At 42.3% G+C, this 243,793-nt stretch overlaps 2 protein-coding genes across 3 annotated transcripts; both read left to right on the top strand.

Moving 5' to 3' along the window:
* The first annotated feature begins 4,802 nt into the window (after positions 1 to 4,802).
* On the top strand, positions 4,803 to 126,811 carry GPD1L (glycerol-3-phosphate dehydrogenase 1 like). 2 transcript variants are annotated; one of them, XM_033930108.1, is made up of 8 exons: positions 4,803 to 4,965; positions 37,121 to 37,298; positions 65,378 to 65,518; positions 70,678 to 70,816; positions 86,347 to 86,459; positions 98,952 to 99,185; positions 105,755 to 105,861; positions 109,701 to 109,763. In XM_033930108.1, the coding sequence occupies exons 1-8, from the start codon at positions 4,916 to 4,918 to the stop codon at positions 109,723 to 109,725; spliced, it is 987 nt and encodes a 328-aa protein (XP_033785999.1). In that variant the 5' UTR covers positions 4,803 to 4,915; the 3' UTR covers positions 109,726 to 109,763. The 2 variants fall into 2 exon arrangements, with proteins under 2 accessions (XP_033785999.1, XP_033785998.1); XM_033930107.1 differs by lacking the exon at positions 109,701 to 109,763 and adding an exon at positions 125,025 to 126,811 and having other exon boundaries at positions 4,805 to 4,965.
* Positions 126,812 to 202,343: 75,532 nt separating this feature from the next.
* CMTM8 (CKLF like MARVEL transmembrane domain containing 8) lies at positions 202,344 to 227,935 on the top strand. Its single transcript, XM_033930106.1, has 4 exons — positions 202,344 to 202,769; positions 220,493 to 220,666; positions 223,335 to 223,460; positions 227,512 to 227,935. The coding sequence occupies exons 1-4, from the start codon at positions 202,629 to 202,631 to the stop codon at positions 227,587 to 227,589; spliced, it is 519 nt and encodes a 172-aa protein (XP_033785997.1). The 5' UTR covers positions 202,344 to 202,628; the 3' UTR covers positions 227,590 to 227,935.
* The last annotated feature ends 15,858 nt before the right edge of the window (positions 227,936 to 243,793 follow it).

Here is a 243,793-nt window from a genome sequence, read left to right as displayed (position 1 = left end):
GTTATAGGGTGACAACGGGACGTGTCCAGATCCCGCTGTTAATTGTTGGTTACCTCTTGCAAAAGAAAGTCTGTATGCATTCCAAGATAAAGAAAGGAGAAGAGTAAAGATACCATATAGGATTTTAAAAACAACACAAGCACATTTAAATTGAACTCTAAAATAAACCGGGAGCCAATGGAGACTCTGGAGCAACGGAGTCACGTGATCAAATTTGCGTTTCCCAAAGATCAATTTTGCAGCAGTATTTTGAATCAGTTGCAATCTATAAAGACAAGTTTTTGTGGTCCTGAGGTAGATAACATTGCAGTAATCGAGGCGAGATAATATAATTGACTGAACTAATATGGAAAAATGACGATGATGAAAGAGGTGTCTGGCCTTCTTCAACAAACGCAGGTTAAAGAAACATTTCTTGACCACAGAGTTAATTTGATCCTTAAAAGAGAGAGAGGAGTCAAAGGGGACTCCCAAAACCTTGGCAGAAAACTCAATCTGTAAGGAGGATCCAGAAACCAAAGCTACAGAAAGGGTAAGGCAATCTCTATGCTTTGAACGTTATAAACCTAACAGAATTACCTGAGGGCAATATTTATTTGTTATTCCAACCATCAAACCTTGTCGATATAAGAGAGTTTTTGATAAAATGCTCGGTTTTCAAGCAGGTAAAATGGCCCAATGGCTAAGTACTACTCTGTATCTTTATGGTAACCCACCTGTATCCCTAACACTGACAAAATGCACCTTGATAGTAAACCACTTGTATTGTAACCCACTTGTATCCCATGTACTGACAAAATGAATCTTTAATGTAAACCACTTGCATCCCATGTACTGACTAAACGTATCTTTATTGTAAACTGTTTCTAACCCATGTACTGTCAAATGTATCTTTATTGTAAACCGCTTCGAACTTCACGGTGTAGCGGTATATAAAAAATAAATTATTATTATTATTACTCTTATATGTCCTTTAGGAAATTACTAGAAACGGGTCTATTCGATAAATTTATAAACCGATGTTCCAGAATACTGACAGGCAAATAGTATATTGATCTTAAAGCCAGAAGGTTCTCGAGGTTTTTCATTGTATTTTAGCAAATTGTATTTTATTTTACTGTATAATTTTAGAATTTTATAGCATAACTAGTCTTATAGCCCGTTACATTAACGGGTGCTAGAATATATGTGTGTGTCTGTCTTTATTTCTTTTTCTCTCTCCTTAGCCGCTTTCTGTGTTTTCTTTTTTTTTTTCCTTGGCTGTCCACAACCACCCCTTGCCTGCTCCCCGTCCATTATCCCTTCCTTTTACCTCCCCTGTGTCCTCCACCACCCCATCACTGCTCACATTATCCAGCAGCAGTCCTTCTCCCTTTGTTTTACCTCCCCCCTGTCCATCATCACCTCCTTCCTGCTCCCCCTGCACGGTCTAGTCACTGGCCTCATTAACAATTTAAAGCAGCTGTAAAATAACCCTTAGCATATCCTCATAAGAAAAATACAAAATATCAATCCATAACCAACCTACCGCATCACTGCTTATCCTCTCCTGTATTGTATCGCAAATGGCAACGTGCCTCGTGAAACCTTTCAGCCTCAGCTACATTGGGAATGCTCCAGACTGTCTTATAACTCTTCCTTTCCCATCTCAGATCCTGAGAAGGAAAAGGAGAGTGGTTGGAACTTTAAAAAGACCCCGGGGGAAGTTCTGAAGTGGAATGTTTGTTGTTAGTATGTGCAGAGAGGGAAGGTATAGTCCGCGACAGCAGAATGTTAACTATGTAGTTGCGGCCATTTTGAAGATCGGTCTGCCCTGCTCCTTGCCTTAGTATATTTTTAAGTTGAAAGACGCGGCGGCTCCTCTCAAGATCCCCGACTGCATCGGACTTCCGATGCAGGTGGGGATCCTGAGAGGAGCCGCTACCTCGTCTTTCAACTTAAAAATATAGTAAGACAAGGAGCAGGGCAGACCGAAGAACAGCACGGCTGATAGCAACTGTATCCGACATGTGCCTCGGGGGAGGAGAGAGAGTGTTTCATGGAATGCACACTCCTATCTGCGGTGCTCTACAGCGCACAGAAAACAGAACATGCGATGGGAGTGCGCATGCGCGGCTTAGCCTTTTATTATATTAGATTTTAGTATTTTTATTGTATAATTTTAGTACTATTTAGAGTACTGTATTTTTAATCATTGTTTGTATAAAGTTATTAACGTATGTAAACCACCTAGAACTTTGCGGTAGGGTGGTATATAAATAAATTATTATTATTATTATTAATTTGGGGCCTAACCATAATAATTTGGTTTTAGTTGTATTAAGCTTCATCTGGACCGACTGAGCCCAGGTTTGAAGTTTTGATATACAGAGTTCATGATGTGGCTCACACCTACAAAATTAAAAAGGTACGCCTGAAGGGAAGGGGGAGCAAGCAGCAGGGGTGGGTTGGGAAGGAGCGGGGGGGGGTGAAGAAGAGGATGGGGAGGGGCACTACTCGCCCTGGCTACGCCACTGCTGTATAGTGCACTAATGTTTATAGAATCACGTTTAGGGCCGCACTAGTTGCAGATTTTTTGGCGACCTGTATAGAATTGGGGTCTTTGTGGATATACCCCCTCTTCTACAAAACTGCGATAGCAGTTTTTTAGCGCAGTGAGCCGCACTGAATGGTTCCCGCTGCTGCTGCTGCTCAAAGAGTTTCTATGAGTGTCGGGAGCTGCGCGGGCCATTCAGCGCAGCTCTCTGCGCTACAAACTGCTAGCGCAGTTTAATAGAAGAGGGGGTATAGTCTCTATTTTAAGTAAACCTATTTTGGCTCAGAACACAGCTTCTGGCCTTAGCTGATTTGTTGTGTTCCAGTGAAGACACTGTTGATATATTTATTTTGTAATGTATTGATTCATTTATTTTTGAAAATGGTCCCTCAGTAAATATTGGAGCCACCAACAAGAACTTTATAAATTTACTGTGGTGATGGGTCAAAAGCGCGCGAAGACAAAGGCGCACCGACAACCGAGCGCGGACAACTGAGCGCAGGGCTTAATCGCGCTGAAGAAAACCTGTATTTTAAAGGGCTCTGATGAGGGGTGTGGGGGGGAACACCCCCCACTCTACTTAATAGGGATTGCGCTGCCTCACGCTGCCATGTTGAGGGGGTGTAACCCCCCACATTATACTGAAAACTTAACTTTTTCCCTAAAAAACAGGGAAAAAGTTAAGTTTCCAGTATGATGAGGGGGGTTACAACCCGCCAAACCCCCCACAAAACCAGCACGATCTCTATTAAGTAAAGTGTGTGTGGGGGGTTTCCCCACCAACACCCCCGTCGGAGCCCTTTAAAATACGGTTTTTCTTCAGCGTGATGAAGTCCTGCGCTGAGTTATCCACGCTCGGTTGTCGGCACGCTTTTGTCCTCGCATGCTTTAGACTATGAACCATTTACTGTATTACCTGCCTAGAATTTACCCTGGCAAAAAAAGGATAGCCAAGCAGGGCATTATTAATTCGTCGAGGGCCCCTAGGCACACAAGTACACTGGGCCCCCCTGCCCCGCCCCACCCCACCCCACCATGCGGCCAGGCAGAAACAGGAAGCTGCGTCAGAGGGAAACTTTGGGCAAGCAGCACCGCTTGCACAATTACAGTTCCCGTTGCCTTTCTTACCCGCATTGCTTGCTTGTCTTACTTTCCGTCGATGGGGGGGGGGGGGTTGCTGATCGGGGTGGGGCCCGCGTTGCCAATCGATGCTGGAGGAGCCCATCGCCGTTTGGAAAAAGCAATGTTGATGCCTTCCTTCATCGAGTCCCCCCCCCCCCACGATCATTTCTGGCTCTAGGCACGTGCCTACTTGGCCTATTGGTTAATCCTGCCCTGTAGCCAAGTATCAGGCACAGGGAGGATCATAAAAATCCAACGGAAGTAGGTCGTCAGCTTCCAGCTGCTATCCTAAGGCATTTACTGGGATGTAGCATTAAGTCCTATTGATATGCATCAGTGGAAATCATTTCTTCTTTAGCTAGAAAAAGATGACCATTTTTAATCAATATAAAGGACTATCCCTTCAAATGAAGGGTAGTTTTCAATCAATATAAAAATGAGTACTTAACACTTTCATTTCCCCCCCTCCCCCCCCCCCATATAGAAAACATTAAACAAAAGTCTGGGACAATCCATCCCTAAAGGCATAGTCAGCTGCAAGGAACATGAAAACATGATACTTCTTCACCTTCAGTAAATGAGTAAGGGCTTCGGGTCCAGGACTGTTGGCAAGAAAGGAGGGTGGTAGTGCCAGGGATTGCACATTTCTTCATCACTAAACCTGCCTCTTCTTTTGACTTGTAATAACCGACGGAGAAAGTCCATCTCAGTCGCAACAAGTACTCAGTGCTCTTTTGGAGACCAGTTGTTGGGTTGTTGTTTTTTTAGCTTTTATCCTTGATCCTAAGCCTCCCTTCACAGCACTTTGCTATTTGCTTAAATCGTTGCGTAGGTATCATGACGCTACAGAAAGGGACAATAATTCCTGAAGACATGAAGCCAAACGTTGAAATCATCTACAGTGTACATTATATAATATATGTTGCTCATTCACAGGGTCTGTTATATATATATATATAGCGTGTGCATTCTATACACCGCATATTAAGAAAGCGTGCATAATATACAAGAATGCACAGGACACTTCTTTCCAGTCTGGCTGCACGCAGAGCGGCAGAGAGTATTTGCAGAAAGGGACTCCAATACCCACAGTGCCCCGAGCCCGGCTGACGTCATGGGAAGGCGCGGGGCCCGATGTGTGTGAGCGTCGCCGCTGCTATGACGAAGTGCAAGGAGGGGAGGCGGAGGGCACCTTGTTGCAGAGCTCCTTGACGGCGCATCGTCGTAAGGGCTCGGTGGTTCGCTCGCGGCTTGACCATGGCCGCTGCGGCGCCTCTTAAGGTCTGCATCGTGGGATCGGGGAACTGGTGAGTGCTGGGCTGGGATATACGTCTACAATGCACGGACATCGTAGCTTTTCCTGATTTCCATTTCAGGGGGGGGAGGGGGGAGTAGACCGAGAAAAGGCTTTCGGGTAGTTCAGCTCTTCCAAGTGGCAACATTTTAGCTGGGCCATAGGAGCCAACTTTTCAAAATGATGGAGGGGGTGCTCTCCAATCCACTGCACCCACAAGAGTGATAGCTGAGTATTGAGCAAAGAATTGTAGTTGCTGTGTTAGTTCCAGAGCTGGCTCAGCACACTAGATGGACTAGGCAACTGCCTAGTGCATTTTTTTTTTTTTTTTTTTTTTTGGGGGGGGGGCAATGCAACGCTGATGTGTGCTGTAACCCTTCACCACTTTCCTTCTTTTGCCAGTCTTGCTGTTCCCCTAACTCCTCCTGGGCTTCCCCAGGATTAAAGAAATGGTGCTATATTGGTTCTGTAAGTGTTGCGTAGTCTTACCTCCATCTGAGGCAGATATCCAAATGCTTCTTATATTCTTCTGGCCAGGCTTGGAGTAGGTGGGGAGCAGCAGTAGCAGACCTTGACGTGAGAAGGGAGGATGCTTTTTGGGAGATTCGGGGTAGGGAAGTTGGAAGATGAGAAGTTGGCCAACTGGGGGGATGGTTTGGCCTAAGAAGGAGGCTGGTATGGCTGAAGGCTAACGTGACCATTTATTTTTTCATCAAAAATGGGACATCTATTAATTGTCAGTCCTGCCCCCAATCCCACCCCCAATTTCTTCCATTCATTTTTCATGTAACCATAAAATAACCCCCCCCCCCCATAGTTGTAGATTTGTTATAGTTGCCCTTTATCTTTATTTTCCATTGTATTGCACCCACGCATCCAGGGGGGGTGGGAGCGGGAGGGGGTTATATCTTTTCTTTTGGTATTATTCCTGGTGATAATGATGGATGTGGGAGGACATAGCTGCCTGGCTGGCTCAGGATTTCCTCTCCAATGTCAGAATTGACGTCGGAAAGAAGGCTTCTGGGCGGCAAGAAGCAGCAGCTGCGGCGGATCGGGGGGGAGGGTTTGAATCGGCGCTAGAGGGAGGCAGGCTTTAGCGCGGCAGGGAGGGGAAGCGATCGCCAGTCCATTGTCCCCGCGTACAGCTTCGGCATCCCAAAGTGGTGGATCAGGGCAATGGGACTGTCGGTCCAATAACAGGACGGTCCCGTTGAAAATTAGCTCACATGGTCACCTTATTGAAGGCCTACCTAGGATGTCTGATACCCCTGGGCTGACCACAGTTAGTCCACTTGGATTAAAGTCAACAAACAAGTTGCTGATAGTGGCCTCTTACTGGAGAAGCATAATACATCACTGACAAGCATGGCTGGTGCAGGTGTATAAAACATCCTAGGCAAACCCAGAGATGCAGATTGGACTTTCTCACTGTCACACTCTTTAAGCCCTTTCTCTCACTCATGAGAGAGCATACTAGTGAACTCATCCTGATCGCTGCATTCATGAGAGACAAGCCTAAGAGAAGAAAAGCCAAGTGGCCCAACCAATAGGAAGTAGTCCAAATACATCTTCCTTCCCTATCCCACCCCCTTCCTTTGTACCTATAGATTCCAGTGGTATGAAACCTGTGTATGCACTTTTAGTCACTGGATATTTTGCTTTGAAAACTCTCCATATGCCTCCATATGTCTGTATCATCTAGAACAGGGGTCTCTAAACCCAAGCCCTTTTCAGGGCCACATTTTGGATTTAAGGGCTGCAGAAAAAATAGTTAGTATCTTATTAAAGACGTCAGGTGCAGGACTGCGGCAGAGGGAACGTGCTGCTGAGGATGACGGCAGCCTGCAAGGATCGCTACAGCACCGGCGATCCTCTCTGCAGGCTGCAGTAATTATCTGAAGGTAAGAGCAGGAGGCCAGGGGAGAAACCAGAGGACGCCGCAAAGAGCGGGCAGCACTAGTACAGACCGCAGGCCGCAAAATACTACCGGGCGGGCTGCGAGTTTGAGACTGTTGATCTAGAAACACCAATCAAGAGCAAATATCATTCTGGATTTATACTTCAGAAGCACGGTCTGAGACATGTCACTGTTTGGGATCGTCCATGCTTGACATCTCTGGGACCCATCAACCTGAGATCCTTTCCCTCAAGGTCCCTAAGTCAGTTCTTATCAATCTTTTTGTGACTGTGACCCTCATGATCCTGGTCAAACCATGTGACTTCCCTGAGGTGCAGAATAATGATGCACTTGTGGAGAGCCCTCCTGGTTTCTGTGAACCTATTTGGCTCCCGACCCAAAGTATGGGAAGTTCTGCCCTAAGCTCTTTCTTCAAGATATTGCTCATTAAGTTCAACAATTGAGGTCTCCCCAACAAGGCCAGCATTAAGGGCAGTGGTTCCCAACCCTCTCTTGGAGGACCACCAGCCAGCCCTAATGAATAAGCATGAGAGAGATTTGCATAAAATGGAGGGAACAGGCAAGCAAATCTGCCCCATTCATATTCATTAGAGCTAGCCTGAAAACCTGACTAACTGGTGGTCCTCCAAGACAGGGTTGGGAACCACTGCTTCATAGGGAGATGGTAGTAAGTGTAAGTTCATATAGTTAATTTTGGATGAATATGCTTAAGCATTTTATGGTATCAAAGTTTCCCCTAGTGCTGCCAGAATGGAACTGTCACACACATGTCTTTGTTATTTTAGCTTCCTGCATCAGCTGTGCAACAGTTTGGTTCAGTCTGAAGAGTGAGATTTAATGATATAGTTTCAATACTTTGCAAATTAAAATAAGGAGTTATAAATAATATTTTAACTTATTTTCTATGAAATGTTTCTGTCTTCAAATTGTGATTTCTTCTTTTTTTTTTTTTAAGTTATCTTGTTATAAATCACCTTAGGTGAATTTCCTAAAAAAAAGGTGGTCAATAAATCCTAATCAATCAATCAATCAATATTGATCTGGATGCTTATGTCCCCTCCTATGGGGTGTCTGGGCCAATCAGAGCCTTAGACCCCTTCTTGGTGCATCTGGGGAGGGGTCTGAGGCTCTGAATGGCCCAGGTTGTATAAGACACAAATCAAAAAATACAGGTTCCACATGCAATTGACTTAATATTAAGCAAGAGGGAAAGACCTCAGAAGCCTGCACCATACAGAATAATAAATTCCAGCAATGGTTTCTCAGCAGGACAGGTTCTCTATCATTGGTCACAAAACCCTCTCATATAACCGATTAACAAAAAACTTTTCAATGGTATATTCAACACCTTCACATTTTAATCGGTAATAATTGAAAATGTAATGCACTTATCTGAATTAATGATAAGAGCCCCATGGGAGAGGCCTTTAACAACTTGGGCCAATCAGAGCCTTGGGCCCCTTCCCAGTGCATCCCAAGATGAATTGAGGGGAAGGTCCATTTTAGATGACATAGACCAGCTTGGGAGGAGAGAGTCTGCGTCCCTTCAGGCTTCTATTTTGAGGTAAGGGGGAAGGGGTGTTGGAGGTGTTCTTTGGCTGGGGGGGGGGTTGTGTCACTTGTCAGCTGGGGGAGAGTGGACATCTCTCCCGCTGCAGGGGATTTAAAGGGAGTGAGAGAGTGTGGGCATCTCTCCTGCTGCGGGGGGGGGGGGGCGTTTATCACAGCAATTCCGGAGGGGAGGTGTTCGCTGCTGCTGCAGGGTAGGGGTGTTGTGATGCAGCGGAGAGAATGGGCATCTTTCCCGCTGCATCACAACACTTTCTAGCAGTGCATACATAAATTTGCATATAATGAAATGGGTGTATAAATTTGGATGGTTGATCTGTTGTGAGGGCTATTTGCTTCTTTTAGAGTACGGGGTCTCACTAAGCCTTCTCAACGCACTTGACCAGTCTGGTTTTAGGATGTCCTTGATGGTGTACATGAGAGAGATCTGCATGCATAGATTTGCATATAATGAAGGTAATCTTCCTGCATATTCATCTGGGATAGCCTGAAGACCAGACTAGCTAGATGTGTCTCAAGAACTGGACTGAGAAACCCTGTTTTAGAACCGTCCTGCATATCAAGTGGGTTACAAGATTCTGCCCTCACCACCCCTTTCTGAGCCATGCATGGCGGGAGCCTATCTTGCTTGGATTTGGGCCCTTTTGAGAGAACGTATGAGCAGAACTGTGAAATGCATTTGATATATGTATTTGTTTCAAAAAATGTTCAGTCATTCCAAAATGTAATCTAATTTACTGATCTTTTAATATGTCAGTATCTTTTCTCTGATTTCCCCTCCCCCTCCCCAATAAATACTCTCTTCTTGCTCTGCTCATCTTGTTCTTGCTCATCATTTAGGCTCTTCACAAAATCACTAAAAGTTTTCACAAAACTCTTAACACATTTCTAAGGCCTTCCTTGTTTTCAGCCTGCCTGAATTGATTTTAATGGGTCAGTTATCCTTTCCCATTCAATAGGAAGACTTTCAAAAAGGGCTTCTTCTTGAAGGGTCATGGTTTGTTTTTATAACCTTCCACAATATATAGAATACCACTTATTCTGAAAAGTACACTTAGTGTTTTACAGCCCGTATTATTCCAGGCTATACACTATTGGCCTCAGAATTGGAGCCTACGCACAGTTGTTAAATCACAAACTGAGATAGTCAGCGTAGTGTTACTGCTCCTTGCTCCAGTCATCGGCCACAAAAATTGCTGATATCCACCTATTTACTTTTTTTTTTTTTTTTTAATAAAAATTAGTGATATATTTTTTTCGGGGGTTTCTTTGCATTAATTAGTCTATATCTATTCAATTAGTCTATATCTCTTCAATTTTCCAACGTGCACTTATTATATTGAAAAAAATTGACATAGGATAACTTATCTCAAGCAGTCTTCACTGTTAGGATGCTTTTTTTCACCAGACAGCTAATGTCACATCTAATACCTTGCAATAATCTTTTCCTTTATGTTCACTTTACATATCTCTCTCTACAAAGGGCTCCTTTTACTAAGTTGTGCCAGCCACAATGCCGCATGCGCTAAACGCTAACGCCTCCAGGGAGCTTGCATTAGTATTTTTCGTTTAGCCCGTGGTTAGCAAGCGTTAATCTTTAGCGTGCGCTGGCGCACCTTGGTAGAAGGAGCCCAAAGTCTTTCGGGAGGCGCTCCTGAGAAAATTTAAAAGCCATGAGGTAGGAGGCAATATTCTGTTGTGGATTAGGAACTGATTAAAAAATAGAAAACAGAGTCTACTTTGAAACTTTTCTTATTTTTCTTTTGCATCTTCCTTTGTTTTAGGCTTATATTGTATCACTCGGTGGGGGGGGGGGGGGGGGGTTTTGTTGTTTCATGTGGGCAATGTACTTTTGCTGTTGGCATACTGCCTGTGTACTGTTTTCATTTTGTTTAATAAAAAATTTTAAACTTCAAAAAAAAAAAAAAAAAAAAAAAAAAAAAAAATAGAAAACAGAGATTAGGGTTGAATGGTTAATTCTCTCAGTGGAGACGGGCGAGTAAATCAAGCTCTGCGAGGATCTGTATTGGGACGGGTACGTTTTTAACATTTATAAATGGTCTGGAAATGGGAACAGTGGGAGGTGACCAGATGTGCAGGTGACGGGAAACGATTCAAAGTTGTGATATCACCTGCAGACTGCATAAAATTGCAGGAGGGCTTTTGGTATACCCTAGAGGAAAGGAGAGACAGGGGAGATATGATTCAGACGTTCAAATACTTAAAGGGTCTTAACGTAGAACAAAATCTTTTCCAGAGAAAGGAAAATGGTAAAACCAGAGGACATAATTTGAGGTTGAGGGGTGGTAGATTCAGGGGCAATGTTAGGAAATTCTACTTTACGGAGAGGGTAGTGGATGCCTGGAATGCGCTCCCGGGAGAGGTGGTGGAGAGTAAAACTGTGACTGAGTTCAAAGAAGCGTGGGATGAACACAGAAGATTTAGAATCAGAAAATAATATTAAAGATTGAACTAGGCCAGTTACTGGGCAGACTTGCACGGTCTGTGTCTGTGTATGGCCGTTTGGTGGAGGATGGGCAGGGGAGGGCTTCAATGGCTGGGAGGGTGTAGATGGGTTGGAGTAAGTCTTAACAGAGATTTCGGCAGTTGGAACCCAAGCACAGTACCGGGTAAAGCTTTGGATTCTCGCCCAGAAATAGCTAAGAAGAAGAAAAAAAAAAAATTTAAATTGAATCAGGTTGGGCAGACTGGATGGACCATTCGGGTCTTTATCTGCCGTCATCTACTATGTTACTATGTTATATTGCAGATGAAATGGAATGTAGACAAGTGTAAAGTGATGTACATTGGGAGGAATAACCCAAATTATGACTATATAATGCTAGGTTCCACATTAGGAGTCACTACCGCAGAAAAAGATTTAGGGGCCATCATAGACAATAGATTGAAAATTTTTGCTCAGTGTGCGGCATCAGCCAAAACCCCTAATAGGATGCTATGGAATAGCGTAATGCCTCTGTATCGCTCTGCGGTGAGATTGCACTGTGAATACCTTGTGCAATTCTGGTTACCTTATCTTAAAATTCTTGTAATGAAACTGGAAAAGGTTCAAAGAAGGGCAGGCGAAATGATTAAGGGGATGGAAAGGCGACAGAAGTTAGTGCTGTTCAGTTTAAAGAAGAGATGGCTGGGGGAGGGGGGGAGAGAGCTGGAATATAGAGGTCTATACTAGAGAATGACACGGGGACAAATTTTTCCCCGTCCCCGCGGGAACTCAGTTTCCCCGTCCCGGTGAGTTCTTTTCCTGCCCCTGCCCCATTCCTGCAAGCTCTGTCCTCAGCTCAAACACTTTAAAATCATAAGTGTTCAAGGCTTGTGTGGTTAAGGGTTGGGACAGAAACAGTGACAAAACCCGTGGGGATGGGACGGGGAAAAATTTGTCCCTGTGTCATTCTCTAGTATTCAGAAAGGAGGGAATAGGTACACGCGAATTGAATCTTTTAATTTTTCAAAAAGTACAAAGACTAGAGACACTCTGTGAAGTTACATTGTAGCACATTTGAAACAAATAAGAAGAAAATATTTTCTCACTGAATGTATCAGTTAGGCTCTGGAATTCATTACTAGAGCAAGCGGTAAAAGCAGTTAATGTTGCAGAGTTTATAAAGGGTTTGAACAAACTCCTGGAGGAAAAGTCTATATAAATTGTTATATATTAGGTCAGGGGTGCCCAATACGTCGATCACGATCGACCAGTAGCTCAGGAAGGCAACGTGAGTCGATCGCTAGACTCGTGTTGCCGTCCTGATCTACCGGGCCGATCAGCCTTCTTCTGTATTCTCCCTAGGGCCCAGCTGTCATCTGCTGCTGCCGCCGCTGCTGAAAATTTAAAAAAAAAAACCGCCTTGGAGATTTCAGCCCATAGCAAACTTATGCTCCGGGCTCTAACGTGTGCGTACCGGCTTCTCTTCCCTCCGAAACCGGAAGTTATGTCCGGGGGGGGGGGGGGGGAGAAGGGAAGCCGGCACGCACAGGTTGAGAGCCCTGAAGCAAGCATTTGCTACGGGCTAAGGCGGGAGACAGGTTAATGAAGCATTTCCTCTTCTTGCTGCCGGGTCCTGCCTACTTTCTGTTTCCGCGAAGGCAGGACCCGGCAGCATTTCCCCCAATAGGTTGATCGCGATGCTGGTCGGCTGAAGCAGGGAGAGCTTGGGGCGTCGTTGGCTTTCAGGCCTGTTATTGGTGGCGGTTTGGGTCTTGGTCCCCAATGGAGTGGCAGTGGCTTGGGGGGAGGGCAGGGAGAAAGAAAGAAAAAGGGCAGGCAGGGAGACAGAATGAAAGAAGAGAAACAGAAAAAAAAGTAAGGGAGGCAGAGAGAAAGAAAGGGCAGGGAGAGAGGAAGGAAAAGTTGGGGGAGGGAATGAGGTCTGGAGGAGAGGAAGCATACAGGCTAAAAGAAGGGAAGAAAGATTGGATGCACAGTCAGAAGAAGAAAGTGCAACCAGAGACTCATGAAATCACCAGATAAGGTAGGAAAAATTATTTTATTTTAAATTTAGTGATCAAAATGTGTCTGAATTTATATCTGCTGTCTATATTTTACACTAAGGTCCCCTTTTACTAAACCGCAATAGAGTTTTTTAGCGCAGGGAGCCTATGAGCGTTGAGAGCAGCGCTGGGCATTCAGCGCAGCTCCCTGCACTAAAAACTGCTATCGTGGTTTAGTAAAAAGGGAGGGGGGTATATTTGTCTATTTTTGTATGGTTGTTACTGAGGTGATAGTGCATAGAGTCATCTGCTTTGACCTCTTTGAAAAACCCTGGAATAGGAATGATAATTAACATTTTCTATGCATACAGTGCGCTTTGTGTTTTTTAAAAATTTTATTGTTGGTAGATCATTTTGACTTGGTCATTTTAAAAGTAGCTCGCAAGCCCAAAAAGTGTGGGCACCCCTGTATTAGGTAGACATGGGAAAAGCCACTGCTTCTGTAGCTAGCATGGAATCTTGCTACTTTTGGGGTACTTCTGACTTGACCTGGCCTGTCCACTATTGGAAGCAGGATAATGAGCTAGATCAGAGGTCTCCAAATCCCTCCTTGAGGGCCGCAATCCAGTAGGGTTTTCAGGATTTCCCCAATGAATATGCATGAGATCTATGTGTATGCGCTGCTTTCAATGCATATTCATTGGGGAAATCCTGAAAACCCCACTGGATTGTGGCCCTCAAGGAGGGACTTTGAGGTCCCTGAGCTAGATGGACCCTTGGTTTGAACATGTACGGCAGCTCTTATGTTTCTTGGTGATACATTACCACATGCACTCCAATAACTTTCACATTTGAATTGATCCCAATATTGTGCTTGAACCTCAAGCCCATTACCCTTGTGGCTCACTGATGCATTCTTAGTTGTGCCCATGCCCCAAATCTCTTTAATCCCAGGGTAGGCGTTGTGACATTTCCGCTCCCCGAGACGTTCATGTCAGAGTGAAACCCCATAGTAAATCCTTTGACCAAGATCAGAGACTGACCGAGAATGATCAGGCAGGAGATCCTGAAAGCAGAGCTGCCTATCCTGAGCCATGTGAGCTTGAGCAGGAGCTAGAATACAGATTAGCTCCATGTTCTAGTAAAAAAACTCAGCTCCCTTAGGAGATTTAATCAGGCTCCCAGTTGCATTCTGCCCAGCAACCTGAGGGGGAGCCAAAGAGCACGAAAGCTAGAAACACATACACCTAGAACAGGGAGTGGCACAAACGCTCTTAAACAGCTCTCCAAGTCAGTAAGGGAGGCTGCACATGAGGACCTGGCAGAGAAGGTTCTCCAGGCCAGGCAAAGGCCAGACCTCGCACAGGAGCCTATGGAATGGGAGGATTCCATTGCCCAAGGGTCAGCAGAGCAGTTGGGGGCTCCAGAAAGTATGGACACAGCTGAAGAGAATGTGCCTGAAGCTGAAGATATGGATGTGAGCTTGGCAGTCTCTCACTAAGGACAGGAGGTACTGTTCTCTATCAGGATACGTGTGTTGGATTGTTTGCTGAAAGACTATTTGTTTTCTGTTGCTGAAGAAGTTTTGGTTCTTCTGTGGAACAGGGCTGAGAGCAGTGCTGCAGCAGCATTAATTGAGTTGCTACACCTCAACTGTGCACAAGCCAGGGAAGGCTGAAGGAAGTTTGCCTTTCAGCTTGTGTAGTATTGTCCATGTTAGCTGCTAAACTCCATGGGACTTTCAGGATTGGGGTAGGAACCCTGAAGAGCTAAAGGTTGGGATTCTATGGGAGCTTGTTAAAGCTATTTAATAAAGGGGAACCAGCAATTCTGTGGCTCAACAGTGAGAAGGACTGGAGAGTAGCTATTGCTGGAATGACAAGAGCCTGCAGTAATGCCTTACTTTTTTTTTATGTTTGAAGTTTGCTTTGCAATACAGAATATAAGAGCCTGGTGAAGAAACAGGATTATAGGCTGAAAAGTCCAGGACTCAAGAATATTCTTGAGGACTTTTCCTTTTTGGGACTAGTTTTGTTTTCTCTTGCAGAGAGTGTGGTTCAGTGCTGGGTGAAGCCGCTAGAACCTTTATTGTGGACTTCTATGGACTTACTTAATATAAGAACTGCTGTTCTTCCATTGAACTGTTTTGGGAGGATAGAAACCTTTTCCTTTGGAGCAAAAGGAAGATAGTGCTAGTGCTTCCTTGTATGATTTTGGTTTTCTATTTTTTTTGTTTTTTGGTGACAAATTAAACCTTGGACATTTTTGATTTGACTTGGCTCTCGCTGTGGTTTATTGTAGCGAAGCCCAGAGTATTGGGACACCAGTGAGGTCTTCCACTTTGGGAGCCATGCCAGGGTCGTGCTGCCGCCTGTCGGTGGTCCTCCAGAGACCCCGGCAAGTGACAGCGTCCGACGCAGAAAGCTTCCCATATGGTTACTGTGGGTTTATCTCAGTTTTAAAGTGAAAACCTAATGTGCCACGCTAACAACTGATCCACACAAAATGCAAATTCATGAAGGTAATTAATCTATATGAAGGAATGTGTCTCAGAACACCCCTTTAGGGATCACAAGTTTTCACCCCAGTTTTTTGTGGTAATGGTTATCTTTCATCGACCAGACCTTCTTTTTTACTTCCTATTCTTACATATTCAATGTAATGATTCATTCATAATTAATCTAGCTTCTTTTTGAACATTTCAAAATCAAGTAACTGTTAATAATTTAACTATAAATATATATTTTTTAAATTATTTTTTCTAAAAGGATTTTAAACCAGCATCAATAGATTTTTATTTTATAATCTGCAAAATTTTTCTTTTTTTGTCAGGAAACCAGCACTCATGGGCTCCTTTTTTGAAGGTGCGTTAGCATTTTTAGCACACGCCTGTACTTGTTTCAAGCAGGTCTGGTGACTAGCGTCTTCTTACCTACTACCACATTTCATACTACACAACCCCACACGGTCAACCAGAAAGCGTAACATATTTACATACCCAAAGATCACAGGCTGCAAATACAAATCATTTTTGGACAGGTCCTTCATGTTCCAAGCAAGTAAACAGCAGTCCTGGCTGGGTAATTACATCAATGGAGCCAGGCTGACCTACGGCGCCTTCCGGAGAGCAATTAAAACCGTACTGTTTGACAAATTCATCTCCTAAACAGAAGCCTCACTACTTACAAAGTTATTTTTTTTCCCCTCTATCAATTCCTGTATAATATGTTGTTCCCTCACTTTCTGCATTTTGCAATCGCTGATTGTCCAGCATTATTCCTTGGGTTGCATACAAGAAACCTAAATTACATACTTAAGATTCATATTTTCCTTTTACCTATTTCTTATGTAATAAGTTGTACCCTCACTTCCTGCATTCTGTAATTCGATGATTGTCCAGCCCTCTTCGCTGTGAACCGCCTAGAAGTCATTCGACTCTAGTGGTATAGAAGAATAAAGTTATTATTATTATTAGCTAGCCGAAAAACTACCACCTCAAGAGGAGGCGGTAGCGGCTAGCGCACGTGGCATTTTAGTGTGCGCTATTCCACGCGTTAAGGCCTTAACGCGCCTTTTTAAAAAGAGCCCTATGTGTTGGAAACTTTACGGAACTGGCCAGTATAATCCACCAAGTCGATGGCGAGATAAGTAAAATCTTTTGTGCTTTCTAATTACCAGTATTTTGTGTAAAGCACAGTGCCGTAAAGTTTAATAATATGACTATGGCATTTTCCAACACATAGGGCCTGTTTTACAAAGCCGCTCAGCAACAGCCCTGAAGCCCTTTAAATCTCTATGGGCTTTGGGGCTGTTACCATGCAGCAGCCGTTAGCGCGGCTTTGTAAAACAGGCCCATAATGAGTGCTGGTTTTTCGACAAAAAAGAAAAATTTTGCAGAATATAAAATAAAAATCGATTGATGTTGGTTTAAAAACCTTTTAGAAAAAGAAAAAATAATTTTAAAAAATATATTTATAGTTAAATTATTAACAGTTAGTTGATTTTGAAATGTTCAAAAAGAAGCTAGATTAATTATGAATGAATCATTACATTGAATATGTAAGAATAGAAAGTAAAAAAAGGTCTGGTCGATGAAAGATAACCATTACCACAAAAAAACTGGGGTGAAAACTCGTGATCCCTAAAGGGGTGTTCTGAGACACATTCCTTCATATAGATTAATTACCTTCATGAATTTGCATTTTGTGTGGATCATTTATCTCAGTTTTACCATGGGACAGCAGTACAGAAAGAGTTTCAGCATTGTGTTAAAACATGCGGAAACCCTGACCACAATTGTATTTAAAACAAATACAAATGCAGTGCATTTGCTATCCCATAACACAATGTTTTTCAACCTTTTTACACCTGTGGACCGGCAGAAATAAAAGAATTATTTTGTGGACCGGCAAACTACTAGGACTAAAATTTAAAAACCCCGTTTCTGTCCCATCTCCGCGAGCTTGGTCACCTCAGTAACTATAGAAAAATAGACAAATATAGTGCAAAATATAGACAGCAGATATAAATTCTCAAAACTGACATATTTTGATCACTAAATGGAAAATAAAATCATTTTTCCTACCTTTGCTGTCTGGTGATTTCATGAGTCTCTGGTTGCGTTTCCTTCTGTCTGTGTATCCTTTCTTTCATTTCTTTCTTTCTGAACTCAGGCCCAAGAATTGTCCCTTTCTATTCCCTCCCTCTTTCCTTCCTATGTCCTTAGTGCCCCCAGTGCCTCCTTCCCATGTCCTTAGTGCCCCCAGTGCCTCCTTCCTGCCTTCCACACTTTGTTCCACCCCCACCCACGAAGCCAGCCTGCCTGCCTGTCTACCTCCCTCCCTCCCTCCCTGGCCAAAGCCAGCCTGCTTGCCTGCCTACTTCCTTCCCTCCCTGTCGTGCAAAAAAAAGCCTCCCTCCTTCCTTTCCCCGGGTCGGCTGCTATCTTACCGCCCTGCTACTGCTAAAACCGACACAAAGTCTTCTTTCCGACATCAATTCTGACGTCGGAGAGGACGTTCTGTGCCAGGCAGCGATTGGCTGGCCCAGAATGTCCTCTCCGATGTCAGAATTGTCGTCGGAAAGAAGACTTCCTGTCGGCTTTACCAGCAGCAGTAGGGCGGTAAGATAGCAGCTGACCCGGGGAAAGGAAGGAGGGAGACTTTTTTTTTGCGCGAAAGGTAGGGACAGGGTCTGAAAACGGGACCTATGATCACCTTAATCTTGCCGGCCCTGCGTGGACCGGCAGAAATTTCCTGCGGACCAGCACCGGTCCACAGACCGGCGGTTGAAGAACAGTGCCATAACATGCAAAGATTTTAAAAAGCTGACAGTGTAGAAGAGGTGGTTAAGAGGAGTGGAGGGCTAAGGGCACCCTCTCTCTCCCCTCAACCCAACCACCCTGCTCCAAATGCCTGGTGGTCTAGTGTTTGCCCAGTCACTCCTGAAGTATTCCCTTGCAAGTAGAGTTTTTGGGATATCCAAATAATTACCGAAGTGTCAAAATACAATCATATCACCCCTGTTGAAAAAAAATAATAATTAAAAAAATTTTACACTGGTTGCCTATTGAATTTTGAATCAAGTACAAAATTTTGACCATCATATATCATGTGCTCTATAGAGAGGCAAAGAGAATCAAAAGAGGCGACCTTGGTGTGCAATCTTTTTATTCATTCAAGACCTGACATGTACATGTTTCGGCTGTATGGCTTGCCTCAGGGGTCTACAAGGACATAAAACATGAAAACCATATATATAATAGTACAAAATCAAAATTAAATGTTAAAATAATGGGAAATCAGTTATATAAAACAACCTAAAAACATATTAATATAATATTAGACATATGTCAAAAAGTAAAAAGAATAAAATAATTATGAAAAAAGCAAATATATCTTAAAAGAAATGTGGAAAAAGAAGGCAAAAAAAAATAGAATGGGAAGGGAGAAGGGGAAAATGGGAAAAGAGGGGTGAGGGTAGGGATTGGGTAGAGGGGTATGGGGGAGGTAGGGGAAAGAGGGGAGGGGAAGGAAGTAGGAGGAAGGGAGAAGGAGAATAAAAGTGAAGGAATGGGGAAAAGGGGAAAGAGGAGGAAGAGGGGGAAAAGGGAACTAATACCCATGGTAAATAGCATTAAACAATATGTAATACCATTAAAAATAATGATTGTATAACAATTAGAGAAAAATTAGACACATTTGATAGAGAAAAAACAGAATACAGCTCTTGTAGGGATATAGAAACACCATTGTTATGCAAACCAAAATGTGATAAACCAAAACTTATATTGCAACATTGTAATCACAAACACCATCTTGTGTTGAATAGTGGTTACATACTCGATACATTATGGCATATAGGAGAACACTAATGAAACCACGGCTCTTTCTGAATTGTGAACACATGGAACATACGAATGCTCCATTATTGTTCAAATCATAACATAATGAACCATAAAAGAAATGTTTATATATACAACAAAACATCTGGTGGTGAGTTTAATTTAATATATTATAATAAATAAATAAATAACATGTTTAAAATACAAGTAAATGAAATCTAGCTCAAATTTCTACCATGCCCACAAAAGTCTATGTTTAAATGTTAATGCATACCTGATCCTCAATGAGAAGCACTTTGTTTTCAAATCTCTTCTGTACATAGAGAAATGTACCATATTTTCACGCATATAACGTGCGCGTTATACACGATTTTACAAACCGTGCATAACCATGTGCGTTATATGCGTGAGCGCGTTGTACAAATTTTTTTTTACATAGTTCCCCCCCCCGACGTCCGATTCATCCTCCTGCCCCACCCCGAAGGACCGCTCGCACCCCCATCCCAAAGGATCGCTCGCACCCCCCCCCCCCCCCCCGACGTCCGATTCATCCTCCAGCGCCCCCCCCCAGCACGGAGAAGCTGCCTACCGTTGGTTCCCGATGCCAGTGAGCCCTGCTGCTTCCTCTGCCAGCGGTCCCGCCTCTTCTCTGAGCCCTGCGCTGCTTCCTCTGCCACGGTCCTTCCCCTTCTCTGATGTCAGAGAAAGGGCGGGACTACCGGCAGAGGAAGCAGCGCAGGGCTCAGAGAAGGGTCGGGACTGCCGGCAGAGGAAGCAGCAGGGCTCACTGGCATCGGGAACCAACGGTAGGCAGCTTCTCCGTAAGGGGGGGGCACTGGGGGATGAATCGGACGTTGGGGGGGCGGCGAAAGGAGAGTCGGGACGAGAGGAGACTCGGGGCAGGGTGGCGAAAGGACAGTCGGTACGAGAGGAGACTTGGGGCAGAGGGCAGGGCGTGAGAGGAGAGTCGGGACGGCAGAAGGAGATTTAAATTCATGGAGCAGCATGCGCGGTATACGCGTGTGCGCGGTATATAATAATTTCTTTACATAAATTTAGGTTTCCCACGCGCTATACCTCTGTGCGTGTTTTACACAGGTGCGCGGTATATGCGTGAAAATACGGTATATAAAAAGCTCCTTGTTAACATTTTGGAAATTGAGAGGGAAAGGAATTATAGAGATGAGAAGACAGATTTCAACATACCTTATAGCAGTGGTCTCAAACGCGCGGCCTGGGGGCCACATGCGGCCACTATTTTGAGGCCCTCGGTATGTTTATCATAATCACAAAAGTAAAATAAAACCGTTTCTTGATCATATGTCTCTTTAGCTATAAATGACAATATTATTATTAAGACTTGGCCAAAAGGAAAGATTTATAAACTATAAAGAGTTTTACCTCACGCAAAATTGTCATTTCTTTAATAAAACATTAACTGTTTGTTTTTTTTCTGAGGCCCTTCAAGTACCTACAAATCCAAAATGTGGCCCTGCAAAGGGTTTGAGTTTGAGACCACTGCCTTATAGTGAAACAATCTAAGGGCTCCTTTTACTAAGGTGTGCTAGTGTTTCTAGAATATTACCGCGTGCTACGCGGCTAGAACTAACACCAGCTCAATGTTGGCGTTAGCGTCTAGCGTGTGCTATTCTGCGCATTAATGCCCTAATGCAGCTTCGTAAAAGGAGCCCTAAATGTAAATAAAACAATGGTGATTTGAAAGGATGGCCTTTTAAAAGCTGGAAGCAAAATAAATTTAAAAAAAAATCAAATACTTGCCAATATAAGAACTTAAACCAGTCATGGAGAGGCACCATGGTGCTTGATTCAGATTCTAAGAAAATACATTTCAAATCAAAATTTGCGAACAGAAGTTGCTATGTGACTAAGAACATAAGAATTGCCGCTGCTGGGTCAGACCAGTCCATCGTGCCCAGGAGTTCGCTCACGCGGCGGCCCTTAGGTCAAAGTCCAGCACCCTAATTGAGTCTAGCCTTACCTGCGTACGTTCTGATTCAGCAGAAACTTGTCTAACTTTGTCTTGAATCCCTGGAGGGTGTTTTCCCCTATAACAGCCCCCGGAAGAGCGATCCAGATTTCTACCACTCTGGGTGAAGAAGAACTTCCTAATGTTCGTATGGAATCTAACCCCTTTTAACTTTAGCGAGTGCCCTCTCGTTCTCTCTACCTTGGAGAGGGTGAACAACCTGTCTTTATCTACTAAGTCTATTCTCTTCATTATTTTGAATGTTTCGATCATGTCCCCTCTCAGTCTCCTCTTTTCAAGGGAGAAAAAGCCCTAACTTTGGAGCATACGCAGGATGTACAGTGTAGGAAAACATGTATGGTAGCAGTATCCTTGGTGGGCCCGTGGCTATGGAATTTAATGAAAGAGACACTTCTATTAAACTACGCAGTTTTTAGCGTGGTGAGCCTACACAATTTATCTCATGCATATTAATTGTGGCTATCCTGAAAACCCAGCTGGCTGGATGTGTCCGAGGACTGGGTTGGTGCAGCCCAAGTTGAATGGGACCATACTAACTGTGACTTGTATCCATGTCCATAATCTGTGCAAACGGAACCATACTGTACCCTGAGTTGTGTTGAAGGTACACGGCACAGACAGAAATGTATTAATTCCCACAAGCCTTCTGTAGTCCAATGGAATTCACCTTCAGTCCCTGCAGGCCACAAGCAGGTTGGGTTCTGAAGCTATTTGCAATGAATATGCATGAGATAATTTGCATACAAACTATGCTCGTTGTATGCCAGTCTATCTCGTGCATATTCATTAGGGCCATGCTGAAAACCTCGCTTGCGAACTTTAGGGACTAGAACATGAATAACAGTTATGCAGGCTCCTCGGGCCCCAAAGGGCAACTCCACTGTTTTATACTCAGGTACTCACAGATATTTGTATGATTGTGTGCTTTGTTGTAAAGAACCACAGTGCAGTGTAAATGGAAAAATAAGAATAAAATCTAGTTGCAGCTTTTTGTGCCTTATGCACTATTATTGCAGTCACTAGGCTGGCATCCAGTATAACAGCTCACAATTTCACTTTCTGCCTATCCTGTTTCCCTTATGTCTCAAGAGTAAAAAAAAAAAAAAAAATTTAAACCCTCAGGCAATGATGATTGCAGGGCTGCTAATATATTCAGCAGGTATAATGTACTTAATCATCAGAGACACTGCTACTCAAGAGTCTGCCCCAATTTCATGAGCTCTAAGTGCCGACTCGCTGAGGACGTTCTTTGCACGTGCTAGGCTTTGGCTTGTGCATGTTGGGGGAGGGAGGAAGGGGGGGAATCCAAGTCTGGAGACACCAGAATCCAAATTCAGTGGTGTATGATAGCCCTTTGTATTAAGGGATTACAGGTAGGAGCAGGAGAATCTTCTGAAGTGGCAAGAAAACAAGAAGTCAGCCAGTCTGCTAGATCCAATGTGGCAAGTACAAAACAAGTAGACCAGTGATGGCTAACCTTTTTGAGCCCGAGTGCCCAAACTGCCGCACAAAACCAAAGAATTTCCTCAAAGTGCCAGCACATCAATTAAACCTTAATAACAAGATTTTAGTATCTAAAAACTCTTTATAAAGTTGCCTGAACTATGTAACATCGTTTTTAAAGGTTGGAATCTTTGTATTGTCAAAGAATCAATTTGATTCACAATCCTTTGGTTTTCATTTCAATTTATTGGCAATTTATAATGTTTTAATGATTTCATTCAATTTAATGAATTTAGGAAGAATTTGATTCAGTTACACAATATATTTTAAATGTATTATTCACATAACATGTCAAATGTATCCTGAGTAAAAAAAAAAAAGATAAACTTCTTAAAACTGTTAACTGTGTCAAGACTCGGTGTGTATTCCCAAAGAGTCTATACATGTTTTTTTGTAAAATTTACAATCAAATTAGAAAATAGTTAAATCATTACATTTCTACTAATATAATGTAAAGAAAACAAAAGAGCTTTCAATTAAACCAACCGTTTTTATTGGAAATTCCAGATTGGAATACAACAGGGCCATGTAAAGTCCCTTTTTAAAATAACATCTTTAAATAATATTTAAATAACTTAGAAAGTGTCTTAACTGCAAACTGAAAACACTGCTTCATGTAAACATATGCATTGGGCATGCTCTGAAAAAAATTAATGTGATTTTTGTTGTTGCATGCATGCTGATAACTTGTCAATCCTTGGCTCATAGTGCGTTAATTTCAGAGCAACACATGCAGCACTCATGTCATCCATTAATCTGTTTCTAGCATCAGATTTTATATGATTCAAAGCCGAAAACAGCTGCTCACAAGCATAGGATGACCCAAACAAAGTAAGAAGAGCAATCCCAAGTGCTTTCATGGACTTAAAATTGTCTGGCAGAGAATTCCACGCTTTTAGGATTTCATTTTCAGAACTGCTAGCAGTGATTTCATTTGTCACCCTTTCACACTCAATACGTTCAAGAGCCGCACGCAGGTCATTGAATTTACTTTTCCAGATAGAGCTTTCTTGAAATTCCAGTAGCTCCATTTCCAAATTTTGAATATCCAACCACTGTAAGCAGGAAAGATCAAGATCTTCAAATGTGGACTTTTCTGGGGAAGTTATAAATGAAAGGGTTGTCTCCATCTTACGGAACTGAGAAAATATTTTACTAAAATTCTCCTTTGCTTCGGCTACAATGGTGGAATATGCTTTGTGGATTTCCTGGTGTTTTTTATGACTGTCCACAAATGTTGTAGAATTATCCAAATGTATTTTTAGGTTGGGAAAATATTTTAGCTGTCCACTCTCAAGGTCTTTTTCAAAAACATGCAATTTTCTCTCAAAAGCTTTGATGTCACTAAACATGCTTTCTGCTGTTTTTCCCATGCCTTGTAATTTTTTGTTTAGTACATTAAAGTGGTTAGTAAAATCTGTAAAGAACATGAGGTTGGTAAGGCCATGTTGGTGAGTTGAGGATAGTCTTCCCCCTTTTCGTTCATAAATAGCCTAACTTCTTCCAAGCAGGCCACAAATCTCTCTAACACTCGTCCTCTGCTCAGCCACCGGACATTATTGTACATCAGTAAAGTGTTATATTGTGCCTGAACCTCATCAAGAAGGGCTTGAAATTGTTGAAAATTAAGAGCACGCGCCATGATGAAGTTCACCATTTTTGTTACATCTTTGAGGACATCGTCAAGTTTTTTGCTGCTTTCTTGGGCGCAGAGAGCCTCTTGATGTATTATGCAGTGAAATTAAATCAGTGGATGTTTTGCTTCCTTAGCAAAGAAATGAATGAATCCTGATGTTGTCCCCACCATCGCTAGTAACTGAAACTACTTTTTCTGGACTTATGTCTAGTGATGAAAAATCCTCCATCACAGCATTGTGGATATCTATCCCTTGTGTTCTTCCAGGCAAAGACAGCAGTTTTACCAGCTCTTCTCTCATGATGTCACCAGTAGCATAACGCAAAATGAGTGCTAGTCTTGCATGGTTAGTAATATCTGTACTTTCATCCAAGCACATGGAGTAGAAGGGTGTTTTTTGTAAGTCGCAAGTAAGCTGTTGACTAACATCAGCAGCCATTCGCAGAACCCTATCTTTTGCAGTATTTCTGCTTAGCGGCATCTCAGAGATACGCTGCACAATTTTATCCTTGTTTTGGAAATCATGGAAGAGTGAATTACTCCCAGCCAAAATTGCCTTTTTGATAAAATCTCCATCAGAGAGGAGCTTACCATGTTTTGCCATGCACAGTGAAATTTGAAAGCTGGCAACTGTAAGATGATTAGTTTTTGAAAGATAGTTGCTAAAACTAAGAGACTGGGAGTGATATTTCTTTAATTTTCCTACAAAGAACTCTTTTCTTTGAGCTAAACCAAGTTCAGCAACACTGTTATGGTTGGTCTCAAAGTGACGTTTGACACTTGATGTGCGAGACACAACACTTTCATTACACATAATACACAATGCTTTCCCACTGCGTTCAATCACTCCATATGTACTCTGTCCAGGCCTCTTGGAATGGTCTTCCACTATCTGTTTTTGCTTTTTTTGCTGTACTCATTTTCTTTGTTCAAGACTTCAAGTCTACAAAAAGATAAAATTTGTATAATAAAAAAAATCTAATTAAGTGCTGTATACAAATCCGTCCCCATAAAAAATATGTTATTGGGGAATTTTACTAATTGTAGACATCCATTTTGGTAAAAAAATATACTGTCCGGGTGAAAACTGGACTTGTGCAACCTGAGTGTATGGGAAAAGGACTTTTATTTTTCATTATTGGAGCCTTTGTTATTTTATTATGATGTTTACAAAAGCACTGTGAAGGGCCACATATACACTTTACTGTTTTTTGCTATATTGAGTTTTCCATAAGGTACAGCGCAGAGGATTAGTGTGTTGGTTGTTCACAGAGAGCCCAGCCCTCCTCTCAGCTTACTGAACTTCTCTATGCAATCATCATAAGCAGCTTTTTTATTTCCTCAAATTTAGCTTGTCCCCCATGGAAGATACAGAGGTTTTTACAGAGGAGCACATTATTAAACACATTAACTTCCCCCCATATCCTCACCTCTCTAGCATAGGAGCACTAGGAACTGTTCCTGATTACAGATGTCACATGTGGAGTCGCACTACAGCCTCACTGAGTTCCTGTGACAGACTCAGTGTGAAGCTTCTCTTCCTCCCCCCACTTCCCCCTCACACACTGCCTGGCTCATAGGATACTAAGGGGAAGACAGGCAGGCTAAACATCCACTCACAGGACTGCAGCCAGCACAGGAGGATGGGCTGCGGCCCACCGGGACAATGCCCGGTCCTCCCAATGGCCAGTCTGGCCCTGTTGCCAGGTGAGCTGCAAAGCAGACACCGGCACACTCGCCTCCCGCCACGCCGCATATCTTAATTGCGGACTAGAGAGTTGTGCGGGGACAGAAATCCCACCCATCCCTGCCAAAGTCTCACCTGTCCCCACCCGTCCCCTTGAGGAATCCCTCCGTCCCCACCTGTCCCCGCGAGGAATGTCCTCCGTCCCCGCCCGTCCCTATAAACTTCAGAAATAGTTATTTCATTTAATTATGCTACTGAATTAAAGGCTCTGGTAGAAACCCATTTACAAATAAGCAAAAAGACTTTATTAATTTGGAAATATTAATTGGGAAGAATACACACTTTGTAAACGGGTTTCTACAAGAGCCTCTTTTGTTTATAAATTTTTATCAACACAACTAATATACTACTTTATCCTGAAGCAAAAAAAAATAAATAAAAAATAGAATTCTTTTCCTACCTTTGTTGCCTGGTTTCTGCTTTCCTCATGTTCTCATTCAGTTCCTTCCATCCACTGTCTCTCTTCCTTCTGCGTCTTCCATTTGCTCTGTTACTGTGCCTCTCCCTTTCTCCCCCCTTCCAAATTGGTCTGGCACCCATCTTCTTCCCTCCGCTCCCCCCATAGTCTGGCATCTCTGTCTTCTTCCATGCCAGCATCTTCTCCCCACTCTCTCATCCCCATTTCCTTTCAGCGTCCTTCTCCCCCCCCCATCTTCCCCATGTCCTGTCAGCGTCCTTCTCAACCCTCTGTCTTCCCCATGGCCTTTCAGCATCCTTCTCCACCCCAGCCCCCATCTTTCCCATGTCCTTTCAGCGTCTTTCTCCACCCCTTTGTCTTCCCCATGTGCTTTCAGCGTCCTTCTCCCCCCCCCGTCTTCCCCATGTCCTGTCAGCGTCCTTCTCCCCCTTCTGTCTTCCACAAATGCTTTCAGTGTCCTTCCCCCCCACCCCGTCTTCCCCATGGCCTTTCAGTGTCCTTCTTCACCCCTTTGTCTTCCCCAGTGCTTTCAGCGTCCTTCTCCCCACTCCTTCACTCCCGCCCCGGGTGCAGCACAGCCGGCCAGGTCCCCTTACTTTTGTGGCGCTTCCGCAACCGACAGACCGACAACAGCCCCGGTCTGACAAACCTCCCTGCCCTTAACCGCGAATCTAAATTTCCTTCTTACAGCTGCTGTAAGAAGGTAATTTAGATTCGCGTTTAAGGGCAGGGAGATTTGTCGGATCAGGGCTGCTGTCGGTCGGTCGGGTTAGCACCACAAACGTAAGGGGACCTGGCCGGCTGTGCTGCACACGGGGCGGGGCGGACCGCCCCCCTCCCTTGGAAGCCGCGAGGCTACTCCTCCTTACCTACCCTGCCTGCAGCACAGAGCCGAAAGGAAGTCTTCCCAACGTCAGCGCAGACGTCGGAGGGAGGGAGGGCTTTGTTTACCGATGTCAGCGCTGACGTCGGGAAGACTTCCGTTCGGCTCTGTGCTGCAAGCAGAGCAGGTAGGGAGAAAAGCCGCGCGACTTAGTACATCCAGCCCCGCAGGAACCCCGCGACCCGTACAGCTCTCTATTGCGGACCTTCCCGCGTGCCAGCTGCAAGGCCTTCGCGTGCCACAGCTGGCACGCGTGCCATAGGTTCGCCATCGCTGAAGTAGACCATATATGATAAAATCATAACAGTATTTAATGTACTCCCAGGATGCATAAAGGGACATGGCTTCATTTGGCCAGAAATGGCTGTGTCAAGGGCAAATCAGCTGAAATAATAAATGCAATGTGATAGAATCAAAGAATTACTCAGGAAACTGTGGTGACGTATGACAGTTCTCTTAACCTCAATGCACTAATAAATATATGAAAGCGTGGAGGGGCATAATCGAAAGGGACGTTTAAGTCCGTTTACGTCCATCTCGCAAGTCGTCCAAAGTTAAAAAGAGCCTAAGACACATTTTCGAAAGAGACGTCCAACTTTTTTTTACTTTTGAAAATCGTCTAATTATACGTCCTGCCGATCTGATCGTCCAAGCCGCTAAATCTTTATCTTTATACCACATCTTTATACCACATTTCTGTCCAACTTTCCGTCCAAGTCCAAAATGCCTAGAACAAGCCCTTCTGGACATGGGAGGGGTCTGCAAAGTGATGGACTGCACACCCATGACATGCCACCTAAATAGTGGGGCACTGCTGTGAACTTCACAAAAAGGGTGCCATGGCTTCTTCTCACTACAGCTCCCTTATAGGTGATGGTAAGCCCCCCAAACCACCTCCAGAATCCCCTAGACTCACTTATCTACCACCCCAATAGCCCTTATGGCCGCAGGAGCCACTTATAAGCCAGTGCAAAAGGGTTTTGGGGGTGTATAGGGGAGTGCACATGTTTGAGTATCAATGCAGTGATTACAGGGGCTTATGGGCATGGGTCCTCTTTTCTATGGGTCCCTAACCCACCCCCAAGATGACTTAATCCACCTCTGTGCTAGATGACTAGGCTTTCCTAGGTGATGATGGTCTGGAGGCTGAAATATAAAGTTGTGAATAAAATTTTTATGGGGGTGGGGGGAGGTTGGTGATCACTGGGGTAGTGTGTGGGGGGGTCTGTGTTTTGTGTTTGCAGTGCTTATCTGGTGACTTTAGGTGGGTTTTTGTGACTTAGACCATGTTTTACATGGTCTAAGTCACAACGTCCAAGTTCTGTCGATCCTGGGCTGTATAATTTTTGGTTATAGATGCTGTACGACTAAGTCTAAGCCGGCCCACGTCCCGCCCAACCCCCGCCCTTGACACTCCTCCCGAAATGCCCTGTTTAGCTTTGGACGTTGAGCAGCACTATGAAGGCCTAGGTTGTTTAGAAATACGTCCAAAATCCAGTTTTATTTTCGGCGCTTGGACTTTTTTTTGAGAAATGTTTGTCCAAGTGCCGACTTAGGCCGGTTTTTGGACATTTTTCTCTTTCGATTATGAGCCCCATAGTACATAGGTGACTAAATAAGAAAGAATAAATAATAATACATATGCAATTAATCATGTGTAAAAGAGTATGGCTTACTCGGCTGGTGAGTGACACACAACTTACACCACAACTGCAATAGAACTGATTAAAACAGCTTTGACTTAAAAAAAAAAAAAAAACACCCCAAAACCATACATTCAAATAAACTTTTGGCAGGGCAGATAAAACCAACATAGAAAACTAATCCAAACTCTTAAAGCTCCTTATACTAAGGCACACTAGCGTTTTTAGCGCACGCACGAAATTACTGCGTGCTATAGCGCGTGGTGCACTTCTAGAATAAAACCAGCTCAATGCTGGCGTTAAGGTCTAGCACGCATGGCAATTTAGCGCGCGCTATTCCACGCGTTAAAAGTCCTAACGCACCTTAGTTAAAGGAGCCCTTAATTTCTGTTCTCCACGTGAAATCCGAATGACACTTCCCCCCTGCTTTACTATGAACATTGGAGCAGTTACCGCCGCTGCCAGCGCTAAAACCCACGCTACGCATTGGGTTTTATCTACCAAACCCCCTCCTTTACTACCAAAAAACTCTTAACATACGAGTATGAAATGGGCACAAAAGACAGCATTAGTCGTATCAAAACACATTATAATCAACGTTAAAATTCATGATGAACCAAATGGCCATTATTCCAGGGCTATTTAGACTCTAAAAACCATTAAGAATGAGAGCAGATCAAACCAAAACTACTCATATGCGCCTGGGTCCATTGCAAATGACAACTGAATAACCATGTTTTTTTAAATATGATTTCTTAATGATTTTTTGCCTTGTCATCATATGTTTTTTTGCCTTGCTAATCATGTTTTTGAGCTCTGCTAATCAATTTTTCTGAGTTTTAATGTGTTCTTTATAGTTTTTATCCTCCTTCTTAGCCGAGCAATGCTCCAGCCCTTTAAAGGGCCGTTCAGCACGCTGCCGCCGCAGAAGTCAAGCAGAGCAGGAAGGAAGGGACTGACATCTGTCCCTTCCTGCCCCATCGATGGACCCATCCTCCCGCCAACGTTAACCCTGCCTCCTGCAGGCCCAAGCAGTGCTCCTGCCCTTTAAAGGGCCGTCATGTAATAGCTGCAACTTATATACTTTTGTTGTAACCCTATGAATGTGAAATGTAATCCTAGGTAAATGTAATATTGTAACACTGTGAATGCTAAATTGTAACCTGTTCTCAGCTCTCTGGGGAGGGCAAGATATAAAACCAAATTAATAAATAGATTCGTTAAGCCTACATCAGACTTGCCTCGTATAAATTCAGTTGTTACCACATGGTTACAAGAATACAATTTAAATTCTACTGTATACTATTTAAAACTATAAATGGAGACAGCCCAACCTACCTAAACGACCGCCTCATCCAAACCACCTCTACCAGGCATAGAAAAACACACACCCCATTCACTTACCCCCCAATCAAAGAAGTAAAACGGAAAACACGATACAACGGACTACTGGCCACTCAGGCAGCGAAGATAGACAACCAAGTCTCCAACCTATTGACAACAACCCCAGACTACAAGATGTTCAGAAAGGAAATAAAAACTATACTCTTCAAGAAATCCCTTAATAAAGCTTAATACCATGATAAAGCTTAACCCCCCTCTTACCATCCCCTCCCTAACCCCAGATCCTACTTTTCCCTCTCTTGGAAACCTTCTCTGATCTAACGTTGTAACCCTTCTTCCATAACTCTTTTTGTAATCCGCTTTGAACCGAAAGGTAATGGCGGAATAGAAATATGTAATGTAATGTAATGGTTGCTTCCTTGTCATTTGCAGTGGACCCAGGCACATACGAGTAGTTTTGGTTTCATCTGCTCTCATTCCTAGTATTTATTATTTCAGTTGATTCGCCTCTTGACGCAGCCATTTCTGGTGAAACGCGGCCATTTCAGGCAACTTTTGTATCCTGGTAGTGCACTGAATTAAAGTCTCTGCAATTTTTTTTTTTTTTTTTATTACACAGTATATGTTCTCTTTCGTTCCGGCTTGAAACGTCTGAAGTGACAACGGCCCAGGAATATGAAAGGAACAGAGAGGGAACGCATAATCCGCCGCCGAAATGGGACAGCAAGAGCGCTTGCGGAGGAGCCATTAAACCAGATGTAGCTGATTGCACCCACAAGCAAAGGAGCTTAGTGGCCAGCTCCCAGCAAAGCCGAAAAAAGCACAGGGGCACTTAAAGTTAATAGAAGACAGGGATTTTGTATTCTGAGTGATTGCTGTGCTGTCTGAAAGCCTGGCCTCCTGGGTCATTAGTCTGAGGTGCCCCCTGGAAGAGAGAGAGCACGCACCTCCATCCATTACCATCTGGCGGTGGGCCCAGCCTTCTCTACTCCCATTTAGGCAGTCTCTAAGCTGGTTAATCACGCCACACTATGAGCTGTACACCTGCCACTGCTGAGTCTGCTGAAGAAAAGTATTCCAGGAATTGTTTCCTTAATATTTGTGCTCTTCACTGTGCAGTTTATCTATGGCTTTTACTTATTCATGTTCTAATCCACGTATAATGCAAAGTGGAAACTTTTTTTTTTTTCTTTTTTTTGTCTTCTTGATGTAGGGCACTGCAAGTGGTACAAAATGCAGTGTGATTAATTTGTGGTAGTGGTACATTTGAGCGTGTTTCTCGCCTTTTGAAGCAACTGCATGGGCAGCGTTTTAAAAATAGAACATAAGAACATAAGCAATGCCTCCACTGGGTCAGACCCGAGGTCCATCGTGCCCAGCAGTCCGCTCACGCAGCGGCCCAACAGGTCCAGGACCTGCGCAGTAGCCCTCTATCTATACCCCTCTATCCCTTTTTCCAGCAGGAAATTGTCCAATCCTTTCTTGAACTCCAGTACCGTACTCTGTCCTATTACGTCCTCTGGAAGCGCATTCCAGGTTTCCACCACACGCTGGGTAAAGAAAAACTTCCTAGCAGTCGTTCTGATTCTGTCTCCTTCCAACTTTTCCGAATGCCATCTTGTTCTTTTATGTTTTGAAAGTTTGAACTTAAGCAATGCCTCTGCTGGGTCAGACCTGAGGTCCATCATGAATTTAAGGAGTTGATGTTGACATGTCAGGCGGTCCATCGTGGGATACCGTGGTATTAACAGCGGAACCTGGAGCGGCCCGCTTCTCCAAAGCGAACACTTCCTCCCCCACTCTTCATACCTCTAGCCATTCCCAAAGAGCCATTCAAACCTGCGTGGTGAAACCTGTCTGCAGCCCTGTTTATTGTAAAATAAACATATTTAAATAACATTTAACGTATTACAAACAACATTAAAGAGCACATTATCAAATTACACAAACACAATGGTCAAATCAGCTAAATAAGGAAACTTAAAGAAATGTCCAATAAATGTAAATACCAGAAAATGAGGACAAAACTATATTAAGTGGATTTTTTGCTAGACCTCAAACACCCAAGGCACTACTTCTAATTTTATTCGTGCCCTTACTGGGGTGGTGGTTTCATCATTGGTCTTAGCAAATAGCATGTGCAATAAATCCTTTTATTAATTTTCAATAAGCTCTGCATAGATTATAAAGTGCATGGAGTGCTGTAAAGGAAAGGCACTTATCTTTATGCCTGATGGCTGCCTAACCGTTGGTGTCTGTAACAAAGGAGGTATAGCCCCTGATGAAATTAGAAGTGTACCAACAATGCCAAGGCTGAGTGAGGATGAACTGCTCTATAGGCGTCCATTGACTGGACGGGGCACGATGCACAGCCCTCAACCTGGTGCAGGACCAACGTGCGCCCCTGCCCAGCTGGTCCGTCTTAGACCAAGCAATGAACAATCGCACCATACCCCCATCCACGTGCACCTGGCTTCGCAAGAGACCCTGAACATCTGACGGGTGGACAAGCAGCTCCCCAACCCGCAGAGCCCCAAAGAAGGCCAAGGAGAAAGCCACTTGGAATAAGCACGCTTCAAAGCTATAACTCGTCACCACCGGCAATACCCCGATGAGACCAGACAACAGCGCATGGGTGATAGGCAGCTGAGAATCCGGCTGCTGCAGAGCTACCCGAACCCAGGCACCCACAGCGGCCATCTTAGATTTCCTGATTTTATTTTAAAGCCTGTATCTGCTTCAAAACACCTCAATTTTGGTTTAAATCAATTATGATGGACACCTCAGGTAGTTTGACCCCCTATATCATGCCAGGTATGTGCTAGATAGTCTTCTGAGAAGTGTCTATGGACTGTGTACTGTGGGGCATGCGAGAGGGGGGGGGAACCATGGGCTTGGCATCCTCTGGTCTCTCCATGGGTCTGGGGTCACAGAGCTAGGCAGTAAAGCCCTGCTGGAGCTGTGTAGAGGCGACTCTTGGTCACCGATGAAATGCTTCTGCTTAGTCACCGCTGACCCTGTTAAGAGGTGCATGGTTGCCAAAGAAGCCATTTTTTCCAGTGCACATCTCTCTTATTTGGACAGTTCCACTCTGGTCTTTACATATTTGGTTTTGTGGTGTTGTTTTCCCCTGTTTTTTTTTCTTCTGATGTATGCAGCACACCAGAAATATAAAAGGTCATCTACATCCTTGGAGCACCAGCTGGTAAGTGCTCAGAGGGATTTCCCTTCTTGGAGCAAAGTCCAGGAGGTCCAAAGGGAATGGGATGATTTAGGGTCTGATTCCATTCCAGTACTCTCCAAAAAGACCCTCAGTGGAGGAGTCTGGGTCCCAGTTTGGGGCAGACAATGAGTATTCAGTGGCAGCCCTTGACCAGGAAGAGGATCTGACTCATGTCATTACAGTGTCTCTGCGAGAGTTGGACCTCAAATCCCCGCATGTGTCTGCTGCCCAGCTTTTGCTCTTATGCAGTACCAGGTCACAGTCCACGTGCTTCCCTTCACACCCTGAGATTACCAGGATGATAACGGAGCTTTGGGAAATTCCAGGGGGCCCTCTAACTGGGGCCAGGGTGAAGCTGAATTCTATCCTATGGCCACTGAGTTTCAACAGATGTGATTCTCTGCTGACACAGTTTACAAAAGAGAACTGCTCTGCTTAGTGAAGGGGGGTGGGGGGAATGATCCTGAAGGATACGCAGGATTGCAGGGTGGACCTGATGCTCAAAAGACAATTTGAGGTGTTGGCTTTGGACTTTAAAATGGCTTCTTTGGCATTCATTGTAGTGCAAGCCTTCCATAGGATGCTACATCAGACTCTGGTTGCAGCAAAGGCCATTTTCCCCCGGTGATACTGGCTTGGGTGGATTATGTGGCTGATGCTGTTTATAACATACTCAGTCATGAGTAAAGTCTCTGCTTACTCTTACCTCAGCCCACAGAATGCTATGGATCAGACAGTGGGCGAGAGATTCAGGACCAGATTCTCAAAACTCGCCATGTATTTAATGATGATACTAAACCACTCCTAGCCGGTTTAGCATCCAAGTATTTTACCGGCCGATTCTCAGAATGGCTCATTTTGCTCTTTTCCATGCTTCCTACCAACCTCCAAATGTGCTATGCAAATGTAGTACAATGAGGTTATTAATATTAACATGGTAGTACAATAAGGTCAATATTAAAACAAGCATCCTGGGCAGTGTCTGAGCTGTCATAGCCTTACTTTCCGTTCAGTGCCTGAGCGCTGATTGGCTCAGGGAATGACAGGAAAGTAAGGCTTCACAGCTCAGACCCCACCACAAAAAATCCCCAATTAAAAAAAACAAAACCCTGATTCCTCCCCCCCCACCCCCCACGATCTCTCCCAGGGCCATTTGATGCTGCCCCCAGGGCTGGCAGGAGGGATGCCCACTCCCTCCTACCCAGGCACCATCTTGGTGAGGGCGCAGGCAGCCATCATCTTCTCCATTCCCCCCATCTCCTCCACGTGATCCTGAGTGGAGTAGAAAGAGTACAGGTGGATTGATTTTTCACTCCATCAAAAATGACAAAGACCAGGGAGATACTTGATGAAGTTACAGGGAAATACTTTTCCAAGTTTAATAAAGTTTTGATTTTGATCGTAAAATCTTAATTCAATGCGATTTACAAGTACTAATAAAATTGGGGTAAAAAAAAGAAAATACACATTACTCAAACAAGACAATTCACACACCTGTGTACCAGACAAACACAAAAGGGAAAAATGAAAAAAGGATTAAATACAATTTGTAAATCAAATCAAAAAGGGCAAGGTAATGAACCAAAAGGATGGGGGAAAGGTTACCTGCTCAATTTTCGCTTATCGATCTTACTATTACTCTAACAAGTATCCTGGGGACAAAAAATAAGCATAACTCAGTTAAAAGCATCCTTAAAAAGCCAGCTTTCAGGAGATTTTTTAAACCAATAGGAGGAAATTTTTTTTCACTCAGAGAATAGTTAAGCTCTGGAATGCGTTGCCAGAGGATGTGCTACGAGCGGATAGCGTAGCTGGTTTTAAGAAAGGTTTGGACAAGTTCCTGGAGGAAAAGTCCATAGTCTGTTATTGAGAAAGACAAGGGAGAAGCCACTGCTTGCCCTGGATCGGTAGAATGGACTATTGCTACTCTTTGGATTTTGGCCAGGTACTAGTGACCTGGATTGGCCACCGTGAGAACGGGCTACTGGGCTTCATGGACCATTGGTCTAACCTAGTAAGGCAGGCTAGTCTTATGTTATTATGTTCTTCCCTTGCCCTTTACCTCAGTAACGTTCCTGGCATGAACAGCAACCCCCAACCTGCTGTCACACCACCATCGGCTCTTCCTCTGAAGTCATTTCCTGGACCCGCACCTAGGAAGTGGCATCAGAGGAAGAGCTGAGGCTGGCATGACAGCAGGTTGGGGGTTGCTGCTCACACCAGGAACATTACTGAGGTATGGAGGAAGGGAAGCGATGCATATGTGGCAGGAGGGGGGGCGTGGAAGGAGCGTGTGGAGGGGGGGGTGCCACCGTCCCTGCCCCGGGGGCTTCTCACCCTCGCTACACCACTGATTATGGCAATGTCCATCAGTGAGGCTTAAACCACCTCTTGGACACACTCAGTCAGCCTGGATTTTAGGATGTCTGCAATGAAGGTGCATTAAGCAGATTTTGTATGCAAATCTATTTTTGTTTATTCATTGTGGCATATCCAGAAAAGCGGATGTGCCTGGGTGTGTCCTGAAGGTTAGATTGAAACCCACTGCTCTGTAGAGAGGATGCTTGAGGGGAGGTTTTTCTTCACATGGACACATGGAACGCGCTCCCGGAGGAGGTGATCGGGCAGAGTACACTACAGGGATTCAAAGAGGGATTGGATAGATTCCTGAAGGATCGGGGGATTGAGGGGTACAGGGAGAGGTAGATAGGGTATAGAAAGAGTATAGATAGAAAAATAAGAGGGCTAGAGGGCTAAATCAAGAAAACCTGACAGGTCATGGACCTGATGGGCTGCCGCGGCTGCGGACTGCTGGGCGCGATGGACCTCTGGTCTGACCCAGCGGAGGCAACTTCTTATGTTCTTATGATGGAGCCTCTAATGTCGCTTGCCAAAAAGAAGTGACCGAGTTTGTTGTGGCATCAGGAAAAGCTATTTATTCAGATTCTGTTTCAAGTGGGATACTGTAACTATATCTTTGGGGCTGTACAAATATATCGGGACTATTTCTGATTGGGTGGTGGGTGGTGGTGGTTGTTTCCTAATGGAATCTTTTACTTTTCACTTCATCCCAGCCAGTGGCGTAGAAAGGGTGAGCGGCACCCGGGACGGTGCCCCCCCCCTTCCCCATACCTTTTAAACTTCTCTGGCATGAGCAGCATGCTGCCCACGTCTGTGTTGGCTCACCTTGATGTCACTTCCTAGGTACGGGTCCTGGAAATGACATCAGAGAGAGCGCCAAAAAGGGTATGGGGAAAGGCAAGGGGCGTGCGCAGCAAGGAGAGGAGCGAGGGGGCAGGCAGGTGGGGGGGAGTGGAGAGGAGGAGGGGTGCTGCCGTGCCCTTAGTAAGACCGCGCCTGGGGCAAACCGCACCCCTCTTACTAAGCCACTAATTCCCAGCTGTTGTGTTGCAAGCTAAATGCCTGTGAGAACGATCCTCGCTGGAGTTGGACTGATGGGAGATTTTTGTCCCTTCCACTGCAGGGGTTCTGCTGTTGCCAAGATAATAGGGAGCAATGTGAAGACGCTGCAGAGGTTTGCCTCCACCGTGAAAATGTGGGTCTTCGAAGAAAATGTTGGTGGAAGGAAACTGACAGAAATCATAAATTCTGACCATGAAAATATAAAATACCTCCCAGGACACAAGTTGCCAGAAAATGTGGTAAGATGGTAGCATCCCTCTTGAGTGGGCGTGATCGCATTCCCTTCATACATGTGCAAATGGATGCACATGACTTATGTACTGTATATATTGGAAATTCTATAAGAGACAGGTGCAGGTTTTCTTTTTCAGGGTCTTTGATGTAATGTAATGTGTCATTTGTAGTCCATCAGCACCCAACAGATCGTTAATGGGGGAGAGTATGGTGCAGTGGTCAAAGCTACAGCCTCAGCACCCTGAGGTTGCGGGTCCAGACCCATGCTGCTCCTTGTGACCCTGGGCAAGTCACTTAATCCCCCCATTGCCCCAGGTACATTAGATAGATTCTGAGCTCCCCTGGGAGAATGGCATAGAAAATTGAATAAATAAATAAATAAATAAATTTGCTTTGGCTAAAGCAAACTCTGATACTTGTACTAAAGCAACAGTCTCAAACTCAAACCCTTTACAGGGTCACATTTTAGATTTGTAGGTACTTGGAGGGCCGCAGAAAAAAATAATGTCTTATTAAAGAAATGACAACTTTGCATGAGGTAATACTCGTTATAGTTTCTCAATCTTTCCTTAATTGCTTCTGATAATTTCAGCTATACGCAACTGAAAGCAGTGCAACATGCAGAAAGTGAAATTTAGATAGTTTTTCCGCTTTCTGCATGTTGCACTGCTTTCAGCTGTGTATAGCTGAAATTATCAGAAGCAATTAAGGAAAGATTGATAAACTGTAAAGAGTTTTACCTCATGCAAAATTGTGATTTAGATTTTAAAGTATCAACTGCAAGAGACAAGATTTTGGTGTAGTCCTCTAGGCTTTTTTGTAGAGGGGAGAATCATTATCCGACTTGTGCCTTAAGTGTCCGGTGGATGCGTTCGCAACCGCCTTCAGCTCTCACCTCCTCCAGCATCGGACACAACCGCCATCTTACATCAAACAAGTCACCGCCAGGAGAGGTGCTGAATTTTGCGAGAATTCATGAGATTACGTACACACGCACAAGCTGCACTGCCTCCAATGGTTACCTTACGTTCTGGAATGTTGCCCGCTTCACTGCTGTAACCTCACGCAAGCGCTATCCTGCGTCTGTATGTGATTGTCCTCTCCACTCCACCTCACAATCGCATACAGACACAGGAAAGCACTTGTGAGGTTACAGCAGTGAGGTGGGCAACGTTCCAGAGCAATAGTAGCATACTGAGGGCCTCAAAATAGTACCTGGCTGGCCGCATGTGGCCCCGGGCCGTGGGTTTGAGACCACTGTATTAAAGATATTGAGCATTTTTTCTGGGTGGGGCCCACAGCATATCTTTCACTTAAAAGTCAGTGAACTGCCTTCCTCCTTTTGCACTGAGGGACCTCTCTGACTAGTAGTTAATCTTTGTGAAAAATATTTATACTGCACAATATTAACCAATAGTCAAATCAAGGTGGTTTACAATTTAAAACATATCTAAAATCAAAGACAAATGCTTTACATATCACTGCCACATAGCTGATCTATTAACTCGAAGCAAGTTGTTTTTAACCTGCTTACAAACTAAAAAAAACAAACGAGATTTCACATCTCCTCTCACTATCAGGGATGTGCTGGTGGGTAGCTCTAGCTCAGTAGATTTCGATCCAATCTTCAGGGCACACTCAGCATGTCTAGTTTTCAGGATTTCCACAATGATAAATTTGATTTTGAAGCACCGCCTCCACTGGCACAACCTCACACACATTTATGGTTATCCGGAAAACCCTAACTGGCTAGGTGTGTCCTGAGGACTGGTCTGAGACCCTCTGCTCTAGATCTCATCTGTATGATTTTGGGGGTGCATTGTGTGATGTTGGTTAAGGAGTGAAATTCAGATGGAAAAATTAAATTTATTCAAATAAGATATTTATTTAACTAACATTTAGGGGGCTTATGGTGGGAGAAATAAACACAAAGAGAACTAGTTCAAATTCTAAAAAATGTTAGTGTCCATCCTTCTTTTGCAGCACTGATGTGTTAATTGTTCAGAATGAGTTAACTTTCATTCCAAACCAATGGTATACCTAGGGTATGTGATACCCAGGCCCAATCATTTTTTACCTCCCCCCTCTCCTCAATATAAAAAAATATTTTAGTAACTCCTCAACCCTGTCTTGGTTTGCCACTGCCTGAGGAAGGGATTTTGTCCTTCAAAAGTTAGTAAAAATATATTTAAATTAGTCCAGTAAAAAGATTACCTTATTTCCATTTTCTGGTTATAAATGTTTATCAATACAGCTACAATACTACTTTATTCTAAAGCAACAAAAGAAAATATTTTTTCTACCTTTTGTCATCTCTGATTTCTGCTTTCCTTATTTTCTCTTCACTCTCCATTCCATCTAACGTCCATCCTCTTTCTCTGTCCCTTCCATTTTCTCTTTTTGTTGCCACTCCCTTCCCCATATTGTGGCATCTCTCTCTTCTCCTTTCCTTCCCTCCTTCCCACCCCAACTCACCCCATGGTCTGTCATATGCTTCCTCTGGGATCTCTCTCCTCCTTCCATTTCTCCCTCTCCCTCCATGCTCTAGCATCTCCTTTCCTTGCTTCCCCTCCCTACCTTCCTTCCCAATGGTTTGGCATCTGTCTCCCCATAAAAACACTTACAATGTATATAATAAGTATAGCGGCCGCTTATCCCCCCACCCCGATCGCCGGCAGGATGTGCCTAATCCCTCATGCCAGAACGCCGCCCATCCGACACCCCCGATCACTGGCAGGAATGTGCTAATGCCCCCTCCGCTGCGCTAACACTTCCCGATGACCCCCCTAATCCCTCCCAAAACTAACCTCTTAATTGTTGGCCGGCTGGACGGGTCTTGGTGCCGTCCAGCCAGCAGGCCTGCCTCATCGAAATGAGGTGGGGCCGCCCCTTCCCGGCCCATCCCCACTCAGCCTAAGGCCTGATTAGCGTGGGGGGTTCCGGGGGGAGGTGTTCTCCATCAGGAGGGGTTGGGTACCCTCCTGCTGGCGATCGGGGGTGTCGGGTGGGTGGCGTTCCAGCGGGAGGGGTTGGGCACCCTCCTGCCAGTGATCGAGGGTGTCGGGTGGGCAGCGTTCTGGCAGGAGGGGATAGGCACCCTCCTGCCAGCTATCGGGGGTATCGGGTGGACGGCATCTACTCTAACCCGATTCTGTAACGGCGTCTGTAACATGGACGCCGGTTACAGAATCGGGGTTAGTGTAGGCCCAATTCTGTATAGGTCACTCCTCCCGGTCATCCTATACAGAATCCGGGCCTAAGTACTGAAGGAATTAGCTATTACATGGTTATCCAGGAATCATTCATCTGTAATGCCAACAATAATAAACTTCAGAGCTAAAGGGGAAATGTGTTTGCCGATGATGTTTTAAAGGAAGTCACACCAGTAGAGACAGTTAAAGTAATGATTACACTTTTAACAGCAGTAGTTTCTTCTGCTGGCGTAGAAAGAATATTCACATCCTTTGGACTCATTCATTCCAAATTAAGAATCGTTTAGAATCTGATAAAGCAGGAAAGCTTGTGGATTTTTTTCAGATTATGAACAAACAATAAGATGAAGATGGAATGAGCTACAGAAGACAGTATTTTAAGGGCTCCTTTTACTAAGCTGCGTTAGGGCTTTAACGCGCGGAATAGCTCATGCTAGACCTTAACGCCAGCATTTAGCTGGCATTAGTTCTAGATGCATAGGGCGTGGTGATTTCCTGCATGCGCTAAAAACGCTAGCACACCTTAGTAAAAGGAGCCCAAAGTTTTTCATGTGTGGACCTAGCTTATAGTATTTAAGTTTGGGGTTTTTTTAAAAGATATTTTGTTTAACCACATCAATTTGACATGGATGTTTAAGCAAATACAAGAATACATATGCTATAATGTTATTATTTTAGTTAAATAAAACTATTTAAATTGTTATTAAGATAACAATGTTTTTCTCCTTTCAATAAAGTGCATCCAAGTATGAATGATTAACCTATTAAACTGGAAATAGATAAATTATTATGATGTGAACTATGTATTGTAATAGCATAACTAAATCAGTAATTTTTGAAATAACTGTAAAACTAACATGAAAAGTTATTTTTCAAACAATGAAACCTTCATCTGGTTGTAAATATTATGATTATACCAGCAAGAATGAGTCTTTCTGTAGAAAACCATGATTTAAATCAAGTCTTTCTAACTAGTGATTTAAATTGTGATTTAAATCAAATCCACCCTGGTGGGAACACTGTGTTTAACAGCAGGACCAGCAGTAACACTCAGAATTCACTTGGGCATGTTGCCAGTAGCTGAAAAAGCTTTATTCCAGGTTTGGATGACTTCCTGAAAAAAAGAAGTCCAACAGCCATTATTAAGATAAATAAAATAAAAGAACAAGAGGACACTTGGAAAAGTTGAAAGGGGACAGATTTAAAACGAATGCTAGGAAGTTTTTCTTTACCCAACGAGTGGTGGACACCTGGAATGCGCTTCCAGAGGGAGTAATAGGGCAGAGTACAGTACAGGGGTTTAAGAAAGGATTGGACAATTTCCTGCTGGAAAAGGGGATAGAGGGGTATAAATAGAGGATTACTGCACAGGTCCTGGACCTGTTGGGCCGCCGCGTGAGCGGACTGCTAGGCATGATGGACCTCAGGTCTGACCCAGCAGAGGCATTGCTTATGTTCTTATGTAAGATGGATGTGGGGAAATCCACTGCTTATTCTTAAGATAAGCAGAAATAAATGTTTTACTCTTTGGGATCTTGTCTGGTACTTGTGACCTGGGTTAGCCACTGTTGGAAACAGGATACTGGGCTTGATGGACCTGAGATCTGTCCCAGTATGGCAGCTCTTATGTTCTTACATAATGCTGGTTTTTTTCAGGATTTGTTTTACTTTCATTTTGTTCTGTAGCCCACAATAAGCTTTTAGTCAGTGTTTTTGAATCTCGTTGGTGGTTTTGCAGTGCCTGGAACATGTAAAAACATTTTATATTGGGCATTAATATTTTTCATTGTGGACAGTCTATTTGTTTACACTACTGCTGTCCATTGAATTTCCCATAGACCAGTGCCATAGATGCTTTGTGTTTTAGTAATGTAATGTAATGTAATTTATTTCTTATATACCGCTACATCCGTTAGGTTCTAAGCGGTTTACAGAAAATATACATTAAGATTAGAAATAAGAAAGGTACTTGAAAAATTCCCTTACTGTCCCGAAGGCTCACAATCTAACTAAAGTACCTGGAGGGTAATAGAGAAGTGAAAAGTAGAGTTAGAGGAAAAATAAAAATAAAATAATCATTTTAACAAGACAGCATTGATTTAAATACTTTGGAAGGTAGAAGAGAGGAGAGAAAGGAATAGAAGCAGAAGGGGGAGCCGTTGAACAGTAGAATTCTGGAGAAATTTAAATGATAGAAATAGAACAAAACAAAGACAAAAGGCAAAACAATAGATAAGATTAAAGATAAATCATAAGCTGGAAAGAAAAATAAAATAAAACTTTGTCTTCAATCCACGGTTTCAGCGTCAGTGATGAAGTGGAGCAAGTAAGTTTAGGAGGAGCGATTGACGTTTCCAGAAAGGGCTTCTTCAGGGAAGAGACTTGGCCGACAGTCCCAGGATGCCTATGTCTCCTCCCCTGCGATGTTCTCCCATCCATGCATTCCCTCCCAGACACACTGCCCGTGCCCCAGCCGCTCCAAGGAGGCTGCCCCAGATGAGGCCCACGGTGAATGCAGGATTCTCTCCTCTGCGGGAAAGCCGCCCGGAGCCGACAGTCGATCTTCTTAGCGGATTGCAGGGGGGGAATAGTTAACACTCTTGGTAGTATCGGGTCTGTGTGCTCTCGGTGGTTGTGGCTGGTCTCGTTGCTGCTTAGGTAATCTTTAGTAAGATTATTGCCTGCTTAGTTTAAACTGCAAGGCTCCCATTCTTTTAAAGGTTCACTAGGAATGCTTTTTATAAATAGATTTTATGTTTAGTCCCTTTAGTTGTTGGTTTAAAATGTCATTGCCATATATAATTTTTAATTGTTGCTTTTGCATTACCATAATATTGCCCAATTGCAAAGGGCTATGTTCTCTATATGAAGTGATAGACTTTGAAAACTAAATATAAACACAGGGAGGGTAAATACAGAATGTATTATTCTCTTATGGTCTTAATCACTGCTTTTCTGATTGCCTTTTTAAGACTTTTAGGTAGTTGATATATTATATGACTCGCAATTAATTAGAGACCGACCTAAACTGGTTTGGGGTTTTTTCAGTTTCAAACAAAACTGCTACCAGAACTGCCTAACCACTTTCAGCCAAAACCAGAACTGCAATTGAATGCATTAAAATTGTTGCTAAAATCTGGTGGGTCGCAGTGGGCCGACAAATTGTCCAGTTTTAAAACGGCAATTGATATTCAACTGACTTTGCATGCAAATTAGTTTTATGGAGGTCGGCTGTAATCCCACTGTATCTTTTGTTAGAAAAGCGACTTTCACACATGCTCAGAGCTGGCAAGGTAAACCCCAAATAGCTAAGCAGGGGAAGCTCTGATGCGGCTTCCTGCTGAGTGGCAGGAGGGAAGAGGAGGGTTAAAAAAAAAAAAGGGCACAGATGTTGTGCGTGTGTTACACACGTACATCTGTGCCCATTAAAAAAAGGGGTCCTACTGGACCCCCCCCCCACACACACACACACACACACAAACACCCAATGATGGCTTCCCCTGAACTAAAAAAAAATCAGCAGGAGGGATGCTCACTTCCTCCTGTCTTATTCACCTGGACTACCTATACCCTTGCCTGCCTAAAACCTGCACCCTTACACACCCCTGACACCAAGTTCCCACCCCCCCTTTCTGATGCCTCCTAACACTCCAAGTCCCCAGCAGAAGGCCCTGGTGGGAGTCAGGTCAGAACCCTCACAGTTCAGACTGTAGGGGTGTTTCCTTATTCACACCTGAAGGTTAGGCCTCTCTGACATCATAAAGCCTGAACCATTATTTGCAAGAAATCATTCCAGCCTAAACCATGCAAGAAGAGAAAGAAGAAAACATCTTTGCTGTTTATGATGCCTGATGCATTCTGGGTATGTACCAGAACTGTATTCTAGTCAAGGACATCCAGCTCAGCCTGTGTGAAGCTTGGGGGAGGCATGGCTCTTATGCTGTTCTTAACTAACGAAGGCGCCTCTGTTTCACAGCCTATGCGAGACTCTATACAGAAAGGCTATTCATCTACGTTATGTTTCGAGATTTGTCCGGAGGGGTCATCTGACGAGATCCAAGTGAAATATGCTTAATTGTCTGTGCTAGGATGTGAAGGAACTTGCATCTTATCATAGGTGTTCTCTGCACCTTTTCTATAATAATTAAGACCTGAAAAGTTACCTCTTGTGACTCTGCCTGAGAGAGAGATACCGGACTTTCTACAGATCTGGATTCCATCACATAAAGGAAACCTTTGCTGCCAACCTAATTTACAGCTTTTCCAGTGGCTAACGGACTCTTGTTCCTGTACCAAGAGAATTCTTATTTTCAGTGCTGAGTAGAAGACGTCTTCCCTTTCACCTGATTCTGTGCTACGGCCTGATCTATGTGGTGAGAATAAGGAATTATATTGTCTTTTCAGCTGGGTTAGAGAGAGAGTTCTGTTGTCTTTGGGATAAGGAGGTTAAGTACCTGTGGTGATAAGCTATATTTTAGTTGCTGCTAATCAGGAATTATTATTATAAGGAATTATTTAGTGTAAGAATTAGGTTTACTCATTTATCTAACAAGTGTGATGTGAGAACTATGCACTGAGTTTCATATATGTATTCAGAGACATTGTGAACAAATAATTAGTTTATTATTTACTGCTGGCTTATGAATTATATTTTTATATTTCTAATAAAATTCTTCATAAAGCCTGGGTCTCTATATTGTCACAGCCCCAGTCTAAAGGCTAAGCTTGTGCCAGGTAAAGCTCTTCAAAACTCAGGCCTTATCCTGAAAAGGGCTGATCACTGTAACAGGTTGAACTCTGCCAGACAAATAGGGTCTGAGTTCCCATTGAAACATCAGCTTACAGAACCCCGGGGAGGGGAAGATGAATGGGAGAACAGCCTGGAGCAGCAGGAGGTGCCTTACACAAAAGGACAGCCTAAGAGTCAGGCTCAGAGCTCAGCTAATGAACCACTGCTGGGGCCAATTAAGGCTAAACAGAAAACTCAGCAGAAGCAGCAGGTTGTTCCTCCCCCTCACAGGTTAGGGCGTGTCCAGCTCAGGGCTTTAGAGGCTGTGCTTAGGAAGAACAAGTCAGTCTGCCCTGGGTCAGCCCAGGAAGGAGGCTCGAGGGACTGGGCTCCTGAAACCCCACCAAATCAGGACATTGAAATGGCAGATGTTACTACTGTCCCTGAGGCAAACCAGCCAGCCAGCCAGGATGCCATAGAGCTGATGGATACCTCCATGGAACCTGAAGAAATCCACATGGATGAGAGTTAAGTGGAATTTCTTGACTGTTGGTGATTTAAATTTTTGGTTTTTCTTTTGGGCTGTCTGAAAGCACAAGTGTGAGCAGTGCTAGACTCACTGCTGCAGCTGTGTCTTATTTTGGGGACAGTGAAGAAAATGTTTGGTGCATTTTTTTACTTTTGCCTTTTTCTATTTTGAGAGGACTTTGTGGCTGTCCGTGTGAAAGGGGTAGTAGTGGGGAGAATCCACGTAAGATCCTCAGGGTGGGATTGTGGGGCCAATTCTTTGGCAATCTTTAAATAAAGTGGATTCAGCTACTCCCCTCCCCCACCAACTACCTGTTAAGTTGGCTGGGGTAGGCCTGCTAAAAACCAGGCCTAGGCAGCCCGTTCTGAGAGTGTTTAAAACACGGCGAATGACCAGTGTAAAGGCTGGGTAATTCCTGTAGCCTTAGTTTGCCCTTGTGACTGTGGGACTGACAGGGCAAGTCTATGCTAGAACCATTTGAACTTACCTGCAAGAAAGGTCTGGGCTGTATTTTTTGTAAGCCCAAATTTTCTGTTTATGTTTGTTTTTGAATTCGTAGCCCAAATTGTGGCAATTTGCTATTTGGGGGAAATAAAGTTGGACTCAGTGTTGTTAAAAATCTTTATTGTTCCTGACATTTTTTCTGTTTCACTCATAAGAACCAGCAGGACCTTCAACCTCTTTTGAAGGAACGTTATGGACGGTGTTTGCTGAGCCCTGGTCGGGAGCCGTTTGCAAATCCCGGCACCGGCAGGCTCACAATATCCTTAGTATAAACTGGCAAAATAACGAACCTTGGGTAAGGAGATTATGGTTTTCCCTAGCATCTGACTAAAACAGGCACGTATTAGTTTATGTAACTGATTAGTCATCCATAAATCTTACTACAAAGCACATACCCCCAAATCCTCCTCATACCTTGTTGTAGAAATCCGACAAGAGGGATGCCCACTCCTTCCTGCTAGCAAAATGGTGGGCCTTCTCGGTGCATCCTGGGATGCACTGGGAGGGGCCTAAGACCTCTGACCCAAGTACCTAAGCCCCTTTCCATAGGAAGGCCTTAGGTACCTGGGCCATTCAGGACCTTGGACCCCCCTTCCCAGTTTCAAGTTCAAGTTTATTGGTGCTTGATATACCACTTATACCGTATTTTTCACTTCATAAGATGCACTTTTTTTCTCCCCCCAAAAGTGGGTGGAAATGTCTGTGCATCTTTTGGAGCAAATATTGCAGTGTTCTCCCTAGCATCTTTTAGCCGGGCACTCTGTCCGGCTAATTTAGGTGAGCGCCCAGCTGTCTGCCAGGGAAACTTACTGTATCTTTTTTGCATTTTAAAATCATGGTGGTCCAGTGGTATATCGGCAGGAGCGAGCTTTCCATTCCCTTGCCCTGCGCTGAGCCCCTCTTTCGCTGATTGGCTGCCTCTGATCTCGTGGCTAGCAGTGCACAAGGCAGAAGTGAGGTTTTTTTCGCTGCAGCCTGGCCCCGCACCGCTCCCTGAACGGCTGCCATCAGTTCTTGCAAGTCCCACTTTGCATAAGACACCAAGTGCAAAGCCTTCCAAGAAGCTAAAACATTTTGAATTCCTGCAGTTAGACGTGTATCAAGTAAGTGACAATCATTCTTTGATAGCTGAAGCAGAAAACACAAAGATTTTAAAATTTAAAACAAATAGGCATATTGAAATGAAAGATGGTACTAATTGTTGTCCAGGCTTGATACCAGAACTTATTTACATGCACACATGTAGAACACGAAGGCAACATGAGTCTATCACAGAGCCCAGGATGGGCTCCGCAATCGACTCGTGTTGCTTTTGCGATCTACGAGTCGATCGCAATCGACCTTTTGGGCACCCCTGAGTTAATAGATTTAATATCCCAAATATTCTTTTTCTGCCAACTAGTCCAGGAAATTACTTTTTTTTTTTACAATAAGCAATTGAGGGTTATGCCATAAGGAATAATATAAAGAGTCAGACCATAAAATTTCAAATTTTGCATCCAAGCTTCTAAAAGTTAAGTATATATTCCTAACAACAGGATTGCTTAATTTGGCACTGTATCTTGCAAACCCCAGCAACCCATCTAAAGGAGCAGGAGAAATTGCATCTTCAAACAGTAGCCAATTAGGCAAAGATAAATTATCAGAAGAAAACTAGACCGAGCCTTGGCGAAGAATAAAAGCTTTGCGATAGAAGTATAAATCAGGGAAATTAACTCCACCATGAGATTTAGGAGCTTTCAATTTAGATAAAGCAATTCTAATAGGCTTATTACCCCACAGGAAGCTGACTATTAACTTCTCCACACTCCTATAAAAAGACTGAGGAAATAAAAGGGGAAACATTAAAAAATATATGTAATTTTAGGCAAAATTATCATCTTCAGAGATTCTAAACTACCCCACCAAGACAGGTGAAGTGGAGTCCATCTGCCAAGAACTTCCTTAACCTTATTAATAATTAAGGACATATTGTTTTCAAAGACATAGACAAGTCTCTATCAAATAGAACTCTTAGATAGTTAATATGCGAAGTAACCTATTTAAGCGAACAACCAGGTAAAGAGAAAGCACAAGCATCATTTAGGGGCATAATTTCTGATTTGTCACAATTAATTTTGTACCCAGATAACTTAGAGAATCTTGAAATAACAATAAGCTCTGGCAGAGTGACAGATGGATATGAAAGATACGCTGAAAGTTTAAATTCCATGAACCAACTTGAACTCCTGTTATTATGAGATTATGCCTTATTGCTGCTAGTAATGGTTTCCAGAGCAAGATTGAAGAGAAGTGGTGAGATGGGACATCTTTGATGCGTACCCCTAGCTAACGAAAAAGAAGAAGAAACATTGCCATTAGCAACTATCTTAGCAAGGAGATTAGCGTGTAATATATGTAATGTAATGTAATTTATTTCTTATATACCGCTACATCCGTTAGGTTCTAAGCGGTTTGAAGAAAATATACATTAAGATTATAAATGAGAAGTAAGAAGGTACTTAAAAAATTCCCTTACTGTCCCGAAGGCTCACAATCTAACTAAAGTACCTGGAAATTAATAAAGAAGAGAAAATAAAGATTGTTGAAAAAAGAAAAATTCTATGTGAATTTATAGGATGGAAATTAAACTGACAGTGAAGAACTGTATGAAAAATACATATGGAATTCAGTTAGAGAGAGTAGGTTACAATCTATTTATGGTATTTGTTTAATTGGAAGGTGTTAAGGTGGGTAATTTGGGGGAAGGTTATCTGAAGGTAGGTGAATCTTCTGGAGGTAAAAGAGGAGGGGTTAAGATATTTGGATGAATTTTTTGAAAAGCAGGGTTTTGATTTCTTTTCTGAATGTTTTGAAGTTGTCTGATATTGTCATAAGATTGGAGATGGAATGGTTGATTTTTGCTGCTTGTGTTGCTAGAAGGTTGTCAAACATTTTCTTGCGTTGTGTGCCTTTGAGTGGGGGGAAGGCGAAAGGGTTCGAGGTTCTTCTGTGTCTTGAGGTGGAGATTTGGTTTAAGCTATCATGGCTACAAATTCAGATTGAAAATGGAAATAATCCAGAACCTTAAAAAGATACATCCACTCAACTTTATCAAAGGCCTTTTCAGCATCCAAAGAAACCGCTACAAAAGACTGATTTTTTTTTTTTTTAATGAGTATGGTGAAGAATATTATAAAGTAATCTGGTATTATCAGGACCATATCTATGCTTGATGCAAATTGATCTCTCTCAATAATAGAATATATACATGTTTTCTAGCATGTTACAAAGTATTTTTGCATAGATCTTATAATCAACACTTAGAAGCAAAATAGGTCAGTAATTTTGCACAAATTGTGGGTCTCTGTTAGGCATGGAAAGAAATAATATTAGCTTCTAAAAAAAACAACCTAATGTTTCAGTATTTGCTAATAAGAACATGTGCAAGTCTGAACTCTTAAGCATACTTTATTTGAATGTGTGCATGTAAATAAGTTCTGGCATCAAGCCTGGACAACAATTAGTGCCATCTTTCATTTCAATATGCCTATTTGTTTTACATTTCTAATTTTAAAATCTTTGTGTTTTCAACTTCAGCTATCAAAGAATGATTGTCACTTACTTGATACACGTCTAACTGCAGGAATTAAAAATGTTTTAGCTTCTTGGAAGGCCTTGCACTTGGTGTCTTATGAAAGATTAGCCTTAATGGGTCAGACCAATGGTCCATGAAGCCCAGTAGCCCGTTCTCACGGTGGCCAATCCAGGTCCCTAGTACCTGGCCAAAACCCAAGGAGTAGCAACATTCCATGCTACCGATCCAGGGCAAGCAGTGGCTTCCCCCATGTCTTTCTCAATAACAGACTATGGACTTCTCCTCCAGGAAATTGTTCGACCTTTCTTAAAACCATCTATGCTCTCTGCTCTTACCACAACCTCTGGCAATGCGTTCCAGAGCTTAACTATTCTCTGAGTGAAAAATATTTCCTCCTATTGGTTTTAAAAGTATTTCCCTGTAACTTCATTGAGTGTCCCCTAATCTTTGTAATTTTAGATGGAGTGAAAAATCGATCCACTTGTACCCGTTCTACTCCACTCAGGATTTTGTAGACTTCAATCATATCTCCCCTCAGCCATCTCTTTTACAAACTGAAGAGCCCTAACCTTTTTAGTCTTTCCTCATCCGAGAGGAGTTCCATCCCCTTTATCATCTTGGTCGCTCTTCTTTGAACCTTTTCTAGTGCTGCTATATCTTTCTTGAGATAAACAGATCAGAACTGAATGTAATACTCCAGATAAGGTCGCACCATGGAGTGATACAGGGGCTTTATAACATTCTTAGTCTTGTTAACCATCCCTTTTTTTAATAATTCCTAGCATCTTGTTTGCTTTTTTGGCCACTGCCACACATTGGGTTGAAGGTTTCATAGTATTGTCTACGATAACACCCAGCTCCTTTTCTTGGGCGCTAACCCCCAAGGTGGACCCTAGCATCTGGTAACAGTGATTTGGATTATTCTTTCCAATGTGCATCACTTTGCATTTGTCCACATTAAATTTCATCTGCCACTTGGATGCCCAGTCACAATCCGCATGAGTTTTAACAACTTTGAACAGTTTACTGTCATCTGCAAATTTAATCACCTCACTCATTCCAATTTCCAGGTCATTTATAAGAACATAAGCAGTGCCTCTGCTGGGTCAGACCAGAGGCCCATCATGCCCAGCAGTCCGCTCACACGGCGGCCCATCAGGTCCAGGACCTGTATAGTAATCCTCTATCTATACCCTTCTATCCCTTTTCCTTCAGGAAATTGTCTAATCCCTTCTTGAACCCCAACACCATACTCTGTCCTATCACACCTTCTGGAAGCGCATTCCAGGTGTCTACTACCCTTTGGGTGAAGAAGTTAGATAACACCTGTGGCATTCTACTGTTTACTCTCCTCCATTGAGAAAAATGACCATTTAATCCTACCCTCTGTTTTCTAGCCAATAACCAATTCCTAATCCACAACTGAATTTTGCCACCTATCCCATGACTCTTTAATTTTCTCAGGAGCCTCTCATGAGGAACTTTATCAAAAGCTTTCTGAAAATCTAGATACACTAATCAACCGGCTCACCTTTATCCCTCCTCATCACCATCCTTGAAAACCATTTCTGGTTCAGGTAGATCTCTTACATCTTCTTCCGTAAAGACCGAAGCAAAGAATTCATTCAGTCCCTCCGCTATGGCCTTATCCTCCCTAAGCTCCTATTATGCTCCTTGATCATCCAGTGGTCCCATGGATTCCCTCACAGGTTTTTGCTTCTGATGTACCTAAAAAATAGTTATGAGTTTTTGCCTCTTTTGCAAGTTCTCTCTTCATATTCTTTCATAGCTGTCTTTAACAATGCTTTGCATCTAACTTGCCAGTGCTTGGGTCTCTTCTTATTTTCTTCATTCAGATCCTTTTTCCATTCTTTAAAGGATGGTTTTTTTGGTTCTAATAGCCTCTTTCACTTTTAACCATGCCAGCTCTCATTTCCTCTTCTTTCCACCTTTGCTGTTAAGTGGAATACATCTGGTCTGGGTTTCCACAATGGTATTTTTAAATAACATCCATGCCTGGTTTACAAGCTTAACTTTTGAAACTGATCTTTTTAGCTTCTTTTTAACCATTTTCCTCATTTTATCATAGTTGCCCCTTCAAAAATTAAATGCCTCCAAGTAGATTCTTTTGCAACATCACTCCCGGAATCAGCTCAAATTTGATCACATTATGATCACTGTTTCCCAGCGGACCCAACACAGTTAACTCCTGTACTATGCCTTGCATTCCACTAAGGACCAAATCTAAAATAGCTCCCCCTCTTGTTGGTTCCCAGACCAGTTGCTCCAAGAAGCAGTCGTTTATGTTGTCTAGGAATTTCTCCTCCCTAGCACTCCCCAATATAACATTTAACCTGTCAATTTTGGGGTAATTGAAATCACCCATAATTATACTGTTATTCTCCAGCTTTCCTAATCTCAGAAAACATTTCTTCATCTGTCTGCTCATTTTGTCCTGGGAGACAGTAGTATAACCTTACCTTTATATTCCTTCTCTTCACACAAGGAATTTCTATCCATATGAATTCCACACTGTTATCTATGTCATTCAGAAAGTTTGTTTGATTTAATTCAATTCCCTCTTTAACATATAGTGCAACCCCCTTCAATCTACTCTATCCTTGCAATATAATTTGTACCCAGGTAATTCAGTGTCCCATTGATTGTCCTCCGTCCACCAGGTCTCTGAGATAACTATTATATCTACCTTTTCATTCAGTGCTATATACTCTAACTCTCCTATTTTATTTTTTAGACTTCTAGCATTTGTATACAGACACTTCAAATCGTGGGGTTTTTTTCCTTGTAACTACACGCTACTGAGAAGACAGGGAAAATTTGAATCTTTTACTCTGCCTTCCTCTTAAACCCTCCTAGATTTCATTCACCATTATTGGAACCTCTTTACTGGGACTCCCTAAATATCCTGTTTCAATAGTATCCTTCAAGGATACCTTACACCGAACCATCCGCTCCTGGGCGACTGTCGGCTTTCCCCCACATCTCAGTTTAAAGCTGTTCTCTCTCTTTTTTAAACGTTAGTGCCAGCAGCCTGGTTCCATCCCAGTTAAGGTGGGAGTCCATCCTTTTGGACCCAGCTTCCCCTTTCCAGAATCCATCCCAGTTAAGGTGGAGTCCATCCTTTTGGACCCAGCTCCCCCTTTCCCAGAAGGTTGCCCAGTTCCTAACAAATCTAGCAGTTTTGGTGAAAGACTTGCATAAAAAACTTTGTAAAATTAAGAGGGCATTCCATCCAGACCTGGAAATTAAGCAGAGGCAAGTGCAGTGATAGCCTTGGTAATTTCATCACAGGTAATGACTTTTTTAAAGTGATCTTGTTGTTCCAAATCCAGATGAAGAGTTCAGCCTGATCAAAAAAAAGATTTAAACTCATCAGATGCATGACAATCAGAAGTATAAAGATCTTCATAAAATATCTGGAATTCTTGTAAAATATCAATAGAAGAAAACAGCAAATTTCCAGAAGATGAAGTAATACTAGAGATCCTCTGCTTAACCTTTTTTTCTTTGATATATAAAGCCAAAAGTTTGATCAGCTTTATTAATCTCAGTAGCAGACTGCCTAAAAATTATAGCAAGAACAATGCTTGACAATAATTCATTATATTGAAATAAGCCATTGCACCCTAGAGAAAATCAGCTGATCGAAATGATCATATAACTGAGACTCCAAAGATCCAAAAACTTTCTCAACTGGAAAACAATATTGCATTGAGTATACTTCCTACAAAATGCAGCATAACTAATAATTCTCTCCTCTTAACTATGTCTTATAAGTTTCCCAAAATATGGCAAAGGAAATATTATCTTCATTTCTGAAAAAGAAACCCTCTGTGGAGTTGGAAATATGTGATATAAAACAGGATCCTGCAGCAAAAGGGTATTCATTCTCCCAAACCTTGTTTGTTCTTCAGTGGACCAGGCGAGATTGCAAGACCAGTGCAGCTTGGTCAGAAATAGCAGTTTCATGGATATTTACTGACTGAAGCAAAGGGAGTAAATCCTTAGAAACTAGGAAATATGTCTAGAATATGAACAATGAGGGGCAGAATAAAAAGTATATTCTTTAGCCTTAGGATGCAGCATACATCAGCAATTGGACCATCCGTTCATTTTCATAAGAGCTACTAATGAAAAGTGAACTCGAAAATTTGTTGGTCTACAGGTAGAAGTTCTGTCTAAAATTGGGTCAAGTGGAAAGTTAAAATCACCTCCAATTATAGTGTGTGAAGTCAGAAATATCATCTAAATAATTAATTTGATTAAAAAACTCAGGATTATCAATATTTGCCACATAAACATTTAAAAGAATAAGTTTATTTTCCAGGTGTCCTTCAAGTCTAGACCATCTGCCAGATTGATCAAACTTATGAGAAGAAAAACCAAAGAGAAAAGATTTCCTTAAGTGTTATAACTTCATTCTTTTTACCTCATGCTGGTGTAGAATAGCATTGATCATACCATCTTGTAGATAGTTTACAGACCTCTTCCGCAGAAATGTGTGTTTCTTGTAAAAAGCAAATGTCAGTTTTAAGTTTATTTAAATAAACCAAAATTTTCTTTCAGTTAAATGAAAGTAACATTCAGAGAAACAATAGTAACATTAACCATTGAAAAATAGGTAACTCCAGATTATTGAACAAAAATGCCCATTTTGTTAAGAATCTATAATCCAGAAAAAACATATATCCTTAACAAAAGAAAAAGAAAATAATAACAAGATAAGATATTCCATCAGGATGTGCTGCATCCAGATGGAGCCAATTGACTTCCAGCGTGCACTATTTAAAATATATATTACAGTATTTCTACTGCATTGAATTAACATCTAGTACCTAGATGATCTTTTATAAAGTTTTGCAAAACCAAAGGGTCATCAAAAGATTTTGTAACATTGTTATAAGTGACTCATATCCTGGCTGGATAAAAGAGACCATACTTAGCACCTGGCAACTTTAACTGTGGACGAAGTTCTAAGAACTGCTTCCTCTTTTTTTGCTGTAAATTTTGAAAGATCAGATGTGAACCATATATGAGCTTCATTATCTAATATAATAAAACCCTAAGCCGCGCATACGCACTCCCACCTGCGTGCTCCCATTTTCCGTGCGCTGTAGGACACCGCAGGTAGGAGTGCGCATGCATGCTTAGCTGTGGCAGTGGCCGATTGACAGAAGCAGCAAACACGCCGCGACTTCCCCCTCCCGCCCTCACTCACCCACTGTCAAAGAAACATCGCTATGGTTGACCGCATTGGACCGCGAGGAGGTCATTGGGAGTGCTGGTGGTGGACACGTGCACAGAATTGGCGCTCAGGGGCAAGTAAAATGGGAGACGGGCCTTAAACCGCTGGCCTACCTGCTATTCACCTCACGCAAACCTAAATCCAGGAAAAGCGGCACTACCAGTAGAAGTTTATTGTTAAGATTAAAGGTGCTGCGGTGACTCCTCTCATGAGCCGCACCTGCATCGGAGAAGGCTTCCGACGCAGGCAGCAATCATGAGAGGAGGCGCGGCGGCAACTTTAAACTTAAAAATAAACTTCTACCGGTAGTGCCGTTTTTCTTGCTGTGCCCTCTCGATCTCCTTGACCACTGTGAGTGCGATGGTAGGCCACACCGCGGGAAGCAAAAGGGGGGGGGGAATGCTGCTGCACAGGGACCTGCTGCTCAGAGAAGTGGACGCAGAGGGAAATACTGCTGCTGTTGCTGCACAGGAAGTGAGGTCGGGGGTGGGAAATGCTGCACAGGGAAATGAAGGGGGAGGGAATGTTACATATGGAGCAGGGAGAGAGACAGATAGAAATAAAGACAGACAGACAGTGGGAGGAGGGAGACAGAAAGAAAGGAAGAAAGACACAGGGGCAGGAAGAGAGACAGAAAGGGGGTCAGGGAGAGAGAAATACAGCAGGAGACAGAAAGAATGAAAGAAAGACAGACATCTATTCTAGCACCTGTTAATGTAACGGGCTTAAAGACTAGTAAATAATAGATTGTTTGGATTTTGCAATTTGCAGAATTTGAATAACTTGACCAAAGCGTAAAAGTTTGAAAACCATTGGCTTTGGAAACGGTTTTCCCACAACAGTCTTTTGCTGGAGTGCGATGAGCACGTTCTATCTCCAATGGCTGATCAAATTTAACATTTAAAATTTGCGGTAAAACTTAGTTAAGAAAGCAGACATTAACGTCAGAGGTCTGAGGAACACCTAAAAATCTGATGTTATGTCGCAGCCTATTAGCCAAATCCTCCACATCCAGTCTCAATGTATCCAGTCTGTCTATCCGATGTTGAAACTCTATAGCCTATGAGTCAACGGCTGACATGCGCTCACTCCCCATCTAATACAAGCTGTGTATTTAGTTGGATTAGACTAGTGTTAATGGTGAGTAATCCCTCTTTGATTTCTGTTGTAGCGTTTAAATTGAGCTTTATGAGTTCCCTTAGAGCTTTGATATTATCACCGAGAGTGGCATCTCGATTAGACAAAGGTGCGAGCATAGCTTTATCCATCGCTGAGTCATGCTTTGTGTGCTTAGATGCAGATTGTAGCAATTCTGATTTTGTTTGTTTTGATGCCATAACTTAATCAGACGATTCAGCTTAAAAAAGCTTTTTGTCCACTGCAAATTATGCAGTGGACAAAAAAGAAACTTATATTTGCGCGCTGCTGGGAAGAAGCAAGTCAGGCGTCCATCTTAGAAGCAGATCATGCGACTCCCCCTTGTGAAGACTTTTATTTAATAGATTTAGAATGCCCATGTTCTGGTTATTTCTTTGATTTCCACCACTATGTTTTTCAGTTTCTCCCTTTGGTTTAGTATGTATTAGTTTATTCCTAGATCAGAAATGTTACAGTTCCATTTAGACTTTCTTCCATTCTCTGCCTGTGAGAAGAGTCTTTGCTAAATCTGGTCTCATTTCAGGAAAATCTTTCCTTTGACTAGGCCTCGACTCAGTATAAGAGCAGCGCTGCGCTGTTCTCCTTGGTTGCCACAAGAAATAATGTAATAACATGAGGAACAATATAATGAAGCTTGAGGAATGGTCTGAAACAGTGGCATAACGAGGGTAGGAGGTACCTGAAGTGGTGGCTCCCCTCCCCCACATCCCTCTCTGCCCCTTGCTCCTTCCCCACCCACATGCCACACTTTTTCCCTCCCTTTCCCCACCTCCATATAACTCTTTAAAGATTTACCTACGTGAGTAGTTTCTCCAGCCTGCTGCTCGTGCTGGCATTGGCTTTCCCTCTAATGTCACTTTCTGGCCCCATGAACTGGAAGTGATTTAAGAACATAAGAATTGCTGCTGCTGGGTCAGACTAGTGGTCTATCACGACCAGCAGTCCGCTCACGCGGCGGCCCTCTGGTCAAAGACCAGTGCCCTGACTGAGACTATCCCCACCAGCGTACATCCTTGTTCAGCAGGAACTTGTCTAACTTTGTCTTGAATCCCTGGAGGGTGTTTTCCCCTATGACAGACTCCGGAAGAGCATTCCAGTTTTCCACCACTCTCTGGGTGAAGAAGAACTTCCTTATGTTCATACGAAATCTATCCCCTTTGAACTTTAGAGAGTGCCCTCTTGTTCTCCCCACCTTGGAGAGAGTGAACAATCTGTCTTTATCTACTAAGTCTATTCCCTTCAGTACCTTGAATGTTTTGATCATGTCCCCTCTCAATCTCCTCTGTTCGAAGGATAAGATGCCCAATTTCTCTAATCTTTTGCTGTACGGCAGCTCCTCCAACCCCTTAACCATCTTAGTCGCTCTTCTCTGGACCCTTTTGAGTAGTAACGTGTCCTTCTTCATGTACGGCGACCAGTGCTGTATGCAGTACTCCAGGTGAGGGCGCATCATGGCCCGGTACAGCGGCATGATAACTTTCTCCGATCTGTTTGTGATCCCCTTCTTTATCATTCCTAGCATTCTGTTCGCCCTTTTCGCCACTGCTGCACATTGTATGGACGGCTTAATCGACTTATCGATCAGAATTCCCAAGTCCCTTTCCTGGGAGGTCTCTCCAAGTACCGCCCCGGACATCCTGTATTTGTGCTTGAGATTTTTGTTACCGACATGCATCACTTTACACTTGTCCACGTTGAACCTCATTTGCCACGTCGATACCCATTCCTTGAGCCTGATTATGTCACGTTGCAGATCTTCGCAATCCCCGGAGAAGTTGGTAACACTGGCAAAGATTTAAAGTGGTAAGGGGGTAGGGAAGGGAGGGCATGATTATGACATGAGGGCGTGGAGAAATGCCAATGCCCCCACTAAGATGGTGCCCTGGGCAGTCTGCGCCCCCCCTCCCCCTTTTACTACGACATTGGTCTGAAACTGAATGACACCATAGCCAAGCAAAAACTAGCTCCAGCTGAAGCGGAAGGCCAGAGGAACAGTTGGAAACAGCCAGGCCAAAAACTTTTTGAAAGAAATCTGTTCCGAGACTTGGCATAACTGTAGGAGAAGTGACAGCCAAATAGGTAGTTTTGTGAAAATGAAAAAGACAGCAATGTGATGTGAAGAAATGTGGCAAATTGATGGGAAACAGTGGGAGGGTGCTAATGGTTGATGCAGACCTAACTGTTAAAGCATCTAATTTTTAGGGCAGATAATTGTCTTAACAATGTTCATAAAGCTAAGCTGAAACAGTCTCTCTTTTCAATCCAAATAAGAAGAAAATTGCTGAAAGTGCTTTGGAGATCAAACTACTTTGTAATTATTCTAATGGACCTTTCAAATTATATTCTTTTCTCTCCCTACCTCTTATGTTCGAATAAACTTAAATATCTGAGACAAGTCCGGCATCAGCGCTGCCTCTTACTGGGATAATTAGGTACCATTTCTGCTTCCTGGGCTGGCTGTTCTCTACAGGTAAAATCCACAGCCCCCCACCCCCAAAGAGAGTCCAAGATATCAATCATCACTTACTGGTCAGTTCAGTGATTTAAGGTTGCTATATGTAAAGTTGTAAAGATGCCTGTAGGTTCTGACTTTCGGTCAAGAGGATTATCACGCTAGTGAATGGGCTACATCAGGTGGAGAGATTACTACTACTACTATTTATCACTTATATATTGCTGAAAGGTGTACACAGCCCTGTACATTTTGACATTTAATAGACAGTTCCTGCTCAGAAGAGCTTACAATCTAACTTGGACAGACAGACATGACATATAGGGTTAAGGTTGCAGAATCCAAGGTGAAAGGAGTATGAACTAAAAATGGGTGTGGGAGAAGATGCTGGCTAGCTATGAAAACTGATGGTGCTGTACTGTCCGGATAGGGTCTGAATGTACTGAAAGTCCAAAGGAGCCAAACAAGAACATAAGAATATGAGTTGCCATACTGGGACACATCAATGGTCTATCAAGCCCAGATCCTGTTTCCAACAGTGGCCAACCCAGATCATAAGTACCTTACAAGAAATCAAAAGAATAAAACAGTAGATTTTCCCAAGTCCATCTTCATATTAGCTTATGGGCTTTTCTTTTCTGAAACTATCCAAACCTTTTTTTTTTTTTAACACCCTGCAAACACATCTGATGAGGACCAGCCAGCATGGTTTCAGCAAAGGCCAGATCTTGTTTAATAAACTTGCTGCACTTCGAGGGAATGAACAGGCAGATAGACAAGGGCGAACAGGTCAACATTGTATATCTGGACTTTCAGAAGGCGTTCGACAAGGTTCGGCATGAACGACTACTTCAGAAAATTGTGAGCCATTGAATAGAGGGTGAAATACTCACATGGATTAAAAACTGGTTGGAACATAGGAAACAGAGAGTGGGGGTAAATGGACAATACTCGGACTGGAAGAGCGTCAACAGTGGGGGTGCCGCAGGGCTCGGTGCTTGGACCCGTGCTTTTCAATATCTTCATAAACGATCTGGACATAAGTACGACGAGCGAGGTGATAAAATTTGCGGACAATATGAAGTTATTCAGAGTAGTGAAGACACAGGGGGGATTGCGAAGATCTACAACGTGACATAATCAGGCTCGAGGAATGGGCTGTGACATGGCAGATGAGGTTCTACGTGGACAAGTGTAAAGTGATGCATGTTGGTAACAAAAATCTCATGCACGAATACAGGATGTCCGGGGCGGTATTTGGAGAGACCTCCCAGGAAAGGGACTTGGGAGTTCTGATCGACAAGTCGATGAAGCCGTCCGCACAATGTGCGGCGGCGGCGAAAAGGGCAAACAGAATGCTAGGAATAATAAAGAAGGGGATCACGAACAGATCAGAGAAGGTTATCATGCTACTGTACCGTGCCATGGTGTGCCCTCACCTGGAGTACTGTGTACAGCACTGGTTGCCATACATGAAGAAGGATACGGTACTACTCAAAAGAGTCCAGAGAGAGTGACTAAGATGGTTAAGGAGTTGGAGGTGCTGCCTTACAGCGAAAGATTAGAGAAATTGGGCTTCTTCTCCCTCGAACAGAGAAGATTGAGAGGGGACATGATCGAAACATTCAAGTACTGAAGGGGATAAACTTAGTAGATAAGGGCAGGTTGTTCACCCTCTCCAATGTAGGGAGAACGAGAGGGCATTCTCTAAAGTTGAAAGGAGATAGATTCCGTACAAATGTAAGGACGTTCTTCACCCAGAGTGATGGAAAACTGGAACGCTCTTCCGCAGTCTGTCATAGGGGGAAACACCCTCCAGGGATTCAAGACAAAGTTAGACAAGTTCCTGCTGAACAAGGACGTATGCTGGTGGGGCTGGTCTCGGTTAGGGCACTGGTCTTTGACTGGAGGGCCGCTGCGTGAGCGGAATGCTGGGCAGGATGAACCACTAGTCTGACCCAGCAGTGGCAATTCTTATGTTCTTATGTTCTAAGCTAATTGCTTTCACCACATTCTCTGGCAATGAATCTACAGTTTAATTACATAGTGAGTGAAGAAATATTTTCTCCAGTTTGTTTTACATCTATTTATTAGCCTCGTTGCATGCCTTCTAGTCCCTAGTGTTTTTGATAAGAGTAAACCATTCCATTCCCCTCAGTATTTTATAGACCTCTATCATATCTCCCCTATGCCATCTCTTCTCCAGGCTGAAGAGCTCTAGCTTTCCTCATTGGGAAGTCATCCTCTCCTCTTTATCATTTTTGTTGCCCTTCCCTGTACCTTTTATAATTTCATTACATCTTTTTTGTGATACAGTGATCAGAATTGCACACAGTATTTGAGATGCAGTCTCACCATATAGTGATACAAGGGCATTATAACATTCTCATCTTTGTTTTCCATTCATTTCCTGATAATTCCTAATATTTTATTTGCTTTCTTAGCTGATTCACACTGAGCAGAAGATTTTAATGTATCATCAACGATGACGCCAAGATCCTTTTCCAGAGCAATGACTCCTAATGTGGAACCCTGCATCACATAGCTATGGTTTGAGTTGCTCTTTTCCATGTGCTTCATTTTGCACTTGTTCACATTAAACATCATCTGCCATTTTGATACCCAGTCTCACAAGGTCCTCTTGCAATTTTCACAATCCTCTTGCGATTTAACAACATTGTGTCATCAGCAAATTTATCAATCTCACTAATTGTTCCTATCTCTAGATCACTTGTATTCCAGATCTTGGAGAAATTGTAGAGTATGACAAAGTGTGGTAGAACATTGTATATGGTCTGACGTAGTACAGAGCTCATCAGCTTGAGAGACTCAAGATAGTGGAGCATTTGGGGGCCTTTGTCAGAAGGTCCAGGAGATTTGGATTGGCACAGAATCAGTGAAAGAAGTGTGTGTTTTTATAGCTTTCCTGAAGTTCAGTAGGCCTTTTAATAATCTTATGCTGGTAGGTAGTTTAATCCAGAGGCACGCAGAGGTAGTGTAAGCAAGATCTTTTTTGGGCACTCTCAAGATAGAGGGCATGTCCTGAGGGTGTATGTAGTTGCTTTTCTTCTTGCAAGGAAATCAGTCATAGAGCAGTTTTGGGGGCCAAATTTCTGTTATTTTATACAAAAAAGCACAGATTTTGAAGGTTCATTTAATAAAATACTGCTAGATTTTTTTGCATAAAATTTTCTTTTTATCAATATATCATTGCTGAGAGTGAAAACAAAAATGTTATAGCTATAATACTAAGATATGTGTTCCATTAAGCAAAAATAATAGCAAATTTTAAGAAAAACAGAAAACAGGGATCCACACAAAACTGCTGTCGTCCACCTAAAAGACACGGATAGTAGGTGGATGACAGCGGTTTTGTGTGGATCCCTGACGAAACTTCGGTGAAACATGTCGGGTCCTACCGCTAATCCATGCTGAGAAATAAGCATATCACCATTACAAAGATAAGTAACATGAATCATAAATTATAAACCAACGAATAATAAGAATTAGAACTAATTTAACTTATAACAAAGCAGACCGGTGAGGAGTTCACCACTTGAATCTCCCCGTTGAAACACCTAGGTGGGATGGAGGAGTGGTGGTTCTGAGGTCTTATAAAAAATTTATAAGAATATACATGAAAAAATACTTATGAATGTCAGAATGAGAAGGGGAAGCTGAATGATAGTACATTTAGCACCTTAGAAATCTTCACATAAATAGATTAAAGATGAATATAGGGCAGAAAATAAAGGAAAGAAAACAGCAGTTGGATAAGGCCATGGAAACACGGCTAAGAGCACAGACAGAAGGAAGTGCAACCAGAGACTGGGAAAAGATAAGCTGAAAAATAAAATCTCCAGACAACATAGGTAGGAAAAGTTCAAGCAGGTTCAAGCAGCGTCTGAGCTACTCGCCTACCCAGGGAGTTTAGGAAACTCAAGCGATACAGTAGAGAATGACACGGTGACAAAATTTATCACCGATCCCGTCCCCGCGGATAACCGCGGGAAACCATCTTCATGTCATTCTTTAAGGAGAGAGGGAAGAATCAGAGTATGAATGGCCACAACCACTGACCCACAAGCTTTGCTTTGAAGAATGCTGGTGTAGAAGGACTGAGGTTGAAACAGACACTACAGCATGACAGTCTCTGGTATCCAGAGCAGATATTGTGATGTCATAATGCCTCATTCCACCAGTGCCTAAGAGCCAATCACATCAGTGATGTCACATAAGAATCAGAGTATGAATGGCCACAACCACTGACCCACAAGCTTTGCTTTGAAGAATGCTGGTGTAGAAGGACTGAGGTTGAAATAGACACTAGAAAATGACATGGGATTATTTCCCGCGGTTATCCGCGGGGACGGGAACGGTGATGAATTTTGTCACCGTGCCATTCTCTACGATACAGCATGAATGCTGCACTGAAACATGAAAACTAATCGCTCCTTAAGTATTTACAAGCTTCTAAAGATCAAGGTGCCTCCTCCTCATCCTCACACCCTGAATTAAGTGCAACTCCCCACCCCACACAATTTGTCAGCCTCGTTTTAAAAGCAAGTTAAAATCAGCATGAAATACTGAACTTTATTTTATACTGCACAGCAGTCCCAGGAGTACAGATCATGGGGTAAGGGTGGGGTGGTCAGTATAGGCAGGGAGAAAAACTAGTAAACCACCTCCCCCAGCAATCAAGACTTGCTCGTTACACCAGCTACCTCAAAAAGAAACAAGATTTGCATATTATTAAATATATAAAAAGTGCAGGGGAAAGTGTCACAATGGACTTGTCCAAAATCCAGCTCCATTTTTAAAAATTTACAGTAAGATACGGAAATCAAACATACCACCAAAAATTAAAATAGCTCTAAACCTAGATTTACCCACCACCCCCGAAAAGATGTAAGTGGCACAAAAGCACCCGAGATTGGTAAAGAGGATGCGGAGAGGAGAGCACAAGGAGCCCCAAACCGAGATCAGACACGACACTAAAAGGCTGAATATTTTTATATTTTGTTTTTCTAAAAATATCAAATTGCCCCTTCCCACACCAAGCCCCAACCACCTCCCCCTCGCCCGTGCAGGGAAATAAGGGCAGCCTTGTATCAGCAACCTCCAAACAGACCCTGTCGGATGGGGAAGGGGGCAAGTATCGGGACACAGCCACGTGTTTTATCATCCCCAAACGTTCTATTCCACAGCCCCGGATCGGAGGGCGAAGTGTGTAATTCTGTGCAAATGCCCCGGAAAGAAGCGTCGCGAGGGCCTCCGGGCCACCACCATGTGCATGGCCACTGCAAAAAAAAAAAAAAAGTTGGCAGAACCGAGCCTGCCCCGGAGGAGGTGATGGAAAGAGAGAAAAAGAAAAAGAGGGGGAAAATATTAGGAAGGAGAACCGAGCCCGCCCCCTTTTCTTCTGTAATATCCCCCTCATGCATTTGTAATTCGCTGAATGTCCAGCTTTCTTTCAATGTGAACCGCCTAGAAGTCGACTGACTATGGCAGTATAGAAAAATTAAGTTATTATTATTGTTATTGTCTATCAGTTTCCTGTTCCTCAGCTCCAGGTTCACCCACTTCTTCATCTCCATCTTCCTCCTCTTCCCCCTTCACCCAGGAGGAGCACCTAAGCGCTGCAGCAGTTCCTGACTGACCCTTCCCTACCAAATCGGCCAGGCTGATTAAAAAAAACAAACCACAAATCGATTCACCCGAAGTGAATCGGTAATTGGGCAGCACTAGTAGATAGTGTGATTGTAACTTGTGCTACCTGCCGATGCTGTTACAGCGCAGGAAAAGTCTGCCCTGTGTAATAACTGCAGGACAGTTGCTGACCTTACCACACAGCTGTACAGTTGTGATGCATTAACTCAGGGCTGTCCAACCTGTGGCCCCGTGAAGTATTTTGTGCTGCCCCGGTCGAGGGCGATGCAGTGTTTTCCTCTGCTGCCCCCGGGTGTTTACCGTCTTGCCGGCTCCTTCCTCTGTCTTGCTGCAGCGTTTGTGCAGCCCCAGAAACATTTTTTTTGGCCAGGGAAGCCAAAAGGTTGGACACCTCTGCATTAACTTTTGCAGCTAACGCACTGTAGCAGCAAACTTTTACTGCACTTTAGTGAACAGTTCCCTTAGATCAGTGGTCTCAAACATGCGGCCCGCTAGGTCCTATTTGAGGCCCTTGATATGTGTGATCATAATCACAAAAGTAAAATATAACAGTTTCTTGATCATATGTCTCTTTAACTATAAATTACAATATTATTATTAAGACTTAGCCAAAAGGAAAGATTTATAAACTATAAAGAGTTTTACCTCATGCAAAATTGTCATATCTTTAATAAGACAGTGACTATTTTTTCTGAAGCCCTCCAAGTACCTACAAATCCAAAATGTGGCCCTGCAAAGGGTTTGAGTTTGAGACCACTGCCTTAGATTGTATACTCTGAGGACAGGGAAAACCCAGTGTACCTGAATGTAACTCATCTTAAACTACCAAAAAAAAGTGAGCAAATTTTTTTTAAAAAATTTAATTTAGTGAAAGAGGCAAACAGTCGCCATACTATAGCAATATCACTACACCTGCAAGCTACAAATCTTTGCTTAAAGTGAGCAAAATCTAAACAAAAACATGATCTTGTTTCTTGCTTTTCACAGGTTGCTATCCCAGACCTTGGTGAAGCTGTTCGAGATGCAGACTTGTTAGTCTTTGTTATTCCTCACCAGTTTATTCATAAAATCTGTGAGGAGATTACAGGAAAGGTTCCTCGGAAAGCTCTTGGCATCACACTTATCAAGGTATGAAAGGCATTACTTGTTTCAGGTTGGTCATATGTTGTGTTTAAATTAGTGCTGCAGTCTATTCTGAAAACTGAGGCCTAGATTCACTAACCTCACGGATCGGATCCGATCCGTGGCCAGGCGACCGATTCACAACAAGTCTTTACGCGATCGGAGGCACGCCCCACACCGACCACACGGATTGCTGCAGAGCAAACCATCGCATGCACAGACCATCTTCTTTGCCTGTAGATGGTCTGTGTATGCGTTTGCTCTCTGTGGCATAAACTGTGCTCCTATTCCTCATGGAGTTCTGCCTGCTGTTTTGAGTTTCCAGTTCGATCAGAACTTGTTTCTTATGGTCCCTGGCTTCTCTAAAGCTTAATTTGCATTTACCTGCGAGTTGCCCAGGTCTCTCCCCTGCTTTCCCTATGTCTCTCTACACTCTTCCTCCGTCTTCACGTTTGCTCCTTCTTTTCCAGCCTATGGATTCATCACGTTCTCGTTTAAGCTTGCAAATCTAGCTGGAGCTGCAGCAGGTATATGGGGGCACCTTTTTGACTTTTACTCGCGAGCCCGTGGTTTTAACCCACAGGTTTAAAGCGGGGCTGCACTGTGGCGTGTTCTGGAACTTAACAGTGCAGCCCCGCTCTAAACCTGTGGGTTAAAACCACGGGCTCACACTGCAGGGAGGGGGGCGGCTGAGAGCAGGAGAGTCCTCAGCAGTCACTTGTTTTTGGATCGGCCAGCCCAATCGGTGTTCCTACCTATGCATGCATTTCCCCTTATTTGCATGTGCGGATCAGATCGAGTGCGGACAGGATCGGCCAGAGGGTTAGTAAATCGGGTCGGGATCACAAACTGCTCAGGACACGATTGGTAAGGTTAGTGAATCTAGCTCTGAGTTCACAAACAGGTCCCTCTCATGAACTGTAGTGGGGCTGGCTGGATCATATATCAAGTTGTTACCACAACATAGCACTGAATAGTACTGAAGTGATAAATATTTGGCATGTTCCACCTGTGGAGAAGGTTAGAGAACATTCAGTTTTTGATCTAAAAGGGGGAAGACAGATTTAGGAGGATTTCAAATTCATTAATGAACATAAATTAGTAGCATCAGGAGAGCCTGGTCTAGAGCCAGCATATCTAACAAACAAACAGAAGGTCATAGGAATTCAGATGTAGGTTGATACTGGTCCTGGCAGTTTGGCTGACAGACTGGGTTTTGGGACTGGGGAAGGAATTTTTCAGCTTACTGCTGGCCTGTCTGCTCTTGGCAGAGTGATTTGCCTTTTTCCAGTTCAGTGCAAGTAACTCCCACGGAAATCACTCTCGGCTAAAGCCAAAGGGAGAAATAAACTTTCTGGCTTTTTTAGTTTTGTGGGGACTGTAAGGCTGATTTCGCTAAAACTGGGACTTAAAATCATTTTTGTTAGCTAAATACTGATTGGCTTCGTCAAATGAAATTAATTGGGGTTAGAAAAATTTCTTCAGGGCTTAAAAGGAATGAAGCTATAATGCTATGTACCGTATGTACTTGAATATAAACAGAGATTTAGAATATTCTTGAAAGAAATCAAAACAATGTTATTTAGGAAATATGTCTTGCAATGCTAATGCAATGTCTGTCTAATAATATTTATTTGGGTGTCGAGCTGAGCTGTAATCCCTCTTATGTGATTCTCCAATAAAATTCATGTGTTCCTAAGGAAGGACTATCCATTCATCCTCACTTTTTTCTGCTTGTACAAATTCTGATTAAAACATTAATCTGGTGTACGGTACTTAGAAGACTGGCTTGTTGGGCCTAGCTCTCAGCTGGATCAGTTCATACCCGTTTGAACGTATTTTTCAGGTTTGCTCAAATTATTATGTATTCCTAACTTATTCCCTACCATTCTCCAGGGATCAATTCTAGGTTCAGCCTTAATATTTTCACTGCACCTCTTGCTTTTTGAATTCAACATCTTGGGATAAGCATTTGCTTTTATGCAGATGACCTACAGCGGCTTATGTATGATATATGGGATCAAAATTTTCAACTAAGCAAAGAGAGCAGTTTGGATTGATGCACAGGCCAATCCTCAACCCTCAGAAGTCGAAGGCATTATGGATAACTAGAAACAATAGGCCACTCCTTTTTTATACTCGTGTTTTGAAAATTTCAGATTCTAATAAAAGAATCGATTCTGCCACTTGGAATTTGGTTTGATGCTAGGCTTACTTTTCATTCTCTTCAATAGATGTACCTTGTTGCTCTTAAAAGGATCAGATCACTTAAATTGTATTTGGACTCTAGGGTGCATAAATTATTGCATACTCTTTTCAGCCAGTTGGAGTACTGTAACTCTCTTTTGGTAGAGGTTCCCCTTTATCAGTTAAAGAGACTTCAACTTATTCAAATATCAAAAGGTCAGTCCATCTGACCCCAATATTAATTGACCAACATTGGCTTCCAGTTTGCAGTTAGGTCAGACTTAAGATCTTAATCATGGCTTATCATGATCTCTGCAGTCTTCTCAGCCTAATTATCTGACTGTTCCTTCGGTCACTAAATTAAGGGCTCCTTTTACAAAGGCGTGTTAGCGATTTAACGCGTGTAATAACGTGCGTTAAACTGCCGGCTGTGCTAGCCGCTACCGTCTCCTCTTGAGCAGGTAGTAGCTTTTCAGCTAGCGCGGGGGTTAGCACGAGATGAAAATTTGCGTGCGCTAAAGCCACTAATGCGGCTTCATAAAAGGAGACCTAAGTTACAGCCCACACATAGTACTGCTTTTAATACTCTGCCCCTTCACTCTGGAATTCACTTCGCTAGAATGTTGCTTAAAAAGCTTGTATAAAAGATATAAAGCTGAAGTGAAAACTTGACTTTTTAAAAAATAAATCTTTATTAATTTTCCATTCGAAAACAGTGCATCAAAATATACATACAATTGACTTCAAGACAGCACTCACAATCGATCAAAGAAATACTACAAAACATTCCCCCCCTCGTAATTCAAGAATAAAACCAAAGTGCATTACTTCATACATACAATTAAAATCATAAACAGCACTTTCATTTGGTCAATGAATACAACAAAATATAATTCCCCCTCCCTAGATGTGTGAATCAAATAGGAAAAAAAGGGGGATAATCCAGCTAATCAGTGTTAATAAAATTTGTCAATGGACCCCACGTTAATTTAAATAGCTTGTTATTACACAAAATTTCTGAATTCATTGTCTCATATTTATAACACGCATAAAGAATCCCACCAAAAGGAGAAATGAAGGGCTCCTTTTACAAAACTGCGCTAGCGGTTTTAACGCACTCACTGGATTAGTGCACGCTCGCCGGAAATCTACCGCCCGCTCCAAAGGAGGCGGTAGCGGCTAGCGCGTGCGGCAGTTTATCGAGTGCTATTCCACGCGTTAAGGCCCTAGCGCAGCTTTGTAAAAGGAGCCCTAAATCTATCCCCATTTTTCCGGTTCTTGGTAACCATTTGCATGGCTATCCCAGTCATTATGGCAAATAGTCTGCTTTTATATTTGTCCAATGGAGGTTTAGGTGACAACAATGTATCACAGATAACTGTGGGCCTTGCGGACTTCCATTATTGCATCTTCAAGTTACCAGGACCTCCTCTTCAGCACCTTCTCCATGGAACTTCCTACGCCCGATGGCCAGCTCCTGATGGTTGATATTGGCTCTTTGGCCTGTTTGCTTACCCTTGGCTGACTGCTCACCGGACTGTTACATGTGTACTCGGATCCATCCCAGCTCCTTTCTGCTACTGCTGGCCGATGGCGAGCGCCTGGGAGCCCCTGTGTTCGACACTAGGGGTCGCCAAAAGTGGTTAGCACTCTCCACCCCATACAGATTGGAAAATGGGGTGACAGCTGGCCTGCTGAATGGATCATTGCTGCTTACGGACCTGCTACGTGGGCCGAAGATGGCTCCTGGAGTTGTCGGACCCCAATCTACCTGCTCAACTGCATACTTCACTTACACACACAGATAGCCAAAGAGATGTGTGTTTATTCAATAACCACCTCATAAGACAACGGAATCGAAGACTCCAGAATCAAATTAATTTGTCCCTTAATTGATTTCCAAAAGTTGAGTATCAAAGGACAACGGAACAACAAATGTCCATTTCTGGCTCAGTACAGTCATAGTATGATACTTGCTTGAATGACAATCTAACAAATAACAGAGAGAGGAAAACAAAGCTTGAGAAATTCTGGACGTATTCGGCTACTTCTACACCTCAGTTCCTGCCTGGATCCTAAACACATCGTGTGAGCAGCCACCCACTAGCTGTCCTGATTTTGTGATGTTAGTAGGTTTTCTCTGTTTGTGTTTCTTCTCTCTTGCACAGTGTTGTGCTAAACAATTACAAATAATGATACACAGCACTAGTCATTCCAGCCAAATAGCAAATTTTACTTATGCTTGGCAGCAAAACTGCCCTCTCTTCCAAATGGTGGTGTATGGTTCCACGAGCTTTCATTTGGACTTAACTGGGATCTCTCCTTTCAACATTTTCAGTCTCTTATCCTCCCACCCTTCGCATAACATTTCATGACTAGTGAGACACACACCATGGCCACCTTCTAAACCCAGTACCCTGAATACAGCTAGGAGGTACTGCTGGTCTTGCTATGACTGAGAACCATAGGTATAATTTGTCTAACTTTTTTTTTGGGGGGAGGGGGACAATGTAGGAGGAATATATTGGAGGGCAGTTGCCCCCTCTCAAACTATGCCTAAGCTGAGGAAGCCAGATTTGAGAACTGAATCTGGATCTCCTGGCATTGAGGGTGTTGGGTTGGTTTACATTTCCCTTCTCCGAGTGATTTAATAAGAGTTGCCCTCCAGCATCTTTATAATGAAGGCATTTTTCATCAAAACATCACACTGATATTTTAATTTATCACTACACATTGACAGCAGAGTGAACGTCGATGTTGACACGTCTCTGTTACCATGAGCATAATATCCTGGAGGGGATGAGGAAGACAACCTGCACAGCATGTACAATTTAACCAAAAATATAGAGTTCTCTAGTCAGTGCCTGCGGTTCTTTTTCAATTAACTGCACATCCATTCCACCAATTCTGTTGGGAAACGATTCTGACTCCAATGTTTAACTCCTTTCTCTTTGTGTCTCTTAATTGCTTGGCTGCAGGGAATAGATGAAGGGCCAGAGGGACTTAAACTGATTTCTGACATTATCCGGGAGAAAATGGGAATTGATGTCAGTGTGTTGATGGGTGCCAACATCGCAAATGAAGTGGCAGCAGAAAAGTTCTGTGAGACGACAATTGGTAAGAAGATGTTTGGGATAAGACCAGATCTGAAATCCAGTACCTCCCTCTACCTCCAGAGCCCTTTTACAGAACTCCATAGTGTGAAATCTTGTGGTATTGCTAAGGGAATTTTAATGATCTATGTAACTGCTTGTGCTTAGAACAGTGTATCGTAGAAATGTTTCCATAAGCTTAGGCTCATCCGTTCTATTTCCTCTTTTCTTGATCCCTCCTCCATTAATATCGTGATACACTCCCTAGTAATTTCAACTATAGATTGCTGTAATGCCCTTTATCAAGGCATAATCCAGAAAGAAATTCGCCGTCTACAGCTATTGCAAAACACTGCTGTTAAACTAATCTATCACGCAAAAAAATTTGACCATGTTACCCCTCTCCTCCGCAAAGCACAATGGCTACCTATCACCCATCGTCTCTCCTATAAAATATTCCTCCTCACTTTTAAAACAAAAAATTCTAACCAACCAACGTTCATAGATAAACTTTTGATCCCTTATTCATCATCAAGGGCCCTCCGATCAAATAATCAAAATTTACTCTTAGTCTATACTGTCAATACGGGAATTGTTTTACGATACCACTCGCAAATCCATCTTTTCAGTTACTGCCCCCTCTCTGTGGAATGCCCTTCCACTAGATGTTCGATTAGAGAACTCAATCGGAAAATTTAAAACCAAACTTAAAACTTTCCTCTTTAAAGATGCTTTTACTCTTTAGTATTAGCCTCCGCCTCTTATTTCCCTGATTCATGTGAAGCTTTGAAACATCTAATATTTCTTTTGAAGTGATTCCCATCCTAATGTTTTTGCCACTCCCCATTTACCGTTCTTTTTTTAAATTAATTTTACTTCAATGTATTTTAAACAACCTTTCCCCTCCCTACTTTCCTTTCGTTTCATGTACATTAATCTGAATTTGTCCAGTATTTTTAATATTTGATAAATTCTTATTTTTATATACCTATTGTAATTGTTTCCTATAATCTTTTATAATGTACACCATCTAGACATGTGTTTTGATAGACGGTATATCAAAAATAAAGAAACTTGAAACTTGCCTCCTGAGATTTCAGGTTTGCCGCGGCACACTGGCGAGGAGGAGAGTCGTCCATGCCGGCTGACTACCTACAGGACTTGCCTCTCAAGTTTCAAGTTTATTAAAAGATTTTTTAAATCGCTTAATCAGGTTTCTAAGCGGTGTACAATATAAAATTACATAAAAACATATTAAAACGTAAAAACATATAAAAACAAGGGATACTGGATAAAATCCAAGTGTCATAATAAAGCACAGATGAAACGTTTGGACCTACTTCAAACAATAGGAAAGTGGGGAAGAACTACAATCGTTATAGAAAAGTGCAACATAAAAGGAAAGTACAATAGGTTAGGGTAAAAATTAACAGTTTACTTTAATTTTGTCCTTAAAAGGACAGTTGTTATCCAAAGGCATCCTGGAACAAGAATGTTTTTAGTTTTACTTTAAATTGTTTTAAATCGGATTCACCACGCAAGTGGTTAGGCAGCAAGTTCCAGAGAGTAGGGGCAGTGACGGCAAAATTATTGGAGCGCAACGTATTAATCAATTTTAAAGAAGGTATAACGAGAAGATTCCGAGACGTGGAACGAAGAGATTTTAATGTGTTATAGGGTCAGCCAGCGCAGATGAATCTTCTCCTGCCCGGCGTCTCTCTTCCTCTCCCAGCATCTCCCAGATCCCTCCTCCGAAGTGGGTCGCAGCCAGATGGGCCTCCGCACGTGCACGGACGTCGCCGTGATGATGTCAACGCATGTGCGTGACGTCGACGCCGTCGATGTCTGCACACTTCCGGGTGCCTTCCATCCGGGGCACTGGATTTATCGTGCCGCTGGCCGGAAAGTTTGCGAGACACTGGCTCAGAACATAAAGTTTCAAACCCTGAGGGCTGAGTTTGATTTTAATTACTCATTCGGTGCCTGTTATTTGGAAAGTGTTGGAGAATAACATAATGCTGTCCTTGATGTAATTGCACTTTGAGTGTGGTGTGTAGTTCCTGTTCCGTTTCAAAATAAATATAGCAGAACTAGAAAAAGGTTCAGAGAAGGGCAACAAAAATGATAAAGAGGATATGGATTGGCTTCCTTATGGAGAATGACTAAAGAGGTTAGGGCTCTACAGCTGAGAGGAGATAACAACATGAGCGGTGTGGAGTGGGTAAATGGGGAGCGATTGTTTTATCCTTTCAAACAGCACTAAGACAAGGAGTCGCTCCATGAAACCAATAGGTAGAACATTAAAAACAAATCAGAGTATTTTTTCACTCAAGGTAACTTTATAACTGGTTGCCTTGATTAAGAGGACAAAGGGGCACCTATTTGTAACCTGGTTTCTATAGGCACCTGTGTGCCTTTATAAAACAGTAGTACAGAATCTGCAGAAATCTTAAGTACAATGAACCTGATTGAAGAGCCCCCTATATAAATTGTGATTCTGACCACGTTTCACCAAAATATGCCTACACTGTAGTTTCTTTCAGAACATAAGAATTGCTGCTGCTGAGTCAGACCAGTGGCCCATCTTGCTCAGCAGTCTGCTCATGTGGCGACCCTCTGGTCAAAGACCAGCGCCCTAACTGAGACTAGCCCTACCTGCGTACGTTCTGGTTCAGCAGGAACTTGTCTAACTTTGTCTTGAATCCCTGGAGGGTTTTTCCCCTATGACAGACTCCGGAAGAGCATTCCAGTTTTCTACCACTCTCTGGGTGAAGAAGAACTTCCTTATGTCCGCATTTATATACCACTTATAGCCTAAGTGGTTGAAATTCAGGTACTCAAGCATTTTTCCCTGTCTGTCCCGGTGAGCTCACACACTATGTATCTGGGGCAATGGGGGACTTAAGTGCCTGGTCCAATTAGAGCCTTAGGCTCCTCCCCAGTGCTTCTCATGATGCACTGGGAAAGACCAGGCCCGCCATTTTATAAGAGGTGGGCCTGCCAGCCAGAGAGAGTAGGCGTCCCTCCGGCCGGACTTCGTCAATAAGGTGGGGAGGGGCAGGGGGAGAGTCATTGGGGGGGGAGTTGGGTGACAGTGGGAAAGAGTGGGCGTCCTTCCCACTGCGGGAGTGTTGGAAGATAGTGCGTTGTAGCAGGAGGGAGTAGTAGTAGAGTCGGAGGATTTTGCGACGCGGCAGGAGGAAGTGAGCATCCCTACTGCTGCCAGGGGTGGGTGTCAGGAGATTGTGCAAGTGCAGCGGGAGAGACTGGGTATCTGTCCTGCCGATCTTCGATTTGTTTTTTGTTGGGGTATTTTGTAATATGTGGGTATATTCTGTGGATGTGCTGATCGCTACCGTCAGCGACTCATCTTGAGTAAATTTAGTGAGCTGACATTAACATCTGCAAACCTCATTTGCATGCGGGGTCTTTTGAGAATGACTCGCCTATTTGAAATCGTTACAATAGCAACCTTGGTAGCAGCCCGTTGGATTTTACTGTTTAGTGTTGAGAATCTTCCCCTCTGAGGACATGTAATTACATCTGCATTTGCTTCATAACCTAAATGTGCCAGACTTGTTGAGAAGTGCATGTTAAAATGGCTCTCCCAGTGGTTAGCCTGTGCTTGTAGTTACTGGGAAAAGACTGTTTTCCCAGTTTCATCCTGAGACTGGAAGGGAATAATCTCCTATGGGTTTAGCAATCCTTTTGGCTTCAATCTCTGATGATCTTCACAAGACGGTAAGTTTCAGCTTTGGCCAAAAGCATTTAGACAATTTTGGTGGCAGTTTTTGTTTTGGCAGAAACTGGGGGGGGGGGGGGGAAGCAGTTTGTCAGTGCCACTTCTATGGTGATATCTCTGAACCATTTTGAAAGGGAACATGTCTGAAAGACATCTTAAACTTATTTATGACCATCCACAACGTCCTTTATAAGTGGGGACTGAAGAGACTCCAGATTCGTTCCCTTGCTTGTGATAGCCGTGCTTTATTTATTTATTTTTTATTTATACACTTTCAAATATGATCAATCAAGTGAAACTTGTACAGAAAGCAAGGTCCAAGAAATAAAGAAAAACTTCCAACTTAATACATACATTCCAATAATTATTCCATCTTAGATCTCGCTCAAGTCCTCATGTAAGATCCAAGATTAAATTAAACGGAATTTAAGGTAATCAATTAAAACATAGTAAACATAACATAGTAGATGACGGCAGATAAAGACCCGAATGGTCCATCCAGTCTGCCCAACCTGATTCAATTTAAAATTTTTTTTTTTTTTTTTTTTTTCTTCTTAGCTATTTCTGGGCGAGAATCCAAAGCTTTACCCGGTACTGTGCTTGGGTTCCAACTGCCGAAATCTCTGTTAAGACTTACTCCAGCCCATCTACACCCTCCCAGCCATTGAAGCCCTCCCCAGCCCATCCTCCTCCAAACGGCCATGCACAGACACAGACCGTACAAGTCTGCCCAGTAACTGGCCTAGTTCAATCTTTAATATTATTTTCTGATTCTAAATCTTTTGTGTTCATCCCACACTTCTTTGAACTCAGTCACAGTTTTACTCTCCACCACCTCTCTCGGGAGCGCATTCCAGGCATCCACCACCCTCTCCGTAAAGTAGAATTTCCTAACATTGCCCCTGAATCTACCACCCCTCAACCTCAAATTATGTCCTCTGGTTTTACCATTTTCCTTTCTCTGGAAAAGATTTTGTTCTACGTTAATACCCTTTAAGTATTTGAACGTCTGAATCATATCTCCCCTGTCTCTCCTTTCCTCTAGGGTATACATATTCAGGGCTTCCAGTCTCTCCTCATATGTCTTCTGGTGCAAGCCTCCTATCATTTTCGTCGCCCTCCTCTGGACCGCCTCAAGTCTTCTTACGTCTTTCGCCAGATACAGTCTCCAAAACTGAACACAATACTCCAAGTGGGGCCTCACCAATGACCTGTACAGGGGCATCAACACCTTCTTCCTTCTACTGACTACGCCTCTCTTTATACAGCCCAGAATCCTTCTGGCAGCAGCCACTGCCTTGTCACACTGTTTTTTCGCCTTTAGATCTTCGGACACTATCACCCCAAGGTCCCTCTCCCCATCCGTGCATATCAGCTTCTCTCCTCCCAGCATATACGGTTCCTTCCTATTATTAATCCCCAAATGCATTACTCTGCATTTCTTTGCATTGAATTTTAGTTGCCAGGCATTAGACCATTCCTCTAACTTTTGCAGAAAAGAACAATTATAGGTGAGACCATGATTAGGCAGTCATCTATTCATCATGCGCTTTCTCCAGCCGTGACAGAGACAGGAATGTTGTCAGTTGTGAAGGTTCAAAGAAAACAAACTTATGCAATTTATAATGAACGATACATTTACAAGGGTATCGAAGAAAAAAGGTAGCACCCAGGGCAGTAATTGCAGGTTTTAACAATAAAAATTATTTTCTGCGCCTCTGTGTGTCCCTGGCCAAATCAGGAAACATTTGAACTTTAAGTCCCAAAAAGTCTTTGTGTTTATTTTTAAAGTATAACTTCAATAACCATGTTTTATCCAAAGTAAGAGCAACTGAAAGAAGCAAAGTAGCCGGAGTGGCTACTTCCCTATCTGAGGCCTCTAATAAAGCGGTTACATCCAAAGATTGTTTAATCACTTCTTGATTCGCTTCTTGGGAATTCTTTTGATCTCTAAGTTCTTTAACAGGCAAATAGTAAGCCTGTGTAAATGGTGGAATAGACGAATCAGGAATTTCAAGTATTTCCACTAAGTATCGTTTAAGCATATCTCTAGGAGGTATTGTAGGAATCCTAGGAAAATTAATCAATCTAAGGTTATTATTTCTTGAAACATTTTCAAGTGATTCAAGCTTTCTCCTCAAATTAGTGTTATCTTTAATTAAAGCCTCCTGTATTAGTTTAAAGGATTTTAGTATCTTGGTGTTGAGTTTCAAATTGTGTTTTAAAGTCACTGATAATTTTCTGTAATCCTGAAATTTCTTTATCATGCTCTTTAAGCCTTTCTTCCACTTGATTAAATTGAGAGGTTATAGTTTTAGGTATAGCAGCTACCAAGTCCCACAGAGCGTCCAACGTTACTTCCTGGGGTTTTATAAGTTGGGGAAATTTTAAATGTAAAGTCTTATGCTCACCCACTGGCAAGTCTTCATGCTGCTGTTCAGGCTGATCCAGACCAGCTCCCACCGATGTTGAAACCTCAAACTCCATGTTCAAGCTCCCCAGTGCAAACTGAGAGCCTGAATCACCATTCCCCGGGCCGTTCTCTGCTGCCTCTGGTAGGGAAAGCACTCCAGCTCCCGGAAGCTCCCCCTCCCTCGGGGTACTGGCAGTTTGAGGATGCGGGGGGCGGTGCTTGCGTTTCAGGGCTGAAGGAGCCGTGCTTTATTTATTTATTTATTCGTTCATTCAGTTTTATATACCGCTCTCCCAGGGGGGAGCTCACAACAGTTTACATGAACTTATTCAGGCACTCAAGCATTTTTCCCTGTCTATCCCGGCAGGTTCACAATCTATTTTAATGTACCTGGGGCAATGGAGGGATTGGGTGACTTTCCTAGGGTAACAAGGAGCAGTGTGGGTTTGAACTCACAACCTAAGGGTGCTGAGGCTGTAGCTTTAACCACTGTGCCACACTCAGATGACGTACAAGAGTACAGAACAGGAAGAAAAGAGAGTTTCTCCTTTATATAGCTCCCTCTCTCAATGTGATTGATAGATGCTATAGAAGTATTGTGGGTGGGCAAAAGTGGCTTCTCTGAAGACTGTACTTTCTATATTAATCAGTATTCAGGATGATTTTTGGAGTAATGCAGGGTAGGAAGTATACATCTCCAGCCCTTTTGAAGCATACAGGCCTATTTTTGCAGCCCTGTGTCGAGGCTATACTAGCACAGCCCAATGTATTTTTGGGCTATTTTTCTTCTGAAAAATAATGGGAATATAACAGTCCTTATGATCATCCTATTACCCTCTTTTTTTCCTTAGCGAGGCTATACTAGCATAGCAGGAGATTTCTAGTGATTTCTTTGTATAATGGAAGAGTGTGCTTTGTGAATATTATACATTTATTTATTTACCTGAATATGCTGTCTTTTTATAAGAGCAAAAGATTAACAGCCCCGTTTTAGGGTGCATCCGACTCGTCCTTCCCACCATGCGTCAGGTTGAAAGTTTATTCAGGTCTGGCAGGATCTGCAGGAAAAGTTTTGTCTAATGTGGAATATCACCCCCAACCCCTCGTGGTGCAGAATCGCACTTCTCTTGAACACAGTATGCAGTTTGTAATATAGATAAAAATGGGAGTTGGGAATCTCCTAGTATTGTTTGAGCTACTCAAAGGAAGGAAAATTGACAACCCTTGGGTCTTCCAAGTGCCCTAAATATTGACCCAGGGATCTGCTCAAACTCATCTAATTTGTCATTTTTTCTTTTGTTTTGCTTTTCCTCAATGTATGTAGAATATATTCTCTAAAGTTAAAATAAAAATACATGCCCCAAAAGCTCACATTTAACTTCCAAGATAATTGTTAATACATTATAACAAAATAATTTAGTGGGTGTAATTGAGAACTTGATGTATATTAGAATTCATATTGTGTATACTTTCTATTAGACCCTTTGTCTAATGAAGAATTGATTCCAGAGAGCAAAATTAAGAAGCTTTGAAACATGGTAAGCCTTTCTTATGCAAGTCGGAAAGAACCTACAAATTCATAATCGCAGAAAGAAGTTTCCATTCTGAAAAGAAAAAGGAATGTCCTGTTGTGAAGAATAACTTTCAGCAGGTTCCTGTGACCTCTTCTATGGAGGAAAGGCGGGAGAGGGGAGATATGATAGAGACATTTAAATACCTACGTAATATAAATGTGCATGAGTCGAGTCTCTGCAAAGAGAGGGCATAGGATGAAGTTAAGAGGTGATAGGCTCTGGAGTAACCTGAGGAAATACTTTTTTACAGAAAGGGTGGTAGATGCATAGAACAGTCTCCTAGAAGAGGTGGTGGAAACAGAGACTGTGTCTTAATTCAAGAGGGCCTGGGATAGGCACGTGGGATCTCTCAGAGAGAGAAAGAGATAATGGTTGCTGCAGATGGGCAGACTAGATGGGCCATTTGGCCTTTATTTGCCATCATGTTTCTAGCCATGAATGGCCCTATCACAAAATCTAATCATCACAACCTCTGTTTATTAGGTTACGTTTATATGCCACATTATCCAAAATCATCATATGCAGTGTAAGTGTACAGAACAAAGTAAACAGTATCGTGTTCGTAAAAGGACAGCTCACCCACCCCCCTCAAAAGTGCATTTAAACAAATGTGTCTTCAAGCCCCTCATAAAGCCTACCCAGCTCCATTTCATTCAATAATGCATCAGGACACACATTCTTTCAGACCAGTGTCTGACTGGAAAAAGATGTATCCAACTGATGCACTTTTTCTCATAAATTTAAAATTAAAAACCACCATCAACATCTTTTCTCTTATCAAGCAGCGTTATGGGGCAAAGACCTGGAAAAACTACTTAAGCATGCCAATAACTATGGTGAATTTAGGAAAAACCTAAAAACATATCTGTTCTTGAAGTACCTAGGTAACTGATCCGCACAATTTCTCCCACACAACTGATCTCATAAACTGTTAGTCACTAATCTCAAACTATGTAAATTCTACTCAATTTTTTTTTTTTTTTTTTTTTAATCATTGTAAACCACATAGAACTTCACGGTCCTGTGGTACATAAACTGTTATTATTATTATTATACATTGCCATATCCTTGTGAGCACAGTGCTCTTCCAGGGGAATAAACGTCAACCTGTCAAATAGGTCAACATGAGGCCATTTGGTACCTCAAAAACATAGAAACATGACAGCAGATAAAGGACAAATGGCCCATCTAGTCTGCCCATCCACAGTATCCATTATCTCTTTCTCTCTCTGAGAGATCCCACGCGCCTATCCTAGACCCTCTTGATTTCAGACACAGTCTCTGTTTCCACCACCTCTTCTGGGAGACTGTTCCACGCATCTACCATCCTTTCTGTAAAAAAGTATTTCCTCAGATTACTCCGGAGCTTATAACCTCTTAACTTCATCCTATGCCCTCTCATTGCAGAATTTCCTTTCAAATAAAAGAGATTTAACTCATGCAAATTTATATTACGTAGGTATTTAAACGGCTCTATCATATCTCCACCTTTCCTCCAAAGTATACAGATTGAGATCTTTAAGTCTGTCCCCATATGCCTTATCATGAAGACCACACACTATTTTAGTAGCCTTCCTCTGGATCAACTCCATTCTTTTTATATCTTTTTGAACGTGTAACCTACAGAATTGTACACAATATTCTAAATGAGGTATCACCGGAGTCTTATACAGAGGAATCAATACCTCCTTTTCCCTACTGGCCATACCTCTCCCTATGCAACTGAGCATCCTTTTATCTTTCGCCATCACCTTTTCAATCTGTTTGGCCACCTTAAGATCATCACATACAATCATACCCAAGTCCTGCTCTTCCGTCGTGCACTTAAGTTCTTCACCCCCTAAACTGTACCGTTCCCTCAGATTTTTGCATCCCAAATACATGATCTTGCATTTCTTAGCATTAAATTTTAGCTGCCAAATTTCAAACCATTCTTCAAGCTTTGCCAGATCTTTCTTCATGTTATTCACACCCTCCAGCGTATCTACTCTATTGCAGATTTTGGTATCATCCGCAAAGAGGCAAATCTTACCCAACAACCCTTTAGCAATATTGTTTATAAAAATGTTAAAAAGAACAGGCCCAAAAACAGAACCTTGAGGCACACCATGTGTAACATCCCTTTCCTCAGAGTGATCTCCATTGATCACTAACCTCTGTCATCTTCCACTCAACCAGTTCCTGACCCAGCCCGTCACTTTGGGACCCATCCCGAGGGCACTCAGTTTATTTATTAGATGTCTGTGTGGAACACTGTCAAAGGTTTTGCTAAAATCTAAATACACCACATCTAGCGCACATCCTCTATCCAATTCTCTGGTCACCAAATCAAAGAAATTGATCAGATTTGTCTGACAAGACCTACCTCTAGTGAATCCATGTTTTATTTATTTATTTGTTCATTTTTCTATACCGTTAGAACATAAGAACATAAGAACTGCCATCTCCGGATCAGACCCATGGTCCATCAAGTCCGGCGATCCGCACACGCGGAGGCCCAGTCAGGTATACACCTGATGTAGTTTTAGTCACCCATATCCCTCTATGCCTCTCATAAGGAGATGTGCATCTAATTTGCCTTTGAATCCCAGCACAGTGGATTCCTTGATAACCTCCTTTGGGAGAGCATTCCAGGCGTCTACCACTCGCTGCGTAAAACAGAACTTCCTGACATTTGTCCTGGACTTGTCCCCCCTTAGCTTCAAACCATGTCCTCTTGTCCGTGTCGTGTTGGACAATGTAAATAATTTATTTTCCTGCTCTATTTTATCGATGCCTTTCAGCATTTTGAACGTCTCGATCATGTCCCCTCGCAGCCGTCTCTTCTCAAGGGAGAACAGTCCTAGTTTCTTGAGTCGTTCCTCATATTCCAAGTTCTCCATACCTCTTATTAACTTCGTTGCTCGTCTCTGCACCCTCTCTAACAGTTTTATATCCTTCTTTAGGTTGGGAGACCAATGTTGGACACAGTATTCCAAGTGTGGTCTGACCATTGCTCTATAAAGCGGTATTATGACTTTCTCCGATCTACTCGTGATTCCTTTCTTTATCATGCCTAACATTCTGTTTGCTTTCTTTGCCGCTGCCGCGCATTGTGCCGACGGCTTCAGGGTCCTATCTATCAGTACACCCAGGTCCTTTTCTTGTTCGCTCTTACCCAGAGTTGCGCCTGACATTCTATACTCGTATTCCTTATTCTTACTACCTAAATGCATTACTTTGCATTTCTCCACGTTGAACTTCATCTGCCATTGATCTGCCCATTTCTCTAACTGATACAAGTCGCTCTGGAGTTCCTCGCTATCCTCCTGCGATCTGATTGCCCGGCATAGCTTTGTGTCGTCTGCAAACTTAATGATCTCACTGGATATTCCGTCTTCCAGGTCATTGATATAAATATTAAATAGGATCGGCCCAAGCACGGAGCCCTGGGGCACACCACTAGTCACTTTCTCCCAGTCTGAGAACTTTCCATTTATGCCCACTCTCTGCTTTCTGTTTTCCAACCATTTGCCTATCCACCTTTGTATATCTCCCTCTATTCCATGGCTTTGTAGTTTCCTGAGAAGCCTTTCATGTGGAACTTTGTCGAATGCTTTCTGGAAGTCCAAATATATTATGTCCACCGGCATTCCACTATCAATTTGCTTGTTCACGGTCTCGAAAAATTGAAGTAAATTCGTCAAACATGATTTCCCTTTCCTGAACCCATGTTGACTGGGTTTCATCAAGTCGTGTGTATCTAGGTGCCGGACTATGCTATCCTTGATCAGTGCTTCAACCATCTTTCCAGGGACAGACGTAAGACTCACAGGTCTGTAGTTGCCCGGTTCCCCTCTCGATCCTTTTTTGAAAATTGGCGTGACATTCGCTATCTTCCAGTCTTCTGGTATCTGTCCAGTTCTCCCAGGAAAGCTCAGAATGGTTTACATGAATTTATTCAGGTACTCTAGCATTTTTCCTTGTCTGTCCCGGTGGATTCACATTCTATCTAATGTACCTGGGGCAATGGGGGGATTAAGTGACTTGCCCAGGGTCACAGGATTCCAGAAATTTGACCATTCTCTGAATGAAAGAATCTTTTATTTGTTGCAGAATTTAACGGGCAGCCAATGTAGTTGACTCAAAGCTGGTGAGACATGGTCTAAATTCCTTAGTCCCTTAATCGGTTTTGTTGCCAAATTTTTGCAACCTGGTCACATCCTTTTGCATCAGTCCCAAGAAAAGAGAGTTAACGAGCCTCTTCTCCCTCGAACCAGAGGAGATTGAGAGGGGACATGATCGAAACATTCAAGGTACTGAAGGGGATAGACTTAGTAGATAAGGACAGGTTGTTCACCCTCTCCAAGGTAGGGAGAACAAGAGGGCACTCTCTAAAGTTGAAAGGGGATAGATTCCGTACAAATGTAAGGAAGTTCTTCTTCACCCAGAGAGTGGTAGGAACACTCTTCCGGAGGCTGTTATAGGGGAAAACACCCTCCTGGGATTTAAAACAAAGTTAGACAAGTGCGCTGGTAGGGCTAGTCTCAGGGTGCTGGTTTTAGACCAGAGGGCCGCCGCGTGAGCGGACTTCTGGGCATGATGGACCACTGGTCTGACTCAGCAGTAGCAATTCTTATGTTCTTATGTTCTTACAGTATTATTTACATTCTCATAACTAGTGCCGGGTTCTGCTCAGAGTGATATGGCCGTAACTGATGGATAAATTGCACAACCAAAAATGACCTCTGCATCACTCTCAAGATATATCCCTCAACTGCACACCTGAATACAACCAGACCCCTTAAGGGCCAAAGTAAATCCATTCCCCAGGAGGGGATGAGACCCCTTCCCCCCATCATTTGGTCAGATAACCACAGCAACTCAGTCTTTGCAGAATTCAGTTTCAATTATGTAATGCAGAACCAGTGGCATAACATATCCATTTTCTCCCGCAAAACCAGATCCACCTGGTCCAAATCTTGACACTGAGATCAGCACTTGCACATCATTGGCATACACAAAAAAGTGCAGCCCAGCATTGCACATGACTAAACAGTTACAAGATTGATGCCTCTGTATAAGACTCTGGTGTATAGAATATTGTGTACAATTCTGGGGGCTGCACCTTCAAAAAGATATAAAAAGGATGGAGTTGGTCCAGAGAAAGGCTACTAAAATGGTGCATGGTCTCCATCATAAGGCGTATGGGAACAGACTTAAAGATCTGTATACTTTGGAGGTAAGGCAGGAAAGGGGAGATATGATAGAGACGTTTAAATACCTACATGATGTAAATGCAAGAGTCGAGTCTCTTTCATTTGAAAGGAAACTGCAATGAGAGGGCATAAGATGAAGTTAAGAGGTGATAGCTCTAAGGAAATACTTTTTTACAGAAAGAGTGGTGGAGGCGTGGAACAGTCTCCCAGTAGAGGTAGTGGAGACAGAGACTGTGTCTGAATTCAAGAAAGCCTGGGATAGGCACTTGGTGGGATCTCTTAAGGAGAGGAAGAGATAATGTTTACTGTAGATGGGCAGACTGGGTGGGCCATTTGGCCTTTATCTGCCATCATGTTTCTATGTTTCTAAATGAGACTGAACCAATCTCTGAGCCAAACTGTAGAACAGTGTTTCCAAAGTCGATCATGGAGTATCCCTTGCCAGTCAGGTTTCAGGGTATCCATAATGAATATGAATGAAGAGCTTTGCATACAATGAAGGCAGTGTATGGAAATCAATCTCACTCATATTCATTTAGGATTTCCTGAAAACCTGACTGGCAAGAGATACTCCAGGATCAACTTGGGTAGCCAAAACCCATGCAGGACTTATACCCTTAATGGTGAGATCCTAACAAGAACGGTAGCAGAGCGGGACTTAGGGGTGATTGTCGGTGAGGACATGAAGGTTGCCAATCAAGTGGAGAAAGCTTCCTCTAAGGCAAGACAAATCATAGGTTGCATACGCAGGGGTTTCGTCAGCCGTAAGCCGGAGGTCATTATGCCATTGTATAGATCCATGGTGAGGCCCCACCTGGAGTACTGTGTGCAATTCTGGAGGCCGCATTATCGCAAGGACGTGCTGAGGTTGGAGTTGGTCCAGAAATGGCCACTCGGATGGTCTCGGGACTCAAGGATCTCCCGTACGAGGAACGGTTGGAAAAGTTGCAGCTGTACTCGCTCGAGGAGCGCAGAGAGAGGGGAGACATGATCGAGACGTTCAAATATCTCACGGGCCGCGTCAAGACAGAGGAAGATATCTTCTTTTTCAAGGGTCCCACGGCAACAAGAGGGCATCCGTGGAAAATCAGAGGCGGGAAACTGCGAGGTGACACCAGGAAGTTCTTTTTTACTGAAAGGGTAGTTGATCGCTGGAATAGTCTTCCACTTCAGGTGATTGAGGCCAGCTGTGTGCCTGATTTTAAGGCCAAATGGGATCGACACGTGGGATCTATTCACAAGGTAAAGGTAGGGGAGGGTCATTAGGGTGGGCAGACTGGATGGGCCGCGGCCCTTATCTGCCGTCTATTTCTATGTTTCTATGTTTCTATGTAACTTGGGTAACACTACTCTAGAAGACACATTTCCCACTCTTATCACCTGAATACTTTGTCAAATACTATTTTTACCATTGCAATATCCCTACTGTCAACACTCACCTTGGAGACACATTATCTAAAATATGTGGTACTTAGCTTGGAGTTTTTTTCAATTCTATTTCATGGTCAGCCAAACCTGGGAATAAGACCCGATATGTTTCGCTCAAAGAGCTGTATCAAGGGTCACCCTAAATAAAACAAACCGGTTTTAGCGAAGAAAATAAAGATCATCTGTACATACTTCATCTCCCTCCATCAACATTTGAATGTTATTAGTATATAGGTTCGTAAAACTTGACGATAGATCTTATCAAGGCTGCCGTTGTCAAGGTCTATCGTCAAGTTTTACGAACCTGTATAGTAATAACACTCAAATGTTGATGGAGGGAGATGAAGTATGTACAGATGATCTTTATCTTCTTCGCTAAAACCGGTTTGTTTTATTTAGGGTGACCCTTGATACAGCTCTTTGAGCAAAACATGTCGGGTCTTATTCCCAGGTTTGGCTGACCATGAAATAGAATTGAAAAAAACTCCAAGCTAAGTACCGCATATTTTAGATATTTTGAATACACATATTTATTGAAAATTATAAAGTATATAAAATATAAAAAATAAATTAACAATCATTTTGAACAAATTAACGGGGACGGCCAGTGATGAAGCACCACGTAATTCTTCCCGCGGTTGAAAGATTATACAAGCGGTGGAGTGGTGGGGCTGAGGCTTCCTTGAAATATGCATGAATGAAATTATTTATCCAGAGCCTACAAGTTTACAAATTGTGATACAACAGGGCTGGATATAAGAAGCTATTTATCTGTTGCCAATACTTCAGTGGCTTTTAATATATGTCATCCAATAGGATCGCCAATGATGTTTAAGTGCTATGAAATCAATGTAACTCCACCTGGTTATCATCAAGCAGATGATTGCTCTCTAGAAATCCAACAGCTGATGACTCAATATTTCCAGTACCAATGTCCTATAATCCAGTGCATGAAATGCTATACATTTTAAGCTCATCTTCTGGGAAATTGTTTGTCTATTGGAGGACTTGCAAAAATCTGAGAGCTGATACATTGGACTAATGGACAAATTCTGGACATATCTGGCTGGATAAATGTCAGCAAAGTGAGGTGTTTTTCTTACATTTTAAAATGGCAAAGCTAGGGGAATGCGCTATGCTGTGAAACAGCGGACTTATGGAGGAGTGAGGTAAATAATTCATGACTGCTTCTCTCCACAGGTAGTAAGGTCGTAGAGCATGGCCTCCTCTTCAAAGAGCTCCTGCAGACGCCGAATTTCCGGATAACAGTGGTGGATGATGCGGATACAGTGGAACTTTGTGGGGCTCTGAAGGTAACTTGGCATTCCCCCTTTACATAAACCGAAGGCAGAAAGGAGTCACAGCCAGGATTTCTATTAATGATGTTCTGTTGTTGAGTGCATGGCAGAACACCATCAAGCATAAGTGATTTTCACAGATGAATCTCTAGTGAGGTGAGCAACGGTTACGACGGCTGGTCACATGGTCTGAGCGTAAACTCTAAATAGGAAATCTGGTTAAAAATACTAATGTTGCCTAAAAGAAGTCTCTAAAAAAAAAAGCAGCAATTTTCCTTCCCAGGGACAAAGAGAGGCCCTGAGGTTAGGTATGGCATCTATTACTTTTATTTTTCTGACTCTCCTATAACTGCCAAGTTCAAATCTCAGTTAAAGTATATTATTTTTCCCTTGCCTTTCCCACATCAGTTTAAGATTATTATAGTCATCTGTCCATTCATTGTGCTAATGCTTCAGGTGATTTGTTGTCCCCTTCCCTTATGTTTTTCCCTCCCTCCCTCCCTCCCCCCCCTTTTTCCCCTTTTTGTGAATTGTCTGTTTATTGCTTGTCCTGTTGCAATTTAGTTTCTATTTGTCTATTTTGGCCTATATTTATCATTTTAATTATTATGTTAACTGCTTAGATTTCATTATATTTTCGGTATATCAAATAAATTTGACCTGGACCTGAATTGTAATGTGTCATGGCTTTCTGTAACTTTTTCCTTGTCGCATGCTATCTCTTTGCTGATTTTCAGTTTGACTGCTGTATTCATTTTTTTTTAGCTGTTGTAAACCCCTATGCACAAGGAAAGGTGGTGTGATAAATAATTAAACTGAGAAATCTTATTAAGCTATGCCATGCTGATACTTAGCTAGGAAGGCCTTTGAACATGAGACTGGTATAAGCATATACAGCGGTGTCATAAACTGGAGGATAAATCATCTTGTTTGCTGTTGGGAGCTGCACTGGTGGCCAGTGAACATGTGAGTTCAGTTCAAGGTGCTTTGCTCTCTTTAGAACACGGGGCCTCAACTCAGCTCTCGGCTTATGTAAAGGAATATGACATGATCTGGTCAGGAGTTAACTTCCTGTTCTGTCAAAGACTTGAAGCATACAGGTTTCTGAAAAAAAAAGTATTAGGAATTATTAGGAAAGGAATGGAAAACAAAAATGAGAGTGTTACAATGCCTTTGTAACACTCTCATTTGTAACACTGCACTTCAAAAATTATGTGCAATTATGGTTACCACATCTCAAAAAAGATATAGTGGAAATAGAAAAGGTACAGAAAAGGGTGATGAAAATGATAAATATGATGGGATAACATTCCTAAGAGGAAAGGCTGAAGAGTTAGGGCTCTCCAGCTTGGAGAAGTGATGGCAGAGGGGGGAGAAATATGATGGAGGTTTATAAAATAGTAGAGTGGCATGAGTAGAGACAAAATGCTTCCCTTTTTTTTCTGTTAAAGGCAGCCTGTAGCTAAGCAGTCCTATGTATTAGGATTAGTTTTGTCGTGCTTTTCTTCAGAGAAAGGACAATCACTCAGCTGTAAAAGCTGTTCTCCAAGGACAGCAGGACATAAATTGCTTTCCAAAAATACAAGGTCTAGAAATCATGCAATGAAGCTACTACGGTAAGTAGTACATTTTTGTTCAAATCTTGAACAAATGAAAAAGCACATGACATAGCAGAATCTATTAAAACAAAGGTTCAACAAGCACAACAATTTGCATTTTCTCCCTCCCCCCAATAACCCTCCCCTTATCATCAAAGCCCTACTGGATCCCCTGAAAAAATGAAGAAACGATTCTGATTGATGTCATGCAATCAATATAAATCAGACAAGCACTGGAACTCAAACAAAATGTAAGGGTGGACCCAACAGACAAGCTGGTCCCATAGAGAACAGAAAGACAAGAAACTTGTTCATGGCAAATCCACTCCCACCCTCTGTCCTTACCCTTACGCTATTCTTCCCCACCTAAAACATTAAATTTTGGGGATGAGAAATATGCTCCTAAGAAAGCCTAAAAGGCATAGCCCTTCTGAGGGCCTAGACTCTTGTGGCCCCTGGGCGAAATCATCAATTTCTTCCTCAAACAATGGTAGTGCAGCAGCAAAGGGTCACTATAAACAGCTCGTTCCCATCTAATGGCATTCAGAATCAAATTATGCCCTCTTGGCGTCAATGAAGCTAAATAAGTCCCCCAAATGAACATAAATCATTTTCACCTATTTGCATGCCCTGCTGTCTCTCGGGTCTTCCAAGCAACCAGGGTGTGGACCATAGTCCTCCACTTCCAGAAAGATGGAGGGTCAGAAGAAGTCCAGGACTGCAAGATACATTTGCGAGCTAGGAGACACACCTTCTGACATAGCATGCGGCCCCTGCTTAGTCATGCCCCATAAGTTCCTGGGCATATCGAGCACTAATTGTTCTACAGTGCCTGTAATTGTACACCCCAATAGACCTTGCAAGTAGTGTACTACAGAGGTCCATTGAACAGACCAACAATCCACAAAAGAATGGGCAAAGTATTAGGTTCTCTGCCACACTTGAGACAAAGAAGGGAGTCAATGCCTCCAATTTTATGTAGTTATACCTATGTATAATAAGCTCTACAGAGCACTAAAGCATAACACTCCTGTAACTAACTTAGGTATCCCCCTAGCACCTATTTTGTCCCAAGGACCCAATACCTTATGTAGCTCCCTTTCCCAACTCAATTGTATCTGTCGAGGATCTTTATTACATTCAAAATGAGAAAGGGCCCTATGCAATGCCGACCCTGAGATGTTAAAAGCCTTTATCCATGCAAAGAATATATTTCCCTAAGGGTCGGCTAATTTGCTCTTGTGGTACAGATAGAATATAATGTTTGGCTTGACAATAAGCAAAGGTATCCCCACAACAGATACCCAATTGGTCTCAAAGTGCTTCCAAGGACTTTAAATATCCCTCTGTAGTCTTCAAATGTTCCACCAAATAAAGGTCTTTCCATTCCCATTCCAAAAAAGCAGGATTATCCTTACTCTTTGGAAAAGCTGAATTGTCCCGTAAGGTCAATTGGTAAGTGACTCTGGGGTTTCCTCCCAGTTTGTGCACTAAACTCTTCCACACCACACACATGGATTTCAATAAAGCACTTGCACATAGATCCAAAGGGAGGTCACCACTTGGCATATGTAATGAGCTTTGCAAAAAATGTGGGGCATAAAAAGCCAACTCATAAGATAGGGGAGTGTATTGATGTTCCCCTAGCAACCAGTCTTTTAAGTGTCTCAACAAACAAGCCTCATTGTAAATTCCAAAATTGGGGAGACCTAAGCCTCCCTGTCCCCCCCTCCACTAAATAAGTATTACACAGATTTGGCTTATGGCAATTCCAACAAAAATTAGTCAACAAGCAGTCTGAAGAATGGCAATCCTTCTTCAACAACTTTAAAGGAATCGTTTGGGACTGGATGACTTCCTGGAAGCAAAGGGGATAACAGGGTACAGATAGAGGTTTACCTTACAGGACATTGAGCGAATAGGGTATGGATATTTTAGGTTAGGTAGGGAACACTTTCAAGTCATGGACCTGGGGGGCCGCCGCGGGAGCGGACTGCCGGGCACGATGGACCCCTGGTCTGACCCGGCAGAGGCAATGCTTCTGTTCTTATGTTTGCAATACATATAACCATTGCTGGAAGATCACCATTCGGATCAAAGCTATTCTACCCAGAGATGTAGGGGCAAATCTTGCCAAACCTCCAATTGAGTTTTTGTTGTCGTCAAAAGTCTAGTAACATTACTGGAATACAGTGGGGTTGTAGAAATCGAAAGTTAGACACCCAGGTAATGAAAAGAGTCAGACACCCAGCGTAGCGGAAAAGAATCACCCCACTGACCTCTCAACTCCATCGTGGAGGGAAAAGTCTCTGACTCGCTAAGATTTAAGCGAAAACCTGCAAAGTCTGAGTAGTACATTTAAAATAAATCGGCAAAAATATTTCTTCACTCATTGCCAGAGAATGTGGTAAAAGGGGTTAGCATAGTAGGGTTTGAGAAAAGTGATAAGCCATTATTAAGATAGACTTGGAAAAATCCACTGCATGTACAGTACCTGGGATAAGCAGCATAAAATTTGTATTACTCTTTTGGGATCTTGCCAGGTACTTGTGACCTGCATAGGCTACTGTTGAAAATAGGGTACTGGGCTTGATGGACCTTCAGACTGTCCAAGTATGGCAGTGCTTAAGTTCTAGGTGGTTGGCCCAGTTGCCCCTGTGGCCCATTAGATCACATGCAAAATTAAATGGCTTTTAACTTAGTTCACTTGTCCATGGGAAAATTTTGATGTCTTGATGCACTAGAAAAAATGGGATACTCTTGTGGGATCTTTAAGGGAGTAAATTCAGGGGGAGGGGGATACTTGGAATGGGCAGACTTGGTGGGCTATAGCCCTTTTCTGCCGCTTTTTTCTATGTTTCTATGTTTCTAGATCCAAAAGCAGCTAATTGGGAAAATTGAGGGTTATTCCACTTGTTATTAGGACCATCAATTTGAATCATAAGTGAATATTTTTATATCATATTAATTGATTGGGACTTATTGCAGAAAACCATTATCTTTTTTTTTGTCCTAAAAGAATTGAATACCCTTTTTAAATATATTATTGTATGTGATCTTTGGAGACTGCGTTGCTCCTGAAAGTTGGCCCTGAATTGAATCATTGGATACAGAGAGATACTTTGCAGGGTGACCTATAGGATTTGGTAGAAGACAATTCATATAATCTTTGGTTTACATCACCTATTGCAAAGAGATGGCTACTTTCTCTTATTATTTGGGCACAGTTTCAATAAGCATAAAAAGTTGGTGATAATGATTTTTTTTTTTCACATTCTCACAATGGTCTTGTCTTGGAAGATATCTTACAACATGTCTTTTATACATTGACTTGGGAAACTAGATCTACCTGATTTGTTGAGATGTCCTTGTTAAAATGGTTTTCCCAGTTGACAATCTGTGCTTGCAGTTCCTGGGACTAGAGGGTAATCTTTGGGATTAGCAGAGGGCTGCTGACTGCAAGCTGAGTGGGTGTCCTCCAGCTTAGAGAATGACATGGGGAAAAAACACTGCACAACAATTTTTTGGTTAAGTCTTGATTCCTGAAAAGTTTTTGGTGATTATGACAGGTACCAACTTGGTATGCTCAAATATGGTTTTGGTTTTACTGCATCACGTAAGAACTATGAGAAATAGACATTTTTATGTTTACTGACAATAAAATATATAGTCAAGTTTACGTTTCGCACAAGCGACTAAATGAAACAGAATTAAAAGTGTTTTGCTCCCGAGTTTCTTTTATATTCAGTGTCTGGTGCATCACGTTGTAGCATCCAACAATAGTCGGCAAGCATTGACGGATTCCAATTGCCCTGGTATCGTTTCTCCATCGTAGCTATGTCTTGATGAAACCTTTCACCGTGCTCGTCACTCACAGCACCGAGATTTGCGGGGAAGAAGTCCAAGTGTGAATGGAGGAAATGAATCTTGAGTGACATATTGCACTTCATTCTCTTGTATGCTTTGAGAAGTTTGTCTACCAGCTGAATGTAGTTTGGGGCTCTGTAATTGCCCAGAAAATTGTCAACAACGTCTTTCAAGGCTTTCCAGCCAATTTTTTCCGGCCCAACTAACAGATCTTCAAATCGCTTGTCACTCATAACATGTCTGATCTGGGGGCCAACAAAAATACCCTCTTTGATCTTGGCATCAGTTATTCTTGGGAACATCTGTCTTAAATAACGAAAACCTTCCCCTTCCTTGTTCATTGCTTTCACAAAATTCTTCATGAGTCCCAGTTTAATGTGAAGAGGAGGCAAAAATATCTTTGTCGGGTCAACAAGCGATTCATGTGCTACATTTTTCTGTCCTGGAACTAACTTTTTACGGAGTGGCCAGTTCTTTCTAGAATAGTGCGACTCTCTGTCTCGGCTGTCCCATTCGCAGATGAAACAGCAGTACTTTGTATAGCCAAGCTGCAGTCCTAGTAACAGAGCAACGACTTTGAGGTCTCCACAGATATTCCAGTTATACCTGGTATACTGGACATACTTTAGTAACATTTCCATATTCTCATATGTTTCTTTCATATGTGCTGCATAGCCAACAGGTACTGAAGGATAAATGTTGCCATTGTGCAACAGAACAGCTTTCAGGCTTAACATTGACGAATCAATGAAAAGACGCCACTCTTCCGGGTTGTGATCACAACCAAAGACCGAGAACAATCCTTCAATGTCACAACAGAAACAGAGACTGTCGACTTGTGCAAAAAATTTGGTTATATCATGATGCCGGTCTCGAAACACAGAAATTTTCGTACCTGGTGATAGCAAACACCATTCCTGCAGTCTCGAACCTAGCAGCTCAGCTTTTGCTTTTGACAGACCCAAATCTCTGACCAAATCGTTCAATTCGGACTGTGTTATCAGATGTGGATCGCCTGATGAGGATGGTTCAAAATCCGGGTCAATGTCACTGTTAGAACCCTGCACTGCAGTTTCTTCATCTGGTTCGTCTAAGGTCCAATCCTCTGGTGGTTTCGGAACTGGAAGACTGTCATCATGTGGCATGGGTCTCATTGCTGAAGGCAGATTAGGATATTCAATTGACTTCTTGTTTTTGGCAGAGAAACCAGACACATTAGTCAAACAGAAATAACAGTCCGTCACATGGTCTTTCTGTTCTCGCCATATCATCGGAACAGCAAATGGCATCGTCTTTCGAGTACCTCTGAGCCAGGCTCTCAGACTAACAGCACATGTCGCACAGCAAATGTGAGGCGCCCATTGCTTGTCTTGATCACCTATTTTGCAGCCAAAATACAGATGATAGGCTTTCTTTACAAGGGCAGTCATCGAACGTCTCTGAGGCGTAAGTGTATATTCCCCACAGATATAGCAGAATGTGTCGCGGCTGTTACGACACCGACGAGACATATTGCCCGACACCAAAACGTCTATAGCATCAAGCTTACTTACTGTTATATTGCTACAGCTACTATACTACTATACTTTACTATACTGATACTATATACACACACGGACTATCTATATTAACCAAATGAGCAGGATCGGTGTATGGAAGCCACCATTATAGCATGGTGAGACAGCGCAAGCTCGTTCAGACCTGCCCAGACATGCCCAGGATGTCATCTTCCATAAAACAGCTTCCAACCTGGCTAGATTTTATGCATGGACATACCCAGGCGGCACAAACCGTTGTTGATAAGACACTTATGGGAGAAAAAATTGTTTGCATCCAAATATAAGAAAAAATCACGACAAAATTGAAGATTTCTCTGAAATGGTACGTGATGGGTAATTTTTGATGTAATATTCATGATCAGCACCCAAAATTCTATAAGAAACACCCAGCAGTGTTCAGGAAGCAAAAACTTTGTTGTGCAGTGAAATCTGTCCCCGTCACTGCACCGTCCCCGGCCCACCATCCTCTGCACCGCCCCGTCACCGCCGTTCCCTTCACCGCCCCGTCACCGCCACTGCCATCCCATTCACCGCCCCGTCACCGTCCCCATCTAGCACCCATCTTCTTCCCTCCGCTCCCCCATAGTCTGGCATCTGTCTTCTTCGCTTCTAGCGTCTTCTCCCCACTCTGCCTTCCACATTTCCTTTCAGGGTCTGTTCCTCTCTACCCTCTTTCAATGTCTGTTCTATTCCTTTCCACCACCACCCTTCCCTCCCTCTTTTACCATCTGTTCCTTTCTACCACCCTTCTTTCATATCTTCTATCAGTCCCCCCACCATCACTAGCAGTCTCTCTTCTCCCTTACCATGAGCAAATAGAACTTCTGAAAATTGTATTGCTGAGGCATTATTTCTAGTACGCCTTTTTTTCCAGATGGATAATGACATCAATTTTATAATTCTTACTGTCTGCTCTGATTTCATTCACAATTTGGTTTGTGTTTTGTACCTGAGGATTCCATGAGGCATTTAACCTTTTCCTGTCTCTTCTGTGATTTCAAGTTGATTCCTTCAATAATGGAGTCTCAAGGCAGTAGCAGTTTTCTATTTTGGGCTCTTTTGACATTGTTTAAGGGATTTCTTGTACATTTGGTGCTGGTCTTCTTTGATGAGGTCACTTCAGAATCTATTTCCAAGGAAGAGAAACTTTTTCCCTTTCACCCCTCCTTCCTTGTGTGAGCCGGAACATGCGGTCCCCGCAAGCAAGTAATTTTATATCATTTTCATTCTATTCATTCATAGAAATTAAAGTCTAGATAATGCCAGTCACATAACAAAACATGATTTTACAAAAATAATTCCCTGCACAGTCAAGCCTGCAAGGATTACTAGATGTTTTTCAGCAGCTCCCCTCCCTCCCTCCCCCTTACCTTTGTGGCCAAGTCAAAATGATCTACCAACAATAAAATTTTAAAAACACAAAGCACGCTGTACGCAGAGAAAATGTTAATTATCATTTATATTCCGCGGGTTTTCAAAGAGGTCAAGGCAGATGACTTTATGCAATGTCACCTCAGTAACAACTATACAAAAATAGACAAATATTCCCCCTCCCTTTTTACTAAACTGCGATAGCGGTTTTTAGCGCTGAATGCCCCACGCTGCTCTCGACGCTCATAGGCTCCTGCGCTAAAAACCGCTATTGCGTTTTAGTAAAAGGGGGCCATAGTGCAAAATATAGACAGCAGATATAAATTCTCAAAACGGACACATTTTGATCACTAAGTTGAAAATAAAATCATTTTTCCTACCTTTTTGTCTGGTGATTTCATGAGTCTCTGGTCCTTCTTCTGATCCTTCTTCTTTCTTCTCCTGCCCCCCCCTCTTTCTTTCTCTCTCCCCCTGGCTCCCCTCTTTATTTCTTCCTTTCTTTCTCTCTCCCCCTGGCCCCCCTCTTTATTTCTGCCTTTCTTTCTCTCTCCCCCTGGCCTCCCTCTTTATTTCTCTCTCCCCCTGGCCCTCCTCTTTATTTCTGCCTTTCTTTCTCTCTCCCCCTGGCCTCCCTCTTTATTTCTCTCTCCCCCTGGCCCTCCTCTTTCTTTCTGACTTTCTTTCTCTCCCCCTTGACCCCCTCTTTATTTCTGCCTTTCTTTCTCTCTTCCCTTGGCCTCCCTCTTTATTTCTCTCTCCCCTGGCCCTCCTCTTTCTTTCTGCCTTTCTTTCTCTCCCTCTTGACCCCCTCTTTCTTTCTGCCTTTCTTTCTCTCTCCCCCTTACCCCTCTTTATTTCTGCCTTTCTTTCTCTCTCCCCCTGGCCCCCCCTCTTTATTTTTTTCCTTTCTTTCTCTCTCCCCCTAGCCCTCACAAAGCCATCGTGCCAATTTCTCCACTTCCACGATTCTTTCCCTACCCTCACCCCCAAGCCAGCAGCCGATTTCTCCCTGCTCCTTCCCCGATGTCCTGATGTCCTGAACTTCATCGGGCAGCGGCAGCATTCACAATTCACTGCTGTTGCCCGCTTCAGGCCTTCCTCTCTGTCGGGTCCTGTCTTCATGAAAACAGGAAGTAGGCAGGACCCGGCAGAGAACAAGGCCTGAAGCTGGCAACAGCAGCGAATTGTAAACGCTGCTGCTGCCCGAAGAAGGTAATGGAGCACCGAGGCAGACCGCTTCTCCCCCCTCCCAGCCGAACCCCCGCTGACCCTCCTATCTCCCCCCACCCGTGAACCTTTCCGACCCTCCCAGCGAGAGCAGCAAACCTCCTTCGCAGCTTTCTCCTCCCTCTGCCGCGTCACTGATGATGTCATCAGTGATACGGCAGAGGGTGGAGAAAGCCGACGCTACTTGAGGGAGGTTTGATGCTTTCGCTGGGAGGGTCGGAAAGGTTCACTTGGGGGTGGGGAGAGATAGGAGGGTCTGCGGGGGTTCGGCTGGGAGGGGGGAGAAGCGGTCTGCCTCGGTGCTCCAAGGCCTGGCGCCATTACCTTTTTCGCCCCTCCCGCCCCCCCCCCCCCTTGGTACGCTACTGCTCTCCAGCTCTCCTTAGTTTGCCGGTTTTCTTTTTCGGCGACCGGCATGCTTTCAAAGAGCCGCGCACGAGCGGCTGCTCAAAGTTCAATCTTCTGCTCTGCTGCAACTTCCTGTTTCCGGTTGGGTCAGAGCAGAAGATTGAATACTGAGCAGCCGCACGTGCGCGGCTCTTTTGAAAGTGTTCCGGTCGCCGAAAAAGAAAGCCGGCAAACTAAGGTGAGGTGGAGAGAGGAAGCTGGTTAAACGATCGAGCCGATGTGCGGGTGGGCGGGTGGGGGCTGCGGGGACCGCACGATCCTTTATGCCTCACTGCGGTGATATCCTTGTCACTGCGCTCCACGGGGCGGTGATATCCTTGTCCCCGTCCCCGCAGAGGCTGCTAATTTTCATTCCCCGTTTTTGGCGGGTTACCCGCAGCTAAACACAGTAGCCGCGGGTAAACCATCACCGTGTCATTCTCTACTCCAGCTCCATTACTGCCAGTAGGGGATGGTGCTTCAAAATTGTTTATAATTGCTAAAGACAGGCAGGTTCCCTGGAGTCCTGCAGAACTTGTCTATCCCTCACTATTGGAAATGTGATAGTGAAACAGCATTCACCACTGGCAGGACTGTAGTTGAAGGATGCACACTCAGCATAGAAGAAAGAGTGGAGATGGTATATCGGAGCAGGCCTTAATTTATAACACTTTCATGATCTTTTTTCAGATACGTTTGCTGTCATGTTTTGAGTACTTCATCTGCTCTACTTCTTGATTTTTTTTTTTTTAATCTTTATTAAATTTCCAAACTACCATAGTGCAAACAAACAATTTTAATATACATAAGTTTACACAAAATGCACATTAAACTTATAGACATTAATGTACAACTATTTTCCCCCACCCTCCCATCAAATAATCAGAAAAAGTACATACCTACAGGAAACCCTCTATATATTCCCTGAATGAAATTCCAATGCAAAACCCTCCTCCCTCCCACCCACCCTGGATGTGTATGCTTAAGGGTCGATAAAATAAAATCAGTTATCATTCCTTACAGAACTTAGTCAATGGTTCCCAAACATCCATAAATTTTTTATACCGTCCATTGTACGGCCATTGAACGTTCCATTTTAAAAGTATAACAGAGAGATTCCCACCAGAAAGTGTAATTTAATCTATCACAGTTCTTCCAATTTTTCAAAATGAGTTGTATGGCAACCCCTGTCATTATAAAGAGAAGTTTGTTATTTCGGGCACATATTTGGCTTTTAGCCCTCATTAACGTACCAAATAGGATGGTCTCATACGTCAATGCCACTGGATTTTCTAATATAATGTTCACTTGATCCCAAATAGATCTCTAAAATTTAAGTATCAAGGGACAATAGTATAGTAAATGATCCAAAGTCCCAGCTTCAAGATGACAATGCCAGCATCTATTAGTCTTTGAACTATCTAATTTCTGTAAATGAACTGGGGTCCAAAATGTTCTATGTAATAAGAAAAACCATGTTTGTCTCATAGATGCAGACCCCATACATCTCATCCTCCAAGTCCAGATTTGTGGCCATTGAGACGCAGTAATCTGATGCTTTATCTCAATGCTCCAAATGTCACGAAGACCAGACTTTGGTTTCTTATTCAAAAATCCAAATATTAATTTATACCACTGAGCGGCCTGGTGTTCCAGGAAGTCCACCTGAAAACATAAGTCCAGCAAGCTATATTGATTTTTAAGATTTTTCCACTCAGGGAATCCCTCCTGAATGGCCTGCTTTAACTGCATCCATCTATAATTTTGGGATTTAGCAAGACCAAATGTATGCTGCAGTCGTGAAAAGTCAAACAGTTTACCATCTGACATTACATCATCCAAAGTACATATGCCTGCCTTCATCCAGTGCTTCCAAATGACCTTAAACCCGCCAATTTGAATCTTGGAGTTCAGCCAAAGGGACTGACAAGTGAATTTATGTACCGAAATGGGCGTTAAATTATTGACACACTTTAATGTCTTCCATGTGTCCATCAAAATTCTATTGTCCTTATATAACCTTGGAAACTTGATACTCAAAACAAGACAGGAGTTGCCATTCCAACCAAAACCAATCAGGAAGAGTTTCCATGAGCTCGGGGAGGATCCGATATATACCCTGACGCATTATATAGGCTTGATGATACCTATAAAAATTTGGAAAATTTACCCCTCCCTCCACAATTGATTTTTGTAAAGGTATTAAAGCAATTCTTGTAGCTTTCCCCAGCCAAATAAACTTGATAAGAATACTATTTAACTTTTTGTAAAAAGACCCCTAAAAAAACACTGGTAATATCCCCATTTGGTAACAAACCACAGGCAAAATCATCATCTTAACCGTTTAAACTCTTCCCCACCAAGACAGATATAAGGGGTTCCATTGCTCACACATTTCTGTGACCTTCAGCAATAAGGATTTTTCATTTACTTTCATCGTTTCTTCCAATGTACTTCTTGATTTTTACAGCCTGCTTTGTTCTTTCTTTTTGTCTAAGAATATTGTGGCAGTGGGAGCTGGTTTTTGCGATGGTCTGGGCTGTGGCGATAACACCAAAGCTGCCATCATCCGCCTTGGTCTGATGGAGATGATTGCCTTTGCTAAAATCTTTTGCAAGGGGCCAGTGTCCGTTTCCACCTTCTTGGAGAGTTGTGGAGTGGCCGATCTCATCACCACATGTTATGGAGGCCGTAATCGAAAAATAGCTGAAGCCTTCGTAAGATCTGGAAAGGTAATTGTAAGCCCTATCCCCTTACCTCCAACACACGTACTGAGTCTCATTTTCAAAGCACTTAGCCATATAAAGTACCATAGTAACCTACAGCGGCGTGCAGTTAGGGCCTTCATGGGATTCGCCCCACCTTCTAAATGCCCCGAGGGCACTGCTTTGAATTTGATGGGTCGAGCAGGCAACAGGCAGATGCTGCTTAGCCAATCACATTGAGATCAATACTGTCAGGGCCTTCAGGGAGTTCCCCTGACCAAGAGCCCTGCTTTTTTTTTTTTGGGGGGGGGGTACTTTTTGTTTGATGCAGTTTAACTGGTTGAGCAGGCTCCCTACTCAACAAATTAAACTGCATCTAGCAAAAAGTAAACAAAATAAATTTTAAAAAGCAGGGCTGTAGAGCTGGGGGATTCACTGAATCCCCTGAAAGTCCTGATTTGGTATGTTCAGTTTCTCAGTATTTCTGGTATGAAACCTTGAAAAGGAAATTATGTTAAGTCATAAACTGAAGGGGATCACTTGTCTAGTTGTTGTTCTGAAGCAAATCCCATGCAGGAGGAGGTTGGGAGCTGGAGATGTAGAGAAATTTCCTTGGTATGTACAGTAAGCTCTCTTCCAAAACAAGTCATACAGAAGATAATTTTATAAAGGTAGTTTTGCATATATGTTATATATGCATCTAATTAGCCTCGTATGAAATACCAATAGGTATAAATGTACGCACTCTCACATGATGGTGATTTGTTTGCCAGTAGTGGACTAGAGGAGTAGCCTAATGGTTAGTGCAACGGGTGAAATCCTGAGGAACTGGGTTTGATTTCCACTGTAGGTGCTTGTGACTCTTGGCAAGTCACTTAACCTTCCATTGCAGGGGTGCCCGCACTTTTTTGGCTTGTGAGCTGCTTTTAAAATGACCAAGTCAAAATGATCTACCAACAATAAAATTTTAAAAAACACAAAGCACACTGTACACAGAGAAAATGTTAATTATCATTTGTATTTGGGGGTTTTTTTACAGGTCAAGGCAGATGACTTTAAAATATTCAATTGCACCTCAGTAACAACTATACAAAAATAGACAAATATACCCCCTCCCCTTTTACTAAACCTCGATAGCAGATTTAAGCGCAGGGAGCTGCGCTGAATGCCTCTCGCAGCCACAGACGCTCATAGACTCCCTGCCCTAAAAACCACTATCGTGGTTTAGTAAAAGGGGGCCATAGTGCAAAATATAGACAGCAGATATAAATTCTCAAACAGACACATTTTGATCACTAAATTGAAAGTAAAATAATTTTTCCTACCTTTTTGTCTGGTGATTTCATGAATCTCTGGTTGCACTTCCTTCTTCTGACTGTAAATCAAATATTTATTTATTTCTGCCTTTCTTTCTGCCCCCCCCCCCATTTTCTTTCAGTCTCTTTCTTTCTCTCTCCCCCTGCCCCCTCTTTGTTTCTGTCTTTCTTTCTCCCCCTGCCTTTCTTTCTCTCTCCCCCTGCCTGCCTGTCTTTCTTTTTCTCTCCCACTGCCTGCCTGTCTTCCTTTCTCTCTCCCCCTGCTCCCCCCCAAGCCATCATGTCATTTCTCCACTTCCCTGATTCTTTCTCTCTCCTTGTTTCCCCCCCCCCCAGCCACCACACCAATTTCTCCCTGCTTCCCCGAGCCAGGCCTGGTGCGTACAAGCACCGGACCCACAAGCCTTCACCTCCGATGTCAATTCTGACGTTGGATAGAAGTTCCAGGCCAGCCAGGCAGCGATTGGCTGGCCCAGAACGTCCTCTCTGACATCAGAATTGACATCGAAGGTGAAGGCTTGTGGGTCCGGCGCTTGTACGTGCCTGGCTGCAATTGACCATTTGGGCACCCCTGATCCATTGCCTCAGGTGCAAAGATTGTGAGCCCACTAGGGTCAGAGAAAGTACCTGCATATAATAAAAATTTTAACTACTTTGATTTTGTTTTCATTAAGCACTTTATTTATCCAAAAGTGAGGTAACAATATATATATATATATATATATATATATATATATATATAAAAATATATATGTGTGTGTGTGTGTGTACATATATAAATATAACATTCTATATCAGAACAGTGATTCAAATACAGACTACGGTAATCCCACCCTTCCCCTCCCCAACGTTACATAACATAGTAATATAGTTGCATACCAAAATATGTCCATTTAGAACTGAGAGATCTGCTCAGCAAGCTTCTGTGTTCTCAGTCCTGTATAAACATCCCAGATTTTGTGAAAAGTGATAATTGTATCATACTTCCAGGCAGTGAATTTAGACATCAAGCAATAATAGTCTGCCTTTTGGTAAACCAGTTCTAGAGGTGATGCCTCTAGTGTCTTCCAGTATTGAGCCAATAAAGTATTTGCTGCAGTAAACATGTGTTGATAATTTGTGATTCTCTCCAGTTATACCACTCGAGTATAAACTAACCTGAATATAAACTGAGGTAACCTTTTCCCCCCCTGAAAAGGAAGAGAAAAGGTTAACTCGAATATAAACTGGGGGGTAGGGTTAATATTCAAGTGCCTTGCCCTGCCAGGCTCTGCACCCAGCCCCTTGCCATCGCAGTCTTGCTGGGGGAGCCATTGCTCGACATGATCCATCAGAGATGCAAGAAGCATCTCTGAGAAGATTTGGTGCACCTCTTCTGCTCTTAGCCGAGCAGAGCTTACCTTCTAGATAGAATAACAGAGCAAATGGATGTTGCCAGCGGTACTTTGTGCCCTTCTCTCTGAGATGTAGAATATAAGGTTTAAGCTCTGCCCTGTGTCATAGCAGATTTCAACATCATAACTGTCCCATTTGAGGGAGGTAATACTGCATGCTTGTTGCATTATTGCTTCTTTAACCTTGTACTCTGTAAAGCAGGCCAAAATGACTCTAGGGCAGTTCATTCTTGGTTTGTTAAGTGCCCTATGTGCCCACTCCAGTTTAATAGACTCCTGTGTTTCTTTGAAAGCCAAGTTTATTAAAATTTGATATACTGGTGGAAAATTGTCAAAGCGGTGTCCGATACATGTTAAAATAAGTATAAAAAATTGGGGGATATATAATTAAGACATAAAGCAAAACAAGACAAACTGAAACACATAGGAAAGTGGGGTAGAACTACAGTCTTAATAGGAAAGAGAAACAAAGAGAGTCTACACAAAGGGGGGAGCATGCTAGCGATATTTTGTACTACTACTTCACATTGTAGGTAGTCTGCTATTTCTGGTACTCCTAGAATTTGTACAATGGAGCAGCGACTTTGATTTTCTAAATCTTCCACTTTATCTAGTAGGTATTGCTGCACATGGTGTGACTCTGTAGAGGTTGCCTCCAATTGAGCAATGGAATCATGTTGCTCTTCCAAGCGGAGCTCTGTCTCTTCAACTCGATGGCCAAGCTCTGCTATTTCCCCCAGCAGATGTGCCGACAGAGTGGCCAACTTCTCATGAACTAGTTTTAAGTCTGATTTGATTTCATAGAGTATAGTACGAAATTCAGACAGTCTCGTTAGACTCTCAGGGTTTGTAACTTTTTAGCTTCTTGTCAGTTAAGTCAGATGCCTGCCCTTCCATTAGACTGAGCTCTGCCATCTTGTTGTTCGCGTGGTGTTTGGGTTGATAGGCAAACTCCTTCGAAGTTCAACGATATCTCAATCAAATATGCTAACAATGATGTAGTACTGTTAGATTGTGGAGTCAAATAGGCACGCAAATGATGCTTATGATACTGGCTGATTACATTACTGGATATGCAGAGCTGATAACTCAGCCGTCCATCTTGTGTGATGACATGATTCTATCCTAAACTGTTTATATTTTACTACAGAAAAGCAGTACTGTATATCAAGTCCTATTATCCTTACCTTTTCCCATTACCCTTAGTTGTATATACTGTATGGGTGAAGTTTGAAAGAGTGATTATAGATCATAAAATAAGCTAATCTACATACTATACAAGTGTGAATAAAGTATGTGCGAACATTTCCCCAGCTGGAGAGTAGGTAAAATTGTCCACACCTACAGGGTAGGCCTGATTTTTCCACATACGCCGGTATTTTACAGAGACACATAGGCACCTATGTGTCATTATTTTTTAAAAAAAGCTCTCTTGAACTCTTGTAAATTACCCTCTTAATGCCCATAACTCAAATTGGCACATCTAGAGATGTTGATATTCAAACATATATGGCAGAGACAAAAGTATTTGTATAGGGTAAAGCTAGTGACAGCACCAGCTATGATATTTGCATCCATATGTCCTCCTATGTTGTTTTTTAGATCTTTATTGTAATTTGAATGGGTATTGTGGTATAGGTGATATAAAAATTAAATTAATAAATATGTGCTGCATGTTTGTCCGTTTGCTTCCTTCACCAGTATCAATGCTCTCCCGAGGGAAGTGGTGGAGAGGAAAACGGTGATGGAATTCAAAAAGCGTGGGATAAACATAGAAGATCTCTAATTAGAAAACAAAGAATCTAAATTAAAGAGCTAAGGCTGGTACTGGACAGACTTGCACGGTCTGTGTCCCATATGTGGTGATTTGGAGTCAGATGGGCTGGGGAGGGCATCAATGGGAACTCCACTAACTTGGAACATAAAGACATTACTTGCCAGACTTTAGGGTAGATATCCTGAAACAAGATGGTTGGATAGGCTGGAGTGAGCTTGGATGGCAACTTCAGCATTTGTTAACCTAGGACAATACCAGGTGGACTTTACAGTCTATGACCCAGAAATATCAACGATGAGACAAGTTAATTTAATCATGTAATCTGGAAAAAGAAGCCCCCAAGAGTCTCAGGGTCTGTATTATACCAACTTAAAGTGTAAGGTGGGATGGGAGTGCCTTTTTTTTTAGATATTATTAGGCAGCGGTGCTACCTCAAGGTATCTCTCATTGGTTGCAAAGAGAGAGTAAATCATGGCTCCCTGTCCCATGTTTGAGATGTATAGTAGAGAATGACACGGTGGCGGTTTACCCGCGGCCACCGCATTTAAGCCGCGGGTCACCGCCGAAAACGGGGAAGAAAACTAGCAGTCGCTGCGGCGACGGGGACAAGGCCATTCACCGCCCGCGGAAACGGTGAATAGATTTGTCCCCGCAGGCCAATGTCCCCCCTTCTAAGAACCGCTATTTACCCGTGTTTCACCGTGTTCGTGAACGGGTGTTAGATTTCTCCGCCGAGTACACATTTTCCCCAGAGACGCCAAGTCCCGACACATTCGGTTGCCCTCACGCTCCGAGCACCCCCCCCCCCCCCAAGGACCCGGGACTCCCTTTCCCTTTCTTTCTCTCGCTCTTCCTCCCCCCCCCCATAGCACCACATCCCCCCCTCCATCTCAACCCCCACCAGCCCTACCTCCGAACTTGTTTTCGAGATCGCCGGCAGCAAACAGCAATTTATACAGGTACCTGCGACGGCCCCGGAGCTTTCCCTCTGCCGCGCCCGCCCTCCCGGAAACAGGAAGTTCCGTCAGAGGGGGGGGGGAGGGCGGGAGGCGAAGCTGCGTCAGAGGAGGGCGGGACGTCGGTGTGGGACGTCTTCGAGGTTGGGTTTTAGGCGAGGTGTAGGAGTTGTCGGTGACAGCGAAGAGTACGAAGGTAGGATGTGGGGAGTTTGATAACGAGGGAGAGATACCGGGCTGCAAACGGGGGGCAGGGAGAGACATGGTGGACCGAGTAGCATGGAATGAGGGAGGGAGAGATGCTAGACCTAGGGGGAGGGAGGATCTGGATTGAAGAGGGGTGATTAGTATGGAAACGTGTAGAGGCTGGGGATTAAGAGGGTGAGAGAAAGTTAATTTCCGGACTGTCCAGCGCCGTAGTTCATACTAGGCCTTGCTCCTGTTCAAATAAAGAATGTAAACTTGAGAAGCGTCTCCTGTCTATTCAGATGCACCCAAGTTTACGTGCGCATGCATGAATGCATTTGCCCATATATCACTGTATGGTTCCCACACTTATTGTGGCTAAATCTGTACGTGCAAGACTTTTCTATGTCCCGTAGCTTTATTTTACGGTTTGGGGGTTGGTTTGTTTTTGCAATTTAGAATACACAATTATTTGTTTTTGTATAGTTTTTAAGTAATATTAAACAAAGTTTTAAAGTTTTAAAGTTTTACAGAATGTTTCCTTTAAACGTAAATAAAGAAAATTATATAAAATCGTACCCGTTTGAGGCTTTTATGTATGCGACGGTGACGGTGACGGGGCGGTGAATGGGGTTGCAGTGGCGGTGACGGGGCGGTGAATGGGATGGCAGTGGCGGTGACGGGGCGGTGAATGGAATGGCGGTGACGGGGCGGTGCAGAGGATGTTGAGACGGTGACGGGGCGGTGACGGGGACCAATTTTTTCACCGTGTCATTCTCTAATGTATAGCCCACAAAGAAGAAAGATATTTCCTACAAATGGAGAGTGGATATGCATGATTTAATGGGTATAACTATACTATATTTATTTTTCAGTGTAGAAGATGTCTGCAAATAGACCTGTAAATAGACCAAAGCATACAATCCATTCTTTCATGTTCTCTGGTGTTTATTTGTGTGAATTTTAGACTATTGAAGATCTAGAACGGGAGATGCTAAATGGTCAGAAGCTCCAAGGGCCACAGACAGCTGCAGAAGTCAACCGGATTCTCCAACAGAGAGCACTGGTGCATAAGTAAGTCTTGCCTTGCTCACCCTCTCGTTTGCTGAAGACAAGGCTCTGCAATCAGCATTATTAAAAACGTTATTAAAAGTCCACCATTAAAAACTTCCACTGATGCAGCCATGTTTGCTGTAGATTGCTTCGGGGGCTAATAATGATGGGGACAAACTAAAAGGCAAATAAATAAATAGTATTTCAGTGGTTATATATATATTTTTAAACTTTACATATTAAATTACAATCCAAAATTATAATGTAAAAAACTTAAAATCTTAAGAACATGAATACTGAATGTGTAAAATTACTTCCTTGAGGAATTCTGGCTCATTGTTTTATTTACTATCATACAGAACCATGTCTGATCTGTGGCATTTAAGGAATTTTGTGCATGAATAGCTTACTTCAGTAAGATATAGGGGTCCTTTTATCAAGCCGTGATAGCGTAGTTAGCGCGTCGGACATTTCATCACGAGCTAACCCCCGCGGCCACCAAAAAACTAACGCCTGCTCAATGTAGGCGTTTTAACGTGCAGTATTACGCGCGTTAAATCCCTACTGCAGCTTGATAAAAGGACCCCATAGTTCAGGATTTTGGCTTAGCCAACCCCCAAAGATAAAACCTCTTCTTCAGCCATTTTGTAGTAGGTTTATTTGAATGTTTAGCCAGTTTTAGCTCTGCCTCAGCTCAGGGATACCTGGACAGACATCCTCTAGAATTTTCATGGTTTCATCTATGCTTAAGAGCTAAGATAAGGTTCTTACTTTGGAAGGCAGCGTGTGGGTTTTCACCAAATGAAATGTTCCTTATTTTAGCCAAAAAGTTCCATTTTTCACTTTTCTGTTCTAATAAAATTATTCCTGAAGTCTTGTGGATCAACTGATTGGATTTTGATGAAATTAAGGAGGGTAGCAATCTTTTTTTTTTTTTTTTTTTTTTAACAGCAGTTTTTTGCATATTTCCCTATGAACACCATTCTCTCTCTTTTTTTTTTTTTTTTTCTGAAGGAAAATGCATAAAATGCAAAAATCCTTATTTAATATACAGTCGGTCCCAAGATTACAAACATCCGACTTACATCGGACTCATACTTATGAATGTGGTCACTTTCTCCTGTACCCTCCCCTCCTTTCCTTTCATCAGGTGGGTCCCAGCAGCTCCGTTACTCTTCTCCCTGCAGCATTCCCAAAGTGCCAGCGGCTGGCTGGCAGGAGCAGCACTGTAAACAGGACACCTGAGGTCGCCCCCATTGGAGCCTTTCTTCTGCTGCGTCGTCTTCTTATGATGTCACTTCCTTTAGGCAGAAGCGTCAAAGAAAGACCCCAGTGGGGCCGACCTTGGGTGTCCTGCTTACAGTACTGCTCCTGCTGGCCAACAACTATAACTTTGTGAAGACTGCAGGAAAGGAAATAATGGAGATGCCAAACCCGCATGGTGAGAGGGACTGTATCATGATTTTGATTGCTGGGAAATAGCGGAGTGCAGTGGATGGCTGCCCTGGCCGCCGGCTATTTTCTACCTCTACATCCTATTTGAATTTTAGAAAATTTTTAAAACTTATTTATACAGGATGTTTCTGAAAGATTAGTTTTTATATCTCAGTGTAGATGTTCAGTTTATATTTATTTGTTAAACCACATAGATTTGCAAGGTATTGTGGTATACAAATGTTATGTTACGCGGCCAAGCTTATTTTCGCTAAAGGCAAGTTCGACCACGTCTCCCCACTCCTGTCCAAACTTCACTGGCTCCCAGTTCACTCTAGAGTCCTCTTTAAATGTGCCTGTTTAGCTTTCAAGATCCTACATGGCATCCTTCCTCCCGTTATCCCACTCTTCTGGAACTCCTCTAACCCTAATTCCACTAGATCCTCCCCAAAACTGAAACTATCATTCCCCTCTGCAAAAGGTATATCCCGCGTAGGAAAACTAGGAACATCCCTCCCCTTTAGAACCACAGAACTCTGGAACAACCTCACATCCCCGCTCAGAATTTCAAGCTCCCTTCAATCCTTCCGCAAACACCTGAAAACTTGGCTCTTTTCAAAAATCTAACACCTCCCGCTCTTTGGTACCCTGTCCCTCTTTATCTTCCTAGCTCCTTTCCTATAACCCTTCATTGTAGCTCCTTTTCAACCTAACCCTGTAAACCGTGCCGAGCTCTACGCTTGTGGAGATGGTGCGGTATACAAACCTAAAGTTTAATTTAGTTTAGTTTAGGCATTATCAGTAGAGCACTTGGGCAGCAGAGAACAGCTCTTTGATTTGTAGCTTCTTCCCTTCAAAGCACTTTGCAGGGAACAGAATGAAGAGGAAGAGCCTGGAGCAGACAGGGCACAGAAAAGAAAAGCCACTTTCTCCCTAATCCTGCCCTTCCACTTCTGACAGCAGGGCACACAGTAATAAGGAGATTTGTTTGCAATGGAGAAATTCTTTTTAGGATCTTTGAAATGTAAAACAAGAGACTGGTAGGTGTCTTCCTTAAAAACAAATTGAGGAGGGGGGAAAAAAGAGAAGAAACACCTTGAGAGGCAAGGAAGAAATCCAAAAGAATATTCTATGACTAAACAGATGAGACATAAAGATTATTCAGTAATAAGTTCTGCTGATACTAACCATCTGAACATTTTATTTATTTATTTAAAAATTTTATAAACCGCGGCCTTCTCTTCTTCCTCCCGGGCGTTCCTGTGCCGCATCACTACTGATGTCGTCAGCAACCCAGCATACAAAACGCCCGGGAGGGAGAAGAGAAAGCCGCGAAGCAGTCTAATTAGATTTTTGCCGATGCTGCTCTTTGCAAGGTATATTGGTCTCAAGGTCAGTGGTGTTCTAATGGGAGGGAGAGATGGAAGTGTCGGCGAGGGTTCGGTTGCACAAGGGGGGATAGAAAAATGCTGGAAGGGAGGGATTGAAGCTGTGCAAGGGTTCTGCTGCGCAAGGGATGGAAGGGAGGAAAGGCACAAGGGGATGGGTGAGAGGGGAGGAAAGATGCTGCACATGGGGGGGAGAAAGAAAAGAGGAAGAATTGGGGTGGAGGGGAGGAAGGAAGAGATAATTGTACATGAAAAAAGAAGACCTACCCTGAAATAAGACCTAGTGCATTTTTTGGGCCCAAAATTAATATAAGACAGGGTCTTATCGCGGAAACACGGTTGTACTAGGTTAACGCAGTTTTAAGACAAGCACTCAGTTGGTGCGAGCTCTGTGTGATACAGCCGTGAAGAAGGACTCAGGATTCAGAACAGGAGAGAGAATTATTGTGCTCAGTACAGTGACAGCATTGCATGCTGAGCCACTGCTTCCTGTCCCAACAACCCTGCCCCCCCCCACCTCTCCCCGAGCTGAGTCCTAATTGTCCTAGGTGCTGAAACTACTCTTCCCATTCTGATTTGCATATCATTTAGACTTCCTTCTTTGGCTGCCAGCAGCAGCTAGCCCAACCATTGCAGACTAAATCGGGATGAAGAATAGTCACTGGAAATCAGTCTTCAGGCACCTCTTCTCCAATATACAGTATGACTAGTTGCATTGTCGTGCAGTTCTCCATAGCAGTGCCACTGTACCACCCTCTCTTAATTCCACCCCTCATAGACTTCTCTTCCATTACACCAGAGGGAATGTGGTAGGTGTGTGGCAGAATGGGTGAATTAGCTGATTGTGTAGTGGCTCTGGCACATAGCACAGCAGGCAAACTATTTGAGTAGCAGCAGTGGTGAAGGGCACAGGAAGAGACTTCCCCTGCCTTTTAAGGTAAGAGGCAAGCAGTGCTAGAGAATGACACAGCATAGATTTGTCCCAGTCTCCATCACCACTGTTAACCACAGGTATTCATCTCCATGTTATTCCTTAAGGCAAGAGGGAAGAATCAGAGTATGAATGGACACAGCCAGTGACCCTCAAGCCGTGCATTGAAGAATGCTGGTGTAGAAGAATTGCGGTTGAGATAGACGCTAAAGAATGAAAGTCCCTGGTATCCAGAGCAGATATTGTGATGTCATAATGCCTCATTCCACCAATACCTAAGAGCCAACCTCATCAGCGATGTCACAATGGGTTCTTCATCCTATAGTTGGCTCACATAAGAATCAATGGGCACAGCCACTTACCTTCAAGCTTTGCTTTGAAAAATCCTGGTGTAGATGGACTGAGGATGAGATAGACACTGAAGAATAACACAAGGATGGGTACCTGCAGTTAAACTGATGACGGGGACAAATTCTTTAGGCACCAGTGAGTGCACCTTGATTGAGTTTTGCCCCATGCTTAAACAGCTGGAGCTGAGTCAGTGACTACCCTGGGTCAGGCCACAGAATTGATCAACCACTGAAAATCAAGTTGGTGTTGTTTTGCTGTCGTCTTCCCCATCAAGTGCTATGATGTAGAATTTTAGCTGGTTGAAGTGGAATTTGGAAAATAAACGATGATGCTGTGCAAACTGAGAATAATAGTCTGAACGTGTCCAAAGAAGCACTACATACTAGTAGTCTCATTTCTGTATATAACAAATTTGTTGTTATAAATGCAGCATTTTCTAATGGTCTTCAAATTTTAATGGGGGTGGGGAGGCATTTAGCTGATCCGCCTCAGGCATCTTGGGCTGACTCTGCGAGGTGCACACAGAAGAATGGGAAATAATTTAGGAAAAATGAGCTATTAGAAGGTAATATTTTAACATGTGTTCCATGTGTAAAGCATGTGTTCCATGCACAGATGGCTGTTATAGGATTGCACTTAGGCACCTATGTAAAACATGGTGCTTAATTTTACAGTCTAAAAAGAAATGGGACTGTGGAGCCAGGGGAGGGGCGGAGAGGTCAGGGGCAGGAACAGAGTGACTGCTCTATGCTCTGCTTGAGTCTCCCCCATTTCCCTGAAGGCTGTCTGAAAGGGAGGGGCTGGAGCAGACATTCCTGCTGTTCTAGAATCTGTAAAGCAACATTCCAGATCATTCATCCAATGAGCTGGTAAAAAGTAGGTGCACAGCAAGATTTTGACTACTTTTAGGTGATCTACAAAAAGGTGTTCCCAGAAGTATAGTTCTGTGCTGAGTTGGGATGCTCGTATGTAACCAGTGCATCACAAACTGTGCCGCGGCACACTAGTTTGTCCTGGAGGATTCCAGGATGTGCCTCGCGATGCTGGCGAGGAGGAGAGGCACCGGCTGACTGCTTCCAGGATGTGCCTCTCGCAGTGAGAGGCACATCCTGTGGTCAGTCAGCCAGCGCTAGTACTTCTTCTCCTTCTCCTCACCTTTCCTTCTGCAGCACCCCACCCCCACCACCTGCTGTAATAGGAGGCTCAGGGCCAGGGCTAGAAGACATCTGAGCATTTCCGGGTGCCGTCTAGCTGCAGCCCCGAGATTAGTGTGCCAGCAGCTTAAAAAGTTTGTGAAACACTGTTATAAACTATGCAGTAAGCATTCAATGGCAGCCTTCTATCAAGCAGGGTTAGCGAATGATCATTGTATATGTTAGGCCTACTGTATAAAAGCAAATAAGCACCTATGTTGCCTTTATAAAATATCTCTCTCTCATCTTAAGGGAAATAAAGTCTTAAATATTGCAAAAACCTCAAAAGTACTCCAGCCATTTAATAATTCCCCCCAAAAAACTTGCACTATTCAAAATAAAGGGCAGTAAGTCATGCCCAGCAAGTGTAGCAATTTTATTATATCAGATAGGCCCCTTTTTGAACATAAACACAATTATCCTGGTATGAAATTACCTCCCATATGCCCAATTCATCATCAGAGTCCTTCCTTTAAAACCACCTTTTGATTTGGAATTGCCTAAGGCAAGCTTACAAAACACATAACACAAGAGAACATGAACTCATTAGATGCACAGGCACTTCTGCATATAATTGTTATGAACTGTGCATTAAAATGATTTCAGCTTGCTGCTAACAAGTGTAAAGCCTCCATACAGGAATTTCTCTTTGCATGAAATTTAGAGAAACAGTCCCATAGTATGATCTTTTCTGTCATTGCAGTTTGATCTTGTTATCCATTAAAATTTCAGTAAAAATAATCTAAATAATGTTATATATCCTACAATAATAGACCAAGAACAACACAACTTCCCCCCAAATAAAAACCCAACCCCCCCAACACATCACTCCATCAGTGTCATCCAATGTTGTTTCTTCAATGAACGCTGACTTTACAAATTAAACTCCTACCCCTATAAAAGTCTACACTTCTCCCTCCGTATTCGCAGTTTCAGCAATCGCGGTTTTGATTATCTGCGTTTTTTATCTTGCTGGCTCCTCCCCCCATATTACGTCAGCTTGCATAGAGAAATCGCTGATTCCAAGCGTTTACAGAGAAAATCACTGATTCCCAGCACTTTCTTCACCGTGTTTTGCCTCTCCTTCAGGAACAGGCCAGGTCTCCCAATATGTTATTCGTGGTTTCACCATATTCACGATGGTTTTTAATAGAAAACAGCGAATAACATATGAAAAAGTTATTCACAGTTTTTCTGTATTGGTGGGTTTGTTAATCCCCTATCACAGCGAATACGGAGGGAGAAGTGTAATCTCCCCTCCCCAAAAAATAAGATCAAGGTGCATCCATCCCTCATGTTGTGGGTTAAAACAACCCTTATGCCAATCATTCACTTGCTCCATGTCCCATATCACTTTTAGTCTTAGCTTCCAATCCAGTAAAGTAGGACCCAATGCTTGTTTCAACTTGGCTTCTATTCCACACTTTGTCACTGCCAAATATCTTTTGTCTAGTTGACCATTTGAGACCCTGTTGATATTTACGACCAAGCAAGCAGGCCATAGGATCCAGAGAAAACACTTTTCCATTTTTCTAATAACAGCAAGCCAAAACATCTATTTAAGGCAACAACTTCACCAAATATGCGTGATTGCAGTTTTTTCAGGGATATGTAATTGTTTTGTTCCTTTTATTGTTATGCTGTTAATGCAATGTAATTTGATTGTCAAGATGTTGCTGCTTTACACCGCTTTGAATGAATCTCTTCATAAGGGCAGTTTATTAAATCTCAAGGATGTTTTCTGCTATCTTTTTCCTTCAGATTCTCTTGACCTGAGAACATAAGAATTGCCCTATTGGGTCAAACCAGGGGTCCATGTAGCCCAATATCCCGTTTCCAACAGTGACCAAACCAAGTCACAAATACCTTGCGGGGTCCCAAAAACTAGCACGATTCCAGGCTACTTAACCAGAATTGTTTTAGACAAGGCAAGGTTTGTTACTACCCATAGTACCATAGGTTGGCTATACTATATTTCAGAGGTGAGATATGGGTTCCAGGAAAGCAAGATTGGTACATCAGAGAGATAGAAAACAGTTATATCTATTTATAGTATACAACTTATAAGTTTAATTTTTGACCCACAATCTTGCATCACAGCTTATCACTTCCCCCATTTTTCTACAAGTACCTGAATTCCTGCAGAATTTGAGGAAATATCTCCTAGCAGTAAACTGAGTGCTTGGCACTCAGATGTGTGAGGTGCCCAGCATGTTTCCAATGGCCACAAAATAGGGATCTCTGTTTATATTCAAGTCTACTAATGGTCAATGCTTTTGTCCTCCTTTCCAGTGGCCAGCTCTGCTCTCCTCCATTATACCATCTCCCAGTGATCGGTGCTGCTCTCCCACCTCCTCCAATAACCAGCGCTGATCCCCTCTGATGACCATCGCTACCCCCCTATCCCCCGATGATCATTGCTACTATACTCCACCCCCTGGTATTGGTCCTTTCTGTTCTGGCGTTCAGCGAAGCTGATGCCGATACTCTGTTCTGCAAATAGATATTAGTCACACAGTTTGCAAAATCTTAGGAATAAGCACCAGTGAGATACAGAATATAGCACTGCTTATTCAAATAAATGTCAGAAAAGGCTATTAAAATATTTCAATAAATCCGTAGTGTTACAAAATTATTATTAATGGATGGAACTCCACCAATAAACTATGGGCTCCTTTTACAAAGGTGCGTTAGGGCCTTAATGTGCAGAATAGTGCGCGCTAAAATGCCATGCACGCTAGCCGCTACCACCTCCTCTTAAGCAGGCGATTGTTTTTCGGGTAGCGCGCACTATAGTGTGCTAATCTGGTGCGTGCGCTAAAAACGCTAGCGCACCTTTGTAAAAGGAGAGCCCTATATCACCTTATAAAGAAAATATTAATATGAGGAAAATTAGCTTGCTTGATTAAAACAGCTCTGTAACAATAATTAAATATATATATGTGAATATTTATTCAAGAACTAAGACTCAGAACATTTATAAGCAAACTGAAAATTTATTTTCTTTTTAGAGCAAGTATAAAATTAAAATTAAGCAAGTAAAGCAGTTACAGATAGGATTTTTAAGCAAAGATAATAGTATTACACAAGACAAATGTTGCTAAAGCATAAGGATCAATTTATCTGGATTCAAAAAGTTATTCATGATGTGAATAGTCCTTAAAATGGAGAAGAGGCCACATGGCTGATAGAAGCACATGGCCTACAGCATGGTCCAGCTCTGTGATCCGAGGGAAGAGGAAAAGAAGAGTTGTTGCAGCTTGATTCAGGCTGGTTCCAGAGGGAGAGAGAGCATGTATTAGAAAGGATGCCACTTCATATTTTATAGGGTTGAGAGACCTGTTCTAGAAATAGAATCCTAGGTGGACGACATAATGATTAAATTCTCTGGACCCATGATGCATAGCAGTCTAGCCTTTTTCTCTGTTCCTAGGTGGTGTCATGATTGAATTAAAAATGGTGCCCCAATACAGAGTATTGTTACTATCCTTGCTGGATGTTATGTGCATCTATGGGTGGTTTAAAATGGAGGATAGGCAGAGTAGCTTAAAATGGTGTGATGAGCTTCTATTGTTCTTGCCGATTGGAGTAGTCCAAAGATGAATTTGGTGTAAAGAGCTTCTGTCCTGCATCCTGTTCCACTGATAGTAGAGTTCTGTTTAGCTTTGCTATCCACCCTAGCTGTCCTTTTTCTAATCTGAATAGGTGTACTTAACACTTTCTGAAGGCAGATGGCTCAGTCCTTTCTTTTGTAATAGGTGTATTAACACAACACCTGAATAAGATGGCTGGAGGCAGGGCTGGCTCAGAAACCAAATCAGAAATTCACTTTTAAATCAATCAAATTAATGTACTTAACTTAAATTCAAATAGAAGTTCACTTTACTATAAATCCACAATTTATTTATTTTTTTATTATTTATTTATGAGTTTTCAATATAACAATCAAGTATAAACTTGTACAGAAAAGCAAAATTTCAAGAGGCAAATAAAAATTTTAAAACATAATATAACACAAGAAATAATTGTATCTTTAATCTCACTCAAGTCCTCTATTTTGGATCCAAGATTAAAAATAAGCGGAATTAAGGTAATCAATTAAGGAAGAAAAAACAGTTATAGGTAAAACTGTGCTAACAGTCGTCTATCTCTATCCGTCTTGAGCTTTCTCCAGTCTTGACAGTGATAGGAATGTTGTCAGTTGAGACGGTTCAAAGAAAACAAATTTATGCAACTTATAATAGACTACGCATTTACAAGGATACCGAAGGAAAAAAGTTGCACCCAGGGCTATAACTGCTGGTCTCATTAGAAGAAATTCTTTTCTCCGCTTCTGTGTATCTCTGGCCAAATCAGGAAACATTTGAACTTTCAGTCCCAAAAATTCTTTATGTTTATTTTTAAAGAATAGTTTCAGTAACCATATTTTATCCATTGTAAGAGCTACTGAAAGAAGCAAAGTTGCCGGTATGGCTGCTTCCCTATCTGAGGATTCCAATAAGGCTGTAACATCCAAAGGCTCTTGATTTACTTCTTTAATGTCTTTAACAGGAAGGTAATACACCCGAGAAAGAGGTGGTATAGAAGATTCAGAAATTCCCAATATTTCCGTCAGATAGCGAGTAATCATTTCTCTAGGAGTTACTGTTATAATCTTAGGAAAATTAATTAATCTAAGATTATTACTTCTTGTAGAATTTTCAAGTGACTCAAGTTTCCTTCTTAAGTTTGTATTATCTTTGATTAAAGCTTCCTGTATTACTCTTTGAGAGTTAATATTCTGTTGTTGATTTTCTATCTGCAATTTGTTTTCATTGGTAATTTTCCGTGTTTCTAGAATATCCTTATCATACAATTTAAACCGTTCTTCCACTTGGTTTAATTGGGACGCTATAGTTTTAGGAATAGTAACTACCAGGTCCCACAGAGCATCCAGAGTTACCGCCTGGGGTTTAATTATCTGAGGCAATTGAAAATGTAAAGTCTTATGCTCACCCACTGGCAAGTCTTCCAATGTCTGTCCGGACTGGGTTAATCCATCTCCCGCTGTTGTAATGACCTCGAATTCCTTGTTCAGGTTTCCTGGAGAAATCTGGGAAACCGAATCTCTGTCCCCCGGACTGATCTCCACAGCCTCCAGAGGAGGAAACACTCCGATTCCCGGAAGTTCCCCCTCCCTCGGGGAGCTAGCCGTTCGTGGATACGGGGGAGGTGCTCGATTGTCAGGGCTAAAGGTAGTTTCAAGCCCCAAGGAGGACTGCTGCGCGCCGTTTTCCTGCAGCGTCTCCAGCGGGGGTAGCCCTGTTCCTGCCGACGTAGCCTGCATGCGCCGGATAATTTCTTCAATATTGCCTAACACGGAGGTCTCGGGGCGCCGCGAGGCCCCAGTGGCACTTCTTCCTCTTCGTTTAGGCATCTCAAAGGTAGGAAATCGTATTTGTATGGAGAAAAAAGTCCAATTTGAAGAAAACTATCGGGAGCTTTCGCACAGCGTCCCTATACCGTCGCCATCTTGGATCCCCTATCTGCCCACGCTATGGACTTTTAAATCCACAATTTAAATCATATCCTGTCTTGGGTCAGGCAATAATTCCAGCAAACTTACATAATTTACCTCCAACAAAACTAAATACATCCTGCTGCATATTTTATCTCCAAGCAGAATTATAAAATCATTTCATGCTACAGTAGGACCATCAGAGTTGACACTATCAAAGTGTTGTCAATGGGACTTATCTGTATTCGTATTAGGAGGGTTACTTCAGCTGACACGAATCCATGTTTCATCAGTATAGGCTGTTTCAAGGCAATCTCCCCCTGTGAACAGATTTTTTAAGAGATTAACTAAAACAGAGAAACTTCCTACCTAGTCACAAAAGCTAACACCGAGAAACTCACCCTGAACAGCGTTCTTTTTTCCAAAACTCAAAGACAAAAGTGAAACAAACATGGCCGCGACGTTCAAATAACAGCTGAGAACGCCAGGGTCACATGACATGAGTTGAAATGTAACGAAAAGCATAAAGACACAGGCTAGACTAACATCATCTTCTCCACTTCCTTGTTTAGACCACTAATTTATACTGTATTTAATCTATCCACATTTGTTCTTTATAATTAAGTTTCTCATGAATATTGCCACCTCTCCACCCTCTTTCCCCTGTATCAATAATACGCCATTTGATATCAGAAACTCTATGCCCTTTAGTAATCCAATGGTGAACCAAAGGGGCTTCCTCAGTTTTCGTATTGATTTTTATGTTCTGTAAGTCTTATTTTAATAGGGCGACTACTTTGACCTACATATACTAGAGCAGTGTTTTTCAACCTTTTTACACCCGTGGACCGGCAAAAATAAAAGAATTATTTTGTGGACCGGCAAACTACTAGAACTAAAATTTTAAAACCCCGTTCCGCCCCATCTCCGCGAGCTCGGTCCCCGCAAACCATCTGATCCCATCCGAACAAGCCTCAGTTATGATTTTATATTGAATGTATTTTATTAAAGTATAAAAAGAAACAATATTCTGTACAATTGTCATTTTATAAATACAAATAATACAGAGCAAGGATCAACAAAACCTCGTCTCCCCTCCTCTTCACATATATCCCCTCTACTATCAAGAAAACGGAACAAGTCAAATTATTACAGAATGCTACACAGAAATATCATGCTAACAGAATACTGCAGTCACACATGACAGGAATAGTTTTAGGGGAGTACAACTAGGGCAACTGCCCCCTGGTCAGAGAGTGCCCTAAGCCAGCTGGAAGCTAAAGAAGCACTGCCAGGGCTTTGCAGTCCCCAGTTATGTCTAACACCAGTTCTAGCAGGATATATATTTCAAATCAGATATACTCTAATCACAAAATAGAAATAAAATTATTTTTTTCTATCTTTTGTCGTCTCTGGTTTCTGCTTTCATCTTCTTTTCACTCTCTTCCTTCCAGCGTCTGCCCTCTCTGTCTCTTCAATCTAGCATCTGCCCCTTCCATCCACTGTCTGTCCTCTCTCCCTTCCATATGGTATCTGTCTTCTTTCTATGCCCCCTCTCCTTTCCATCCAGTCTGCGCCCCCTCTCTCCTTTTTACATGATTCATTCCAGCTTCACTGCTCTCTTCATTTTTATCTCTCCTACACCAGATCTACCATTGTTGTCCCTCTCTGCTTATTTTTCTGCTGACCCCTTCCTATCATCAATCTCTCTACTTTCTCATGTCTGTCTCTCCCCTTCCCCTCCTCTAATCTCCCTGCCAGCTGTTTCCTTCCTTTTTTCATTCTCCCTTCCCTCCTCCTCCTGTCCAGCAGTAACTCTCTTCATTTCCTCCCCTCCCAGCAGCATCTCTCCTTCTGCCTCTCAAGTAGCAGCTGTCCCTTTTTTTCCCTTGCCTAGCAGCTTCCCTCCAGGTCCAGTAGCAGCTGTCCCTTTTTTCCCTTGCCCAGCAGCTTCCCAGACTCCTTTCCCTCCACCCCTCCCAGCAGCATCTCTCCTCCCTCTTCAGTAGTAGCTGTCCCTTTTTTTCCCTTGCCCAGCAGCTTCCCTCCAGGTCCAGTAGCAGCTGTCCCTTTTTTTCCCTTGCCCAGCAGCTTCCCAGACTCCTTTCCCTCCTCTCCTCCCAGCAGTATCTCTCCTTCTCCCTCTCCAGTAGCAGCTGTCCCTTTTTTTTCTCTTGCCCAGCAGCTTCCCAGACTTCAATAGTGGCTTTCTCCCCTCCCAGCAGCTCTCTTTACTTCCCAGCGCAGCGATTCAGGAAGGCAGCCTCAGGTCCTTTGTTGGGTCGCGCCGCCTCTGAGGAAAGAGGAAATTGCATCATCAGAGGCAGCCGCGACTCAGCAAAAGCCCCAAGGCTGCCTTTGTGAATCGCTGCGCTGGGAAGTAAAGGAGAGCTGCAGAGAGGGGAGAAAGCCACTGTCGGAGGCTCCCCAAGATCTCTCTGACCCAGCGCGGTCTTCAGCTGTTGATCTTGCCGGCACTGCGCGGACCGGCAGGAAATTGAATTGAGTCAATCTCGCCGGCCCTGCGCGGACCGGCAAAAATTTCCTGCGGACCGACACCAGTCCGCGGACTGGCAGTTGAAGAACAGTGTACTAGAGCACATGGGCATACTATTATTGCATATATTATATTACTAGTAAGGCAAGAAGCTTATACTTGAGATCATATAAGTATATCAGTCATGGACTGATCCACAGTTAAGGCAGGCTCTTTGTGGTGTGCTGAGAGGCTCCACAGCTTGGTGGTTGACTCTCATTTCTGCATAGCCTTGATAGGGAAAGGGAGGCAGCACTGATCACTACAGTTTTCTTTTTTATGCTAGCAAAAAAGAGAATGTAAAAAGGGATGCCTGTTAATAATGTGATAGAAACTCAGTCAAGTGGCTAATGAACAAGCACCGATTTGGCCCTTTTTATGAAGTGGCCTTTGACCATCGGATTTAAAAGGTTTTGTGTTAATAAATACATTTAAAATTTAAAAAAAAAAAATTGTGCTAAAACTTATGTTAAGGATGTCTACTCTGTAGACTTTCTCACCAGGAATAAAAGCCTTGTGCTTCATACTTACCACCATTGAAAAGTCCTGAAAACATAAAATCTTTTGGTTTTCATAAGTTGGAGGACCTTCTGATCCGACCACTCATAATATCTCCTGTGATGTACATAATTAAGTAGTTTAAATATTAAAATCCATGATCTAAAATCACTCGAATGTATTGGCCCCAATCTAAGCACTCTTTCAATACACAGGGGGCCCACTGCCTCATGCAACTTTAATACTTAGGGAAGCCATTGTTCCAATAATCACTTCAGATTCTGGAATCTCCACAAGATGCAGATTGCATTGCTGAGATCTATTCTTTAGATCAGGGGTGTCCAACCTCAGCCCTCTCTAGGTCAGGTTTTCAGGATTTCCCAAATGAATATGCATGATATCTATTTGTATACAATGGAAGCAATGCATGCAAATAGATCTCATGCAGATTCATTGGGAAAATCCTGAAAACCCGATTGGATTGAGGCCCTCGAGGACTAACGTTGGACAACCCTGCTCTAAATTATCAACCTATTCTTCCAGACTTACAATTTTAACTTGCAGAGATTGTTGTACTGCATCCTGCTGTTGCTTGCGGTCCTCCATATCTGACATTTGTTGATGACTTTAAAAATCCATCCACATGACATCCAAACAATTATCCACTGAGGCTAATTGTTCTGTAATAGTCTATAATTTTTTTTAATCTATGGAGGACTCTATTATCGCCACAACCTCCGCTATCCAGGTGGAGTTTACTGAAGAGGTGTGAGCTGCTTCCTCTTCCGCCATCTTGGAATCCCCCCACCGACATGCTCATTATTTTTCTTTGGGAGTCTAGAAGCCATGATTCTCCTAAGTGCTCTCCAGAGGTAACACCAAATTCTCTAAAATCTTTAGTACAAATCCAGGTCAAATTCACAAAGATGTAGTGGCATGGTGGTGGTGTTGGGGTTCAATATTCCAGTGAGGCCTAGGAGCTCAGCTCTCTTGACACCTGTTGCTCAGCATCATGTGACCTTTAATCCAAATATGTTTAAAAAATAAATCCAAAACAAGCTTTTTGTATTTTTGTCTAGCTTTTTCCCCCTCCTCTCTGCCTGCACGAGCCATTAAGAATGCTTTCTCTCCTGGCTGTATTTGGCAGAAAAGGTGTGAGAGGAGAGGGAAATGCAGAGTTTAATTTAATGTAGACTGCTGCTTTAAATATTATAATTCCCTGGGAAGTTTAGGGTTAAGAATATGAATAGTGATTAAAACAAATGGTTAATGTAGAATAAGGAGACCAAAGCATAATGTTAAATTTTCAGTAGTCTGAATAGCCAAGTGTTATAACAAAGCAATATGACGGTGCACTTTTTGAATCAGCATTGCATGACTTTCCTGGACACCCTAATTAATTAGCATGTCTGGGATACTTGTTAAGGACAGAAGGTCAGACATACATTTCAGCTCTAGTCATCTGGTTGCCATAACAGCCTGTTAAGAAGAGTTAATTTGCTCTTTTTTTTTTTTTTTAATCCCACTGTGTGAGTAAGTAGGTTGCTATGAGAACAGTACAACTTACTTAGTTCATACTTTCTTCTTTTTGATACCATATATTTTGTGTCTATTTCCTTAATATGATCAAAATATAGAGCTAAAAACGTGGTAGAATATAGTTGGAAGTAATGGTACAAGTCCCTTGAGGAGAAAAGATATGAGCAAAGAACTTTTGGGCTAAACCTGAGTGATTGCATCATGCCCTAGGATGATATGCCAGGAACCAGTGCAGTGGGAGAAAAATAATGAAAAACAAAGCCTAAAAACCCAATGAGAGAAAATTCAGAGCAGCCACATATCACATATGATGTATTGTGATATTATGTATATGCAATAGCGTACCAAGGGGGAGTGGGAAGGGAGGGCGGATCGCCCCAGGTGCCACTTATGAGGGGGGGGGGATATTCCCGACCTTGGAGTCACAGCCTGTCCCCAAGGCTCTGGGTAGCCCCCATGGCCCAGCATGTTCCCAGCCTTCTCGTCCAGTCCGATGTCCCTTTATCTTCCATCAAGCTGAAAAAACTGCCAGTCTCGGCAATGATTCAGCTACGTCACCCACAGCTCCCCTTCTTGCTTTCCTCATCTGCCAATGACACAACTTCATGTTTCCGTCTGGGTGGATCACAGCAGACAGAAAGCAGGAAGGGGAGCCACAGGCAACGTAATAGAATCAATGCCAAGGCCGGCAATTTTTTCAGCTTGATGGAAGGTAAAGCATCAGACCAGCAAGAGTTATTACTAAAAATATTTTTTTACATGAGGGGGGGGGTCAAGAAATGATGGACCCCGGGTGTCACATACCTTAGGTATGCCACTGTGTATATATGTCTGAAATATTATTGTAAACTGCTGTTACACTTTGATAATTTGAAGTATATCATGATATTAAACCCAATTCAATCCAATATTGTGGTTAAAAACTTTTAGAGACAGACAGGGAGGCCAAATGAGACAAACCACATGCAACTAGTGTACAATCTCACCTCCCAAAAAGACGAGAAAGCAAATTAAAAATAAAAATAAGTCTCTCTGAAAAGCTGCAGAGGATCTCTTCATGATAGTTCTAAGGAGTGGTCAGGCCAGAACACCAAGCCCTCACCTTACACTGGTGGTTTAAGATAGAAGTGAGACATGAAAAGGAGATAGAGAGTTAAGAAGATGGATGATGGACTGGTTCATAAGAGAACTAAGCGATTGCTAGAAGATTGACTGGATAGATTGCAGAACCTGAAAGATGGAGGTGGTTTTGAAGTGTTCAAGAATGGCTTTAAAAGGAGCTATGCTCTTTATGATGCAAAAATCACTCCATTAAACATACTGAACAATCCAATAACTATAGAAGTATAATGGGAAAATGGAGGAAAAAGCCTCAGATTATGAAGAAATTCTGTGAAACTGCACTACCAATTATATCCATCACAGGCATAAAAAACCTCCACTGAATATAATTATAGTCCACCTCAGCACTATCACTCTGTTGCATTTAATTTATGTACTGCTGAAATTTGGTTATTTTATGTTTTTGTATTATTTGTAACCCACCTTGAGCATTCGAAGCTGCAGGCTATTATAATTTCCAGTGCAATAGGGATAGTTTGCTGAACTGTAGGGTTCTCCATGCGTGCTTGCAAGCATGCTGAGGAAGATGCCAATCACAACTTTCCAGCTCCTCCTCTTCCTCCCCGGTCTCTGCTGCCCTCTTCAGTTCTTTCTTCTGCAGGCAAGCATGAAGGCGTCATTTTGATCTGCTCCCTCTATTTGTTTATTATTTTGCACTGGTTTTCATTTTTTTCAGTTTGAACTGAGTGGAAGGCGACAGAAGATAGTGGTTAGTGGGGATTGTCACTATTACCCAGTCAGGTGAAAGTATTATAGTGCTGTAGGGAGAATCCTTTTTTTGGTAGCAACATTGGGTGTGGGTGGATTGGGGGGTTGTGATGTTAAAGCTTGCTTATGTTGCACAGTGCATAGAGTTTCAGGGCTATTGCTGACATGAAAGCAAGAAACCTAAATCAATCTAGACAAGCTCTCAGCCTGATTCAGTCTAAAACCTACCCACAGTTCTTGGATGTTTTCACCTGACTGCCCAGTAAACTACCTTAAAGCTCTTTAAGTATCGAGTAAATTGTACTGTTTGGTCGCTTCCCCCATTTCTGGTGGAGATCACAGCTATACAAGTAGTATAACTCAGGTCATGACAGTTTCTTAGCAAGCAAATTTTAAAAAATGCAGCTAATCACAAAAACTGGAAAAATTGGGATAACATAAATTATAGTTTTTGGTGGAAATCCTTATGTCAAATTTATAATTTTGAACATATGAATTTGTTACAGTTGGGACATTATAATAAATTCAAAGAAATTTGGGGTCTATTAACAAAATTTTATTTGACTTGATCAATAACATAGTAGATGATGGCAGATAAAGACCCGAATGGTCCATCCAGTCTGCCCAACCTGATTCAATTTAAATTTTTTTAAAATTTTTTTCTTCTTAGCTATTTCTGGGCAAGAATCCAAAGCTAAGAAATGAGTCGCTGCTATTGTTTATGTTGCAATCTTTACTACTATCACATCTTTTCTTTTGCCGGAGGTGGTCTCTATAATTGTCCTTCGTACATACACCACCCCCACCTTCTAGTTTAAATGCCTAGAAAAATATTGTCTAAATTTCTCTGCAAGGTTTCTTTTTCCTGCTGTAGTAATATGTAGCCCATCAGTGCAATATAGCTTCTTGTCCTTCCATGTATTTCCCCATCCTCCTATGTACCTGAAGCCTTCTTGATGACACCAGGCTTTGAGCCATCTATTAAAGTCCTCTGTGTTTTTCGCTCTTTGCTCTCCCTTTCCATATGCAGGCAGTATTTCGGAAAAAGCTAGTCTTTACAAAAGGTTTCAAGCCCTCACCAAGCTCCCGGAAAGCTTTCTGTGCTGCAAGTGTGAAGTTGTTGGCCAGGTCATTTGTTCCCAGATGGATAACAACATCAGTGTTAAAATCCTTAGTTTCTTCCTTAATTATAGTCAGTATTTGCCTGGAACTCCTGGTAGCTGAGGATCCTGGAAGACATTTCACTATTTTGGTCTCCTCGCCTTGTGTTCCAAGGTTAATGCCTGATGATGGAATCCCCCAACAGTAATAGTTTTCTGTTTTTGGCCTTTTTATTTGTGCTTAGGATGCGCTTGCTCTCTTGAGTTACCTTCATTGGTTCCAGTCCCACCTCCCTTCTGTTTTCCTGAGTATCGCAGTGCACTAGTGGAGCGAAGGAATTCTGTAGAGGTAATATTTGTGAAGGATGTTTCTGTGTTACATGTCGCAGTCTTCCTGAGCCTACTGTGACCCATTTATTCCTGGGCTTTTTTATTCTTTGAGGTAGAGGTGGTAAGTTGGTATGATTTTTTGGAGTGATGAAAGCTGCTTTAATTGTATTCAATCCTGTTTAAGTTTGCAGAGCTCCTCCTTAATACTAGCAAGTTGAAGACAGATGGGGCAAGCCTTAAGCCTCCAAATAGTGTGTCTTGGAATTAAAGCACCACAGTGATTGCATAGAATAAAGGTCATCTTGATTGGTTGTGAAGTGACTTGATTTGAGTAGTCCTGATTACTAGTATTACTCTTTGTTTTCTGTATGAGCGCTTAGGTGGATGAGCCTGTAAAATCCCAACCTTAAACCAACATCCATCCGCTTCTTGCCTCATCCCTCTCTGAACCCTATTCCCATTATTGCTGTCTATCTGTCCAGTGTGCTTCAGTGTCATTGTAGGGTGGTCTAAAGCCTTATTTTGGTTTTCTTCTCTACTCTTGCCCCTCATTGTAGGTTTCCACTGTTCACTGCTATATATGAAATCTGCTATGAAGAGAAACCTGTGCTTGAGATGATCTCCTGCCTTCAGAGTCACCCGGAACACATGTGACGAGACTGGTGAAGAGAAGTCATATTGGATTTTCCAGATAGGCTATTGATCTTCACGAACAGTCCACCTGGAAACCTTAACCATAAGAATGTGATAGTTATATAGGGGATGGGTTTTTTTCTACCATATCTAATGTAGGTAATGTAGGATGTTTCTAGATGCATTATTGTCCCTTTACTGGCAAAAAAGCAATGAATTCTGTGGATGTTCAATACTAACCACATACGTAATCTACTTCATATATTTTTATAACCAAATTTTATTCTGTAGCTCACCTCAATGTTCTTCCCCCTGTTTATTATAATGGACTCCATACATAAGGGTTTTAATTAACATTTTTAACATAGGAATTTTTTAATGATTAATTACAATCATTGTATGTTGCCCTAGCTAAGGCACATTTTCACAGGAAAAAATTATGAACAATCTGTGTAATCTGTATCTATCTAAGGTTGGTCATGCTGGCTCCCCCTTCTCTCTTTCTATGATGGGTTATAGTCGTGTTTCTGTCCCATTTGCAGCAAATTCCTTCTCTCTACTTTGGGAGACTTGGAAAGTGGATTTTCTCAGGAGAGGCTTTACCCTGCCTCATGACTTTGTCACCCTTGGCCCATCACTGCGCTGTATGTGTCATGTGAACTGTAGGTGGGCCAAGAAACCCACAGTGGAGGCACTGGTGCTACCTCCACATAAAGATTGACTTCATGCAACACAGTCAGTGGGATTTCTGCACTTTTGTTTATACAATTCAATGTAATTCATAATATCCAACCTGTTCTAATAATTAGTGACTTTGTCCTGCAAAAGTAATTCATACATTTCAGTCATGTTCTAGGCCTCCCAATCTCTTTCTTCTCATGTCTGGCTGATTAAGCCCTTAATTGGCTGTGGGGTTCATTTAAAAAAAAGAAAAACATCGAACAGATGTCATAAAGCAGTACTTGGACGTTGGGATCACCAAAATGTCCAAATCTCCATTTACAAAACCTACCGTACTTTCTAGACAGTTGTCTATTCCATTTCATGGGGGCATGTTGGAGGCAGAGTTAGGGTGGGCTTAGGACTTGGATATTTTGCAGCGATAATCAAACAGTTTACAAAATGTCCAGGGCGCTATTTAAACGTTTGGAGCTAGACCTGTTTCAAAAACAAGTAAGATCAGATGACCACAGGAGGCATGAAATCATGACACCCCGTCCCTCCCTCCTCACATTCACACAGTGGTCACTGACTCCCTCCCACTCCCCAAAGATGTGAATGAAACAGTACATATCTGCCTATATGATAGCTTCAGATATGACCAGTTCTAGTAGAGCAGCAAGAAGGTCTTTTGAGAAGCCTAGTGGTCAGTACAGTGGACCCCAGAGAATGGGACTCAGGCCCATATTCCACCCTAACTAGTACACTTGTGGTAGAAAGTGTGTTTCCTCCAAAACCCTTCTATACTGACATATAAGTGCCACCTGCAGTCATAAGGGCTATTGGGGTGGTAGACAGGTGGGTCCAATAGAGTTTTGGTCAGTTTGGGAGGGTTCCCATACAAAATAAGGGGATTATAGTGAGATGTAATTTGTAATTTATTTCTTATATACCGCTAAACTCCGTTAGGATTCTAAGCGGTTTACAGAAAAATAGACAATAGGGTGCATTAAAATTATAAGTAAAATAGGTACTTAGAAATTCCCTTACTGTCCCGAAGGCTCACAATCTAACTAAAGTACCTGGAAAAATGACAATTAGTAGAGTAATGAAGAAATAAAATAGAGAATAGATGAGAAAAATAAGAAAATAAACATTCTAATAAGACTACAATGATCTAAAGGACTTTGAAAGGTTGAAAAAAGAGGGGAGATAAGAATAGATGCAGAGGGAGAACTGTTGAAGCAATTGAAATTTAAATGAAATTTAAATGAAATTTGAATGATAAAATAAAACAAAATAAGTGGTAAAACAATAAGTGTACCTGGGATCTTTTATGTGAAGTTTACTGCAGTGCCCCACTTTTAAAAATGGTCAAAAAAGATAGATGCACTAAGGGTGAATACATCTAGAAATAGTCATTTTTAAAATAAAAACTAGATGTGTTGTGGACATTTTCTCTACCCAATTAAGATGTCATATCAAAAATGGCCCTGCACATGTCATAGACATTAAAGGTGTCATTTTGTAAGTGGTTGTATAAAACAGTGTTTTTACATGCTCAGGTAGGTTTTATAAACTAGCTTGGGGCTATGTGCACACAAAATAAAGCTCTCGGCTTTTGTGCAATGTACATGTGGGCGGAGAATTGATAAGTAATGGATGAAATCAGTACTTATGTGTTTATTTCTAAAGGACTACACAAGCAGAGTTATAGAGAATGACATGGGGACAAATTTTTTCCTGTCCCATCCCCACAAGTTTTTTTCCTGTCGCTGCTCCATTCCTTCAGGCTCTGTCCTCATCTGCACAAGCCTCAAACACTTTACAATCATAAGTGTTTGAAGTTTGAGCAGTTAAGGCAGAGCTTATGGGAATGGGACAGGGACTGTGACAAAACCCACAGAGACGGGATGGGGAAATTGAGTTCCTGAGGGGCTGGGAACAAATTTGTTCCTGTCTCATTCTCTACAGAGGATTAGTTAAATATACTAACAAAACATCTGCAAAATCAGAAATTTTAAATTCAGAAAACTTAAAACATATACCATTGATCTCGAGCTGTGCCCGAATCTCTCTTATAAAAGGAACCAATACTAAAATAAATAAAGACGACAATGGACATCCCTAGCGTGTGTCCTGATGGACTAGAAAAGGCTGGGAAGAAATCTCATTAATATGCATCATGGCCTGGGGGTCCGAGTATAAAACCTGCACTGCAGCCCCCCCCTTCCAAAATCCTCTATTCCATAAGAATACCTTAAAAGAGAAAATCTCAAATGAATGCCTTCTCCACATGAAAATTTAACAAAGATAATCTACATCTTTGAACCTCTTCCAGAGAGGCCAGAATGGAAATCCATAGTGACATGGTCCTACAGAACACAGATGTTCCCAGGGTTGTAGTTTGGACAGTATGTAGGTATAGGTTGCTGTGTGTACATGCATTTTATAGAATACGTATGTCTATTGCCACCCTGCCTGCTCGTTGCCCAAACTACGGTCTTGGGAACTCCTACCATGTACACATTTACTTTGGCATAGAGGTGGCAGTAGAGGCTAGATCTCAGATTGCACTTCTCACATCGTGATGCAAAAGTTTATACATCAACCATGAAACATTTATAAATTTACCCCCACTGCTGCTTTCTCCACACATGTCATTTGAACAGAAGGGTTGTTCTTGGGTTTTAGTTTGAGGGGGGGGGGATTGACTATACTTCACAACTTTTTCAAGTGAAAATAGATAAAGACAAGATCTTGCAAAGCTGTTTTTAAATATACCTTTGGGTAGTATCAAAAAATGGATCCCTCTTTGGGTTTTTTTCTGCACGATGGAATTTTTTATATGTTGTTACTGTGTTTTGATCACTTTTTCAGTTCTATGTTGCAAATACACTCTCTTAAGGCTTGATGTGTTCAGCAGAACAAGTTGTTTGGACCAGCCATGGCCTCTAGAGATAAATCGATGTCATCGGTACCAACGGTACTGGCATCGATGCCTCCCTCAACATCTGACATTATTCCTACATCAGATAAACCTGCTAGAAGTAGACATCCTCAGCATCGAGTCCCTCGATGCATGCCAAGCGCCAACACCATCATTGATCTCCTGTGCAGGCTGTGTCTCCTATAGAGCGTGCTTCCTCATTGAGGTCATGCCTTGACACCCTGCAGCACCAATGGTATTAGCTTTGAGCCAACGGTACTGGTGCAGTCCTTCCAGGGCCAATTGAAGGAGTTCTTATGGTGGGAGCTCGGTGACTTGTTTAAGCTTCATACAGCACTGGTGCTTCCATCGATTCCCTCAGTTCTGGCCCAGCCTGAGCATGGCACATTGAGGCCCAAGGGTACCGACTCCAGCTCTCCACTGAAGCATCGACGGACATTGAGATCACACAGTACTGATGCTTGCTCCTCTAAATCCAAGCATGCATCGCAACTGTTCATCTCTTTTCACCCTTATAGGTTTGGCCTCCCTGTAGCCAGGCAAACTATTTCCACATGGTTAGCAGCCTGCATTTCCTTCTACTATGCTCAGGCTGGGCTGCAGCTCGAGGGACATGTTACAGCTCACAAAGTCCAAGCTATGGCAGCATCATTGGCTTTTTTGCATTCCACTCCCATTGAAGACATTTGCAAAGCAGCTACTTGGTCCTCAATTCACACATTTACAGTTTTACAGAATTTATTTTCTTCCTAATGGCCAACTCTCCCATCATCCCATTCAGTAAGCTATAGAGTCCCACATTTAAGAATATGCTGCCTGCTTGTCCTAGGATAAAGCACAGTTACTTACCATAACAGGTGTTATCCGGAGACAGCAGGCAGATATTCTCACATTCCTCCCACTTCCCCTGGTTGGCTTCTTAGCTTGCTTATGAAACTGAGGAAGGCATTCACACATGCGCAGTACGGGCAGTTTGGAAGCTTCTTCAGAAGTTTAAAGTGACAATACGCTTTTAGCAATGTCCATACCAGGATGACGTTACCCACATATGAGAATATCTGCCTGTTGTCCCCAGATAACACTTGTTACGGTAAGTAACTGTGCTTTTTGTTTGATCCACAGTCACCTTATTGCAGACAGATGACACCATAGCTTCCCCCCCCTCCCCCCCAAGGTTTGTACTGTATTAAACCAAGTAAAGGAAAACATTTACAAATATAACTAAAAAACATACAATTAACTATATGGTTCAAGTACTGATCTAATGCAAAACACCTTTGAGAATTTAAGAATTCACCTCCCCTCCTTTTTTTTTTTTTTTTTTTGCCCAACCCCTTAAAAACAGTAAGCATACCCCTAATATAACACCCACTCAAATGTAACACCGCTGCCGTAGCAGCTTTCATTCATTATTAGTTACAGAATTTGTATTTTGAGGCAGGATGAAATTTTATGCATATTATCAGACTATCTACAGTATAGCCATCTGTTTTCAAGATCTAAATCTTTTCTGTTTCCATTTAACATACCAAAATAACTGGAGTCCCAACTTGAATGACCGATGATTTCTTTGTCTTAATGTAGAGTGATGATATTATCCGTATGAAGTGGACAGAATGGGGTGGGACCATGGCCCAACGTTGTTTAGCAACCAGAGAGCCTAAGGCTAGAGTCTGGCCCCTTCAACCAATAAGGTTTTCTGTTCCCTCTGCTTACTGAACAGTATTTGTAGGTTCTTGGGAAACACAGTTGCTGTACCAGCCTAAACAGCAGAGAAAACATTCCACAAGTGGCTAAAAAGGAACTGATCATGGAATATCAAAAGTCATCTTTCTTGATTTAATAAAGACTTTTGATATTCAACGATCGGTTCCTCGGATATCATTTTTAGCCACTGGTGGACTGTCATCTCTGCTGTTCTTGTTTTGGTGTGTAGAAAGTGCGAAGATATTTGTTCTTCTGTTTTTTTGCTGCTGTACCAACCTGCCTTCATTTCTGTTTTTTTAACATTTCATTTTTTTGTACCAAACTGGGCATTGGAAAGTTATCAAAATACTACTTGAGGAACGCACAAAAAAAGCAGGAAAGGCTTTGGCTTTATGACTGGCCATTTGTGAGGCAGCCTGTTTTATCTGAATTTATTTTATGGTACTGGTTTGTTCTGGTGTTTTTATCACTTCTATCAGACTATAGACTGTTGATAAATGTTTTTCTTCAGTGCTGTTGAACTATGGCATAATGTATCGCAGTACTGACAAAAAGTTTGTCATCTCTATATAACTACATGTCTGAAAAGTTTAGGATAATAGTTTTCTATTTTCTTACAGACTATCTTGTTTGTTCAAATGAGTGATGAATTGATTGACACAACAACCTGGTATAATAAATACTCTGGAATCATGAACTGTAAGCTTTGTCACTCCTTTCTTTATGGCTTAGTGTCAACAGTTGATCGCTGGCTGGTCCATTCTTCAGATGCCTGTTTTTTGGCAGGTCTATTTTCAAAAAAGTGGCTGAGTAGCTTAGTGGTTAGAGTACTGAGCTGAGAACCAAGAAATACAGCTTCAAACCTGGTCTAATATACCAGTTGTAGATGCCTGCCGGCACCAAACTTGATTTAGGGGCCAGTTGGCATGGTTCTACAAATGGGACCTAAATTTGATTGGCATGCAGTACCGCTTTAAGTGCCATTTACAGAATCAGGCCCTTTATCTTAAGTGTTGTTTTTCCACACCAGAACTTCAGCGTCAACCAGACATATTTGGATCCTGCACCTACAACAAACAACGTCATCGTTGATCTGCTCTGCTCATGAGTCAGTTCCTGGGGCAGGTGCATAATTTCACTAAGTGCCAATGGAGAGTGATTTTTTGGGTGGAAGAGATAGATCTGGCATGGTGATTGTGAAAAAAAACCCTTGAATTATAGTATATTTATTTAATTAAAATATTTGTATCCCACATATCTACCAATTCTAAGCGGGTAACAACATAACAAACATAATGGAATAACAAATTAAAAAACAGTTTAAATACATAACACAAAAACAAATTACATACCATCATCAAAATATAAAAACTTCTACTACCACACCCACCAGCCCTTCTACCAATTAAAAGCACACAAACAAAAACAGACAGCTCAATAACACTTCTAAGTAAAATCAAAAAGGGCTAACAGCAACTGTTCCCCACCATCTCTATTCAATTAATGAATTATAGGGATCAGCACTGCTCTTCAACATATTTATAAACGACCTGGAAATTGGTACGAGTGAGGTGATTAAATTTGTGGACAATACGAAGTTATTCAGAGTAGTGAAAACGCAGGAGGATTGTGATAACCTGCAACGTGACATAAACACGCTCAAGAAATGGGCCGCGACATGGCAAATGAGGTTTAACGTGGATAAGTGTAAGGTGATGCATGTTGGTAACAAAAATCTTATACACGAATACAGGATGTCCGGTGCAGTACTTGGAGAGACCCACCAGGAAAGAGACTTGGGAGTACTGGTCGACAAGTCAATGAAGCTGTCCGTGCACTGTGAAGTGGCAGTATAAAGGGTGAACAGAATGCTAAGAATGATGAAGGGAATCATGAACAGATTGGAGAAGGTTATCATGCCGCTGTACCGGACCATGGTACACCCTCACCTGAAATACTGCATCCAGCACTGGTCGCCGTACATAAAGAAGGACACAGTACTACTCGAAAGGGTCCAGAGAAGAGTGACTAAAATGGTTAGGGGCTGGAAGAGTTGCTGTACAGTGAGAGATAGAGAAACTGGGCTTCTTCTCCCTTGAAAAGAGGAGACTGAGAGGGACATGATCAAAACATTCAAGATAATGAGGGAATAGACTTAGTAGATAAAGACAGGTTGTTCACCCTCTCCAAGGTAGGGAGAACGAGAGGACACTCTCTAAAGTTAAAAGGGAATAGATTCCGTACAAACATAAGGAAGTTCTTCTTCACCCAGAGAGTGGTAGAAAACTGGAACGCTCTTCCAGAGGCTGTTATAGGGGAAAACACCTTCCAGGGATTCAAGACAAAGTTAGACAAGTTCCTGCTGAACCAGAACATATGCAGGTAAGGCTAGTCTCAGGGCACTGGTCTTTGACCTAAGGACCGCCGCGTGAGCGGACTGCTGGGCACGATGGACCACTGGTCTGACCCAGCAGCGGTAATTCTTATGTTCTTATGTATAGGGCAACCTCAGTTGTGTATACTTTTAAACTACTAGGTGGAAGACAATTTTCATGATAAATCTTGCCCTAGGATGGTTTACCCTTGGCATCTCTGCCTATGTCAAGTCCCATGCTGCATAACAACTGTCTCATAGGACACACTATCCTCTGTTGGGTTGCTCACTTCTGCTACAGTTGCTTGCTGCTTGTGGGTAAGAAAGCACCAATTATCCATCCTCCAATCCCAAATAAGGAGGGAGACATTAGCAGTAGCATCTTGGAAGCCTGGAACCTGAGACTTGACTGCTGCTTTGAACCATAGCTGCACAATATCCTGTGTGGTTCACAGTAGCATTCAGGCCCTTTTTAATAGCGGGCAAGAAAGCAGCCTGAGATACTACGATTGTTCTTCTCCATGGTAGCCTGGATCAGTATAGGAGGAAGGCTACCAGAAAGATGTTGGGATGAGTGGGTGATTCATGAGAAATACAAATACAACAATGGAGACGTGAGGATAAGATGTCAAATAATCAGCTACGGGTATATTGTTCAGAAGTCACTTTATTGATAGATATGCTGCAAAAGCTCATAGACTGGACACTGGCAGTGTCTCAGCATCTGTACCTTTATCAAGAGTCTAAGAGACCATACAAAAACAAATACATCATCATTAAGAAGCATAATGTAAAAGCAACAATTAAAAACACAAACAAAAAAGCAACATAATTAAAAAACAATTGGCAAAGCTCGTACAATGAGACTGGAAAATAATTGAAAAATGATTGAAAAACAAAGAGACAAGATAATGGCATAATAAAGTGTACACTTAGCAATGATATACTTGATAAAAACAATAATATGGATGATGAAAACTAAACAAAAAGCAATATTGGAGTAGGTTAAAAAAAGAGACTATGATAAAATTAAATGTAGGGCAAAGGCGTACTCTTGAGAAAAATATATGTGGAAGTATGTGAAATAGGGTCTGTGGATGGAAGAGTGTGAAGAGAATCTGGATGGACTATATGAATAAGGAGAGCTTCCAAGTATATTTAAATATGTATGGGCACTTGGGAGAGAGAGAAGGTGGACATGTGAGTGGGTCTGTCCCTCCCAATCCTAGAACTATTCCCACCTCTCTCTGGAATTCAGTCAGGATCCCAGAAGTTCCTTCCTTTCCTATTCTCAATCCTTATCTTCCATCCTCCTCTTTCCATTCCTAATCTTCACCTTTCATTTTTTCCTCCCCGAGAGACTCTAATCTCCTCCACATCAGTTCCTGAGATTTCCCACTCATATAGATCCAGAAAAAGAACAAAATCCATTATTTAGACACCAATGAAGGTTGGAAAGCTACTGTAGTTTTATCAGACAAAATAAATGTGTCATATTTAAGGTGCAAAATAATGCACCTTCTGATCAACATACTTACATACAACATATATCAAATAAGATATAGCAGAATTAGAAAAGGTTCAAAGAACAGCAACCAAAATGATAAAGGGGTTGGAACAATTCTCATATGAGGAAAGGCTAAAGAGGTTGGGATTTTTCAGCATGGAAAAGAGATGATTGAGGTCTAGAAAATCCTGAGTGGTGTAAAGGGGTTACACTAAGCCCAGGGAGCTTTTTTAAAAAATCATTTTTAGTTGATTTAAAATATAAAAGCAACAAAAAAGCTAAAAAAATACAAAAAAAAAAACCTCTCCCACACACTCGGTTAATGTATCTTGATTTAACCTTCTATTGATGAGTCTCATCAAGCTAACAATCTGATGTATGCTTCTTAATCATTTCTGCAGTATTTTGATTTGTAATTTTTAAAAACATTCTCATTACAAGGAAAATACATAATTCATTGTACAGGTAGTCAAGCACAAAATTAATCCAAAGAAACAAATTCAAATACTATATCTTTTATCACTTAAATATGCCCCTAGTAATAATCTGTCTGGTTCTGCTTTTAGCCTTGTAAATTGTTTATTTTCCACAAGGGGATCTACATATTAAATAATGAGACAATTTCATTAATTCTATGAGAACATTAAAATAACAAGGAAAAGCATACTGTGTTATAACTGTTAAAAAGAAAAAAAGGAGTAAGATCCAGAATTACTAATGTGTATTAGCCCTTATTTAGCAAATGACCTTTGTTAATTGGCAAAAATATGTTACCCTTAATTCATGATCTTTTAGCCCAATGCATAATAAATAGTAATGAGAGACATGAATCATGAAAAGCAGGTCATTATGCAAAATAACATAGCTTGCATTTTAATCATGCAAACTATGTTGTTATGGAAAGATAGTGCCACCTCTGAGATGGTACAGTATCTTTCCTCCCCAGGCACTTCAAGCCACTAACATCTGGCCTTAGGTTCTAGGGAGCCAGTTAGTTAGTTATTAGGATTTATTTACTGCCTTTTTGAAGCAATTCTCTCAAGGTAGTATACAGCAAGAATAAGTCAAACACCGGCAATAGACAATTACACCAGTAAAAATATTCAAATAATACATGATATAGCATAGTATGCTATGTTACAATGTCAACACGATAAACAACAAAACACTTTAATGGACAGCATTAGTTGCATGCAGACATGGAACATATTGATAGATAAGTAACAAGAATTGAGGCACTGAGAAGATATATGCCAAAATGCGAACTGTGCTCACAAACAGCAATGTCCCTTGAACAAACTTATGATGCGCAGTTGTGCACTATAAAAAGACCTGGGCAGCAGCGATCTCGGTGGCTGGGCCAAGGCTTTGGAATGCAATGAAGGGTTCATTGAGGTTGTGTTCTGAATTTAGATCCTTCAAAAAATTGTTTAAAACCCCTTCTATTTGCTAGAGCTTTTTATAAGTAAGAAGATATTGGTAGTTCTCTCTCAAGGACCAAAGTTGATCTGGGGCACCGATATGTTACATGATTTTCAATTGTGCATAGATATTCAAATTTGTACATTTTTAAGTATGGCTTTTACATTATGTATGTGAACCTGTAATTTGCCTAGTTGATAGGCGGAGTAGAAATTTTTTTTAAATAAATAAGAGTTTCAAGTTTCAAGTTTATTTAAAAAATTTTATTTAATCGCAAAATCTTAATCCAATGCGATTTACAAATAACAATAAAATATGGGTAAAAAGAAAAACACATTAATGGAACCAAACAATAATATGGCTTTTGACCAACACGATACATCGGGGAGAAAAAAAAGAGGATTAAATACAATTTATAAATAAAATAAAAAGGGCATGGGGAAAGAAACAATAGGATGGGGAAAGGTTACCCGCTCAATTTTCACTTAACAGCATTATTAGTCCACTAAAGAGTATCCTAATTATTTAGAGTTTAAATAACTCAGTTAAAGGCGTCCTTAAAAAGCGAGCTTTTCAGGAGAAAATTAGACTAATTTAAAGAAAATTGGACATGAGTTCAGAAAGGTGCTTGAATATTATCTCAGCTAGGGTAGGAATGGATAAACGTGTCTTGCTATAGTACAACTATGTGCAGCCATTATCACTCCTTGTGTGTGTGTGACTAGCAAATTATTTCTTCCATTAATGAACCGAGTGAAGAGCCATGCTTCTGTTTCCTGAAGTCGAGATAATTCATAGTCTTGTGTTAAGTGAAGCCTTTCAGGGAGAGCATTCCAGAGTGTGGGGGGGTCATAGATGTCAGCTCTGTGGGTGCTAGAGCTGAAATTTTCAGTTTTATACAGAAAGCAGGAAGAAAGGCTATCTCTCCTCAGCGGTAAGAAAACAAGAAGGCAGCAGGTCCACTAGATCCACCGTGTGGCAAAACAAAGAAGCAGACCAAACAAGAGCCAAATGAAAGGTCTTTATTAAAAGTTCTCAAAGGAACACAGGAATGTGTCTGGCTTGGCCATGTTTTGCCTATATGGCTGCGACAGGGGCAAACTAAAACCAAAAGAAAATCAGAAATAAAAAACACAATTCAGAAACTAAGACATTCATAATAAAACATCTTATATAATATAACCCAGTACCTATCTGCTGGGTATTTTGTTTGTGGAGGGTCTTCTCTCTCTCTTGATTTTGTGCTGTTTCCTAGTATTTCTATTCAATTAACTGCATTTCCTTTGTTAGTGTCAGTTCTGATGTGGCCTACTTTTGCTTTGTAAAAGGTTGCCAGTTCAGCTGCTGTTGGGGTATTTGTCGATTTAGGTTAATTCAGTTGGATTAGCTAGGAAGAGTGTTATTTGAAATCATTTTTTTCAAATCTGGTTTTCCTTTTTCAATTTGTTTGGAATAATAGTTATGTTTGGCTAGTTTTGTTTGGGTTTTATAGTGATCCTTTTTCTCCATGAGATTTTGTCGTCTTCGGTTGCTCCTTATTCCATTTTCTTTCTAGGACCCTGCATTCCCATTTCAGTGATAGTATTTCTGTGAACCAGGGGGAGTTTCTTCTATCTATGATTTTTTTTCACTCTGTAGGGTATATTTTGTCTAGGACTTCTTGGACATTCTCATTCCATTTGTTGATGGCTAAGGTTTTTTCTTGGTTGTCAAGTTTTTCAACCATTTTGTGCCAGAATATGATACTATCTATTTTACCTCTTGTATCTTTGGAAATTCTATTGTCTTTTATTTTCTTATTTTGGTGATGTTACCAGTAGATGTTGAAATGTTCTAGGAAGTGATCTGACCATATTACAGTTGTCCGTTTTTTTTGCTATTATCTTTAGGTTAGTTTTCCTTTTTCTATTGCTTATTATGAAGTCTAGTTGTTGGTTTTTTGGAAGGATAGGATCTCTAGACCTATGTCTTCCAGGAAAAAGAGAAACTCTAAGGTGTCTTTGGGCTAGATTCACTAATCTGACTCTCCGTGCCCAATCCATGGCCGATCCATACAGGCCCGACCTATTCACCAAACAAAAAAATTAAAATGAGGGTGATCGGAGGAACACCACCCTCCGACCGCACGGATCGCTAGTGTGCGATCCCGACGCATGCGCAGACCATCTGTAGATGGTCTGCACATGCGTCTAGGAGCTGCAACTTTTTTTTTAAACTTTTACTAACCCAAAAATCCCGTGGTTTTAACCCGCTTTAAACTCGCAAGTTAAAAACCACGGGCTCGCACTGCGGGGGAAGGCCAGGGCAGAGAGCCATGCTTGGGGCAGAGAGCCGCACAGGAGATTCGGGGCGCAGCAGGGCGGCAGGAGAGGAGATTCGGAGCAGGGCAGCAGAAGAAAAAGGCAGAGAGTCGGGGCAGAGCAGAAGAGCAGATTCGGGGGCACAGAAAAAGGCAGAGAGTCAGAGCTTAAGGAGTAGGAGAGCAGATTTGGGGCAGAGCAGGGCAACAGGAGAAATCGCGGCAGAGAGCTGGATAGTGAGCATGGGGCATTGACGCCATTTGTGAAAGCTTCAGGTTTGAAAATAATTCTACATGCAAAATGACACCAGCGCAAGGTTTTAAAATTATAACCAGGATTTATTGAATTATTGGTTCTATTTTCCCATTATTAGATCAAAAGAATAGCATAATTGCTTACGTTGCGCTCATGGGAGATCATCATCGTGGCCAAAGGCTGGCCTTCTCACAATGGTCTCGTCTTTCTATCTCATTACAGTCTATTATATAACTTTTGGTTTAGTGACATCATCAAGTTTGACGACCAATAACATTTCTCTGGGTGGTCTTAAAGTTTAGACAAAGAAACATTCCTCCATGTTTAAAAGTTATACAAAGTTTTCAGAAAATTACTTTTGATTTCTGAATTAACATTATAACATTCAAGAGAATCTATAATTATTAACATGGTGCTGATAAATTCTCAGTCCTTCCATGCTGACAAGTTCTGAGCCTTAAAGGAAAAAACTCCTAAGCTGACAGATTCAAATTGCACAGCCTTACACAGAAATCTTACTCAGGAGAAAAAAGGGGGGTTAAATCCCCCTCTCCTCTTCCTGAAGCATGTTTATGCTTATAAAACCATTTATATAAACCATTTATATTTTACACAATCATATCATCACATATTACATCCATGGGCCCCAAACATTCATAATTTCATTCATATCTTGGCCATTCATACTTCATACATTTTATATCTCAGTTTGGAATATGGAATCTGATATGCTTTTTTCTAACTAGCCTGAGCACATCTGTTTTCAATTAGAACCACGAGGCTAAAGGCGGGAAGCTGAACAAAGAACAGAAACTATTCACTGGCACAAGATGCTGGCCTAAGACAGGACAGTTATAGTAAAGAACCTAAACTGGACTCCATGTAATCATGATTTCATGATTTCCACCATGATTTAGCTCAAACAGCAAAGTACACAAAAAACACCATTCTTTTCCTTATATTAATCTTTAGTATATTTTTCTCTGGCCTTAGCTACATTATATTTAAATGTTTTATTCACCTATTTTTCATACGCTTCTATTTGGGCGTGGTCCTTAACTAACACAGATGTTTGTCTAACTAGAATTACCCAGAATCATACGAAAAACTGGCTTTTTGTAGAAAAAAACTCCATAAAAAATACTGCACTTATCATGTCCTAACATCCATTCTCATTTCCGTCCCATAACCAGCACCCCCTGCTGGCCACGAGCCACTACTCAATAGTCGGGGTAGACAGCAGGCAGAGCAGGAGATGGCAGTCGGAAAGCAGTGAACGACTGGTCCCCAGCAGTCGCTTGTTTGTGATCAGCCAGCCCAGTCGGTGTTGCAAGTTTTTTGTTTGCAAATTGCTGCCAGCCATCATTTCAATGCCGTTCCCCCTCATTTGCATGTGCAGATCAGAGGATGATCGTGACAGAGGTTAGTGAATTGGGTCGGAGGGAAATCGGGTCGCAAAGGGATCGCAAACTGATCGGTACACGATCGGTTTGCTTAGTGAATCTAGCCCTTTGTCTTCTGTTTTTTTCTAAGAGTCTCCTGTGACTAGAATAGTGTTTTCTTGCAGCATTAGAAAGGAAGGCATTGAAGTGGTCTTTGGCTTCTATCTATTTCCCTGATGGAACGTAGCAGATTTGTTTGTCTTATAGTGAGGGGTCTTTTATTTCACATGTTATGATTTCCAGTGATTCTGAAAGGTTATAGTGACTGAAAAAGTGTTCTTATAGATGATTGCTACCCTTCCTCATGTTTTTTTTTCTTTCTGCATAATTGTAGTATTTTATATCCATATGGAAGAAGGTCTCTTACTACTGGGTCATCCTGTAATTGCACCCAGGTTTCAGTTACTAGTAATAAATTTGGTTGGTCTTGCATTAGCCTGTCTCTGATTAGGTCTGTTTTATTTATCAGGGATCTAGTATTTATTTATTTAAAACATTCATAGACCGCTTAATATCTAAGAGGTTTCCAGGGATTGTGAGTGAGGAGTTGTTTGGGGAGGAGTTATGTTTAACCTTTTGGGTCATAATGTTGTTGATCGATCTACCGTGGTCTGGTTTCTTGTGTAATTTCTTCTGGGGTCTATTGCCTGTGACTGCCTCAGTTTTCTTTGTTATCGGGTTGTGGCTTTTTGGAGCTTCGTTTGTGTATGAGAGGTATACCCTCTGATCTATCTGGATTCTATTGGTCATGATAGTAGGTAACAGGCTTTTCAGTAGTGTGCTTTCTGTTAGTTGACATAGTAGTATTACCAGTAAACCCCATCTTATCCACATTCTAGCTATATTTCTTAGTATTCAGAGTGTTGAATTCAGTTGAAGTAGGTATGGGTATTGTTTATACAATAGGTAGCATAGCTATAACAAACTTTTGGCTGTCCTGTTTTTCCTGGGTGTTTGGTTCTTGTTGGGTGAATTTTTCAGTATTTTTTTTTTTTTTCAGTGTCTTAGAGTCGGTGGCTGTGCAAAGAAGTGCACTAAGAAGTGTGCCTTTGGCTTGCATCGCCCAAATAGGTAGCCCTAGTGTCATTGTCAGGGGGCTGCGTTATAGTAGAGAATGACATGGTGACAAAATTCATCACCATTCCCGTCCCTGCGGATAACCGCGAGAAATAATCCCATGTCATTTTCTAGTGTCTATTTCAACCTCAGTCCTTCTACACCAGCATTCTTCAAAGCAAAACTTGAGGGTCATTGGTTGTGGCCATTCTTACTCTGATTTTTCCCTCTCTCCTTAAAGAATGACATGAAGATGGTTTCCCGCGGTTATCCGTGGGGACGGGAACGGTGATGAATTTTGTCACCGTGTCATTCTCTACGTTATAGCGCCCACGTCTCTCTCCTGCCTCATGGTCCTATTGGGGCAGCTCCTGGGTGGACCCTAAAGAACTTATTTGGGGATTCTGGCGGCCCTGGTGAAGTCAGCAGGGGGCAGAGTTTCAGCTCCCACACCTCTCTCCTGCCTTGTAGTCCCATTGGAGCAGCTCCCGAGTGGACCAAACCATATAGAAACTCCACATTTTTTTTGTTAATAGCAGGAGCATACACATGATTAACCAAGGAAATGCCTATTTTGAATAAAGAGAATATGGCATACAAGTCTCTCATAACATTAAAATAGCTTCTTTCATTTTATTTAGATAATTACAGGTTTTCTTTTTTTTATGAGGTGATTCATTTCCTAGACATTTAGAGAATGTATTTTTACATTGAGTAATGAGTCATGAATATTATATGTAGAAAACAAAATTAACATTGTAAACATATACAGTATATATGAAAAGATCTTTCAATATAAACCATCTGGTAGCTGCCCTAATTCTTTTTCTCTTGCTGAACAAAAAACATATGGCTCAAGGTGAGCAGGTCTGACACCTAGAAAGAAAGGCAGAGCCTAACAGAGGCTCCATTACATTCACACAAAACAACAAGTAAAGTTCCAATTTAAAAACAATACAAAGACCATGGCCCTTAGAGAATTATAAATTTTAATTTGAGGTGCTGTATATATTTGAATATAAACTGAGAATTTTGGGCCAAAATAATGGCCCAAAAATGGGGGTTTCAGTTGTCTCTGCTTTATTACTTGCTTCCTTCCTCCCTCCCTCCCTCTCTTCCCCGCCCCCTCCCAAAGGTTACATCCTACCCCTGATAACAAGTACTTCCTTTCCCACCCTCCCCCTGACCGGCATTGTCCTTACCGGTACTCTTCTTCGCTCCTGAAGCTGACACCAGTGTTGTCTGGGCATCTCACTTGGCTGCCTTAAGCCCTGCCCTCAGTTCCAGTCCCGGATCAGCTAAATCAGCAGGCAGTAATGAAGACAGAAGCTGTGGGGCTTTCCTTCTTGCCCACATCACTGTAGGCTCTGATGATCTCAATCCAACTCCCCCACCCCCCTCTGAAGTTACTTCCAGTTGTTGAGGAGCGTGATCAAGACTGGCAGAGATTATTGCAACATCAGTAAGAGGGAAGGCCCCATGGCTTCTGTCTTTATTATTGCTGTCCAGTTTTGTGGGATTGGGGCTAATGGCAGCCCAGTGCTGGAAGAGGTAAAGGGTTAAAGGCTGTGGATGCCTGCTTGGGGGGATCATGGAGGGAGTAGGGTAAAAGAAGGGGATGCTTGATTAAGATGGGGAACAAAGGGGAGATACTGGAATGGGATGGAGGAAGATGGTTGGCAGGGTGGCATAGGAAGGGGGAGAAAGAGCTGCTAGATCAGATTAGGAAGAAAAAAAGGGACATGAGAGGATGCTGGACATGAGGGTTGTAGGGTGAATGAAAAAATGGACATAGGGTGAGTAAGAAGACAGATAGGAGATACTGAACATGGAGTAAAGGCAGTAAGGAAACAAAGGAGGTTCTGGGCTTTGGAGGAATAGGCAGATAGAAGAGATGCCGATGCAGAAGGAGGGAAAGGGGAAACAGGGATGCTGCATATGAGAGAGGAGTAAGGTGATGGGGAGAGATCTTGAAAGGTAGAAAAAGAAAATTGAGGTGTTGGAGGAAAGAGGGGAGAGGATATGCTTGATAGCGGGTGAAAGAGAGAAGGTACTGGTCGGAAAAGTGAAAATAGAGGGGGGATAGAAAGAGAAGACGCTGGAAGGGGGAGAGAGGGGAGAATTAGCAAAAAAAAAAAAAAAACAACCCAAACCTGGAGAAAAATAGGATGAGGGACAAATAGAAGCAGATAGAGATGTAGAAAAATAAATGGAGGAAAACTGAAAGGAAAAGGTTAAAGTCAGAGATGGATATAGGAGAGGAAATAAAGATAGGAAGGGAGAGAAGTGGGAAATGGACTGGAGAACCTGGAAGGAAAATTAAGAAAAGTTAGAAAAAAGCAGAAACTGGGATAAGCATGAATAAAATGGCCATACAACAAAGGTAGAAAAAAAAAATTTAATTTTATGAACAGAAAATGCAGTTTTACATTAAATCTACACTGCTTTCTTTTTCTTTTGCAAAGTGTAGAGTGCTGTTTCTATGTCTCTTTATCTGATATATAAAAAAAGCAGAGACTGCAGTGATGATGTGCAGGACACCAAGACTTTATTATGCAATCATAAAACACATAAAACAGTTTGTTTCCAAAAGGACCGATAAGACCGGACCCAACACGGTCTGTGTTTCGAAGAAACACTCCTTCCTCAGGGATCCAAACGCATGTCAGAACAAAATGGCCTGATGGATGACAACTGAATAAAAGCTGGAGACAGCAGTGAGTAACCGTTAGTGCTCTTGCGCGATGCAGGGCCAAAAGGTGTTTTATGATTGCTTAATAAAATCTTGGCGTCCTGTACATCATCACTGCAGTCTGCTTTTTTTGTTCTTTGTTTTGATATTTGACTGCAGTGAAGTTGGATTTTTTTTGCTGTTGTCTTTATCTGGCTTAAGTTTTGTCTATGCTTTGTGGCCGGGTGCTGGCCCTTGGCATGAGCCTAGCAGGGTTGACCCTGTCACTGATTCTGGACCAAGCGGTTTGTCCAATAATAGAGTTGGTGGAACAAGCGGCTTGAAAGATACAGGGACTGAAAATGAACAACCAGAAGCAGTTTATTTACTCTTTCTTTTGCATAAATGCTCAAAAGCTTTGTCAAAAGTGTTTCCATGTAAAAACAAAAATACAGGATCGTCTCCTTTAGCAAACTTGTGCATTTATCTTTAAAAAAAAACAAACAGTTACATAGTAACATAGTAGATGACGGCAGATAAAGACCCGAATGGTCCATCCAGTCTGCCCAACCTGATTCAACCCAAATTTTTTTTATTTTATTTTATTTTTTTTAATTTTTCTTCCTAGCTATTTCTGGGCAAGAATCCAAAGCTCCACCCGGCACCGTGCCTGGGTTCCAACTGCCAAAATCTCCGCCAAGACCCACTCCAGCCCATCCACACCCTCCCAGCCATTGAAGCCCTCCCCTGCCCATCCTCCACCAAACGGCCATACACAGACACAGACCGTGCAAGTTCATAGCAAAATATATCTGACTTTAAATTCCTCTTCAGAACCATGAAATATTTCTCACAAGAATAGTTTACGGTCTTGACTACCACAAGTCCTGGTCAAAAAAACTTGATTTGGGCAAACAAATTCAAATGAGACACACGAAAAGATAAGCAATATAGGGATCCTTTTAATAAGGCGCTCTAGCTGTTTTAGCGCATGCTAAATATTAATGCGTCCATTATAGTCTGTGGATGCATTAGCGATTAGTGCACTAATATTTAGCGCGCTAAAATGGCTAGCACATCTTAGTAAAAGGGCCCCATAATAAATAATAACGTGCTCAAAACTATTTTGATAAAGATATCTATTACTCCAAAAAATCAGTTTTCAATCTCACAAATACTCAGAGAAACGTAATCCTCCCAGGGATAAACCCTATAGGAGAGCCACCACCTAATCACTGCATGTGTGTTAACTGATTGAAAATAATTTACAATATCATTTAAAGTTCTTATGGTTTCAATGCTTGTTATCTAACTTTCTTCCTCTACAGCAGGGCTGCCCAAGTCCGGTCCTCGAGAACTACTGGCAGGCCAGGTTTTCAGGATATCCGCAAGGAACATGCATGAGAGAGATTTGCATACCAAGAAGGCAGTGCAGGCAAATCTCTCTCATGCATGTTCATTGCGGATATCCTGAAAACCTGGCCTGCCAGTAGCTCTCGAGGACCGGACTTGGACAGCCCTGCTCTACAGCATCACTAAAATTCAGCCTTTCTATTTTGAGCACACTGCCAAGACCCTCATACACACTCTTGTCACCTTGCTGCTGTACTGCCGCAACTCACAGGTTTTCTACTAAGCCATCTCTCTCCCCTTCAATCTGTTCAGAATGCTGCTGTATGCCCCATATTCTGCCAGTGTCGTTATGCTCATGTTACTCCTCTCCTCAAACGCTTCACTGGTTCCCTGTCCATTTCTGCATACAGTTCAAAGTCATCTTATTGGCCTACAAAGTCATCTTATTGGCCTATTCACTCTGCAGCTCCTCAGTACCTCTTCTCTCTTCCTATACTCCACCCCAGGAACTCTGTTCATCGAGTAAGTCTCTCATGTCAGTATCCTTCTCCTCTACTGCCAATTCCTGACTCCCTTCTACCTTGCTGCGCTGTATGCCTGGAACATAACTGCCTGACTCAGTACATCAGGCTACGTCTCTGGTGGTATTCAAATCCAAGCTGAAAGCCCACTTTTTTTGAAGCTGCATTTAAGTCCTAATCCCAGCCCACTTATAAAGCACCCATCTCTGTTTGTCACTCCCTCTATAGTCCCCTAGCCTACCTACCTCATCATTCCCTTTGTAATTCTCTACCTGATCAGTGTGTATAGATTCACCCTTTTGTCCTGTTTGTCTGTCATAATTACATTGTAAGCTCTTTCAAGCAGGGACTCTCTTGTGTGTTTAATGTAGAGTGCTGCATTCACCTGGTAGCACAATAGAAAGAATAAATAGTAGTAGTAATTAGGTGCTAAAATTCAATTTTTAGAATTAACAAGCACTTTAATTGGCAGGAATTAGGAGTTGCATGCTGATCTGCTCTATGCCATATTCTATAACAGCACACAAGCAATTTCCCATGAGATACAACATCATCTAAAGTACGTACACCTACTTGCATCTAATGCTGCCAGACAATCTTCGTCCCACCAATTTGAATCTTGGAGTTTATTCATGATTGACGTGGATTTCTCTATTTGAATATTAGATAGATTATTAATATATTTTAGAGTTTTCCATGTATCCTCCATTAAAATAATATTATCCTTAACTTAGGTTGGTAACTTAATACTCAATACATGCAGCAATCCCATTTTAAATACAACCAGTCCAGAAGATGCTCCTTCAGTTCTGGAAGGACTCAGTTCATACCCTGACGCATAATATACTCTCTCGTGCCCTGGGTCAAACCTCTCTATTCTCCTCCATGCAGCATCTCTCCCTTCCTCCCCTCCATTATCATGTGCAACATTTCTTTCTCTTTCCCCATGCATCATCTCTCTCTACTCTCTAACCTATGTCCAATTTTCCTTCTCTCTTCTCCATGCATGTCTCCCTCCCCTCCATCATATGCAGGATTTCTCCCTCTCAACCCTTTCTACCTCTGTTGCATCTCTCCCTTCCTCTCCTCCGCCCCATGTCCAACAATTCTTCCCTCCTATCCCCCTGTGCAGCAGCTTCCCATTCCTCCCTCCTATCCCTCTGTGCAGCACCTCCCGATCGACTCCTCCCCCCCCCCAACAATGAGATCTGGCATACCTTCATGCCTCCCAAAATATAGCAGTGGTGGCAGGCAGAGGCAGCGTGGTGAACTGGCTGCTTCTGGCCTGTCCCCCCAGGTCTTCTCTCTGCCACGTCATCAGTGACATCAGTGACTCAGCAGAAGGAAAGTCCCAGCGGGGCTGGCAAGGAGCAGCCTGTTCAGAGCACTTCCCTGCCCGCTGGTCACTGCCAATGCTGCTGCTTCTTGAGGAGATCCAGAGATATGGCAGGACTCATTGAATCAGTGAGTCCGATCTTTTTTAGAAAATGAATTGATTCAAATTGATTCACCAAAGTGAATTGGTGAATCAATTCAAATCAGCAAATCGGGCAAATGCTGCAGATTTGGAACGGTGATATTACAAAAATACTCACCTACACATACCTGTAAATTTTCTTCTAAAATGGCTCTGCATTTTCATTTATACATCTTAACACACATTATTGATTATGCAAACAAGAAATGAGGAGATTTTCATTATTACACAGTTCATTACATAGCTTTGCAATGACTAAATAACATACATTAATACAGCAAATACATACAAATGCTCTTTTGTATGTAATTTTAGTTCAAGCTTCCTCAAATCCAGTCCTCGAGGTCCACAAACCAGTTTGGTTTTCAGGATGTCCACAAGATTTATTTGCATGCAGAGGAACAGTGAATGCAAATAGATGACATATGGTTCATAGTCATTATAGCGATCTTGAAAACTAAGCTGGGTTGCAGACCTCGAGGACTGGATTTGAGGACCCCTGTATTAGTACATTACATAACATTTACAAATATCTGTGCAGCTCAGTATATTATTGCCCTAATGATGACTCACAAAATGAGCTTAAAATTCTGTGGAGAAAGCGCAGGTGATAAGCATCTCACATACCACTAGAGGTCACTCTTGGTCAAATGATCTTTCTGCTGAAAGCAGTGTAAGGCTTCAGTAAATTTGAGTTCTACTTTGACACACACACCATAACTGAGAGCTAGAAACCTGTATTCCCTGATGTCAGTACATTGGAAACCTTCTAAAATTCTCATAGGGAGATGTTCAAAAACTAACACCGGCGCTAGAGGCGATTAGCGCCAGACTAGTTCTGGCATTGTTGTGCATAGAATGCTGAAAGGTTAGTGCAGGAAACAATGTGCATGCCAAAGATTAGTGCAAATTGTATTTAAATATAGTCAAACAGATGTTAATGAGGTTTTTTGGTATTCCTTACCAATGCCCAGAAAACAGCGCTGCAGTATGCAAAGAGATTTGATGGCTTTTGAAGCCAAAAATTAATGCCAGGTCCAGACCAGCATTAGGGTTAAGGAGAAGACTGTTGCCGAACTGCAAATGTATCTTGTTTTAAAAATAAAAATAAGGTTTGTGAGAGCAAAACCAAAAGTAAACTCGTATATAATCCTTTTGCTTGATGTGTATGAGCCTTGCTTCAATTCATGCCAGCATAGTTCAAGTTCAAGTTTTATTAGGATTTTATATACTGCCTATTAAGGTTATCTAAGCGGTTTTACAATCAGGTACTCAAGCATTTTCCCTATCTGTCCCGGTGGGCTCACAATCTATCTAACGTACCTGGGGCTATGGAGGATTAAGTGACTTGCTCAGGATCACAAGGAGCAGCACAGGATTTGAACCCACAACCCTAGGGTGCTGAGACTGTAGCTTCAACCACTGCGCCACACACTCCTATTTAAAAAAAGCACACTTCATGAATGGAATAATTATAACAAACTATATAACAAATACTCTAAATCATACTGCATTCTGGACTCATGTCCCCAGGAAATTATGAAAGCGGCTCCATTAGACTTTAACCTATCTTTGCTGAATTACTTAGCCCATAGCCTAAAAAATGTAAAGTTCCTCACTAATAATGGTCACATAATAATAACCCCAATTCCAAAAAATAGTAAAGAATCATCAAAACTAGTAACCAACTATAGACCAGTAGCATCCATTCCATTTATTGTAAAAATCATGGAAGGATTGGTACATACTCAATTGATGGAATATCTTGATTAGTTCTCTCTCTTACATGAAACTCAATCTGGTTTTAGACCTTTTTTCAGTACTGAGACAGTAATTGCGGCTATCTTAGATAATCTGTGTCTCTTGTTCCGTAAGGGCCTTAATGCCCTGATCATGCAATTTGATATGAGCTCTGCCTTTGACCTAATGGACCATGGGAAACTGCTACCTCTGTTAAGTTCAATCAATTTGTACTATCTTTTAATCTTTGTAAACCGCATAGAACTTCACGGTCCTGCGGTATATAAACTGTTGTTATTATTATTATTATGAATGCCACTTGCATTGCTTTAAATAATAACAACAATATTAATAAAAGCAGGATAAAGTATTTTACTGTCAAAGGACATGCAGACAAATAAGTTCCCAGCTCCCGCAATCAATAATCATGCGCATATTCAGGGCCGGATTAACCAATAGGTCCAGTAGGCACGTGCCTAGGGCCTGAAATGGTCAGGGGGGCCTGATGAAGGAGGGCATCAACATTGTTTTTTCCAAATGGTGATGGGCCCCTCCATCATCGATTGGCAACGCATCTCCCCCCCCCCCCATCAACAGAAAGTAATACAAACAAGCAACGCAGGTAAGAAAGGCAATAGGAACTGTAATTTTGCAAGCGGTGCTGCTTGCCCAAAGCTTTCCTTTGACGCAGCTTCCTGTTTCCATCTGGAAGCTTTGAGCAAGCAGCACCGCTTGCAAAATTACAGTTCCCATTGCCTTTCTTACCCGCGTTGCTTGTTTGTATTGCTTTCCGTTGATCGGGATGGGGGGGCTGCGTTGCCGATCGGTGCTTGGGGGGGCGACACCGTACTAAAATAAAAAATCAGAGTGAAAGGTGAGTAGTGAGATGGGTCTGGGGTGGAGGGAGAGAGAGAAGGGGGCAAGGCAGAGCAGGGGAGATGATGGATGTGGGAAGAAAGATGCAGGACAGATGATGGAAGTGGGGAGAAGGGTGCAGGGCAGATGATGAAGAATGGGGCAGGGCAGATGATGGAAGTGGGGGGAACTTGTGCCCATCCCTCACCACTGCTACTGCTTTCCCACATGCTGGATGGGGGGGGGGAAGATAGAGTTAGTGAGATAGTGGAGGGATGAAGGAAATGGTGGCAAGCTGTGAGTAGACACAGTGAAAAGAGGGAAACTGAGGGCTGAATAGTAAGAAACAATTTAATTTACAGAGAGGCAGAAAATAGAGAAGGAAGACCAGAGAAGAAAAGGAAAGGGAAGAGAGAGGAGAGAGATTCCAAAAATGGGGAAGGACACAGAGATATCACATCCGAGTGAAGGAAATGAGAAGAGAGATGCTAAAAACCAAAGGGGGGAGGGAAGGAGAGAGGTGCCAGACTATGAGGGGAACAGAGGGAAGGTGATGGATGCCAGACCATGGAGGGGGGGGCAGGAGCAGAGATGCTTTAGGATAAGGTATTATTGTAGCTGTGTTGATAATCGTTTATTAATAGAAAATGGAAATAAGATGATACTGTTTATTGAACTAATTTTAATACATTTTTTACAAATTCAGAGACCATAACTCCTTTCCTCAGGTCAGGACAGGGATACTGTAACAGCGGGGTGTAGTGGGGCAGGGCAGGGGGCCCAGTGTACTTGTGTGCCTAGGAGCCCTCGACGAATTAATCCTGCCCTGCACATATTCTCTCTACCATACTGGCAGATGTTACTAATTTACTAGAGAATGACACAGGGACAAATTTGTCCCCATAGGAACTCAATTTCCCTGTCCCATTCCCGCAGGTTTTGACCCTGTCCCTGCTCCTGCCTTAACTGCACAAGCCTCAAACACTTAGGATTTTAAAGTGTTTGAGGCTTGTGCAGATGAGGACGGAGCTTGCAGGAATGGGGCAGGGACAGGAAAAGAACTCGCCGGGACGGGAAAAAAAAAGAGTTCCCGTGGGGACAGGGAAACTTTGTCCCCGTGTCATTCTCTATAATTTACTACAGAGGAGAGAATCCTGCATTCACCGTGGACCTCATCTGGGGCAGCCTCCTTGGAGCGGCTGGGGCATGGCAGTGTGTCTGGAGGGAATGCATGGATGGGAGAACATCGCAGGGGAGGAGACATAGGCATCCTGGAACTGTCGGCCAAGTCTCTTCCCTGAAGAAGCCCTTTCTGGAATCGTCAATCGCTCCTCCTAAACTTACTTGCTCCACTTCATCACTGACGCTGACCCATTCTGCTTCTATTCCTTTCTCTCCTCTCTTCTACCTTCCAAAGTATTTAGATCAATGCTGTCTTGTTAAAATGTTTATTTTATTTTTCCTCTAACTCTACTTTTCACTTCTCTATTACCCTCCAGGTACTTTAGTTAGATTGTGAGCCTTCGGGACAGTAAGGGAATTTTCCAAGTACCTTTCTTATTTCTAATCTTAATGTATATTTTCTGTAAACCGCTTAGAACCTAACGGATGTAGCGGTATATAAGAAATAAATTACATTACATTACTACAGGCTTCCTCTCATTCTGTGCCAAGAATGGGAACTGCCCACTGCACGTGTGTGGGAGAACTGTATTGTTTTGGGCTGATATTAGTATGCAAAAGAAATTTGCTTGTGTTCCAGCTACTTTGCATTTGGCTAGCACAGTTACCCAACATATATACGGTAAACTTGAATTCTACACATTTGCCTAAAAATTCAGAGCTGAAAAAAGTGCTATTCTATAAACTGCGCTTAAAGTTAGGCATGGTATATAAAATAACACTTGTGCCCAGGAACCACACCTAAACTTAAAGCTCAGCCATTTGCACTAGTGCTGCCTGATTCGCCAATTCAAATTGATACGCTTTAAAAAAAAAAAAAAAATCAGACTCACCAATTCAGTGAATCCTGACATACCTCTGGGTCTCCTAAAGCAGCCATGAGGATAAGATGTCAATAATTCAGCCGTGGGTATATAGTTCAAAGTACACTTTATTGGTTGTAGCACTGCAAAGACGCGACACTTGACAGTGTTTCGGAATCAAGAGTCTATTGAGCCATAGCATATTAAAAACAATGAAAATAATAGTCATGTTAATATTAAACACATAATCTAAACTAATAAAAATCACATCAGGTGAGAAGTAATAATAAAATCAAGTGGTAAAAGCAAATGGAACAGTATATGCAATTGCAAAACGAATATAGCAAAACATATTGTTAAACATTTACAATCAAATAGATTCACAAAAATAAATATATAAAAGTAATACACTCAAGGATATAGTCTAAGAATCTAGAACAGGGGTAGGGAACTCCGGTCCTCGAGAGCCGTATTCCAGTCGGGTTTTCAGGATTTCCCCAATGAATATGCATTGAAAGCAGTGCATGCAAAAGAGATCTCATGCATATTCATTGGGGAAATCCTGAAAACCCGACTGGAATATGGCTCTCGAGGACCGGAGTTCCCTACCCCTGATCTAGAAGATAGAAAGAGGAAATGCAAATTAAGCAAAGATAGATGTAGATCAGCGGTCTCAAACACTCGGCCCGCGGGCCACATGTGGCTCTCCAAGTTTTTTTTGCGGCCCGCGGTCTAGACTGGATAATTCCTTCCTTTTGGAGCAGCAGCGGGTCTGGCCGGTTCGTTCCGTTCAAAGCTGCGGGTTGGCAGCTCCTTGCGCTATTCGCTCCTGCATCGGAAGCCTCTCTGACATCACAACATCAGAGAGGCTTCAGACGCAGGCGCGGATCTTGCAAGGAGCCACCACCCACGGCTTTGAATGGAATGAGCCAGCCAGACATGCTGTTGCTCCAGTGGCGTACCAAGGGGGGGCGGTCCGCACAGATGGTCACCCTCCACTGTTCTTCCTAGTGCGGCTCGCGGCTCCTCTAGAGCAGGGGTGCCCAACTGCTTCCCTTCCCTTCTCACCGCCGGCACCATGCTCTTTCATCTCCCTGCTTCTCTCGCCGCCCGACCTCAATTCTGACGTCGAGAGGACGTTCTGGCTAGCCAATTGCTGCCTGGCTGCCCGGAACGACCTTTCCGACGTTAGAATTGATGTCGGGCGGCGAGAGTTGGTCGGCCCCATGGAGATCTCTTCCTGTTCCCGATGGCGGCAGCAGCAGCAGCAGCCTATTCCCCGGCGGGGGTGGCATGGGGGAGGGCAGGAAGGAAAAAAGAAAGAAGGGGGGGGGACAAGGAGCCAGAAACAAAGCAAAAAATGGGGCACGGAATCAGAGAAAGACAGACAGAGAAAGAAAGAAAAAGTTGGGGGAGGGAATGAAGTCTGGAGGAGAGGAAGCATACAGGAGGCTGAAAGAAGAGAAGAAATATTGGATGCACAGTCAGAAGAATAAAGTGCAACCAGAGACTGATGAAATTACCAAACAAAGGTAGGAAAATGATTTTATTTTCAATTTAGTAATAGAAATGTGCCAATTTTGAGAAAGAAAAGATATTAAACTTTAAATGTGAGTGCTGCAGAAAAAATAGAGTACTTGGAGGGCCGCAGAAAAAATAGTTAATGTCTTATTAAAGAAATGACAATTTTGCATAAGGTAAAACTGTTAAAGGAAAGTTTTATAAACTATAAAGAGTTTAACCTCATGCAAAATTGTCATTTCTTTAATAAGACATTAACTATTTTTTTCTGCGGCCCTCCAAGTACCTACAAATCCAAAATGTGGCCCCGCAAAGGGTTTGAGTTTGAGACCACTGATGTAGATGGAGGACTAGAAAATGACACAGGGACAATTTTTTCCCCTTCCCCGCAAGAACTCAATTTTCCTGTCCCGTCCTCGCGAGTTTTGTCGCTGTCCCTGTCCCATTCCTGTAAGCTCTGCCTCAATCGCACAAGCCTTGAACACTTATGATTTTAAAGTGTCTGAGGCTTGTACAGATGAGGACAGAGCTTGCAGGGATGAGAGCAGAGACAGGAAAAGAGAATTCACCAGGATGGGATGGGAAAATGAGTTCCCTTGGGGACAGGGAAAAATTTGTCCCTGTGTCATTCTCTATGGAGGACCAAATGTATGTGACAAAGCCCCAAAAAATGTGTGAATGTTTGGAGAGTGAATGGAGGAAATTAAACTTGAAAACTCTGTGTGATCTAATGATGAAACTTGCATATGAATTTGTCTACTTCAAAGGATCATTTCTCTATTGCATGAATAGTGCATTAGGCGCAGGTAAACTCATAAAGTTAAAACATTAAATGGGAGACAGAAAACAGACAAGCACAAAATGATTATAATAATTGAAAGCTTCCATACCGATACTAATGACTGGGGAGTCAATTCAGAGCAGTCTACATGAGCCTCTGCAAAAGCGCTATAATACATGAGCTTCTGTAGAGATGTTACCATAAGGAAGTTGTGAGGTGTTAACAATACATAGGCTCTATACTGAAATACATGGAGCTCTGTGGTGGTGTTACAGAGTTATTAATACTGGCATAAATATGCCATAATCCATAATCCATCATCCTACTTATATGCATATGTTTATACCAAATCAGTTGTCCTATGTATGTACACATGTAATACGAGGTTTACTATTACAGCTAAATACACTATACACTTTTTTTTCTACATACCTCTTAAGAAGATTGGCCATTTCAACTAAATATAATCTATTTACATGCATCCCTGAAAGTTCTAGTTTCCTCTCTCTGTCAACTTCATAATTTCAGTTGAAGTAGTTTGAGAAAAGGATAGTCTTTATCCCTTTCTTGAATTTTCCAGTGTTCTTTTCTAACTTTAATTCCTTCGGTAGGGCATTCCACCACATTGGGGCCATTAATGAGAACATTCTTACCCTGGTGCTTTTGTGTTTGATGTCTTGTGTTTGAAGGAAGGTATTTGTAGTAAGGACTCTTGGCCCGAGCGCAGAGCATGCCTGGGCGTATGGTTATTTAGTCTGGCCGCTAGATAATGCGGTTCCAAGAGGTGAACAGTTTTGTGCGTCAGCAATAGGATTTTGAATTTCACCCTGCTCTCAATCGAGAGCCAGTGTAACTCCTTCAGTAGTGGGGTGGCACTTGTCTGTCTCGTTTTACCTAGTAGAAACCTAGCTGCAATGTTTTATACTGTTTGGATCTGTCTGATCATGTATTTTGGTAAACCTAGGAGGATTGCATTGCAGTAGTCAAAGATTGTGAGTACCAGGCATATTATTACATTGGACATTGCTTGGTGGGAGAGGTAGGGTTTCAGTCCTCTAACCCAGTAGATTTTGCCATAAGCATTTTTGACCATCCGTTGGATCTGTGTTTTCATGTCTAGGCTTGGGTCCAGTCATACACCTAGGTTTCTTACCACATTCTTGGACGGTTCTACGGTATTGCTGTTTAGTTTTAAGTGGAAACTGGGGTCGTTTCCTCACCATTTGTTTATGAGTAGTAGTTCTGCCTTTTCTTTGTTGGCTACTAGGCCATTTGCTTGAAACCATCCAAAGATTTTCTCTAGGCCCATCTCAAACATATGTTTGGTCATCAAGTCCTGTTTTCTCATCAGTATGATCAATTGGATGTCGTCTGTGTAAATGTAGCATTCCCATCCCAGATTTCTGATGAATTTTCCAAGTGGTCGGAGGAAAATTTTGACTAGCATGGGTGACATGGTAAATCCTTGCGGTATCCTTATGACAGTTTGTTTCCAGTTGCTGGTATCTCCTTGCCATTCTACTCTCATTGGTCTTTTAGATATCGGTACTTGGACAATCAAAAAGACAGAGGGAATCTTCACAATTCTAATTAATTAATTCTAATTAATTTGTGAGCGTTTGTGCATAGGAATCTTTACAAGCACCTTTTGAATTTTGATGAGGCTTTCTATTTGCTTTTGGATACACCACACAAAAGATAGTATAATAGTAATAAGGCTCATGAGGCAGGCCATATTAGCTAAAACGCGTGCATGTTGAGGCCATCGCACAGATTTACATGATTGAAGAATAAAGTTGCAAACCAACATTATTGTACTGTACTGTTAAAACATATATCCTAATACAACAGAAAATCAAGTTGAAAAGTACCTCACTGTTAGGGCTATTTTCTCTGTACCCAGAGACAGTGAGATCAAATCCTGGTTCTGCTCCTTGTGACCCTGGGCAAGTCACTTAATCCTTCAGTGCCCACTGCTTTGAATGTCATCTTTGAAATGCCAAAATAGCAAAAAGTCCTCATTCCCTTTTCATCCCTCTTCACTCCTAGTCCTCTCTCGCCTACCTTCCTTCTTTTTCCTCACTGCCCCTTCTCTAATTTTTTCCATTCCTTCCTTCATCTTTTTAGGGATCCTCTCACTTCACAAGTCTTGTGCTGGTGGGGGCTGAGAACCCCACTAGCGTTTCATCCTTTTTACCACTGCATTGGCCTGGTATGCCAGTGGGGGTTGGGAACCTTCTGTCACTTCATCCCTTCCTGTGCCATATGTCATTCTTCCTCTTTGTGACTCCTCTAATGCGTCCAAATAGTCAGGTATAAAGGCCCGAACATTTCAAAATGATTGTGGGTGACAACACAATACATACAAATTGCCTCTCCCTGGACACAGCGAAAGAGCTTGCTCGGTACTGGCAGTACTCAGCACCCACTGGCACCTGCAGAGCTGGCTCCCATTGTCAGATGTAAAAATGCTCCGTCCGCTACAGGCTCTTTCATTTATTGCAAAATGGACCTAAAAATATTTAACTATAGATGCAAAATACTGAATAGCATTTATAGTAGTTTCATACTAAAATATTCTTCAGCTGTTTTATTGTGAAGATTGAAGGGCTGGGGTTTGGGAGGAGACTCTCTTTAGCAGGAATGTCTACTCACAAATATTGTCTTTTGGTCCTCTCAGAAATGGTAACATGCTTCTCCGGGGGTTGTACAGGGATAACAGCTGTTTCTTTCTCTCCCCCATTGAAAGGGCTGAGTGGGGAAGTTAAACAGAAGAGTGATAACCCAAACCCCAGTGCCTGTAGAGAGTTGCAGGCCACAGCCGAACATAAGTGAAGGTTCAGGGGCCATCTCAGTGTAATATAGGAAAGGAACAATTCAGAGTGACTGTTGCATAAGAACATGCAGCTGATTCACAGAGGAATGCAACAGAGAAAACAAATTCCCAAATCACTGCAAACAAGTGGTTACCCTGGTTTCCGCACTTGTCAGGGAGCAGCTACCCCCCTTTCTCAGATACTCCTGACAACCTCAGCTGAAATCATAGAAACATAGAAAGATGACGGCAGAAAAGGGCTACAGCCCATTAAGTCTGCCCACTCTACTGACCCACCCTATTAATTCTGAGTGCTTAGAACCTAGTTCCTTAACTCGACCCTCATAGGGATCCCACGTGGATGTCCCATTTTTTCTTAAAGTCGAGCACGCTGGTGGCCTTGATCACCTGCACCGGAAGTTTGTTCCAGTGATCTACCACTATTAGTATTAATAACTCTTGAAGATGAAATTGGACAGGGGCAGGTGCTTTCTACCTAATATTATCCAAACCTTTTCTAAACCATGCTAGGCTAACTGCCTGCACCACGATCTTCAGCAATGAATTAAGTGAAGAAATACTTTCTCCAGTTTGTTTTAAATCTACTACTTTGTAGCGTCATTGCATGACCCCCTAGTCCCAGTATTTTTGGAAAGAGTAAACAAGCAATTCACATCTAGCCATTCCACTCCACTCAGTTTTTTTTTTTTAATAGACCTCTGTCATATTTCCCCTGAGCCGTTTCTTCTTCAAGCCCTAGCTGCTTTAGCTTTTCCTCATAGGGAAGTCATTCCATCCCTTTTATCATTTTTGGCACCCCTTCTCTGTACTGCTATATCTTTTTTGAGATGCAATGACCAGAACTGTACACAGTATTCAAGGTGCAGCCCCACCATGGAGCAACACAAGGGCATTATAACATTTTCGTCTTTGTTTTCTGTTTCCTTCCTGATAATTCCTAAAATTCCATTTGCTTTCTTAGCTGCTGCTGCACACTGAGCTCAGGGTTTCAACGTATCCTCAACAATGACACCCAGATCCTTTCCTTGGGTGGTGACTCCTAACATGGAGCCCTGTATCATGTAACTACAGTTCGGGTTCCTCATTCCCACATGCATCTCTTTGTACTTGCTCATATTAAACATCATCTGCCATTTTGATGCCCAGTCTCACAAGGTCCTCTTGCAATTTTTTACAGTTCTCTTGCGATTTAACAACTTTGAATAACTTCAGCAAATTTAATTATCACACTAGTTATTCCCATCTCTAGATCATTAATAAATATGTTAAAAAGCAGTGGTCCCAGCACAGACCCATGAGAAACCCCACTATTTACTGCTGATACCCCTCTCGTGTTATTTCTTACGTATAAACTGACTTAGAATTGTGAAGAATCCTCTTCTCTTCATTACTTGTCTCAAATCAATTATACTTTGATTACATTATCTTGCTTAATGGAGGATTGTTCTGGGCTGGGTTCAAGCAGTAAAACTCCTTTTGGAGCCCTCCAGTAATAGGCTCAAAATTTAACCACTCGTCGCTGTTGCTTGATGACTGGGATTCCCCTCCACCATATACTGTGAACATTATGTCTGCAGCATCCTTAGTCCCAGCTAACCTCAAGAGTGTTGGACCTGAAATATCAAGTCCAGTTCCCTGCATGGGCTGGACCCCTACAAGTTCAAGTTCAATTAATTTGATATATTTCATATATAAATAAAAGCCTAAGCAGTTTATATAATCATGATACGATATATATGGGTGAAGGAACATGAAATATCAAAACTAGACTATAGATATAAGACAACAAAAATCACGGAGATATACAAAAAAGGTAAATGGAAGAAGGGAAAAATGGGAAGGGAAAGATATGAGGAGGGCATACAGAACCATGCTTGTTCCAGGAGTATCAGCCATGGAAACCAAGGTTGGGAGACAGTAGCAGCCCTGCAGAATTTGGCCCTGGAATACATTTGGGAAGTTGAGAGAGAAATAATAGGCTTTAAGTTGGGAGGGCTCAAGCCTAAGGCAGAGAAGGAGAATATTCCAGAAGGTGAGAGATACAACGCTAAAACATGAGAATCTATTAATGTCAAGATACACTTGGAAGAAAGAGGGAACAGAAAAGAGATGTAGGTAGAATGATCAACGGGTCCTAGCTGAGGAGTAAGGGATTAGAATGCTGGCCAGGAATGAGGAAAGCCCAGAAGACAAATCTGATCACACGTAGTTTATAAGGACTTCTATAAAAAACTGGGAGCTAGTGCACTACAACACTTGTAGGACCCTATTTACTAAAGCACAGGGAGATTTTTCCAGTCACTGCTTATTATCTGCCAAAATTAACAAATGATAGCATTGTCTCTGGTTTAACTACTGAGGGTAGGGGTGTTCATTTGGTGCTTGTTAAGGAAAAACAATTCTTTGAATCAAGTATCACATAAAGGGAGGATGAGGGCCGACCCAAGGATTCCTGGCACCCTAGGTGAACTTTCAGCTGTTCAGTCCTCCCCCTCTTGTTCTGCATTCCCCATTGGTTAAACCCCACCCACCCATACACCACCTCCATTAATTTTTGAACATTAATATAAATAAGCCTACGTTTATAATTCATATATTATTGGATCCAGCATCTCTGCCCCTGTCTTCCCCTCTGACATCTGGTCTCCCCCCCCCCCAACAGGTCTAACATCTCTTTCCCTTTCTATCCTCTCATGAAGACTTTCTCTCTCTCTTTGTCTCCCCTCCCCCCCCCCCCCCCAACTCTGCTCCCCACCTTGGGTCCAGTATTTCTTCCCCTACTCCTTCTGACCTATTTTTCTCCTCTTCCCCCTACTCATGGGTCTAGAATCTCTCTCCCTCATTCCATTCCCTTCCCCATGGTCTTCCAAAGCTTGTCTTCAGCAGCAGTGGCAGCAATTAAGACAGGCTGCCTCTGGCCAGTCCTGAGGCCTTCCCTCTGTCACATCCTGCCCACGTGGCAACAAGAAGTTGTGACAGAGGAGGTAGGACACAGCAGAGGGAAGGTTCCAGGGCTTACCAGAAGCAGCCTGATTTAATTGCTGCTTCTGGTGAAGACATACAAGTTTGGAAGATTGTGGGGAAGAGTGGATAGAGAAAGGAAGGAAGAGAGAGAGTTAGAGAAGCTAGGCATATGGAAGAGGGGAAGAGAAGGGATGGAGATGAAGACATGCTGACCGCAGGGACAGGGGAGCAGAAGAGGAAGAGAACAAGTAAGAAGAGGATCCTGTAGCATGTGAGCTGGAGGAGAGGGACAGTGCACATACATGACACCATAACTGGTACTTTCACATGCAAATACACTATGTGCTATTCAATAAGAGAGAATGTAAGTGCTATACCATGTAACTACAAGAAGAGTTGTACACATGAGCATGTCTTGTATTTAAATGTGCACCTTACAGAATTCAATAAGTTATGCACATTGCATGGCAAACATGGCACACTTAGATATGTTAACTCATGCCAGCCATAGACCTGGTGTAAGGTGGAATATCTAACTAAAGGTATGTTGGAATATTGGCGCTGTTACAGAATTAACACCCAGCATGTGGCATTGAGGCACCAAGTGCTAGAACTGCCCTGCAAATGCCTGATTAATGCGTGGAACTTGGCATGAACTTGGCATGGCATGACAAGTGGGGCTGTCTAGTGTGCCTAGTGCTAGGACTGGCCCTGGGGAAGAGTTTGCTCTGTTTACCTTCTGACTAGCTGATGCTTTGTGCATGCTTTTACAGTATTTTGCTTCTGTTTAGGAATGCCTGATTGGATAAAGTTCTCACTCCTGAAATTAGAACACAGTCGAAGTCTGGAATCCTGATGCTATGGAATGAAAAATGAAGCCGTTTTTCTTAATAGCACATACTAAAAAAATATTTTAAAAGGCGATGACAGGTGATATTATTCATGTGCTGCTGTTACCCACAGGAACATCTGAAGTTCCTTACAACATGACTACAGATTGTACCAGAGCGTACAACTGAAAATTTGATTTGATTTTTTTTTTTTAACAGATTAATATACAGTACTCAACAGCATCTCATGTTTGTTTGTTTCGGGGTTATTCTGCCAACAGTAATTTCTACACCCATTTGCAATGGAAGAATCTTTAACAAACCTACAGGAAAGATACAAAACCAGTGAGAATGAAGAATTTAGTGCATACATGGGCAACTCCGGTCCTCAAGGGCCTGAATCCATTCAGGTTTTCAGGATTTCCCCAATGAATATGCATGAGATCTATTTGCATGCACTGCTTTCAATGCATATTCATTGGGGAAATCCTGAAAACCCAATTGGATTCCGGCCCTCGAGGACCGGAATTGCCCACCCCTGATCTAGTGCCTGTTCCTTTAATGAATGCACAGTGGAGTACTGGCGGAATAAAATTGATTGAGACATATACGTTTGCAGGCTGGATTTATAAGTATTGTGGTCCCCTAAGCTGTAACATTTAAAAGGCCTCTGTTAAATAGGAAATAAGTATAATAATTTTCCATGCTAGAGGTGTAGGCTGTCTAGCTTATACTGCTTACATGACTTCAAAACAAATGACTAGTAAAATACAAGAAAGGTTACAATCTCTCGTACTGAGTCAACTTGACTACTGTAACATCGCCTATTTAGCAATCTCCCATAAGAATATGCGAAGTTTACAATTAATGCAAAATGCAGCGGTCAGACTAATCTTCGGGCTAAAGAAATTTGATCACGTGACACCTTACTACCGGCAGTTACACTGGCTTCTGATGGAAGCACGCGTAAAGTTTAAGTTTGCCTGCCTCTGCTATAAAGTACTATACGGACTAGCCCCTAAATACATAAGTGACCTTTTCTCCTTCTCAGCCAACAAATACAAGAGAAGCTCACATTTGAACTTCGTTTCCCCCCCAGTTAGAGGATGTAAACTGAAAAAACACCATGAACACCTTCTCTCACATCAGGCAGCATTATGGGGTAAAGATCTAGAACAATTGCTTTCGCCCACTACTTATGAGGAATTCAGGAAGCGCCTATAAACATATCTGTTCCTGAAATATCTAGACACCTGACCCGTACATCTCTTTCTTCTCAATAACGGTTCTCTTGACCTATCAACCACTTGCTTTCACCTCTTTTAAGTTCAATCAATTTGTACCTTCTTTTATTCTTTTGTAAACCGCATAGAACTTCACGGTACTGCGGTATATAAACTGTTATTATTATGATGTTCTATTTCATATACTACTACTGCTAGTACTACTAATCATTTCTATAGTGCTACTAGACATACGCAGCACTGTACATCAAAACACCGATGACACAGTCCCTGCTCAAAAGAGATTGCAATCTAGTCAAGACTGACAAACTGGACAAGAAGGTGCATCTTTACACAGTGCTCAGGTGGAGGAACCACATCCAGCTGCATTATGATGTCATCAAGAGTTCTGAGTATGACTCAGATGAATTGTGATGTCACTGAGCATTCAGACAGCTTCTACTACTACTAATCATGTCTATAGCGCTACTAGACATACACAGCGCTGTACATCAAAACCGAGACAAGACAGTTCCTACTCAAAAGAGCTTACAATCTAGTCAAGACAGACAAATTGGACAAGAATACAATTACAATACTTATTCACTCCTTGGTGATGTCTAAAATTGATTATTGCAATTCCTTATTTAAAGGAATTGCACTATATGAAATTAAAAGATTACAAATCATACAAAATACAGCCATAAAATTAATAACCAATGCAAAAAAATATGATCATGTAACACCACTCCTCAAAGAGGCTCATTGGCTCCCTGTCAATTACAGAATTACTTATAAATTATGTTTAACTATCTTCAAGACTCTGATCAACAAGACCCCAGCATTTTTATATCGATTTCTTGTTCCCTATTCTACGAAAAGAATATTACGTTCAAGCGAACAAAATCTGTTATCTGTCCCTTCGTTAAAAATTATCAATACAAGGAGACAATTTATTTTTTCTTGTACTGCACCACAGACATGGAACGCTCTCCCTATTTTCTTACGAGAGGAAAAAGAACTTGGAAAATTTAAAACTGAACTTAAAACCTTCCTTTTTAAAGATGCTTTTATATTATAATTTTAGTTTTAGTATTATGTTTTCAATATGAAACCTGTGTTAATTATTCCTTTTGTGTTTCCCATCAATGTTTCTTCTTTACTTTATGAATTGTAGTTCATCCCTTCTTTCCCGTTTATCAATGTTAATAATCATGAGTTCTTACCCATTATTTAATAATTGTATGTACTGTATTGTTTGTTTTTGTTTTTTATATATTTACTAATTGTTAAATTTAAAGTGTACATCGCTTAGAATATTTGATTAAGCGATTTATCAAGTCATCTAATAAACTTGAAACTTGAAACTTGATCTATGCACAATGCTCAGGTGGGGAATTCCAGAAGAAACGATAAGACAAATGTTGGTGCTTTTCACGTGGGTTGGAGTCAGCTGTCAGCTAGACAACATTTACTCTAAATGCAGTGGGGAAAGCAAGATCTGAATGTTAGGACAAAAGGAAAAAAGAATTTAGAAATAAAACCCAAGGAGGAAGAACTGGGACAGAGAGGGGAAATGCTTGATCTACATGTATGTAAGCCACTTTGTGTGTGGTTATAAAAGTAAAAAAAAAAAAAAGGACTAAGAAATAAGCAAGCTGACATTTGAAGAAAGTAGTTAGTGCAGCTTCTTGAGACTACTGCAACTCTTTTGCATAATTCCCTAGGGTGCAGTTAGCACAATTACAGTATGCGTAGGCATAATTTGGTGCATAATTTGGTGGTGCATACATGATCACCTTCAATCTCATAATTCCCCAAAATATTCCAGCAGAGAACTTGAAAAAATGCTCGGCATCAGGGGTGCAGGCAGCTAGAGTGATTGGCGTTAGCCAGGGCAAATCACTCTATACTACAATTGGCGTCCTCTGCTGAAAGGCAAACCAAAAGGAACTGCCCTATCAGCTTCATTGTTCAACATCTATTTACAGTCTTTATGTGAGGTAATCCGGGCACACATTGTTTAGGGTCATTTAATGCAGATATTAGCATTTATGTACACTGTGTGCTCCAAGAGGGCTTGAAAGACTCATGCCCCGATGCACAAAAGCTTTCCACGGCAGGCAGACTCGACAAAGCTGTCACTGAAAGCTCCCCTCCTGATCCACAAAAGGGTTCTCTCTGGCTTCTAACAACCCTCATAGCAGTCACCGAGAATCATATGCTAATGCATTACAGGAAGTTCATTAGTACACTCCATGTAATACACAGCAAAGTTTTACCGTGCAAATTTTTACGGCAGGGTCTGAGCTGTCATAGCCTTACTTTCCTATCAGTGTGTGAACATTGATTGACTCAAGCACTGACAGAAAATTAAGACAAGAGCTCAAACCCACCACTAAATTGAAGAAAGACTCAAAACCGGAAAGAAAAGGATCTCAGAACTCCACGCCAAAGATCATTGCAATCTCAAAGGCTTATAAGTGGATGGGGGCTTCATTCATCGATCCAAAAAAAAAAACCTTCAGAGTAATTAAATAGCATATTTAAATTGCTGTCTTTTAAAATTTTTCTTTAAATCAATTTATTACTCAAATTTTTCAATGCTAATGTGTCCCCAAATGAAATACTAATGTTTTTTCAAAAATATAATCAAATGTGACAAAACATTCAATTGTGTGAGTCTCAGAGTAAATATGCCACACGATTGAGGAATTGTGTCGTCAGATTGAAAAGAATAAGAACAAAAATAGCACATGCTTTATTTGAGCTAAATGCTTTTTGATTTACTTTTCTTGCACTTGAATGTTTTGTCACATTTGATTATATATTTTTTTTCCCAAATCTTTATTCATTTTAAGAACCAACACAAAGTGCAACATATTATCAAATTTACAAGATAGACAACACTCAGTTCCATCAACTGTTATAATAAGTACATATCCCTTCCCCCCCCCCACCTACCCACCCTTTCATACAGTATAAAGACAATCAAGAATAATACAAATGACCCCCACCCCCACCCCCACCCCTCCTGGATATGTATAATCAACAGGCGAAATTATAAATCAATCTTTACAAAATTTTGTCAATGGGTCCCAAACTTCCTTGAATTATAATATCCCAATTGTATTGCCCTCATACGTTTAAACGTGTATGTTTGACAGAAGGATTCCCACCAAAAACTATAGTTTAACCTATCCCAATTTTTCAAAATAAACTATATGGCAACTCCCGTCATGATGAAAAGTAATCTATTGTTATGTGGAGTTATTGGACTCTTGGTCCTCATTAACGTGCCAAACAGCACTGTATCATATGTCAATGCCAATGGAACTTCCAGAATTCTAATGATTTGACCCCCAAATGGATCGCCAAAATTTAAGTATCAAGGGACAAAAGAAGAGCAGATGATCCAGTGTCCCTGTGTCGAGATGACAGTGCCAGCATCTATTTGACTTAGAATTATCTAATTTTTGTAATCTAACTTAGGTCCAAAAACTTCTATGCAACAAAAAAAAAAACCAAGTTTGTCTCATAGATGCTGACGGTGTACATCTCATCCTCGAAGTCCAAATTTGTGGCCATTGAGACGCAGAAATCTGCTGCTTTATCTCAATGCTCCAAATGTCTTTCAGACTAGTTTTTGGTTTCTTATTCAAATATTCAGATATTCACCCCCTTTCCACCCCCACAGTGTTTGTTCCCAGATAGTAAGGGCCTGTTTTACAATGCCGCACGGCAACAGCCCTGAAGCCCTTTAAATCTCTATGGATTTTGGGACCAATACCATGCGGCTTTGTAAAATAGGCCCTAAGTGATATGTATACCAAGTTTGGTTGAAATCTGTCCATATGTTTCGGAGTTATGCTGGAACATACATATATACATCCGATTTTATATAGAGAGATGATAGGTTTCAACACCTACTGCTGTGATTCTATAAATTGTGCCTAGTGGATGATTGACAACTGTGTTCAACGACACCTACAAGTTAGGCATTGTTTATAGAATCAGGACCAGAAAGTCTCCATCATCTAAAATCAGATATAAATGGCATAATACTGTCACATAACATAACATTGTGCTTATTAACTGCGTTACCAGAAGTTCTACACCAGGGCTGTCCAACCTTTTGGCTTCCCTGGGCCGCACTGGCCAAAAAATAATGTTTCTGGGGCCGTGCAAACGCTGCAGCAAGACAGAGGAAGGAGCCGGCAAGACAGTAAACACCCGGGGACAGCAGAGGAAACACTACATCACTTTCAACTGGGGCCACACAAAATACTTCATGGGGCCGCAGGTTGGACACCCCTGTTCTACATGGTTTTACAAAAGGTTATAAAGGTAAACATGATCCATAGGATAGAGTACGTTAAGTAGTCACATATTTAAGAAAAAGATAGGTTTTCAACTCTTTTCTAAAATGTTTATGAGTCAGCTGTAAGCAACAATGATCAAAATTCTTTTTCATGAGAAGCTGCCTGAGATGCTAAAGAGTGATTAAGAAATTTCTTGCTTTTACAGCCCTTTACAGAAGGGAAATTAAACAAAGCATGAGTTTTTCTGCTGTATTTATGCGTAGCTAGGGAGAAACTATTGACCAGGTGAGTAGGGGCTGTGCCATATAGAACCTTATGACAAAAAACCTCCAGCTTAAACAGTACCTGGGCCTCCACAGGCAACCAATGCAGTTCACGGTAGAATAATGTAACGTGATCATATTTCTTTAATCCATAGATCAGTCTAACTGCTGTATTATGTATCAGTAGTAGGACTGAGGGGGCAGGAACAGCTCCCTGGGAAGGAGGGGGAGTTGAAAACATGATTGACAGATTTCTGCAAGCAACTTGTGGGTTCAGGTACAAGACCCTACAGTTTAGGACCACTAAACACATCAACAAGAAAGAAGAAGGTAGGAACCTAATCTTTCATTAATTAATTTTTTATGGCACTTTTCAATTAATGGCCCCGATTGAGCTAAATTAATTAAGTTAGGTGCCTAGATCGGCTAAGCACGCCGATCTAGGTGTTTAACTTCAGAAGCCATTGATAGAATCTGGACCTCTGTCTATAAGCAAGAAATACTACATGGCTTGCTATTCTCCGCACAAACACTTACAATTAGTATTGAATGCAGCTGTGTAACTTGTATTGGGAATGCCTAGGTTTAATCATATTACCCCAGCCTTGATGTAGTTCCATTGTTGCCTACTGAGTATTGAATTAAATGCAAAGTGATCATGGTGGTCTTTTAAGCTAACCAATTATTTCTCTGCAGAGTGCATATGTGCCCTTTTAACAGTGCATACTGCCACTTAGCCTCTTAATGCATGCTCAAAGAATGCATATCCATATGGAAGAGTGGCCTAGTGCAGTATTTCTCAATTTCTTCAAGCCAAGTACCCCCTAAGTCTATACCGAGTACCCCCGACCAAGCTCCGCCCCAGACCTACCCAAGCTCTGCCCCTGGCCCACCCAAGCTCCACCGCTGACCCCACCCCCATGATAATAGTACTAATTTAATGCAATTTCTTCCATTCATTTTTCATGTACACAATGTAATCTTATTAATATATAATGGTAACCACAAAATTTTTAAAAACACAAAGCACAGTGTTTGCAGAGAAAATGTTAATTATCATTTATATTTGGGAGGGGGTGTTTCAAAGAGGTCAAGGCAGATGACTTTAAAATAAGCAATGTCACCCCAGTAACAACTTTAGAAAAATAGACAAATATGGTGCATAATATAGACAGCAGATATAAATTCTCAAAACTAATACATTTCAATCACTAAGTTGAAAATAAAATCATTTTTCCTACCTTTGTTGTCTGGTGATTTCATGAGTCTCTGGTTGCACATCTTTCTGACTGTGCATCTAATATTTCTTTCTTTCTGCCTCCTGCACGCTTCCTCTCCTTTGGACCTCATTCCCTTCCCCAACCAACATCTCCATCCCTCCATGTGTCCAACTTTTCTTCCTCTCTCCTCCACCCCTATTGTCACAATGTCTCCCTCTCTCACTTTCTTACTGTCCTTCTTCCATTCCCTCCCTTGCTGCAAAAGGAGTGGGGAAAGAGAGATCCAGGGTGCATCTCTCCCACTCCCTCTACTGCCACAGCCAACATTTCTCCCTTTCTCATCCTCAGGATTATGTCCAGCATTTTTCACCACTGCCCACCAGCCCCATGCCCATTTCTTCTTCTATCACTCCTCTCCAGCACAATGCCACATCTCTCCCTCCATCACTATGTCCAACATTGGAGGGAAGCCTTCTGGGTTGGCTTCGGTGGAGGGGGGCGGGCAGGAAGGAGGGCATGGGATCCCCACCGGCAGCAGCAGCTTTGGCAGAGGGGGTGGGCAGGCAGGCAATAAGGAGGGCATGGGATCCTCGGTGGCAGCAGTGGTGACCATTGAGGAAGGGGGCCGGGAGATCCATGCAGTGCTGCACATCCCCAACAAGTGGCTCACGTACTCCTAAGGGTACGAGTACCGCATGTTGAGAAACACTGGCCTAGTGGTTAGGGCTGCAGCCACAGTACCCTGAGATCGCAGGTTCAAGCCCAGCACTGCTCCTTGTGACCCTGGGCTAGTCATAGAAACATAGAAAGGTGACGGCAGAAAAGGGCTATAGCCCACCAAGTCTGCCCACTCTACTGACCCGCCCTATCAAGTCTGAGTGTCTTACTAGGCCTCTGTAGGGATCCCACGTAGATGTCCCATTTATTCTTAAAATCAAGCACACTGTTGGCCTTGGCCACCTGCTCCGGAAGCTTATTCCAGTGCCCTACCACTCTTTCCGTGAAGAAATACTTCCTAATGTCACCCCTAAATTTCCCTCCTCTGAGTTTGAGCGGATGCCCTCTTGTGGCCGAGGGTCCCCTGAGTAGAAAGATGTCATCTTCTACCTCGACACGACCCGTGATGTATTTAAATGTTTCAATCATGTCTCCCCTCTCCCTGCGTTCCTCCAGAGTGTAGAGCTGCAGTTTGTTCAGTCTCTCTTCATACGAGAGACCCTTGAGCCCCGAAATATTCCTAGTGGCCATCCGCTGAACCGACTCGACTCTAAGCACATCTTTGCGGTAATGTGGCCTCCAGAACTGCACACAGTACTCCAGGTGAGGTCTTACCATGGTTCTGTACAGTGGCAATATGACCTCAGGTTTCCTGCTTATGAAACTTCTATTGATACATCCCATCATTTGTCTTGCCTTGGATGATGCTTTTTCTACCTGATTTGCAACCTTCATGTCTGCACTGATGATCACTCCCAAGTCTCGCTCAACTATCGTCCTAGTCAACGTTTCTCCATTTAAGGTGTAGGTTTTGCATGGATTCCTGCTACCGAGGTGCATGACCTTACATTTCTTGGCGTTGAAGCCCAGCTGCCATGTTGAGGACCAGTTCTCCAATGTAAGCAGGTCCTGCGTCATACAATCCTGCAAATCATTTTCCCTTACTATATTGCATATTTTGGCGTCATCGGCAAATAATGTTACTTTACCCTGAAGCCCTCGTGTCAAGTCCCCTATGAATATGTTAAAAAGGAGTGGACCCAGGACAGATAGGGAAAAATACAGGAGTACCTGTTTGTAAACCACTTAGGCTATAAGTGGTATATAAAATACTAAAATAAAAAAATAAATTGCTGTCATTAATTCTGGGTAGAAGCTACTCATGTGGCTATGCATTGTCATGCTATGTACCACGATTGCGGGACATTATATCCCAATCATTTACAGAACACGCAAGACTTGCTAGAATTCTGGAAAGCCCTGGAGATCTCTCACTTGAGGTGAGCCTTTGCTATTTCATGATGTGAAATATACTTTAGTTCGTGCATAGTTAACCCTACTGGGATTTTGTATGGGAAGGGTGGGACAGGATGCCTTATTTTTTATTTTTATAAACAATGGCTGAAACAAAGAAAGGGATATTTAAAAGGGTAAAAAAAAAAAAAATCCCTGGAGACTGGTGAAATAAGATTCAGTGCTAGATCCCAGCCCTGGTTTTGAATCAGCTGGAAAGCTGAAAATCCAAAGGAATAGGAGCTACAGAGATAAAATAAGCAAGTAAGAAGGGAAGCTGTATTCCCAGGGGTTTCACATGCCTCTTCACATAATATTTTTCTTCCTGTCAACAACTCAAAGCACAAACAAAGAGGGGCCAAAATACTCACACCAAAGGGAAAGGAACCATGAAGTGTAGTGGGATAAAACACAGTATCACGATGAACACACACGTTTATTGTTAAAAAAAAACCAGTCTTGATTGTAGATAGCTGAAACAATTGTAAGGCAATTCTCCAGTGTGCAGTAGACTCTCAGTTAACCAGCACCCATGGGGGATTGGTAGATGCCGGATAACAAAGCAATGGGGCCGGACAACCTGAACCCCAGGGTGCTTAGGGAGCTGAGTGATGTCTTGGCGGAGCCACTGTCCGCGCTCTTCAACCTCTCCCTTAGTACAGGCAGCGTCCCGTTGGACTGGAGGACGGCTAACGTCATTCCACTCCACAAGAAAGGCTCAAAGATGGAGACAGCAAACTACAGACCAGTGAGTCTAACATCGATAGTGAGCAAACTAATGGAAACTCTAATCAAACACCAATTAGATAAGATCCTGGATGAAGAGAATCTACGGGATCCCCGACAACATGGATTTACTAAGGGGAGATCCTGTCAATCCAACCTGATCAGCTTCTTTGACTGGGTAACGGGGAAGCTGGATATTGGGGAGTCCCTGGACATCGTGTACCTGGACTTTAGCAAAGCATTCGATAGCGTACCACACCGCAGGTTACTGAGCAAGATGAGTTCTATAGGATTAGGTAACACATTGACGAAATGGGTTGGGAGCTGGCTTGGAGGTAGGCTCCAAAGGGTGGTGGTGAACGGCACCCCCTCCGAAATGACGGAGGTGATTAGTGGAGTATCACAGGGCTCAGTCTTGGGCCCAATCCTATTCAACATCTTTATAAGAGACTTGGCAGAAGGGCTTCGAGGTAAAATAACATTATTCGCCGATGACGCCAAACTGAGTAATGTAGTGGGCAAATGCACAACAGACGAAGATTCAGTGCCCGACAACATGATGCACGACCTACTCCTACTGGAGCGATGGTCTAGGACATGGCAACTCAACTTCAATGCCAAAAAATGCAAAGTTATGCACCTGGGCAGCCAGAATCCATGCAAGTCTTATACCCTTAATGGCGAGATCCTAGCAAAAACGGTAGCAGAACGAGACTTGGGGGTAATCGTCAGTGAGGACATGAAGTCTGCCAATCAAGTGGAGCAGGCTTCGTCCAAGGCAAGACAAATCATGGGCTGCATACGAAGGGTTTCGTCAGTCGTAAGGCGGAAGTCATTATGCCATTGTATAGATCCATGGTGAGGCCCCACCTGGAATACTGTGTGCAATTCTGGAGGCCGCATTATCGCAAGGATGTGCTGAGACTGGAGTCGGTGCAAAGAATGGCCACCCGGATGGTCTCAGGACTCAAGGATCTACCATACGAAAAACGGCTTGACAAATTACAGCTATACTCGCTCGAGGAGCGCAGAGTGAGGGGGGACATGATCGAGACGTTCAAGTATCTTACGGGCCGCATCGAGGCGGAGGAAGATATATTCTTTTTCAAGGGTCCCACGACAACAAGAGGGCATCCGTTGAAAATCAGGGGCGGGAAACTACGAGGTGACACCAGGAAATTCTTTTTCACTGAAAGAGTGGTTGATCGCTGGAATAGTCTTCCACTACAGGTGATTGAGGCCAGCAGCGTACCTGATTTTAAGGCCAAATGGGATCAGCACATGGGATCTCTTCACAGGGCAAAGGTAGGGGAGGGACATTAAGGTGGGCAGACTAGATGGGCCGTGGGCCCTTATCTGCCGTCTATTTCTATGTTTCTATGTTTCTATGGATAAATGTAGTTTCTGGTTGCTTGAGAGTTAATATGAAAATTAGTTCTAACTAATACTATACCCCATGCTATGTCATACCATAAACTGTTCCAGACAAACTACCGGACATGTGGTAGGCAAAGCGTGGGTGTACCAGGAGTGGCGTGCCAAGTTTACATTTAAATTTCTGCCAGAAATTGATTTTATTTTCAAATTTCTGCCAGAAATTGATTTTATTTTCATTTTTATTTAAAGTATTACAATATTTATTTGATTTTTTTTTCTGGTTGCTTGAGAGTTCTGGTTAACAGACAGTCTGCCGTAAATGGTGATTGAGGATGTAAATGAGACCCAACACAGTCCGTGCTTCAGTAAAAAAAAAAAAAAAAAATGTTCCAAAGAGATAGGGTTACAAGACATCTGGGAAAACCTGGTCATGTCCTCTTTTTAGAGGACTGTCTGGATTCCCGAACAGATTTTCCAAACCCTGGCAGTTTGTCCAGGTTTTGGAAAGCCCTGAGCTCCAGGAGTCACAAAACAAAGCTAGATTTAAAAAAAACCCAACAACTCAAAGCAAACACAAACGGAGAAAAAACCAGGGAGGAAAAATCACAAACAGAACTGTCCTTCAATGACTTCCAAAATATTCTTTAAAAATCTGTTCTCTTGAGAGTTGTTAAAAAATTTTTTTCCTATCACCAGCAATTTTACGCTGCTTAATGCTATTTTTTGACAAGAGCAAGCTTTGGATCCTTTGAAAATTATCCTAATTAGTGGTAATTATTCTGTGAAATCGCACAGTGTTGGGTGATATACCAGTAGGAAGAATTCTTGGAAGAATAGTTTAATCAATGTGACCCCACAAGCAAATCTGTTCTCATCATGTGCCTTTATGCATTGGGAATAGACATTCACAGCTCTAGAAATCCATGCTCACACACACACACTTGGGAAATTTGCTTGCATTGATATCCAGTTTGATGTACACCGCCTTGGGTGAATTGCTTCAAAAAGGCAATTCATAAGTCCTAATAAATAAATAAAAGCATTTCTTTAATGATAGTTTTATTTCAGATGTTTGTCTTAAGGACTCAGAAAAATACTGTGCTCTCCAACAGAACAAAGCAGTTATTCTGGTCTGTATGGTAGTCTTAGGAGTGTTAAGCATCAAGGATCTATCGTACAAGGAAAGGCTGAAAAATTTGTGGCTGTACTCACTTGAAGAACGTAGGGAGAGAGGAGACATGATCGAGATGTTTAAGTATATTACCAGCCATATCGAGATGGAAGAAGAGATTCTCTTTCTCAAAGGACATTCAGCCACAAGAGGGCATCCGCTCAAACTCAGGGGCGGGAAATTTCATGGCGACTCCAGGAAATATTTCTTCACCGAGAGAGTGGTTGATCCTTGGAACGAGCTCCCGGTGCAGGTGATCGAGGCAAACAGTGTGCAAGAATTTAAGAGCAAATGGGATGCCCATGTGGGATCCCTTAGAGGGTTAAACCAAGGGAACCCTAGGATAGTAGACTTGGGGGTGGGTCAGTAGAGTGGGCAGACCTGATGGGCTATGGCCCTTATCTGCCGTTATCTTCTATGTTTCTATGTTCTCCCACTTACCTACAGAATCACCTATAAAATATTACTGCTCACTTTTAAGGGGTCCTTTTATCAAGCCGCGCTAGTGGGGTTAGCGCGTCGGACATTTCAACACACGCTAACCCCCGCTGCCGACTAAAAAACTAACGCCTGCTCAATGCAGGGGTTAACGGCTAGCACGGCAGGCGGTTTAACGCACGGTATTATGCGCGTTAAACCCTACCGCAGCTTGATAAAAGGACCCCTAAGTCTTTAACAACCAAAGCCCCAGAATTCATTAATAGACTTTTGATCCCCCTACACTCCCTTAAGATCACTTCGGTTGCAATCCCAGCATCTATTAGCGATCCCTTTATTACGCCATATAAATTATGATTCTATCCGATCTTCTATATTCTCCATAACTGCTCCCTCACTCTGGAATTCTATCCCAGTCCACATAAGAGAAGAACCTCTACTCGAGCGCTTCAAGTACAAACTGAAGACCTTTCTATTCAGACGCCTTTGAAATATGAAACTTTTTCTCTAATGGACTATTGCAGACAGGATTCCCACTCCTTACTGTTCGATCCCATACCGTCTTGCTGTCCTCTTGATTCAATGGAGTTCTCCCCCTAACCTCTTGTTTCCTGTACATTAGTTAGTCTCTTGTATGTTCGACTAATTACAATTGTATGTATGACCCTATTCTTTTATGAAGTCCGTACACCACTTAGAATTATGATAAGCGGTATAACAAAATTATAAATAAACTTGGAATGTCATAAAATAATACTGCAGCTCATGAGTTATCTATCAAGCATTTTTTTTTTTTTTTGCTAAGCATACAGTTACTTATCAGTGGGGCATTTGTGTAAGTCTGAAGAAGTAAATGAATAGCGGCACTGAATTTAAGGTTGCCTGCTGACTACAGATTTGCAGGACACGTTATTCTACTCCTGGGACATATGGGACTTGAAGTCTTGCTTTTCTTAGGTAATTTTGGATTTAACCCTTTCAGTAGCATCTCGTGGCGAGTTAGATTTATGTAGAGCACCTATGAGGGACCGCTGAGAAGTTCTCAGCTCAACCAACAAAGTTGAGGCAGTCTCCATCGAGGGCTGCACACTCAGTCCAGCAATTTTCTACTTTTTTTGTTCTGTATTTTTCTGACAGAATGATAAAAGTAAAAAATCACTGGACTAAGAGCCTGATTCTGTACAGCAGCTGCTGATCACGTGCCAATCACACAGCTGCGTCCTACTCAGAATCGGGTCTGCACTCCCAGACAGACACCTTAAATGTAGGCCAGCATTTTGCAGGCCTATATTTAAGGCGTCAGACTCCCGTCTACGGAGACACGTACCAATGCTTAAGCCCGCCAAAGGCCATGATACGAAGTTATTCAAAGTAGTGAAGACGCAGGGGGATAGCGAAGATCTGCAACGTGACATAATCGGGCTCGAGGAATGGGCATCGACATGGCAGATTAGGTTCAACGTGGATAAGTGTAAAGTGATGCATGTCGGTAACAAAAATCTCATGCATGAATACAGGATGTCCGGGGCGGTACTTGGAGAGGCCTCCCAGGAAAGGGACATGGGAGTTCTGATCGACAAGTGCGGCGGCAGCAATAAAGACAAACAGAATGCTAGGAATGATAAAGAAGGGGATCACGAACAGATCAGAGAAGGTTATCATGCTGCTGAACTGGGCTATGGAGTGTGTGGCGCAGTGGTTGGATCTACAGCCTCAGCACCCTGGGGTTGTGGGTTCAAACCCCGTGCTGCTCCTTGTGACCCTGGGCAAATCACTCAGTCCTCCATAGCCCCAGGTACATTAGATAGATTGTGAGCCCACCGGGACAGATAGGGAAAATGCTTGAGTACCTGATTGTAAAAACCGCTTAGATAACCTTGATAGGCGGTATATAAAATCCTAATAAACTTGAAACTTGAAACTACATGAAGAAGAACACAGTACTACTCGAAAGGGTCCAGAGAAGAGCGACTAAGATGGTTAAGGGGTTGGAGGAACTGCCGTACAGCAAAAGATTAGAGAAACTGGGCCTCTTCTCCCTCGAACAAAGGAGATTGAGAGGGGACATGATCGAAACATTCAAGGTACTGAAGGGGATAGACTTAGTAGATAAGGACAGGTTGTTCACCCTCTCCAAGGTAGGGAGGACGAGAGGGCACTCTCTAAAATTGAAAGGGGATAGATTCTGTACAAACGTAAGGAAGTTCTTCTTCACCCAGAGAGTGGTAGAAAGCTGGAACGCTCTTCCAGAGGCTGTTATAGGGGAAAACACCCTCCAAGGATTCAAGACAAAGTTAGACAAGTTCCTGCTGAACATGAACGTGCGCTGGTAGGGCTAGTCTCGGTTAGGGTGCTGGTCTTTGACCTAAGGGCCGCCGCGTGAGCAAACTGCTGGGCATGATGGACCACTGGTCTGACCTAGCAGCTGCAATTCTTATATTCTTACTTCCGGGCAAAACCACACCCATGCTTGTGGGCATGCTTAAGCATACCTGTGCATTTTGGCAGACGTACCACAGATGCCTTCCTTGCAATGCATCCTTTCTCTGCAGCATTTTTTCTAAAAATGTGCATTCCCCCAACTGACTCCATAAACTCTCCCAATCCCCCAAACATAAGAAGCCCTCCTGATCCCCCAACTGACATAAGCTGCCCTCCCAATCACCCCCGAATGATACCATAAACCTTCCTAATCACTCCAGCAATTAAGATCCCCCCCACACACACAAATACATGGCAGACTCTCCTCTAATCAAGACTCTCTCCCAAATCTCATCCTGAAAATCCAGGCCTCCACCACAACTTGATCCTTCCACAACCTTCTCCCCCAACCCTCCAGGTCTAGGATTACTAGAAGTCCAGATTTATCCAGACATGTCGTCTTTTTAGAGGACTATCCAGGCATCCAGATGATGTTTCAAAACCTGGCACTTTGTCCAGGTTTTGAAAAGCTTTGAGCTTGGGGTCACATCTGGAGAGCATCTGCACGTGCGCAGATGCGATGTGGTGATATCACATGCATGCACGCATATGTGTGATGTCATCAAATCATACCCACGCATGCTTGTTGACCCTCCAAACGTAGCTTGGAGCTCGAGGAGGTTTGGGGAGGGGCTTGGTCAGAATGGGGCATGACTTGGGTGGAACTGGGCGGGGCCACATGTCCAGATTTTACTCATGTAAAATCTGGTAACCCTATCCAGTACCCCATAGAACCAATGGAACTTACCCGGGGACCATCCACTGTGAGCTAGTGGGCCTGAACAGGAGCAGTCCTCCTCTGCTCCTACCAGTATGTCTCTAAGATCAAAATGGCAGCCACTGACTCCTATCAGTAGTTTCCTACTGCTACTGCTAGGGGTTAGTGACTGCCATTTTGAACCTGGATCCAGACTGGCTAGAAGAAGAGGGAAAGTGGTCCTGTTCAGGCCCATCAGCTCACCATGGATGCACGCTTCCCTCTAAGCTGAGTGGGTATCCTCTAACTACATTGCTGCCAGTAGGTAGGTGGTGCTCCAATATTGTGTTTTCAATCACTAGGGACAAGCAGGTTCCCTGGAGTCCTGCTCAGCTTATAGGGCACAGTGCATGGAGGGCCCTTGATTAAGTCCCCAGCGATTTTAAGGAAGTCCTGAGGGTTGGGGGAGGGTGGGGTAAGAATTGGGTGAGAGGGGTCTGGATTTTCAGGGTGAGATTGATTAAAGTGTCTTGATCAATAATAATAATAATAATAATAATAACTTTATTCTTATATACTGCCAACAATCTTGCGACTTCTAGGCGGTTTACAATAAAGAGAAATTGTACAGACAGCGAATTACAGAGTATAGCAGTGTACATCTGATTATAACAACATTAATCGTGATAACAACAGTTCATATGCTGCAGGGCCATGCGGCTTACAAAGAATTAGAAAAATTCCATAAATTGAATGGAGTATTCGTAGTTAGTGATTAGGGGTTAACAGTTTACAAGTTCGGTTTTGGGATGGTATTACGAAGGGGGGCTATTGTCCTGGTTCGTTCCCTAGGTATTTCGAGAACAGGTAAGTTTTTAGGTGTTTCCTAAATTCTCCGTATTTGTTTGTGTGTGTAATTAATTTTTCTATGTCTTTGCCCCATAAGGCTGCTTGGTACGATAGAAGTACTGTGTACAATTATGGATATTGCACCTTCAAAAATATATAAATAGGATAGATGTGGTACAGAGGGCAGCTGCTAAAATGGTCAGTGGTCTTTTTTCATAATATATATATATATGGGGACAAATATCCCTATATATATACTTTGGAAGAAAGGTTGAAGATATGATAGAGAACTTCATGGCACAAATGCAGAGGAGACAAGCCTCTTTTAATTGGAACAAGAGGTCATAGGATGAAGAGGAAGAAAGATACTTCTTTATGGAAAGGATGATGGTTGCATAGAATCTAGGGTTACCATATGGCTGCAGAAAAAGGAAGACAGATTGAGATACCCAGGTTTTACTTCCACTGATAGTAATGGAAGTATGGAGGACAGATAGAGACATCTGGGTTGTACTTCCATTGAAAGCAATGGAAGTAAAACCCGGATGTCTCAATCCACCCTCTTTTTTCTGGAGCCATATGGTAACCCTATGAATGACCTCCCGGAGAAGGTGGTAAAGATGAGGACTGTATCTGAATTCAAGAAAGCATAGGAAAAGCTTAGAGGATCTCTAATGGAGAGGAAGGGATTGTAGAGCTTAATATATGGTCTGGTCTGGGGGCAGGGCCACGTGTCCTCTTTTTTACATGAACAAATATAGTAATCCTAACAGTGCCCTTTAGTGTCTTAGGATGGATCATGCCAGTGGTGTAGTAAGGAGAGGGGGGGCGGTCCATCCTGGGCACCGTCTTTGGGGAGGTACCAGCACCCATCCTCCTCTCTACCCCCCCACTCCTTCCCAGCTCCTCCCCACTTCTGCGCGTGCCACTTCCCTTCCCCTGTACCGCATTAATGTTTGCGGCACCCAGCATCAGCTCTTCCTCTGATGTCACTTCCTGGACCTATGCCTAGAAAGTGACGTCAGAGGAAGAGCCCACACTGGTGAAGCAGGAGGTTGGGGTTGCTGCTCACACTGCGAACATCAAAAAGGTACGGAGCAGGGAAGGGTGTGCGCGTGCGTGGTAGGAGGGGGCAGGGAAGGAGCAGATGGGGGAGGGAGAAGGGCACCACCACCCCAGGCACCTCTCACCCTCACTATGCCACTGGATCATGCTGACACTTAAATTTGGATTCCACAGGCATATGGTATGCACAGTGGTGGTAGTGAATTAAAGTTTATTTGGACCTTATTCTTCTCTCTGGTCTGCTTCTTTGCACGCCATTGTGGAGCCTGTTACAGATCAGTTGCCTGTTTGCATTATTGGATCTTAAAAGAAGGTTGACCAACGCCAGGATGCTGGGCTTCACTATTTTTATTTATAGTCCTAGAAGTTTTGTTTCTACATTGCCTTTCAGGAGCTTGATTGCTCATCAAAACGACACTGCCTCTTTGCAAGCAGTTTAGTAATAACACAGGAGCAGCTGCAGCCAATGGAGGCCAGCATGCCGCCAACAGACTTGTTTGCAGAGTAAATTAGTGGGCCTCACTCAGTGCCCTTCAGCAGGATATTACTGACTCTGGCAAACTCAGACGAGCACAGAGCAGCAGACCGTCTGCTTAAAATGATCAGATCTCAGGGAAAAGTCTTGGCCGTTGTTTAGGGAACCACCTGTTCTATTGTTTATGCTGAGGAACATGTCCATTCTTCCGTATCAGACAGCAGGTTTGTGAACCAACTGGCATTCAACAAGCCTAGGATTTCATATGGGGAGAGTGTGGCGCAGTGGTTAAAGCTACAGCCTCAGCACCCTGGGGTTGCGGGTTCAAACCCACGCTGCTCCTTGTGACCCTGGGCAAGTCACTTAATCCCCCCATTGCCCCAAGCACATTAGATAGATTTTGAGACAGGGGAAAAATGCTTGAGTACCTGAATAAATTCATGTAAACCGTTCTGAGCTCCTCTGGGAGAATGTAATAGAAAGTGGAATTAAAAAAAAAAAATAAACATATAATTGAATCCCCATTTCACATAGATGAGGAACGGGAGAGTCAAGTTGCCATAGTTCACATTTTCCAGTGTATTTCACAAAGGGTCTTGTAATATATGTGTTTAGGTCAGAGGAAGCAGATATGTATTTTATAACAATACATATTTACAGAAATAGTGGCATCACTGAGAAACTGGGCTTATACTTGAAAGTGCTAATTTTTGCTACTGACACATTTATTTATTTAATTTTCTATATTGTTCTCCCATCAGAATGGTTTACATTAATTTATTCAAGTACTCAAGCATTTATTCCCTGTCTGTCCTGGTGGGCTCACAATCTATCTAATGTACCTGGGGCAAGGGGGGGGGATTAAGTGACTTGCCCAAGGTCACAAGGAACAGTGTAGGTTTGTACCCACAACCTCAGGGTGCTGAGGATGTAGTTTTAATCACTGCGCCACATTCTCCCCCAGCACCAGAATGTAATGTGCAGGGCAGGATTAACCAATAGGCCAAGCAGGCACGTGCCTAGGGCCCGAAATGGTCAGGGGGGCCCGATGAAGGAGAGCATCAACATTGTTTTTTCCAAACGGCGATGGGCCCCTCCAGCATCAATTGGCAACACGCCCCCCCTCCCCCCCCCCCGATCAGCAACGCGGCCCTCCCCATTGACGGAAAGTAAGACAAGCAAGCAACGCAGGTAAGAAAGGCAACGGGAACTGTAATTGTGCAAGCGGTGCTGCTTGCCCAAAGCTTCCCTCTGTCGCAGCTTCCTCTTTCCGCCTGGGCGCATGGTGGGGTGGGGTGGGGCAGGGGGCCCAGTGTACTTGCGTGCCTAGGGGCCCTCGACGAATTAATCTTGCCCTGGTAATATGTGTAATTCTGTGTTCCATAATGCGGAAAATTGCACACCTAAGAGGAGCCAAATAAGCCCCCCCCTTTACAAAACCGCGCTAGCGTGTTTTAGTGTTGGCCATAGTGGTCACAGCTCCAGCGCTCATAGGAAATCTGTGAGTGCTGGAGCTGTTACTGCCACGATCAGCTATAAAAAAAACTCTAACGCAGTTTTGTAAAAGGGGGGAAGGTGTCTAAAACTACAAGCATGTTGCTGCCACTCAAGCACGTCTTGAGAGGAGATACAAAAGCCTTGGGCGACTGTTTTAAAATATATTTGTATTCTGGTGCATGATCAAGAACACATATAGGGACCCTTTTACTAGGCTGTGCCAAAAAGTGGCCTGCATCATTATTAGCATGTGGATTTCCCGCATACTGAGGCTACTTCTGTAATTAATAGTCATGTGCTAATTTCAAAATTAGTGCATGAGCCCTTACTGCTACCTGTTCTCTAGGTGGTAAGGACTTCTGCTCTAACCACGTGCTAATTGGTTAGCACACAGCAATCTATGTGCCCTTACCAATCAGTAAAATACAACACTACTCTCTGATCCCCCCAAACACACACTGCACACTATTGAATAAAATCTATTTTTAAGCACATGGGAAGTGTACGCTGATCCCAAAACTACCGCAGATGCCTTTTTAATCTGCAGTAAGTACTTGTTAGTGCTTAACACAGCTCAGTAAAAAGTCCCCACAGATTTTTTTCTGACCATCCAAACACACTCTGTCAAAAATTACAAAGACTAGGGGACACTCAATGAAGTTACAGGGAAATGCTTCTAAAACCAATACTGTGTTTCTCTGAAAATAAGACCTACCCCAAAAATAAGCCCTAATCCCGAGATTTGCCGGCAACTCTTCAACCCACTCCCCCCCACCCCCGCCACTGCCAACCCCCCCCCCCCCCACCGTGCAGCCAAACCCTTGCTGACATTCCATCCTTCCCTCCCCACTGACTGCGAACGAGCCCTACCTTCAACCGAAGCAGCGTTGGGCCAGCAGCACTCTAAACAGGCTGCATGGCCTTGTCCATCGGGGATTTCACTCTTCCGCATTACTGATGACATAGTGGTTACACCACTATGATCCTAAGTCAGAACTATACAATGGTGACACTCAGGTTCTCCAAGGCCAAGAAAATTCAAGACCCAAAAGTCATAGCCATAGTGTTTTGGGATCAGGACGATGTTGTAATGACTGACTATCTTCCAAGGGGCCAAGCAATTAATGCAGAGTACTACTGTATCTTGCTGTGCTGATTAAAGGAAGCATTGAAAGAAAATAGGAGAGGGAAGCTGCAGAAAGGCAATGCACCTGCTCCCAAGGCTGGCATAACGATGGATGTTTTGATGCAATTGGGGTTTCAGTGCACAGACCATCCACCCTACTCATCAGGTCTAGCTCCATCTGTCTATTTTCTGTTTCCAAACCTTAAAAAGAGTTTGAAAGGTCAACAATTTTTGAGTGATTCGGAGGTGATTGCAGCAGCGGATCAGTTCTTCAGTGACCAGTCATCTGAGTATTTTTTGGAAGGGTTACAGAAACTCCAGACACAATGTACCAAGTGTGTTGAACTTAGGGGTAAATGTATGGAATAACATAAATTTCATGGCTCCATGTCATTCCTTTCTTGGTTGGGCAGAGAACCTCTCAGCATCCTCTCATACATGCATAGGAGCCAATTCTGCAGGTGCCGAACAACCTTAGCAATGAGAAAAGTCCCTTCAATGTGTTCAGGGACGACCCCCCAGTTCTTTTGTTAGGTTGGTGTCTAAAGAGTACACATATGGGTTTTAAAATACATTAATCTACCCCTGTACTTACAAATTATAGACACAAACATTTACATGTGCTCCTGAGCAGGTGTAAATATCCATGTTTTAAGGTCTAGAGAAGAGCAACCAAATGGTAAAGGGGCTGGAGGAGTTGCCGTACAGCAAGAGATTAGAGAAACTGGGCCTCTTCTAATCTAATCTAATCTAATCTAATCCTTAGGTTTGTATACCGCATCATCTCCACGTTCGTAGAGCTCGACGCGGTTTACAGTAGGAGAAATAGGAAGGAACTACAACAGAGGGTTAGAGGTAGAAGTGTGAAGAAAATTTAGAGGACTTGGGATGCCAAGATATAAGAGTTTCCTTGATTCCTAAGTTGGAGGGAGACTTGAAAAGAGGAGACTGAGAGGGGACTTGATAGAAACATTCAAGATACTGAAGGGAATAGACTTAGTAGATAAAGAGAGGTTGTTCACCCTCTCCAAGGTAAGGAGAACGAGAGGGCACTCTCTAAAGTTAAAAGGGGATAGATTCCGTACAAACGTAAGGAAGTTCTTCTTCACCCAGAGGGTGGTGGAAAACTGGAACACACTTCTGGAGGCTGTTGTAGGGGGAAACACCCTCCAGGGATTCAAGACAAAGTTGGACAAGTTCCTACTGAACTAGGACGTACGCTGGTAGGGCTAGTCTCAGTCTCAGTTAGGGCGCTGGTCTTTGACCAGAGGGCCGCCGCATGAGCGTACTGCTGGGCATGATGGACCACTGGTCTGATCCAGCAGCAGCAATTCTTGTGTTCTTATGTAAGTGCAATTTCTACCATTTTCTCTATTAATTTATAAAGACAAGTAGATGCCTACCAGTGCTCCTTATAAGGATTGTCCAGGTGTGGGAAAATTTTTTCTCATGTGAGGGACATTTTCTAAAGATGTTTTCTTCATGTGAGCAACAAGTTCTAAAACCCAACAATTTTCCAGATTTGCATGTATTTTGAAGAGCATAAGAATTGCCATACTGGGACAGACTGAAAGTCCATCAAGCCCAGTATCCTGTTTCCAACTGTGGCCAACCTAGCGACCATGTGCTCAGCTTAGAGGGAATATAGATGCGTCTTTCTAAAATAGTGCCTACATTGGCATTTACCCTCTTAAACCAGGCGCTGTGTTATAAAAGGACGCTCAACTGGGGGAAATTCTATAAAGTTTACCCAAATATGCTATAAGGCATCTAGGCGGATAATTGCTGAATATTGGGCACTATATAATATCAAGTCTATATGATAACAGGTATTTTTTTTTAGCATAAACAACCAAGTGGACAGCTGTCTAAGTAGTCAGATCTAAGGGACTGTTTCCAAAAGAGAATCAGAGAAAACAGAAATTAGAATAAGAAAGCATGCATCAAGTTTTGTAGTTTTAGCCAGGAGACTGGGAAAATGATCAGATGGAAGAAAACTAAGTACAGAAAAAAAAAAACCCATTGCAGATAGCACTGGCAATGGAGTCATGCAGTAGTATCAAGGTCCTCCTAGAAACACCAAGATATTAGCTGTTACTTGATTAAAAGTGAGACTACTAAAGTCATGCAGAACTCATGATTACACATAGGAATAAATTCTATATATGGTGCCTATAAAATATTAAAGATAGTCACAATTTACAGAATGGCACTTATGCTCAGGACTCCCGCCTAACTTTAGGCATAGTCATTTGTACCAACTGAAACATGCTGCAAATCCTCATGCCTAATAACCCCTTGTACTGAACCACGATAGCGGTTATTAGTGCAGGGAGCTGCACTGAATGCTCCGCGCTGCTCCCGATGCTCATAGGAACTCTATGAACATCGGGAGCAGCGCGGAGCATTCAGCATGACTCCTTGCGCTAATAAACACTATTGCGGTTTAGTAAAAGGAGGGATAAATTATACACGGCTCTCGCTTATTCTATATCTATGCTCATAAATCCAAGGAACCCCCCAATCCTCCCTTGACCTCCCATTTACACACCCCCTTTTTTTGACTTGCATGTTTAATTTAGGTGCAGATCCGAAACCTAAATTTACATGTATAAATTTTTATTAAAATTAATTAGTGCCAATACTTGCGGTTTTTAGCGCAGACCAGCGTGCTGAATTTTCCGTGCTGCTCCCGATGCTCATAGGAACTCTATGAGCATTGGGAGAAGCGTGGAGCTTTCAGCGCATCAGCCTGCGCTAAAAACCGATATTGCGGTTTTATAAAAGGGGTGGGGGTAAAATTCCAATTACTGTCACTAATTGGCTTGTTATTCAGTTAAACTGCACACGTAAATTGGATGTGCACCCAAATTTGCATGTTCAATTTTTATTGCTTTTGATAGAAATTTTTATAGATTTCAGGGAATAGTAAAAAAATTACAACTGAGATTTTTCTCTTTCTAGTGTTTGCTTTTACTTTCTCTTATGAGAATGTTGTTTGAACTATTTTTTGTGTAAATCTTACTGAAATCTTTAATTTTCAAAGAAAATATGTTCTCAGTAGCAGCATGTTAAAACGTGTTCTACAGGTTAAGGCTGACAACTTATGAAAATAATTTTAACTGATGGGAGAACAGTACAGACGAGTATTTTGGCTGCATTTCAGTCTTTCTTTAAAGGTAAATGCCCTATATCTGGACAGGAGAGAGACAAGAGAAACCTAGAGTGCACCTTAGTGATCAATGGCTCTGCACCACACTTAGTATCATTTTGATGCAGACTCAGTTTAAGCGTTGGATGGAGGTAGGTTGGCAATAATGGCTGAGGGAAGAGAAGAGGGCTAATGGTGGACACCTTGGAGAGATTAGAGTAGGAGAGAGATACTAGACCATCAGACAGAGGCAAAACACCAACAGACAGTCCACAGTCAGAAGACAGAGTTGAAAAATATCAAGAAAACAAAGCAGTATGACCAAAAGTTATTACCAATGTTTAGTTCATTTGCTAGTACAAGTCACCTGTCCTAAGGCAAATGCTGTCTGTTTTGTCAGTCTGTTTTTATCCCCTTTTAAAGCTGTATAAAGAACTCTAGATCTATCTTATATTTTATTGTTACTCGCTTAGTATGTAATAAGCGATTTATCAAATTTAAATAAACTTGAAACTTGAAACCTGTTTGAGCTATATGAGAATGTCCATTTGCTGAATAGATTCTTTGAACTGTAGAAAGGAATTAATCAGATCTCTTGTCAGTTAAATTTGAGATTCCTTATTAAAGTAACCTCATATGCCCCTGAAGCAGGCATAAGTCAAAATGTGACCAAGTCAGGTAGATAATTTACTAAATGAACTAAACATTAGTAAAGACTGCTTTCCATACTGCTTTGTTTTTTTTGATTTTTTCCAACTCTGACTTGTGACTTAAGCTGGAGATGTGTGAATGCAGAAAAGGAAAGGAGAGATACTGAATACCTGAGGGAGATAAGCAAGGGAAGGGAAGATGCAGGGATAGTGCTGAGGAGCAGCTGGCAGTTTTCCAAGTGCCGGCAATATTCAGTGGTGGAACCTGCAAAGCTAAGTAGCCAAAATTAGGACAGCTCATTGGCACTGAATATCAGGCAAGACCCACATAAAAAAACATTTGCAAATATCCCTCCAATCCCCCTTCCCACCCCATGATGAGGTCCATAAGCCCCCTCCCAATTCCCCCATGCTATCTATAGCCCCCCTCTCACAAACCTCCCCCCAAAGGTCAACACCTCCTCACCTTCGGATGCAGGAAATGCGTCTAGTGTGCCACTTTAAAGTCTGATCGGTCATGTCACACCCTGAGGCAGCAGATTTGTGAAACACTGGCCACCGTCGGGTGTACCGATCAGCTGAAGATAAGTTTGAAATATTTTTCTTCTAATATTTTTGGGCTTCCATAGCGCAGCACAGCATAGAGCTTTTTTCAATGTTGTTGAAGGTTTTTTTGCCAATGAGGTGACCACTCAACCACTTTTAGAAAACCACTTTTGTGGAGGTGGGAGAGCCCTTGTCTGAGGCTTTTTCCTTCCATCTCAATTTGTTGTAAAGCCTATGCTGTTTTTATATTACATCACTGGACATTAAGCATCAACTGTAAATGACAGTGTTATCATATATATCAGCTAATATTATACCCAGTCCATACTATGCCATACCATAAACTGTTCCAAACAAACTATGGAACATGTAGTAGGCAAAGCATGGGTATACTCAGGTATGGCATGCCAAGTTTACACTTACATTTCTGCCAGAAATTGATTTTATTTTCATTTTTATTTAAAGTATTACATTATTTCTTTGATTTTTTTTTTTTTTTTTTACTGGTTGCTTGAGTTCTAGTTAACAGAGAGTCTATTGTACCATAAATTATTTGAAGGATTTCCATATACTAGTCGTCATGATGACAGGTGTCAGTGTATGCCATACAATAGTCCTTCAGAACAGTTTTGCCAAGATAAGAATTTTGATTCTCATTCCACAGAAACATTAATACCTTCTTCCCTAAAAGGTTTATTATTGTGATAATAGGTTATAAAAAAGAATTCTTTTTTTCTACATACAATAACTGTGCTGTGATAAAGGGAGGATTGTTCTAGCTGTATTGTGTTTTAATGTTATCTGCCAGGAGGACAATGAAACAGCTTTGAAATCCTTCTTAGCTGCAACAGGAAATCTGAGCAACAGTTGAGTCACTACCCTTCTATATCCCTTGAGTGAAATTAAAAGGGACAGATTTGTTGGGATCATTTTGCCAATCTAAAGAGAAACACATGGATTTTAGAGGAATTTCTAAATTTCTTTCTGTAAATGTACAGAGTTGCCAAGTCACCAGTCCCAGGAAGAAGACTTTTTAGCCCGTCCTGGTTTGTAGTCTTTGATTCTACCCATTGGAGTTAGTGCTGTAGGTCCCATAATGCATCAAGTTGAGGTTGGTAGAAATCCAGAACTGGCCTAAGATCTTCCTCCTGGAGCTGGATAATTTGAAAGTTCTGCATCTATTTCTGTTACTCATGAGATACAGGGAGATCACTAGATCCAGCCCCCCGCCCCTCCTCCCCTGTGGTCTGACCTCTTTCTCCTCTCCTTCCCACATTCTCACAGCCTGGCATCTCTCTCTCCTTCCCTCCCCCTTCCCACAATCTAATATCTCTCTCCATCCCTCTACCCCCCCCCCCTCTCTTTCCACAGTCTGGTATCTCTCTCTTCTCCTTCTCATAGTCTGGCATCTTTCTCCTCTCCTTTCCACAGTCTGTAATACCATGTTTTTTCATATTATTTTACCATGCTATGCTAACTATGTTTTGCCATCTCTGTCTGCCATGCTATCTTCTACCATGCTATGTTTGAAAGTATGGCGCAGAGGTTAAAACTCTAGCCTCAGCACCCTGAGGTTGTGGTTCAATCCCATGCTGCTCCTTGTGCCCCTGGGCAGGTCATTAGGTCTCCCATTGCCCCAGGTATTAGATAGATTATGAGCCCACCAGGACAGACAGGCGAAAATGCTTCAGTACCTGTAAACCATTCTGAGCTTCCTTGGGAGAATGGTATAGAAAACCGAATGAATAAATAAATTAAATAATCAAAAAACATGCATTAACTATACATCCTCTGTAGAATACCCATGATAAGCAACTAAAATCATCAGTGAAAACGTTTGTTCAAAAAAGAAATAACTATTAAAAATGTGAAAAACACAATATCACAAGAGGAATCTTCAAATGGAACTACAGTTCTGAGGCAGAGTTCACAGCCCCTTTGGGTAGAGGAAGTCTTAGCCATTACACAATAGCAGCAACTAGACTGGACTAGACTGGACTAGACTAGACTGGGGGAACACATGCACCAGCTGTGATCTGTGGCCCCTGGTTAAGGAGGGTTAATGCAGTGGCTGCTTATAAAATAGGGGAAGCCCTGGTTGGTGTGAATGAGGTTGCATGGCATGATATCCCAGCAGAAAGAGTTCAATGCAGGCTACATGCAGATGATTCACACACTCCTTTTTACAAAACCATAGCATGTTTTTTTAGCACCAGCTGCAACGATAACAGCTCTAACGTTCATAGAAATTCTAAGAACATCGGAGCTGTTACTACCACAGCTGGTGCTAAAAACTGTGCTAGGGGGGAGGGGGAATTACTGGAACTTTTACAAAAGGCTATTGAATTTTTGACTATTTGTTTGCGTTGGATAACTGCTAACAGATTTTTGTTAAATGTATCAAAAACACACAAATTTTATTTTTATCTGGCAATTTCTCTACGTCCTTCCCTTTAGTTAGAGAAATATTTAACTTAGGAGTTCAACTAGATTCTGAACTATCATTTGAGAAACAAATGTGCAATATTATACAAATTTATATACAGTGTATATATATATATATATATATATAGAGAGAGAGAGAGAGAGAGAGAAAGAGAGATATTGTAGATACATATAGATATAGGACCTGATTCTGTATAGGATGCCGGCCTCAGCATGCCGAGAATCGCATGTCAATCATGCACCGGTGTCCTATGCAGAATCACGTCTACCTTAAGGAACAGATACCTTACCTCCTGATTCTCTGACCAGCGCCCATGTTAACTGGTGCCCTTCCCATCAGCTGATCACAGCACGGGAATCCCCAATCAGCTGAGACAACAGGCGTCTAACTCCAGGCACTGCTTATAGAATCCGGGCCAAGAAGAATGATGGGCCATAAAACATATTCTGCTTCATGTTTATGTCAAGCCAAAAGAAAGACTAGTAATAGTGTAACTTATTGAATTTGTATGGGATTGGAAAGTAAGAGATGCCAAGTCCAATTACAAGGAGCTGTAAAACTTTACTTAAAACAGGGTAGCTAGTCAGTAACCTGGTAAGTTAACAACCTGTTTGTTCATCTTTATTTCTAGATAGGAACGCAGAGTGGAGCTAATCTGCAGAGGTCTTGAGGCTACTTTGGTTTGAGTACTGAAAGATCAGCTGGGAGGTTCTCAGGATATAGGATGGCACGAAATACAAAAGGTGGTAAAGAAAGATCTGTCAGCATTTTATCACTACATTCCCAAACAATAAAACATCCAGGCACTACTGACTTCTCCTGATTTGTCTGAAACTTGGAGATTTTAACCTTAAGGGAAGGGAAGATATTTGGGGTTTAGCTCATGCCTTCCCCCCCCCCCCCACTTGTAGTTCAAGGTGATTTATATTCAGGTACATAGAGTAGCTATTTTTCCTGTCCCCAGAGAGCTTACAATCTAAGGAGCGAATATGCAGATTCCTTATGTTAAAGCTGTGTGTTGACACCCTCAATTTCTGTATATGGTGCCTTAAGTTATGTGTACAAATTGGTGCACACAGCTGATTTGTGTGAACAACTTAATTGGCCTAATCGACGCTGATAGTTGGCAATTAACATCTTTTAATTGGCGTTACTTGGCAATTACAAGTTACACGCACAACTTGGAAAGTACAATTCTATAAAAAGGTATGTGCCAGTTACAGTGCCCAAATTTGAAAAGGGGGCATGGCCAGGGGGTGGATCGTGGGCATTCCTAAAAGTTATGCAAATTGTTATAGAATACGGCTGATTCGCACACAACTTAGGGCTCCTTTTATCAAGCTGCGCTAGGCGGTTAACGCGTGTAATACTGCGCGTTCAACCGCCTGCCGCGCTAGTCGCTAACGCCTCCATTGACAAGGCGTTAGTTTTTTGGTGTGCCGCGTGGGTTAGCGCGTGATGAAATGTCCGTGGCGCACCTTGATAAAAGGAGCCCTTAGTTGCAGGCATTTAGGCCTGATTTTAGCTGGCCTAAATGGGTGCGCCTAAAAGTTATGCAGGGCATAGGTGCTTAGCATGATTCTATAAAAGGTATGTGCACCTTGTAGAATCATGCTAAGCACCATTCTAGAGAGTGTTGATTTGGGGGGGCTATACTGTATATAGAATTAGGCCCATTAGTACACAGTTTCCTATTGCAACACCAATGTCAAAATTCAAAGTTTTGCTTCCCAGTGCAGTAACCAAATATTATTCAAATAGGAATGGCGCAAAATTGTGTACTAACATGGGAGAGCTCCCTGAACACATGTGCCCATGGGTCTGTACACAAATTGGCATTTGGAGTTATGAGGGTGAATCAAAAATTATAGGTAAGAGGTTTGAACCAAAAGAAGTATGAGAAGAGACTGGAAGACCTAAATATGTATACTCTGGAGGAGAGGAAGGACAGAGGAGATATGATACAGACGTTTAAATACTTGAAAGGAATTAATATAGAACCAAATCTTTTCCAGAGAAGAAAAAATGGTAAAACTAGAGGGCTTAATTTGAGATTACAGGGAGGAAGACGTAGAAACAATTGATTTTCTTCACATAAAGGTCCGTAGCCATTTTTATCGCTCCTTTCAGCTTAGACCACTGTCTTTCCACTTCTCTTATGTCCTCCCATCCTAACAGCTCTTTCTTCAGGTACTTTCCCATTGCATTAAAGTCCGTACGTTTGAAATCTAGGACTTTAAGTATCGTGCGGCCGCTCTCCACTTTAGCCGTTATATCAAACCAAACCGTTTGATGATCGCTACTACCCAGGTGAGCACCCACTCGAACATTAGATATACTCTCTCCATTTGTGAGGACCAGATCCAATATCGCTTTTTCCCTTGTGGGTTCCGTCACCATTTGTCTGAGCAGAGCCTCTTGAAAGGCATCCACAATCTCCCTACTTCTTTCCGATTCCGCAGTCGGAACATTCCAGTCCGCATCCGGCAGGTTGAAATCTCCCAACAGCAGAACCTCCTCTTTCCTTCCAAACTTTTGGATATCCACAATCAGATCCTTATCAATTTGCTGCGATTGAGTCGGAGGTCTGTAGACTACACCCACGTAGATAGAAGTTCCATCTTCTCTTTTCAGAGCAATCCATATCGCTTCTTCCTCTCCCCAGGTCCCTTGCATTTCGGTCGCTTGGATATTGATCTTTACATAGAGAGCTACTCCTCCACCTTTATGACCATCTCTGTCCTTCCTAAAAAGATTATATCCCGGTATGTTTGCATCCCATCCATGTGATTCACTGAACCATGTCTCTGTGATAGCAACAATATCTAGATCTGCCTCTAATATTAGGGCTTGCAGATCATGAACTTTGTTGCTTAGACTGCGAGCATTTGTGGTCATCGCTTTCCAGCTATTTTTCAGCGATAATCTCCTTTTTCGTATGGATTTTTGTGTCGTTTCACTTTCCGCTGCAATACTAAGAAATGAGTTGCTGATATTGCTTTTGTTGCAGCCTTTACTACTATCACATCTTTTCTTTTGCCGGGGGTGGTCTCTACATACACCACCCCCACCTTCTAGTTTAAATGCCTAGAAAAATATTGTCTAAATTTCTCTGCAAGGTTTCTTTTTCCTGCTGTAGTAATATGTAGCCCATCAGTGCAATATAGCTTCTTGTCCTTCCATGTATTTCCCCATCCTCCTATGTACCTGAAGCCTTCTTGATGACACCAGGCTCTGAGCCATCTATTAAAGTCCTCTGTGTTTTTCATTCTTTGCTCTCCTTTTCCATATGCAGGCAGTATTTCAGAAAAAGCTAAAGTCTTTACAAAAGGTTTCACGCCCTCACCAAGCTCCCGAAAAGCTTTCTGTGCTGCAAGTGTGGAGTTGTTGGCCAGGTCATTTGTTCCCAGATGGATAACAACATCAGTGTTAAAATCCTTAGTTTCTTCCTTAATTATAGTCAGTATTTGCCTGGAACTCCTGGTAGCTGAGGATCCTGGAAGACATTTCACTATTTTGGACTCCTCGCCCTGTGTTCCAAGGTTAATGCCTCTGATGATGGAATCTCCCAACAGTAATAGTTTTCTGTTTTTGGCTTTTTTATTTGTACTTAGGGTGCTCTTGTTCTCTTGAGTTTCTTTCATTGGTTCCAGTCCCACCTCCCTTCTGTTTTCCTGAGTATCGCAGTGCACTAGTGGAGCGAAGGAATTCTGTAGAGGTAATATTAGTGAAGGTGGATGTTTCTGTGTTACATGTCGCAGTCTTCCTGAGCCTACTGTGACCCATTTATTCCTGGGCTGTTTTATTCTTTGAGGTAGAGGTGGTAAGTTGGTATGATTTTGTGGAGTGATGGAAGCTGCTTTAATTGTATTCAATTCCTGTTTAAGTTTACAGAGCTCCTCCTTAATACTGGCAAGTTGAAGACAGATGGGGCAAGCCTTAAGCCTCCAAATAGTATGTCTTGGAATTAAAGCACCACAGTGATTGCATAGAATAAAGGTCATCTTGATTGGTTGTGAAGTCCTGATTATATGGGTCTCTATATATGAATAGTGGTCCCTGGGGTTGGTGGGACTATAAGTAAGACTACTAGTAAGGCAGAAATATAGGCTCTATACCACCTAAAACACAGTATTTTAAACAAAACTGCAGGAAGAAGAAATAAGATTTAACAGAGGAAAGAGAAGGATTTTTTTGTGCTTTTTTTATATTTTTTTTTTAGTAAGAAACAGGGAGGAGAAGAGAAATTAAGCAGATATAATGCTGAAAACCAGTGAAAAGCTGAAATATGAAATGCTGAAATATGAAAATCTGAGTAACTTAGCTTTTAGAAGTTCACAGGGCAGCCTTGTTTCAGCAATGTGAAGAAAATCAATAAAAACAAGAGAAAAAGGAAGCCGATATGGTTCTCCAACCTAGTGGCTGAGAAAATAAAGGCGAAAGAGTTGGCGTTCATGAAATATAAAAAAACCCAAGAAGAGGAGAGCAGAAAGGACTACAGGGTGAAACTGAAAGAAGCCAAGAGAGAGATACGTTTAGCGAAGGCACAGGCGGAAGAACAAATGGCTAAAAATGTAAAAAAGGGAGATAAAAATTTTTTCAGATATATTAGTGAAAGGAGGAAGATAAAAAATGGAATTGCTAGGCTAAAAGATGCTGGGAACAAATATGTGGAGAGTGATGAGGAGAAAGCAAATGTGCTAAACAAATACTTCTGTTCTGTGTTCACAGAAGAAAATCCTGGAGAAGGACCGAGATTGTCCGGCAAAGTTACACGAGAAAATGGAGTAGATTCTGCGCCGTTCACGGAGGAGGGTGTTTATGAGCAACTTGAAAAACTGAAGGTGGACAAAGCGATGGGACCAGACGGGATCCATCCCAGGATACTAAGGGAACTCAGAGAGGTTCTGGCGAGTCCTATTAAAGACTTGTTCAACAAATCTCTGGAGACGGGAGTGATTCCTGGGGATTGGAGGAGAGCGGATGTGGTCCCTATTCATAAAAGTGGTCACAGGGATGAAGCAGGAAACTACAGGCCGGTGAGCCTCACTTCAGTTGTTGGAAAAATAATGGAAGTGTTGCTGAAAGAAAGGATAGTGTATTTCCTTGAATCTAATGGGTTACAGGATCCGAGGCAACATGGCTTTACAAAAGGTAAATCGTGCCAAACGAACCTGATTGAATTTTTTGATTGGGTGACCAGAGAGCTGGATCAAGGACATATGCTAGATGTAATTTACTTGGATTTCAGCAAAGCCTTTGATACAGTTCCTCATAGGAGGCTGTTGAACAAACTTGAAGGGCTGAAGTTAGGACCCAAAGTGGTGAACTGGGTCAGAAACTGGCTATCGGACAGACGCCAGAGGGTGGTGGTTAATGGAAGTCGCTCGAAGGAAGGAAAGGTGACTAGTGGAGTCCCTCAGGGTTCGGTGCTGGGGCCAATCCTGTTCAATATGTATGTAAGTGACATTGCTGAAGGGCTAGAAGGAAAAGTGTGCCTTTTTGCAGATGATACCAAGATTTGTAACAGAGTAGACACCGAAGAGGGAGTGGAAAATATGAAAAAGGATCTGCAAAAGTTAGAGGAATGGTCTAATGCCTGGCAACTAAAATTCAATGCAAAGAAATGCAGAGTAATGCATTTGGGGATTAATAATAGGAAGGAACCGTATATGCTGGGAGGAGAGAAGCTGATATGCACGGACGGAGAGAGGGACCTTGGGGTGATAGTGTCCGAAGATCTAAAGGCGAAAAAACAGTGTGATAAGGCAGTGGCTGCTGCCAGAAGGATTCTGGGCTGTATAAAGAGAGGCGTAGTCAGTAGAAGGAAGAAGGTGTTGATGCCCCTGTACAGGTCATTGGTGAGGCCCCACTTGGAGTATTGTGTTCAGTTTTGGAGACCGTATCTGGCGAAAGACGTAAGAAGACTTGAGGCGGTCCAGAGGAGGGCGACGAAAATGATAGGAGGCTTGCGCCAGAAGACGTATGAGGAGAGACTGGAAGACCTGAATATGTATACCCTAGAGGAAAGGAGAGACAGGGGAGATATGATTCAGACGTTCAAATACTTAAAGGGTATTAACGTAGAACAAAATCTTTTCCAGAGAAAGGAAAATGGTAAAACCAGAGGACATAATTTGAGGTTGAGGGGTGGTAGATTCAGGGGCAATGTTAGGAAATTCTACTTTACGGAGAGGGTGGTGGATGCCTGGAATGCGCTCCCGAGAGAGGTGGTGGAGAGTAAAACTGTGACTGAGTTCAAAGAAGCGTGGGATGAACACAGAGGATTTAGAATCAGAAAATAATATTAAATATTGAACTAGGCCAGTAACTGGGCAGACTTGCACGGTCTGTGTCTGTGTATGGCCGTTTGGTGGAGGATGGGCTGGGGAGGGCTTCAATGGCTGGGAGGGTGTAGATGGGCTGGAGTGGGTCTTGACGGAGATTTTGGCAGTTGGAACTCAGGCACAGTACCGGGTAGAGCTTTGGATTCTCGCCCAGAAATAGCTAAGAAGGAAAAAAAAAAAAAATTTAAATTGAATCAGGTTGGGCAGACTGGATGGACCATTCGGGTCTTTATCTGCCGTCATCTACTATGTTACTATGTTACTATGTAACAATGTTAGGAAATTATTCTTCACAGAGAGGTTGGTAGATGCCTGGAATGCCTTCCCGAGGGAAGTATTGGAGAGAAAACCTGATGGAATTCAAAAAAGTGTGGGATAAAAATAGAGGATCTCTAATTAGAAAACAAAGGATGTAAATTAAAGAACTAAGGCCCGTGTTGGACAGACCTGCATGGTCTGTTTCCCATATATGGTAGTTCGGTGTAGGATGGGCCAGGGTGGGCATCAATGTGAATTCTACTAATATGGAACATGAGGATGTTACTGGCCAGACTTTACGGTAGATATCCTGCAAACAACAGGATGGCTGGATAGGCTGGAATGAGCTTGGATGGCAACTTCGGCATTTGGAACCTTGGACAATACCAGACTTTACAGTCTACGGCCCAGAAATATCAAAGAGACAAAGTTAATCAAATCATATTTTTTTAAAAATGAGTATCACTTCTGGGCAGACTGAATGGACTGTTCAGGTCTTTATCTGCTGTCATTTACTATGTTACTATGTATGTGCTTATATATTGTCTGTTGGATAGCTCGTCCATGCATAGTACAGCGCTCAGCCTTTAGCTGTGTAGCAGCCTAGAGGTCAGAAACATGGATGATCCATTGCACGATTACACCATCTAAGAACAATGTGCAGTAGTGTTCTTTCTTTGGGCAGAGGGAGTGAACCTGTGGAAATTCACCATTGGATATTGACTTAGTATGGACATGGCACCACAAATCAACAAAAGGTTTATGAGTGGGTAAAAAGGTTTAAAGCAGGAAGAACAGGTGTAACCAACGAAGGTCATTCTTGATTAGAGAAGACTGACGGATAACGGTGTCTCAATTGGCTGCAAATTTGAAAATCAGCTATGGATCTGCACATATGCCAGTAAAAACAATGCCATAAGCACACATATTGCATGCGTGCCTTATTTAATCATAATATATGCTCATGCCATAGGCGCGCAACACATGTGGCTGTAGCCATTGGGCACTCGTGTTGCAAGAACAGATAAAAACTACTATAATTCATTTAAATCTTGTAATTTGATTTTAATGTCAAATTTTATCATGAACCACAGCCAGAAACACATGGAGGGGCATAATCGAAAGGGACGTCTAAGTCTGCTTGCGTCCAACTCGCAAGTCATCCAAAATTAAAAACAGCCTAGGACATTTTCAAAAAATACGTCCAAAATTTTTTTTATTTAGAAAATCGTCTAATTATATGTCCTGCCGATCTGATCATCCAAGCTGCTAAATCTTCCATCTTTATACCACATTTCCGTCTTAACTTTCCGTCCAAGTCAAAAACACCTATAACAAGCCCTGTTGGACATGGGAGGGGTCTGCAAAATGATGGACTGCACACCCAGACATGGCACCTAAATAAAGGGGTACCTTACAGGGCACTGCTGTGAACTTCACAAAAAGAATGCCATGTCTTTTCCTCCCTACAGATCCCTTATACGTCATGATGAGCCCCCAAACCATCTCCAGAATCCCCCTAGACCAGGGGTCGGCAACCTGCGGCTCGCGAGCCACATGCGGCTCTTTCGCCACGTGGATGCGGCTCAGAACAGTGCTTCTGACGACCTCACACTGTTCAAAATTCCTCTTATTTTTTCACATCTTCCAGAATGACGCTGCTGCTTCCGACGTGGTACGCTCGGCTGAGGCGCACGCTGTTGGCTGTGCCGGTCCTCTGCCCCCCTCTTAAGTCAATTCCTGTTCCGGGGCAGAGGACCAGCACAGCCAACAGCGCACGTCTCAGCAGCGCGGTATCGCGCTGAAAGCAGCAGCGTCTTACTGGAAGATGTGAAAAATAAGAGGGATCTTGAACAGTGGGAGATATGGTTCAGAGTGTTGCAACTAAGAAACCAGTGATAGTTTTGTGCATCGGATGCTTGAGGAGAAAGAAGGGCTGGGAAGAGCAAAACGGAGGTTTCCTGAGCCATTGGAGGCTTCTTCTGGATTGGGAAGAGCAGATAAGAAAGGCTCTGCCTGAGCTTGGGACTGGATTGGGCAACATCCGCTGACATCATCATATCTCAAACCCCCTTGTCTACCCATTGCGGCTCTTTGTAAATCTTGGGTCAAACATTTAGGAAAAAATGGCTCTTTGCTTTAAAAAGGTTGCTGACCCCTGCCCTAGACCCACTTATCTACCACCCTAATAGCCCTTATGGCTGCAGGAGCCACTTATATGCCAGTTAAAAAGGGTTTTGGGGGTGTATAGGGCAGTGCACATGTTTAAGTATCAATGCAGTGATTATAGGGGCTTATGGGCATGGGTCCTCCTCTCTTTGGGTCCCTAACCCACCCCCAAGATGACTTAAGCTGCCTCTGTGCTGGACGACTAGGCTTTCCTATGCCAGGCGGCCAGGTGATGATGGTCTGGAGGCTGAAAAGGTGTGATTAATATTTTTATGGGGGTGGGGGGGCATCGGTGATCACTGGGGTAGTGTGTGGGGGTCTGTTTTATATGTTTGCAGTGCTTATCTGGTGACTTTAGGTGGGTTTTTGTGACTTAGACAATGTTCCGTCGATCCTGGGATGTATAACTTTTGTTTATACATGTTGTATGACTAGTGCTGCCCGAATCACAATTTGAATCGGTTCACCGATTCACTTCGGGTGAATCGATTCAAATCGGTTCAAAACAAAAAAAAAACCCCGGCTTCCCAATTCGCCTGACCCTCCCCCCCTCAAGCAGGAGTGCCAGCTGCCGCACCTGCTTTAGAAGGCGAGGGGGGAGGGTCAGTCGGGAAGTGGTGCTGTCGGCTTCCCCCTCCCCCCTGGCGTCCGGCTTCCGGCTCCCACCCCCTCAGCCTTCCGCTCCCCCTGGCCTCCCCACACTGTTTACCTTCCAGCTGGAACAGCCTGCAAGCAAGATCACGGTGTTAGCGATCTTAGTACCGCTTCGGAGCTGGTTCCTCCGTCGCGGTCCTGCCCCTCCTCTGACATCAGAGAAGGGGCGGGACCGTGACGGAGGAACCATCTCCGAAGCGATACTAAGATCGCTAACACTGCGATCTTGCTTGCAGGCTGTTCTGGCTGGAAGGTAAACAGTGCGGGGAGGCCAGGGGGGGAAGTGGAAGGCCAGGGGGGTGGAAGCCGGATGCCGGAGGGGGAGTGAGTAGTTCTTCGGGGTGGGACAGGCAGGCAGGCCTTCAAAGCGGGGTGGACAGGCCTTCAGGGGTGTGATAGGCTTTCAAGGGGGGGAGGCAGGCCTTCAAAGGGAGGGACAGGTCTTTAAGGGGGGGACAGGCCTTTAGGGGGGACAGGCAGGCCTTCAGGGGTGGGATAGGCTTTCAAGGGGGGGACAAGCCTTCAAGGGGGGAGACAGGTCTTCAAAGGGGGGGAACAGGTATTCAAGGGGGCAGGCCTTTAGGGGGGACAGGCAGGCCTTCAGGGGGGGATAGGCTTTCAAGGGGGGGAAATAAGCCTTCAAGGGGGGAGGCAGGCCTTCAAAGGGGGACAGGTCTTCAAGGGGGGGGCAGGCCTTCAGGGGTGGGATAGGTCTTCAAGGGGGGGACAAGCCTTCAAGGGGGGAGGCAGACCTTCAAAGGGGGGGACAGACCTGCAAGGGGGGACAGACCTTCAGGGGAGGGAAGTACACGGAAGGAAGGAAGGGGGGTTCAAAGAGATGTGCATATGCTGGACTTTGGGGAGGAAGAAATGGGTCTGAAAATAGAGGAGAGGGAGCGAGGGAGAGAGATGATGGACAATGGGATTTAGGGAGGGAAGGAACAGAAAGGGAGAGAAGTTGGACGCAAGGGATGGTGTGGAGGGGGGATAGAGATACTGGATAGGAGGGTAGTTGGAAAAAGAAAGGGAGAGATGGTGGACGCTGGGGTGGTGGGGAAGGAAGGAAAGATGCTGGATGAAAGGGTAGTTAAGAAAAGGTGGATCTGTGGAGGGAGACGGAAAAAAGGAAAGATGCCAGACCTCCTGGGGAGGGAAGAGAAATGGAAGGGGAGGACAGAGATGGAAGATGGATGGTTAGCAGGGAGAAAGAAGAAAGAAGGAGACCCTGGCAAGCAAGTTATCAGAAAACAACCAGAGCCTGAGACCAACAAAATTTAAATAATGACCAGACAACAAAAGGTAGAAAAACTAATTTTATTTTCTGTTTTGTGATTACAATATGTCAGATTTGAAATGTGTATCCTGCCAGAGCTGGTGTTAGACCGCAAACGTGAGCTAGGATTTAACAGAGAGAGGAAAAGTCTTTTTTGTTTGTTTATTTTGTTCACACCACAGCACCAGTGTGGTTAGGAGAAGGCCAAAGGGGGTGAAGAGGCTGTAAAATAAACCCACCAGGATGTTTGGAAAAAAACCACCCAATTGGGCAGGAAAATCGAATCGAATCAAATCAAAAAACCAATTCAATAGGCTGAATCGAATCGAATCGAATCAAAATTTTTTTTTCCTGAATCGGGCAGCTCTAATGACTAAGTCTAAGCTGGCCCATGTCCCGCCCAACTCCCGCCCTTGACACTCCTCCCGAAACGCCCCGTTTAGCTTTGGTCGTTCAGCAGCACTAGGCCTAGGTCATTTAGAAATACATCCAAAACCCATTTTTATTATCGGCACTTGGACGTATTTGGGAAATGTTCGTCCAAGTGCCGACTTAGGTTTTTGGATGTTTTTCTCTTTCGATTATGAGCCCCATAAGATATGACTATAAATAAGCACGCTCAAAAAGTTGTTTTTGTCCACACTCACTTCCCCCAAAAAAAGAGACTATAATTTATGTGAATCATGTAATTTTTATTTTTGTTTCAATAGTCACAGTCAAAATACATGCCAGAGATGTGCTTTTCACAGTGCTGGCACGTTGTTTTTTGCTTGCTGCTCACCTCACTGCAGACCATGTTGGAATTCTCCCTTTTGTACAGTACCGGCACCTCCAGACCAGTCACTGATTTCTGCTTGCCAAAAGCTGATGCCACACATGGAAAATCAGTCAGCAATGTTGAAGAATCCACCGGAGTGCTCATTTAAATATTGATGAGTCCATTTGCATGGCAGAATCGGAGACTGCTAAGAAGCTCAGAAAAGACCACTGTAAGCCATTTTGATAATCCACCGCTAAAATATATGCACACTAAACCAGCTGGCACCAGTTTAGCGACTGCATTAAAGGTAACCTTAAGTTTTGAGAATCTAACCCTTTATTTCCTAAGCTTGTTAAGTGAGACAATAGACAGTTTCGTGCCCCAAATTACAAGGGGCTGAAGTGGGATGTGACCTCATTGTACTACATCTACATAGTATTATTGGAGGATGCTATGAAGCATGGAAAAGACCACGCAAAGCCATTATGTGCATCGGAAGCTAAAATACTTCTATGCTAAACTGGTTTAGTGTCGATCTTAAAGGTCCGGTAAGTTTAGAACATTAGGGCTCGAGTGTAACCCAAGCGCATGGAGTGATGGAACCGTCAACTGCATCTGAGATGCCGATTGCAAAGATCTTGGTGGCAAATAAGGAATCAGTAAGCTAGATAGATAAATCGGAAACCCAGTGTGATAAATATCATAATCCAAAAATAAGTTTTTTAAAATGATATGGCTTTTTATTGGAAGCCAATGTTCTGCTTTAAGAGGTGGAATCAGTGGCATAGAAAAGGGGGTGTGGTCCAACCCGGGCACGGTCTTCCTAAGGGTGATGCAGCATCTCTCAGCCCCCTCCCCCCCCTGCTCGCTCACTCACTTGCTCACCCACCCGCTCTCCACTCCTCTCCTTGCCGTATGACACCCATTGCCTTCCCCATACCTTTTTGGTGCTCTCTCTGATGTCACTTCTGGGACACACGCCTAGGAAGTGATGGCAAAGGGAGCTGGCACTGAAGTGGGCAGTATGCTGCTCACACTGGAGATGTTTAAAAGGTACGGGGAAATGGAAAGGGGCGCGTGTGTGGAAGGGGGTGGGGGAGGGGCGCCATTGAGTAGAGTCACATGAACATCTTTTTTGAGTTTGTCACAGCCATAGTTTGGACTATCTGAAGTCATATGATAGAGTGAAGTACAGTATTAATAAAACCATATACTCAGGGGTAAAATTAAGAGTACTTTGAGAACATGATTTAGTAGAGAAGCAGATTAAGCCTATTGTATATGTTGAGAATATAGAAAAGAACCCTTCAAGCAGGAACTCACTACCCTAATGAACACTATCTTTAGTTAAATCAAGGTACACACACACAAAAAAAGAAAGATTTCAGAATGTTTTTCTTACATAATTTGATTCCTTTTTCCGCTCAGTCCCAGGTTCTCTCCCTTCCGCCTCCCACTCACTAGTTATACAGCAGACAATAGAATTTTTTTTCTTTCCTTTTTTTTTTTTTTTTTGTAGAGCTGGTGAGGAGGAGGATCTGATTGAATTCAGAAAACACATTTCTTCAAAAGCTTATGCACACTACACAAAAGATTTCAAAAGTCCCAGTGCCAGGGCACTCTATTTTTAAGCCTTTATTATTGTTATTATTACACGTTTGCCTGTCTACAAGGGACGTAAGAAAGGAAGGGGGGGGGGGATGCAGAGGAAGAAGTCCTAGCAGGGAAGGAGAACGGTGTTCTGTAATTGAATAGGAGCATGTATGTCTATGAGGAAACTTTGCTCAGGGTGACCAGTCACGGGTGGCCCTGCCTTTCTCTGGGGTCTTTTTCCAAGCTCTGCTAAGCACAGTATATGCTTACCACAGCTTAAAAGAGTTTATTGTGGGGTGTGCTCAGGTGTCCTGTAGAATATGCACACTATGCGCTTTAAAAATAAATTATATACAGCAAAACCTTGGTTTGTGAGCATAATTCGTTCCAGAAGCATGCTTGTAATCCAATGCACTCGTATATCAAAGTGAATTTCCCCATAGGAATTAATGAGAACTCAGACGATTCATTCTACAACCCAAAAACTTTAATACAAAAAAATACTATACGACCTCGCTCATTTAGAACACTCATGCAACGTCAGAGAGAGATGAACCATCGGCTCAGTTGTGATGATGTGACGGGTGTATGCTGTATGTACTCATATTGCAAGATTTTGCTTGTTTAGAACAGTCACTACATTCTTGCAGTGTCAGAGAGAGAAGAACCATCGGCTCAGTTGTGATATGTGTTTCTGTATGTACTTGTATTGCAAGACATTGCTTGTATATCAAGTTAAAATTTAATAAAATGTTTTACTTATCTTGCAAAACACGTGCAAACCAAGTTACTTGCAATCCAAGGTTTTACTGTATATATATGTGCCATGGAGGTGTACGTGTCTGAGATAACCATTTAGTACAGACACACTGCAGCATGCTGATTAGTGCATGATTAGCAGGTGAGTCCTTATCACCTACAAAATAGGAGTCAGCAGGAGCTCACCGTGCTTATCTGTTCAAATGGCTCCATGCCATTAATACAAAAATTGGTCATCTTACTGCTGAACTAAAAATGGCCTTGGCATGCAGGAAAGACCCAAGTAAAGGCACACTAAGGCTTCTTTTCAGTATTGTTTTCTGAAAGGACCCCCTCAGTGTCTCACCTGAAACAGTGCAGAGCAGACTCGCCCCCTCCCCCCCGGGAAGGGGGCGGGGCCGCACGCTGAACTGCTGCTCCCGCCCAGCTGTGAGGAGGGACCAGGTGCTGGCCGCTTCTGCTAACCTTGCACTCAGACACATATATGAGGAGGAGGAGCCGCAGGATTCATTTTCTTTCTGTTAGGTCGGGCGGACTGGAAGCCTTGCGGTCGCCTCTTTGATATCAGCGTAGAGAATCTGTGCGCGCCTTTACTTTCGTGTCGAATGCGCGTGGATATATATAGTATTAATTTTGGAAGGAGAAGCGAGATTAGCTTGCGCACTAATTCTTGCGTGGTGGGCTTCCTTTTTGGAAAGAGTGGCGGGGGGGGAGGAGTTAATGTGAATGTTTTGTGTCTTTTTTTGTGCCGGTGTCCCAGTCTGCTGCCGAACTGATGGAGGAGCGCCCCTGCTCTCCGGCGGTGATCACCACCCAGAGCTCCTACAGCGAAGACACCTTCTCCAGTACCACCAGCTTCTCCTACGACAGGGACTTCCTCAGAACTCCTCCGGGCATCCTGCTGCTGGCAGAAATCGTAAGCGAACTCTCTAGGGGTCTTCGTGGTCTATATTGTGAGCGCATGCGTGGATGTTTGAGTTTCAGAGACGGTCGTCGTCGTTGCGGGCGCTTTTCCTTTCCGATTTGTTACTGCTCATCAAATAAATGCATGCAAGAAGGCACAGACGTGGGCGAGGTTCAACAGGCAGCGAAATAAACGAGCCCTCCATAATTTAGTTTCTTTCTTAAATCCCGACGACAAATAGGAACAAAAGTTGAGTGCTGAGCTCGTTGCTGGGTTAATAGTTTAGGTGTGATTATTATTTTGATTATGATTATTATAGAATGTACTGAGCTGGAAAGGAAGTTGTCACTGTCTGATGACAATTGGATGAAGATTTCTTGATGTGTGCACTTTAGAAACATTTCCTTCACTTTGGTTCCAGTAATAGGAGATCACTTCTGCAAAATATTTTGATCTCTGGTTGTACTTGGGATATGTGACATCCAGGGCTGATCGTTTTACCCCTCCCCCTCCCCCCCAATAAAAAGGATTGGAAGAACATCTCGTAGGAGCTGCATGCCTACTCCCTTGGTAAACTATTGCCTGAGGAAAGGGATTTTTTGGTCTCTAAAAATTTATTAAAATTAGTCCAATGAAAAGATTACCTTATTTCCATTGTTTATTTATAAATGTTTATCAATACAACTACAACACTACTTTATTCTAAAGGAACAAAAAAATATTTTTTCTACCTTTTTGTCATCTCTAGTTTCTGCTTTTCTCCTCTTCACTCACCATTCTATCCAGCATATGCCCTCTTTATTTGTCCCACTCCCTCCCCCATGCTTTGGCATCTCTCCTTTCTCCTTCCCACTCCCAACTCACCCCATGGTCTGGCATCTGTTTCCCTTCCCCTATGCCCTGGGATATTTCTCTCGCTCCATGCTTTGGCATCTCTTTTCCTTCCTCCCCAATGGTCTGGCATCCGTTTCCTTCCCTCCCCCATGCCTTGGCATCTCTCTCCTTTCCTTTCCTTCCATTTCATCCTCTTCTCCATGCTCTGGTATCTCCTCTCTCCTTTCCTCTCTCCTTTGGCCATGGTCTGGCATCTTTGTCTCCTTCCCTACTCCTCCATGGTCTAGCATCTCTTTGTCTCCTTCCCTGCCCCTCCCCTTAGTTGGCAGCGCAATGTTAAGAACTCGCTGCTCTTGTTGGCCTCAGGCCTTCCTCTCTGCTGGGTCCTGCCTACTTCCTGTTTCCTTGAAGGCATGACTAGGCAGAGAGGAAGACCCCACGCTGGAAAAGCAGTGAATTCTGCATGCTGCTGGAAGTTCTCAGTCGACCATGATGCCAGCTCCTGCTTAGAACACACTCTTATGGGCTGCACCTGAGGTGGACTGCCCCACCCCCATGGTCTGTAATGAGCAGAAAGTGTTGATCCAATAAATAGTGGAACTAAAGCCCATTTGACTGCTAGGGCTTCCTTTTCAATCACTGCATAGTTTTTTTGTTGCCTGATGTAGACTACAGGGTGTTCCTCACCATTCACTTCTTGGGCTAATACTGCCCCCAAATCCGACCTCCAGTGCATTCATCTGTACCACAGACTGAAGTCATAGCTAATCAGCACAGGCTCCAAGCAGATGGCCTTCCTTAGGGTCTGGAAAGCACTGTCTAGTTCAGCATCCAATGCACCCTTTCAGGGACTGTCTTCTGCAGGAGATAGGTTGGTGGTTTTTGCCTTCTAGGCAAACCCTGGAGTAAATTGTTGTTAGAACACAATAAACCACAGGAAGGCTTGCACCTGCTTCTTGGTCTGGGATATTGGCAACTATGTGATTTCTTCCACCTTACAGACTTGGGTTCATTTGTCCTTTCCAGACCAACAAGTTCCCTTGGTACTGGACCTATTGTCCTCTCAAGAAGCATTTATTTGGATTTGCTGTTAATCCAATTGGCCTTAAAGCTATCCAAAACCACTTCCACTTGCATTATATGGTTCTCTAATCTTTGCAGTAAATGACAATGTCCTCCAATAGGCAGCCGCTTAGCCACCATGTGATTCCAGTAGGTGGTCGACAAGGTGTTGAAATATTGCTGGAGCACCATGAAGGCCAAAAGGTAGTACAGTAAACTGGAACAGACCACAGGGCATTATAAAGGCCATCTTGGCAGCCAATATGAGGGGCACCTGCCAATATTTCTTGAGCAGGTCCATTGTTGAGATGAACCAGGCTCCTCCCAGACTTGTAAGAATCTTGTCAACCCTTGGCTTTGGATAGGCTTCCAGTCTGGAGACAGCATTCACTTCCTGGAAATTGACACAGCTGGATGCTCCCATCTGATTTTGGCACCAGAACAAGAAGTTGAAAACAAAAATTTATCACCTGGTTTTGGTTGAAGCTTAAGCCAAAAACTAAAGTTTGGCTGTGTGAATGTGAACTAATGTGGCCCACTATGGATTGTCAAAACTTGCAATCCTCAGCCCTCTGCTAATCCCATAAAAGATTACCTTACCAGGAACTGCAAGCACAGGCTGACAACTGGGAGAGCCTTTTTTAATATCATTTCAATACATCCAATATACATAGATGATCAAAGAAATACAAAATTATAACCTCACTGTGCTATACAAACTAAGCACCAGAAATTAAACAATGAAATATTTATCTAACACAGTCCACAATCTGAGGGTAAGAGGCAAAATGAGTAAACCCCTCAGGAAAAGGGGAAATTCCTATACAAAAGAAATAGGAAATAGAGCAGTAATAAGATGTTAACCTATCCTTTAATTAAATACTGCATTATATCCTGATTCATTCTGGCTGTGTCGAGACTCCTTTACCTTCTAGGAAAAAACCTAATTGGGCAGGTTCAAAGAAAATATAATTACTCCCTTGATACGAGACAAAACATTTACATGGAAATCTCAACTGAAACACTGCCCCTAAAGCAATCACTTTTGGACAAAATCTTAAACTCTTTCCTCCTGGATTGTGTCCACTTTGAGATGTCTGGAAATATATATACCCTTTCACCTAAATAGGTAATCTGTTTTAAATTAAAGTATAATTTCGAACAACACTTCTTTATCCTGTGGGAAATGGAATACAAGAGATTAACAAAGTCGCCCGTCCCCTAATTTCAATGTCAGAAGATTGCAAAATAGCAGAAACATCCAATTGTGTATTTTAAGCTACCACTGCTTTTTCCTTTTGAATTTGTTTTAAGTAGTAAATTTTCTGTATCGGGGGGGAGACTAGCTTCCGAAATATTTTGAACAGTCAACAAAGTTCTTAGTTTGTCTTCACAGGAACTTAGCTGTTGGAAAATTAAGAATCCTTAAGTTCAAGTTTTTTGTTACTTTTCTAAATTTTCAATCTTCCTTAGAATCATCATTTTGTCAGTCTTTGTTTAGTAAGCAAATTCTTAGTCTCAGTTGTTACTTTCTCTAATTTTTCCAAATCCACCTGGTGTTGTTGAACAGATGTCTCTAAAGAACTTATCCTTGAGGTAGAGTTTAAAGTCATAGAAACAGTTAGAACATACCAAGTGTAAATTCTCAATCGCAGTCCAGATAGAATCCAGTGTTACTGCCTGTGGTCTCACCAATGGCTTGAGGGGGGAGATAATAGCCTGATTTCCCTTGGCTTCTACTCCAGAGATTAAACTCTGTGATCCACCGTCCTCACCACCGCTAGTTGCCAAAGGCTCAGCACTCCCAGAACGCTGTAACTCGATCTCTGGAGTCAGCAAGGTTGTAATTACTTCCGGGTTCAGCGCAGCTGGAGAATATGCCTCTCTCAAAGTATTTTGGAGAGCCCTCCTGCATGGTCTGCTCTGCCGACATTCTCCGGGCTTGGGAGGGGTATGTGGTCCTCGATGGTGACAACTCGCCGTCCAAGCTGTGAACTTCCTGACTCACAGCAGGGGAAACGCATGAAATGGAAGGTTGGACTGTGTAAGCTGTGATAAGTCTGCCGTGACGTCAAAGAGCCAGAGGTAGGAGGGAGAACCCTCTGTTTCCCCATTCTTTTAGGAATAGAAAAATTCTTCCCCCACAAATTGTATAGAAATTCCACCTTCAAGGTGGGTAGAGCTCTTTTCAGCGACCTGCTCAAGACGCCATCTTGCCTCCTCCGGGAGAGCCATTCCAACAAGGACATCCCAACAAGTCTGGCACACTTAGGTTCTTAAGTCAATGCTGATATAGTTATAAAGTTCCTCTGAGACAGGAACTTGGATCCAAATTCTCAAAAATAAAATTGGTATTTAACACGGTTGCTAAACTGGTTTCCAATGGTTAGCCTGCATGCATTTCAGCAGCAGATTATCAAAACAGCTTATGGCGGTCTTATGCGAGCTTTCTAGCATTCTCCAACACTATGTAAATAGACTCTGCAGTATTCAAACAAGTACTCTGATGGATTCTTAAACATAGCTGAGCCATTTTCCAAGAGCAGTGTTGGCTTTTGGCGACAAAAATCAGCGACTGCTCAGTGTGCCAGTACAGCGACAGCACTGTGAAAAACGCATCTCTGGTGTGTTGTGAAAAAAAAATCCCAAATTGAAGTTTGGCAGGAGAGTTGCCCATGCTCTCCCACCATCACATGACACTCGCTCTCTCCTCCTTACCTTATTTTCAGATGGCTGGCTGGAGGAATGCCTGCTCCCTTCGGCCAGCAGGCCCGCCTCTTCAAAATGACAGGCCTTCGCCTCCCTGGTGCATCCTGGGATTCACTGGGGAGAGGTCTGAGGCTCTGATGGCTCAGGTTGTTTAAGGCCCATCCTATGGGTGGGGCCTTATACGTCTGGGCCAATCGGAGCCTAAGGCCCCACCCATAGGATGGCCATAAACAACCTGGGCCAATAAGTGCCTCAGGCCCCTCCCCAGTGAAGAGGCGGGCCTGCTGGACAGAGGTAGTAGGCATCCCTCTGGCCAGCCATCTGAAAATAAGGTAAGGGGAGAGGGCAGAGGCACAGGGAGGGGTTGCATGGCAGCAGGAGAACATGGGCAACTATCCCACTGTCAAGGGGAGTTGGGGGGGGGTGTTTGGGCTTTTCTCCCACTTTGGGGGAGAGTGTAGGCAACTCTCCCACTGCTGAGAGGAGTTGGTTGGCGGCAAGAAAGATTGGACTTCTCTCACGCTGCAGGGGTGTGTCGATTGGGCGGGAGAGCATGGGCAACTCTCCTGCTGCCAAGGGGGATGGGTTGGGTATTTGTTATTGGTTGGCAGCAGGAGACATTGGACATCTTTCCTGCGGTGGTGGTGTGTTTTTTGTTGGGATTTTTTTTTTTTTTTGGTTCTGCACATGGTGCCCATTCTTATAACTAGTGATGGGCACATGCTAATTTAGTAACTCTTCACTACTCTCCGCTACCCTCATTTTAAGGAGAATGACTCGCTTTTTAGAAATCGCTACTATAATGGCTGCGATTGCAGCCTGTCATTTTTACGTTTTGGTTTAAAAAAAAACAAAACTAGGCCTTAAGTAGTGTATTAAATAAATTTAAAAAAAATGACCATCTCTTTATGATTTTTCAAACTATCACAAGTAACGAGAGAAAGTAGCGCTGAAATGTTTCCTGTTTTTATTTAGTTATAAAACTGATAAAAGGACAAGCATGATATAGATTTTTACTAAAATAGGGCAAAGGAGTCTAGACACTAGTCTATACTGCAGATAATTATATCAGCTGTGATGCACAATCCAGGATAAATAAAGCCCATTGATGTAAGTGAATGAGAGGACTACAGTATATGTTCTGAAAAATTACAATAAAGAATACACTTCTCCAAAAAATTTATAATATATAAACATTTTTCATTGTAATAAACTAATAAAGCAACATAGAGAAGATAGCTGGCTAAACCCCACTGGGATGGTGTTCTGAGGCTCATAATCAAATAATCAAAGCTTTAAATAAGTGTATGTTCTGAAAGAATATATATGTGAATAATAAACCCCACTTGGAACATGACATAGAAAACTGTATAGGTATTATGTGAGCAAATAAGTAGGATATAGTATGAACATACTACACGATAGTAGTTTAATGTGTATTTATGTAGGATGATTGACTATAGTATAAATGTCTATATTATAGTGTCTATATTGTAACACCTTTACAGAAGCTCATGTAAACCGCTCTGAATTGACTTCCCCAGTCGGTAGCAGCAGTATAGAAGCTTTCAATAAATGATATCGCTTCCTTACCAACACTATAAACTGACCAGTACCTGTGTTTGAGAACAATTGCTGAAAGTTCCTTTCTTTATAGAATATAGTTTCTGCATGCTACAAATTTTGATTAAATGGCTGCATATTTATCATACACAACAGAACCTGGAAATTCTTTAGAACTACTCTAATATCCAAGCCAGAAGTATCCATTAGAAGTCATGGCAGACATTTTGAGAGCAAGGGCAGCATGGGCAGGAGCCCCTGGGGTCACTCTTGCCCTGACTACACTCCTAGACTTAGTAATTGTAAAATAAGACAAGGGGCATTTACAGGTACGTGGGGGAGAGAGAATGCCTATCCGGAGTAGGGGGGGAGGGAGAGATCCAGATTTTACTTCCATTGCTCTGTGGAAGTAAAACCTGGATGTCTCAATCCATCCTGCTTTTTCTGTAACCATATAGTATCCCTACCTATATACTCCTTCGTAGTGGTATATAAAGCTTGCCACTTAAAGCCTTATTCAAATGTGTGTTTTCATGTGGTATGCTTTCTGAATATGCCCATCTTTCACATTTTGGAATTTTTCCATACCATCTCTTAATGGCGGAGTAACTAATGGTTGGTTCAGCAGCCTGAGAAGTGGAGAACTAGGTTTGATTTTCACTGCAGCTCCTTAACCCTCAATTGCCTCGGATACACAATAAGAACTTGTATATAATATGTAAAACACTTTGATTGTGGCCACAGAAAAGCAGTTTATCAAATTCCACCTGCCCCATACACTTGAAACCATTTAACTTTTTTATTTAAACAATTTTTATTAATGACTACATAAGATGCACAATCAACAAAAGCACACATTACAACCCATGCCATCTGAGTTTTGTCATTATACAAAACCAAACAGAAACCCCTCCCCTGCCCCTCATCTGCCTTGCCCAAATACACAATGCTGGGAAAAGGATCCAGGTACAACAATAGAAACCAGTACCATGTAAACAGAAAACAAAAAGGGGGCAGGAAATGAAGGCTAAAACTCTCCAATTAGCTGATTCAGAAAAGAATTGGAACTGCCTACCCCCCCCCCCCAAAAAAAAAAAAACCCCTAACTGACAGCCATCCAGATCCAACGATCTCAAACAACCCCCCTCAACCTAAGCCTTTCTATGCTATCCCCAATAACTTTAAAGAAACTGACCATTTAGGTGGGACAAATGATTTTTGATCTGAATTTTAAAGCATCTGTTCACCTACAAGATCAGCATGCTTTGTTTTGTTGCATATTTTGTGTTCTCTGCAGTTTGGGAAATGCCCAAAGTATTAATGATTAACAGTGACGCAATGAGACTGTCTAAGAAAGGACAACTTGATCTGGAGATATGTGAACACTATGCTTATACTATCTCTGTTTCTTTAAACTAAACCTTAGGTTTATATACCGCATCATCTCCACAATCGTAGAGCTCGGCACGGTTTACAAGAGTTGAGAGAGAAAGGAAGCTCCAAAGAGGTTAAAGGGACTAGTGAGAGGGATATTTGGGGGGCTTAGAAGGCCAAAGAAGGGGTAAGTGTTACATTTTTGAAAAAAGCCAGGTTTTCAGATGTTTGCGGAAGAGTTGGAGGTAAGGTTGTTCCAGAGCTCAGTGAATCTGAAGGGGAGGGAGGTCCCTAGTTTTCCTGCATGGGAAATGCCTTTTAATGAAGGAAAGGATAATTCTGCTTTTGTGATGGAGCTAATATGAATCGGTAAATGTTAAAAAACAAAAAACAAGCCCCAAAACACCTTTATAATGGCAAGGTGACCTGCTTCAGTGAGCACAATTTTTTGCATTCCCTATTTGCTTTGCACTTGCATTTAGGCTGCAACCTCAAAAGAGCCAATATGGGAAGTTACCAAAAAATATCTGAACAGGGATTTGAAGTTCATGGAGGTGAAGAAGAAAAGTGAATTATAAAGTTTTGGGCATCCAATGAGACAAGGAACTATTAAAAAAAAAAAAAAAGTATGAAAGAGTAAGGGGAAGGATGGGTGGGAAGCCATGAATGATAGAGAAACAGAGGTAGCTTGGGACAGATTGGGAACCCTGAAATTTAAGGTTCTCTATTCAAGAAGGAAATAGGAACCTAATCATAGAAAAAGGCTGGACAAAATGAAACAAATGTGGGCTGGGTTAGATTAGAAGATGAGGCATGATAGCAATATACTGTACAGTATGAAAGCAAAACACTGGAGCATGCAGAGTCCTGTAGGATTTGGAAGAGTCAGGAGGCAGTGGCAAAACGACTGGAAAAGAGTGCTGTGGAATTGTACAAGCCCCAGTCTTAAAACACAGAAACAGAATTTATAAGATAACACACAAAGTTTGATTAGTGCAAGTTTTGAACTATGAACATTAGTACTAACTCAACTAGTATTCCTTCTAATTAGAGCTGGAAATTAATCTCGGCTAACTCAACTCAGATGCCAAGTTACCCAGTTTCAGGCTGGAGATTTCAGGACAGTGCTGGATTTGACTAACCTATCCTGGTGCATTGTGGGATTTGCAGCACTGATCAGGCCACTACTTTGGGATGCAAGTTCAAAGCTAGGACTGTCCCAAAATTTCCAGCCAAGAACTGGGTAACTTGGTATCTCTGAACTCTTGATTAATGCATTAAAAAATTAATCACATTGCAGCAGCCCTTGTCCTCTTCTGCTCTTTTCCACTCCCAACCCCTGTCCTTGGTATGATCTAACATCTTTCATCCTACCTGTGATTCAACCTCTCCCCATATTCCAGTCTACCTTAAATGTAGTCTTCTGTTGATCCCCAGCCTTGTACATATGCTGCCTGCAACCCAATCTGAACCTTCCCCCTCTGACCTGTCCCATCCATGCAGAAACAGGAAGTGATGGAAGAGGTGGGACAGGTCAGCCAGGAAAGAAGATTAGTGTGTGTGTGTGTGTGTGGGGGGGGGTGGAATGAGATTTGATATACTTCCTTTCAAACAAAGCACTTTATATATTATATACAGGTACTTATTTTGTACCTGGGCCAATTAGGAAGGGTCAAGTGACTTGTCCAGAGTCTCAAGGAACTGCAGTGGGGTGGTGACAGGGGGGAGGTTGGAAGGACCTAGTGCACAGAAGTTTTAAAAAGTGGTGCACGAAACTTAGAGGGAACATTGGGGGTTTTTTTGTTGTTGTTTGTTTTTTTTTTGTTTGGGGGGGGGGGGTTCTATCTAATAGGAAGATAAAATCTTTAAAAATAGTAACAAGAAAAGGCCAGTCATGCAAGATTGTTTCCCTTAATTACAGCTCTGCCTATCATTGTTCTCTAGACAAATTTAGGCATTGTTTAAAAAAACTTGGCTTCCTGTTCTAGTCACTGCTCCTAATCCTGGTTATAAATCATAGGCACCTAGCATCAACAAATACCTCACTCAAAACAAACATGCTGAGGACATAACTAATATATATGGAAAAGTGCAGCTTAAGAACAAATTATTCTATCCAGGTTACAGCTGGTTTCAGATTCTGATTTGAGTCGCATTGCCTAAAGCAAACTGTTCTGCAGGTCTAAAAATCTAGAGTGACATCACTGCAGTTCCACATATGACTAACTTATGCAGCAACATGAGAAATTCAGACCCACTACTAAAGCTCCTGACTGGATCCAGATTCATAGGACAGGGTTGATCCAGTCATGGTTTTACCCCCCCCCCCCCCCGAATGCTGGGACTTGTAGTCTTGCTTTTCCTAGGGAAGACAATGGGGAAATCAGAACTACAGGTCCCTGCATGCAATGGGGTAAACCTAGGACTGTTTAGTGAATCTGGATCCAGTTGACAGCAAGAGTGTTGGATGATTATAAGTATTATGACCACCTGGGTATCTGGATCTTCAAGGAGTGCTAATTCTCTGTAGAAGACCCAGCGTATATACTGGTGTTTCAGGGGTGGAAGCACTAATTTGCTTAGATCTATCATGATTTGGGTTAATTTTTGACTTGTAAAAATTTGTGTTTCTCTTGTACTTATTAAGGTTAGAGATTTGTCATGCCTCCATTTTCTTTCTAGGGAATGTAGTCATTTAGTCAGTGAGTTCTGTTGTGTACTAGGGTTTTTTTTTTAAACTTTCCGTGGTGGGATGATGTAGGACTTAATAGGGACTAATTCGTCGGAGCCTGGTTATGGAAGCATTCCAGGCTGAAATCTTGTTGTCCATAGAGGTCAAGTTTGTCCTCTACATTAATTCGGAATGCTGAGGATATGGAAGAAGCATCTAATTTGTAAAAGTTGCGAGTTAGAGAATGACACGGGGAAAAAATTTGTCCCTATCACCGCCCCGTCCCCGGCCCACCATCCTCTGCACCGCCCCGTCACCGCCATTCCCTTCACCGCCCCGTCACCGCCATTCCCTTCACCGCCCCGTCACCGCCATTCCCTTCACCGCCCCGTCACCGCCATTCCCTTCACCGCCCCGTCACCGCCATTCCCTTCACCGCCCCGTCACCGCCATTCCCTTCACCGCCCCGTCACCGCCACTGCCATCCCTTTCACCGCTCCGTCACCGCCACTGCTACCCCATTCACCGCTCCGTCACCGCCACTGCTACCCCATTCACCGCCCCGTCACCGTCACCGCAGCATACATAAAAGCCTCAAACGGGTATGATTTTATATACTTATCTTTATTAACGTATAAAGGAAACATTCTTTACAACTTAGTTAACTATTAGTTAATAACTATACAAAAACAAAACACAACCTGTACTTTTAATTGTCGTTATTTTTTAACCCGTGGATGAACAACAAATCATCCACAATCTCTGGATTCAGTCTAGTTCTCCTTTCTTCCACAGTCCTTCCTGCAATAGAGAATGCCCTCTCTGAAGATGTGCTCAGCCAGACTCTAACCGGTCACCGGAGCAAAGAATCACCCCCCCATAAATAAATAAATCCCCATTCCTTTTGCTCCCTGTCAATTTTCGTAGTTAAAAAACTGATACACTTCCGATCTACTCCACCTGCAACATTTGATGCTAAAGCATTAGTAAACTTCTTTAGCAGACCCTCTTGCATTTAGTTGTTCAAATATATAACTTCCAAATCTCCTTTCTATACAATCATTTCCAACACTTGGCTTTATTTCTCTCCTTAGTACCCACTAATAATAAACTCACAGTTTCAAACTTCAAATCCTGGGCTCGGCTCCGAAATCCCATTCCCAATCGCTACTGCTGCACTACAACCCATTAAATATCATGTGCGGCAGTAGCGATTGGTCCCCTACTTTGAGCAAACAGATCTGACAAATGAGGAGCCAGTATATTGGGGGGCGGAGTCAATGCGGCAACGTGCAAGTCGGGTAGAGAGTTGGAGGAGACAGACCACATGGCGGAGACAAACATGGCCGCCGGAAAAAAAATCAAACGCCCGGTCCCGAACCAAAGACACACGGTGAAGACAAAGTAAATAGCGGTACTTAGAAGGGGGTACATTGGCCTGCGGGGACAAATCTTTTCACCGTTTTTGCGGGCGGTGAAAACTTTTGTCCCCGTGTCTGCGGCGATTTGGCTATGGAGTCTCCATAACCCGCAGCCAAATCGCCGCCACGCCGCGGCTGCCTGCAGGGATCGCTCCCCGTGTCATTCTCTATTGCGAGTTAAAGATTGTTTTTGGGAACATGACATGAGGAACTTGGCTTCACGAGGTGTTTGAATGCAATTAAGCAGTGATCTGACCATGGGACAGCCTTATTTAGGGTTAAGAGAGTCGGAACTCTAAAGTGTAGGGACAAGTGCCATGTCCAAGGTTTGACAAGCTGTATGGTTGGGATTGGTTATCAATGGACATAAATTCAGGTCCTTATTCTGACGCGAATGTGTTATGTGATCCTTGAAATGGGACATTGAAGTCACCTAAAAGAATTGGGTTGGTTGTAGTTGTACAAAAGTCGAAGATGGTAATTTGAATATGGGTGATGTTGTCATGACTGATGGGAGGTGGAAGATATAGCTGCAGACATTCACTCAATTCAGCTCTGGCTTACCTTGTTTCTGCTCTTGAGCTTATCTGCTAACCCCTCTTCACTTTCAGGATCAGTGGAAATGTAGAGCAGGTGCAAAATATTACACAATCACTACAACAATTACCCTGGACTCATAACTAGGGATATGTTGCACCTTATTGTACCTGTGATTCTACAGTTGCTGCCTTGTAAAGAAACAATGCCAAGTGTGATTTTATATATTTAGAAAAATAAAAATACTTGGAAGTATGGCACGCTTTACAAAATTAGTTACATAAGCATACTGATTGTACAAAAATATATTATGAATATAATTGGTAACACTAGTTATGTATGTAAAGTATACCACAACTATATTGTTAGTAATACATTTCCTAAGAAGATATCTTGGGCTAATCACCAAAACTCCCAAAGTAACTAACCCTTAGACAAGAACTTGTGACTAACTAGTCCACTGGAACCATATAAGATATCCTCTTTCTCACCCTTCTTTAGCTGCCAGCATCTGGTGGGGATGAGAAGATCTTCAGGCTACAAGTTCCTAGCGAGCCCACTTGGTTCCAGAAGTAATGTCCAAGTTCTTACACTGGCACAGCAGTAGGTTCTCGGTCCGCTAAAAGCTAGCGGATAATTGACTGACTGCAGAATTCTTCCTTCAAGGTCTCAGCCTAGACCAAAGTATATCAGCCTTGCAGACAATTTCTTCTTTTCAGATGTGCACAACTCCCAGGAATTCTTCTCTCCTTTTTCTGTCCTTTTCTCTTCAAAACTTCACATCTGACCTGCCTAGGCTGGTACAGAATCTTTCCCTCTCAAATTTCATGCCCCATAAGATTTGACTAGCTGTTTAAAAGAAGAAATTCTGCTGAAATACAGAAACCAGCGCTCGGTCTTAAACAAAACGTAGAACATAGAGCTTGTGTGCCATATGTTGGTCAACTCCATCCCATTGCTTATACATCCACAGCTGTACAATAGTGACATCTAGTGACCAACCTAGAGCACATGTTTGCAGAGTTACAGATGGAGCCTAGTGCTTCGCCTCAGTTAAGGATACTGGACTATCAATAGAAACTTGGCTTCCAGCTTCCTCCATGAAAAAGTAATTTTACAGGATATTGCTGAAACATTTTTATGCCTTACATCTACATAGAAACATAGAAAAATGAAGGCAGATAAAGACCATATGGCTTGTCTAGTCTTCCTAACCATGCCATATACTATCCCCTCTTCTCCCTTAGCAATCCAATGTATTTGTCTCCATGCTTTCTTGAATTGAGATACACTTCCCCCCAGGAGGCCATTCCATGCTTTTACCACCCTTTAAGAAAAAATATTCTCTGAGGTTACTTCTGAATCTAGGTGCCATTGTAGACAATACGCTCAAACCTTCTGCATATTGAAACCTTCTTCCCAATGTGTGGTGGCAGCTAGAAAAGCAGACAAGATTCTAGGAATTTTTAGAAAAGGGATGGTAAATAAGACTAAGAATGTTTAATACCTCTGTATTGCTCCATGGTGCAATCTCATCTTGAGTATTGTGTTCAATTCTGGTCACCGTATCTCAAAAAAAGATATAGTGGAATTGGAAAAGGTTCAAAGAAAAGTGAACAAGCTGAAGTCCCGAGAGCAAGACCACAGAAGACAAACACAAATAGAGCTGGAGGTGAGGTAGACACTGATCAACATTCAGAGGACTGTTCTTGAGAAGCTAGCTAAACTAAAAGTGGACAAAGCGATGATGCCAGATGGTGTACATCCAAGGGCTGAAGGATATTAGGAAGTTCTGGTGGTTCCACTGGCTGACCTGTTCAATGTTTCTTTAGAGTCGGAAATGGTATCAGAGGACTGGAGAAAAGCAGATGTGGTCCCTTGCCACAAAAATGGAAGTAAGGAACTAAGTCAGTAAGTCTGACTTTCTGTTGTAAGTAAATTAATGGAAACGTTTTTAAAATGGAATAGTAAGAAGAAAAAGTTGAGGAATCCCGGGATAGACCATTGGTCATTTCCGCAATACTGGAACAATCGGATAGAGAATTAGCTGTTTCAGCCACTCTCTTGCTGTCTGTGGCTTTGGCTCCAGACAAGGATTGGATACTAAAACTTTTCTTCAAAAATAGATCCAAGGACTTCCTGGGACATCATGTTCAGATATTTCCTAATGTCTCCAGAGAGACTCAAAAGAGAAGAAGAGAATTCTTAATCCTGAAACCTGGAGTAACTCAAATAGGGGGTATTTTCTTCTTGAGATATCCATGTAAATGTGTAGTTACTCATCCTTGAAGTATATTTTTACAGAGCCATCTCATTTGATAAGTTTTCTCTCAATGAAACATCTTGAGAAAGGAATAGCTGCGCCTAAGGAAGGTTAACTCTCTCTACTGTAGTAGACATATGGATTTTCTTGATAAATTGTTTGATTTATTTTGCTCTACTCCTTAAAATCTTGGATCCAATTATTGAGGACTAGTGTGCAATCAAATTAGTTTTTTATTTTATGTATTCTTATTTTAAGTTTAATTGTGTACTCCAATTTTGGGAATTCAGTTAATGTGTTTTTTGATTGCACTTTTCTGTACAAGATGTTCATGCTTGGTAATATTATAAAATTCTAAAAATAAATAAAAAAAATAAAATGGAATAGTGACATTTCTGAAATCCAGTGGAATACTACAGGACCTGAGGCAACATGAGTTCACTAGAGCAGTGATTCCCAACCCTGTCCTGGAGGAACACCAGGCCAATCGGGTTTTCAGGCTAGCCCTAATGAATATGCATGAGAGAGATTTGCATATGATGGAAGTGATAGGCATGCAAATTTGCTTCATGCATATTCATTAGGGCTAGCCTGAAAACCCAATTGGCCTGGTGTTCTTCCAGGACAGGGTTGGGAACCACTGCACTAGAGGTAGGTCTTGCCAGACAAATCTGATCAATTTTTTTTTTTTTTGACTGGGTGACCAGAGAATTGGATAGAGGGAGTGCACTAGATGTGTATTTAGATTTTAGCAAAGCCTTTGACGGTGTTCCATACAAGCATTTTTAATAAGCTGAATGCCGTCTATATGGACCCAGAAGTGATGGACTGGGTCAGGAATTGGTTGAGTGGAAGATGACAGAGGGTGGTGGTAAATGGAGGAATTGGATGTTACCAAAGGTGTGCCAGAAAACAACGAACAGACTGCAGACAATGTACAAGATGCAGGCGTTGTTTATTAGTAATTGCAGTAACATATACAACCTTATAGCCAACCAAGGGACCCGACACGGTCCGTGTTTCGGATAACACGCCTTCCTCAGGGGTCGATGGTGGTTAAGGTATAAAGCAAACACACGCCAATCACGATCAAATGGGGTCAAGCAAGTCTTACACAATGGTAAAAAAAAAGACTTGCTTGACCCCATTTGATCGTGATTGGCGTGTGTTTGCTTTATACCTTAACCACCATGGACCCCTGAGGAAGGCGTGTTATCCGAAACACGGACCGTGTCGGGTCCCTTGGTTGGCTATAAGGTTGTATATGTTACTGCAAATACTAATAAACAACGCCTGCATCTTGTACATTGTCTGCAGTCTGTTCGTTGTTTTCTGGTTGCTGTTGTTTACTGCAGACTACGTTGGATTTTCTTTCTACCAAAGGTGTGCCTCAAGTTTTGGTCCTTGGGCCTGTTCTAGTTAACATTTTTTGTAAGCGATATTGCTGAAGGGCTCTCGGGTAAGATTTTGCCTCTTTGCGTATGAAATCCAAATCTGCACTAGATACCCCTGATGGTGTGAATAACATGAGGAAGGACCTAGTGAAGCTTAAAGAATGGTCTAGGAGGGCTCACCATACAATATAAGCAAGATAGTGACATCTGTACCTGGGACTTAATGTAAAATTCACTGCAGTAACCTTTAGAGTGTCCTGCTCTCTGGGCTCAAATGTCTGTTACCATCTGAAGCTGCTTGAGCTGAGAACTCTTCATCATCCCCTTGTAATACAGGCTAGAATGTAGTGGGGGGAGGGTTTCACATCTTTGCGTGGTGGGAAGGGGATTGGTGACCACTGGGGAGAGTAAGGTGGGCTATCTAGTCAGTTTGGGCACCTTTAGTATTTAGGCACTTCAAAATGGGTTTAGCTCCAAACATCAAAAAAAGAAAAAAAATCCCTAGATTTTTTTTTTTTTTTTTTTTTAATTATACCTGCTGAGTGTCAAAGTTCTAAGCCCACCCAAAACACACCCCTTTTAAGATATGGATGCACTGGAGACAAAACCAACCAAAGACATCTAGATGGTATGTTTTAAGAATGCCCACTTAAATGTTTTAGTTTATGCTGTCTTATTGATGGATGTCATGTGGTGGTATTTGAAAATGAGCCCCAAAATGTATACAACTTTAGAATATCCGGAAACCTGTATAGAATAGATTATTGTAATTCTCTATATAATGGTATTGCTCAAAAGGAACTTAAACGCCTTCAGATTATTCAAAACACTTCTATAAAATTGATTACAAAAGCAAGGAAATTTGACCATGTGACACCTCTTCTTAGGGAAGCACATTGGTTACCAGTCACCCACCGAGTATCTTATAAAATATGCCTGCTTACATACAAAACTCTTCTTTTCAAAACCCCAGCATTCATTCACAAATATTTGATTCCATATACTACTAATCGAACATTAAGATCCACAGAACAACATCTGCTATCGGTCCCCTCTCTTAAATTCATAAATACTCGACGACAAGTTATCTTTTCTGTTTCAGCACCCCAAATCTGGAATTCTCTCCCTATCTATCTAAGGGAAGAAACAAACATAGAAAAATTCAAAGGTAACCTGAAGAGTTTTCTCTTTAAAGATGCCTTTTCCATTTAATCCTCTCCACACAAATTAACAACAATTCTTTTACCTCTAATCTTTTACTGAAATACTCAGTTTTTTCCCTTCCTCATGTATTTTCCTTACCTGTTTTTTTCTATCTTTAACATATATTGTAACTTTTACCCCCCCTTTTCCTTATGTATCATGTTTTGTCTCATTTTGTATTTTCTCTGTCAATAATGTGTTCAGTCTTATTTAGTATATGATTCCCCTTTTATATTGTAATTTTAATAACATGTACATCGCTTAGAATGTAGATTAAGCGATTAATCAAACTTTTAATAAACTTGAAACTTGAAACTTAAATTGTAATATCTAGCAGCTAATCTAACTGCAACATGTTTTGGTGATAAAAATGTTGTGCAAAATAGTAGTGGGTATCCTCCCAAATGAAAAAACACTAGATGGAACATGCATAAAATGCCAATGAATTCAATAAAAATATAACTAAACTCAGTAGTAGTGTTCTAAACAGGAGCATTTCCTAAAGATTAGCCATGTGGTTAGCTTGCTTTCTAATGTCTATTCTGAATCTCCAGTGTCTTCAAATTTTTTTTTTCCCACTTCTTTGCTGTTGATGCTTCCTTCCTTGGATACAGTTTTTGAATCAACTGCATTTTTATACATTGCACTGTTTGGCCTTCTGCACTTTTTGGGTAATCTATTTCCTTCCTTTGCTGTCCCTCCAGGTACTAGGACTACTAGTGTGGACACTGATAGCTGGCACAGAATACTTCAGATATTCCGCCTTCGGCTGGGTAATGTTTGTAGCCGTGTTTTACTGGGTTCTTACCGTCTTCTTTTTAATCATCTATATTACAATGACATATACCAGGATCCCACAGGTGCCATGGACCACCGTGGTAAGTACAATAGCATAAACACTTTTGGAGCATGTTTTGTGTTGGTCGGTTAATCTTTTTCCTTTTATTAAGTAGTGTTAACAATCTTGCTGTTACCATTAGAGGGGACTCCAAAACTCCTTAAGATTACCCTCATTCACAGGTTAAGTACCAGAATCCCAGTTGACTGAGTTAACTCCCCCCCCCCCTTTTCTTAGTAGCAACCCTACTAGTAAGCCAAATATGGCTTCATTAAACTAAACTGCTGGACTCGGTGCCTGGTTTGAATATTTGCTGGCTCTACAAACTAGGATTAAGGAGTACTTAATTTGTATGGATGGAGAATCGGAGAAATATAAAATGCTGTTTTTTATAAGTGGAAAACTTCAAAAATATGTTTAAGTCTGTCAGGTCAAAAGCACACCGGGACAAAGGCGCGCGCAGACAACTGAGCGCAATGTGGAGGTGCGCGCTGAAGAAAATGACTGTTTTAAAGGGCTCCGACAGGGTGTGTGGGGGGGGAACCCACCCACTTTACTTTATACAGATCGTGCTGCGTTGTGGGGGGTTTGGGGGGGTTGTAAGCTCCCACATTTTACTGAAAACTTCACTTTTTCCCTAACCCCCCAAACCCCCCACAACGCCGCCGCGATCAACAAAAAACCCCTGTCGGAGCCCCTTTAAACACTCTTTTTCTTCGGCGCGTGCACCTTTGTCTTCGGCGGTTTTGTCTATGAACCTTTAAGTCATTGCATTTCAAGAAAGGAAGAAAACTAGAGAAACAGTGTTCCGCTTTATAAAATAAGTATGAACTTTCACCTATGTTTTGGAGTAGCATAGTTAGTCAACTTTGGGTAGGCGGGAATTTAAATTTTCTTTCCATCCCTGGCCTCACCACCTCCAGCACACCCAGCTCAAAACATAAATGCCTTTAACTGGCAGCACTGTTCCTTCTCTAAGATGAGTGGGAGTCCTCCACTTAGTCTTGGCGGTCAGAGGTGCTGTTTTCACTGTCTGTTTCAAAAATGAGGGACGGGCAAGCTCTGTAGGATTCCAGGGAACTTGCTTGTCCCTAGCCATTGAAGACGCACACACACACACACACACACTTCAGGAGGAGGTCTACATGGACGGATGTCTTAGAGTCAACCAGAACTGGTACGTGGGAGGGGTACACAAACTTGGGAAAGAAGGGAGGAAGCACAAACTTGGGCATAGGATGGAAGGATGAAGGTAGAAAGGAAAAGAGATGTTGAAGTGAGGGACGGACTAAAGAGAATTGTTGGGCATGGGGGTGTGAGTGAGAGAAAGATGCTGCACATGGGGAGAAGGAAGAGGAGAATTGTTGGACATAGTGGTGGGAGAGGAGTGAGGTAGAAATATTGGATGTGGTGGTGAGATGGATGGTGGAGGGAGAGAGATGATATGAGAAATGTTGGGCATGGGGGGCTGGTGGGCAGGGGTGAATGATGCTGCAACTGGTCCAGGGGATGACAGAGGGAGAAATGTTGGATGTGGGAGAGATGCACCCTGGATATCTCTCTCCCTCTTCTTCCCCCCCCCCTCCACACACACAAACACTCCCTTTGCAGCAAGGAAGGGAATGTGAGAGAAAGGGAGACATGCTGTGCAGGGGAGGGGAAAATGTGTGTTTTGTGTAGTTTAATTTTGTGGTTAGACTTTCCAAATGGAAAATCTGGACCTATGCCCCTGCCTCCAGGCCCACCCCCCCCCTCAACCTGCACAAGTGACTTTGGACGGCATTCGCACATGCACTGGTGTGACATGTCGCATGCATGTTCATGATGTCACTATGTTGCATCTGTGCATGCGTGAATGTCACTTGTTGCCAGAAGTTTTTCAAAACCCAAAGTGCTGGGTTTTGAAAAGCAATCCAGACATCTGGTAACCCTACCATTTATGTCTTAATAAGATTATATTGTGGGTATGTATATAGAATTACAGTTGGTACAATTATGGGGATAGGATGGAGCTTTTGCCCCCCCCCAAAAAAAAAAAAAAATAAGCATTCCGCTGCATCCCTGTCTCTCCTTCCTTCCTTCCTTCCTACCCTTTCCTCCAAGGCCATTCTTATCTTTTTCCTACACCGGGAAAGGCCATTAGCTCCCAGGTATTAACCCTAACATCTGTGGATTGTAAAGTAGTAATTAAATTTTAAAAAGAAAAACAACCTTTCATAATGCATAATGTACTAGCACACTTCTATTTGTGTATTATAGATTAGAGTTTAAGCCCGTTACATTAATGGGTGCTAGAATAGATGCCAGCCATTAACCAGTCAACAGGGATCACTATTACTCTAAGAGTTTCTTTTTATGGTATGCATTCTCGATACATTTAGGGTCACAATATTTGTGAAGATAAAGAGGACACACAACCCCAACCCCACCCATGCCCCATCTCTTCCATGCCCGGACCCTGCCTCCCACTGATCCCAGTCCCACCATCTCACCTTTCACCATTTCCTTAGTCCTTTGTACCCTTATCGTGTGTTGAGACGCTTCCCTGCTCGACGATTCTATTGTACTGCGCAAGCGGAGGCACGGAGTTTCAATCCTAATGCGCATGCGCTAACTAAGTTTTATTATTATAGATACGATTATAAACTCTGAAGTACTTAATCTGGAAGGGGGTTTGTTCTAACATGTCATTTATCTTCCCCTTTCAGGGTTTGTGTTTTAATGTGAGTGCCTTCATATTATACCTCAGTGCTGCCATTGTAGATGCCTCCACAGTTACCAAAGAGAATAACCATTACAGTCATCACAATTACAACAGCTGGGCAGCTTCATCAGTAAGTAATGGCTTCCATGCTAAAGAAATCTTGGCCATCTTTCCAATCAGCATCTCAAGGAAGCAGGCTTCACTTGTGTGGGAAAGGTCAGAACAGCTGGCTTTTTCACTTGCTCAACTTAGTTAGTCCTTATGATGCCTTTCTTCTGACAGAAGATCTATGTGGGAAGGAAGCTTAAAGGATAGAATCGCAGGGCACATGGCTCTTTCTACCTACTTTCTCTTTTGCTGGGTGCATGAGCCAATCCATTTAATGGAAATTTTTGTTTCTTTTTTTTTTAACAATTTATAATATCAAATGATACCAAAGAAAAAGGATTATTTCACAAAGTTTTACAATAATTATACATACAATACAAAATTCCTTTTCAAGCCCACAAAATTTGGGGAGTCAAACCTAAATACCAACTAACATTAGATATAAAGAAAACTAAGAATTGGTCACTGATTCATCGAATCTTAACCATTCCTTATTTTGGGGACTCTGACTTTCCTCCAATTATTCTCAGTAGTGAAACATTTAAACCAACAAACCTCATTTCTGTTCTCAAGCCATTAAAAATTGTTGCAATTGGATGGGATCCCAGAATACATATTCAATGTCTTGTAATTGAACAAGACATTTACATGGAAATTTTAAATAAAATGATGCCTCAAGAGCTAAAACTCTTACTCTCAATTTCAAAAATTCCTTCCTCCTTAATTGCATAGCTCTTGAGACATCAGGAAAAATCCTAACTAAATCTCCACAAAATTTAGTTAACCTATTTTTAAAATAAAGTTTCGTTATTACCATGGTGGATCTACTCTGAATCACATCTTGACTGTCTTCCAAAAATTCTGTCAAGTTTATTCCATTAGTGACCAGATGATCCTCCTCCTGGTCAGATTGTATTTTTTTTTTTTGCGGAATGTAATAATTGTTAATTGGGAAGGTCTCTGCATTGGGTAATCCTAGTATCTCTTTAAGAAATTTCCTTAACAGTATTTCGGGAGATAATAAATGAGTCACTGGGAAATTAACCAAGCGGAGATTCCTCGCCCTATTCATATTTTCCAACATTTCCATTTTAGAATGCAACAGTGTAGAATCCTTAACAGCAGATACTGAGACAGCTTGCAATGTATTACTTTGAGTTTCTAACACACAATCTTATCTAAACAACTTAAATTGGAGTCCACATTCAAAAACTTTTGAGAGACAGATTGTGAATAGTCCAAAGTTTGTTTCATTGATTCTCTGAGAAACCCTTCAACTTGAGAAATCTTTAAGGGTAATATCTTGTTGATCCTCTGCAACACCTGAAAATTCAGGTGGCTTAGGTATATCAGAAAAAATTAATTTACTTGTTTGCACAGAGGGACCACATATTCAGCAGAAATAGCGGGAATAGTCTTCCTGCTATCACTAGATACTGGGTGAAGGGGGGGGGTCCTTTCTAGGGGACTCAAACGATGCACCCAACATGGGAGAGTTCATATCACGAGAAAGTTGTGGTGGATTCTCTGTGGATAAAGACAAATGCCTGTCCATTGGTCCAGAAACAACAGGTGTTGAGCTCTTAGGCTTAATTTTCCTTTTCCCCATAGTATAAAGATAAAGTTATATGACCTGATTCCTCGCTCCATGTTGCTCCAAGGGGCAAGTCTCCAGCAGGTGGAAGGTCACTATTCAACTAGCTCCTGAATTCTGGCTCTGACTGGGCAATTCTATTTCTTCTTTTGGGAATTCCCTTCAGTGAGACGGCAATTTTATTCTCCTATTGAGGTTTCTCTTCAGTGAGTTGGGGGGTGTCCGGCTGAATGGTGCAGGCTTCAGAGGTTACACCTGGACACGCCTCCCCCCCCAGGTCCCTGCCTCCCCCTCCCTCCAGTGATAGAGGTTCTGACTTGGTCTCTAATTTTCTTTCCCTTTTAAAAAAAAGACCACCTATACTATACAGTATGCCCTACTAGTATCTACCAGCACTATCAAAGAGGTTGCGAGTATGTGTTCCAATTGTATGGAAACTGCTGTTATGTAGAAACGGCTAGTTCGTCGTATGGGTTTAGAAATATTTTATTTTTCAAATGATGGACTTTGTGAGGCTGTGGTATTGGTAGTGTATACGCCGAACAAATTTTAAAATGAGGCAGTACTTCGGGTAAGGGCTGCGGCTGTGTAATTGCATCTCTGAAGCAGCCGGTGTCTTCCCATGCTGCAGGAGGCGCGCGCTTATTCTTTCATTGCTTGATGGGTCAAGGAGACCATTGCTGCCGCTTATTCAATAACAGGAAAGCGGTTGCCTAAATAACTTAATGCCCGTTCAGACAGAGCATTGGCTACTTGGGCAAAGTCCAAAGGTTTTTTCTTGGAGAATACTTGTAGTGCTGCTACTTCCTCTTCTAAGAATAACTTTTCTAAGTATTACAGGTTAGATGTGGCACCGTGTGAGGAGACTGCTTTAGGTGCTTCGGTCATGGTGGATGCGGCATTCGATTCCCACCCAGATGGAGGATTGCTTTGCTACATCCCACTAGTCTCTAGATTCATCTGCTGCTATTGCTAAGGAAGGAAAAATTATGTTCTTACTTGTTTTCTTTAGTTTAGACGCAGCAGATGAATCCAGAGCCCTGCCCTTCCTGGTTATTAGCTCTCAGTTTGTTTTGCGAGTTTCAGAAGTTTTGTTATAGCTGGTAGTTGTATTCTGTATTACTTTTTGAAGTTTGTTATAGGAAAGAAGTTTTTTTGCATGGGCAAGGAGCAATACTGAAGATACAGGAGGCGTGCCAGCCAATAGGACCACCTGTTAATCAGTTTCTCTATCTCCACCTGCTGGTAGATGTGTGCTAGCCCACTATTTTCTGGATTATTATTATTATTATTCATCTGCTGCATCTAAAGGAAAGAAAATTAACAGATAAGAACATAATTTTTCCATGAGTGGGAGTTAGGAGTTGAAAGAGTTTGACATATTGACTCAAGGCGTCTGCATCATGACGGAATAAAACCTGCATGGAATAGCACATGTGATTCTAGCTGCCTTATTGGGCAGACTAGATGGACTCTGTGGGTCTTTAGCTGCTGTCATACTATTTGGTTCTTTTTATAAATCAAATCATAACTCTTAAGTATGCAATTTAAGATTAACATAATGCAAGAGTAATAGGCAGAATCCATTGGGACTTAAAGGAGTTTTTGTTCAACAAGTAGGTAAGTAAAAAATTAAGATCTGTATGAGGCAAATCATATATACTGTAATTTTGTGCCTTTTTTAAATACACTAGATTGTGGTTTTGTTATCAATAAAAACAGTTTGAACTTAAATACTCTAGATTTCAAAACTGTTAAGCTCTTATTCTGGTTTAGAACAAATCAAAGGTCTGCAAATAATTCTGAGTAGTATGTAGAGCAAAGTGCTATGTCCAATGAAAAATTAAAACAATTTAGAGGTCCTTTTTTACTAAGCTATGTTAGGCACTGTAGGCATGATTCTATATAGGACGCCTGGTCTCAGCAGTTGTCTAAGCAGCTTTTGAGAATCGCCCACAGGTGTTCTATATAGAATCGCCTCGCCTAACCCTGCCAACCACCCTGAATCTCTGGCATCCATGTCATAGGTGCAGTCTAGAGAATCAGCAGGGAGCGGCAGGCAAACCCCATACCCCACCACAAGTCGGCCAGCCAGAAGGATGCCCACTCCTGCCATCACCCCAACACCCCCCCACACACACACACACACTTTGTCTGCGACGGGAGCGATGCCCACTCCCTCCTGCCTTCACCCTCCAAAAGCCCACCTGGACCCCTCATACCTTTATCAGCAATGCTGGCTGGAGGGATGCCTACTCCCTCTGGCCAGCAGGCCTGCCTCTTCAGAATGGCAGGCCTAAGACCCTGATTGGCGCAGGTGCCTCTATTTATATATTTGCTCTAGGCCTGTGCTTCTACGTTGTCTTCATTGTACCATACAATTACATTTCCCCCTCTTCCTCAACATAGATTTTATAACAAAGCAATTAAAAAAAGAGAAGAAATTTCTAATATAGCTTGTGTTTTGTTTATTTTTCAGTTCTTCGCCTTCCTGGTCACAATCTGCTATGCTGGAAATACATATTTCAGTTTTTTGTCTTGGAGATCAAGGACTTGAAACACTATTTTGCTAACTGAAGAAAATCTACAGCATAATTTCCTCAAATAAAACAAATCGGCAACAGGTGCAGCATATGGAATCAAAAGAAGATTCTGCTGTTGATTAAAGTTTTCTTTGATTAGCTAGGTTTTTTTTTTTTTGTTTTTTAGTTTTGTTGAATAGTTATTTATGATCTTCAAGTTTCTGTAAGGAGTTGCTGCTTCACTGATGTGGTGCTATAAGCTGTATTTTCCCAGTGTTCTATGTGTTAAATTAATGCACAGTGTTGTCTAAAAACTTTATGTAAATTCTGTTGTGAGCAAAAGATGTAAAGATTTGTTAACTAAACAAAAACTGAGATCCATGTGCTGTTTATACATTTTTTTTTTTTTCAAGATCATTCTTACTATTTATCATTTTATGACAAAACAACTTTTTTTTTTTTTTTTTACACTCCCTTTTGTTTGTGTACAAACTTGAGCCCATTTACTAGGTGAAAACACAATGTTATTCTTTCCGCTTCAGTGGAAGTTAGAAAGAATTATACAAAAGGTGCTGAACGTGTCTGGAGTAACTGTTGGTGTCATCTACTTGCTCAGTGTAGGAAGGCAAGGCCTAAGGAACTCGGATTAATGGCAGAAAGGGGTTATGAACTTTCTTCTGCTCCCCAAGCACACCCATAACCATCGTAGCTGCTGTAGGGTAATGAAACAAAATATTTTCAATCCTTTGTATTATTTTTTTTTTTTTCTTTTCTTTTTCTTTAAATAGCTAACTTTTAGCAAACAGTGGATGAGACAGTCGAACAATTTGCTTTTAGTGAAGGTTTGGCCCTGAAAAAGTGGTGCAATGCCACAAAATGATTGTTGGTCTCGCTGTGTGGGACCTTCTCGTTTACAAAAATCCAGACGCTCACATTTGTTATGTGGTGTCCACTTCAGTTTATGAATTATTATTTTTTTTTATGCCTATGATGTGGAAAGGTAGAGCCAGACTCTAGGTGACACGCTGTAATCTGAGGCTTTTTCTTTCATTTTGAATGAGTATTTTGGGACCTGTGATTTTTCATATTGGTGGAGTGTTCTTTCAAATATTTAGAGGTTTTTTTCCTCCATCCCTCCCCTTTTTTTGGTGTTAATAAATTATTATATAGTGACGAACAAATATCAAAGGAAGACTAGGGCTCATATCTTTTATTGATATGGTATGACCCGATACCATGTTTTGGCCCAAAGAGCCTGCCTCAGGAGTCTGAACAAATACATATAAATAATACATTTCAAAATACATGTAAAATACACAGAGCTGTGTATTTTTAAACTTAAATTTAATAGTTGATAAAACCCATAAACTAAATATAATTCTAAAAATGTATCAAAAGAAAACAGACATTCATATCACTGAAAGACTTGAAGAGATGTAAAAATGATGTACAAAATCTGGACGGAAAGATGGCTAGGAATATATACATTCTAATAATTGATAAAACCATACAGTAAAACATGAGTATTTAATGGGTTTTATTAATTTTTGTACAAGTATGGTTGCGTGTTGGAAGAAATGGTTGCTTGGCTGGCTTGGACCTTCTCTCCTATGTCATGCTGCATTACAATCGTTGCAAATGCCTGGCCCTTCCCTTCCAGTAGTTGTGGCACCAATGGGGCTGTAATTTAAATCAGGTGAGCAGTGTGGGGGGGGGGGCAATTGGTGGTCAGTCCAGCTACCCCCAATGAGTGGCCTGTGTACCCCCTGGGGTATGCATACTGCGTGTTGAGAAACCCTGCTCTATTCTGTTACAAACATCTATTTTTAAAGACTTTAACATTTGCTAGTAATGTTAACCAAGCAATATTATTTTATTGTAACAGTTTCCCTTTACTGTGCACATGACAAATATATTAGTTCTTATAAACATATGTTTTGCCTCCCAAGCATTTGCCAAGGGAACACTGAAATACTGCTCCACTGCTCCGCTGCTGCACTCGCCTTTCAAACTCTTCTTAAGGTTTGGAAACGGAAAATTAGTCAGATGGAGCAAAGATCTGGTGAGTAGGATAGATGGGTCTATGCACTGAACCCCCAACTGTGTCAAAACATCCATCATTTTATACCTTTCTTATTTCTAATCTTAATGTATATTTTCTGTAAACCGCTTAGAACCTAACAGATGTAGCGGTATATAAGAAATAAATTACATTACATTTTGCCAGCCTTGTGAGTAGGTGCATCGTCTTTCAAAAAGAACTCCTTTCCACAGCTTCCCTCTCCTTTTTTTCTTTCAATGCCTCCTTTAATTGGCACAGCAAGTTGCAGTAGTATTCTGCATTAACTGCTTTGGCCCCATGGAAGATAACCAGTCATTACAACACCTTCCTGATCCCAAAACACTGTGCCTATGGCCTTTTCTGCTGACTTTTGGGTCTTGAATTTCCTTGGAGAACCTGAGTGCTACCATAGTATGGACTGTTTTATCTCAGGATCATAGTGCTATAACTGTTTCATCAACAGTAACTAGTCATTCCAAAAAGTTGGCACCAGCTTATTGAAAATGCTGTAAAATCAATTTGGAAGTGTTCACTCGATGTCGTTCAAACATTTAGGCACCTGCTTAGCTGACAGCTTCTGTATACCCAGCTGCTTGTGGATTATACACCCAACACATTCCCTGGATATCTGTAGTGTCTCAGAGTAATTATTTTAGCTGGTATTGGCCGATCTGCCAAAATCAGGTCATGGATATGGTTAACAGGTTCATGAGTTGACACCATTTGACATCTCCCAGACCTTGCTGCATCTTGAGTCTTAAAACATTTAAGCTGAATGTTTGCACACCAATTCTTCACTGGAGTATGATGGGCATTTGTCACTCAATGTTTGCATCATACATTCATGGATTTGCTTTGGAGTTTTCTCAAGAATAGAAACTTCATGATGGATTTGAGTTTCACACTTGAAAATTCCACACTTTTCATGGAAATGGTTCAAACAATGATCTGAAATAATGTCAAAACATAGCGCTATGATTTGTAAATTGATACCTTTGCAAAAAAAAAAAAAAACCACAACCCCACAACACTCTTTTCATCTAGAGTGGCAAAATATCACTCAGAACTTCAGAAGTTGGTTGGATTGTGAACTTTTCAGCACCCTCCCCCCCCTTCTTGTAGATCTTCACCAATCAACACCATATTTCAGGAGAACATGATGACATATCTATTTGAAAGATGGCCCTCCAATTAATCCATCCCTAACTGACATTACCATTTATCTACCTCATTTTATGTACAGTAATCTGCTCTGAATCTGAAAGGAACAGAGTGGAATATAAACCACATTGCATAGCATATCCCAAGGCTGGTCAGACTGAACATTTTTTCCAAGAAAGTTGAGAACCTGTCATGTTTGCTGTTGGAGTGACTTCTTTTAGGTTTCGCGGGGGGGTTACCCTCTTCACTGCTACAATTTTGGCTGAAGTTCACCTTGCACCCTAGGCATCTGTGCCAGCCCTGTGAGCACCCCCAATATTAAACAAACCTTTATTGTGACTTGAGTTATGCACCCCTAATAATTTACTGTGACTACCTCCTGGCCACTGCTAAAGGTGTTCTCTGGTGGACCTTATTCTTGAGTGTTTGTCTTCACTGGGCTTCTTCTCTGTATCTATATTACCTACATGCCTTTATTGCATGTAACACACTTAGAGTTACATTCAGCAGGCAAAGTCCACTTAAGGGCAGATTCTCAAAATTAAAATCTACCTTTTAATGTGCTTGCTAAACTGGTTCCAGCCGGTTTAGTGCGTATGTATTTTAGCGGCGGATTTTCAAAACAAATTACTGAGGTCTTTTTTTCCAAGTTTTCTAGCAGTCTCTGATACTACCATGCAAATGTAGCACAAGGTAATTTAAAATTAAAATGACCAGTCCAAGCAATTCTCTAGAATCACCAAGTGATTCACTAACCTTGTGTCATGTTTTGCGGCCAAAATTTGTCAACAGGTCTGAGCTGTTGTTGCCTTACTTTCTGATCAGTGCCTGAATGCTGATTGGCTCAGACACTGACAGAAAAGTAAAGTTTATAATTCAGACCTCCTGACATGCCCACTCCCTCCCATCACCAAGCAATGCCCCTACAACGCTCCCCAGCAGTGTGAGAGATGCCCATTTCTGCTCGCCACCAAGCAACACTCCCCCCCCCCCGACAGCAGGAGACATGCCCTCCCTCCCACTGCCACACAACCCCCCCCCCCCAACACCACCCTGTGCCTACAATGACCCCCCTCCCCTTGTTAACAATGGCTGGCTGAAGGGATGCCTACTCCCTCCAGCCAGCAGACCCACCTCGTCAAAATGGCAGGCCTTCCTGGGATGCACCGGGGAGGGGCCTAAAGCTCTGATTGGCCCAGGATGTTTAAGGCCCCTTCTGCTGCTGGGGAGTTGTTGGGGGGAGGGGGCATTGCCTTGCAGTGGGAGGAAGTGGGCATCTTCCCAGCTGCCAGGGGTATCGAGAGGGTGTGAGGAGGAGTTAGCAATGTCGAGTGATTATGTAACGTTGCAGGAGAGAGTGGACATCTCTCCCACTGCCATGGAATGTCAGGGGGCATTACTTGGCAGTGGAAGGAAGTGGGCATCTTTCCTGCTGCCAGGAGGGGTGGTAGTGGGGCATTGCTTGGTGGCAGGAGGGAGTGGGCATCCCTTTTGTCAATCTTTGATTTGGGTTTGTTTGGGGGGGGGGTTTGTGCATTTATTCTGTGCATGTGTCGATCGCTATCACCAGTGCTGGGCCCATGCAAATTTAGCAATCCTTTTGCTGCTCTCTGGCAACCTCATTTGCATGCGTGTTTTGGGGAGAATGACTCACTTTTTTAACGCAAAGTTTTGAGAATCTACCCCCCCAGTCCTTCTAGAAGATGCAAAGTAATTTTTGATGCAGGATACTAGAAATAAAATTTTTGGAAGGGGTCTTGAATTATGGAATTATTTACAGTATGACAGTTGAAAACATGATTTTACTGTATTTACCTACCTTAACTTTGCTATTGATTTGCTCATTGATTTTTACTTTCTGTGTATTCTGGTGTATTTTATTGTACGAAGATGTTTTGTACTCTTGCCTCCTCATTCTGTAATCTCAGCACCTAAATGTAAGTGGTGTTGTGTGCTAAGATCATAGAATGCTAGCATAAATGTTGCACATTCACATGTAAAAGTGCACTGCACATGCTCAGCAGTGTTCTATAATACAGGGTGTACAGTAAGGAAGTGGTTTAAAGAAAGGTTTGGACAATTTCCTGGAGGAAAAGTCCATAGTCTGTTATTGAGAGACATGGGGGAAGCCACTGCTTGCCCTGGATCGGTAGCATGCAATATTGCTACTCCTTGGGTTTTGGCCAGGTACTAGTGACCCGGATTGGCCACTGTGAGAATGGGCTACTTTGGCTTGATGGGACCATTAGTCTGACCCAGTAAGGCTATTCTTATGCCTGGGCTAAGTTTTTATAGAATACTAGAATTTACATGATTGAATGATACATTCACATAAGGGATTGAGACTTGTATACTGCCTTTTTGTTTTGTTTGTAGTTTTGCAACCATTATACATACAGATACTTCCAAGCATTTTCCCTCTCTGTCCCGTTAGGCTCACATTCTATCATAAGTGCACCGCACACACTCGGCATTATTTTAGAATGTGAGCATGCAGGGTGTATAGTGTGAAAGTGCTAGGGGGTGATCACAGGGGCAGATGCATTGGTGGGTCTCACACAATTTTGAGAACACTAATTTATGCACTAAAATGTAAGTTACATTTATACCTGCCTTATTTATGGTATAAGTAATAATATCTAAATGTTAGCGCATGAATGCTGAGTTATGCTGTATGATTCTATAATGGAATATGAGCACCCGGATGCCCCTATAGAATTTAAGCTCGGGGCCAGATTCTCAAAACTTAAGGTTGCCTTTAATGTGGCTGCTAAATCGGTTCCAGCTGGCTTAGTGTGCATGTATTTTAGCGGCGGATTATCGAAACAGATTACTGTGGTTTTTTCAGAGCTTCCTAGCAATCTCTTGACTGTCATGCAAATGTGCTCATCATTATTTAAACAAGCACTCCAGTTGATTCTTCATCATTGCTGAGTGATTCTCCAAGCACAGCATTGACTTTTGGTGCTGGTACTGTGAAAAGCACATCTCTGGAGTGCCTAGGTAGTGGAACGCTTTTTGTTTGAGGGGGGGGGCACAAGCTCTGCCCCAGACTCCGTCCCCCATCATAGTACTAATTGTAATACTATTTTTTCCATTCATTTTTTTCATGTATACACACAATATAATCTTATTAATGATACATAATGCTTAACCACAAAATTAAACTACACAAAGCGCACTGTACATTTCTCAACATTCATTTTGATAAGAACACCTGGCCTTGGTCACACATGCAGAACACAGATAACCCCTATGCAAATACAGGACCAGAAACTAAAGTACTAATATATACAAACAAAACCGTAAGATGCAAGACTGCATGCAGTACAACCCCTAGAGAAATAGAAACAAAATGCATTTCTTCCTGAACAGTGCAAAATATAGACAGTAGATGTAAATTCTCAAAACTGACAATTCAGTCACTAAATCGAAAATAAAATCAATTTCCCCTGGATACCCGTTAACTAATGATATATAATTCTGCTGAAACAAGAGTGTCCAATCTGCTCCCAATATTACTCCTAGGTAGTGAATAGGTCCCTTTACCCATCTCATAGACACTGATCTCTGCAGTTCCTTAAGCTTTTCCGAAGATGCTGATATATTCATCACTTCAGTCTTAGATAAATTAGCCTTAAATCCTGACAGTTGACCATATTCACCCAAAGCATCTTTAAGGGCAATCAAAGACATCTCTGAAGCCTCAACACTCGCCAAAATGTCACCAGTAAACGGGGATAGTTTTTGTTCTTCACCAGCCACCCTCGTACCTTTAATCTGTTGAGATTGCCTGATTTTCTGTGCCAATGGTTTGATAATTGTTGCAAAGATCAAGGGGGACAACGGGCACCCCTGCCTTGTCCTTCTCTGAAGTTCAAATGTGGGGGGAAGAGCCCATTTATTTTAACACATGCTAATGGACTATTTATATAATGTAAATATCCAATCTACGTATCTTTTCCTAAATCCCATATATCTTAACACTGCTTCCATAAATTGCCATTCTACTCAGTCGAATGCTTTTTCAGCATCAACCGAGACTGCCACCCATTCTGTTCCCTCCTTTTTAGCCTTCCAAACCAGATCTAACACCTTCCTTATCCCATCAGCCGCTTGTCTCCCGCTAATAAAACCCACTTGATCTGGGTGATTAAGTGTTGCCATATGCGGTGAAAGTCTTTATCAGCAAGAATTCTGGCCATAATTTTTATATCTATTCCCAATAATGAGATAGGTCTAACTAGCACACTTTGTATTATCTTTGCCTGGTTTCGGTAAAATTGTAATTCCTGCTAACCTCCACAAAATATGGTAGTTGTTCCCTATCATTTAGATTATTAAACAATCTTACCAAAAGAGGAGTTACAAAGGATAAAAACATTTTATAGAATAGACCAGTAAATCCATCCATTCCTGGTGATTTACCTATCTTAATACAATCTATTACTCCTCGCACCTTGTCCTCTTATGTCCTGATCTAAGCTTTTAATTTCCGGTTCTTGCAATTTTTTCAGTTCCAATTGAGAAAAATATTGTATCAATGAAGCCTCATTTCCCTGGTATTCTGATATATAGAATTCCAAAATCCTATCGTATATATCCTTCTCTTTTGTCAATATATCTTCTTGCTTAGATCGTATACTCATAATGTTACCTTGCAGTTGTTGTACCTTAATATAGTGTGCTAATAGTTTCCCTGCCCAATTCCCAGATTCATAATGTTTACGTCTAAGGTGGTTTAGATTAAATTGGATGACTTCATTTTCCATTTTCCCCAGAGCCATACGGATCTCTTATTTGGGTCCTAAGCTGGGTCCTAATCTGTTCCCTCCCCCAGTCCCTTCTTATGTTATATTACCAGTCTCATCAATTTTTCTCTCAATTTTTATCCTCTTTCTCTGGTATTTTTTTAATGAGATATCAACTCTTCCCCCCCCCCCCCCCCCCACCCGTAGAACAGTTTTTAAAGATTCCCAGATCGTAATGGGTGAGTAGTGATCAATACTATTATTATCCAAAAAGTTTCTGCTAGTCTGTTCTATCTTCTGAACCACCTTAGGGTCTTAATAAAAGTATCATTTTAATTTCCAGTACCGTGTCCTAATCTTAGAGTATCTCCATATTAGAACCACCCATATTGGGGCATGATCTGCCCAACTAGTTTCCTCTATTTTTGCATATATTATTTTACCTCCCAAAGTTTTATCCAGCCAAATTTATATCAATGCAGGAATAGACTTTATGTGGGAGAGAGTAATAAGTATAATCTCTTCCTAATGTATATAGATTCCGCCATCCATCTATTAAATTTAATACTTCCAGGAATTTAAAATGTTTCCTACTGTTTTTAGTTCTATCGCCTTTATTACTCGTTGAGTCCCAACAGGGATCTAAAACCAAATTAAAATCCCCTCCCACCAATAATATTCCTTCTTGTTTTTGCAAAATTACACTCAAGTGTTCTTAAAAAAAAATTTCCCTTGGTTGATATTAGGGGCATAGAGGATCACCAAAATCACCTTTTCCCCATTCAGTTCCCCCACCTATATAATCCATCTCCCTTCATTGTCCTTCCACTCAGCTTTTGTGAGAACTTTCAATTTTTTATCAAAAAGAATCCCCACCCCTGCTTTCTTTTCTCCTTCTTATTAGAAGACCAGACTCGTATCTGATAATCTTTAAAATGAATCATCTCTTCTCCTATTTTATGTAAATGCATTTCTTGTATATAAGAAATCATAATTCAACCTTCTTATCTCCTTTTAAAAACAACTGGTGTTTACGAGGTATATTAAGTCAGTTTACATTCAAACTTCCCAATCTTATCTTACTTCCATTCATTCTTTAACCTTTTTATCAATTTATTTTCTAACTTTCCTATCCTTACAGATCTTACAATTTTTTTCTTCCCAGGTCTCATCTCCCTATCCCCCCAAACCCATCTAATTCCCCCTCCAAAAAAAACAATTTATCCCTCTCCCCAACCCATTCACACCTCCCTCATCTCTGGACCCAGATCCAGTTGCCAGTCGATAAGACCAGGAGCCAGATCTATTTCCAAACATTGGATTGAAAGAAAGTTGACCCTAACCCGGTTCTCCACAGCTTTATTTATTGTCTCTACCTCATTTCTACTTCTATTCTTTATTGTTCACTATTTTAAAATAAACACTTTTATTCCAATTGTTTCTATAATCTTTTTTTTTTTTTTTTATTTTTTTTTTTTTAATCCACTCTATGCCATCTCTGGCTTGATGATCCTGTGGACGAAGATTGTGATGATCCCTTTTTGCTGATTTTCTCCCTCTTTGGGCCAGTTTAGCCTGTGTAAGTAGTTGTTGAGCCTCTAATGCCGACGTAGCTTTATGTTGCTTGCCTTACAACATGAAAGAAATCCCAAATGGATAGTGCCAATTATAACGGATGTTATTTTGTTGCAAGCATTTAGTTACTTCATGGCAATCTCATTGTCGTTTGAGGGTCGCTGAAGAAATAGCTGCAAAAAGTTCCACTTTTACATTATTCCACATCAGATGACCAATTTTCCGTGCTGCTTGTAGCACTCTCTCTTTCTGTGGATATCTTAAGAAATATACTATTATATCCTTTGGTCTCTTCTGGTTTACGTGGCCCCAGAGCTCGATGTATCTGTTCAAAATCTATAGTTGGCAAATCTTCTGATTTTTTGTTTGGAGAAACTTATGGCATAGGGATTGTATCAAGATTGTCGGTTCTTTAAGATCTTCTGATTCAGGAATTCCACGGAATCTGAAATTATTTCGCCGTGCCCCGTTTTCTCCATCTTAAACTTTGAGAAGTAATTCCTCTGTTGATAGATCTACATGTTTACCATGTTTTTGGATTTCAGATATCCTGTTCATGTAAAATAACCCGTTCTTCAAATTCCTGGAGATTCTGAGTCATATCATCCATTTTTTTTAAATGTAAACTATCAATATTTACTTTAATATCTGAAGTGAATACTGCTAGTGAAAGTTTACTATCGGCCATCTACTGTTGTAAATCCCCTTTACTGGCTAATACTGAATCTACTGGAGGGGAATCTACTATCTCTAATGTTTCTTTTCCAAGTATATTTGGCTCGACTTCTTGTGTTAAATTTTGTTTTGGAACTGATATTTCCACTAAATCTTCTGTGCGATAAGTAAATATTTTAAGATCAGGTCTTGTTTTTTATTAGCCATATTTCAAAAATTAGATCAATTCCAAATAAGTAGAGAGACTGGATTTTGAAGTGTGACTAAATCAGTGATCTTTTCCAGATTAAGCTGATTTCACTAATTTCCCCACCAGCTTGAATTAGACCAGTATCGGTCTTATGGCTTTCTGTTCTTATTGTTTGTTTGATACAAGTATACTGTATAATCTATCTGTTCTGAAATATTTTGTCCAAGGTGCAGATACTATTTTTATATATTGGTTACCTGATTTCTTATCAATCAATCTTATTGAAAGCTCTGTTAATTTAGTTATCTTCAAACTCTACTCACTGGTCGTTATCATAACTTCCCCAATTTACAGCATAGGAAACTCTCCTTATCTCAGATACTTCCTTATACTATTAAAGACAAAATTCCAAACCTTCAGGCCTCCAAACCTGCTATTTCTGAAGTGGGCCGTCTCTGCCAGTAGGCTAGTGCAAGGATTAGCTGAGGTTTCTGGTCCCATTCATGTCTTCATCTCCACATCTTGTTACTTCTCAGGGAGGGCTAAGATCCTACCACGTTCTCCTCCTGTACAACAAGCTTTCAAGGCTCCACCACTATTTTCCTCACCACTCAACAGGGCCCTCCAAAATTCCACCGAGAGAAGAAACACCCTTAAATCGCAACTCAGGTCTGCAGCAAAAACTCCGGATTAGTTACTTCTCCGCACCCTCATCCTGACTTGCCAGAAACTGGCAAATATATAGCGTACCTTTCTGCTGTCTGTACGCTCTCCTTCACAGCTCCAATGCTTGCATCATAAGGCACTGCAGGGACAATTCCCCCCTCCATTGGTCGCAGAATGGACCTCTCCACCACCCGTGGGCTTTCCTCTCCACCCCCAACAATCTCTGGCAGAATCCATCCAGGGAGGGACAACCTCCCTCACTGCTCGCTCTCCAAGCAGGGACACCAGCTACAGGCCACGCTCCGCTCCTCTCCTCCCTTAGCTAGACCCGGCAAAGTCTGTTTTAGATAAAGTCAATAATTCATGCCAGGATCTCAATATCCACAGCTGGGTTTATTCCTCTACTCATTCAGCAGGGTCTGTCGTGGTTTACTGGGCATAGAGCACCCTCCTTCAAAGTCCAAAATATTCCTTCACGGCTGTTACAAAAGCCACAAAAACAATTATTTTGCAATCAATGGGGGTAACATGCTAGTTTACTCCATCAGCATGGAGTCCGGGTAAGTTCAATTGCTAATCGGCCATCCACTTCCGTTTCTGCTACATGAAGAAACCCATTCATACAGGTGGAATAAGATGTTTATCTCATGGCTAGGACTTATGGCAGTGTTTAAGATGATGATCTTTCCCAGATGTTTGAATCTATTTCAAGTATTACTGATAGAAATTCCAAAACTGTACTTTCAAAAGTGGAATAATATGATAATGAGGTTTATTTGGTGAGGAAAGAAGTCAAGGGTCAGAAGATATGCAATGTTTATGTTTAAGGCGGAAGGAGGATTAGGTTTACTTTCTTTGAAAAAATTATTATAGAGCGGCTCAATTGAGAGTGATAGTTGAATGGCATTTGAACCCACCAAATTATGGGTAAGGGTAGAAGAGGGAATGTTAGATGGAATAGAGGGTATTAGAGATTTGAAATATCCACTATGGGTTTAGAGGAATAAAGAAATAATGAACATAAGTAATCCTTTTAGTAGATGTTCTATGGGAATATGAAAAAGTGTAAGGAAAAACTTTGAGGAAAGGAGAAAAGTATTTTTTACTCTCCTATATTATATGCGCAAGATTTTACACCAGGAAGGGAGGGGGAAATTTTTAAAAAGTGGGAGGTAAAAGGACTTAGGGATGCAATAGCATTTTTAGCACATGCAGAATTTTAGCGCGCGCTACATGGTGAGAACTAACGCCAGCTCAATGCTGGCGTTAGCATCTAGCGTGCGTGGCAATTTAGCATGCGCAGCTTTGTAGAAGGAGCCCTTAGATGTTTTGGCCAATTTATGAAGGAATGAGAGGCTAAAGCATTCATAGATCTCCAGGATCAATATCGATTGGAAGCAAGAGACCTTTACAAGTGAAAAATTATATTATGACATGTAAAGGGACAGAAAAAGAAGGCCTAAGGAAATCTGAATTTGAAAAGGGTTTGGGGAGCCCGATTGCTAAAGGGTGTATCTCCTGGTTATATAAAATGATACATGAGGATAAGAATATGAAAACATCTTGTATGAAAGCATGGGAAAAAGATTTGGGGAAGAAATGGTCAATTGCCGAATGGGGATTGATTGTATCCCGTCTCTGATTTAAGTTGCTGCCTATTCTATCCTTATTAAAAGAGATACCAGGCCTCCTGAAGGGGGGTAGGGATAAGGGATGGGGTGGTTTTTATTTTTAATGTTTGAAGGCTAAGATGTATTATTTCAAAATGCACTCATCTATGAATTGTGCTATTTATGTTAATATAATTTATATTGTGTATTGAGATTATTGCAATTTTTTTTTTTTTTTTGGGGAGGGGGGTGTAAAATTATTAAAGAAATTTTTTAAAAAAAAATCATGTCCTCTACCTCTTGTTGTCTGGTGATTTTGGTTTTCAAACCTTTTCCCGGTCTGGCTGCACTTCCTTCTGCCTGTGCTCATAACTGTATATCCATGGCCACCTTATCCATTTGCTGTTTGTCTCTCCTTCACTTTCTGCCATACATCCGTCTTGAGCATTAACTTTTTTTAACATTCAACTTGCTTCCATTTTTCTGCTTTCTTCTCAAAATCTACTTTTCCATGCCTTCCCTTCTGATCTATCCATGTGTACCATCTTCTCCCCTACTCCCATCTATCCATAAGAAGAATTCCTTCTTATCTCTTCCCTGCCGCACCCATTGCTGTGCACCATCTACTCCTGTCTCCCCTTCCCCTCCATCCCTATGCATCATCTCATCTCTCGCATGGTCAGGGATCTGTCTTCCCCCCCTCATATGTATGGTCTGGAATCTTTCTCCTCTCCCATGGTCTGGCATCTCTCTCCCCCCTCCTTCCCTTTCCAGTGGTCTGACATCTCTCCCTTCTTTGGGTCATCTCTCCTCCCTCCCAGTGTAACATTTCTCCCTCCCTCCTCTCCACCACTATCATGTCCAACAATTCTCCCTTTTTCTTCCTTTCCCCATATACATCATCTCTCTTTCCCTCTCATGCCACACACCTATGTCCAACAATCCTTTTCCCTCCCCCACCGGCAGCATTTCTTTCTTTCCCTTCCCACTACTCCACCTGTGCAGCATCTATTTTCCTCCTTTCCTCCCCCCCAGCCCGTGCATTTGTCCTTGCCAAACCTCTCCCAGGATGTGCAGTATGTGGCTTTCTCAAACCCCTGAGCATCTGTCCTCCCTCCCCCTGTCAGGCACTGTAACTAGCCCTCTTCCCTTGCTCGCTCTGCACTCTGCCTCATTGTCCTACTTGCTCTGGCCTGGTGGTCTAGAGGTGCAGCATGCTGGAGTGAGCTTTCCGGCTCCTGCCCCGCTGCTAACCTGGCCAGTTGCGGCTGGTTTCTTCTGCCGCTGAGCAGCAATGCGCTTTGACGCTCCTGCTGGGTGCTCAGCGGCTTCTTTGACTGGCTCCCATGAATTCTCACTAGTCAAAGAAACCACTGAGTGCCTAACAGGAGTGGTAAAGTCTTCTCCCGCTCATTGGTGCTCAGCTGAAGAAGAAACCAGCCGGGTTACAGTGGCGCAGGAGCTGGAAAGCTCACTCCGGCCTGCTGCACCTCTGGACCACTAGCGATGATGAAAGTGGCAATTTTTGGGGAAGCCACGGCTCCTGTGGTCCCCCTATTCTGATGCCTATGCTGGAGTGTGTTTTGATTGTGGCTCATGAAAAAAAAATTACATGATTCACATAAATTATATGTTTTGTTTTGTTATTTTATAGGGGGGATGGACAAAAGCATATGTATTATAGTTGTGTCTTATGTGTTTCTGACTGTGGTTCATGATAAATTTCAGACAATGTACAAGATGCAGGCTATGTTTATTATATCAAATATAAATGTGGTTAATGTTACCATCCTTCAAACAAACCTAAGGACCCAACACGGTCTGTGTTTCGGTAATTGCACCTTCTTTAGGAGTCCAGGTTTGATAAGGTTTGAATAAAACCACAATATAAAATGATAGTAAACATAGGCCTGTAAAAAATCTGGGCTAATTATGCACCAACAAACTCAGCAAAAACTTCCAGCGAAACATTAATATAATAAACATAGCCTGCATCTTGTACATTCTGTCTGCATTTTTTTCTTGTTTTTTGTTTGTTGTCCCATTTCTACTGCAGTTTCTGTTGGATTTTTTGTTGTTGTTTTTTTTTTTTTGGGGGGGGGGGAGAAAAGGCATGTCTTATGTGCACTTGTTGAAAGCTGCTGTTGCATCTCCCTGCTCTTCCCTTTATTCAATTAACACTGCCACGCCTATGGATTGTTACACTACTTTTGCTCATGTGTCGGAAAAAGCAACACCATATTTACACTTCTTTCATGGTGTATTCTGCACATGGACCGATCACTATCCAGCGACTCATCTCATGTATATTTAACAAACATTTGCTACTTGTTGCCAACCTCATTTGCGTGCATGGTTATTTGAGCATGACCTGCCTTTTTGAAATTTCTATAATAACACCTGCCGTTTTATCACAAAGTTTTGAGAATCTAGCCCTCAGTAATCAATATTTTGGTGCCCAAAGGTGGACAAACTTTACAGAATTGCCTTTTGTGTACTTGTTGATGAATTTATTTTGTATAAGGATGTACTTGTACTGTGTCCTTGCTATACATTTTTGGAATCTACCTTGAACTTCACAGTAATCAGACTATACTGTAAATGTTCGTACTGAATTAAATTAGGCTAAACATAAATGCTGCCACACCTATGCACCCTTCACCGGTGGACTTTCAGCCATCTGACTTGCCTGTGTAAGATTGCTGAAGATATACTACTATTTATTATTTCTATAGTGCTTAAAGGAGTACACAGCGCTGTACATTTTAACAAACAATAGACAGTCCCTGCTCACAAGAGCTTACAATCTAATTTAGACAGGACATTTCAGGGTTGGGGAGGTTATAGTGGGTATAGGTATCTGACAACAGTAAGGGGGAGAGTTAAGAGTTGAAAGCAGTTTCAAAAAAAAGTGGGATTTGAACACTACCACGGACGGAGCACGATGTATTGATTTCAGGCACCCTGTTCCAAGCCTATGCCGCCGCAAGAAAGAAGGGACAGTCTAGAACAGTGGTCTCAAACTCAAACCCTTTGCAGGGCCACATTTTGGGTTTGTAGGTACTTGGAGGGCCGCAGAAAAAATAGTTAATGTCTTATTAAAGAAATGACAATTTTGCATGAGGTAAAACTCTTCATAGTTAATAAATCTTTCCTTTTGGCCAAGTCTCCAATAATATTATGTCATGTTTAATTTCTCTTTGGATTTTGTATATGTTTGGTCATTTTTACCCTCTTTCTTTTGCTTCCAATTAGCACTCTCCCCCTCCATCTTGATTCGCCGCCGCATAGCGGCGGCCCGCTGGACACGCCTACCGACTAGCCGGTATATGAATATAAATACTCCCACACTTGCGGCGTTTCTTATTTATTAAAACTAAGAACAGAAATTTGTACAATTTCCTTCGGTATAATTTTTATCAAAGTGTTGATCCTTACAAGCGTACTTCATTTTATATTGGTTCCCGATATCATAATGGATTCTAAACCACATCCAATCCCAACCCATTGGGGATATAGACCCTCCTCAGCTATCTCCTCAACTAATCG

This window comes from Geotrypetes seraphini, chromosome 2, assembly GCF_902459505.1.
Source record: "Geotrypetes seraphini chromosome 2, aGeoSer1.1, whole genome shotgun sequence".
Lineage (NCBI taxonomy): Eukaryota > Metazoa > Chordata > Amphibia > Gymnophiona > Dermophiidae > Geotrypetes > Geotrypetes seraphini.
The sequence above is the reverse complement of the archived record's forward strand: the minus strand, read 5'-3'. Positions and strand labels throughout refer to the sequence as shown.

Excerpts from the sequence above, each read along its gene's own strand:
- GPD1L (XM_033930107.1), top strand. The coding sequence starts at position 4,916 with ATGGCCGCTGCGGCGCCTCTTAAGGTCTGCATCGTGGGATCGGGGAAC. Across the intron at positions 4,966-37,120 it reads ATCGTGGGATCGGGGAACTG|GGGTTCTGCTGTTGCCAAGA; the intron begins GTGAGTGCTGGG and ends CTTCCACTGCAG. Across the intron at positions 37,299-65,377 it reads ACAAGTTGCCAGAAAATGTG|GTTGCTATCCCAGACCTTGG; the intron begins GTAAGATGGTAG and ends TGCTTTTCACAG.
- CMTM8 (XM_033930106.1), top strand. The coding sequence starts at position 202,629 with ATGGAGGAGCGCCCCTGCTCTCCGGCGGTGATCACCACCCAGAGCTCC. Across the intron at positions 202,770-220,492 it reads TCCTGCTGCTGGCAGAAATC|GTACTAGGACTACTAGTGTG; the intron begins GTAAGCGAACTC and ends CTGTCCCTCCAG. Across the intron at positions 223,461-227,511 it reads ACAGCTGGGCAGCTTCATCA|TTCTTCGCCTTCCTGGTCAC; the intron begins GTAAGTAATGGC and ends TTTATTTTTCAG.